Source organism: Cygnus olor, chromosome 1 (assembly GCF_009769625.2).
Source record: "Cygnus olor isolate bCygOlo1 chromosome 1, bCygOlo1.pri.v2, whole genome shotgun sequence".
In the NCBI taxonomy this organism is placed as follows: domain Eukaryota; kingdom Metazoa; phylum Chordata; class Aves; order Anseriformes; family Anatidae; genus Cygnus; species Cygnus olor.
Window position 1 is genome coordinate 98,225,458 of NC_049169.1, and position 252,085 is coordinate 98,477,542.

General features: G+C 43.7%; 4 protein-coding genes and 1 long non-coding RNA gene across 20 annotated transcripts; 1 reads left to right on the forward strand and 4 right to left on the reverse strand.

Annotated features, from left to right (window-relative positions):
- Positions 1-4,856: 4,856 nt before the first annotated feature.
- Positions 4,857-7,550, reverse strand: LOC121076994 (cytochrome c oxidase copper chaperone). The gene is made up of 4 exons (XM_040571715.1): positions 7,404-7,550; positions 7,162-7,297; positions 5,564-5,674; positions 4,857-5,070 (listed from the first exon to the last, which is right to left on the reverse strand). Exons 1-3 carry the CDS (start codon positions 7,513-7,515, stop codon positions 5,590-5,592), a joined length of 333 nt encoding a protein of 110 aa, XP_040427649.1. The 5' UTR covers positions 7,516-7,550; the 3' UTR covers positions 4,857-5,070; positions 5,564-5,589.
- An 11,299-nt stretch (positions 7,551-18,849) lies between these two features.
- On the forward strand, positions 18,850-55,689 carry CFAP91 (cilia and flagella associated protein 91). Of its 6 annotated transcripts, none has more exons than XM_040571768.1 (18): positions 18,855-20,362; positions 20,925-20,995; positions 23,009-23,166; positions 25,878-25,961; positions 27,471-27,527; positions 28,415-28,596; positions 29,270-29,447; positions 29,769-29,926; positions 30,188-30,370; positions 30,483-30,625; positions 36,661-36,777; positions 40,443-40,514; positions 42,288-42,434; positions 45,363-45,584; positions 46,691-46,839; positions 48,072-48,163; positions 51,283-51,480; positions 53,871-55,689. In XM_040571768.1, exons 1-17 carry the CDS (start codon positions 20,248-20,250, stop codon positions 51,465-51,467), a joined length of 2,313 nt encoding a protein of 770 aa, XP_040427702.1. In that variant the 5' UTR covers positions 18,855-20,247; the 3' UTR covers positions 51,468-51,480; positions 53,871-55,689. The 6 variants fall into 6 exon arrangements, with proteins under 6 accessions (XP_040427664.1, XP_040427702.1, XP_040427692.1 ...); XM_040571758.1 differs by lacking the exon at positions 53,871-55,689 and adding an exon at positions 52,339-52,666; XM_040571749.1 differs by lacking the exon at positions 53,871-55,689 and adding an exon at positions 51,562-52,666 and having other exon boundaries at positions 18,858-20,362.
- Positions 23,025-36,645, reverse strand: LOC121077053. 2 transcript variants are annotated; one of them, XR_005823876.1, is made up of 4 exons: positions 35,582-36,645; positions 29,747-29,881; positions 24,659-24,830; positions 23,025-23,162 (listed from the first exon to the last, which is right to left on the reverse strand). It is a non-coding gene; the product is annotated as an uncharacterized LOC121077053 (long non-coding RNA). The 2 variants fall into 2 exon arrangements; XR_005823875.1 differs by lacking the exon at positions 35,582-36,645 and adding an exon at positions 33,664-35,211.
- A 7,148-nt stretch (positions 55,690-62,837) lies between the features above and the next one.
- GSK3B (glycogen synthase kinase 3 beta) lies at positions 62,838-207,848 on the reverse strand. 5 transcript variants are annotated; one of them, XM_040571781.1, is made up of 13 exons: positions 183,396-183,500; positions 172,999-173,080; positions 153,239-153,432; positions 126,556-126,639; positions 114,451-114,561; positions 111,536-111,666; positions 109,570-109,676; positions 100,069-100,166; positions 88,830-88,925; positions 78,634-78,672; positions 76,073-76,259; positions 69,922-70,020; positions 62,838-62,979 (listed from the first exon to the last, which is right to left on the reverse strand). In XM_040571781.1, exons 1-13 carry the CDS (start codon positions 183,483-183,485, stop codon positions 62,912-62,914), a joined length of 1,386 nt encoding a protein of 461 aa, XP_040427715.1. In that variant the 5' UTR covers positions 183,486-183,500; the 3' UTR covers positions 62,838-62,911. The 5 variants fall into 5 exon arrangements, with proteins under 5 accessions (XP_040427715.1, XP_040427723.1, XP_040427716.1 ...); XM_040571789.1 differs by lacking the exons at positions 172,999-173,080; positions 183,396-183,500 and adding an exon at positions 207,307-207,691; XM_040571782.1 differs by lacking the exon at positions 78,634-78,672.
- Positions 207,849-228,451: 20,603 nt separating this feature from the next.
- Positions 228,452-245,682, reverse strand: GPR156 (G protein-coupled receptor 156). Of its 6 annotated transcripts, XM_040571873.1 has the most exons (11): positions 244,958-245,094; positions 239,782-240,044; positions 238,097-238,233; positions 237,118-237,253; positions 236,878-236,988; positions 235,919-236,044; positions 235,275-235,370; positions 232,432-232,668; positions 230,757-230,915; positions 230,041-230,173; positions 228,452-228,581 (listed from the first exon to the last, which is right to left on the reverse strand). In XM_040571873.1, the coding sequence occupies exons 2-11, from the start codon at positions 239,896-239,898 to the stop codon at positions 228,541-228,543; spliced, it is 1,293 nt and encodes a 430-aa protein (XP_040427807.1). In that variant the 5' UTR covers positions 239,899-240,044; positions 244,958-245,094; the 3' UTR covers positions 228,452-228,540. The 6 variants fall into 6 exon arrangements, with proteins under 6 accessions (XP_040427807.1, XP_040427785.1, XP_040427801.1 ...); XM_040571851.1 differs by lacking the exons at positions 228,452-228,581; positions 244,958-245,094 and adding an exon at positions 245,120-245,682 and having other exon boundaries at positions 228,588-230,173; XM_040571867.1 differs by lacking the exon at positions 228,452-228,581 and having other exon boundaries at positions 228,588-230,173; positions 239,794-240,044.
- Between the last annotated feature and the right edge of the window lie 6,403 nt (positions 245,683-252,085).

Sequence of the window (252,085 nt, forward strand, 5' to 3'; positions counted from 1 at the left end):
TCATATATGGCAGAAAGGATGCTTTTGAGCAGGTCTCCTATTTTCATCCCCACTAAAACAAGTAGCACAGATGCTGGCAGAAGGTAAGCTCCTGGGGAAATATCTCCCATAGTAATTCTTTATAGTCATTCATAACTCCCCTGGGGCTTCATTCACCATGAGGAGGAAACACAAACCCTTTCAGCTCAGGTGGCCTAGGACACAGGTACAAGGGGGACCTGCTGAGTTCAGTTCTCCATGGTTAGCCATAGAAAAGATGTGTAAATGCAACTTTTCCCCTGCTTCGAGTACTGTGCTATCAGTCATACAGGCAGGGTCCCCCCACTGCTAGGAAGCAGTTACATTTCAGGCATTGACGCAACCGGCACAGTCAGTCAACAGTATGAAGTCAGCTTGCATGGGTCAGTGGAGTAGAGATTGGGTTTCAAGGGTGGTTGTGTTTCAGGACAAGCTCGCAGCTGCCCTGCCTAACATGCCACTCTCATTGGCACCATCCACTTAAAGACACACAATCAGTTCCTCCACTAATAGCGCTCTAGAATAACGTTATCGACTGGGTGAGGCTCAAGCAATGCTTTATGGCAGCCTTGAAGAATTCATCATGGTCTTGGATAGTACAATTTATCTCTACAATGCCTAGTCCACGTGCAACATGGAGCACTAAAGCTCCTAAGAGCAGCAAAGCTTAACCAGTTGCCATGTGGTAAGGAAATAGCACAAATTAAGCTTTGCACATGGTAAGTACGATCCACCCAGAAACATGCTTCTGTTAAGGGTGAAGTGAAACAGGAAAAATTGTCTCCAGTGGTCCCTTATTTAAGAGAAGGGATAAATCCTGCTGACTGAAGCAGAACGAGGCAAGAGGTATGGAGAAGTGAAAAACTACTTTCTCTTGGCCTTTCTGCAGAGAGGCAAGAACAATCTTACAGCCAAAGCACTACAACACAAGTATTGGGAGCCAAGTTCTGATTTTCCTACCATTGTCATGTACTTGCTAGGTGGTCCCAATAATAACTCGTCTATCTGTAGGTCTCCGTAAAATCAGTATTATACGGGGCCCTCTTTCCAAGACAGGCTGACATTTGATATAACAGAGAGTTGGGATATCAAGACTGGGAACATTTAAGAGAAAGATGCATAAGATATTTGAGACAAAAATGAACTGCTGTGAATAGCAATGCTGAACTACATTAGAAGAAGCATTCTGAGAAGCAAAGTTGCAGTAAGATTACCACCAGACCTGCCCCACCTGAATAAGGACTCAACTTCACAGCCCAGCCTCAGCACAGCTCAGCCTTAAACACCTTCCTGCTCTTCCTTTGCTTTCTGGTAGTTCCCATTCCTGCATGTAGCTCCAGGTCATAACTTTTGCCTTTTGGTACTACCAAAAAACTCCTGCAGCAACATCAAAGAAAGTGACAAAAAAAAGTTACTAGTTTCACTCCTCAGCTGGGTAAATTCTTGTGCTAGGAGACAGTCTGGAACACAAAATTAACAACTCCTCAGGACAAAGAAAGTGTTTCCCCTGCCATCTTCCAAAACATGTCTCACCTAGAAAAGAACAGAAATGTCAGTGCAGCCTTCAGCATCTCCCAGAGTGGGGCTTCCTTTACAGCATTGGCACTTTCAGTCAGGGTCAAGCATGTGCTTTCTGCCTCTTGATACTAGCACTGCAACTCTCACGATTTGAAGCCTGTACCAGTGAGGATGCAGAACGGAAAGCCCCAAACAGCAGCATGCAGGGGCGCCTAAGCTGCTGGAGTTGCTTCAAGCGTGTCTGTATGAGTGCTGCTGGAGGCGTCCAGTGAGAAGTGACTCCTCAGGGGTAGGAGCTGTCGCACTGCTGAAGAACTCCTGGAGCACCTTTGGGTGACCTTGGCAGCCACCCAGCCGCTGTGGCAGGATTAGAAAGATCAGCAAGTTGTTCATTAGCAAGTAGACCAAAGAAAGGATCTGCAGAAAGGTGGCACACGCCTGGCCAGGGAGGCACACCAGCCAGTTTACAGCATATAAAAAGACTCTGCATGATCTACTGACAACTTTTAGGTATGCTGAATACTTCCTTCACTGGGGAAGGCAGACAAAGCTTTAATCTCGCAGCAATAATAGCACAAAGCTCTCATTATAAACTATAAAACTTTCCTGCTGAGGCTGAACGCAGTGATGGAGTGAGAATAGTACAGCTTTTTTAAAAGGTAGATCTTTGAGCACCCTGTAGAGATTAGGTCTTTTCAGGCCCACTTTTTTGATAGAAAGGTTTGTAAAATGGTTAAACCACCAAGTCTGTAGTCTTACTTTCTCCCTTGAGAGCACAGTGGCCACACAGACCATCTTCGCAGCCTGTCCAGTTTTCCATCCAGCGATAGTTCAAAGAGCCGCCTTAGTTTTCTGAGGAGACATTTTGTTTTCATGACTTGCCTAGAATTAGAATACATGCCTTCCCATCTAGGGATGCTGGGGTTCATCTGAGTTGAGCGTACTTCAGTAGATATTGACTCCAGGAGAAAAGCTAAACAAAAAATAAAAGGGGGACACCAAGCCCAAAGCCATTTGGAATCAAGAGAGCAAAGACACATGAAATATTTGAGCAGCATTAAAACTCTTTGCTTGAAGAAGGCACGTAGGCATTATGACAAAATGAGTCTGTGAAGAAGACAAATAGACATCAACCTTTTCAGCTTTGAAATTGGCAGTGGGTAAACAGTTATTCTGCTGATGACCCGCATATAATGAATTCATCCAGTAGCACTTAACACTCAGTCACACGTGATGATACAACTCAGGTGCAGCCTGCACTATTTTTGGCAAGTAGAACTGCGTACTCAGCATTATCCTCTATCCTTGAGAGCAGCTCTTTATTGAGAGATTATCAGTACAGCAGCTATGTGACTGGTTATTTTCCTCAGGAAGTCTACAGGTTCACTGTTGATCCTATAAACCAAAAACAAGTTCAATCACCTGCATTGAGGACCTTGATGGCTTGAAGTCAGAGAGGGCATAACTAAACATGTCCTTTTTGATTTATTACATAATGCATTACTGACATTAGATTGCCAAACTTATCTACACAGTAATAAAACCTGTAGCTCCAGAATATCCACCTGGTGTTTCAAGTCACATTGGATTTACAACGCTGCTCCAGACAAGCTCATGGTAAATTGCAAGTGGAAAAAGATGCGTACTGTATTTAGTTGAACCAGTACTCTACAGTTTAGTCACATTTCCTGCTACTGCTGCATTTTGTGTCCTTGTAGTAACTGAACACCCTGTGCAGAACAGGGTCTGGCATCAGCCCCCCATTCAGGCCTTGAATCCACCCTGTAGGATTCCAGTATCTTTCCAGTACTGGTTACACACTGGTATTGCAGCATCCTACTCATCATCTTCCAAAAAAAATTCAAAAACATCTACCATGCATTTACCTTCATGCAGATATAGGTGTCCCTAGAATTTGTTTTTATGGAACCCCTTTTTTTTCCCCTTTTCTGAGTCATATTTAAATAGCACTCCATTCTCCCCTGCCTGGATCTTTACTCTGTGTCATCATTTCCAGACAAGACGTGCAACTACAAAACTGGTGCTGATCCACCTTGGAACAATGAACACCAAGAGGAGCACTAGGTCCTGCTCCCAAGGCAGCTACAGTGCCACAGGAGACTTTAACACTTCTTGCCAGAGCTACACCTGTGTCCCTTCTCTTAGGCTGAGAGCCAACACAGGCACAACTCGTATCTGAGGAAAGTAAGCAAGCAACGCAGAGCTAAGTTTAACAGTCCAGCTTATCCCTTGCAAGCATTTTCGGGTACATATCCTGACTTTAGGATGTTTGTGAAACATTCTAGAAAACAGTCTGAACTCCTTTCACGCAAATTTTAAGTGTCACATACTAACATTCACAGTCTCATCATTGCTAGCTCAGAATATGGGATCCCCAGCAGGCAGAGAAAAGATCACTACTGCACCCATACCTGCAAAAGAATCAAAGCACAGTGGACAAGCAAGACAAAACACGGATTTCATATCTTCAGTTTTTGAAAAGAAAGCTCTGCAGGAACAGGAGAAAAAAACAGTGATACTACCTTACAGCCAACAGCCCAAAGGAAGAACCCATTTAGGACTATACAGAGATATAATATGAAACAAAAAGGGTCCCACGTGTGACAAACTTCAACTATACTTTTTAACTCAGGATTGTAAGAAGGCATCAAGAGGCCACAATCACCTTCCCAGTGCTATGTCACCCAGGTGAGGAAAGAGCCAGAAAACAAAAACCCATACACACCCTAGCACAAGACCAACCTAACAAAAATTAGGCATAAACAGACCCTCTTATTTCAGGCAAGTGATCTGTATGTATATCTGCAGTCCTCTGCTTCCCTTCCCTCAGAGAACTACTAGCTCAAGAATTTGAGATGGATATAGGAAGTTCTTAATTCTTCATTATAAAGAATAACACTTGAGTCCTATGGTAAAACAATTCTAGTAACACAGCTTTAACTTCTGAGTACGGGAAAGCAAATTCAGTTTTGACTCTAAGGAAAGCTGCTTTCCTGAGACTGGTTGTCTTTGTACAAATATAGTTATAGCTAGTCACAAGCAGACTACAAGCAGCACTACAAGCTTCAGCACGACTTTGCTGAAAGCAGTAACATAACAGTGTTGTTAGCATGATTTCTCAATTTGCATCAGAGGAAAAACCCACTGAAGACCCATCTGTTCATCCATAAAACAGAAGAAATTCATGTTCTCATTTCAATTAAAGCTTTTCTCATTCTCCCCATTACAACAGCACACTGTTTTGAATGACCATTGTCACTTTTTATTCAAAAAGAAACAGAAGTCAGGAACACTGGTCATTTTAGACTTTTAATAAGAGGGGAAAAATATACTTTTTCTATAACAGCAATAAAGAGCTAACAGTGGAAAAGCTGCAGATGTATACACCATGACTAGTCTACTATTAAAGACTCTTATAAATAGATACTTTGTTCATATTTGTCCTTTGAAGTAACTTGCAGAAATAGTTTATTTTTCAGCCTTCCAGTCCATCAGTCACACAACGGGCATCATCTGGAAGAGAGAGGAAAGAAGGGTGTAAAACACAGATTTCCACTGGATATTAAGGGATAATTTAAGTCTCTAGTCACTAATGAGTGTTGTACACAAATAGCCACAGTCTGCTCTTAAACTGGTTTCCAGAACTTCTTTCTGAACTCCAGGAATATATCACGGTTAAGAATGTACCTTTCTAATGAGGATGAAACAAGAAAAGATTTTCCTCCCTCCTTTGTTTGACTTTTGTATTTGAGGGGACAAGGGGACAATATCCTACCATTAGAAATCTGAATTGAAGTTTAGATCTGTTGAAAGAGAACAGAGGCAGAGAGGCAGAACCACCAGCCTCACAAGAACAGCAGTAATCAACGAGGCTTACTTTGTCTTCCCTCTCTTAGGGAAGATTTGCCCTTTGTCATCTCAGACAGTACTCTGCACTTTCCAGTGGCACCAATGGAGATGCCAGAGCACTTAAGAGGTACAGAATGTTCCTGAAGGCTATACTTACCACACTCGCAGTCCTGCTCATCTCACTCATATCTTGAAGCCCAGAGCTCTCATACACTCTTTGTGGGCTTCAATTAGGTGCCCACAATTTTCTTCCCCCTTCTCAATGATGCTGCAAAACAAAAAGATTTCCAAGGTTCAACAAGAAAAAGTTATCTTACTATTAGTCAAATCCACAGAGCTGACGAGCTGTTGTAAACAATCAAGAAACCCTGTTAGGCTCCAGAGGTCTTTTTGACTATCCTGTCCAGGGTAGCACTCTTTTGGAAAATATAATGCTATTGCAAAAAGCTGCCCAAGCGTGGAGTGGTGTGCTTAAACTCTGATGAGCTGCATAACAATTTCCTAAACAGACCAATGCTATACTGGGCAAGTCTAGACTGGAATTTTGTTATATAACACAAGGCTGTCGCCTTACTTTGTCGAGTATGCTCATCGTGACAAGAAAGGAAGTTTCAAATTATTCAGTAGAGAAGAAATAAACTTTCTATAATACAAAACAGAGTGAGACTAGCTTGACCGGTAAATGACAATTTAAGCCAACTTTAGGTAGTACTTAGGGATTCTGACACACACGCACACACACACAGTCTAGTTACTCTTAAAAAAAAAAAAAAGGCATAACCACAAACAGTAACTTTCGGTATTACTCATCCATCCAAGTGTCTAACACATTATCAAATAGCGGTAAAAGCCTATCATTATTGGTGTATAGCATACACCACAAAAACAGTTCAGACTTGCTTTCTGGTGACTTGCAGAGCATTCCTGTCCTCAGGGCTGGGGGTTCCACCACCCCGCACAGTGCAGGTCACAGATCTGGTCAACCCCAATCTACCAGACACAGTATGCTATTTTTACTGACAAAGAGAGAAATTAGTCAGTTGTGAGTAACTAAAATGTCTAAATTACATTTTAGTTACTAAAATGTAACTAAAACTTCTTCTCCCAGTATTTAAGCTGTGTTACAGATTAAATAGCACCACAATTGCCCAGGGTAACTCCATTTGCTGCATGACTTATATCCTACCACCCTTTTCTCAGATGGCCACAGACACACCTTTAATTTATCACGTAATCAGACTCACATGCCTAACTTTGGCAAAAACACCCTGTTGGTATTATTCCATCTGCTGAAAGACACTTCTACAACCTTTTGGGTTAGGAAAAAAAAATAAAAGCAGTTTAGTCTCCAGACTAACTTACTGTCACAGACAAGGGACCAGCGTTTTGGGGTACATTTCATGGTACTACATTACTGATAGTGACTAAGCCTGTAGATACAAATGCAGTCAAACACGTCATTGTCAACGTTTGCACCTCTGTGAGGATCGCAAGCAAACAGAAAGCATTGCTTTATTAGAAAAACAGCGTTCAGAAGAAGGTAATAGAAGCATTACTAGGCTCTGGCACTCTTCTTCAGCCAACCAACAGCAGCGAAGGCTTATTAGGAGCTTTAAAGTCTCCTCTGGGAGCCTGCCTTTAGGTCGAGCCATTAAACGTGAACCTCCTTACTCCCAGCGATGCCATGAGGCACCCACCCCGCCTGCACACCCCGGGCTGCCCGAGGGGAAGCCCCACAGGCCGGGGGACACTCACCAGGCGTCCCTCGCCTTCTTGGTGTCGGGGCAGGCACAGCAGGGCTTCAGCGGCTGCTTCTGCCCCTTCGCCTCCCCGCCGCCCTTGGGCTCGCAGCTGGCGGCTGCAACCGACGACATGGCGGCACCCGCGCGGCCTGGGTGGGGAAGGAGGGGAAGAGGGAGAAGGGGGCGTCAGCAACCGAGCCGAGGCGAGCCCAACCGAGCCGGGACGAGCCTCCCGGTGCCGGTACCGGCCCTTGCCTGCCCGGGAAGCAAACGGAGAGGCCTGGAAGGCACCCCGGTTCCGGGTGAGGCTCCGCGGCTGGGCGGGCGGCCCGCGGCCCGCCGGGAGTTGTAGTGTGGCGGGCGCCATGGCGCCGCCCCGCCGCTGGGCAGAGCCGGCTCGCTGCGGCTGCCCTAAAGCACATAAAGTACTCTCTGCTCCAGCAAAACTCAGGAACGGAGAAATATATATGCTAGGGATTTAATCGGTCCCGTCAGATAAAAGGTGGAGAAGCAGCCTGCCCTGTAAGGGGCGTGAAATACCAAGCAACCCCTTTGTTTTCAGGATGCCTGGGCCAGGGAGAGCATGATTTTGTTATTTTCTCTATTCTCTTTTTCAGTAGGCCAGGCCAGTGAGACTAGTGTCTGCTGAGAAATTTTGCTCTTCTGTTTCTCTGGATCACCGAGGTGAATGCCAACACCACTGACTTGCTGCCTGAATGAGTTAATGACAGGAAAGGATTCTTCTTGGATCCCATCATTCGTACAAAGACAGAGATGAGGAGTACAATTCAGCTCTTTCCAAATGTCCAAAGCTCCCCATTTTCATCACATGGACAGCTGAGGCTTTCTATTTTCACCATCAAGACACCTCTGTGGCACCCTGTCAATGCATCTCCTTGAAATACAGGCTCCTAAGGGGGCTGACATCAGCAAGTCATTGCCATCCTACCTCTGAAATGGTGCCCTGTAACACTCTCACCTAATCAGCCACCTGTTTAATTACCCATCAATCTCAGCTCAGTGGCCTGTCCCCAACTATCTCTTTTGGCTAGTAAGGCTGCTCAGGCTGACCCATTCCCACCCAGCTTCTGGGTTCAGCACATGTGCACTGTGAGGCCATGCCCTTGGGCATGATGACCTGGAAGATGCACTATGGTGACTAAGATATGCTTTTCCCAAATATATGCAAACATGCTGCAAGGAGGAGCTAATAGCGAAACTCCTTTTGAAAGGTTGCATCCACTGTCTAAACCAGTGTCTTGCTATTGCTTTGTGTGTGTTCATTTAACATATGAAGCATGTTTTCCTTTCAAATTAACTAGTTTGGTCTTTTCTTTCTAGAGCTTTATCTACTGGCTGCTATCCAAAGGCCTGGAGTTGGTGGTAGCAACACAAACTCTGAAGGAAAGTGTGTGGTAAAAACCTCAAAGAGGTTTTTCGAAGTCTGCAAGTGAACAGTGTCTTTTATTCAACATCTTCCCCCAAAAAAACTCATTTCATACTCTAGCTGGAGGTACATAATACCAAGGGTAGTGGGGGTGAAAATGTAGTCATCTTCATGCTCTGCACTAAGGTACAGCCTGTGGGGACTAAACATCTCTGCGAGCAGCACTCCATTTCAACTTTAGCAGCTTTCCAAATAGATTAAGGAGTAGCACTGCTATTTTGGCCACACTGCCTGCGTGGTAATGGTTTGTAACAGACCACCCTGGAAGAAGGGACCACTTCTTGGTGGGATGAGGGGGTAGGAGCTGGGAGGGAGGAGAAGGAAGAGAATTACCATTCCACAACATGAAACACAGCCAACACATGTTCATACTGCTTGCACCAACTTGGAGTACAGTGCAGAGGGGAGATCACAGCCTTATCTCTTCTGACATTACATTGTATGTAAGCATGGATGGTTAACGGTGCTTTTTGTTATCCATTTGTCGTCTGCCTGCTGACAGTAGCAGGTAAATTGTACTAAGGAGTATGTGTCAGAATGAACAAATTCATCAGCAAGTCAAAAAGGAATGGTTGAGGGCAGTCTACGGAGCTGAGACTGCTGGAAAATTGTCAGATCCAGTACCCAGGAGGTAATTCCAAGGAGGTTCAGTGAAAATCTCTGAGGCTCTGAAAGAGGTAATTAAAAAAAGAGGTTCCTCAATCTACCATATCATTTGGCAGCCTGGTGCCACATGTGGGAGTAAAAGGAATGCAGATACCACTGAACATTTACAGCTCTGGGTTTAGAGGAGTAATTAGTGAATTGGGGGAGATTGCTCAGTTTCCATGGGAATACAAATTATTTTCCCTGTATGGACTTTTATCAGAATTAAAGAACATGTAGTCACAACACACAATGTGTGAGCCTCACAGTAGCACTGCAGTCTATGTATGTACAGCTTCTTTTAACTTCAACCTCAGACAACTGAAAAAATGGTTGTCTAAAAAAAGAAGTAGTTGTCTGTTAGAGAGACTCAAGTGGGCAGACTTTTCAAGGAACCTCAAAAATATATTTATGTTCATTGTTATGTAGGGTAAGCCCCTATTCAATATCAGTTGAAAGCAGCAGCCTGGGGTAGTCTGGGGTTTTCCAGATTTCTCACACTTCTGATATATGTGACATAAAGATGAATTTAGATGTGGAAAATCTGTGTGGTGAAACAGAGCTGAAGGTATTTTGATATCTTTCCCACAGTGTCTATTTTAGGAACCATTAACCCTTTACCACCTTGAAGAAAAAAAAAAAAAAAGATGCCTGTTTAACATTGATCTAGAGAAATATTTTTGTCTTTGACTTAGTGTAAACATAAGACAGCTACTGCCTCAGCAGCCCAGTCAGCCATACAGCGTGTTCGATTGTCAAATAAGTTGTCTATATTTTTGGTCAACACTTAAATACACATGCTATGAAAAAAGGACTTCAAATGTCTGAGCAAAATGACTTGTCAGGGCCCACCTGCTTATCATGTTAACTGCTTAGGTACAGGATAAAGCATCTCTTTTTGATCATAGTTGCAGATCTGCAACTGCCACATGCCATCTGCTCAGCAGTGTGACCTGAGTGAGAACAATGGACCTTTGAAGGTCCATTGAAAGGTCCTTAGAAGGACCTTTGCTCTGGTCTTGTACAATGGAAGAGGCTCTAAGGTGATTAATTACAGCCCCTCTAAGTTTCATACTCCATCTTTAGGTGAAGATAACTGATTCTCTAAACCTGGGATAAAATCACCTCAAAATGTGATGCACCAGCCCCTTCCCAGGCTGAAAGGCAAATCCCAGTGTTCCAGGACTACGGCATGAATTCTGTATGCAGGGATTATGTATGACAGCACTGCACTGTCCCCTCCTGGGAGATCACCACGGAAGGCTGTATGGAGAGAGTCTCCTTCCATACTGGAGAGCAAGTCCTTAAAGAAACTGGAGTAGAACCAAGATTGCTTTTAAGGCATTTCTCTCAGTGTGAATGCCTTATGAGTTTAGTACTGCAGCAGATCGTCTCTTGCCAGAAATTCAGCCAAATCTTCCAAGTGTCAAAGGCTGGATGTGGATGGCAGTTTGCAAGGTTACAGTCGCTTTCAATTTCAGAAGCAGAACTGAACTGCTGCCCTCCTACATCCCCGAGATTATGGGGTCTCATGAAGGGACCAGGGCTCTGAGGACCATCCCCCCACAGGGAAGAAAATGGTGACCCTCTTACAACAAAAGGCAGAGCAGAAACTTTTGTCCTGATCAAAACTGGCAGCAGAAATAACGTCAAGCATTGCCACCATTGCTTGTGCTAAGAAACCAACATTTTTATAGAACAGGTTAGACTTTGTTTCCAGCAGTGATTGACCTTCCCATCGAAATCTGGATGTTTGTATAGAAAAAAAAAAAAAAAAAAAGACATTAGTATTTTTTATAAAGAATTGTAATGTCTTTCTCACATTTTTTCTGTAAATCTCTTGCCATTTTGTGCTAAGGTTATCATCGCTTCGTGTTATGCCTCTTCTTTTCACTTCCCACTGGAAGAATATCCAGCCATATTAGTAAAGATTATGAACTTGCCTTACAACACTCTAAAAGCCAGATCAGCACATTCAGTATGCAATCACCGTAGCAACATCGCAAAAGAAGGAAGCTGGAATTTTGTGCTGTGACACAAAATAACTTCCGCATGCATTGGAGGCAAGGGCAACTGGGGCTGTGACAACATGGCAGCTTTTTCACAGTGCGCACGTGCTGCAGCTGATGCTGGATGCGCATTTCCAGGACAGCCAGCTTGCTTTGGTGCTTGCTGGGACGGCTGGTCAGCTGCCCCCCTTCCTGAAGGGAATACCAAAGAAAATCCAAGCGTTCTGGAATACACCCCACTGCACAGGCTGGTGAGAAGGAAGGGTCAGGCGCTTGCACACAGATGGCTGCATGTCCTACCAACACAACATGGGAGCAGGGCTGAAGAAGACAAGTGTATGTCACCTGACAGTTTGTATGCTTAGGCACGGAGAAAATCCTAAACTGTATTTGGAAAATAACATCACTAATATTCCATGAATCTGCAAAGGACTGTCTATCTGTGCTCACTAAATTCTCAATTTTCAGTTAAAAAAACAGAAAAAAATGTCCAAATTTAAAAACATTTAGGCATGAACAAGATATACACTAATCACCCAGCAGGAAGTCTTGCTATCCTCAGATATTTTCTCCACTACAGAGTTAACCAAAGCAGCTGCGTATATAGATATTCCCAAACAGGAAACCTCTTTAATTCTCACTTCTCATGACTTGAAAGAGTAAGACTTTAAACTTCTGCATCACCCCTGTAGAAATCACCAGAACTGATCTGAATGTGGCAGCTGAGCCACCATAAGTACAGCACTTCATGCATGCATGGATGATCTCCAATTCGTCACCCCACAGAAAGCAAATGCTCCCTAAGGTCTGTGCTTATGCACTACAGGAAATCTCGCTCAGAACCCAAGTCCACCGGCCTATGTATTGAAGAAAAATGACTCCTGTAAAATACTCCATAATACCGGCTTCTCTTTATCAGTTTGCTGCAAACCAGGCTGTGTTACTGAACAACTCCGATGAATGGTGTTCAGCTGTTGATCAACTGAGAAGCAGTGATACAGTAGGTTCACTTGTTATCTATTACACACATTACAGTCATCGCTTTTTCCCCTTAGCATTGCTGCTGTTAACAATTTTATTCTGCCTGGTGCAGTGCCATTTTGATGTCAGTGTCAGTAGCAAACCTTGCTTGTTTGAGTCTATTGAAGTCTCTCTTGATCGTGTTTTATGAAATGTGAGCTCCACTATATCAAATAATTTAACAATCACAACAACTCGTAGAAGCTAAATGGAAGCCTGGAAGGAATACTTAGTATTTCCAAATATATGAGTCTTTCCATTTTTGAGATGTCACTGACTGTGGCTGCAAGCTGCTTGTCAAGAGCAGGTAGCATTATATATCTTCTAAATCCATTTAGACTCCCCACAGCTCTTATTTGCTGGGCAAAGTTACAAAACAATGTAGAAAATGGAGTCTCTTAAGCCATTGCTTTCACATCACTGATCAAGCTAGATTTCAACTTCAAATACCTAATTCTCCCGCAGTTGATTTCTTCTGCTTTTCTTCTTGATGATCCAGGGGAACTTTTGAGTTTAATGACCATTATTGGTACTTTCTGGAGAACATCTTTAAAAACCTCATTCCCACCAAAAATCAATCGGACTTGACTACCAAGTGCTTAAGGTCAGATTTTAAGACCAGCATGCTACGCAGTATTTTCTCCAAGTACCAAGTGTCTACTGGGTTGGTACTTATTCTGTGTAACAAGTACTAAATCTTACTCCAGACTGGAGCATCATTAGCTTCAACTACTCCAGTCCCTTATTAAAAACCCAGAATGGGTTCTTCTGGGTCCTCCAAAGACTTACTTATGGTCAAAGAGGGGATGTTTTCAGATCAACACGCTAAAGGACGAGTTCCTATCATGCTGTCACCGTTGATGTATCAAGACAATGGCAATGTGCTCTAGATCCTGTACTGTGTTCTGTTTCATCTCCACCATTTGAGACTGGGAAGTGAAGTGGTAAGGACTATGTGGGTGCAGGCAGTGACAGGGGGTAAGATATGAGAACTTACAAGACTGGACAAAGCACAGGCGTTGCTTTCTTTCACAAAGGAAGTGATACTTATGCATCCATCCCCAACAGGGGGAAGGGCCCTTTAAAGGGCTCCCTTCAGCACCCCTTCCAATCCCAGCTTATTTCTTGCCATGACCTAGGTGTTCTGCAACTGCTGTCTTACCCATATTTCTGATAGGCTTTCCCTGGGCCCTTGGATGTGTGATGGCCCTCAGCTTAACTCAGCCCAGTGGGTTGCAACTAAAGGATAATAAGTAAATATTTTTGAAAGGTTTAACAGAGATGATTAAGATCATATTCCACTAATTGTTTGAGAAGAAATAAGAATGTGATGTATGGAATAATTATACTGTATTTATAATTACAAGCTGAAATGCAGATACATAACACATCTGGCCAGCAATGTAATTTCCATGAAGAGAGTGACTAAGACTCACAGAAAATCAAGAGTCCCTGGGGCTCCCTTCACATCAGGTCTTTATGCAAACACAAACACTCACTTCCTGGAAAAATTTTCCAATTATTAGAACCCAGACTTGACCAGGCACTTTGACAAACAATAGGAGGAAAAGCAAGGAAAGCTGGGTGAAATGCTGTGAATGTTAACAAGATACTCCATTGCATAGTTTTTGATGCATCAGATAAATATATACTGCCTGTCTCACCATCTGCTGAGTTGTTAAAACTACTCTAAACTATTGTTGGCTTTAGTACAAACCATCCTTCAAGCAGACAGTAAAGTCTAACTATTGAACTTGTGAACTTCTGGGTACGCAGATCTCCTTGGATCAGGGAGACAACTTTCTATCTACAGCCCTTGACATTCTTAGGAAGTCACCACCTCTTTTACTCATGCTGGCCATAGGGGGGAGAGCAGAGCCAGGTGGCACAATCGATTGGCATGGCCAGGATGGTGGCTACTGGTGAGAGCATTCTACCTGCACCCTTGCAGGCTGAACAGGAATCACCAGTCAAATATTATGGAGATGAGTACCTCGGCAGGACCTCTCTCCAGGCTGAGTTGAGTGATGATTTGCTACCAGCAAATGCAGTTGTTATTTAGTGGTTATTTATTTTTAGAAATTGACAAAAAAGTTTATAAGGCTAGAGCCAGACACTAATGAGAAGCAGATATGGAATTGGTACACCTGCAATCACAACCCAGCTATATGCACATCCAGGTCTTCTGAAGCAAGAACTAGTTGGATTGTTTTGAAGATACAAGCTCTTCCCAACTCCTACAAGCCAGAAATATGGGGTGATATGTTGTGCTGTTGTGCTCGGACTAGGACATAGCATCTCCTCTGGTGATTCAACCATTAATTGGGGAGACAAGTAAGAGAGCACATCCAATGTTTTATTTTGAAGTGAGATGTCTTAACGCTCTGTAACTTGAATGCTGCAAGCTAACATGTTGGCATTGCCATTTATTCCTCTGAGTATTTGCACGGGAAGCATGGGAATACTAGGAATTCCCTAGTTCCCTAAGGAGTTCAATCTAAGGTCCTTTTGCTACTCAGATTAGACAACAACATTCCTGACTTCCGCCCAGCAAATCAACCAAATGTCTGCTTCAGTCATTCCCTGATCACTGAGAATTTCCTCCAGGTTTCATCCAAGAAATATAGTTTATGAATATGCATATCTAACTGTACTGGTGAAGTGTTTTTTGTTTGTTTGTTTGTTGTTTGTTTGTTTGTTTTTTAATCAGAAAATTCACTTCCCTGCCCAGAATTGTCCTTAATTCCTCCTTTCCTCTCCTGCTTTTTTTTTTTTTTTTTTTTTTTGGTTAAGTGATAATCAAAACCATTATAGAAATCTTTCATCAGGCTTTGGAGTGAATCCTTTAACTGTGATCAGAAAGAACTGCTGCTTTGCTGCTTCATTTTCTTTGAGCTTTGACTTTTGAAGCTATCCTCATTTGTAGATTGCTTTTAGTGCAGGAAACATGCCAACAGTCATACTAAGAAAAGAAGAGAGAGAGCGAACAGAAGGTTTCCCATAGCTTCATCTTTGTTTTTTTTTCCATTTCAGTGGTTGTATCTCAAGATGTCTGTTTTAGCAGAGCTATTAGTAAAAACAGCATAAAGAAACCAAAGACTTCACCTCGACGAAGCTACATTTAGCTCAATCAATACTCTAAGGCCATTTTTACAAAAGATGTCACAAGTGAAATATTTGCTTCACTAATATATAGGTATATAATATAGGTATATAAGGTATATAATGCCTTACTACAGCCGAGAGCCAGCACAGAGACAAGGCCTAGACCCAGAAACCAACAGGTTTCACATCTGCCTAGTCACTGAGTGTTGTACGTACAGAGTTAGAGAACCACAGCGCAATCGGACCAGGAATGGATATTAGGGCCTCTCTGGGATGGGTCCAGAGGACAAATCCATCTTATAGCATCCCATGGTTAATAGGACCGCCGAGCTGGCACCACCCAGGCCAGGGCCTGTGATGGATGGCCCGTACGTGGAGAAACTGTGACATCCCGTGGCAAGCTGGGAAATAGCAGTCCCATCAACCAGTTACTAATTTTACACGGGTGGCTTTAATTTGGGCGTTTCAACAATGCTTTTTATGCTGTAATTTCGTTGATGGAACTTAGATTTTTTATTTATTTTTTAATTACAAGGAAAATGCCACCACGAAGCACCACGCACTCAGCACCACAACAGGGTGGTCACTCTGCTAACGAAGAGTTGAAGAGGAACATCTACATAACTGTGGGTAAAGCCAGACGGATGACATCTTGCCAGGGGTTTTACAGATGCTCGTGAATTGCAGAGGAACAGTCACACGCAAAAACCTAGTTCCCTCCCAAGCTTTACAGAGCAGAAGGAGGGCCAGGTAGAGATCCACCATCTTTTCAGGTCGATTACTTTTCCTTCACACCCCAGCCTTCTCCACTTTCTCAGCTCCTCACCTCAGTTTCCCATTTTCTTGTCCACACCACGCCATTCCCCACTACTGACTGCTCACCCTGTCTCTCCCTCCTCCCCTCTGGTTCCCCACCACCCCACTCCCCTGTGCATTTTTCTTTGCTCAGCCAGCCAAGGCTCTCCTCTAAAACCACACTTTCATGTCCAATCCATCTTATCTTCGTCCACCTACTTCTGCTTTCAACTGATGCCCAAGCCTACCCTCGTCTAAATTTTCCACCTCTGTCTGGTTTTACAATTCAAACACATCAGCAAGTTATCACAGCCTAACAAGTCCATCAACAGAGTAGCAGTAATTCCTCTTCACAGCAAATTAGATCGTCCTGCCTCAAGGTTAATGTGAGGTAAAATGCATTTAGCTCAGCCTCTTTCACGGCTGGCTAAACTAGTGCACTTTACCACAAATTTGTGACACGCTAAGCACTGGCGCAGAGTTAGTCCACTCCATCAGATCCTGCACAGTAACTCATGGAAGTGTGGACAGCTTACTCATATATCTGAGAGTATGGTGCCTCCTCACAGCCAAATGGATATAAGAAATCATCAGACAGACAGGACACCAGCTCAGCTACACTGTCTTCTTCTGGAAAAGCTATAGCTGAAAAAAAAATAAAACCAACCAAAAAAATAATCATGCTTCAACCAGCAGCCCTAAGGAGAAAGCCCAACAGTCAAGTTGTAAAAACAGTAGCTAAGAAACAGAGTATATATATATATAGAGAGAGAGAGAGAGAGAGACTGCTTACACCTTAGTTACCTTCAGCTCACTTTCACCAGAGCAACAGGATGTGTCCTCGACACAAAGACCTGCCAGAGAAGCTTTGAGGCCCTTTTCCAAAGTGTTGGTCAGAGATATGATTGCCACAGTGTACTGTCTGGGATCAAACATTTTTTTCAGAGCCTTTCATGTCTGGGGATCATTTTCTTTAAAAATGGCTGATCTGCATAAAGAGAGAGAGAGAAAGAGAGAGAAAGAGAGAGAAAGAAGGAAAGAAAGAAGGAAAGAAAGAAGGAAAGAAGGAAAGAAGGAAAGAAAGAAGGAAAGAAGGAAAGAAGGAAGGATGGAAGGAAGGAAGGAAGGAAAGAAAGAAAGAAAGAAAGAGAGAGAAAGAAAGAAAGACAGAAAGAAAGAAAGAAAGAAAAAGAAAGAAAAGACTGATTGAGAACAAACATCACCACATTGCCATTTCAGCATATTCCATAGCACACAGCCATATTCCAGGGACCCTAGCAGGTCCACAGCAGCTGAATTGAAACCACAACATGAAGCCTTCAGGCAAAGAACAATGAAGAAGACAGTAATAATTGATATATCCTTAAACACTGCCAGACTGTTCACTGTCTGCATCTGTAATTCACAGATTCCTCAGAAGTATCAGCTAAAAATAAACCAGTATTTCACCTGTATTTCAAGTTCCAGGAACCTGAACCTTGAGCTTTTTAGCTCAGCCACATGTACCAGTCACATCCTTTGAGCGGGAGCATGCAGGTTCCGCTCAAAGCTTCAGGTAGCTATGCAGCAAAGCTTCATAGCTTCAGGCAGCTATGCAGCAACCTGAAAAGTTGTGTTTTGTTTTCTGGCAGGTGAGTTTTCAGCCACATCAGTCTCCTGAGCTGGTTCACCACAGTCTTCCAGCTGCCAACAGCTACAGTCAGAGTCAGTGAGGCCAGGCAGCTCATGGAGAATGAAGAAGGTAGAAGCATCATACATTTAGATCACTGTAAAGCAGTTAAAATTAATAGTGGGGCTGCACATTTGTGATCTTCTACAGCTCCAAAGAGCACTCATCTGTTAGGCTACATCCTGAGATTTGTATGTCTGCATCGACTTATGCAATTTTTCCATTGCTCCTTCCCTACTACATTTCCATCCAGTCCTTCACTCACCAAAAAAAATGAAATCCAAGCCACCTGCATCTTGTCCTCCCTGAAAAACTTATAGGGGAAAAATGGGAGAGGGTGGAGCTGACAAAAACATTTTTTGGCCAAGGTACAGTTCACACACCTCATCACCTCAAGGCAGATGTCCAGCAAGGAAAATTTTACCATGGAAATTATGAAACTCTAATGCAATGAGATAGAAGAAAAAGGAAAACGGAACTTGGTCATGGGAAATGTTAGGCAAGCCTATTAACAAGTGATGTTTGCTGCCCTGTTAATAATTATAAAGCATCACTTTGTAAAATTTCTTATTAAAGAGGCCTATGAAGAAAGACTGAGAGAGCTGGGGATGTTTAGACTGAAGAAGAGAAGGCTCCAGGGAGACCTTGTTGCAGCCTTTCAATACTTAAAGGAGGCTTATAAAGAAGATAGAGAGCAGCTTTTTGCTCAGGCAGATAACGATAGGACAAGGGGGAAAGGTTTTAAACCAAAAGAGGGGAGATTTAGATTAGATGTTAGGAGGAAATTCTTAACTCAAAGGGTAATGAGGCACTGGCACAGGCTGCCCAGAGAAGCTGTGGGTGCCCCATCCCTGGAGGTGTTCAAGACCAGGTTGGACGGGGCTTTGGGCAACCTGGTCTGGTGGGAGGTGTCCCTGCCCACAGCAGGGGGGTTGGAACTAGATGATCTTTAAGGTCCCTTCCAACCCAAGCCATTCTATGATTATAGCCAGCTGGTTATCTTTACAACATGAATCAATCCATTATGTAAAGCTGTGACAGCATTTCTTATTTCAGTCTTCAACTGACCCAGTTTGATCTATTACCCTAAGAATTATGTTGCTGCTTCAAACAAGCATCAGGCCTTGAAGTAGAGTAAACCAGCATTGATAGAGTCATGAAATTTGGAACTGTAGTCCTCATGTCTCTCTCCTGTGATAAAGCAGTGAGGGACCAAAATTTTCCATCAGACATACCATGTTGCAAATAATTATTTGGTATACAAAATAATGAATTCAATGAATAATGAATGCTACTTTAAGATTATAGGCAAAGGAGATGGCCCATTTGCAATTCCACTGTTTTTTGTGTCCTGTTCTGCCTAAAAGAGTAGTCTCAGCAGCATTGCTTCCATATACCCTTAGACTGACAAAAGGAGAGCTCATCCCATTAACAACATGAGTGTTTCTAGATTTGCTCCTCTGAGAAGGTGACAGCCATCCTCATTGCAAAAACATCAATGCTTCTCAATAACAGAATAATGCTTATTTGTAATCCTTTGTGCATGTCTCTTCAGATGCTTTCAAATGCAAAAATACCTCCAGCTGCTCCACCTAGCCTATTTTCACCACTTTATAGTAAGGGATGTCCTATAGTCATGAGTAGTGTCAGGAATAAGAATATCCAGGCTTGAATCCAGTCCTCCAGCATAATTGCTAGATCAGTTTTTCTTAAGCACTAAGCAAGGATCCAGGGGAACTGGAGAGCATCATATAAAATAACTTGAGCAAGAGCTGTTGAAAAGCAAAACCACCCAGCCTCTCCCCTCTCCCTTTTCTCATCTGAGCACTCCCTGCCCTCCTCAAGCTACGTACAAACCACATCTATGCCTGTTTCACCATGCAGCCCTTTACAACCGTGTAATGGGCCCACTTTGAGTGAGCAGTCACTACCGGGAGAGGGAGTGAAGGCTACCCCTCACACATGGGGCCCTGAGGTGGTGGTGCTGGTGAAGGACTTGTTGAGGTGGTGGTGAAGGACTTGTGGTGGTGAGGGAGTTGTGGTGATGAAAGACTTGTGGTGGTGGTGAAGGAGTTGTGGTGGTGAAGGACTTATGGTGGTGAAAGAGTTGTGGCGGTGAATGAGTTGTGGTGGTAGTGAAGGACTTGTGATTAAAGGGTGGTGGTGAAGGAATTGTGGTGGTGAAGGGCTTGTGGTGGTAGTGAAGGAGTTGTGGTGGTGAAGGACTTGTAGTGGTGAAGGAGTTGTAGTGGCAGTGAAGGACTTGTGGTGATTAAAGACTTGTGGTGCTGAAGGAGTTGTGATGAAGGAGGTGTGGCGGAGAAGGGCTTGTGGTGGTAAAGGACTTGAGGTTGTAGTTGAAGACTTGTGGTGGCAGTGAAGGACTCAGGGCGGCGGTGCCGGCACTGAATGTCACCCAGCACTCTCCACCCCCCCGCGCCCACGTCACTCCGCCAGAGGCATGTCCCCGCCGCCAGGCCCGCCCCTGTCGCTGCCGGTCGCCACGGTAACCGCTCACGGCGCGGTGCGTTCCCAAATGGCTTCCGGCCGGCCCCTCGACTGCCTCTACGGTACCGGCCCCGCGGCGGGGTCGCGGAGCCCTTGAGCTGCGAGGCGGGGCTGGAGGGGCAGTGCGGGCCCGGGGCGGTGGGCTCCCGGCCCCGGGGGGAGCTGCGAAGCTGTTGGGGCTGGCTGCAGGTTGTGGGCGGGGAGGGATGGAGGGGAGCTGGGTCTTCCTCCCCATCCCGCCGCGCTTGGTGGCATGAGGACTTCCGAGGACTCACCGTTGTCCAGTCCTTTATTTCTGCTTCATCCTTTGTCTGTTTCACTGGCAGAGCTTGCAAAGAAAGTACTCTGCGCAGATTTGACTTCTTGCATGTGCATGTAGTTGTATGTCAGCGCTGAGGCTCCTTTGCGTGATAGCAGAGTTTAGTTACTATGGAGTCGTGTTTCAGTTTTTTCTTTCTTTCCTAGCTCGGTTTATAATCTCTTATGTGCAGACTTAAAGAGAGAACTAGAGCCTAAGCAACGCCTCATGCTGGTTCCTCCCATATGTGACTGGTTCCATTTGTTTACTTATCTTTCAGACCCTCTGTACACGCTGTCGAGTGAGAAGGACCATTCAAAGGCAAATATCCAACTTGTCAGTGATAAATTGGTAGGTGTCGGCCAAAGACAGCTCACACATACACCTTATTTTTCTGTGTGTATGCACGCACATGGATAGAAGCTTGCTTACTGTCTCAGTTCTAAGCTACTCCATTAAACAGCAAAATACAAAGCAAAGGAAGCAGTTTTTACTAATACAAGAAAACACAGGAAGCAACTGCAAGCACAGCTGTTAAAATGTGTTATTTCACAGTGCCCTCTCACTTACCTTGGGATATACTTACACTACAGCTCAAGGTAGCATACTTAAACAGCTTAAAAACACCTAGATGCCACCAGCTACACAGCCCGTAACAGGTTGCAAACCTATCCTCATTCTTCATACTAGATTAGAACAGTTTAACTTCCTAGCTAAGCTGTTGGCTAGTTAGCCCACGCTTAGCTCCCTGCTGGCTTTGCCCCCCTCCTACCAGTATTCAGTCTAGGTAGTTTAAAACCAGCTAGGGCATGTCCCTAGGGAGTTACAGTCACACCTTTAGACAGTGATTGATGTCTGGACAGGCTGCATATAGGTAGAATGCCAAAGAAAAACAGACTTGCTCCAACTGCACAATGAATTGGATTTTAAACAAAGAGTCTTGCTGAAACTACACACTTGACTGAGCCTGCAAGGCAGATATTCTGAAGTCTGAAATTCTGTTCCTGTACAGCAATGAGACATTCCCTAGAAAGCATTCCAACAACGGGATCAAAAAACTTTTTTTGGGAGAATGTTTCTGGATGTCTCTTACATAGTTATCTCCGGCTCTTTTATATGTAAATACATACCTACATGAAAGAAATGCCTGTTTGTCTGCAACTCTGTGCTGAGACACATGCAAGGAGCTGGAAATTGTCGTCATAAAGATGCCTGCAGCGGTATGGCTGTTCTAACAGTTCAGGACAGACATAAGCAGACATACTGTCACTAAGGTTGTGAATGTCACCGATGTAATGTTGCAGAGGGGCATGGTGATGTAGTCCAATTTGTATAGAACATGTTTTAAGCATATGAATCAACAACTGCGTAATCTGCAATACAAAACAATATGACTTTGAATTTGTGGTCTATAGCATCACAAAATGAGGCAGACAGAGGATGAAATAATACTAGTTTATAAGCTCTTCCAAAGTCTTAGAAATTTAATTCCCTTTCAAAAGAAGTAAAACGAAAGTGCAGTCTCATGCACAGCGAGCAGTTACTCATAGTAGTTTGCCTAGGACTTCATAATCTGACACTCTTACACTACAGTGAGTTTGGGTGCTTGAAATGTCACTATAATCCTGTATGCATTTGAGTTAGCACCCCCTGAAATGAAAAGAGTCAATGCACAATTCAAAACTGATTTCAGGCTTTACGGAAACTCAAGCCAGTATAGCTACATCACTTATAGTAGAGACACAATTCCAAAGATTTATTGGCAACCATAAATTTTGAGATTTAAGGCATGTCTATCCAGGGAAATCAGTGCTCCAGAAGGAAGGGTGTGGATTTTTAACATGATCGTTTTTGTGTGCTAACACCCATCGAGATATTTTTAGCACATGCTAAAATTGTTATAGTATAAAATAAAGTAACTTTACTCTGTAAGTGGAATATGTTACTTCATTTCTAGAGCACTTGAAATGGGAGGGAGTTACGTGGGATAATGTGTTAGAAGTTCACATTACTGCATACTCACTGTTAATGCACCCTAACTTCTTTATGTAATGAACTGTTAGACCCTTAGATATTAAGTATAAGTTTAGACACTGGAAAACAGCCACAAGACATATCTGTGCATCTGCTGCTAGTCTGGTATGCTCCACATCTTGAGAAGTACCATCTAACCAGCTGACATCATTAACATATGTATGCTGCCTTCTTTCCTCATCCCAAATGTCCTGCAAATAACACCAAGCTTTTCTACGGGCTGCTCATATACATATAGTTACCAGCATCAGCTGAAATTCTGATCTCTTTGATGCTATTTGAAATCACTAAATCACTGATTCTCCTTCTTTGTGTCCACACAAACACTAGGTAAAGGTACCAATTTTCACAAGTATGTTTAGTAGCTTGATCCATTTCCCGGGCTACAGTCTGTGCTTGGACGGCAAAGATCCAGTGCCTCCATTCATTGACCGAAGATGGAGAGGGAGGGCTCAGCAGCGCCTGGAGGCTCTTCAGCAGCTTGCTGTGTAAGTGTTCCATGGTTGGATAATTTAAAATAAAGATGCAAACAAAAACAACAAAAACCCTTACACACTGAAGTGGAGATGACTGCAATTTGCTCCTACTTATATTTCCCTTGAAATTAAGAGATTGCAGCTGTTGTGGAGTATGTTTGCCCATCTGTTTCTTATAGGGTGGATGTTACACATTCCTTCATCCTTGAGCTATCTGCTCTGCAACGGTTGCCGGCAAAGCGGAGAGAGTTATTTCAATCTCTTATAGACCAGACAAGTTACAAAGACTTCAGTGGCTCATGTGTGTTACTTCAGTGGTAGCTGTTTCCTTTTAGTCCCATGAAGTTGCAGCTGGCTGGATTGCTTTTGCTGCACATTCAAGCGAGTATGGGGCTTGAACTAGGGCACCACATTTTTAGTTCAGGGGTTTCTTATATGAACTTTCTCCTGGCATTGCAATTTGCGTTTCTGATTCAGCAAATATTTAAGCAATCATTTATGTGTTTCGCCACACCATGCATCTTTAGGAGTCCTGTTAGAGCTGTATTCAAGATTGCAGGCACCAGCCTAACTAGTTGTTTTCAGATTTTTTTTTTCTTCCCTAGCAAACTTTAGACCATGGACTTTTCATATGATGTGTTCTCTGATATTGTTGTGAACTGAGTTTTACCATTTGCCAGACAATAATCAAGGATGTTTGAGTGAAAACTAAGTATTTCACATGTGTTTCTGTTCAGTTTCAAAAGCATATGCTTTTTGTTTCTACAATAAATTAATAATTTTGGAAAGTTTTTTTTTTTCTTAATTTCAGCAGTTCAAACTGTCCCCAGCACATGCAAACCTCAGTGGCTTCTTCCATTTTGCCTGTTATTCTGTAACAGGAACTTAATTGACACCTTAGCTGCTTTAAAATTACATTTCAGCAACATGTATTTGCAAAGTATCTTGCAATTAACAAAAGATGAGAAATACATCCCCTCTTTTTCAACCTGCACTGATTGACAGTGTTGCTGATACAGAAGAGAGAATATTTTCCAGCTGCCATTGCAGTATTTGTATTGCTTCTGCAAGGTTATCATGAGTAAATGCTCATTTATTTCAGCAAAGTCAGCAAATACAAGTCAAGGACATGGAAGAGGCAGGATCTGAGGCAGGATCTGTGGAATAAAAGGGGCTGTTTCACTGGGTTCCCATTGTGCCTATAACTATATCATAATAGGATGAACAGCTTATGCTAATAAAGTTAGATCATAAAAATAAGTGCCCACCTGTGCTGAGTGAAACAAATCCATCTGGACGAAGCAACACTGATACATAGAGACCGCTACTGGAATGAGCCATCAGCTCAGTTAACTCATTTGAATTACAAACATGACTTTACAGTAATAGGTTAATTAGTGCTGAGCAAGTATCTCATGTTACTGCACCGCATCCCAAACCCTTCCCCTCTCTTTTGTTACATGTTATGACGGAAAGTGCTGGGAAGAGATGACTTTAAGCTTACCTTGGCAGTAAACTGTCTGTCACATGAGGTTAAGGCTTATCTCTCTTCAGGCTTTGCTGTAGTTGGTAACCATACAGTTGGCTCCCCAAGTTCCACATCACAGCTCACAGGGCTCACATGAGGTTGTTGAAGGCAGTTGATCTCAGTATGTGGTCCTCTGTTTTCATCCCAGCTGTTGAGCAACATTATGTATTATTAACTTTATCTCTGTAAATATGCCTCTGTGTTTAAAATCGGGCGACAGTAACAAACTCCAGTACACAGAATCCCATACGTTTAAAGTCAGGATTCTTACAAGTTGCCAAGAATGGTCTTAGGAAAACATGACCTTCAGCACTGGCCTTATATGCAACTTAAGGGAAGGATTTACCGTAATAGCATGGCATGGACTTTTCTTTAAATAACTTTCTTGGTTTTAACGAGCTTGCAGGTTGAGAAGAGTAAGATTGTAGTATGAAGTAGTTGTGAAATCAAATAGCAGTCCTGATGCATAGCTTTCAAAGGACTGAGTTCTACCCATTCTCTCACTGATTGCCTCTGTAGACCTCATGGTTATCCAAAAGTTTACAACGAAGAAATCCAAGATGTTATAGTGAAAAAATTAAACAGTCTACATGCTTTGTGGGGAAAGATGGGGAAAAAATGAAGACAGACTGTTCTTGGAAAAGATGCACTAGTCTCAGCATATTTTTTCCTCCTGTATTGGATAATTGAAATTGAAATTGCTGATTTTAAGTTTTTTCACAGTTGCTCAAAATCTTTTTAGCTACTTTTTGAAAGGTAGCAAATGGTGGTCTTCCACTTTGTTCACTATACTGCTTTCTGCATATTTTCTGTTATGGAAAGTTTTTCACTGTTATGGAAATGAGCTTGCCCCCCACAGTTCAAGTGGACAGTCCTTGTCATGCCAAGCACATAAGGAAGTTTTATTAAAGACAGACAATGACCATCTTTGCCCATGCACTGGAAGGAACATAAATAAAGAGTAAAACTGTCTTGCTATTTCTATAGCAAGTATGAAAAAAGCCAAATATAATTGCTTGCATAGGTATGGGGATTTTGTAGAATTTGTAATGTGTATGTTTTGATTGTGCAACCAGAGAAGTAGAGATAAAAAATAAGTAATGAAGCATAAGAAAAAAAAAAGAAAAAAGAAAAAAAAACTGATCTGAATGTACTTCTTAAGTGATAGTAAAGAATCCTGTATTCTGACTTTTAGAGGTCAACCTTCTCTTCAGATACCCCAAATCGTGTATGAAGATCCTGAAGTCAGTGGAAGGAATCGTTACAAATATTTTGCACGGTAAGGAATGACCTGATTTGAAACAGAGTTCAGAAGCTTGCTTTTTTTAAATTTAAAGTGCACCTAAATAAATGCTATAGCTTTAAAAAAAAAAAAAAAAAAAAAAGCAACCCTGAAAAGATCAAACCATAAATAAGTCAAATAATTAATAAAACATATACAAAATTTTGTGAGCACACTCAAAACTAACTTCTAATTACTGTCTTGTTTTGCAATTCCAATTGGAAGTGTAGCAAGACATAAGCAGCAGCCTCATGAGCATAAGGCTCTCAGGACATTTCTCTACAAGCAGCAAAGAATTCCAATCCCAAACACATTGAAATACCTATTTCTAAATGTAGACTTCTCAGAAGCATCAAAACTCAGGCTAATAAACTCATCAAGAGTAATTCTGGCACAGTGAATTAACAGTCTTAGAGAAGTTTTACATCTTTATCTTATGTGGCAACATACTGTGTCTTTAAAAAAGAGTTCACATGCAGAACTGAATGCTGCCAGGTACAATAGTAGGGTCTGATAGGTCAGCTCTAATAGGGTCCACTCCTGATGGGAGCTTGATGTTAGTTGACTTATCTATAACATAGACATTTACTCTTTGGAGGAGGACAGGTAAAAGACCTTGAGAAACTGGACTAGGTCACTTGCAAAAAGTCTCATGCACAGCTTTTGTTATTTCAAAGTTTTTAGTTCATCTGGTTACTTTAGAAAAGGAAAATAAAGAATTATATGTTAAGGGGGGAATCAGAAAGAAAGTATTCCTACTCAATTAGCTGTTCTTTATAAATTCCATTCAATCTTGACTGTAAATACAAAGCATATCTCTTTTCTGAAAACTGTATGTTTAAAAACATATTACAAAACATTGGTTTTCCACCTTTTCCAAATTGCAGACTTGTAAATTTTTCCACTCGTAATATCTTTTAAGTCTCTCAGAGACTAAGCAAAATTGATATGGAACAGCAATATACAAACCATAGAAATTCTTAAGGAGGAATTCTTAGTATGAATACTTTTCCTTTGTGTCCAGTCTCAGTGTAGATCATTGTACAACAAATACAATAGGCCTACTTCTTAATTTTTTTCTAGTGGACCATTTGCAAGTAGTCTACTGATGTCCAGGATCTCCATCCTGTTGAAAATCACTGAATTTAGTTTGCCTTATCTGTGACTCCCCACTTCTAGCACAGCACAGATTATTGTAATTGCTCTAGTACTATAAGTAGACCAATATCAAAAGCTGAAGGGAAAATCGAGTTTTTAGAATGAGAAAATACTTTTTTTTTCTCCTCCTTTGTCAAAAGAATAGTACTCCTGCTGTTGAAGTGTTACCTGTGGCTCGTTATCTGTGAAAGAATTCTTTAATATTCAGGCACAACATGCAGGTACAGAACTTGAGTTGTGGAAAATCAATCCACTAATTTCAGTGAAGTTACACTGCAGTTTTTCTAAATTGTAATGATCTTTTGTGCCTCATGGCTGTTGTCTTACCTCTGTGTTCCCTCTTTTCAGACCTCTCATCCCTTCTAATAAGTTGCTTCCACCAAACGTTTGTTTTGCAATGGAAATGTAAGTACTGACTTATGGAACAATACTGTTGTAATGTGTCACATCTCACCAGAAAATGATTCCTTAACTGTTTAGTTGGTGATCAACAGTTTTCATAACGAACAATGGGAAAAACTCATTAAGAGGTAGAGTTTGTTCAGTGTTGAGAATTCCTGGAGAAACAGGTGACTGCATGGTTCAAAATTGGCTTGCAGTGGGTAAGTAGTGCTTTCTGGGTAAAAGAGGTGTGTGTCACGTGTGTTATGATTATAAGGCCTGAAGTAGAAAGCCAAGAGAAGCTGATACAGATGATTTTCCAATACAGCAATATAGTTGCAAATTCTTCTGATATTTTATTGCAATGCCTGTGATAGTTGCAATACTGTTCAATAATATAGAGCATCCATGATATAGTCTAATGTGATAGCCTGATTCCCATTTTCAGTGGGAATCAAATTTTAAGGAAACATAAGCAGATTTGTAGTAGGATCTATAGTTGCATGTGCTTAAGTCGGAATTGAGTTGTGTTCTGGAATGTTGGAAAAGCAGACGTAAGTTAAATTGAAACAGTCCTCCTTCATTTTATACTCAAACATTAGATAGTTTTTGTGCCTGTTAAAAGCAATGCTTTACAATGGAGACATAGGGAAGATTTGCATGTGAAAATTCAGGAGAGCTGAAGTTGGAAGATTTCTGGATTGCTTTCCTAAGGAGAGAGCTTTCAAAGGACTCAGTGTTGTCTTGGTTTGCTTTTATTAAAGATGATGGAGTTAACATCAATGAGAGCAATGGTAAGATAAAATAGCACAACTGAATATCTTACCTTTAACTTAGTGTTGCATTTCTGATTTGTTTTCTTCTTTTAAATGAATGTGACAAATGTTATTCCATATTGCATTTCTTTTTAGGACAGAGCCCTTTATCCTTTCAGCTACAAGAGACAGCAAGATCTTTGGTCCCAAGTTACGAACTTTGGGCACACAGACAGATTACAGGGATGGTGAAGCCCAAACGGATCCCTATTCCCCTGAATATGTAGTTCCCAGTGGCTCAGTCCCTGAACTTCTGACACTTGCTACTCTCACTTGGGGTGAGTTGTGAAATCAAGATCAATTATAACAATTGCATGCCCCCTGTAGCAGGATGTTCTCTTTTATTCAATGTCAGGTTTCAAGTCTATTGCTGGCTTTGGTAGACCATTGCTGTCTTCCTTTAGGGCAGATTATTTGAGCTATTTTTAAAATATGTGTGATATTTACCTGCTTAATAGTGCTATTCTGAGGTATTTCATAAAGAGTTTTGAGATCACTCAAAATTAAAAGGTTGTATGTTTTACTAATAGCAGTTTTTCATTTGTCTGATGTTCCTCAGCTGTTTTGAGTTCGACATCAGAAAGAAAACAGTAAGAATGCTGCTGCCCCAGAACACAGCCTGTGATCCTCATGTCCCAGGGTTCCACCTGCAATAGTGATGGGTACTGGACATGCCAAAGGAAGTGTCCATTCTCAGAAAATGTCCTCCTTTCCAGCCTGCAGTAGAGGAATGAAGAGCTAGTGTTAATGTCAGTTAAGCTATAGTAACTGTAGATGCAACCTTCACTCATTTTGTAGAATTTCACCGGCCTTAGAAGTATTTACTTCTGATTATTGAGCGTTCTGCATTGGTATAACATATGAGCACGTGCCCATGAAGCCCTCTAAAAGCTTAGTGTACTGGTGGATTCACAATTCTTCTAAAGAGCTACTACTTCTTGTCTTTGTAAGGTCGGGGGCTACCAGCAGGACTAGCCGAGGTGGAGATGATTGAACGTGCCCGGGAAAAACGTGCGTGGGAAGCAACTCTTCCAGCCATGGACAATGCCTCACAAATTGCGAAGAGGAGGAAAATGATGGATGATATGGAGAGGAAGGAGTGGGCCTTTAGAGAACAGGAAATAGAAAAGTAGGAGTCCAGCTATACACTATTTATCTTCGTCATCACCCCAACAGAGAATAAACAAGAAGGCTTAGGGGATTGGTCGGAGGGTACACACCTTTGATTTCTGTGAAAATCCCCTGATTTTCCCAAGGAATACTTTTGTTAAATTCAATATTAGAGACTGCTACCACAACAGTTTTTCACTTTTCAAAATGAAAGATTAAATATGAAATATGCAGTATGAACTGTCTGTAAAGTAGTGGTATGTGGGATTTGATGATGACAGCATTGCACAGAACACTGCAAAATGCTTTAAATCATACCTGGCCTTTCTTTTCCTTGCAGGTTGCAGGAGATTCGACTGAGAGTCTTAAAGAAGCTGCTGCAGAGGCTACAGGAGAAACAGAATGAGCTAGATGCCAAGCGCTTGGATGACCACTGGCAAAATCATCAGAAGGCTAAAAAAGAGAAAATGAAAAAGATTCAGCATGACTTTGTACTGAGTAAGTTTGAAAACCAGGGAGAGAGCAATACAAGACAGTTTTCAAACAAGCCCTTTCTACCTGTAGAAGATAGAAAGTTGCAGTCTTTATTGAAGATGAAACAGTTCGCAGCCACAATATAGATATGCATGGCCAGCATTTGTTCTGTCAAACAGCTTATATTTTGTATTACCTAGCAAGAGCCTTTGTGAATTTCTGAAGATGAGGCTTTTAAGAATTATTTGTATAAAGAAACTTCTTAAATTTGTGTTTCCTTTGTAGTGCTCAGGAAACTGATAGCTAAGAGGAAGAATGTGATGGGGAAACTGGAGAGACGAGATATCATCAAAGAGTATACTGACTTTGCATCGCAAACATATGCTCCTTTATCTAGGATTGGTTATTTCCCAGACAACCATTCTGAACGCTTTGTTGTAAAAAACTTCTATCTTAACACCTTTGCAGGTAAGGCATTTCGGAAGATTTAGTTTTTATGACGTATTTATTAAAAATGTTAACAAAACTGAAATTTCTTTCTCCATCGCTTCATTAGTTAGTCATTCTTTGTGTCTCTTAGGACTGTGTGAACTGGAAGCAGCTCTCCCACATTCTGTCACCCAGGCTGAGATTAAAGCTCCAAAGCCTAAGTACACTACTACTAAGACTGGATTTATTAAAAGATCAGCAAGACTAGAGGTGGCGCTGGCACAGGTTCACCAGGTATGGAGCTGTATCCAGCAGCAGAATGTCAGTTCCTCTCAGATTTGAACTGTTCAGAAATGCTTTGGGGAAGATACACATGTAAGCTTTCTTCCAATTTGCTGTGCTAAATTCATATTTTCTATAAGACAACTTGAAGGACAACACATCAGACAGACTGTTGCAGGCATGAACAGCACTGCTCTGGAACACAGTCTGTCAGTACTCTGTCTCCCAAACATCTGTGCTTCTGTCCAGCCTTATAGAAAACAAGTATAGCTGTTTCTGTATCCCTACAGATCAAGTATTTGGACTGGAACATACTACGTCAGTTAGAAATTGTCTCCTGCCATTAGCTCATTCCCTTTTCTCCCATGCACGTGTGGTAGGCCTGTTTGTTGCACTGTCAAACTACTAATAAATAAGGAAATCAAATCTGGAGTCATATTCAAAAACTCTTTACATTTTTAAAACATACATTCTAAGTACCTGTTGTAAAAACACCTGCAGCAATGAATTATTAAAATGACCCCACTCATGAAATTGCATCAGAATAGCGGCTGCATATCACTGTTGTTTCCTAACAACAGTATCTGATTTGCAAACATGACCATAATATTTTGCATATCTTAATTTATCACAACTGTTCATGCAGATGAGGTGCCCATATATGCAATTAACCACTGAGGAAAGAAGTGCCTCATTTGCATTCACAATCACAATATTTGTAAATTGCATGTATTTTTAAGTGTGCTCTTTATGATCCTGTTGAGGGTTACCTTTCTTTAAAATCAAGCCTATTCTTGCTCGATGATGCATCTCTGAAAAATACTAATTTCATTTGTAAAGCTGGGCAACTTTCACTTACACTTTCTTTAGTAAAGAAGTATTTCATAATTGGAAATTATGTGTATAGCTTTCTTGTTTTAGTGTAATTTAATAATACTCAATACAGACAGTGACTTTCTGCTAATGAATTTTAGATTTAAATCTTTTTCTGAAAACACAATATTATTTCAAATTTAAATTCCACTGGGTCTTGTAAAAGATGAAGCATTGCATCTGATTATTTTTCAGAAGGGAACTTTTCAAGGAAAATATTGAGTGCTACAGGAAGTGTTCAAGAACTAAGGATGTTGGTTCACTAAAGATTTAGAGAAGATGACACAGCACTATTGAAGGGCTTTGAGTTTGGGTGCTTTTCATGTAAAATCAAAGTAGTGACTATATATAATCATGATCATGACACTTATGGCAGCTCTTATAGGCAGCAGAATGTTAGCCTGTGCTTTCAGGGCTGAAATCCAATTACAACAATTGTATTTTGTTTGTTCAAAATACTTTTCATGGTTTGAAAGACCACAGTGGAGTGTCTAAACTGTAGTTACTGATAAGAAGTATGCCCTAATGTTGGCTGTTTATGTAATAATGTCTCCTCAAAGAAAAATTGATAGCCAAAGAGAATGGAATGCTGAACAAAAGCAGACAATACTGGCTATCTTCTTCTGTAATCAATCATTTGGTTGGTATAAATCATACCTTGATTTATACCAGCTGAGGGGCTAGTATAACAAATACTCATTTCACCTCCACAAAAAGGCAAAATGTATGTTCTTTTAAAATTGCAAAACATTTCCTTTGCAGATAAAGATAATAAATCCACTGTGCAACATTTAACTACTAATTTTAGATATACAGAAGTAGTCACCAAACTGGTCAATTCAGAGATGCAGAAGGTACTAACACTGCTGAAGACCCAGACTGCCTCAGCCATTGTTGGATTTAAACAGATTTTCTGCTCAGAGCAGCAAGAAAAGGAACAGTTTTATCATAACGGTCAGTTTACAGGTCTGCAAGTATTACTGCCCTAGTTAGCTCTTAAGCTCTGTGGTTATGCTACTGATTGCTTCTCTGGGCAGAGTCTTTTTCTTCTCAAGTTTGGCAGCTGTAGCACGTTCTGGCTTAGCAGAGCCTCTCTGACAGGTCCACCTCGTAAGCTACTGGTGCTGTCAAGAAGCGGGCAGTAAAGGCTGCAGAGTACTTGACTTAACAGAATTTACCACTTGAGAGGACAGCTGCCTGACCACTTGGCATAAGCAGTCCCAATCCTGCCAACAGCCTCCTCTGGCACAAACAGCATGAAAAAGGTTTAAAGCAGGCAATTAGAGATCATCTGAGAAGGGCTGTGTTGCTTTGCATTATTTCTGTAGCTTAGCAGCTAGACCAGTTATCTCTTCAAAAGCCTCTTTTGAGTACTGTCCTAGCACTCAATCTAGACATTTTCTCCCATAATGCTGGAAATGAAGCAGAACTCTAGAAAATTCAGAGTGCACAGTCATCTGGCTTTGGAATGAGCTTCTTTTATTTTCCCTGGCTAATCTGTGGAATAAGATAGCAAACAGAGGAGGAATGCTAGACCTTAGCATCAGAAGAAATCATTTTAATACAGGAAATTTCCAAGGCTTGCTTCTCTGGCAAAACGAGTGGCAAGATGACCTAGTCCTCCTCATTGTTTAGCTCTTGGTTTACCATACTGAGAGTTTCCCTGAGGTTAGAGGCTGTAAAAAGGGACAAGAGATGATCCAGAGAACTACAAAAAGGATCTGTGTCCTCTTGAGAATAATAGCTTCTTCCAGACTTGAAACTAATCAAAAAAGAAGTGATTTTAGAGGAGTATCCTGAATCCTTCTGCAGGAGTATTATATATGCTCAGTATTCTTTGAATACTTCTCTAAAACAAGAGAACATGGCAGAAACAGGGGTGACTTATGATTTACAGTAAAAACAATGAGCTGTATCTTAAGCCAGATCTTTAAAAGGACAAGGAAAGCCAGTTCTTAGCCAGCACAGATTATAGTGATTAAAGCAGTATAAGTGAGCCATTATATAGACAGCCTTAAGTGAAAATCCAAGGCATTAATTTAGTTCAAGAAAGAGATAGCGTACTGATACAGCAAATTACTAGGAAAGAAAAGCAGCTAGGGAACTGAATACATCAAGGAACAGAGGAGCGACTAGAAGAAATCCCAGTGCAGAACAATACACGAGTTCAAGCCAACCCTGTGATGCTCTGGTGACTCAAGGTGGGGATGAAGTGTCAGGTGGTTTCAAAGTGCTGGATCCAGATGATGTCAGAACAAATAATCTCTCACCTCAGCATTAAGTGCAACTCTCATCATGTCTATGTTCTTCATCCTGTTGCTGGAATGAGGCAGAGAAATAGGAGGGCCAAGAATATCTCTGAAGAAAATCTGTGCCAGCTTCAAAGAGCAGGAAAACCTGTTCAAGCAGTTACTTCATCAAGAACAGATCTCCAGCACAGTGTTAGTTGGCTCATGCTCAGACAAGCTCTAGGAGCTATTATGTCAGTCTCGATCAGCCAAGATGCAGCAGCCATGCTGCATTGCAAAGTAGGTACTCACTCTTTCCTTGGTGATCTCACCTTCCTCATTCACGGGCAAAAAGGAAGGAAGAGACACGTGTCCATATACTGTGTGCTATACATGAAAATATACACACTGTCCTGTGAAAAAGAAGATTAAAGAGAAGATAATGAAGAAATCTAAGGAATTATTTCTTTGAACAGAGAGTTGTTTCTCAAGCCACTATCCTATTAAGAGTTCTGCTTCCATCAGAAGCCAGCAGAAAAGCTAAAATGTATGGCCAAAAGCAGGGGTGCCATTTCCTGTTCACTGCTTTCACCAGGAAAATGAAAATGAGTTGGAAGATTTAGTTGGTCCTTCACTGTCCAATCCTATCAGATTATACCATGACTCTGAACCTACTACCTGGAAAAAACCAACATAGTCTACCTCAGAAAAATCAACACATGGTATGTAGGCAGTGCCATTTGAAGTGTGTTGTTCAGAAATTTAGCATCTTTTTCTTTCTTCTTTTTTAAGTTTTAAGAAAGTATTGTACAGCAATTCTTCAGTTCTGGTCTCTGTTTGGAAAATGGTAATTTAAGTTACGTAGAAACAGTTACTGTAAAAAACATACTTTTGTTTTGTACGTTGAAGTTGTAAAATAACTTAAAACCTAAGACTGGTGAAAGCAAATGGTAACCAGTTTTTAATTTGTAAAGATAACAAAGCAGGCCCAAGCTTGTGCTGACACGAATACTTACAACCACTTTTGGGAACTACAGTACTTCTCAGATCTACTTTTATAAGAATTCCCTCTTGTCAGAAACGCTCATATATTTTTCTGCCTTTAAAAGTTGTAATTCTGGTTGCGTTTTGTTATTCTGGTTAACAAGAAGTATTTTTAGAGGATAAGGTATTAGAAAAATTCTTATGAATGCAACATTGTATTAATAGACATAGGAGCCACTGTTTTGAAAATAATCACAATTACAAGTGCTTTTTTCTCTTACTTTTCCCCCGTCATGCAAAACACCTTATAAATCATAGCAAGCAGTACTATAATCTTCATACCATAGAGCTGTAAGGTCGTTAAATACAAGAAACGGTTTAGAAAATCTCGTAACATTTTTCAGCTATAATCATTTCACGTGGCTTATAAGCAGTTTATAGGCTTTGATTCTTGCATTATTAACATGGTCCATTTCAGAAGTTTTCAGTAATAAAGCATTTTACACCCTCCACCTAGAAATCTCTGTCCTTTTCTGGAACCATTAATAATCCTAGCTGTAAAGTTCAGCTCCAATATACAAGAAGAGTTTTATACAATGACTACTGTAGTTCCAAAATTTCATTAATTTTGCAATTAAATTCAGTGCGAGTGCCATCAATTTTCTGTTACTGGAGAGAGAAATTCAGCATGAGATTTTTTTCCTTACATTTTTCTCCAGTTTTCCACCCCAATGAAATACTGTAGTTGAACATATATTTATAGCATGCCTTCTCTGTTAAAAATAAAGAAAAAAAAAGAGAAAATAAACTATTCCCTGCTGGAATACGTTTGTCCTTTCAGTAATGAGGACTACAGATCCAACCGATGCAGTAGTAAGATTACATTTTTGAAGGAAATTTAGATGCATGTACTCTCTTCCCTTTTTTCTTGCAAGCTGCAGCGAAATGTCCTACAGCAGCCAGGTGCTGCAATGCAGCTGGAAGAGATTATTTGATTATCTTGCTCTAAGCAGCTTGCAGCGGGCAGCTGGCAGGACTTTGGCTCTATAAGCACTTTGAAAATGTCTTAAAGTGGCCAAAGCCTAGGTGGCAATTTCAACTCCTTTGGCTGACAAGTTTTGTCATCTGACACCAAACAGCTGCAAGCAGGGTAAAATCTGCCTTTAATGGACTTGTGGATTTTCCCAGGAGAAGGAAGTTCTCAGGCCAGTTAGTCTCCCTTTCTCCCTCAGTCTACTTACGCAGTTGCTCTGGATGCCACGGGCCAGAGGAGAGTTTCAAAACATGTTCTGCAAGGAAGGGGTACTGGATCATTTAGTTCAACCCTGTGCGGTAACAGTATATCATACAAAAATACCTCACTGAGGAAGGACCACAGAACCTTGACTCCCTTCGTAAAATCTCCTGACCCCACAACACTTTCAACCCACAAAAAACAATCGTTACACCAACAGTTAAAGGCAAAAAGTTATAACCACTCTGTATTGATATGCAAACTGCAATTACACTGTGATATTTCTACCTATTTTTCACATTTTGAAAGAATCTTACCTCTATCATAGGAAAATGATTAATGTTTTTCTTGTTATATAAGGCAAGGACACCGCTAACTCTGCTTGCAGGTGGGTCAGTGTTTAAGTGGTTCAATGAGAGTCCCATTTTAAAATGAAAAAGAACAACAATCTGCTTTTAAAAATGTATTATTTTAGTTTGTACTAAATGAACAAGTAATGATCAAGTTTGTAGAACTTCTGGATTAATTTTAGGTGACTTGCCCTATGCAATTGTTCAATTTTTCAACTGATGTGCAAATGAGAAAATTGAAGGCATAAGCCTGCAAAATGCAGATTACTTTCAACCCTCTGGAGTCAGTGTGATCAGGAGCAGTCGGCATCTGCAAGAGTGGCCTTGATGTCTTGTTCTATCTGGCCCAGTTCTGATTAAATTGTATGACTCTTGCAGGCACTATTGGAGAAGAAGAATAAAGTCAGAGAGCCAAAGAAGCCCCCTCATTTCCTTCAAAAAATAGAAAAGCCTGTTCCTCGCCCCCCCACTCCAGTTCTGGAAAAACCATCAGTTGTAAGTGGAATGATTGTAAATGATTGTAGCACTTTTTTTTTTTTCTTCCTGTTGATCCTTGATTGTTCCTTACCGAGTTGTTAAAGGAATGTCCAGAAAAGGAAAAAAGTTAGTTTTATCTCTTTGTGTATCTGTATTTGTCGTAGAAATAGCCAGCCACCTTAAGACTCTCTTATTTGTGTATTCTTTAAGGATACTAATAACCAAAGAAATGAAAGTCTCTTTCATTATCTGTTGGCCAAATCCTTAAGTTAGCTTTATTTATAAAGAAATAAATTAGTAGACATGTTGTTCCCTTGTTCTTAGAGAACAAAAAGGCAGAATCATATACCTCTGCAAACATGGATTTATTCAGTGCCTTCCATCCTTCTGATCTGACAACACTATCATAATCCAGTGTGCAATTAAGTTTAGTCCCATTGAAGTCAGTGAGACTTCAGGTGCTTAGCACTGCACACGCACTTCATTAATTTGCTGGAGTGAAGCTCTAATCATTATGTAGGACTCAGTCTTTGATGAGCATGATCCATTTAATTGACAGTTCACAGAAAATGATTCTTTTGCAGAGATCAGAACAGCAGTAAATGGATGTTGTGATATGTTGTAGGAAAAAAACAATTTTTAGGGGAGCTGCAACTTTTCCTTTCTTGAAATAATGTGCTTAAGAGGTGTTTGCCCCAGTGGATTTGTTTGTCTGCTTATTAACACCATTTTCATGATGCAGTAAGAATCAGACACAATTACTATTTAAACTTGTGAATTTAACAGTCATACAACCATGAAAGCAAGAGAGAGAAAGTCTTATTAGACCATCCATGCCATCCTTGTGCAGTATGATTGTCTTACGTTTTATACACTCCATTTTAAGATGACTGAAACAACAACATCTCCTCAGGAAGAGCTTTTTACTAACACTAAAAAGCAGTTTTACTTACTCCTAAGTATTAGGTACTGTAATGCAGTGGCAGATTACACTATTTAGATAAAGCAGTTTGGCAGATTGCTACAAGGAAAAAAAAACAGAAGGATTTATCCCCCCACTTATAGTCATTCTTGAGGCTATTTACAGACCACAGTTTGTGTTTTTTTTTTTTTTTGAAAGAGTTCCAACACAACAGAATTCCACCTAAGTTAAATCTGTCAATGTTTGGTTTATTTTCAAATATTTTTGTAAGTGAATACATAAAAGAGTGTATCTCTGCAGTGAAGCTCCATCTGTAAAATCAGGGCAACTTCAGCCACTGAAGAGCATCTCTGTAACATCTCCCACCTTGCAGAATCCAAGTAAGGTTTCTCATACCAGCTGGCTGTGAGAAGCACTAATAGCAAGGCTTTTCTCTGTCATTAGTGCATCTCTTCCTGCCTTTTATGGGTACGAGTGCCAACTGCTAACTTCACCAGCTTCTTCCTGCTGGAGTTGAGGACCTCAAAAGGAAAGCGTGCCAGAGTGACAGGCTGGTGACATGGACCACAAGGAATATGAAGGAAAGTAAAGAGAACAGAGGCAGTACTGCAGGCCTCCTCAACACTTCTTCCCCAGTCATTTTTCATAGAATCATAGAATCATTCAGGTTGGAAAAGACCTCTAAGATCATCTAGTCCAACCTTTAACCTAGTACTGACAAATCCACCACTAAACCATGCTACTAAGTTCATTCTAGATCAACACATTTTTTGAAGACCTCCAGGGATGTTGACTCAACCACTTCCCTGGGCAGCCTATTCCAATGCCACACAACCCTTTAGGTAAAGAAATTTGTCCTGTCATCCTACCTAGACGTCCCCTGGTGCAACTTGAAGCCATTTCCCCTTGTCTTATCACTTGATACTTGGGAGAAGAGCCTGATCCCTACCTTGTTACAACTTCTTTTAAGGTAATTGTAAATTACAGTAAGGTCTCTCCTGAGCCTTCTTTTCTCCAAGCTAAACAAACAACCCCACCTCCCTTAGCTGCTCCTCATAAGACTTGTTCTCTAGACCCTTCACCAGCTTTGTTGCCCTTCTCCGGATACACTCCAGCACCTTGATGTCCTTCTTGTAATGAGGTGCCCAAAACTGAACACATTATTCAGGGCGTGTCCTCACCAAAGCCAAATACAGAGGGACAGTCACTGCCCTAGACCTGCTGGCCATGCTATTTTTGATACAAGCCAGGATGCTGTTGGTCTTCTTGACCACCTGAGCACACTGCTGGCTCATGTTCAGCTGGCTATCAACCAATACTCCCAGGTCCCTTTCTGCCGGGCACCTTTCCAGCCACTCTTCCCCTAGCCTGTAGTGCTGCTTGGGGTTGTTGTGCCTCAAGTGCAGGACCCGGCACTTGGCCTTTGTGATCCTCATACAGTTGGCCTCAGCCCATAGATCCAGCCTATGAATATCCCTCTGCAGAGCCCTCCTCCATCATTTACATCACTGTACAATACAATGTACAGAAGATTGCACCCCACAAAAATTTAGAATAAGTCTTGAAGTAGTTTGCCTTACCTGTCCAGTATATGTGCCAGTCTCCATGTCCAGAATTCTGTCCTGAAGGGGTTGTGGGCCTCACTTATCCCTGCTGCCAGGTGACATGGTATAGTTTAGCTTTCTAACTGGACTTCATCCCTTCTTTCCAGAGAAAAAGAACACACTATATCATAAGGCAGTCCTTTGGCTTGTTCTGCTTTGCTCCTCTTGGGTAGTGTTATGGAAAGGCAGGAATGCTTCCTTATGCTTTTGGAATACTTAATCTGCAACACCTAAGAAAAAACAGAAAAATTCAAGCCTACACCATTTCTCTCATCCCACACTCTTCCTGGCACTTCTAAAATAGCACATTTCAATTCAGACCTTACAGGCTTTTTATTAAAACAACAACAACAACAACCTCCTTTCATTTTTCAGATTTTTTTTTTTTATCTTTCCCAGGCAGCTGATGGACTTCCCTCTCCTGCTACTGTCAACTCAGCAAAACCCCCTCAGCAAGAAAAAATGCCAGTTGTTCCCCTGTTTAAAATAAGCCCTTTTTTGATTGTTTTTCTTCTCATGTGGTCATGTTCTCTTTCTCACTACACTAAATCATTCTTCCAAGTTGGTATCAGTCACACAGTGCTAGGCCAGTAAAATTCTCAAAGAGACAAATTGCAATATAATGTAATTTATTTTACTTCTAAACTATCACTTTCTGAGTCTTAAATTTACTGAGTTACTCTGATAAAGGTCACCACTGGCATAAATATCAGATGAAAAATTGTATATGTTGCCTTTTAATCCCTTTTTTTATGGTTAACAGCTCTCTTGCACCTCCTTAAATAATTCTTCTATCGTCTCAGTGTCTTGACCTGTAAATTCATGTAGCTGATGCTCATTTTGCCAACTCGGTCAAGCGACAAGTAGTACTTTTAATGCATACAGTCATTTTCTCCATCAATATCTCCTTACTGTTAGGTACTCCTCTAGTACCTTCTAAAATCTCGGATAGATTATATAGACTTACTCTCCCACCTTTTACAAAACATGGAAGTATGTATTATTCTGACTTATCTTCTTTTCCCTAGAAATTAGGAGGATAGCGTTCAGAAACAATTGAGAAATTGGATACAAATTTGACTTTTTGATATTTAGGTGGGAATCAATCTCCAAAAGAATAATTAATTATTGTGTGGTTATTTGTTTTGTTTTGACAGAAGGAAGAGGAAATAGAACTGGCAGTGATCTGTCTGCAGAAGTTGCTCCGAGGAAGGGCTATTCAGAACTTGGTATATTGTGTCTCTTTGTTGATGTCTGTCTTCAGAATGGTGGTGGGAATGATTGAAGGTGTGTTTGCAGTCTTTATTCCCCGGAACTAATCAAGGGTAATGAGGCTTATGCAGCATATCCTCCTGTATGTCCTCTGAAGTCCTTCAAGGCTGAAATCGTTGCTCTCTAGCCCAAATTTGTTACAGTTCCTACACATTTGTGAGCGTCTCCCTGTTCCTGCCATCCCCTACACTCAGATGTTTCATTAGATGCTTCATAGTAGAATTAATCAAATAGCAAATTCTAGACTAGATCTGGACTGTGAGTACATTTTGCCTTAATTATGCCTTATGCTTATTAATTAAGATCCCAGGCATATAAAACTTCTCACATGCCAGCAGGACAGCTTATATTTCACACCATCTTCACAGTTACCTGTGATGGTGAGCTGATCATTCTTGGGTGTGGAGCAGTTGACACATACCACCATGATTTCCAGCAAGTGCAGGACACATTGTTCTGCTTCCAGTGGAGTAGAATTGTGCCTAGGTAAAAATTAACTGAGTAGCCATGCCTCTTGGGTTTTCTTGGGGGGGGTTTACATTAAGCAAGCCTGTCACTTTTGATCAGACCAGTCCAGAGGGTTGGGTTTTCAAGCCTGCTGCTTCTTTCTGGCTCATTAGTATTCTCTCTTGCACTAATTGTTTAATGTCTGTGACGTGTTCCCATGTGGGACCTTGACCTGAGCTTTAGTAAACAATGCAATACCGTGAAAGTGGCTTGAGGTGGAGTTTAAGCTTCCCAAGTTCCTTCTCCAGTTCTGCAGTGATCTGTGAGAAGGATGCTCGAGTCCATTATGAGGCTGTTGACTTCCACAAGGTTTTTTAGAGCCATGAAATGTCCCATCATTTTCAGGAATCTCCTAAAAATAAACCTGACAACAGCAGTTTAAACAACCTCCCCATCAACTTACTGCTTTGAACTGTTGCTGGACTCCCTCAGAACAAAGGTCAGAGACCATTAGATGTTGAAACAGGGGATGTCTAACTTAAGTCTGAGGAAAAGGGGCGGTGCTCACACTGGGAAGGTTTGGCACTGAGGTTGGTATAACAGGATATCCAAAAGAATATTGCCCTGTTCTCTTGACATTGGTTTTGCTGTTCTGCATCCCAGCGGTCTGAGTTCTGGGTGAGTCCAAACAGAATAACAACAACAACAGCAACAACAATCTTTTGTGATAGTGTAGCATGGCATCATCTATACCCCACGGCAGAAAGTCACAACTTTCATCTTCCATGCAGCAAGGCTTAGGCAAGCTTTACCTCACAGCTGTAGTGTAGGTTTTGGGAACAGCTGGCCCTGCAGCCTGGAGGCTGAGAGGCCATCCCATGGCTCTCTGCAACTCCCTGAGGAGGGGAAGCACAGAGGAGGTGCCGGCCTCTGCTCCTGTCACCGATGATGGGATGCATGGGAAGGGCACAACGCTGTGCCAGGGAGGGTCAGACTGGACATTAGGGAAAATTTCCTTACCATGAGGGTGGTCAAACACTGGAGCAGGCTTCCGGGAGAGGTGGTTGATGCCCCATGGCTGTCAGTGTTCAAGAGGCATTTGGACAATGCCCTCAGCAATATGCTTTAACTTTTGGTTAGCCCTGAAGTGGACTTAACTTTGTAGGTCCCTCCCACTGAACTATTCTGTTGTATTCCTGGAGAAAAAGGGTGTGCTCTGCTGGCAAAACATGTTGAATATATTCTCCATTTAACATGCCCGGTTGCTTAACTTTATTTAAAAGATGTTTGAAGAGAAGGAGAAGCGGATGGAACTGATCCGAGAGCTGCGCACCACTCACGCACTCCAGGAAGATGGACAGCTGCTTCTGAAAGCAGAGGAGCAAATGACACGGGCCTTACAGCAACAGCGTGACTTGCAAATGCATGAGGTTGGCATATAAAATGGGGAGGCTGATTCCCCACACTCCTCTAACGGGGTGCTCTTTGCTTGCAGCAGCACCAGTGCTCTAACATTTAATTCCTTTATGTTTTCTGTTATCCACAGTACGGAAAGCACTCCAAGTAACTCAAATACTTTGCTTGCACAGACCAAACATTGAACACCCGAGGGGCTAAAAATGTTTCTAAGATTCCCCAGAGCCTGCAGAGCAGCTCTGATCAGATTGAGGCACCCTGACCACAGCTGCTGCCCAGGCTGTACTTGTTTATTTATATTTACAGGGCTCTGAACAAACTGCACTGTTAGATGAACCTCAGTTTACCCACATTTCAGTCTGTTTGTTGCTGTGACCTGGCATCACAGTACATGCTTGTCACTTGCACCTGTCAGATGTTTTACTGAATGTGTGTTTCTGCTGTGTCATTTCCCTGTTCTTTTTCTACCTTGGCACCCCTTCAGGCTCTTCCTCAGGCATAAAGCATCACAGAAGAAACCAATGTTGATTTAGTTTGTAAGTCTGGTAGGGACTGAGACTTCTAGGCCTTAGCAGTGGTGCTGTAATGGTGTACTTGCTACTATTCTGGAATGCAGGGAAATTCTGGGCCCCATCCTCTACCAAGAATCTTGTGAGAGTTGGCGACACAAATTCTTATCCTATTTCCTTGGAGGGCAACAGATTTCCAGAGCAAAATGAATCAAATGACAGGTGCTGGTCTGGAATGAATCATAAAGAAATTTTGTTAAGACTTGAATGCATCTCAGATATACAGTATCTCCCACATTTCTGCAGGTTTACGTATTTTTACCACACTTCTGGTGTTTCACTGACCACCTGTGAGGCAATTCTGCAGGTTGTATGTTATGATAACAGCACGTACTAGCCACTGGCCTGGCAGAGATGATGTCAAATTACTGCTTCCTGCTGGGTGGACAGCAACAAAATTTCTCCGTAGATCTCGGTAAAAATGGAGTGGGGTGACTGTGTTTTGCTGTTTATCATTTCTAGATGTTCCCTCATACATAGGGAGCCCAAGTGTAGAATGCAAGAATACAGCATTAATCTGCTGAGAATATAAGAAAAAAAAAATTAAATCCTTAGGCATTAGGAACAGGAAATTGCTCCCTCTCTTCTGGAAACACAGGTAAGAGTGAAGGAGAGAGCAGTTCAGACATCATAACACCATTCACAGAGAAGGGGAGAGAGCAAATGGTAAAGATGCTGACCTCTGATCGCAGAATTTCCTTCTGGGAGAGCCACTATCCCCCTCTGCTGGTATCTACCTCCTCTGCTCTCGCTTTTTTTTTTCTTTGTTTTTTTTTAAGAAAGAAAGAAACAAACAATAACAATAACAAAAACATCAAAAAACAGTCTGAAGGCACACAATCCAAGGCTCAAATCTAAATATTTTGAACTTTAAGACTCTGGAATGAATGTGCAGCAGTTTTCTATTTGTGTGCCTATTTTAGAGTCACTGATGTTTCACAATTCTTTAGTTCTTCTTGGTCACAGGTTTTTCATTTTTTTGACGTTTCTAATATAAAAAGGGGCATTTTTCAAGAAATATTTTCTGTATAAGGAAGACTAGAATTCTAGATAGAATAGGCAAAGATGAACGTTGCTAAGCTGAAGTATAGCAAAATCATAAGACAGGATTGTTCCTGGGTTGTTTTCCTCCATTTCACACAGGTTTTAGATACAGCACTTTAAGCAATAAAGAAGCAGGTTAGTTCCTTGGTATCTCTCCTTGTGAGGGGATGCAGCGACTGCATTGCTGTCCTCCATCATAAACACCCATGGGCTAAGCACTGTCACTTCTAGGTGCACGCAACACCGACGACCCCACTTCTTTTCGAAACATTGATTGAGCAAATGGCACAACAGTATAAGAAAGATGATTTATTTCTATTTGTCAGGGATATTTCACCTGTTTTTCACCTCTTGCTTTGAGTTCTATGCTCAAGTCTAGTCTCTTATTGCCCTTTTGTTCCAACAGAGGCACAGCATCCCAGCCAGCTGCAGAGATAATGAACGTACCATGGATCCTGTCATTTTCTGAATTGCAGTCACACATACCAAACCCATAAAACATGATGTGCTTGGAGTAAGGTGTGAATGGCACAGCAATGCCAAACTCTGGTCTCAGTTCTGTCACAGACATGATGATTTTCCATTACCTGGAGTTTTGAGTTCTTGTTTGCACATCTGCAAACTCAATATAATTACTGTTGCTTTCAATTTGATAGATGTGTCTATACTCAAAATTGTAGTTTCCTAAACCTTTACTCAAGCTTCCTAGCTTCCTAAAGCTTTTTCCTAGCTTTCCTCAAGCTTCCTAAACCTTTACTCAAGCTCCCTAGTCATAAGAATTGAGGCTTTACTTTCCAGATGTTAGAAACTGTATTTGCCACTTATGATCCTATTTTTCTATTCTGGTCTAGCTAAGCTTAGCACGGAAGAATGAAGGATATGCAGTTGAAATCATTTCATTGTCACTTTTGTACCTCCCCTTTCGTGGTCTGGGAAATGGAGCAGTTCCCCAGTAACAAAAAGATGGCCTCAGTGACTATTCTGATTATACTCACAGACAAAAAAAGCGGCTCATAATAGCAGGAATACAGTGCATCTAGTGTTTTATCTCCTCCCACTCAAGAGAGGCAGCTGCTTGTCCCAGTGCAACAGGATCAAGCCTATCCCCATACTGGCCAATTTTTGGCCCTTTTATGCTAGCAGAGCGTGTATGCAGGAACATTACATTATGCAGAATCCAAGCCTGTGCATGTAAAACAAGAACGCAAAACTCCCCACGGTTGGTGTGAGGGGATGTTGCAGAGCTGTTTCACAAGCCTGTGGCAGTCCTGGGACTCGGAGAAACATTCCTGAGGTTTGTAATGCAATTCTTTGCATTTTTTTTTAAAGCTGTCATCAATGGAAAGCCGCTTGGCCCAGGAAGAAGGAAGGGCACTGGCAAACATGTTTGATTTCCTGTCCAAGGAGCTGTTGAGGCTGCAGGAAGAGCGGAAGATCCACGCTTTTGTCATGCTGGCTGAGAGGCAGAGGCGGATGCGGGAGGCGGAAGAGAGCGGACGCCGTCAGGTGGAAGAGAGGCGTCAGCAGGAGGAAGATGAGATTTTCAGACAGGCAAGAGAAGGAGACTGGTGGGACAGCGGGCAGCCTGTGGGAACTGCCTGCTGCTTCTGGGAAGGTCTGGATGGAAGGGAAGTGCTTCAGTTGTCACTGATGTTCCTAACTCATCTTTAGGGTTAGTGTTTTGTCACAACTTGGTCCGTCCAGCAGAGCTGTTGGGTGCTCTCCCAGGAAGGGTGCCTTTAAACAAGATTTTGGAAGGATTTCACCCTGCAGAAGTGGCCTGCAATAACAATGGGTACCATAAGATGAATTGTTTTGAAGCAATGATAATAGATAACATAACTGTGAAGTCCAGAAATTAGTCCTGAGATTACCCTATTCCGTAACTGCTGAATAGTCCTGCTCCTATTCCCTAGCTCCTGGCTGCGTGAAGCCTGTTTCTCCCAGTTGAAAAGAATGAGTGGGAGCCTAATTGACTAAACCAATAATTTTCAAACTTTGTGGGAGGAGGTTAATACCAGGAGAGTCTGAAATCACATTTATTTTTCTTTTAATTTTATCTTTTCCTCTTTTCTGTTTCTCTGAGTGGCAAGCAAGGTGGGTCAAAATGCAGTAAGCTTAGGCCCTTAATACTAGCAGAAAGAAAATACCTATTTCTAGAATCTCTGCTCTACATCCAATGTAAGGAAACCAATAATTTTACCTTGGTTTTATTCTTGCTACTTTATCTGGCTTGATGAATGTTTTTTCCTCCAGCTTAAATGAAAGCTGATTAATTTACTGAAGCCAATAATGACAATTGTCATTTGGCAGCTGTTGTTCAGGAGGCCATGAGAAATGAAGAAGCAACTGCTATAGGATTCATAGAGTTAACCTGCTGCAGAAGAATTGTATCTGCAGATAAGTTTTGTATCTCACACTGATTCCTTCCTGAACTTGTTTCTATGAGTTTGTTCTCAGATAGAGTGATGAGAGAAGAGGCTTTTACACAGGTTATTCTTCACAGAAAGCACCTCTGAAACCAAACCTCAGGCTGGTCTGCCTGAAATTAAGAGTATCTGGTGAAAACCTGTTGTTCTTATTTCTCCGGAAATCTGGTTCCATCCTCTTAGCAAATCAGTAGGCAGTAAGAATAACACCTTGGTGTTTTGTTCCAGGTGGTGAAGGTGCAGCAGAGCACTATTGACTCCTACTTGGAAGACATTATCCTGAGTACCATGGAGAACACAGCTGAAGAACAAGCCAGGGAAGAGATTCAGAGAATGGCCGTAGAAATCAATGACATTGCTTATGAAATGGAAAGTTGGTATGTTCTTAAAAGGCACATTGGAGGCCAGTTGTAGCAGTGTAGAACCTGCCTAACTATCTGCATCTGTGGTTACATGTATAATTTAAGACATAGGAAGGGTAGAGCAATACTGTTCATGACCACCTCTTTAGTGTGACTGCTGTATGGGAACCACACCATTACTATCTGGTACACACATATAAATCCATCAGAGCTTTATTTCTATACAGCATGCGCCAGACTCCCTTTGCAAATCTCTTGTGGGATCTGTGAATCACCCTTTTTAGACTTCTCCATGCCAATGTGATGCTGTGACTGAGCTTTAAGTGAATCTGGGAACTGCCTAAAGCAATACCCCATTCATACTGGTCTTTTCATTTATTTACAGTACTACAGAAAATCAGTTTGAAAGAGATGCTAAAGATACAGCTGTACAGCAGTCTCATTCTGGGGTGGCTGTTCTTTAAGAAACTGCCAATTTCCATGGGGGTCAGTCATATTGATGGCTGCCTGACAAAGCGCTCTGGGTAGAGTAACTTGTTGAGAACACCACAGTCTTGTGTTTGGCTGGGGCATCAGCAGTGAATACTTTTTAGGACCTGCCAAACCTCCGATTCAGTTTCTGTGCTCTTTTTTTTGGAACTGAGCCATAAAAATCCCAATGACACAGTGACTCTCCTCTGGTACAGCAGCTGTGTATTTTGTAACTAGATGAATACAACCAGAATGTTGAAATCCTTAGGGAGAATGAAGCGTAGATAATGCATGCAGCCCTTGGGCCAATTGGGAACCCACCAAACACTGGCATGGAAAAGAACATGGGGACCAGCCAAATGCAAAGTCACAAAAGGGAAGAATTTAGCAAACTCAGCAAAGGGCCACAAACTAAATTGTGAAAGACCCAAATCCTTGGAGCTATGTGTGTGTCTAACTCAGTTTGTCATCTGTGAGAGCTGGGCTCCTAAATACCTTGGAGGATGAGGAGTCTAGGGTGATCTTATCCCCAGAAATACTGCTTTCCCATTGCAGTATTGAACACATTGGCAGTGCAGTGCAGAGGACAATAGTCACACTGTCATCGCAGTGCACCAGTTTATAGGATAAACAGAGACTCAGCTGACAATTACTGCCATGACAATGCACTCACTTGAAAATAGTGAGAATATTTACAAGGGAGTTGTGTGTTTGCAGAGGTAATCTGGAAAGAAAATTATAGAATACTAATATCACTCTATGCATCTGTTCTTTAGTCGAACTCACCTACAGTCAGAAGAGATTGTAGCAGAGCTGGTTTATGCTTTCCTGATCCCGGAGATTGAGAAAACCTCTATCAGAGAAAAAGGTAAGGAGTCCAGTTTTATGCTGTTCTCCAACTGCGTCAGCCTCCTCACTTTAGCTCACCGAAAGGAAAAATGCAGTGCCAAGGGTTATCTCAGTTCTCTGAGATACTTCTTTTGCACTCTGCAGTTAGAAAGTTAAGTCCTCTGATGCTTTTTCACCAATTTCTCATGGGCTTTAGTCTTTTAAAATGATGGCCTGAATTCATATCTGATGCAATTTGATGTAACTGCAACAATAAAAGTACATGTGTTGAAAAAAAATCCATTGTACCTCCAAAAAACAAACTGAAAAAAGTCTGGAAGTGTAGCATGGTTGCCAATTGTCTATAATATGGCAATTTGTAAAATCTGTAGAATTCTTTACCAAGCAGATTACTTAAATATATTCCATCTGTGAAAGGAAGATTACATGCTTTCCCATGCTTTTTCCCCCAGTTGGTTGAGAACTAGAATCAAAAATAAGGTTTTAGAGTTGGCTATAGTGTCAAGTTTTAAGGAGATAATTTTGCAATTTTAAAGGCTATTTCTGTTTAGTCAAAATGGAATAGTAGCTGCAAAATAGAGAGGGGAAGACACTGGAAATCCATGTATTATATAGAGGATCATGAATGGATGGCTGTTTTTAACTCAGAGGCTTCCACTAACCAGCATACTCAGAAGACTGTGACTAAACCAGTCAAAGTGGTTATAACTTATGAAAAGCAGTTGTATCACTGCAGAGTCTGAAGTGGTCCTTGCCTTATTATACTTCTCTGACTTGAGAACAAAGGCACTCACTTTATTGCTTTTTTTTTTTTAATGAAAATACAAATCATGCAAACACTTTTTGTCACCAATGAATTGTGCAAACCCCTTTCTTCCTGGTTTGTGTATTTATCAGAACAACAGTATCTATTCAGCAGCTGGCAATTCTGTGTAAGCTTAAATCAGCTCTTTTCTCTTCAGCCTTGCTTCTGCAAGCCTACCAAAGCAGGATGATGTCATTTTAGTCAATGAAGCCTGCAGCTCAGGTACTAACACACACAGGTTAGCCTGCCTCAGAAAGCAGAGCAGGCCACCCAGAGATGGCATGTGATTCTGGACATACAGAGCTACCATCAAGGAAGGGAATACATACTGTGCTTAAATACAACAGCAGCTGATGGACAAAGCACCCCATAAGTGCTCCCAAGCTGCAGAGGAAAAAAAATGTTCAAAATATGAGACAGCTAGAGTGGATCTGCCTGGAAAGGAGAGCTAGATACAGGCAAAATTAAAATGGAGTGTAAAAGAAGAGCAAGAACAATAGGTGATAAAGTACAAGAGCTCCTTCAAACGTGTTCAGGTGAAATTTGCCACAATATTCTTGTGACAGAAGCCATCACAAGAGCTAGCTGAATGATACCAAATGTATTCTCTGATGAACAGGCCCTGCCGTAAATCTCCTGCATAGTGAGACCTTCGGAGGAGCAGAATCAGTAACTATTCCGTACAAATCCAAAGGGAATATTATCAAAGAATGTCATTAGATCTCATGAGCCCATCAGTGTATTGCATTTCTGTGGCAGCTTTTAAAGCTTTCCCTGTAGTGAGCCAGATTATTCATTATGAAACTGTGTGTTTTATCAAGCTGGCACATTCTTGAGTGCACACCTTCCTTGGAACTAGCAGGGAGTGATCTGATCTGAGAGCACAGTTCTCTGGCCTGCCAGAGGAGCAAGTTTATTTGTGTAACAAAGATCTGAGGGCCTCCATGTTCAGTCTTTGCCTACACTTTAGCTTTCCCTTAAGAATCTCTGTTTTGCTGTTACCTAGACTCTTCTCTCTTTACCCCTTTCTTTCTCCTGTTCCTACGCATAAAAGCAGGAATTGCCCAATACTGGCTCATCCTGAGACACCTCTGCAGCTCACTTCTGAACCCTACCTCACTGGATGTCAAAGTGCTGATGTCAAAAAACTTGCTTTTAAAAGGACAAAACTCACCCGGCAGTTTGAGCCCTCTTTTTAGATGGAATTCACTGCGAATGGAGGAACAGACTGCAGCAATACCAGGAGAGTATTCCTGATATAGTTCATGCAGTACGCGCATACACAGCTGGAGCCAAAATGCCTTGGACAGAGGAAGCTCTCCTGGGAATTGAGAGCTGGCTGGTGACAGTCAGCTTATCGGATGCAAGTTAGATCCAGTTGTGTTCATTGTCAACAAAATGGACCTGGAAGATGGATAAATGTAAACAGGCTGGGTTAGAAACATTGAGCAACTGGATCAGCAAGTGTGGGCTCTCTGAACAGTCACAGTGAGAGCATGCAGGACACCAGAGGTTCAGTGTCACAGTTAAAGTACAGCTGAGCCTTACAATGCAAACAGACCAAAACAAGGAAGTCTTGGGCTTTTTCAGGGAAGTGGCATGATGACAACCACAGAGCTCATTCCTGCAACATTCCCCATGTCCTCCTACAAGTACGCTGTATTTCAATCCCCCTGATTATTTAGCAGCATCTCAAGTCTGGAGGGAGAAAGAGGGAACAAGAAGAGTAAAGAGAAATGAAGAGAATTGTGGGGTCAATGATTTAGCTTGGGTAATTGTTTCCCAAGAGGTGGGCTGGAAATATATACAAATTAGATTGGCTGAAAAACATAAAACACAGTAAAGAACAATCCTGCAGTAGCAAAAGGGAGATGATAAGGCAGGTGGCTTAATGAATCTGTGCTGTCTCCAGGTCTAACTTGAACTCTTTCTCAGTACAGGCAAAATCATAACACAGGAGAGAACAGATTTCAGCTGTAGTCTTCGAGAAACCTGCTACAATTAATAGACACTGAAAGAAGTTAATTTAAAGCCTGATAACCTGGGCAGTTATGCCCTAAGCTGGAAAGGGAAACACTTGCACAGTGCTTTACACTGGGGGAGGGGGGGGAGGGGGGGGCAGGGAGCTCATCTTCAAAGTGAAATGCAAAGTTGGTTGCTGCTATTAGGTGGCAGTAGAACGCTTTCAGCCAAAGTTAGCAGGGCGTTATTTTTTCCTGAAATAGGCTTTTCCGTAGCTGCAGAAAGGCTAAGAGCTACCCCTCCCATCTCCCCTACAGAGAACGCTTTGCAGTACGTTTCCCAGTAAAAGCCTTACCTCTTTTTATGCACAGTGAGGCAGTCCCAAAGAAAGCACATCTATGCTGCTCATCAGATAATCCACAGAAGCACAGAAGAGTTATTGGCTGATCCAGCACTACATCAGGAGACGTCTGCCAGCAGGATAGAGGGAGATCCTCCAGCTGGGACAGGTGGTGGTCTGAGCCCTTCTGATGGGCTGGATGGCACAGCCTCCTAGAGACACAAGCAAGGTGAGTTTCCCTTCCTTTCTGTGACCTGAGCTCAGAACATGGTGAAAGAGAGGGAAGCACATTATATTTGCTTTTTTACAGGGCATCCAGAATGCAAAAGCACCTCTCTCTTTGGTCTGTGCCTCCTGCTGCCCACCAGCAATATTGTCCTGGAACCACGCTCTGTACATTTCAGTGTGGCAGCCCCAGTCCAAGCCCAGCCCCCCAACTAGCTCTGGACCTCATAAGCTAATTCTCCTCTTCTAATTATTAAGAGAAGCTTGAGTGAGAGACCAGTGCTAGCACTCCTTGTTTGTCTTCCTGCCACAGGCCAACAGAGATCTGCACCCGAGCTTTTGATGGTATTTCCTTTTATCAATAACATTAAATGAAAAGATATTCCAGCAGTGGGAAATTTTGCGTTGAGACTGTACAGGGAGTCTTTTCTCAAGCACGTCCCACTGATTTCCTTAGTGGAGTAAAGCAAAGAGTGGATTGCTGTTTGAGCACCACTATTGATAAGCATTGTAGTTGAACGAAAACTGTCCTTGACGAGCTACCAATGGGGGTCAGGTCTTGCATCATCTTCTCACATAGCTCGGCCGTCACATAAAGAAAAGGTGCTCTTGCCATCAGTAGAGTGGTTCCTGCCAACCAGGCAGTGTCTGTCACTACTAACCAAAGCTAGGTGACAGCAGAGTGACACTGGGGCTGGTGTACCTTGGGTGAAGGACCCATTAACCAGTGCTTATGGCTTTTTCAAAGATTTTGCTCTTTGGGCTGACCTCTTTTTGCTTTTTCTTATCCCGAAGGAGAAGAATTCTGGAAAGAATCTTATTTCTTAGAACAGCATTAGTCACTCTGGCTTTCCGTCTCCAGGGGGCTATGCAGAGAGAGTTTGCTGGCTTTGCCTTGTTTGCAAGCATGGGGGTGCTCCAGCTCAGGATGTCAGAAACCAGCAGGCTGCAGACAAGCGCAGTGCATCTGATCAGAGAGCTGTCAGGGACTTGCTCAGCTCTCAAGCACTCACCTGTCAAAATTCCTCAGGTCTGCAGGTTTAGCATCTCAAAGGTACATTTACGCCAATACCAACATCAAATGCACCAGTTTTTGGAGGGGAAGGCATAGCCACAACTAAACACCCAAAATGCTTACTCACTGATGCTCTGGCTACAACTCATGCAATAAATAGCAGTGTTAGCTCTCAATGCTAATGTGATAATGGGCTGATATCTGTGTACTTCCATCATTTCTCTGAAACTGATAGCCCCTGCTTTATGTGGGGTCTGTAAAGCTTCGGGTGTAGTCCAGCTAGCTAATTCTGAACATAGCTCTGGTCCTTCAAAAAACAGAAACCAGCAGCAGCTCAAAAATTCAGGCTCACTAGGGCATTCCGGGGAAAAAATGTGCATCACATTTGTTTTGTGGACTAGGGGGGCAAGGGTCAGGTAGAAGAAAAAAAAAACACAGTCTGAATACCCCTGTATTCCCCTGAGCTGTAAATGAGAACTGTGGAGAGGAAACAGAACTGTGCCATGAAACCATTGCTGGGCTCTCGGTCACTGAACCAGAGGCACTGGATGACTGGTGGGGGCAGGCAGCCTCTCTAAATGTTGCAAAATCCAGCAGGAGTCAGAGATGGGAGGTGAGTTTTGGTTAGGATTCTGTGAGGATGAGCCTGGTAGGTCTGGGGGATTTGGGAAAATGCCTCCGGCATACCTAGCTAGTCGCTAGAAGTGAAGGTAGCAAATGCAGAAACATAAAAAGAAACTCTCCACAGCGTGGGAGGAAAAGCTGTGTAGGGTACTGGCTCTTTTGCCTCAGGCCACCTTGGACAAATTTAGCCTGGTTGAAAGAGAGGGGATAACATGAATCACAAGATCCAATGTAATAAGAGAGACATGGAAAACTTGATGCAGCAAAAGAGTAGAACAGGAAGACCAATCCAGTGAGGCATTTTCTGTATTTCTGAGGTTGCATGTAGAAATAAATATCCTCCTGGTGGCTTACTGCACAGTCTGACGTGGTTTTAAAAAGATAAGAAGTATTCTAACAGGTGTGGGAACGAACGTGGGTTGCAGCGTCCTGGTCTTCTCCAGGGAGACAGCCCTCTGCCCGACAGCGAGGGGGCAGGGGACTCTGGGTGTTATGCACAGGCTGAGCTATAAATGTCTTGGCTCCTGTTATGATTTAAGGGACACTGTCAGGGTAAAGCCATCTCTTCCACATGACATTGCGTTGCATATAGACTGAAGGCCATGGCAGGGTTCCTGCGGGAAACTGCTTTCAATTGTCATGTGCGGGCTTTTTCAGGCTTTGCAGAATGTGCTTTGAGGAAGAAAATGAGCACAGTGAGAGGGAATTGGGATCATAAATCAACAGCACAAGAATGCACTATTCCCTCCTAGCAGGAACCAGAACAACCCTGGGGAGGAGCCCAGATCCGAAACAAACACAGCAGATGCCTCCAGGGCTGCACCAATAAAGTGGAAACACTGGGGACATTCTGCTCGTCCTGCTTTTCTTTCAGCAGCTGCCCACCGGGAGCCTGCCTGCTTCTGCATCCTGACAGGTGTGGGAGCCCGGCTGAACCGAGGGGGAGCGGGCAAAACGCAGCCTCTGGGGTCAGCTCGCAGGGGGCTGAGAATGGCTAAAAATCGGTCTCTTTGGAGTAAAAGAATGAATGCAGGTTGGCTCAGGTCTTCCCTGCTGATACGGCTCTTGCCATGCGGAATGAGGAGATCCTTTTGCAGTAACTGCAGTTCTGACCAGCAAAAAGGACTATTCATAGGATAACGTGAAGCCAGCACACCTTTTTCCCCAGACACATACTATCTCTTCATTTTTGTCAGCGTAGAGACACAACAAACCCCTACTCCTCTCTCTCTCCTGCCTCCTTTAAAAGCAACACGACCATCACAAAGTTGCTGCTGTTAAAAGAGCGTGCTCCTGCCACTCTCTGAGCACTGCTGTTTTCTCGGCTCCTGGTCTCACAATCACTCAGGCTTTACATGCTGCATTATTGGGCTCAGTTCAGCCCTCTCACAACTGGGGGAAGCATAACCCTACGAGTGTGCTCCTCCCATGCCAAAGGGTTTTAGCAAGGTCCAAGTGTGCTGTTATCACTAACCCCTCCTCCCCGTCCTGTCTCCCTCCTTCAGCCCAAACCCTGCTCACGCAGCACTCCCTGCGCTGTCCTGAGCGGTGTCGGTATCTGCTCAGCATCCGCCAGCTTCCTCACGTTGGCGCCTCCAGAGCCGGCTCCGGGCTTGGAAGAAGAGCTGTGGGTTCATACCTGTGCACTCCACCCCACCAGGGATGCAGGAATTGTTTTGCCGTAAATGCTAGCTTCCTGGGACAAGGCGTACAGCCAGACTAGTAAAGTCAATCTGCCTGGGACCACTCTTCAGTGCTGAAACCAGTAGGCACACAGCAGCCTGAAGGGGCGCTTCTCCCCTGCCTTCTGAAACAGAGAGGCTGCACATGAAATGCCAACGGGCATTAAATAAAAAAAATAAATAATTAAATTTTATAAAAATAAAATCTCGAAATAAAATCTCAGGGGTCCGGTGGGAAGCGTTCATGCTGAAGCCTAGGGAGGAGAGGCCGCTGCATGGCCCAGCCCTCGTCCTGCCACCCGGGACTCAACACATCCAGTTCTGCTGACTTTCACAGTACGCTGCTCTCCTGGCCCGTCCTGGAGCTCCCTGGTCAGTGCTGGGTGCGGGGATGCTCGTCCTCGTCCTCGGGGTGGAGGCAGGAAGCGCGGGGAGCTCCCTGCACTGCCAATTGCACCGAGCTAACTGCAGCTGCGCAGCAAGGAGCCGGTGCTGTTGCTCCTGGTGACAACGTCAGCTCTGAGCGTGAACAACACCGGTGCTCTGAATACAGATGCAGTGAGAGGCTTGAAATATTTAATCAGTGCTTCTGCATTCCTAAATGGTGAGAGCACCCACCCTTCCTCTCTCCTAAATATCCCATTTGGCCAGCGTCTTCTCACTCACCACTTTACCTCTCTAGCATTTGGAAAGCAGCAGCTCTCACAGCATTGTGGAGCTGCATTCACTCCTCTCTCCTTAACTTGCTGCAGGACTGATCTAACAATGAATCTCTCTTTTTTTTTTTTTTCCCTCTATGAGTCAGTAATAGCCAGCACTTGTAATTAAAGCCTTTTGCAAAAACCATGCTGGTCCCTCACCTATCAAATCCACCAGCCCACGTAATTTTCCCACCTCTACCCAAACCTTTTGTCGTTGCTGTGCAGGCCCCAAATTTGTCATCTCCAGAAGAACCAGCTTCCATCGACCAACCTGTTCCCATGCATGAAAAAAAATCTTGAGAGGAAAGGAGTGCAACTTGGATGATCCAAAGTCTCCCCAGCTAGGGAGCCCCCTTTATGTCCCAAGACTGCAAGCAAACAGCAGCACCACAAATAACACCAATGATCCCCTTTGGGTCGCTAGCAAAAATACCCTCAAACAACCCAGGTTTTCCGATGTCCTGAGCACTGTCACCTGGCAAGGGATTTGGACACATGTAGAAGGCGCTGAAGGGAAAAGGAAGGCATAACAGGATTTGGACCCCACCTCCAGCAGCCTGAAAGCTGCCCCTTCCTGATATCAACCACTGCTGGTGGCCTTGGCTTGGACTTTTAATTTCACCCTCAATGGTTGGAAGTTTGGTTGATGCAGACGATGTCAATGGAGCAGACTGCTGTAATGCAAGCAGCTTGGTGCCACTTTGCGTATCAATTAGCTTCTAAAAGGATTTGAAGGTGTCATGGCCTACAAGGAAGTGGATTTGAACCTGTTTTATGGAGAGGTAAACCTGGAAAAGTATTTCCAGACAAGGAATGGTGAGAGAACGACTGTTCCCTGGAAGGCTGTGCAGGGCCTGGTCCTTGACACTAAGGTTTTCTATTACTTCTTTTTAAAGGGCGATTGGGAAGAAACTATAAAAGTCCCATCGATAATGTTTGCAGGGATTGCAGTGGGAGAGAGCGATGGACAACTGCAGCCTTCCACATGGAAGGGTGAATGCAGTCCTCAGATAAGGACACAGAGGTGCACTAGGTGAAACGTTTTCTAGTGCCTGCATTGGACACCGGGGAGACTCATAGGAAATCTCTGTCCAGTTTTGGCACCCACTGCTTAAGGAAAGTATTAAAAACAATTGTGGAGGTACAGAGGGAAAGATTGGAAAGAAGTAAAGGAGCTAAAGGTGCCCTTCCAGTCAGCAGGAAGTGACAAGGTGACTTGGTCCTCATCAAGGGGCATTTGTGGTGACAGGAATTCAGAAAAGACGCGATGCACCAGCTCATGCATCTACAAAGTGCTCAAGGACAACTATCCATGACCCCAAATGGCTGAAGATTGCAACAAATGACAAAATTCAAACCAACACGAACTCACCCAACAAGATGCTGCACGTCAAACAGCGATGTCCTGGAGATGCGATGGGCAGCCCTCGACGCCACCCTCGAACAGAGCAGCCCTCGTCCCAGCAGCTGATGTCCTGGCCTTGTCCCCTGCCACCTAGAAACCCTCCAGAGCACCAGAGACCACAGAACAGGACCACTGCCCCCGCTGGGGAGCTGGGGTGGCCCTCCACCGTGTCACCCCCTCAGCTGCCACCCTGGGGACCGGAGGCCACTGGGAGGCCGCGGCCAATGGGTGCAGGAGGCCGGTGGGCTCCGGTGGGCTCCGTCGGGCCCGGAGTGCACTCGCGTCCCAGGAACAAAGGAAGAGGAGCCTCTGTGCAATATAAATTTGTTTTTATTGAAGCAGCAGTCACATGACCTTGCATCTAGCCTTTAGGATAGCGACAGAATGGATTCGGCCAGGTCAGCCAGCCCAAAAAAGGATTTTTTTATTCTTTTTTTTTTAATTTTTTTTTTTTACTTTTGCGCTAATAGACATGTTATGTTTAATACATACATTATCCAGTACCGGAAACCCAACTCAGAGATAGCTACGTGCTGATTTGCTGGAGGAACGGTCCACTGGACGTGGTCTTGACAAACTTTACAGATCACCACCAAATAACATTACTAATGGGACCAAATTAAAAAAAAAATAATAATGAAACAAAATCAAAACAATGAGTGCAGTATTCAAAGCCAGCAGTTTACACAGGTTCTTAGGTTTGTATCTATAGGTGGACAGCAAAGGAAGATTGGTTGGTTTTAGTTTGAAATATGTCCCAGGGTTCCTCTCTCCATCAAATCAAACGGCATCAGAGACAACAAGCTGGCATCTCTTGGAAAAATATCATGGAATAACACAGCTCATTTAAGAAAACATGCTTATTTCTCGTGTTTTTTTTTTTTAATTTTTTATTTTTATCATTATTACAAAGATTCAATGTCCACCTATTCTTGCGGAGTGGAAAGAGGTGTGAGGGCAAGGAACAAGGGGCAGAGAAGGAAGAAAGGAGGAGGAAAGAAAGGGGCAAGATTTTGAAATAAAGACCACACACTTTGTAATTTTAAATTTCATTTCCAGGCTAACCTACTTTTTATTTAATGCAAATTACAGTACCAGTTAACTATTTCCGAACCGAGTCACACAGAACAAAACGTATTTACAAGGGGAATGGGGCGGGGGAAATAATAAAACATTAAGCATACTTTCCACAAAAAAAGTTTATATTTAAAATGAAAAAAAAATCAGTCACAGAGGCATTCAAGTAGTAATAATGTTATACAGGTTTTGCTTTTCCTTTAAATCAAGACAGATTTGCACAAGTGTATGCAATAGTTTGTATACAACCCACAGTCCTTAATATATATATATATATTTTAGATTTCTGTTTTTAAGATGGAAGTGGTCACGCTAATTGGTGTGTACAGGCCCAAGTGATCCATCAGCAACACATTAATGAACGCAAATTTTACAGGCAAGCAAATTATATATATATAAATATATTTTATATATATATATATTAAAAATAAATTGAGAAAGACCAACACAAGGAAGCTACTTTTCTCAAGCTAACCCCTTAGGTACTGTTTTCCTTTCTGGTCGTTTTGCTGTTATTGCAGTGTTGCAAAACGAAACGAACTATGGACAAAACTGGCTAAAAGCCCTGTGGAAATACACTGGGACCCCAGGGATACCTTCTCACAGTCTCCGAAAGGTAGACCCCAGACTGAATACTCTACTGTGCTTTTCGGTATTGGCTTTTTTCTTTTTTAATCTTCAGTGGCTGAGGCCCCTCGCGCAGGCGAGTCCATCAGACTGCTTTGCGTCTGCTTTTCGCAGGGAGCATTGAAAACCTGGGGGAAATTTTTTTACGCGCTCACCAGTTGCACGCCGCAGGCACCTGCCGCTATACTTTTTAGGCAAAGCTTTGCTTAAAAAATAACTGGAAAAAGTGATCAGGGATCTTCGATTAGCCAATTTCCTTTTGTAGTTCGGTTTTTGTCCTAGTAAGGTAGGCGAGTTCGGTATTAAGAACAGCAGTGTCTTGGTCAGGCGTCCAGTGGGGGACGCCGACCGCCATCAGTTCCGTCTCAGAGACCTATGCAGTTGCGGCGTTGCCAAAGGACAGACCAAGACCATACTTCATTAAAAACGAGCCCGAAACAGAAGAAAGTAAGAGTAACAGCTCTGAGCGGACTGTCCAAAACCAACCTGACGTCACTGACCTTCGTGTCACCAGAAAAAGTGCAGCCTCTGCTTCACCGGAATGAACACGAGATGCTTCAAAATAAAACAGCAACCTTTGGTTTGGTAAAAGAGTTAAGTGTTTTCCCATTCAAGACAATCTTATGTGGAATACTAACAAGGTAGTAAACACAAGCGGACTAGTTTCAGAAACAAGGCCTTCGTGCTGGGCACAAGAAATCAAAGAAGTAATGCTAAATTCATCATCTCACGAAGAAAAACGTGACCAGGGAGGGGGGCGGGTGGGCAAGGGGAGCTCCCATGGGACTGCCTCGGCCTCGGGAGCCCACGCGCGGCACCACCGCACCGGGGGGCCGAAGGACCGAACCTCGCGGAAGCTGCTGCTGTCCAGAAGACTTCTGGGCGCAGGACTGGGGACAGACGAGCAAAGCCGAACTCAGCCGCTAGCCACTGGGCTAACTCCGGGCTGCCGCCGGAGGGGCGAGTGCAGAACGAAACCGGTCGCTGCTAGCAGGGGCGGGGAGGACGGGGCAGGGTGGGCAACTTCGGAACATCCAGAGCAAAGCCACGGCTCGAATGAAATGGGAGGGCGACGATGGTTTCCTTTCGTTCCACTACGGATCATGGTATCACTGAAACCTTACAGCACTCAAAGAGTTAGAAAGCGGGGGGAGCAAAGATGCGGCTGTGTGTGGGAGACGTTGTTAATCGAGGAGGGAAAAAAAAGGGAAAAAAAATCCAAAAAATCATGGAAGCGAAGGCACTCCAAACTATATAGATACACTATACATCGCTAGAGTTATTGTTACAATAATACAGGCCGGTACCTACTGTACAGAGTTAAAACTATATGGCTTTAAAAAGCTCGTCTACATTTTGTCTGATTATTAAACAGAATCACTGCCCTGAACGGTAACTTTTTGCTCATTAATAACAGTTCCTGGGTCCACATATTTACATACAAAACAATAAAACTCAAAATTTAAAAACAACCAAAAATAATAATGTACAAGCTTGAATTTGGTGAGGAGCTTTGTGGTTTTTTGTTGTTGTTTTTTTTTCTTTTCTTCTTATTTACAAAAAAAGGTTATTCAAAGACCTGGATCTAACTTGTATAAAAGAGTTCGTGATCCTGCCATGATCCTTGAAAAAAATAAAACCACAGGGGCGCCCCGACCCTCCCCAGCTAACACCCACACAAGACACACAGACGCCTGCACAGTCACAAAATCAGAGAGAAAAGCTCTTCACTCTCCTCCGCTAGTCTTAACTGAAGATAAAATGACCAAAAATAAAATAAAAAAAGAAGAGAGAAGCCACAATTCCTGGAACAAGCAGCGATTTTTCTTCATTATTTTTGCTTTTTTAAAGACGTGGTAATCTACTGCCTCCAAATAACAGCGTCTATGGCCGATGCTTCAGCAGTCTCGTCTACACAGCAGATCCATACCCTGCCTCTGTCCTACTTCGCGGGTCTCCTGCGTCTATCTGGATCACTGGGTCAACCAAGCCCCTGAACTTACCTTTCGGGACACTCGCTAGCTGTGTTCTTTCATTAAGCTGCTTCTCAGCCCTTTTAATTACATCGCGCACGAGGGTTTTGAAAGCCTTCAGCTTTTTAAATGTCGGTGTGCTCTCTTTTTACAGTCAGCCAGAATTTAACGACAGCTGTTTTAAAGTATATATATATACATATGTGGTTTTTGTCCAACAGCAAACTGATGAGGAGCGTAACGTAAGGGCTTATCGGTTTCACGGTAGGCGTTCGCTCACCTCTTGAAACAGCTCCTCCCTCCCCAAAATCCACTGTTTATCAGGCAGGACAGGGAAGGCAGGGCTTGTTAACAGCTCCAGGGCTGCTAAGAGACAAGTTTCCAAAAAAATAAAAATAAAAATGAAATCCCACACAAACAGGGTAAAATGTACAAGAGGAAATGCACCCGGCCTGTGAGCAAAACCCCTGCTGCCCTGCAGTGGCCGAGTTTGCCGAAGCCGCTACTGCCGGCTACTACTCCTGGGCCACACAAAGGTTCGCCCGTTCCCAACAGCTAACCGACTGCCTCAGAGATCCACAGGTCACAGAACAGCTCGTGAGCACCAAGGCGGCTGAAGTTTCTCTGAAGGAGCGTTAAGGCCCGGGCGGACGCCAGCCGCGAGTGCACGGCGAGATTGGGTCTCCAAAGCCTCTTCCTACGCGGCGGCCGCGCCCTGCCCTTCCCGAGGAGTATTGCTTTGACTTCAGAAACAGAGACGTGGACTCATACAGCACTCACCCTCACAGGGAGGAAACCCGGACCCTGGACAGATGGACTAGAACAAGCATTCACCTCATGCTTCAGTCAGACTGATTCGAGATCGTAGACAAAACAAAAAAGAACAGTATTGTATCTATGTATACATGTATATATTTATATAATATATATACACACACACTCATATGTAGCCAGCTTTCCTACAAGTCAGCAGGTACAAATTACTGTTGATAGCACTCTGATGTGTATTTTATTAATACTCTACCAATGTAAAAACATAATGGCAATGTGGCAACGCGCATCAATAAATAGAGATCAAAAAAGCAAGAGGTTAAAAAGATGAAATTTAAATACAGATTCTAGCTGTGGATTTAAAATCAGAGCTACCATAGCATGTGGCATCCTGCAAGTTAAAGCTGCAGTTAAAAAATATTACAAAATAAACCAGTAGACTGTTACAGTTCACATTATAAACCCTGGTGTCCTTTTCCTGTACGTATCTCGGGAAAGGGAAGCCTGTCCAAATTGAGAGACTTGGAAAAAACGCTTTTCACAGTGGCCACTTTCCAAAGAGTCCCTTACCACCCCCGGCTGGGCGCCCTCGTCCCCTCGGAGGGCTTTGTTCGCCCGCTCCTCCCTGCCCAAACGGGAGCCGAGCCGCCACCTGCCCTCTTGCACCACGCCAGGGGCAGGAGCTCCGAGCTCCGTCTGGGCAGCCGAGCCGCTGCAGCAAAGCCAACCGCTTGTGTTCGCGCATGTGTGTGTATTATATTATATATAACCCGCCCGGCAGCCTCGTCCCGCAACGAAGCTGCGGGTGTCTTCGTTGCTAGCACTGATTTTTAAAAGGAAAGTCTGCCACTAGCAGTTCAAGCCGTAGACACACGGTAAACCCTCCCCCCCGACCCCTAGGCAATCTATTTCCTACCGCGCCGCCCGCGCCCCACGTCGAGCCAAGCCGGGGGCAGCTCTTCGGACAGCCCGGGATATGGATTCGCTGACACGAAACGCTGAGCTCTGTTGAATTACCCCTGCTAAGCTCCCGACCAAATTCAAGCTGTGCACTACATCAAAGTCCGAAACTTCACTTAAAAAGAAAATAAAAAAAGAGGTTAAAAAAAAAGAACTTCAGCAGAGAATGAGGTTTGGGGGTTCTTTTTTTTTGTTTTGTTTTGTTTTTCCTTCTTTCCGTTGTGGGAGAGGGCATGAGGCAAGAGTCCTGGTTCTGAAGTACACAACAGCAAACTTCCAACATGAAGAGATTGTCGAGGGGAGAGACATTGGTGTGTTGTATTGCTCCACTTTCCCTCCTCCCCCCACCTAGTCCCCTGCCCCGGACACCCTGCAGAGTGAGAATACAATGAAACTGGTTTGTATTTATAGATATTTTACAAGGTTAAATAAGAACAACAATAATAATAATAAAAAATTGAACACTAAAATGAACAGGTTGGTTGGTTGGTTGTTTTTTTTTTCCTCTTTTTAATTTTCTTTCCAAATGTGACCAGTGTTGCTGAGCAAGACTCAAATTACTGGTGATTTTTCCTGTGCAGCTGGCTGCTTGGTACCGGTTCAGGTGGAGTTGGAGGCTGATGCTGTAGCTACACTATTGGTCTGAACTCGTTCTCCTGCATTAACATCTGCAAATGACAGGCAAGAGGAAGGAAAGAAAGAACAACCAGGATTACCTCCAAAGCACAGACATTAGGAACAACAGCTATGACATTTTCCGCGCGGGGAAACCCCCAACGCCCACCAATGTGCTCTTTGGTTATAGTGCTCTCCCGACTTCACTGGGTGCCGACGGAGCGGTTTGCTCTGGGGACAGGGTGGGAAGGCGACCTTTCAGCAGGAGAAAGGTGATTTCAACAGCTGAGGGTTGCAAACACCATGTGAGATTTAGCAGGTCTGGAGGGATGTAACCTTGCCCAGGTAGAGGCAGGTCACCCATCTTGCATCCCGGTAACGCTGGCTGCCAGATGACGCTCACTAGCATCACCAAAGCTAACACACGAATATCCACGGCCACTACACGGTTGGTGCCGAAGTCTCATATCGTTAGGCCTTCTTGTAACAAAGCAATCTGTTAATTGTGTGAACAAGCGCAGACAATGAACGCAGCAAGCCCGCTTCCCTGGCAAAAACAGCTTGCGTGTTCGTGTGCAATTCACGCACGTGTTGCCTCAGAAAACGTCTTTCAAGTCTACTGCTTGGTTCTGTGTTGCTCAACCAAAGTTGGATCTGCCACCCTCTGAACTGCTGAAGCAGATTAACATCAAGGCCTGAAGCCAGGAATAAGGTTTACACAAGCAAAAGGCATTGTTACGGGATCAGGTCCCTGCAGTGAATAATCTCCAGCTCCTCTTCTCTGGGAGGGACAGAGCTCCACGCAGAGACAATTCGCAGGGCCACAGGCATGTGTCAAAGGGCATCCAAGAAAACACAGGGTTTGCAAAGAAACACCAAAAGGAAATTCACTGTGTTTTCAGGTGCCATTCAGGAGGGAAAAATGGAGTTGCTTCAGTCTGTAACAAAGGGTTAATTAATGCAGGAGAGTCTTCATCAATAACATGCAAAGGCCCTTCCAGAGCCCCTCAAGTGTTCTGTTACTGGGTATTTAAGAACAATCCAACTAACTGGGGCAGGCTTGTAGTAAGGCTGGAAATGGAGTAAAGTAAGAGCCATGCTGCTAATAAACGTACTAACATACTGAGAACAACAGAACAGTTGGATGGCCAATTAACCTCATACATTTTGTATTTTCTCTAAAAAAAAATAAAAGCTTTCTGAACATTAGAAGAATTTATAGGGGAAAAAAGTACCGACTTCATCTGGAGCCATCCTATATAGTATCCGATCAGCACAGTCACAAAAAGGAAACTGGATGAAATGTTAAACACACAAAATACTTGCCACAATAAATACAGGACTGGAAAAAGATATTAAGTGAGGTTTTCTAAGAGGCAGCATCATGCATTTCTCCCAGTTAATTTAAGAAACGTTAACTGCAAAGCTATCAATACTGCAACAAGAAAAAATGACTTATTATCTCAGTACAGAAGAGGGCAGACTGGGCAAACAGTGCATTTGAAAGACACGGAGAAAAGGGCTCATAAAAGGAGAGAACAGATTTACCAAGCTCAGACTCAAGGACAGTATGACTAGTATAAAAAATAGGTAAGATAAAATGAAACTGGGGGCAGTGGGGTGCATTAATACTCCTCCAGCAGAGAAGAGCTTGCAAGGCAACGTAGTTGGGCAATGCCCTACATTCACCTGTTAATGCGACCCATCTCTCCAGCCACGTTGACCTGACCATAGCTGAAGTGCAGCCATGAGCAAAATGCAATGAGGTGAATGAGAGTCCAAGAATGGGCAGCACCAGTTGAGCGACAAATCAAGAAACGTACACAGACTGAAACAAAAAAGGGCAATCAAACTAACAAGAGCATCCAGGAATAAAAGGGATAAGTGGAAAGAGGGGACGATGCCTCTTTGGAAAGGACAGGCTAGAAGGAGCGTGCGGGAAGAAAGGGAAATCCTTCTGTGGGCAGAGGATGACTGCTCTGGGAGTTTCCCATTCCCTTTCCCCTCACGTCAAAGTAACCTCCCAAAGGACTGACCAGAAAAATAAAAAACAAAGCTCATGCAGTTAAAACACCAGGGCAACACGGTGACAGTAGCAGTATTAGTTGGAAAACTAGCCTCAAATGGGAGAAATGTCCTCCTAGGAGGAGAAATTACTGTGGAGGAGCAGCTCCCAGACTACACATGCATGCAGACCGATGATGACCACAGAAATCAAAAGTGACCCAGCCAGACAGCTAATAGTTTCCACACTTTAAACTGTGCCTGTTGTAGATTAACTTTCAGGTACAGATAAACTCTAGCTAAGGCAACATCTGCTGTGCCTGATGCGAACAGTGCAGCTGGAGTCTTTACTGTTGGTGGAGGATTTCTCCGTGAAAAAGTGCATGTATTTCAATTGCTGAAACCAAACATACCTTTTGATCTCCTATTCCTGAAGACAGCAGAGGCTGAAATCATTACCATTACATTGCTACTAACCAGAGATAAAGAAGAAACAGGAGGGGATGGAACTACTTCATGTAACATATGTAACATATGCTCCTTTTCTATCACCACTCCAAGGGGGGAGTTCCTGAGATATATATACACCATATGGCAAGAGGAAATAAGGTGACGCAGCCCAAGCCCGTCTATGGAGGGCTTTTCACAACAGTAAGCAAGTCCTCAGCTGGGATGGAGCATGGGCTGCTCAAGGCTGTGCTGGCTCCAAACCTGCAGGAAAACGCAGCGTTTTGACATTCCCACTTGTTCTGTGACTCCGCATTGATGGGACATTTAGGGAACAGAGAGGGGATTGTTTCAGTGGCTCTTTGCTGGAGTGCTGGAAAAAGAGTGCAACTGGAGTACAAGGGTCTCTGGACATTCAGTTACTCCCTGTCACCCCGAGGAACTGGTACTCGGGCATAAGAGAAGAAAATCTAGGCCTTCAACAACACTGCTAAAATGTCTGCTTTGCTAAGCAGCTGCCTGTGCCACCAGTGAAGCTGTACTTGGGAGCGGAGCTACGAGCTCGCACTGAGCTTTCTGATACGGGGCAGATGCGTACAGCAGGAAATCACATTAGGGCTCAAGTATCATCCATTTCTAAAACTTCTTACAAACGAAGGGAAGAAGCTATCTCTCATCAGAGTATTCTCCTTCAATTCAGCTTCTCCCTTTGAGGAATATCTCTGCTTTCTCAGAGGGTACATGGTACTCCTTAGAAACTGCCCAGGAAGGAAATAAGGGGCTGTAGTTCAAAGACTGAGACACTAACTCAGTCACAGAAAGCCCATTAACACTAATGACAGCATTAGCTGATTGGATTTGTAGAGCTGACAGGCTGCGCAGCTCTCTGCAAAGACAGAGAAACGAAACTACAAGCAGTTCTGGAGTCCTCATAAGGCAATGGAGGAGACAAGTAGAAGTAGGAGAAAAGCCCACTTTTCCTATAGTGTCTATGGATGTAGAAATCCAGGGCTCAGCACAAAACCTGAAGCCTGGTAAGCCTGAAATGCACAAGTTGTACTCCTGTAACTGTCACGTTTGCATCTCTGTGCAGAGCCCTCTTCTCCTGCCAAAGGAATTAAATTTTTCCAAAATTCCTTCAATAGGAACACCATGTACTTCCTAAATCTTATTTTACCGGAGTGCTGTGGGCTTTTTCAACTGCCCCACACTGGCAGGTGACACCAGCTCTAATCTGTTTTGTATCTGGAAGTTCAGGCACACCATCTCGTTTGGGATTACACGGGATCATCACAGCAGGATGCCTAACACGACAACCCCAGCATCCCTGCTGGCACACCTCCCCTGCAGATGGCAATTACACCCTTCCCATCCTAGCACTGACTAACAGAGAGGTAACTACTGCTGCTGGCTGATCCAGGAAAAAAAACATGTAGTCACACAAGCAGATATCCATTCGTATTGGCACGCATGCTCCCCTCCGTGCATTCTGTGGGTGCACGGCTATGAAACAATACTTCTTCTCCAGCTAGATCAATTCAGCATCCACGTCAATAAAGCTGCACTGGCTTTTTTTTTTTTTTTAATAAATGACCAGTATAATTTGCAGAAAGCTAGCAAACCATTTCAAGCAGGGGACAATAACTTCAATCCTCCTTTTCCTGCACTTTGCTTTAGACATGTCTCTAAAGTCACAGATAATTTTCTGTAAATGTTTAAGTGAGTTAACTGATGCTGGAGCAGCAAGGCTTCACGTTCCCATTACAAAGCCAAGTTCCCTCAGTACAGGGAGTCCAGCTTTATGCCTCAAGAGAAGGGGAAACCTAAAACAAATACGTTTTTAACACTAAAAATTACCTACAATAATTCCCCTGCACTTAACACCAGGATTGCTGGGGCATTGGTCTACTGAAATCACTGTGCATCTATCAGTTAACAAATATTACCCATTTTGGGTAACTTTAAAAAATGCAGACCTGTGACATGTTAGTTAGCAAAAGGGCTTGCTTGTACTGCTTGGCTTGACGAAACCTGCACTGTAGAAGCAGTATGTGGAAAAGCTAATCTTTCCATCTCATAATACCACTGCTAAGTCTCCTGACAAATGTTACTTTGCTAGACTTGGAACAAACAGATCTCATTTCTCTACTGATGCTATAATTACGGCTCTGCCTTGTGTACAAAAAAGAGGGGCATGATAAAAAGCAGTGCTTTACACCTTAAGAAAAAGTTGAGATTCTGACACTGCTGCATAGCAACATGACAGCTCCAAAAATGGAGTAACTGACCGTGAGCTGGCAGCAGCAGCCTAGCTGGATTATCTACAGTGAGAGACTAGGCCACTCCGTTTCAATGTCTGTGCACCTGTGCCTCAAGCTCACGGAGTAGGCAACTATGCCTGGCACAGCACTGAACACTTCAGTATCAGTTCTGCTTGGTGGAGAGAAACAGAAGTTACACTATCAATGTGGATGACAGTTGTGTAGAGCTTGTTTTGCTCTTTTCCCCACTCAAAACATAGTTTCTGAATTTGTACTGCTCATTCAGAGGAGCAAACATTTTGCATAAAAAGCTTTCTGCTTATGAGGGTGCCCTGGAGTAGATGGGAGAGTTGCTCCCATGCTGCTTTAACAGTATTGAAGAACCATAAATTCGCTGCTCTGGGACGTGCAGGGGGTAGGGAAAGAAGGGACTCCTTCTATGAAAACATCTTGCTAAGTGTAGCATCAGCAAGCAAAACAAAACAGATTAATATAATCTCAGATAGGACTTAATCCTAAAATCATAACTCCGATGAAATTCCCACTGCCTGCTGTGACAACCCCATGTGAGTAAGAAACAACAAAACAGCTGTGCAGCAGAAGCACAAAGCTGCAAGTTGCCCAATACTTAATTTCATATTTTCTTTCCAAGATGTTTTTTGGTTTTGAACTACAAGTAAGATGCTCTATCCCAACTCAGCGCAGTGCTTGTGAACGGGGTGTGTGTGTGGGGGGTGGGGTTACAAATGTTGATGTCAATAAGGTGTTTTTTGTTGTTGTTTTTGTTCTCTTTTAGTATACTTCACATTTAGGACACTTCTAGGACTCAGCCTAATGCATTCTTCCCTACTGTGTACTTGGGGGAAGTAGTGGGTGAAAACAGACTTTTTCTTAACCCAATTCACTCCCTAAGACTGTTGCATCTTGGTAAAGAGAGCTCCTTAGCAAGGCATTCAAGTGACATTAAGTGAAAGTATTTTTCAGAAGGACTTAAAGTCATGTTCCATGTTTGCATTTCATAGTTCTTCAATCACTTTTACTACTTTATCTTTTTTTTCCCTCACTCGTTGAGCAACAGATGCACAAAAAAGGGAAACAGAGAACATGACTATTTGCAAAATACTGCCAAGCGTATGAAACAAACATACTAAATTTTAAAATAGCAAATTTGCTTCCTCCTAATTCAGAGCATATAAATTGTACGGGCTGTATCTTTTACCTACTGATATTACGTTTTCAGAGAGAAGCCTTATCTTTCAAGCCAGTTCCATCTGTCTATCCTGGACTATGAAAGTGCTTTCTGTACAGCAGCAGCTGGACAAAGCGCATCAGAATTAAAGTAACTGGCACATCAACCTGAAACCATTTTCCTGCACAACTAAGTGCCCTGCACCTCGAAAGGGGTCACAGTCCTTTTGAAATGGGACTGATGTGCTCGTGAGATACGTTTGCAAGCACACCCATTTTACAGTCTGCCTCTGGTTGCACAAGCCCTGCGAGATAGCCTGTTGGCAATGCTGACTCAGGGCTGACTCAGAGTGCCACGCATGAATCACGGCTGCCACATCCTGCAGCACCTGGGGTTTGCTTTGGGAGTCTCCCAACTGATATTACCCAGCTTTTAAGCTTTCACTGGGAACATAACACAATATGGAGTGGCTCAGGCCAACAGTGAGCTTTTAAAAGGCTTCTGACAGAAACATGAGAGTGAACAAGAGAGACAAAGAAGAAATTCACTCACTGCTGGCCAAAATCCAAAATGCCCAAAGATGACACAAGCAAACTCGCTAAGAAGCAACTGCAGCTACTTAGATGAGGCAGTGAACAAGCTGACCAAACTCCCTAATGTGGCTTTTCTAAATGTTAATGCCTTTCTCAGTGGGGAAAGAATCTCTTCATCCATGCTCCACAGAGGCTACGTGTACTAAGCTAGCCATTTGTTCCCTCCCTAGGCATCGCATGCTCAATGCTCAAATCAGTACTAACTTTGGACTGACTGAAAGCTCGGACGTTAGGTGCAAACCAATCCAAAAGGATTGCCAAAATAAAACAAAACACAAAACCAAACAAACAAACAAAAAAAAGAACAACGGGAGATAATTTAATAGAGGAAGTCTAGGTGGCCTGGGTTGGGATTTGGGTTAGTGGCCACAGCTGGCACCCAGGTGACCACCTACAGAGACCGAGCGGACGGTGAGGCTGGAAGGAGCCCTCACCTGAGGGCCTCAGCAGAGGAAGGTGCCTGGGGGGAGCGAGGGCAGGGAGGCGGGCGCACGTTCTCACCTGAGGCTGCTGTAGCGTTTGTAGGGGTTGAAGCTGCTGCTTGGTTCCGAGCATGAGCAGGGATGAGGATCGAAGCCAGAGATGGGTTACTTGACAGTTCTGGAGGGGAGGTGGAACAAACAGAGTTAGCTCATCCTACAGAAAGGGCCCCCCATGCAGGTGCAGCCCCTCAGGCTCCCCCCCCAACCAGTAACCTCGGGCAAAATGCATGCCCTTACAGCCAAAGGTCACGTCACGTTTTTCTTCTCTGCTGACCAGTGGGAGGAAACCACGGCAATATTCAGCAAGCAGTCTCCAGAGCAAGACTGACAGTACTGCAAGTAGTGATAAAAGGGAATGATTTCCTAGAGAAAGAACATGGCTTGGGAGTTAGCAAAGAACTGATCAAGCCTGTTGCATTTCAACAGCCTGATAATACATTTTCCTTCCCAGACCTGGAAGAATTCCCTTCACAAACCTACTTGCAATCAGTCTGAAGGAGAAGGCTGATAACAGTGGCACTGCTTTGGGCACTGGTTCAGCAAGCAAGCAGCTGTCACAGTTGCTCCAAGAGCTTCAGGGGTTCAGTTCTTTGGCTCACTCAAGCTTCACTTCTCAAGGACCTGGAAACCTAAGACCAATCTCACAGCAGTCTCCTTGAGTGAGGCCAAGGAGAGATGACATCTCCTTTAAAAGTACAGGAAAAGGCAACGGGAGCGGAGTTGCTGGGTAATTTAAATGGGCAACAACACGACACAACCCTTCTTTCTGAAGACGTTAACCAAGGTAAAAACAGTTTTAGGCTCCAAATCTAATACAGCTTCAGTGTGCATCAGGATGAGAAATAGGCATCTTAAAGCCACAACTGTGGGAGGATTAAGGGCAACGCATTGCCAACAACTGACAATCTGCTGGCGCCCTTTCAAGAGAATCCAGTGTCTCACAGAAGGTGGGACCGAGCCAAGACAAGACAGGTCCTGTTTGTTTCAGAAACAGGAGCGACTGTCTCTTGAGAAAGCAACATCCGGTGGAAAGGATGTGAACAGTCACCTCAAGGAAGGATGACTGATGATTTCTGAAGCTCCAAGAGGTCATCTGGAGGAGAAATGGGAATAGGCAGCTTTTAAATAACATCTCCAGATAGCAAGGGCTGTACAGAAACCAGTCCAAATCACTCTGTGGGTTCGGTAAGGTGGTTTTGTACACAGTCATAAATTACCTGAGTTCCTTTTTAAGAGCCTATTGCTTTTCCTTAACAAAAGCTTTAAATTTAGGGCCTAAAAGGACTGGTAGTCTATTTGATTTTTTTTTTTCTCCTTTATGTTAATTTACTGCTGCAAAGGCAAGATGCAGAAGACTCTCACCTGCTTACAAGCTTCTTATTAATACCTATTTTGAGACTGTATTTAAGCACTTATAAACACGAGTTGCCGTCCAGAACCCAACAGAAGCTGCTGCATTACCTGCAACCTGTTCAATCTATCCCCTGTAATGCTACATTCAAGTCTAAGCAGACCTAGTCTTTCTTGAAAGCTTCAATACTCAAAACCTTTGTACAAATACCAATCCTCAAATTCATATGAGAATAATTTGGAATGTATGCATTCATAATATAATTCAGAATTCAGAAGTCTCCATTTTATGGAAAAATAAACTGGCCAAACACGAAACCTTTGAATTAAAAGCTGAACACAAGTGATAAACCTATACTTTAACACTATCTTGGCTATTAGCTATTCTGTGTAAGAAAATATTGCTGCTTTAGTATTTTCTCCAAAGCTTTTTCTCAAATCTGTTGCTATAGGGAGTCTGCCATTCACCTCACTCTTTTTTAAGTTTCTGTTATCCACGCATTCTCTCCTGCCCATCACTGGCAGTAATATGGGACTAAGACCCAAACAAAAGCTGAGCTGAAACATCAAGGAAACCAAATGACATTTGCTACCTTTTGGTGCTAAGCAGCACTTCAAGGATGTGGCTACCCTCTGACAGCATCTCTGCAGCCAGATTGCCAGGGCCAAAAAGCCAGCTGATGTGACAGAAAAATACTGCTGCAATGGCACTTGGATCCCATTCTGACTGCTCCCATACTTTCACGTAATACTGTCAGAATACCTCCTTTCACAGCACCCGTTACGAAGAACATACTGTTTTTTTGTTGTTTTAAGGCAAGCACAAGTGTTTCTCTGAAGCTACCATGAAGAAGTTACATAGGGACTAAATGGCTGATATTGTTCCCTTCTTCAGAAACCTCACGTTATCTTAATTGGCATGAAGCTGCCTAAGCTCACCATGCTACAAACATCTTGGTACTCTGCTTAGAGCAGCAGGCCAATCCAGACAAGAACTAATCAGAGCAAACTGAACTCTCTTGGCTGAAGTTTAATAATAACTTTGCTTCAAAGCTTGTTTGAACTTTTGTTCTGCCGTATCTTTGCGGCTATCACATCTGTGAGACTGAGATGTCAACACTGAGCAAAAGGCTTGGCCCGTGGTACCAGCAGTCTATGAAGGACTGAGACCCTCTGTTCTCAGTGACTCCACCACAGTATTTGGACAAGCTCTGGAACTATAACCTGCTTATCTAAATCAAATTTGTGTTAATCACAGCCAATACTGCTGCAAGAAGGTATTGCAATCAAGGCAATCCAGATAGAGCTTTTGATATTATCATGTGAACAGAGTAGTGATCCCAAGTCATTTAAGAGTCAACTCTGGTTCACATCAGCTGGGGGAACACCTCTGGCTTTCTCCTGATCAAATTGTGCCACTTGCATCCAGTGCACATCTCCAATAAGGAGCTCCAATGAAAATGTCCAGTTTTACCAGAACACCAGGTTATCTTCATTTCCCAAACACAATCAAATGCTTTGTGTTGGGAAATAACAATGCTGAAAAAGAGCACTGAACTAAGTTTGGTATGTCAGTGCTCCCAGAATGCCTTGGAAAAATTAGTCTTACTTCATTTACTTTGTCAGAATAACAAACTTTCCATGTTACTCAAGTTATTCCAGTAGTTTCTCTTCAAATCAGAAGAGTGCTGGAATCAGCACAGGCTTCATATTCTTTTCTTCACTGCTCCCTGAGCATGCCCTGAGAAGAAATACTGTCTAAAAAAAAAAAATCAAACAAAAAAAAACCCTAGATGACACTCAAATAGTCACACTAAGGATTTTTGGTCACATTGAAGCAGTTTGGATAGAAATGAAGTTTGTTTTGTTTTGTTTTGTTTTTTAAACTTCTGAAGAAAGGTCACAAGCCAGCCCCATTTTTTCTGATTAAAAATGCACTCTAGCACCAAGCATTTGTCATCAAGAAGCAATTATAGCCATTCCTAAGTGCTGAATCACAGGAGAATTTTACAATTTTCAATGGCTAACACGGAGCAACGGTAACATTTGTGATCCAGCACAATCACTGACATGTTATAAGAAGTTTATTAAAATGTAGTAATTTTACAGATTGTTTGAAAATTCAGCTTCTAAGAGAAAAAAAAAAGTTTCCTGTGCTTCAGGTCTAACAGTCACTGAACTGCAGCACTGTGGCTACTACAGATACTTCCTTGGACAAAAATAATTTTTGCAAACTCCAATTAGCACATAGCATTTGTTTAAATACTAAGAAAAACTTCCAGCCAAGACAGTAAGAATGATCAGATAAAGTTCTCTTCAGCAGCTCTCATGTATAAAGTAAGCATCTATGTGCCCCAGAACTACTGCTGGCAGCCGAAGACCATGATCTCTATCTTCCATATACTCTCAAAGTTTTTTTTTTCTAGACCAGCGCCTAGATCAGCAGATTTTGTATGACGCCTGGGTTCTTTCTGAAAATCAATTCATGACAGTAATGATCAGATATATGTTATTTCGAACAGTTTTGCCTTCGAGCAGCTACCTCCTACTCCATGGGTTGCAGTCAACTGGCTATAGCCAAATGAAACACTTCTTTTAAAATTTAATATTGTCTGTTGAAAACAAACGCTATTCAAAACAAAAGGATGTCTTTCATTACTTTCTCAGTAACCACAGATGACTTAACATGCATTATCATCACATCCGATTTCCAACGACCTGATCTGTTTCCCAGATGTGATTTCTGCTCTGCATTAGCCACTTTGATGGGGTCTTTGTGCAGTCTGGCTGAGGACTTCACAGTGGTCACAGGAGGAGCAGAAGCCCCTCGAATATCTTGAGGTCATAGTCAGGACTGCTGCTACATGAGACTTATTACTGCACATTTATTACTTACAAAGGTCTGAAAATCACTGAGCTAAGCTATTTATTTATACTTAAAATTCTGGTTAGCTTTTTTTGGCTGGTGACCTGCAACACAGCTCATGTGGAAGTGCATTAATGACCACCTCTGTCCTGTATTCTCTTTCTAGATGCTAAAACTGGCACCTGCCAATGACATAAACCTGCTTTTTTGAATCTTAAGGACCTCACTCCGTTGGAAGCAATTTCTCTTGCCATTCCCATGAGTCATTGTGCAAAGGGAGAACACATCAGCTCTCTACGATGGCAAATAAGGAGCTATAAATTTGCTTGAGGATTAGCTTACCCAGCAGTTCCCACTTTGCCTGGGGGAAACCAGGGACAAATTCCCAATATATACATTTATTTTTTCCCTAAGGATTTTTGAAGGACTTGCTACGGAGCTTTCCAAGCCTTTTTAAAATTCTTGTTTTAATTATGTTAAAATTGGGCCTATCTACTACATGAAGATACAATTAATAATGAATACTTTTAGAAAGAACAAAGGCAAAGCTGTATTAAGACACTAGGATCAAAACTATCTTAGTGACTGAATATGGCCTTGCAGTGGAAAGAAAACACAGTTCATGAATACTTTAATATGGAAGTATCTGTAACAACTCCCAGATTCTCAGCAACAGCTGCAGTAGTCAGCATGGAGGCCAGAGACAGAAGCACAAGCTATTTTCACAATACTAGCAACACCTGGGCAATGCTGTGAGACTGCTGATGCTGTGGTGGCAGTCTGTTGAAAACACTGACTGCTCCAATGCTTTCTCCCCTCAAGTGGTAGTAAGGCCCTGTGCGTGCATTTATGAAAACTACTGTCAAAATACTTTAAAGTTTTCAGGCTCTGGAAATGCCTTAGTATATATTCAACAGATTTACCTTCTGCAAGGAAGCCATTCAAAACTAGTTAGAAGTTCATGTTTGGGCAGGTTTTCGTTTGTTGGTTTGTTATTGTTTTAGATTAAAGGGCTCCAAAAGTTCAAGCAAAGGACTCTGTTCCACATTTTGACAGATGGACATCACATGCACTGAAGAGTTTGAAAAACTACATTGATGCTAACTGAGCCAAAAGGTGTTTTAGACTTCCAGCAGAAAATGCACACAGATCTATTCTTGCTCAAAGGGTGAGAACTTGCAACTAATCACTTAACATTCAAAAAAATGCTGCAAAATTAATTACTAGTGTATTTGTATGCCATACTTCTCACATTCTCGCCATACTTCTCACATTCTCTGTCTTGGCAGGCAAAACTGTACTATAGGGATATCAGTTTTGTATTTCCAATTTCCATGGAAAAAATACATGAATGGTTTCAAAATTTTATAGTGGTCTGGGTTAAAAAAAGTTGTCTGTCATTTCTATAGTTACTAATTTACTGAGTCAATGTGATGCCAGATAAACTGTAGAGTACATAAAATCTCTATGGTAAGATCTCTGTATTTATCTCACATCCAGAACTAAAATGGGCTGCAACACTACGAACTTCCCTGCCAAACCTAATATCCATTACTCCTCGGCATAGCGAGGAGTAGCATTTCAGGTACAAAGGAGCAGGAACATCTCCAAAATGATAAATTAATCTCCACAGTCCACTGACTGTGGTATTTCACGCAAATACATCAGACACTAAACTGCAAACGTAAACCTTCCTGATGTAATCAGAGAATAATAGCCTTTGGTCACCCAGACTAAATGTGAATCAGAATCTGAAAATCCCTTAACCCATTTCTACAAGTCCCTGTTCTCTCTTTTCTGAAATGGATGGCTGGCCACACAATCAATTAATATCTCTAGTCCTACTTGGGGACTTTTTTTTTTTTTAAAAAACTTTTGAAGGAGCAATGTCTGCATGACAAATATTTATCAGTGCTTCTTCCTAAAGCAGCGATCTTCAATGCTCACAGGCTACCTTGAGTGGTGAAATTGAAGAGTGCAGGTTTATCTCGCCCATTTGGTAACTTGACATTTGGGTCCCGTAGTTCATCAAAGAAAGAGTGTGCACAGGCCTCCAGGGGAGTCAGGCGGGCAGTGGGGGTGTACTCCAACAGGCGGCTACATAGCGCAATCGCTTCTGGTGGAGTGCGGGGCCGGAAGACCTGAAAGAAAGAAGCAAGGAAAAACAGGTTGTCTGGGTACGTTTCTTTTTCTTTGCTGACCAGCAACAAGCCAGAGCAATTAAACCTCTCATTGCCCAATGCGTTGGAACAAACTTGTGTTTGTACTAATCAATGTCCTCCAGCGAGGATGGGAAAATCCAGTTCCTGGGGTTGAGAAAGGGTTAATTGCAAAGTCTTGCACTTGAGTGAAGGTGCAATGCCAGCAAGAGACTTCATGAGAGCGCACTCAGAAAAACAACTGGAAGAATGAAGGGGAAACTCATTCAAAAATCATGACAAACACACACAGGTGCTATCAGCCATGCACATGGGGTGGAGTGAAGGTGGGGAGAAGGGTTTAAATGAGCAGGAGTCACTGAATGTAAAAATTGAATGGGGTCCCACTACATTTATTTTATTTTATTTTTTGCTAGTGAATGAAGTCTTACTAACATGGACTTTTGCAGGCAGCAGGTCAGATTGTTGCTATGGAGGCTGCTGTTCAACTTTGGAGAACAAGGAAAGCATGGGTGGGGTGCAGGAAATGTCTAGCTCTAATTTGCAAGTTACTCCTTCCTTGACCTTATTCTGGCAAGTCATTCCCACAGATTTATTGGGATAATTCTTGCGTATTTGGTACATGTAAGGACAGCTGAAAGCTGTGTCAAGAGAACCAACTGTTACTCTACCAGATTTTTACCTTAAGTGACTACAAAACAGAGCTCACAGCAGTTATTCACTGCAGCTTTTTTTTAAAAACCTTTCAAGAACAGTTCTACACAACCCTAATCACATCCCCATCTTCCTTTCCCCTTACGTCAAAAGCAAAATAGAAGTTAATTATGTACTTGACCTGGATGGCCTCCTCAAGCACTTCTCTCTCGCTATGTTACAGGTGATGCACAGGCTGGGGAAAAGGCAGCGGGGTGGGTGCAAGCATTAAGTTTGGGTGCCAGCATTTTCTGATAAAAATTGAGCTAATCCAAAATGCTTTTGCACCAGGGCAGGCAGACCCAATCCACACAGCACTAAGGAGAAATAAATCAGTGTGTGACTAACTAACTGCAGACTAGGAACTTGCACAGGCACTCCTTAGGTAGCTGTAAACCAAAGCCACCTGTGCTCTTGTGAATGGGAATCAGACACAAGCCAAGTTCTCCAGGGACCAGAGCTGCGTCCCCTGGGTGCTCAGGGGCACCTGTGTGATTTCCAGTGCATGCTGTGCTAGCTCCTGTGGCTGGGAATCCCAGCTCATGAGGTCAACGGGTGAAGGACTGGAGGAGCAGAATTTATTTCTACTACCAGGTAGTGGCATAGTAAACCAAAAACGCTTAGTGTGAGACCTAGAGGGACAAAAAGAAGGACTTCAGCTTAATGCTGACAAACTGCCAGCAGCAAACTCGTGCTGCCTGCTGTGTGTGAACATGCTTGTACATGGAGGGGCAGCAAAGGCTGCTCTGCTGCTTGGTGTCAAGGCCTGCTGCCTCCACAGCTGGGATTACTGCCCACAGTGCACAGTGGAGGCAAGCACCACTCCCAAGTCACCACTGACCAGAATAAAACGTAAGACTGTCTCCAATTAAAAAACCAAAAAGGTCTTTTTTTTTTTTTTAAACCTTGTGGTGAGTAGAGTAAATGAGCGTGTCTTGAGGTAAAACCACAGAATTGAAGTGTTCTGATATTTACCAGGAGGTAAAACTACTGAGGTCTCCCTCTTGTACCTTCTTGATGGTGTTTTATCAGGCTTGATTTACCACAGCTTGAAACTACAGCACTTCACTCTTAGCTGTGTTTTACCCTCAGGACAGTTCACTTACCAGCCACTACACAGATTTAAAACAAAACAAAAAAAATCCCCTACATAAGTTTTTTTTCTTCTTCTTCCTTAAGGCAAAGACGACAAGCCCCTATCTTGAGCAAATTAGTGGGCAGGCAGAGCAACAAATCTGCCATCTATAAAAGGAGTAGACTCATTTGTCCACTCTTAAGCTCTTCATGTTAGAGTCGGTGAAACCCTGACAGCCGCTTCCTAAATTCTGCTGAGAACTGCTTCGCCTGCCTTTGGATCAGGAACCAGTCACTCGGGGCAGGCAGTTTCTGAGGGTGACCCTCACTGTTTCAGAATGAGGGAGGGGAAAAAATCCAACTATTACAAGTCCTCACACAGCTTCCTTTCCCCTGCAAAAAGTCGCGTTTAACACATGACATGAGTTAAAGGTCTAAGTCTATCTCCTCTATATCACCTTGTGTTAAAACAGTCACCTAGCTGCTGCCTCAAGGACGCTCTCTCAACTCAAATATTCCAGTTCTAGCATTTTTTCTCCTTTTTTCAAGACTAGGCCTAGTAATTTGAAAAAACGTTTTAAGTACATACCCGTACTCCTGAGGTGAAATGTCCTGTTCCTGACGAGTCCTAAAGATGATAATGCAGTGAAATAATCCAAACAGGGGGAGTCAATCCAAAAGAGAATAGTCCAGCAAGGAAAAATATATCCAATATTATAAGAAATCCACGGTGTGGGGGACATAGAAAATGTTTATACAATTAGAAACTTTAAACATCAGTCTCCATAGCAGCAAGTCCAACTTCACCACAGTGTATGCCAAAAAATTGATTGTGCAATGGTGAGGCATAGTATAGAAACATTTCTCTATTAAATTTATGTTCCAATGCCAGTGCATTTACTAAAAAAATAAAATAAAAAATTGAAATCAAAACTCTTAACTTGAACTAAAAGGGTAATTGAAATTCCCATCATAAAGAATTTTCAGTCCTGGGTCCTGGATATAATGTCAGAATATGGGGCCAAATTAGTTTGTCTCCAAAGGTGCATCCCACTTGTAAATCTGTCCCAGAGACACAATGCAAACTTTTTTTTTTCAAAAAAAAAAAGCAAACCAAAAACCGAAAAACCAACCCCCCTAGCAATTTATAATTGGTGCTGAAGAGAAAATAAAAAATCTGGGCTCTGTACTTTGAATTTGGATGCTTTAAATTTGCGTGAGCTACGAGTGCCTCAGGCCGCCGCGGATTATTCTCATTTTTGGATTGACTTCCCCCACCACTGGATTTTGTTTGCTGACGTGATCTCTTTAGGATTCTTCAAGAACTGGACAAACCACCTCAGGAGTGCGGGTATGGACTGAATTTCATTCTATGGCGGGTTTTTTCCCCCTCATACCGTCGCACCCCTTGCTTAAGAAATTTTCCCTCAATTTGTCTCCCTCCCCCCCACCCCCCGCTTTGAATAACGCCCTAAAAATAAAAGCAACCCCCCTGCTTCTTTTAGCTCTTCTGATCCGACACAGTTCCAACCGGGAAGGCTGCCGAATTCACCCACCGAGAACTACACCAGAGGCTGCCACCCTCCAGCAGGACACGAGCAGGGGACGGTCACAGGCCCATCACGCCGGCGCTCCGCCGTACGCATTGCAGTGGGAGGACGGACGGCAGGACTCCCCAGGAGCTGTGAAGCCTCCCCCCGGGCTCGGGCTGTGGTGAGAGCTTAAGGTCTAGGTAGTTCTCAGTGAGGGAATTGAGTTAGCAAATAATCCGCGGATTATTTTTTTAGTCTGCGGACTAAAATTTAGTGCACGGACTAAAATCCGGCCCGTCAGAGCAAGGTCTGTCTCAGTCTAAGATACATCTGGGTGAAAGCAAAAGGAAAAAAAAAAAAAAAAGGAAAGAAAAAAGGAGAAAGGAAATAAAAGGAAAAAAAAAAAAGCTAAGTGCACAAAGTAAAGTGTTTGGGCAGACTAACATTTAGTATGCAGACTAAATATGGCCGGGCAAAATGCACAGCAAGTCCACAAACAAAAACAAAAATAAAACACTGACAGGAACTTTTAAAGCAATCAAATACTACCCCACCGGCGCAGCAATTCATTTTTCTAAAATGAAACAAGACCTTTTGTAAGGCTATTTGTCCACAGGAGGGACCGAAGGCTCAAGTTTTCATTTTAAAAAATGAACCTGTTTTGGAGATAAACAAATGCAAAAGAAAGGCTTTACATACAGTATTACTCAAGGAAAATTTGCACTTGCATAACTCAAAACCTCTTGTTTCTGCAAAGCAAATGAATTTCAGGCTGAGACCCAGGTCGCTGTTTTTCTTTTATGTTTTTGGATGAGTTACAAAAATCTCTGAATGATCATGTAAAATGGAAATGCTGACTCATCCAAAACCGCAGCTTTTGGTGCTTTTGTTTTTCTTTCCTTCAGGTTCCAATAAATCCATACCTCACCAAAAAGCTGGGGGACCAGTGCAAGTTCCTTCTTTGTTCAGGCATGCTGGTGATGCTCAAAGGCCAACAGCCCGTAACAGGCAGGCAGCGAGGCCAGACACATTGCCTGCCCTCTCTACGTTACACCACCATCAGCGTGGATTTTTTTATGCAACTCCCTCTTCATTTTTTCAGGAACTACCACCATCTTCGACATTTCAAAAATGATTGCCAAGCCCCTGGTGCACTACTCGGCTCTCATCCCCAGATGACTTCAACTTAGACGAAGCCTTTTGTGTGCTAGCAGAGCAAGCCACATTTTTTCTTTCTGATTTGAAACGGTTCCTACCAGTGTAGTAGAGTTCACACCCTTTCTGAATTTCAATTCTTCCCCCCCACACAAGCACACACACATCGTAAGACGAAAGAAAAAGGATGGAAAGCATGGGGTGCTCCCACTGCACTTCACTGGCATCAGCATTCAGTCCTCAGAGAAAACCACATGGGGCAAGAGCTAAGCATTGTTTTAGCAGAATGCCTGGTCTGACTTTCAGTTCATTGACTTTCCATGCACAACACGGAGCTCCGTCTTCTTGCTCTAATTAAGCGCCAAAGCCAAAGCTCCCCAATGTTACACCAAGGTGCTCCTCCAGCCAACGTGTGCGGAAAGGCATCGCTTCGTGCCATCAACCACGGCGTTTTGCATGCAGACTGCAAGCCCTGTTAGCACGCTGCGCTCCCTAAGAGAGCAGAGGCTTATTAAAATGACATCTGTTGCTAACGCATCAAGTTTGTGACACCACAGTTAAAAATTTCCTCACCAGCCTCGGAGCCGCGTAGGCTGTGCCAAGAACCACCCACACCCCCGATTGAGGCTGACAGTCTGCGCACATCTCCTTGCAGTTTGTAAGCACATTTTGACGGCACATGCCCCAGACTGGGAAGGAGGGCGACCAAGCCTCTTTGGAAACACTTCAAGATTAGGTAACGGGGAAAGCTCCTCCCTTCAACAGAAAGCTCGCGCTGTTTGCGAGCCATCAAAGTTGTCAGATGTAGGACACGACCATCAAGTCAACTCTTTAAATGCAGTTGCGCAATGCAATTACCACAACTTGACGACACGAAGCAGTGTTTCAGTCGTGCAAGTTAAATGCGGCGTGTCCCTAAACAGAAGGAAAGGGAAGAAACACATCCAAGAGTGTCTGTACTGAGCTTCACCTGACAAGGAAACCCAAAGCTAGTGCTCAAGTCCTGCTCTGGGGATCAGCCTCAGCCCAAGACCCCGAGAATTTCCAAATGGCATTTCTGAAATATGCCGTTTTGCTATTTTTGAAGCACATAAAACTACATGATACAAATGAAGACTAAACAAGTCCACCAAAGAGGCACTGGTTTGGGGATTTACCTTAAAATATATATAACCTCCCTGACTTTCTTCTCTGATAGAATCCCTACATTTTTTCCTTAAAAGCATCTCAAAAATAGCAAATGCCTTAGTAGTCATAAAACCCTGTCAGATGGCACTTCCGCAGGCAGGGAAATAAAGACAGAAGGGTTAAGTGGCTTACAAATGAGCCAACTCAGAACTGGGAACAGAACCAAAAACCTGTCTCCAAAGCTCCTTCGCGTTGAGACCACACACTTCTTACTGGGCTACTTCCACTGAGGGCCTGGCAAAACCAGAACCAACCAGCATTTATCACCCAGGGCATGCTCTGCTTCTACCAGGCTCTATGGGAGGGCAACACAAAGCAAAGTGGAACAAGACAGCTCCCCTTCCCAGAGAGAACCCAAAAAATCCCCTTCTGGAAAGGATCCCAGCCTCAGCAGGGTAGACACTATGAGCAGCTTAGACAGACACGCTGCAACGGGAAAGCAGGACAGCCGGCACATTACAGAAGCCTTGTTAAACTTAGCTTTTGATTTCTGTATTTGCACTGATGCAAAACATGTCTTAGTGTTACAGACGTGCTCACTTATTTATTATTATATAGTACTTCTTTACTGCATACTAAATTGGGCAGAGGCATGGTAATGTATCACCTGACAAACCTGGCTTCTGTTCTCATGCATTAGATGGAGATAAGGGATTTACACTGTCAGAAATCATTGCTCCTACAAAAGGAGAGGGGAAACATGAACTTGCCAGGAAAAGCTTGTTTTATTTCTTTAAGTTAGTCTCCAGCAGAATTGTTTTTACTCTTTGCCTAAAAAGTCATCACCCACCAAGTGAAAAACAGAACTAGACTCTTCAGAAAGAAACAAGGGTATGGTTTCACACCAGGCAGTCACCTCCAGTTCGCATGGAAAAGACAGTTCTGCCCTTTCCTGGCCATGCATGCCTGCCCTGTTCTCTTGTCCCAGCACGTGTAGCTGGGTCTGAATGATCAGTCAGGTAAGAAAGATGGCCTAGATCCCGAATACTTTTTATTTTTTCCCCCTCAAGAGGTTTTTGGTACTGTATAAACAAGAATGCAGAAGGGAGGCGTCAAGAATATGCAGGTGGGAACTAGAAAGCAGACCCCACTTACGATGAACTTAAGCTAATTATGAAATTGCACCCAAAGAAACATCTAGTCTCCATTGTACCTTCATGTCATTACAAAAGATGAGACCCCAGTCTCAGAAGAGTTTGCAACTTCAATCGAAATGCAAGTCCACTAACAAGATTTCTCACTGGAGACTTTTCAGTTTTCATTTTCTTTTGTCATCAGTTATAATTAGGAGTGACAAAACAAGCTATTTATCCATCTCACTGTTTTGCATTCTTCCTTGAATCTACAGCATGAGCAGTCACTTGGAAGCATTACAAGCAAAACAATCTGCTTAAAACCAGACAAGAACCAGGAGAGCAGGAGTAGGACAGGATGAGGACATGAGGCTGATTCTGGAGAGTGGAAAAAAACTGTCATGAGAGAGAGCAGACTCTTTATGTCCCAGTCCCACAGTGAGGACTGCCTGCTCCAAGTCCAGAAAAACTCAACACTCAAGGAGCAGTGAGTAGTATGGTAAAATGTATACAAAGAGTACACAAACAGACACACACACACAAAATATTTGGTCTGAAATATTTACCCAATATTTTATAATATTAGCAATTTATAATGTAGGCAGAAAAATGGATTATAAACTCAACATCCAAAGCTACTCTACAATACAACACAACCATGTTTCTGTACAACTTCAAACTGTAACCAAGAGTGGCTGGTTGCTTCAGAAAAGGGTCAGAAGGAATATGAACCAGATCCTAAAATTTCATCTTAGACGCTGTTTTCTTCTGCAACAATATTTTGGCTTGAAGACATGGACAGAAGAGCATGCTTAATGGTGTAAATCACAAAAATGTAAGCGCTTATGAAGTTGGAAGGGACCCTGCCTTAATCTGCTGCAACTTTATTGTGATGTGAAGGTCTGTGGTGGCAGGAAGTTCTCCTATATTCATCCAGAAGAATACATTGCAGAAGGGGTGAGATGCACAAAACCCAGACATGACAATTTTTTCCTCCCTCTCTCTTCCACTGTTAGAGAAATGACTCCTGTCTTTTTCTGTTGCCATACTGTCTTGGAAATTACGATGCAGACACCTGCTACCTATAGATTTGGGGGTGGTGAATGAAGCCATTCTTTGTAGCACACTGAAGACTTACCTAACCAACTGTACATTGAAAAAGCACTTACATGTGTGAACAGTCTTGTATGTATCTTTAGATCAGGAGAAAAACAAGGGCCACTGAACTACAACACACTAAAGAGCTGCACTGCCCATTTTAAAGAGTTCTGCAGTTGGCTCTGCTTCCATGTATATCCAATGGAGACAAGGCTGAGAGGTTAAAGATTTGACTAAAGGAAACAACCTTTGCTGATATAACCTGCTGAGTTGAGTTGCTCGCCATCATGAACCACGTGCATGCTTCTAGCTCAGGAGATAAGTCACTTCACCATACTGCCCATTACAGGCAGACAGGTGGAAGTATCCTTGGAAGGAAAAAAAAAAATCCAAACATGTCATCTCTTCCATGTAGAAGTGGCCTCAAGTACATAATTCTATTATGTACTACAGTGCTACCCAAATAAGATCCTTTACCAGCTGGAGGTGGGAATGTGGTAGGACAGCCATCACAGACAGGCATTTTTCATATTTTTGGAAATAATCACAGAACAGTCTTTGTTTTTCATAACACAAAGGGCTTGAGATATGAAGGTAGCATCTGATTCATGCCAGGATAAAGGCCAGCTGTAACAGGGCCATGGCAAGCAATGCCAAGCTAACACAAGCTTATGAAGCACGCATTTATACCTTTCTTCAGCCATGCCACTGCCCCTGGCCTCCTTCAAAAAGGCCAAAAGATTGAGAGAAAACTAACAAAAGCTGAACTTCAACAATCCTATGACATACAATCTTGCATTTGATCTCAGATTTTCTTTTGGGCTTTCCGGTCACACAATTATGAAGTGTAGACGAAGCTTAGACAGAAGAAGGTAAATGAGGATAAAGATCAGTAGCAGAGATCAGACTGTGCACTTTCAACAACAAGGCTCACAGAGCCAAGGTAGATGAAATACACAGAAGGGAAGTTCTGATCTTGTAAAAACAGCAGCAGCAAAGTCTCCAGAAAGGGAAAGAAACTTCTATTTGATGAGCTGATATATCTGAAAAAAATGGACAAGTTTTCTGACCCGTGACACACCTGAAGAGATGGTGTAGCCTGGCCATTTTCTCCCCAATTATATCATTTTGTCAAGTAAAAGAAATTACCACTCCTGTAAAGCCTTGCTTCACTTATAACTTAATGCCCCTTACTCTTGGAAAAAGGCAGACAAGCAGTAGGACGCATCTCCATGAATACAAACTGTCCTACATTAAGAAAAAACAAAGGGAGGTCTGGACAAAAAGAACAGCTACATTACTAAATTAAATACTCCTGTATTCAGAAGAGGAACCCCCTACACCCTCACCCCCACCCCAAAAGAACTAAAATGCCCCACTTTGGATAGGGGGAGCAGTGGAAAGAAAGAGACAAGTCCTGTGTTAGAAGAAAGATTTGATAGCTTGCTGGAAAGTTCAGATTCTTTTTTCTTTTGCTGGCTAGGGACACAGTAAACTCCAATCATCTTCCGCACCATACACACAACTGGTAGAAAAACATGCATGCACTTGGATAACATAGGACTATGTTGGAGAGAGGGGCTTTACATATTTTATACTCAGAGATTAAGGCTCTCAAGTTACAAAAGCATTTGAATCTCAAATTGTAAGACTGAAAAACCAGTCAGAACAGTCTGCTCTGTAATCTCATGTTACTGATGCAGCACAGAAAAATATTTTTAGTGTTAGCTTGAATTCTCTCCTAAATTAAGACGACAGCCCCTTGTTAATGAGATGTCTGTCTTTATACTACTACATCATAGCAGTATGTATATGGATGATAGCAGTATGTATATGGATGATACCAATCCATTTCCACTGAAAACTCTAAGCTACGTCTATGAAGGTAGACTTCAAATTTTCATAAAAGTTGTGCTCAAAATCCAGTTTAAGCCTGAAACTAGATGAATCTGAGAAATAGCATCACTTCATGGACTCATCCTTATTCAGTCTCAAACAATTTACCCAGTCCTTTAAAAAAAACTTGAAAGCTATTTCAATTTACTACAACACTAGCCACCACTCTTCCCCATCTAGTAGATAACAGCAAATTTAGCAGATCCCAACTCTACAATGATCCTCAGAAGGAAAACATGTCTAAGCCTGTCAGAAATATGCAGAGAGCAGACCATCAACAGGTACATCCAACAGAAGCCCTCATCAGAGAATTTCAATTGCAACTTATACATACTACAGCATCCAAAGGAAATTCTTAATTGCAACCTACACATACTTTTGCAGACCAAAGAAAGCTCCCTGAACCATAACGAAACAACAAGGGGAATGCCCTTGTCTCAAAGAACTTATACCAGGCAGTGATTACATTTTCACTCAAGCATGCTGAAAACCAGCTGCCTGGAAGCTTTTCCACACAGAAACTAACTGCTGAGTCCTCTGGTGCTAACTAGTCCACAAAAATAACAGCCTTATCACTCCTGCAGTCTTCAGCAGCTCTTTAGCTTAGATGACAAAGGTTTGTGGTTTTGAGGCTGAAACTGTCAAAGTCCTGCCTGCAACTAGCTGTGGCACTCTAGTTACACACAGTTTTAACAAAAGCCTTTTGCACTTTCCCCTTTTCTGTGTCATTCCTCTTCTGCTCATTAGACTGCATCTCTACAATCATAGTTCAGAAGTACTTCTACTCTTCTAGTCACTGTTCACAATTCTAACATCGAGAAACTCAAAGGATGTACACTTCCACTTCTGCGCCATCAGATGTTATACCGATACAACTGGGTAAGGAGGAACAAGCCAAAGTATTGTTGCCACTTACTGAAATCTTTCATGGCTCAACACCAAAATGGTGAGAGGAAAGGATCTTTAGAAGTAAGGGAGGATGAGCATCATTGACAACACTATGCTGGATAATCCATTTTAGTAATCTAGCATATGGACAATAAGAAAAGTACAGATCTCATAAATGAAGCATCATGCCATCCAATTGTAGTAGACTGCTTTAAATGCTGTTGTACACCCAGGTGATGTCAGGAAGAAGGTGTAGAATGAATTAAGAATGAGAAGCTATGTTGCAAGTCCAGCTCTCCAGAAGTAATTGTGCCCTAATGTGGAACACAGATTTCATCTCCTGACAAGCTCCTCTCAATTCTTTCTAATTGGCTTAGTTTCACCTGCGATCCTTTAGGAGGTCCAAACAACCATTCATTTATAACATATATAAATAGAAAGAACTCTCAGTTTTTTCTTGAAGCTTACATTTGCTGGAAGATCTCTGTTGTGACCATCAAGTGCAGATAGATAATTCTTAAGACTATTCAGGCAGAAGATGAGTTGCATAGCTAGATTAAATGCTCAACTCTATAAATACTACAGTAAATCTCAGCACCCATGTTCCATTGCATATTGGTTTAACCCCTCAAATAGAGAACACCTTCACTGCAGAAGTTCAGAAGCAACCCTAGAATTCCTTGCTATAAGGCTTTGGGGCTTATTCTTGTGACTTTTACCATGGTGCAATTTGAAGCAGAAGAGACCAACTCCCAGGGATTTCATTTTCCCTATTTTTTTCCTGTTAATGTAAGATATTAAAAAGCATTGATGGATTTACTGGCCTCTCATTCTATTATAAATCACTTAATCAACCCACAGAAACTAGGTTACAGAAATACAAAACAGGCATTACTGGGGAGAACTATAGTGGTGCATAACACACTAGAGAATCTATCACAAAAATAGTGACTTAAGAGTACCTGGCTTGGTACGTACCTACCAGGTACATGGCCAGCTGTCACTAAGACCCACATTGAGCTCTAGCTAGTTTATCCAGAGTTTACACCACCACAGAGCATTAGGTCCTATAGAGTCTGACCTGGACATGTGCTGAGCTAGGAACAAGACCCTTTAATGCATAAAACACTATACTCTTAGCAGAAGAAAATGTGAGCCATTAAGATATGATGAGAATATACTGCGATATCAGCCATTTCTCAGTCAGCAAAAAGAAAATCTTAACAACCAGGCTTCAGTTGCTTAAGACTTGACTTCTAACTTATACTACAACCTAGAGGCTAATTAAACTATCAGTTTTTACCCTTTCCCAAACCAAACATCCATCATTTGTCCATGTGGAAGATAGCTTAACTATGTGGACATGTATTTACTGTAATGCTAGCGGTTTCTACTTTGATCATGGAGATTATAATATTGTCAGTATTACTGCAATAGCCCTTCCTTTTGAAGGCTAGATAGCAAAAACAGTCATAAGTAACTCCATGAAAAAGCACCGCTCTCAAGAGCACACCTATAGGAGCACAAATATATTATTTTTGAGAGAACCAGTTAAGAAACTGACTGTCAACCTTCACTGTCAGATTACATAGCAGCATTACAGAAGTGTCACACGTCAACGGAACGCTTTCTCATTTCTAAGTGACTTTTGTGCACATCAGGAGTTATAGCATGACAGGATTTAGATATATTGCAATCCACTACTAACACACGCACCACTGTTTAAAAAAATGCCTGTAGGCAACCTCAAAAAAACCCCACAACCAATATATATTACAATATACTGCTTCAATACCTTCTTTATCCTTACCTAAATCAGGAGTTATTGGGTCCCCAGAATAGTTAAAGGCACCTAGTTTAGACTGAAAGCCACAGACACTGAACAATCAAACTTAATTTCTTGAATTTTTAGTTTCAGCCCACATCTTGTTATTATCCAATTTGTATAGACTCACCTTAGTCCATGGATGTGCCTTAATCTGAGGGAATTTGAATTCAGTATAGTTTGGATTCATTTCTCTAATTTGCTCCCTTGTAGGCGTTCCCAGAACCTAGGAAGGAAAGAAGAAAGGATAAGTTGTTTACGTATGCTTGAGATTCACGTGGATCTGGAAGAGTCCAGTATAACCTCTTACACAGTGAGAAAACTTAACTGAAGTCAGTCTGTACAACTAGTAAATTAATACAGCATTGAGAACAGAATAACAAAAATTTCAGTTGGAAGGGACCTCCTCTCCTGATTCCACCAGGTCCAAGCCTCCTACTCAAGCAGAGTCAGATACAGCAGGCTGCCCAGGACCATGTCCTGTTGGGTTTTGAGTGAGATTGATGTGATCCTCCCTGAGCCTTCTCTGCGCCAGGCTGAACAGCCCCTTCCCTCACAACTTCTTATCATACGACACAAGATCTAGTCTAATTGTCTGCGACACTTGCTCCAATATAAGTCTCTTGGTGCATTTCATTCGTGACCCAAAGCCCAGTGTCAAAAATTTTATTCTCTTGTAGAATTTTTCACAAAATTCAACATTTTTTTCTGAAACTCAGTGATATTTCAGTGGGGAATAGAGTTTACTATAATTTTAATGTTATAAAACAGTACTGCTGAACTTATTCAGAGATTGCAGCTCACCGCATGTGGCTGATTAAGGATCAGACCAGTAAAACAAAATGCATTTTAAGTCAGGAACAACAGCCCTCTGACAAGCTTAAAAGACAAGCCAATTACTGCTTAGAGGAGCTGAAGTTTCCTTCTTTCCTCATTAGAAATGTTTTTTTCCATAGTCCAATGCAAAAGATGAACCTAGTTTAAACCTAGCCTGGAAACAGCCACAACGCGTACTTCCTGTTTACTTTCACAGATTTATACTTCTCATTCCCAGAATGTGCACAACTGTTATTTGTGCATGCAAATTGGTAGCTGTGTAAGGAAAAATACACAATCACACACCTCTTTCTGGGGCTGGACAGATTTTGAAGGGATCCATTTTGAAGGGATCCTGGAAATCCCCTCAAGGACTAAGCAGGACAATGCAGTGTTAGTGCGTTACCATTACTAATCCTAAGAGTACATTCAATTCTACCTATATAAAAGAGCTGCAAAGCAAGTGCAAGGAGTCCCATTGTTTTCTGTTCTGCGCTGGTGCTCTGCAGGGGAAGCGAGGAGGGCAGAAGGCAGAATTGGTCCTTTATGCTGAGCTCAAGTTTACCTTCCTGCAGGAGCCCTGTAGCCACACTGCTCCAGCCCTGCAGCAAATCTCTTGCCATACATCTCTGAGGACATCTCTGATGTCCTCACCTCGTTGTGAGACTGTCAACATCAGGAAACAGCCTAAAACCTGATGTTAGCACTCTACCTTGCTGCTCGATAAAGAAGTGGTTTGTCATATATTCTGGTACCTGTGAATACTTTCCTTCTGCTACAGGAGCGGAAATGGCACAAGCACGCTCAAGTGCAGGCAAAGGGGACAAGGACAAGTGTCGCCATTCAGCTAATCTATACAACAGAAAAACTAGCAGGTACTGTGAAAGGAGCCTGGTTTCTCTTTATGATTTAAAATACATCTGTGCAAAACAAGTTAAAATATCTACCCAACAAAGCAATCTTTCAAATAAACAGCAGGCTAAAGAAGAAATAACCCCCCACGACTTGTTCAGGCAATTAATTGCTTCTTGGACAATAGATGTATCTGACAAGTCACATGAAAGAAGGATCACAGAACACCTACCTCCCGAGCCTAACCAGGACTTAAATCCCACCATCTCTACAAGCCAAGCATTACACTCAAAACTGACAAGAGGATTTTTCTGTGTGCATCTGAAAACGCTTCTTTTGCTCAGTGGGTAGCAAAGAGGCTGTTTACGGGATCCCATACATTTTACTAAACTTTGGAAGGAAAAAAAGGGCTGCCAGAAAACATGCCCTTTCCCCACTGGCCTGCTCCCCCAGCTACCAGCCAGCAAGGTCCCCCCGAGGCTGTTCTCCAGGCTTTGATGACGTTGCTGGTTCTAAAAAGATGATGGAATTTCACATCTGCAAATAGCATTTTCATTCCAATTCAGGGTAAAAACCATTTTCAAAACCCTGGAAGTTTCTCGGATCAGTTAACTTCCTGAAAAATTATAGATAATTCTTATTGCTTTCCCATCATTTCTAGAGGCTCACTGTGTTTTAAGGCCTTCCTTGCATAAGGGGAACTTGTTTAAAAGCTTACCTTCTTTCACCTCCCCACCCCCTCAAAAACAAAACTTTAATAGCATTCCTAAGAGAAGGCAAGAATTACTTTTTTATATAGCCAAAATTCAGGAATCTGGCTCAGTTCCCATGGCTGCTCAGAACGAGAGCCTACACAGTGCCAGTATCTTCAAGTAAAGACTGTTTATAGTATGGGAGAGATTTCGGATTAGATAGGCAAGGACAGCTTCATGGGAGGACCCAAGGACAACGCCCAGCCACACGTTTCACAAAAAGCCACATCTGTAACTGCAAATAGTGGGAGGGAGCAACTCCCTAAGCTCAAGCCCTGGTGACAAAGATAGTGAAGCATTTAATCCACAGTGCTTAAGGTCTCATGAAAGATTAGAAAAGGTATTGAAGAGGGATAATGCCATATGAAAGAAGGGAAAGCCTGACGTTTTGATTATATAGCCTCTGACACATAAAATAACTGTACAAAAGGAAAAGTGACTTACATTAACTACCCCGTGTATTTACTTTGTTCTCTCTAGATTGCAGAGCCACGCCACTGGTGTCTAGGTGCTTTCGATTTGTACTGCGCATAGGCAGATTAAGGCAGAAAACGAAGAGGAAAGTACACAGGAAGAAAAATGGCAGCTTCTAAGACTGTCAAATTCAAGTCACAATCCAGAAAAAAAAAAAAAAAAGGAAGTGGGATGAATGAAGTGATAACCTACAAAATTGTACGGGTAACTTGACATGTCTGGAAGAGGCCCTGTAGCAAAGGAAGGAAACACCCCAACCCCTGCAGCCTAGAAGATGGTTTGCTGCACAATTTTTAAATCATGCCTTATTGATTTACACTGTGTTTTAGGTACATCAGGAATACAATTGAGTAATCTTGATGAGTAGTAGCAATCATTTATGTTATCACGAAAACTGGATAACTTTTTTTTTTTTTTTTTAAAGTCATCCATATGACTTATTTCTGTTTGAAATGCGAAGGAGAAGCATAAATTACTTGGTACTTTTTTGGCAGAATTACTCTGTGAAACAACTGCTCTTGCTATATCAGCTCTGCAAATACTGTGGAGCGGATGTTTCTTGCAGAGAGGTTTCACAGAACACGGAGGTTGGAAGGGACCTCTAGAAGTCATCTGGTCCAACCCCCTGCTCGGGCAGTGACCGTCAGCAAGAGCCAGTTGCTCAGGGCTGTGTCCAGGCAGATTTTGAAGATCTCCAAGGATGCAGACACCACAGCCTCTCTGATTGCTCCAGTATTTGACACTCCCACATGATAAAAAACTGTTTTCTTGTGTTCAGACTGAATTCCATGTGTCCAGTTTGTGCCCACTGCCTCTCGTCCTGGCACTGGGCACCAGTGAAAAGAGCCTGGCTCCAGCTTCTTTGCACCCTCCCTTCAGGTATTTTTATACATGGATAAGATCCCTCCCTAACCTTGCCTACATCAGAAAGCTTTTAAGAAATATTGAGACCAATACTTAATTATTCAGGTCTATGCAGATTAGTACATGCTATTCTACTTCTGTTTCTTGGGGACAGTCTTGTGAAAGGTGGTATCTTCAAAGAAAAGGATGGGTTTTTTCGACTGTACCTAGAATGCAGACTTAACATTTGAATGAATGAACGGGGACTATGCAAGACTTGTAAGAAGAGATCTTTCAAGTGAAGGCAACAGGCTAGCAGCCAAATGCTGTTACTCTTCATCCCCAATAGTCACCATCATCTCAAATAAAAATACATGGAAAAAGAAACTATCCAATAAGAGTAACCAAGGAATACACTTGTTGACAAGACACATGCTGGTTTAATTCTCTCAGGACAAAAATTCAACACTGGAGCTTTTACAAGTATTTTCTGGAAAGTTATTCCTTAACATTCACATGTAATAGATGAAGAACCCTAAATACTTTTTCTTCCAGGAACAGGGTTCATGAAGATAGCATAATGGTATATATCTTAAGAAATTAAAGAAAATCTATAACCACATCTCTAACAAACAACATCAAGAAAATTCTGTATCTGAATTAAGTCCTGAATTTGATTACAAATAGCATAATGATCTTCATTTTATGCACTTGCAACTGAATGTGCACATAAGGATGTATAATATTCAGCTCCAAGGGATGCCTTAGTTACACCCCAGTACTGAAGACAGAGGCTGTCCACACCTAGCTTCACTGCACAAAAACGTGCAGGGTTATTTAAGACCAAAACCACACTGCTGCAACATATGAAAAAGAGGAAACTGTAAGTTTTGCACAAACCCCAGTGAAATAAAGACCTTTTCTGACAGTCATTGTTACTGCTAAATGTTTGCCAAAATATCAAAATCAATTAAATGCATAGGTAGATGGAAAGTTTAGAGACTCTGGCTGGTGAGGACTGAAGTGAACTCGACAGGGAAGAAGATGGTTATTTAATTCAGTCCTCCAGAAAGCCACAGTTACAGTGGTACACTGCCCTCCCTGTGTAAACTGTGCAATCTTACAAGGAAATGTCCTCCAGAAAATCTGGTGTGTGTGGTTTACCAGATGGCATAATTAATACTTCTGTGAACATGTCTGCACCTCTTCAGAAAGTCGTTAGAGGTATGCCAAATTGTTACTTAAATTCAGTGCTAGAATCTCAAGCAGTAAACACAGGTCGGAGAAATAATGCTTCAAGAGGTCTATGGTAAAAAATAAACTTGTACATTTTATATACACAGTCTTTCAAAAGCATGCTCTTGTCAAAGAAAAAGGAAAGCCAACTAAATATAGAGATTTCTTCTATTCACAAACTCAAGAACAGCCACACAACAGGAATAGGAAGAAACCCATTGTCACTGCTGACATGAGTATAATTGTTCATCAACTTTTCATACCGCCTGCCAGCAAGCACTGCAAGTGTGGAATAGCACTAGGCACAGGAACAGCCAAGTTGTGATGTGGTGCAGGGTGGAAAATGCCAGAAGACTGCCTTTATGGGAGAGGACTCAGACAAAAGCCCGCAGCAGAGACGAGCGGGTGTTGCGTAGCGCTGACAGACGGTCCCAGTGCCACACATTCGCTCAGTGCAGGACCACATTTGATAACAAGAAGCCTCCTCTCCAACTGCTTATTCTCCTGGAAGAGACAGCTCCACTCTCCCCATTAACTACTGTGAGTTAATTTATTTTATTTCAAAAACTGAGCCCAAAATAGTACCCTGACATTTGAGTGTGAGCCATATATTATAATTGCAGTCTATACTTAGTGTTCAGCTCAGTAAAACTGTCAGAGACCAAAAAGTTACACATGGTTAGGATTCCTGATACTATTGAGCTTGTCTTTTAATAAATTTTTTCCCCTTGCCCTCCTCCTAACTATGGGAAGATGATTTTATTATTCTTCGGTGCAAGGAATAATCATGTAAGTCCAGAGGAACCAAAAAACCAAACCCAAACCAAAAAACCTGCAACCCTTTCCTACAATCACAAGTTAGTCGATGCATCTCACCCTCAAGATTGCAGCACAGACAGGGGAAAAAGTATTTCTGGGAAAGACAACGAAAAGCAGATTAGCAGATGTGGTCCTCCCAGTGTGCCAGGGCTGCTCAGATGAGTATTGCCGTTTCATTCTTCTGACAAAGATTTTTCTCCCCCATTTTTTGAGGGGAGTAGGGAGGGTAAACTAAACAGACCCTTCCAGAATGTAAATATGCATATAAGTATTTATCTTAGAAAGAAAACCATGATGTTTCAGAAATTCCCTTTTTGCAAGGGGAACACAGAATAACCCTGTTCTGCGGGAGCTGTGGTTGAAGATGGGTCAGTCGTGGGGATATCCCAGCCAGTTTTCCTTTGATGATTTCAACGCTCTGCAGCACCACGAGAGAGTGTGGGGGAGGACCAGGAATTCCCCCATCCAAGCTTGTATGGCAGGCATGGCCGTCCTGCAGGCACCACGGCTGCATTCCTTGCTGTGTGCACAACGAAGGGGAATTAGGTAGCAGCCCACACCGACAGCATCTCCAAAAATCCCCTCTTGCAGGCTGAGAGCAATTCTTTTGAGCTGTATTCAGCAATATCCCTCTTGTGCTGCAGATTCTAGCTAGGCAGCAACTGCAACCATCCTGGGCTGCTGCAAGGAGCAGTTTCACCTTTCCAGCAGTGAAGGGACCGCTGCTCTCTCAGGTGTGGCATTTGCTCTGATGTAATTTCTTTACCTGACCACTGATGCAGCCCGAAGTGCTGCTGTGCCTGCTTCAGGAACTAGCACATTTCTGAAGGAGATGTAACTCGAAAGCCAGCAGGGGCGTGAATTACAACAGATGTATCGGGTTACCCACTTGAGATATTCCTAGCGATGGGATAACCTAACATTTAGAGTAGCCAGCAAGAGCTAAAAATAATAAGGAAGAGTCACCATCCAAGATAAAACCTTGGAAAAAGCACACCATGTAATTTCTCTCCTGTAATGGTGAAAGTACTCAAGAAGAATGTGCTGAGATTAATTATTTCTTCAGACGGAGCTCCGAGACAGTACTTCCCCATATCAAATATCCTTTTGTCAGGGGTAAGTGGTCAAATATCTCTTTCTCCCAGCCAGACTTAGAACATCTGGAAAGACTGAAGAACTATTAAAGAAACAAGGAAGGAAAGAAAGAAGTATTACTATGGAAAGACTGAAGACTAAAGAAATACGAACGACAGAGAAAGAAGCTAAAAATAAGGACACTGTCTTTTGATTCATATGAACGTGATGCTGTGGTTCTAGAGGGGCACAGGTTTTTGGAACAGTTGGCGAACAGGCCTTGAGAAATTCCAAGCACAATTGGCTGGAGAAGACCTCAAAAACTGCACGAAATGGAAGTAAGGCTGCTGAAAGTGAATCAAAGTCTGACAAAAGCCAAAAATGTTTCTGACAAAGCAAGGGACCGAGAATGTTGAGCACGCAGCCTGTGGGAAGGACAAGCCATGCTGGATGGACACATCTCAGAAATACTGCCTTCATGATCACCACTACCGAGGGGACGTCATTGGTGCTGCGTGAGACAGGAGGACTTGTTTAACGTGGTGGCATTTCAAAGTCATTCTCCAGTCTAATGCAGAAACTTCATAACCAGATGTAGCATCCAATTGCTGTATTGTGAAACAAACTCTGAATAATCACAGTTGAGTAAGCAAGTGAAAAATTCTTCTTGGCCTGAAGCATGCTACAAGACTGATTGTTGCTCTTAGTCATTCTGAACTGATAGGAACCCGCAGAAAAGTTTCTAAGCTGACCTCTTGCAGGGGATTCAAGTAAATTTAATGGATCAAAGTCAGATGCATTTCCAGATGTGTGGATAAATATGTTTTACTCTAGTCCTTTTGGGGAACTGAAAATACTATATTTTCTCTGTCCCTCAATTTCAGACATGCATTCCAAGGAAGCCATCTGAAATGTGAGGTTCCAAGATGGTCACAGTGCAACAAGAAGCACTGCTCCCAAGCTGCAACTTTGTAGAAAGTTCATGGCTGTTCTAGAATCACAGAATGGTTTGGGTTGGAAGGGACCTTAAAGCCCATCCAGTTCCAACCCCCTGCCATGGGCAGGGACACCTCCCACCAGACCAGGTTGCCCAAAGCCCCATCCAACCTGGCCTTGAACAACTCCAGGGATGGGGCATCCACAGCTTCTCTGGGCAGCCTGTGCCAGTGCCTCACTACCCTCAGAATAAAGAATTTTTCCCAAATATCCTCCATTTCAAGCCATTACTGCTTGTCCTATCACTACACTTGCTCATAAAGAATCCCTCCCCAGCTTTCCTGTAGGTCCTGTTAAGGTACTGGCCTCCCTGGAGCCTCCTCTTCTCCAGGCTAAACAACCCTGCCTGTTTTCGTAGGAGAGGTGCTCCAGCCCTCTGATCACCCTGATGGCCCTCCTCCGGACCTGCTCCAACCGCTCCATGTCCTTTGTGTACTGGGGGGCCCCAAACCTGAGCACAGGGCTCCAGGTGGGGTCTCATGAGAGATACCCTACAACTGGTGGATCCCATAGCTCTGCTTTTCCTACAGCCAGCCAGCATTAAAATAAGTCTGTGTTACAACGTAAGTTTTAGATAAACATTCTATGGCATCAAATGGAAGTGGTGGATGCCATATGTAAAAAAAAAATAATTAAATGAACCCTATTCTAAATGAAATCTTAAATAACCTCATGCTTCACATTTTTGTTGCGCTATCCTCAAGTACAATTCTTTTTGTATTCTCACCTCAGCCTTTTGCCAGTGCTTTTATGAATAGTTGATACAAAAATTCACAACATGAGATGTGGTACAGGGGCATTGAAAAACAGTTCCCTTAGGCAGTTTACATTCATTTTCCCTTCTATTGTTGCCTTGAGAATCTGTGTTTTCTCTGTAACAAATATATGGGCAGAAAATTATTCATGGCATCCACCCATTCTAATTTACATTTTCCATTGTATTTTATTTAAGGAACCAGTGAACACCCTTTTTCATAACTTCTACTTAAAGATTTACAGCATTTGTTCTCTCGACTTTCCTAAAACATTCTCTGAACAGTAACCTTTTAATTGAAGAGACTAGGCTTCCTATAAAATGGAGTTATTCCTACATTAAAGCTGTTTCACTTAATTTCTGTGTGCAGAGGGGTATGTATCTAAAAGGAGATGAGACATCCCCCCAAAAAACCCATAGGTCTGGATGATCACTCAGAATCAACCTTTCTAGTTTAAAGAAATTCAGTAATCTGTTTCTTCTGAGGTGAAAATCATCATGTCAAGCTATTATTTACCGAAGATCAAGCCTTTACACCAGATACTCCTCTGGCATCATGCAACATGACATTAGTTTGCCAGTACTATATATTCAGCTATGAATTGGACTCAGTCTTTGCGGGTCCCTTCCAACTCGGGATATTCTACGAATTGGTCAATAAAAATTACTACAATTTATGGTAGCAGTGTTTAAAGAAACTGTAGACTGTACACAGACCAACAGCAATTTTATTAAAGTATTCCTTTGCTTCAATATAACTTCACACAAGTGTACAAGAAGCAGAATCATCACCATCAGAGCACATATATGCTATAAAATTACTAGTTTACAGATGTTTTCTTCCAATATTGCAGAACCAAAAACGTCCAGCTAATGAAAGCTGCTTCTAGTAAACTTCAAACAAAACCACAATCTCTGCTTGGCAAACATCCTCAATAATGAGAGGACATCTATTTCCTAATTATTGTACTTGGATATTGTTTAAGTCAGAGCAATGCCAGAACACTACGGTTTTGCTGATAAGGCCTCTCTACTCTCAGATCTCTAACTGAGCCATGAAGGACTTACAGGACTTTCACAGTGATATAAACAGTAGTTTTCACAAAAACTCATTAGATATAGTTTCTTGGGAATGCCGACATTAATTAAACCAAACAGAACTTTTTGCAAACTTCTGATGGCAAGCAGCACAGTTTATCGTATGAATTCCTCAGGAACTCTAGCACTCTGAAGTGTTTAGAGGGACCGATTTACTTCTCAGAAAAGCTGTGCAATGGAAGGCACTGCACTGCTCCAAGTTGCTTCTCAAGAAGAGAAAATTATCATTTGTGTCATCATCAGCACTGCTTGTGACAGCAACTTCATTTTTCCACGGATGTTTCCCATGTAAACTGACCCAACATGATCTTACTGAGTTTGAGATACACTAGGCAGAAAGACAATAATAAGAAACCAAGGAAGTCTTAGGAGAAGGAGGTGCGGGAAGCCTCTGGAGGAAAGGAATCAACTGGATGACTTCCAGCAGTACAGACATAAAACCACTGCAGCAGTAGCTAGGTTTACGTAGTCAAACACTGGAGGAGACGTGACAAGAGCCTAGAAAGGTCAGGACACATCTGACTGAGACCAGAGAGCAGGCCACAGAAACACTGAGCCTCACATTCTCCATGCAGCAGGATGACAACTTGGAGCTGGCTGGCATCAGATGTGTTAAGACAGGGACAAAGACACCAGCAACACACAGATTTTTACAGTTCTTCTAGTGAATAATCGATACAAGGAGGAAGTTGACACAAACATGTATGTATCAAGGTAGCTGTTAAGCGGCAAAACCAAGAAGGAAGTTCTCTTAGTACAGTCCCCTTGTGGTGATGAAATACAGCCAAAAAGCACACGCATACATCTTATCCTTTGTAATGCTCCCATTTTACTACGTGCATAGTACAGATGCACTGCAGGCGTTAAATGAGGATGGTTATACTAGGGAAAAAAACATTTCAAAGGTACCAAAGCTGAACTGGATAGATGCTGGGAAGTCAGGCACCAATCTTTTAAGCTATGAATTATTTTTTCCATGCCTCTAATTTGAGAATCACAGAATATTCACAGCTTACCAAATTAAATCAATCAAGATGTGTTTGAACTTAAGTGATATATAAATGTTACGTATTTTGAAATATTAGGTCTTTTTCACTTCAAAAATAAGACTTTTCAGATGGAAGGTATTCTCCCCTACGTTTAATTAGGTCCCAATTCTCCAGCTGCAAAAAGGAGTGCACGTTTTCACCCCTTACCTCAAAGAACTGTTAGGAAGGAGGAAGAGAAGATGGCTACATATGTGAAGAATCTGGCACAAAGAAATTTAATAACACTGTTTTCCAAGCCAAGTACTAACTGCGTGCAACAAAGAAAAAAGAGCCAGATTCTTAAAGAACGAGAATCACACATGCATAAATATTGGCTCAGTATGGAAGCACCATTTCCAAGCACACTGAAAGTGCAATCCTTTAATGGGACAAACCCCTATGTAATTAAAAGATAATGTATCGTTACACGTGATTACAAGAGGGACAAATAAAGATCATCAAGTTCTCAAAAACACGAGAAGTGCTTTCAGTCATGGTTTACACACAACTCATTGTACAATGGTGACTGAAAATATATGTTGCCAAGCTCATAACAATGAACATTTTCATTCTGATTCCAAAGGAGTTGGGGAAAAAAAAAAGCACACTTTAAATTCCATTCCATACCTTGATTATTTCCACCAACTGATCCACACCACTGTCACCTGGAAAGATTGGTTGTCCTAGTAACAGTTCAGCCAATACACAGCCTGCTGACCACACATCTGAAAAGGGGGAAAAAAGCAGAGGACAAGAGAAGGTATCAGTAAAAGGTATGTATTGAGCCATTTATAGATGTATATATATATATATAAAACCACAGAAATTTTAAGCTACTAACTTTATCACTTGCCAGGTTTCATACTGCATATAACACAGCTAAAAACCAAAAACATTCCTCTCCTAAATGTACATCTAGGAAACAAAGATATGTGGCATAAAGCAGTAGGGGGGCAGGTATTCTAGGGTCAAACAACGAGACAATGTGAACTGGAAAATAATGTCGAACACCGCATATCTTGACATTAAAACTTATGCACATAGGGAAAAGAACAGTATATTTGCCACAGGAAAATTAGGAATTTCCCCAAGTCCTGTGTGGTTCTTAAATCACAATGATCATGAACTACCCATAGTTATCATCTACCACAACAGCTGATGTTTTTGCTGTTTCTGAATGTTGAATGGATTAATTTTTCATCTATGTACTGGAAGCATATATACATTAGCAGACAAGCCAGTACTGCAAATATTACTAGTAATATGTAGTATGTAATAATTTAGACAGCCTCAGAGTCACATCAAGACCTAATCTTTATCCCAGTTCCATTTGCAAACTTGGCTGAACACTGGTGCTGCAAGACATAGGTCAACAGCATCTGTAAAAGATGCCATAAATTCATTTTCATTCATATACCATAAACCAAATCTAGCCACTAGAAGCTGCTCCTCAATGTAAGACAATCTTCATCATCTATTACAGGTGTATCTTTTTATATAGAAATAAGACAACTCAATACTACAACAGTAACTTAAGAACGCATCTACATGTACTACAGGATTTAGCTTTTTTCCTCCAAAACAATCATTCTGAACAAAAACTTAACTAAGCAGTTTCAGTGAACACTTGACAGAAGATACTTATGAGAATTTGCTCCAACTGCACAACAAATACTGAAGTTTGAACTACTCAACAGACTACAAGTATGACAGAGATGCAACAAACTTTCTCCAAAAAATAGGTTGTCTATAAGGTTTTCTAGAAAAGTCATAATTTATTCAACATACATCTGAAACCTCACACAAAACTCTTAAAAAAGCAATCAATACCAAAAGATTTATAAAGCCTACAAGACTGTAATGCCCCAAAAGAGAAAAGAACAGAACCAGTCACTTTCCTCCCATGCTTGTTTGAGCTCTTGCATACTCTTATAATATTCCTCCAGCAAACAACAGTAGCACCACCACAACTCAAAACCCAGATAATAAAAACCCCATCCCTGGAAGTGTTCAAGGCCAGGCTGGGTGGGGCTTTGGGCAACCTGGTCTGGTGGGAGGTGTCCCTGCCCATAGCAGGGGGTTGGAACTGGATGGGCTTTAAGGTCCCTTCCAACCCAAAGCAGTCTGTGATTCTATGAACTTACCTCCTGAGACGTTTTCCAGCTGGAGATATTCCATGCTGAAGATCCTTACTCCCTATGTGTATTCGAATAACACCACTGGGAAGCAGGATACGTGCAGCACACAAATATTTAGCTATAACTGACACATGATAGTCCTCTAACAGTTGACTATTATTTGTCATAACCACTAGAGACTGATACAAAAATAAAAACACCAGGAATTCAAGATTCATAACAATAACTGGGAAGCGAGAACAGACTTTTCCTTCCCGTGTCCATATTAAAAAGACAGAGTGGGATAATGTAGAAATATTTTCCCCTCTTCTCAAGAAAGATACAGTTCAATCATAACACACGGCAGACAAAAAATTACTGCAGCTTTCAACATAATGCCTCTCCAAGTCAAATTGATGGACTGTCACATAATGCCTTAGGACAAAATTTGCATCAGTGCTTACCCTAAAAAGTAATGACTTGCAATGCAAACGGCAATCAGAACTAATCACAAGTTTAAGTCAAATTTCAACAAGCAAACAAACCACACTCTTTGTGAACTTTTAGCAATATTTAGTAGAAGCTGATAAAGACACCAAGGTGCCAAGATCTCTTTTGGGCAAAGGCATCAAATAAAGAATAATTAATTGCATCTGACTGCTCAGCAGCTGCTAACTGATAACTACAGCCATCAGACCAATATATACAACAAAAGGATGATGCAAAGTATTACTTTTGTCACATACCAAGAGCCTGTCAAATATGTGGTTGGGTTTCTAGGAATTTACACAACATTTCAATAGATAACAGATTTCTTCAGAAGCAGTGAAGAAACAGATTAAAAGTATTAAGCTGAGCACTGTAACTTAACAGTCCATGTAAAGGCATCTTAAGGGGTTTTGAGAAAGTAGAGTCCTTTCTGTGTGAATACACAAAGCAAGTAGTACCCCAAAGCTGTAATCATTACCAACAATTCCAACACTTATTTTGGACTGAAAAAGAAACAATATATGGGAAGGAAAAGACAGAACATGCACAAAACCAAAGCTGTTATTTGAGTAAGTCAGCACTCAGAACTCAGTTCCTTTTAAAATCTGGAAACTAAGTTAGCATTTTTTTTTTTTGAATTGGGCTGTGGTTTTGTAAAACTGTTCTTAAATAACCTGGCTGGATTCTCTGTGAAATTGGCTTCGTGCTGTTTTATCCCTTCCCGGGCTCCCTTCTCCCTCCCCCAGCCAATTTCAGACCAGTCTGAAAGGCAAAGGTCTTGAATCCATTTCAGAAGTTTTGTAAAAACCTGAGGGAGAGAATGCACCAGCGCCACCACTACGAAAGGAGAGCTCAGTCCCTGCGGGACCTGCCTGGCTTGCCCAGAACATAAACTGCAGCAGCACACAAGCCAAAGGAGGTGCAAACAGAAAAAGGCTGGATGCAGAAGAAAGCTGAGGGCACTGCAGTGGGAAAGAGAATAAAAAGGATGTAGGTCATGAGGGAACAGCTGGGGAAGTCTAAGGAATGCTTGTGGCATTTGTGCCATGGGAATCCATCAAACACAGCAAATCCACTGGAAACCTACGCAGTTGTTCCTTGTGCAGTGAAGTTCATCAAATCAGGTGATTTAATGCCTCGTTAAAAGTTGGTTTAATTTTCCTTGATTTATTTGCTTTAATACTTTAAATTAATCAACACACACCACAGATGCTCTGAAATCCACAACTTTTTCCAGGTGTGTTGTTTCACACTCTTCCAAATTCGGACTTGGGCGACATCCCCTCTTCAAGGAAATGAGCAAATCTTCAAAGTATTCTCAATTAAAGCCAGAGATCTGAAACCAACTTCAGCAGCTTGAAAGCAGGGATGGTAACAAATACAATTTACATAGGTGTTTATACAACTCTGCTGAATAATATACAACAAGGAAGAAAATGGTGAATTTTGACTCTGCTGAAATTTAATGAAATTTTTGCCACTGACTTTAAGAGGACTGAAATTTCATTTCAAAATGATTTACTATTTTTTTTTTATTACTATTCTTTTGAATCTGTCCTTTTGGAATTTATCTTCCAAATTTGAATGGTAACATTTTCTGCAATCCTGAAGTAGAAAATGTACTAAAACCGCACTAAATCCTGTTAAGAGATGTGCTAAAAAGCAAGTAAAATGTACTAAATGCTGTATTTTAAAATGTACTAAGTTCTATATTTAGAAAAATAAAACTGTACTGAATTCTGTACTTAAAGATATATAACTTAAGAGAAGTGATAAGGCAGGTCATATTAGTTTTTGATAGCTTCTTAACAGACCGTGTTCTGCCGTGTTCTACAGTCAAAGCTAACTGTTAGAGTTTAATCTTTCACAGTACAGTGAAAGTAGTGTAAGTACTTGCAGTGTAAGTACTGGCTCCCATGGGAAGAGATGTATACTTTTTTTAATATATGCAATCTAATTAAGGCAAAACATGACTATTATTCTAATGCTTTAAATTGGTTAATAAATAAGAGAGGATGTTAAGAGAAAAATGAGAATGAAATTTAACAAATTATCCTTATGCCAAACTAGTTGGGATGATGTGAAATTTTAAGAAAAAATACTGAAATCTATTGATTTTATGTAGAAGAAAGTGAGCAAAGCTACTTTCTTGATACCTTTAGTAGAATGCAGTCTAAACAATACAGGCGGTAAACGCAGCTAGTTTTCACAAGTAACAAAAGCAGCTTATGTCGTATCTTCTATAGACTGAAAACACTGTCCTGGTTTTAGCTGGGATAGAGTTAATTTTCTTCCTACTAGTTGGTATGGTGCTGTGTTTAGGATTTAGGATGAGAATAAAGCTGATAACACACCAATGTTCTAGTTGTTGCACAGCAGTGCTTGCACTGAGTCGAGGACTTTTTAGCTCCTCGTGCTGCCCTGCCAGCGAGGGACTTGGGGTGCACAAGGAGCTGGGAGAGGACAGAACCAGGACAGCTGACCCCAAACGGCCAAAGGAATATTCCATGCCATATGGCGTCATGCTCCTCAGTAAAATGAGGAGTAGGCTGCTGCTCGGGGTCTGTCAGGACATCGGTCAGCTGGTGGTAAGCAACTGCATTGTGCATCACTTGCTTTATGTATTCTTTATATTAATAAGACAGAAAAGGAAGGAAAAATAATAAACTGTCTTTACCTCAACCCACAAGTTTTACCTTTCTCTCCCCCATTCCAAAGAGGTGGGGGAGTGAGTGAATGGCTGTGTACTCTCAGGTTAATCCAAAAGAAACAGACAAATACCATTATCTGAATGACCTGTAGTAAGTTAAGCACTCAAAAACTCACATAGCCTCTTATACTACAAAGCTTTTATTAAATTAATATACATTTCTATTACTTTATTGATCTTCACAGTTATGAGGTGATCATAAACTTGTCTAATAATATGATCTGGGTACTACTTGCCTTGCTTTTTATGCCATTCCAGCACTAGAGAAGGTAAAAGAACCTACGTTTCTCTTTAATTCAAGACAAAGCATCCAGCATGACAACCTGCAAAATACTAGCTTGAATTCTGCAAGTGGACAATGACCATTTCTAACCAAGGCTGGCTGCGACAGCATACTTTGTGCACAAATTTCAATGTTGTGATCTCAAACTCTGACTTCCTGAGCTGAAAAGTTAGTTCCCATCTTCACTGCATGAGCAGCATTCGTTGCATCATGCCCTAGCTCCCCAAACTTATTTTTTTCAAGAAGAAAAAGTTCATACTGAATGGATGAGAAAAGGCTCAAACTAAGAACTTTCTTCCATCTGAACTTCTGTGGGGCACATTTGCCTTCCTACATTTTTTTCCTCATCCAGTCATCTCTGCCCCACTATCCCTTAATCCGTCTTGATGGATTTCCTCCATCTCAGAGGTGACTCAAGGTTGTTTCTCTGGAAACCAACCATCTGTAGAAACTAACAGGGAAGAAAGTCAGAAAAGTAGCCCTAGGAGGCTGTAAAATCAGCAGCTTCTAGTAGACAAATGCCAAAGCACAAAGTACTTTTCATCGCTACTTAATTGGAACACTTTTTGGAACGTCAGAACGAGAGCAAAATTGAGGATTACGGGCATGCGTGCCATGTCAGTGCAAGTTTTGGACACTGAGCCAGCACACATCATCAGACTCGATGATGCAGAGTACGGCTGAAACATGAAATGCTTAGAAAGTCATCAGGAACAAATTCAACACCGGTATCTCTCTTTTTCTGCACCGAAGAGATGAAACTGAATCAGAGATGAAAGAGTAGTTCAGTAAATTAACACCCATGCTTATTTTCAGCGCTGGGAGTCACCACCTGAGATAGAAAGGCAAATCCCTTTCACTGCTGGAAACAGGTTTGGGACACACCTCACGATGGTTCTTCCCAAGGAATTATGAGACAGCCCCGCTGCACGTGCCTCCAGAGGGAATTCTGCTCTGATGAACTACTCTCTTCCTCGGTCCTAGTGCTTGCTAGGAAAGTGAATGAATAACTTCATGGCGCTTATTTTTGGACAGCCCAACAGCAGCCAGCGATACAGCCATACAGATCAATCTTTCCCTGCCAGGGGCTATAAATGTTGCCTCTGGAATGCTCTCGATTCCTGCCAGCACCGTGTCGGAGAAAACACGCTGGAGACCAGCAGACCCTCGCTATCCAGAAGCACCACCAGGACCTGATGAGCACTCCTTTGTCCCATCACCTCACCTAGCAAAAATGCATGTTCCGCGGGTAAAAGCAGCAGTGCTTCTTTTCATAAAACCAGAATCATGTAGTAACAAGTATCTACGTCTATCCCTGCTCCAGTGCCAGTCTATGTTTGTCCCAGGACATTCGAGGGGAATGTGGGCAGCAATCCCACGGTTTTTCAGCCGGCAGCAGCACCCAGGCGACAAGTGCTCGAGTGCAGCCAGCAGCATGTGGGAAATGTACTCTGGGATGGCATCACACACAGACCTGCAAGGAAGCCAAAACTGTCAAGGGACAGCTGAAGGGCTTGGTTTGCAAAAAAGGGAAACTCCTACAAAATAGCTGCGCAAACAAAACTAGGAACACATTCATACAAAGGTGAAAACACTACCTTTGATTTACGTTATTTTTAAATTATAATTCAGAAGGCCCCTTTAAATCATGAGCTTTCATAAAATAATTACAGTCTCAGAAATCAGAGCCGGTTTACAGCTCTGTTGCAACTTCTAGGATTAAAAGACACGATCCTAGAGCCATATTCAGTTTCTGCTACATCTAAGATCTAGCTATGTCACAATGACAAATTCATGTGTTAACGTACAACCTAGATAAACCAGGCAGGATAATGCAACTCCTGGTCACACTTCTGAACAGCACGACTGACTATGGACATGATCACGATGCATTCTGGCTCTGCTGCCAGTCTTGGGCCACCAGTGTCACTGCTTGTTTGTGTAGTTTGACATGTGAAACAACATAAGTTTAAAAAGTACTTCTTGCTCAGAAAGACTGCTAGTGATCCCTGTATTGCAGAATGTTACAATCACAAGCCCTGCAGTAAGGTTATCAAGTAACAAAAAGCTCATAAAAACAGCCAGATGCCTTGTGGACAACCTAAAAGAAAGTTCTACTTGGAGCACTTTTTGGCTTCATATTCTTCACCTATTTTATTTCCATGTAGTTTTAAGACAGCATGTTTAAACAGAAGAGTACAGATCCCTACATCACATTTAAGTTCAGTTTTTGTTACCACACACACACTGGAACTTCCAGCAGGAAGACTGTTGAGCTAACAATTCAGAAGAATACAGGAATTAGAAAACACATGTCCACCTTTAAAAAAAAAATGGTTAAAAATCCAGTATTACAATAATGAAGCATTTCAGGGTTTCCTATACTTTGAATTATGGATGAATTACTGATAATTAAATGTTCTTTCCTTTCTCTCAAAAAGAAACCTATCTGTGCTTGTCGCGTGTTGCACAAAGAATGTCGGTTCCGCTTGGATGACTAATCCTACATCGGCGAAGTAAGGAAGAGTGCTCACTAAGCACTGCTGCTGCCTATCTAGCAAGAGCTAAGGATGAACGTGGCATTTATTACCACTGGAAAAAGCTGAATAACATACCTAAAACCACAGAATTCCCAGCACATTGCAGAGTGCTGGGAAACTGCAAAATAAGTTTGTAAAAGCATCTTTTTACTTCTCAGCTCCCAGATGCAAAGATTCTGCTGAAAAGGAAGCTGAAGGAGGAAAGGGAAGGAAGGAGAAGTATTTGCTGAGCTTCATTTTCAACCTATTCTGTGCAAATCTCATCTCAATTCATTTTTTAGAAGAGGCTTGGGTGACAGTTTTCTGGAGGCATGAGAGAAGTCTGAACCACAACGGTTTAAAATCATGATGCTTTTGGCATGTGGGAAATGGACTCCTCACTTTATCATGATATTTTTATTAGAATTATTGTAGAGACTGGCAGGTAAGAAAACAAAAATTGAAACAACAACTTTTAAAGTTTCTGCAAAACATTGCAAGATTAAAGTCACTATACAGTTGGAGCAGGAGACATTTCACAGACATCTACAAAGCAGTCTCTTCTGGTGACACCTAAAATATTTGTTTTATGCAGTTATCCTCTGAAACAAGTTGTCTCCGTGCATTCTGATAACACAGCTGAGTCAATCTATTAGCTCTCAGCTGGCTAACAGATGTCAGCTGGGATCAGCTGCCTTCCTTTCCCTCGTGAGCTCCTGCCACGTCGCTTTTACCTGGGCTCTGGTGCTTATTGGGCTACACAGTGATGTTGATTCAACTCCCTAACCCAGCAGAAAGTTAACCTAGCCAAAATGAAGCCTCCTGCCAATTGAAGCCGAGTCAGCATATTGAAGAGCAAACTGCGGGAGCTAGCTGTGTCCAAGGGCAGGAAGGGCAGGGCTAGGGCTGACATTTTTGGCTTGCCCAACCATTAGAGAAGTTCTGCCGCTTTATCTTTACTGTGCCATTATTTTCCCCAGACTGCTACTTTTCTATACCAAGAGAGGTGAGTGAGTGTTGCTATAATACAATACACGAGAATAACTAATGGGAAAAAATAATAATGAAAGCAAGTAAGTCTTTGGGAATACTTCTGTTTTCAAAGAAGTGAAGATGTGAAATGAGCTAGCCAGCCAATGAGTTTAACCAGTTAGAACTTACAATGGGGAACTTGAGAGCCAAATCCCTGTCTTTTCAGCACAGCCTTCAAAAAGACCCCAGGGAGCACCTTGACTAAAGAACTGAAGGTATTACCCACAATGAGCCAACCCACTGCTGTTCACTTCGAGAAACCTTCTATGACTGCTGTATGAAAACCTGGCTAATCCCTGCCCTTTGCCAAAACCTCTGGTTTCCCCAATATTGCCATGATGCAGCTATGTGCCAGGTATTAAAAAGAAGTTGTCTTTATGTTCAAAATTAATGACTAAGGGGAAGAAAAAGCTAACAGAATAAGCAGAATCAGAAATGCTGCTGTACACATTACGTTAAACCTTTCAAGAGAGTTTAAAGCTAAACATCACACCACATTTTCTCTGCCATTAAAAACACTTCACTAAAAGCCAAGCAAACAAGCAACAGAATTATTCAGGTCTAACACACAGCATACCAGAAGCAGTGTTATAATTGATATTTCTACAGTCTTTCTTTATAGTTATTTTAACTCATCAAAATGAGGTTTCTGTTTGAGGTTTCATACCTACTTTAATACTAAATAGAAAAATTACCTGGAGAACTGGGAAATGCTTTATTTGAACCAGATTATTCAATCAGATTACATCCCATATACTAAAAAACCAAGCAGAACCACCACCCTTTTCTAATGTAACTGACACTGAAACCTCAAAAGGTATAGAAATCACAGCAGCCACCTATGAAATGTGCGTCCTTTGTAAACAACTGGTATCTGACCACTTACAACAAAATTCTGCCTTTTGCAAGCCTTTACACTTACCTACAGAATAAAAACACATGCAGCTGGTATATATTTCAACAAATACACATACATACCTATACTGGAGGTATAATCGGTGGCTCCAAAGATCAACTCTGGTGCCCTGTAGTACCGAGAGCAGATGTATGAGACATTAGGTTCTCCACGAACCAGCTGTTTTGCACTGAAGAGGAAACAAAACAATAATCTTTTAGTAATGAGAAGTTTTACAATATTTCAACACAGACCAGTGTTAAGCTTCGGCACTCTTCACCACCCCCAATTTCTAAATGCTAAAATACTGCATTCTTCTAAGCTGACACAAGCCACAGACTCAATTTACTGTGAAATCAGTTCAATCCATCAAGCAGCTACCCTATAGTGTACAAAGCAAAGGAAATTCTGACTGCAATCTGGAGGATAAATAGTGTCAGATTTTTGGCTGGCAGTTGTCAGTATGTTTTGCAGGGTACAGAGTTTTGTTTACAAAGTAAAAGACGACAGAATACAGCTCAGTGAAATGTAGTTACCTTTTAAGGTTCAAAAGGCCTGGGTGCTCACCAGAACTGAGTACTTGACTTTTTTTTTTTCCTTTTTTTTTTTTTTTAAACTTGATCAGAATATTCTCTCTCTTTGCTGTTTAAGGGAGTATGGCATGAGGCTAAAGGAATCTGAGAAGGGTAAAAAAAACAACCACAAAACTTTGCCAGTGTAGGCACATGTTAATAGTCCGAGATTAACATGTAAAGTCTTCATTTACACTGCCACAAAGGATCTAGCCTACAGTATTGCCCCAACCACAAGTGCATGTACCTTTGGAAACATCTAAGAAAATAAAGCGACACAAGAGCATGTTACTTTTTTGTTCATGAGTCTATGAACATGTTATACTTCTTAATTAGTACGACGTTAGATGGAAAGGATCTGGAAGATTAAACAGCCCTTTCAGACACATGATATATTCAATTAAGTATCAACAAACCCAGCTGAGTGGCAAGCCAGCTAAATCCAACATCCAGCTTTTGAGATGCACCACTCAGCCTTCAGGGAAGGAGTGTTCCCACCACTCATTTAGCCTGTTTTAAAAAGCCTCAGTTTTCCCTACAGCTTTTCTGCACAGAAACTATAATTGCCAATTCCACATTTTTAACAAAGTGAAGTACCAACTTTTTATGCATTGTTACTTCAAGTTTCAGCATGATTCCTATTTTGCTGCTATGCTTGTGAGGTAGAGCTGAGAAGGAGATTCCCAAGCCACCAGGCGTGATGATGCACTGCTTGGGTAATCACCATCTGACATTCCCACTCACTACGGGCAAGCAAATTTAGCAACAGCAGCTTCAGTGACCTCTCACACACATGACCTACCTATTTTAGTCTGCAAAGCTACAGCACAATCTAAAGACTAAACTTTACCAGGAAGAAATCAATCTCCTGTCTCAGTGTGGATTTCCACAACTTCTGTATCAGTTTTACTTTGTAGATGAGGGCTGGACTGTAAAGGTGATTCACTTGAACAGATATTAGAAAAAAAATGTGTCATGGAAAACTAGAATACAAATGTATACTAAGAGCTACAGTCTGAAGCGTTACTGCGGATCCTGACCCTCTACAGTATTTGAAATACTAAATGAATTGGTAGACTAATACACATAGGCTCATACAGCGTAGCATTAGCCTTTCATGTTACCATGCTGTTCTGCCTGTTTTTTCTTCCACAAACACATTTCACCCTATTATTTGGTGTTATTTTTCCATGGCACAATATTTTGCCTATGCAATGGCATCTTTACTTTAATTTTTTGAATACCTGCACAAACAACAGGCTTTAATTTTAGTTCCCTCCCATGATACTATTTTCCAGCTCCATTTTTTTTAAATATGAAATCATTTTAAATATAAAACAAAGTATTAGTAATTTCCCTTCCAAAGCTACAAACAAACTTCTGAGGAACACTGAGAGCTTCTTTGCAAAATTTCACTAGTTTCTCTTTGAAAGAAATTGGTTTTACCATCCAGGCTTCAGGCCATAGACAAACTTACCTTCCGAAGTCGCAGAGTTTTAGGACAGCTGTATCAGGGTCCAGCAAGAGGTTCTGTGGTTTTATATCCCGGTGGCAGATCCCAAAGGAATGGATATAGGCTAAACTCCGGAACAGCTGATACATGTACAACTGGAACAGAGAAATACTGCATAAGGCATAGTTTCCCAGCCAAAACATGCTAAACAATTCACCTAGCACAAACTCTTATTAGAATAAAAAACAATCACTCAAAAAACAACCCTACTGAATTTATGTTAGTGCTGTGAAGATGTCCAGAAACTGGCATATCTTTTCACCTCCTGCCACATACCAACACAGGAGGTTCAAATTCATTCATTTGTTCTTTTGAAAATGAGCATACTTCCAAAGAAGTAATTATACCAGCTTTCCAACATTTAAAATATAACTGCAGAGCAAACAATGATGGTAGTCACAGAAAACATACACAAAATAAAGTCTCAGTTTGCTTTGCAATCTTTTCAGTCTCTTCATAAAAATGAAGTACGTGTATGATAGTGTCTCAACTTGTCACCAGAACGAATCTCTCAGTTTCTCTTGGTGAAGGGACAGACTCATTTTAATTTCAAACATTTGGGCAAAAAGAGAGGGCCTATGAAGACAACTGTTCTGAAAAAAAATTACAGAAGGCACAAAATAGTATGCTAAGAGAGGGTTTGCTCTTGTCCCCCTTTCAAAGCTGACCATCTCCTTAGCAATGAGGAATATAGCAAGGGGAGATGTTACAAAGTCAAGAGCATCACATAGGAAAAATACAGGACAACACAGGAATGTCCAGCTGCTGCAGCTACACACATTGGGCTACAAAGAATAAGAAGCTGCTGGACATACTTAGGGCTGTGTAGCATATAGAATCATAAAGGCATGGGAAAACCCAGGATCAGGTCTTGACAACAGGCAGCCAACGATTTGAAATTAGGCTTAAGGCTGGACACGACTGGAGTTGCACCTTCACATTTTCCTTTTCTAAAAGCACATTCTCCACACATCAGCTTTAAGAGTCTGTAAAACCAGGTGCAACTACTCGATATTGGTATCAAGCCATGTGTGCCTCACTCCCACCATTATCTTTGTCTTACACTCCCTCTCTCTCATTTTTGCTTGGTGGGAAGATACAAGCAAAAGAAGAATAGCCTGACTTCTGGCTCTGTTTTCAGTTTTTGTATTTGTTTGTCAAAACCACAACTCTGCACAAAGAAAAGCAAACAAACGCTTTCTGAATTGACTGTTCTAGACACGTTAAGTTTTTATTGTGCAAGTGTATTGCAAAATAATCCAGCAGATTGCTCTAAGTTGAGGAGTCAAGTCAACGCATGTGGAATTCATAAAGCATGCCTTCCATCTCAACATGGCAAACCCAAAATTTCCATGAATTTCCTACAGACTGTTAGAGGTTACAAATAAAATTTAATAAAAAGATTACTAGAAAAAATTCCCTGCAGTTCCTTAGCAGCTTCTTTGTTACCCAGGAAAGAGAAGCTCATCAAATAGGCATGGCCTGACCTTTGTTCTGTCAATGTATCTTCCAATTGCAAAAGCTTTAATGGCATCAAAGTCATGTGATCTCTTTTAAAACATAAGATTATGACAAAGGCTTGCTTTGTCAGAAAAACAAGGTAAGAACAGTCTTGCTGACTGTTCTACCTGGAATGGGAAGTCCCAAATATCCAGCAAGATGAAACAGCTGAAGCAGAGTTTTCTCTCAAAAGATAAGACTTTTTTTCCCCCAAAGTCCTCATAATGAACTGCAATTAGCACAAAAATATATAAATAAATTACTAAAACCTAAGCTAACAAGCTTTGGGAAGCATAAAACCTGAGGGCATGTTCCACCAACAGGCCAAACACAGGAGTGACCTCGCAGCAGAAATTCTTGTTGCTGAATGATAAGATTCTGTGCTTTCTTAAAAACAGGCAACAATGCAGGCTATTGCCAAAGCATGCAATTTACAATTTCTTCACATATAGTTATGGCACAACACTTTGTTATCAGAATAATTACTTTTTGCAACTTTCATCTTCTTTCAATCAAATTAAAGCTTATTATTCTGCCCACCTTAATGTTAAATGTTACATATTTAAAGACGAGCCTGGAGAAATCAATGCAAGTCAGAAACATTTGTTGCTAACTTCCATTTAGTGTTATCTGGATGCCATGTTAACAAGCTGATACAAAGTTAGCAACATGATCATTCACCAGCATGTGGACTGTGGTCACCACAATATATGAAATAGAATTATGAGACGCAGATGTGCCCCATGCTTGACAAAAAAATTAGATTTTATTCATTGCAAACCACTTTGTAAAAGACAATGAAAGATGCAGACAGCTCGAGTGCAGTTTTGAGGCTACAATTTGCATACAAACATCTTGCCCCCAAGTACCTCTTCAAGCTGAGTTGTGAAGCCAATGAGCTCCAAGTGCAGGGTAAGAGAAAAATGCACCTTTCATTCCCTCAGAAGCACGTGTAATCTTACTCATATGCCAGGAAAAGGGGAAGGTAACAGTTAAGAGAACACTATTCTTCCTGATATCCTCTTTGAATTCTTGACCTTTGTACTAGTTTGTCTTCATCTTCTCAGGATGCTGAAGCTGGTAACCTGGCTGGTGTCAGTCTCTAAACTGCTTGAAAACAAAACACCCCTCACTCCCCGGCCTCCCCCCAGCCCTTTCTGAGATGTCTGTAAAGTGAGAAATCAACTGCTGAAACTTAAGCCTTTTGTTCCTATTCTTCCTTCTCCATAGCATGAATTATCCTCATCTTTTTTTTCCTTGCCTCAAGATGTACGTGCTTCTAAAAATTTCGGAAAACTAATTATGTGAGAAGAGAGGTATCCAGAAAGTCTGTTCCTGTAATATACTTCTTCATCTAACCACAGCTATTAGTTACCTACCTTGACATAAATCATAGGGAGTGTCTGTTTGGCCCGACTATAATGTCTGGCAACTCTGTATACTGTTTCAGGAACATAGTCCAGCACCAAGTTGAGGTACACCTCATCTTTCTGAAAAAGAATAGAAGAGAAAAAGAAAATCAATAACAGTTTTGAAGCATGAAGTACAATAAAAGCATTCAGAAAAACTGACAGGTTGAGAAATCTGTGGACCTTCTAAGTACATCTTCAGTGGGCGTGTGAGCTGCCACCAAACTGTTTTTCCTCTAGGCTTAGGACCGGACCTGCGCTCTAATACCGAAGTCAAATTTATGTTTAAGGTCACATGAATCAATATGGTCTCTACCATAAGGCATTTTCTGATTATAAATGAGGACAAAGATTTAAATGTTCTGCCTACTCAATATTTTCATTAGGAGATATCACCTTGAAATATTTTCCTCATTATAAAAAGCAGGCTAACCAGCCCATTAGTCCCTACCCTGTCAAAACCCAAGAAGTGCAAACTTGGAATTATCCAACTCACACCCCACAACTACACATAAAAAGAAAAAGTTTAAAAACCCTCTTTTAGAAATGTTACTTTACTTTTACTGAACTGTTAAGAGGTTAATTACTAGCCATTAATATTACCTATTCACAGACAGCAACCCAATGTTAATATTCATAACCATTCTGTTTACAAGTATTTTGAAGTCCCAGTTTTGTCCAACTTAAGCTTACAAACTCATTCTGGGTAAAAGAGAACAAGATAAAAAAAATTCAAGAATCATTTTTATTATCTGGAATCAGGTTAGAGGTCTGTGTGAATGTAATACAAAGAAACAACAGAAGTAGCTTTATAATAAAGTACTTTGTTACAGAATATATTAGCAAAGGAAAGCAGGAACAAAGAGGAATTAAATGACACAGTGCTATAATCACATAGTGCCTAATTGTGGAAGAGATCATTTCAGTGGTAAAACAGGTCTTAAAAAGACTTCTGATATTTTAATGCAGTCTTCTGTGCAAATTATCAGGACTGCAAATAGATTTAATTATACCCTCCTCCCCCCAACATTAATTATATCAACCTGAAAATTTATTTTTGAAAGCTAGGTGAATTGAGCAGAAGTAACCTCTTCTGCACTTGCTGCATTAAGAACTGGGTCTTTCTACAGGAAAGGTGATACGGAGTGATACGCCATGGATGGGAGCTCCCAGGTCTTCAGCTGGAGCCCCCTTGTCAGCAGGTCCACTGCCTATGTGTTGTAATGCTTCTCAACTTGAAAACAAACCTCATTTAGCTGCAATTTAATAATATTACTGTGACTTAATTAGTCACTTAGAGCACAGTGTGGTGTTACTCTCACAGCTTTCCGTGTGCCTTAGCTGTCCCGATCCTGCCTGGGCAAGTAGCAGCAATCTCCGCTGGGTACATAAATGGCATGTAGTAACACACACACAAACACCTCGAATGCGTGATGTGTGAACAGCTGCTGGCTTTTGCATCATTTTCAAGATCTCTGTTCATTGTTATTTGACAACACATGCTTGTACTTTCAGGACATCTCAGCAGCTCTTGCCAGTACCTCTTAACAGGCCAAGTCACCTTGCAAGGACCTGCCTGCATCACTCTTCCCTACAAAAAGATGCTCTTCTTTAAACACCGCTGCTTAAATAACAGTGGTAACAGCATTGGGGCACTATGTGAATGCCAAAGGCCTGCTAGCTTGTGACTGCTCTTACTGAAATTTTCGCACTTTCTCTTCTGCAGAAACAATACTTCTTTCACCTTTCCCTTCAAGCCAACAAAAATCCACCACCACCCCCTACACTTAGGTCAGAATTTTCAAGGAATTAGTTATAATAAAATATACACCCTGAAAAATCAAGTTAACTTATGCCTGGTAAGACAGCCTGTATACCAAGAGAGCAAACAGTCTCATGAAAATGAGAATGTTTGATTCAGTGTAGATAAAACGTGATGAATGATTGCCTCTCAGAGAGCAGTGCAGTCATACTGGTAACAAGTCAATGTGCAAAGCACTCTGTTGCTAAGGTTGATTAATTTCTTTCAAAGAATTCATGTTCCATGTATCAAAAAAGATTTACGAGACATTAGACAAAAAAACGAGTAAAAATGGAATTATAGTGATTTCATTATCCTCTCACAATACAAGGAAAAGGAGACATAAAACTAATACATACGATTATTAAACTCTTTCTACACTACTTCACAGCAGTGAGTTTCAAGAAATAAAGAACTCTGCTTAGTTTGTACCATCTTTTTCACTTCTCTCCTCCATTTTGATTTTCATTTTTGCATTCTTTTGGAAATAAGACTAATTCAATGGTGTAACATGACAAGCACAAAGAGATGAGGACACCTCAGTTGCAGAGGTGGAGATCTTGCACCCCCCAGTCCCTGAGAGTTTTGATGCCAGCCACAGCACTTGAACAAACTACATGGGCTTTGCATGGTGTTCCTGTGTAAATGTCTATCACGTTATCACCTACAACATGTGATGGCACATTAACACCTTTTCCCCCAGCCAATGAACAAATTGTCTAGATCTATATATCTGATGGACCCAGAACTTTAATACAAAACTATAAAGGCCAGCCTTCTGCTGTTGGCTATGTAAGAAGCAACATACTCCACTCCTACCACAAGCAACTGACACTTCATAAGTGCCCTAAATAGCTACTTTCATGAATTAAAGATGATTCAAGTGTTCTGACCTACCTCCTCCTGATGTCACCTGGTACAACTCTGATAAACACTTAGAGTACAGTTTTCAAGAACTATCACCCTTCTCTGTGAGCATGATCTGGATGAAAATAACATCCAAATTACCAGGATTCCCCCAAACAAGGTTCAGTATGAGCCAGAAAGCAGTCATGGCCTGACAAGCTCTGAGGATGATGTAACCTGGTGTGCCTACCTCATGCATTCCTCCTCAACACATATTTTTCCAGTGACCCAGATGTATTACAACAGGAAACAGGGTGAGCTCAAAGAGCTTGCCAAATGAGGGCAATTGCTTCAGGATCAGGAGAAAGGATCGGGGCTTATCTTTCCGTTACAGGTAGCCTTCTTCAGACCTCACCAAGTATTCCACATCTGACTTGTTCCCACGCTAATGTTTTGAAATTGCTGGGCTGGGAACCAGCCAAGGTAACCTAACCATCAGGAGCACATCTGAAACACCTCTACAGAGCCCAGAAGGATCAGGAGTAGACTGCATCATGTAAGTGGCAGAAATCTAGTATAAAACATCATTAAATAACACATTCTTCCTTACAGACGTTGGGATTGAATAGATTATTAGCCTTCTTCCACAGCTCAAATGTTTAAGTGCATCCATGTTTTCCTGTGCTTGCTGCTCAGGTGATTACCATGTACGCTTTAAAAAGAAAAAGGGGGTGGGCAGGGAGCCAGATCCTGAAATACAGGATCAATGCATTTCATTAGGATTTTGACTTTAGCCCTGCAACTCATTTCTGGTCAATTGCCTCAAATGTTAGAAGCTGCTTTTTGTCACTTGGCAGACAAACTCTCAGCTGACACACGCTGCGCTTCTAAACACCTAAAGGCGCCAGAGCAAAATAACCATGGCCTTGTCATTGAACCAGCATGCATCTCTCAAGAACCAATAATTCAAGCACTATTTCACTTTGGAAACACTTCACAGAAATAAATACCATTACAGACTGTGCCACAGTGAGAGGCACGAGTAGGGCACAGGAGCCAAAGCATTCTTGCAGCTTATTTTTTGTTGTGTCAGAAATCAGAGATTAAACAGGCTGCAAGTACAGGCTCCAGCACATGAACATTAAACACTGCAAGGCTGAAGACCCAGTGAAAGTAAAAACATTACTGACATAGAAAAGGCTGCACGGAGGTCACAAACCCCAGTTTTAGAACTCTCCTCGCCTTCAGTCCACACAAGCAAACATGTTCTAAGCACCATCCAGTTGAGGCTCAGTATGGCAAATATAAACCATTAGCTGGTGAATTAAAGGATTCGCTCTTATGGATTGTCCCTTGCAGGAAAAGGACAAATATCCCTTCTCAACAAACCTCAGATTAATCCTGAGTGGTTTCTATCAGCTTTTGATTATTTTTTCCACAAATCACGCACTGTATTTACAACGTACAAAACTGCAATCAACATCAGTCAGTCACAGGACAACTACCTCCCCTACTCACCACTGACACAATGATAGAAGCCAGTCAGTTCATAAATGCCAAAGGACAGGCCGAAGGCAAAAGGAGAGAGGATCACAGGGCATGCTCTGAAGAATACATCAGCATCTAGGATGATGTCAAAACTTCTTGTCAACTGTCACTCCTACTCTGAGGAGAATTTCTCTAAGCACCAAGTAATACGATAAAAAGGCTATGAAACTGTTCTGGGTGTTCTTCTACGGTGACCAAACTTACTGGTCAGCATCTGGAAAGAGTGGTGAATATTTTCATTTCAGTTTTCATCTGTCATGTCAGTAACAGCGTGGAGGCAACTGTAAGGTTTGCAAGTGGTGTTTTTTTAATTTGTTTGTTTTTTAAATCCCAGCCCATTTCCCTGAGTTAGTTGGACTCCATATGATCAATTAAAGATAAGGAATATGCCTCAAGAATGCACTTCTTATTGAAATTATCCCAAGGCATCACTATTGGGACTATATGAGGTTAGTAAGCCTTCATTTTACTCAAATGGATCCCGTTTTCTTTACGGTATGAAAGAACTCCACCAATGTTGGGAAGATATGTGCTACGCATGTGGACTGTTAGTGTCAGGATGGCAGCTACACCAAGGGTTCTGTCAGAAAGTGCTGAAGGATTTAACTCGGATTTTGGAAGCCAGAAAACTGATTTTAGCATCTCATGTGGATTAAGCCTTCTTTCAGAGCGCATTACTTAAACACCAGAGTGTCAGCGTTAGGTAAGATACGCCCTTCACCCTGGTTACATTTAGACAATGTAAAAGGTACAAAGTCATGCTGGTTTTGCCCTCAATATAAAAAAAGAAAAAAGCTTTTACTTCTTAAAGCTACAACCAACACATAATCCAAACTCTTATCAGACACAGTAAGATGTACCTTCCTTCTCTTATCTTGAAGGCTGACGTGGTACTTTAAAGATACAACGCCTTTGGTGCTGCTTTTGAAGACAAAGCAAGAATTTGCAGCCTTCCATCTCTAACTACTTAGTAGCCGTGACAAATGGAAAAATTTAAAAATGCAAAAAATGCTGGAACTGACCTTATTTGTATGAAGGAATGGTGACATCCAGTGGCCACATGTGCGTGTTTATACTTACAGTTTACAACCACATCTATTTCCAAACAGAACCGTGGCTGCCATCAAAGTAAAGGAGTCCTAAGACTACATCTGCAGCTGCAGCTTTACCCAGGTAACTCCAGAGGAGTAAGAGAAGTTGAAGAATCAACTTAATACATCACTTAACACAATTGTTAAGTGTTCAGAAAGATACTATTTTCTACCGATACCACAAACATTGGGTAAAATATTTCCTTCTCTGTTCCCTCAGTGCCTATGACAGAGTTTGAGGAAATTACATGCGTCTCAAGCTTACTGCTCCTATATCTACCCATCAAAAGATTCCCAAACTGGCCCAAAATTCTCATTACTGTTCAGCATGATATAGTCTGAGGTAGGAACTGCCTATCCGAGCAGCTGTGATGGCAGCTTAAGGACAAAAGTAAAGCCAACCAATGTAATTTTATATATCAGATCTTTCCTGTGTCTGGCTCTAAAATAGTTATTTGCATCTCGTATCTTCGGTCACTGAAAAAGGCTACAGTACTAGGTGATGCACTAAGCCTTGTGTTCTAATGCAATACTTTTTCCCTTCATTAAAAAAATTGTTTTTCCCTCCAAACAAGACTGCAGTAAGGAAAAAGGTCCTTCCTCAAGACAATTTAGGAATGCCTGCCTATCTCATTTATTCTATGCCCTGTCAAGTCCTCATGCTTTTAGCTGTATTTCCAAGGAGAACTATTTCTGTGAAGTTGGAAGCAGCCTCCCAACATCTGAAAGCTGGAATCGATCTGTGATCTTTGACACAGGTGATCTATGGATATTTGAACATCTTTCAAGCAGAGACTATGCCATCAGCTGGCAACAAATCTGTGGGAAGGTGAAAATCAGCAGAGAAAGCTGGGATGTTGGGGCTGTCCTGCATACCTTGCCATGAAGGCAATAAGCAGAGCTGTTGCACACACATGATCTTCTTGCCTGCGTGCTACTTCCAGGCTGAGTGGAAATGTCTGAATCAGGATATACCCATGAAAGCAACCTAGGCAAGACAGCATACACTGTGTCTCCAAATTGCACCTGCCTCAGCACAAAAAATACTAGCTGCTCTCCTAACAGCCATCCAAGAAGATCGTAGAAGTGGCTAGAACTGGTAGAGTACTGGTTTGAGAAGACAAAAGTGACTCACCAGACATATGGGACAGGTCAGGGACCTAGAGAAATCACGGAGCCTTCCACTTCCACAGCGTGCATCGACCACAGAGGACCCACTGCTGCCTACTCCAAAGCCCTGCTGCAGGCAGGCATAACTGCTATTTCTGCTAACAAAACCTACTCAAAATCAGAGAGAGACCGCTCATAGCTGCAGCTGAGGAAGTTCCCAGCATGTTGCTAGCACTAGCAGCAGTAACTGATAATCATTATCTGATGACTGGTGCCTTTTTTGAAATGAGCTTGGCAGACCTCAGGCAAGGACTACAGAGCTACCAACATCACAAACTCACCGTAATTGGCATTAATTGCTCCTTTGTTGACAGCACAGCAGATCTGCCAAGGATTAAATGGATCGTAGTGACTAAATTCATCTGTAGTGATGGCCGTTCAGCACTTTACTAGGCCGATGCAAAACATTCGCATAGGCTGTGTCAATTTGGAATTGGGATCAAGGCTCTGTCATCAGTGGAGTATTTTGTGCAAAAACTGTCTTTTTGGGTGTGTGGGGTGGGTGTCACTCCTGCAAGAGAGAATGGCGATGCTCATGCCTCTGAAGGTGGAGGATGTACCTCTTCCTAACAGGGATATGATCCTGGAGAAACGCTAGCTGTTCAGCAAAGCCTGAATTTCCAACTGGCCAGTCGCTCCCTTCTTCCAAAGTTCTTCATTGCAGCTTAGTACATTGCTGCCAAAGCGCCTCTGAGCTGCATCTATAAACTGCTGTGCACTCTCTCCTGCGCATTTATTTTAAACCTCAGTCTAAGTCTATGGGAGTAAATTTCTACCCTGAGTCTGCATGGACTTTTGGCTGCACGCCTTCACAGCTGAGGCTAAATAAAACTAAAAATCAATTAAAGCATGCAGAAAGGCCAGCTCAGCCTCCACAAAAGAGTCAGCGTATTGCCTATTTGTGAGCTTTCATATGTTTTCTTCGACTACTCTGAATACCAAGCCACCTTAAAGAGAAAAAAACGTTACATAACCAGAGTCATGATTACTCAACTAAAACAGTATTTACTTCACTTTTATACAGTTTGATGCAGGAACAAATCTTTCCAGTGACCTCTCTTCCTCTTTTGGGCACGGATCAGGATCAGATCAATCAGACTATTAAACAATCAAAAACATCCACACAAGAAAACCTGACGGTTATGAAATACCACAAAGATGTATCCAAACCAGAAACGCAGAGAAATAAAATGGGGATTAGGAAACCTTATTTCAGGTTTTACATAGCTGAATAATTTCATTCAGCAGCCACTGATTTAAGATGATAGCTCGGGCTGCAAAACATTGGGGATTACTCTCAGCACAGGAGCCAAAGAGAGTGCTATTCAGTCTGTCCACATCCAGCCTCCCTTGGAGCATGGTTCAAAAGGTCCTCGGCAGAACTGAGCTAAAAATGACAGGCAGCAAGACTATCCCCTGCCCCTACATGCTTCACTACATCAACATCTACATTTTTGTATCATGTTGCAGTCCCTGAAATTAAGGAAAAGTAGCAATATCAAACCAGAAGAGTATGACTTCCTAATACAGTCTGACCTCCTAGAGGTAAGCTGACCAGCCAAGTGGGCAACTTGCTCAAGACCCTACCATGAGGCAGAATACCAAAAAAATACCACTACACACAGCAGAGTTGTCTAGCCCTACAATCCTGCCCATTTTTGCCATGGATTACCTGGTAAACCACTAATCAGAGAACTACGCGTGGAAAAGACTTGCAACTACTTCCATCAAGAGATTATTCCACACACAAATCAACCTACTAGTTGGTTCTTCTTTCTTCCCCTCTGTTTCTTTCCACTAGTCATAATTACAGGTTTTGGACTACTGAAAAGCACATTAGAACTACAAAAGTCAGTGTCCTGCTATCAGTCATCTCATAAAGCCTCGGAAAAAAAAGAAATCGGAATCTACTCTGGCAAACTCATTAAGGAAATCCTTTGGAAGAACCGAGTTACTCAGCAGGTCTGACAAACGTCTGTAAATTTAGAGAAAGACAGAACTGAGGAGGATATAGTTTATAGAAGCAAGCTGAATGCCAAGCCCGTCAACTGTCTTATTAACATATATTACATGCTCTCTGTGAGCTCTCTTAAACTGAAACTTATTAGTCAAACATGATTAATACATAGTCAGTATGTAAAACAATATATGTAATATATAGAAAGGTATAAATGTGTGCATATAAATGCATGTATTTATACACAAATATATACATGCATATATCTATTTAAGATATACCTATATAAAGGTAATATAAATTCAAAGATGCTCAGAAATGGGGGATTCACACAGTCACAGAAAACAAAGGAGAAGGAATCGGTCAAAGCCATGTTTGATATAGGAATTCCCTGCTGCTAATGCTGGATTGCTTTTGGTGAAGGCAGAAAAGAAGCTTAAATAAATGGAAGAAATAAAAATGAGAAGTTTATCTCAAGAAAAGAATATAGGGCATTCAAACACTTTAACCAATCCTATGGATAGCCCCTGAAAGGGTGAACAGAGCACTTCAAATCTCTACAAACTAACTATAACTTTAATGCAGCTAAAGAAGAGTTTCACTATCAAGTGTTATTTAGAACTGATTTTTGCTGTTGTTTCCAGATTTCTATCACAGAATTGAACTCTGTCTTGCTAGAATAAAACCAGTTTTAAGGTTGCTCAATGCCTAAAAATGCCTAACGCTTAAAATGAACTAACATGACTATTAGGCACACAGCTTTCAAAGAACACCCATCTAAATTACTGGATTTGGAGAAACCCTTTGAGGCACCTAGAAATCAAGACAAATTTAAGCTTCTCAGATATTAACAGAAAAAAATATATATACATATACATATATATATATATGGGCTTAGAGACACTGGTATCAAGCACCAGATAAAAGGAGAGAAGTCCAAGGAACGCTTCAGCTGGGACCAACACGTGGAGTGAACATGGCAGCATGAAAACGTTTATGCAAGAGAATCTTTGATATGTAGGGAACAAAATTAAGTTCAGTTTGAAACCATTTTATTAAAGGGATCAGCAGCATAATAGTTACTTCTGAAGCGTTCCCATCATTGCTTGACTTTAGTTAATTAACAATCCACTGCTATTAGTCTGTGTTTACTTTATGCTGAATTCTACATGAAGACAGTAAACTATTGAAGTTCCACTTATGCTGCTAGGATTTTCTGCTATACTTTCCTTGGATTTTCACACTACTCTTCCCACTGGACTCGGCTTCAAGAATTACTTTACAAAAAGCCCTGTGTATCTAGCATCGAAATCTGCAACTGCTTCCTATGTGCCCTTCCTGGTTACCCGATGGGACTCCAATGAGACCATCTTACACTTTTCTCCTTTTCTTCCACTCTCCAAAGAGCCAGCTGGATCATGACGGTAACATGAAGGAAAAGATGCTATTCCTTCCCAAGCTGACAGAAACATGAGAAAAGAGGCTATTTTTCCTCCCCAGCAGATGAGCTTCAGAACCCCAACTTGCTACTACGTAGAGCTTTTCCCAAACAGCAGCTGACAAACTAATTCGCAGTTAGCTGCACATGCTGCTGCCAAAGTGGAAATACAAGCCAATTATGCATCGTTCTGTGCAGAACTGCAGAGAGACCTTGCAACCTGAATAGGAACATTATCGCTGCTGACGCTGGGCTGAGTGCACCTTTGCCCTAGGGACTGGTTCACATTTGTCCCATTTTGCAACAAGGTGGTAGTGGAAGTCTCAAAGGCGCAAAGCAGAGGCACGAACAGAGAGGAGCAAAAGGAACTTGAAAGAAAACTTCTCCCTGAAGCATTAAGATTCACTTGTTGTGGGACAGAGGCTGCATTTTTAAAAACAAACCCAGCTCTGCCAAGAATTAGCCATGTGGAGTTGAAGCAGCTAAGTGGAAAATCTAGTCAACAAGCTCAACATCAAGTTAAAGATTTCCAAAAGAGTTTTACTTAAATTATTGTTAGAGAAGAACTCCTGGAACACTGTTCTCAAGTTTTAACACTTCCACTGTTTGAAAATTTCTGAAAGCTGTTAGATAAGGCAGTTGCCTTCTGCTTGTTCCCTGAAGTTCTACTTCCCACTGGCCAAGTTACAAACTGCTTTAAAAAATAAATATATAAAGAATCCATAAACAAGCCCTCCTTCTCAGTATTTCTATTCTTATAATTTCTGGTTACATGCTAAATGATCACAATATAACAACAATAAAACATTTCTACTGCACTACCACCAAAAGAACAGACATATCAAACTGTAAGTGCTCGCCAAAGAATTATAGGGGAGAGAAAGATGAAGGCATGATTTCCTCCACCCAAAAAAAAGGTTGAAAAAAGACATATATTTCTCCTCGATTCCTGCAAGCCGGTTCTGCAAGCTTTCTATGGACACAGGCAAGGCATAGGGCCAGGCATCCTCCAGGCATTCTCAGAGAGGTAACAACAGGGCTCCTCCAATTCTCCCTCTGTGCGCTGCACAGGGCTGCAGCGACCTGCCGCCGCCGACTCATCTTGGAGGCATCAGCTCCTTCCCTAGCTCCTGGAGACAAGGGGCAATGGCCATGAAGTGGTTTGCCTCTCCCATTCTGTCAACCCACAACACTGTGGCAGCCGCAGTTAATGGCCTTCCTACTGCTATCAGCTCAGGTACACAGTCCTTTTTAGCACTGCAAGGTGTACTGGCATCCGAAGGCAACTAAGGATATGATCTGCTTATAAAATGGTAAATTACAACATTCATACAAATTATTTTAATAATTTATATAAATATTTATAGCTATATACATATACAAAAGAGACCAGAGGTATTTCAGAAGGTCATCTAGCCTCACTCCCTACCTCCCAGTATTAATAACCTAACTCCCACATAAGCCAGACAGACTTTTTTTTTGTGGGGGGAGGGAGGGAGAGGAAAGGGGGATGACCTTAAGGGTAACCCTGCTTTATGAATGAGGTTGGACCAGATGTCAGCTTGATGCCCACTCCATCCTGAACTCTCCTGTAACTTCACATTAAAACAAAATCTTGTACTCCCTTTCAAAGAAAAAAAAAAAAAGGAACATTTTGAAAGAAAACACATGGCAACACCCACTTCTTGAGATTTATTAAATCCTGCTATCTGCTCCTTCCCGTGGTGTATAAACATTCTGATAAATGCTGCAATCACGTGATTACATTTTCTTTCCCCCTCTGATTTTGAAGCTTAGTTTCTATATGGTAGAGACACAAGGAAGGGGGACAGAGATATACAGAGACTGGGTTTGGGAAACATCACATTGGTGGTATAAATCTAGAGAGCTTAACGCTAAATCCTAGAAAACTATCTGTTCTTACAGAAAGGTAGTGCTAGAATGTGCGGATGAAGCCCTGCTGTGTTTAACTGAATTCAAGAAGAGGGAGAGTGTATCCAAATCTGTTTTGTTCTGCTACAATAATAACACTACTCCTCACGGACCACCACACTTCTACAAAGAAAGAGATCTGCTCCAAAACAACCTGTTTAGTACCACTACAGTGTTTTCTCAGCGTTAGCACATCTACTATCTTCACACTCTTTTTTGTCTCTATAAATTGAAACAGCTCAGTTTGGCCCAGATTGTTACTAGGAGGCATTTTCCAGTTTTTTGTTCTTACCTTCTCACCACTGGAGTAGAAGAAATAACGCAATCGGACAATGTTACAATGATCCAGCTTTCTCATAATCTGGAGCTCTCGGTTCTGAAAAATAAAAAAGAGAAAACCAAACAATTAGGAAAACTCTTGTACTGGTTTTGGCTAGCTGGTATTGTGCTGTGCTTTGGATTGAGGATGAGAATAAAGCTGATAACACACCCATATTTTACTCATTGCAGAGCAGTGCTTGCACTGAGTCGAGGACTTTTCAACTCCTCGTGCTGCCCTGCCAGTGAGGGGCTGGGGGTGCACAAGGAGCTGGGATGGCACAGAACCAGGACAGCTGACCCCAAGTGGCAAAAGGGACATCCCATACCAGGTGGCATCGTGCTCCTCAATAAACCCACGGGAGCTGGTCAGAGGGAGCTGCTGCATTGTGGGGTCCGTCCGGGCATCAGTCAGTTGGTGGTGAGAAACTGCATCATGCATCACTTGCTTTGTGATTCTTTATTATTTTTCCTTCCTTTTCTGTCCCATTAAACTGTCTTTATATCAGCCCACGAGTTTTACCTTTCTCCGGTGCTCTCCCCCATCCCAAATTGGGGGAGTGAGTGAATGGCTGTGTTGTGCTTAGCTGCCTGCCTGGTTAAACCACAACTCTTCTCTCAAGAAGCTAGAGTACTGCAATTAATACCTTAAAATTCAGATGTAGAAGCTGACAAACTAAGGATCCAAAGAACAACAGGAAGGTGGAAAGATGCAACAGCTTTCTTGTTGTAAGAATCACAGTTGATTAGTCTTCCAATTACTTTACCACTGAGAGTATCAACATCTTTGAGTCCATTTTCTCTCTAAAATACAGGCCCACAAATCCACTGCAAAACCCAGTAGTTACCTACTCACATTATCAAAGCTTCAGTGGTAAAAGCCAAGAAAACATTAACTTTGCATTTCTGTTTTCTGATCTTACAGTAATACAGGATATCAGCTAGAATAGTTAGAAGCCTTTCTCCTTGAACACTGTAAAAATAATGTAAAAGCAAACATAACGTTTCCACCTACACACCTCTCCTCCACCCTGAAAAACAGGTTTGTGATGGAAGAGCACTTCCCTTACCATATTCTTTGCAGTATCAACAAAAAGACATGTAATTGAGAAGGGAACTCCATTCTCATTTTTGTTCAACCAAGGTTTAACTAGATGTGGGCAGAGAAAATAACACTATTTTCCCATTTTATATCAATCTGAAAAAAAAGGTTAAAATAAAATCAGTTCATTACATACATAATCAACCGGCAACTTTACTGCAATACCCACTGCAACTGAGCCCTAAACAAATTAGGGAGCCTCTAGCCTAACCGATAAAAATGAATGAAACTTTGGACTGCAGGTATGCGTAAAAACAAGTAAAATCAGCCCAGTTATGTCTGCTACACTTTATTCCACAGCTGTTGCTGCTCCTTTCTCCTATTGCTACACCTGCACATCACTTCCTCAATGCCTATATAATCTACAGTTTCAAAACCAGAAGGTATTCTGAATTTAATTTGGATCACAGGGTTGCTAATCGTGCATCCTAACTAGCTGGGATCAGTAATACACAGGTCTTAATAGCTTCATTAACGCTGACAACTTCAGGAATATTTGGGAAGAAAACTGTTTAGCCATGACACATTCGCATACTTTGATGCGCAAAAGTAACACCTACTTTGTGAGGTGCTGCTGTCGGAATACTGATGTCATGCTCTTTGTATCCGAGGGTCACATATAGTGCCTATCACTACTAGCGAAGCTTAAGGAGCTCTGCAAGAACCACACAGAGCTTCTCCTGCGAACAAAGTCTGCTTTTAATTCCTCTAAGCCACGTCGCCTTAAAAAAGAGGTGTTAGATAGGCTGGAATATCATTAATCCTTTCATCCTGCCACCAGCTTACTGAAAAAAAATACTTCAGTATTATCCAGCTCTTTACAAACACGAGTGACATCTCACACAGCTCCCAGTTGGCAATTACCCAGCCAGTCGTTAAGGGTAGAGCAAGGCTCCAAGCTTGTCTGGCTTGTGAACTAAAGCCCAGGTCCGTTAGGTGTGCACCAAGACAGACCTGTTCTGACCTGAAGGATGGAAAGAGAAAATAAGAAGAAATCAGGCAGAGATCTCGGAGGCTTTCACGTGTCTCCTGAAGTCCCATGGGGTGGATTTGCAAAAGAGGAATACAGGCTTCATCATGTAACCTCACCAACATACCTTACATCTATAATAGAGTTCTTCTGGTAGGAACAGGAGCTCAAAACTTCTCCGATTACTCATTCTTTATTAGATATTACCAAGAAGAAATCAACTTGGAGAGTCGTGGTTGGTGTTCCTGTGGCGCATGGTATCACTCACACTTCTGAGACAAAGACCTTAGCTTCGCTTCCCATCCGAACCGCACACCACCGCTCAGGCAGTGGTATCACCCTGGAACGTTAAAACCTAGGGCAGATTTTAGCTAGTGAGATGAAGCAGGGGTGGATCTAGGTCCTATCAGTCATGGAAACACCTCTTGTGACAAGAGACTAATTTCTCCAATTGGATTTTACAGTGCTTAACTGTTCCTGCAGGACTGAGCCTAACCCTGGGAGTTCCCACACCTCCACTCAATTCCACCAGCAACTCATGGCATGACATAAGACAAATGATTTATTTCTCCCTACCTCACAGTGAGGTGGTAATAATACCTTTTATCTCAGGGAATTACTGGAGGAAACATGAATGTACTAAGCACGTAGGTGTAAATAATATTTTAGCAATCCCTCTACTAGCTTCTTAAAATACACGTATACACTCGAAGTCAAGTTATGGCTTCATGTTCTTAAGATAGAACGTATATGCTGATTGGATCTGCTGGAAAAAATCATGAGGAGTTATTTTAACGAGAGGCTGAAGTTATATTTATGCTCTGGTATCTCATCCTAGCAGAAGTACAATCTGTGCCCACTTTGATGCCTTCCACTCGGATCCATCTCCTTGGGCTCCTACCCAGTCCATCTGCGGCAGACTGACGAGCAGTGCTTCAACCGGTGCTAATATCAGGGATAGCTCATAAACCAGTTACACAGTGACCTAGATCTTACGTCCCAGAACTAGACAGAATGAAACAACTGTCATCTTAGCCAAACAGTCACCTCAGCCATGTCAAAACCAAGCTGACTTTTTATCATCACTCATGATGAAGTTACAACTGGAAGTAACGTCAGTGGTCACAAAAGCTCGATTGGATGTGGCAGGGAGAAGAGACACTGATGTTTGTGTCAGACTGATGCTTTTAAGAATTATTTTTCTCCAATTAACGCTTCAAGAACTCTCACATTACTACACATTACTTCACTGTGTACCTCTTAAATAAGTACTAGCGATTTCACATCATAAAGCATGCCATTAATTACCAGTGCACAAATACACCGAGGAAAAAATCAGATTATAAGCAGGGAACCCTCAGCGAAGAGAACAATGACAGATGTCCTACACTGAGCACAAGAGAGAAATGGCACATCTAAATATAATGCAGACTAAAACCATTTCAAAACACACTGAAGAGAAAGGCTGACAGTGCACGATCAAAATGCAGGGTGGATGAAAACATCAAGCTCATGCTTGTCCTTAACTCCTCATCTTTGTCTTCCCAAGAGCGACATAGGTGAAAAGTCAGGCTCAAAGAGGAAGTCATTCTTCCTCCCCCTTCTCCCAATATTACTCACACAGAAAGAAAGGTTTCGTTTTCATACCAATTGTGAATTTCAGGCTGGGAGGCACTGAAAGCAACATCACCCTTCAGCACCAGCCTTGCCACAAGAGAGGATCCAGCAGACTCCCGCTTATCCGAAACACGGCTCCTGCAGCGTGCCTTCCTTTGAGGAGAAGCAACAGTAACAGCACCGCCAACAGATCACTCAGCAGGTTTCTGCTGGGGTTGGATTTCTTTATCTAAAATACATGGCTTTATTCAGAATGCACGGGGCTGCTGATGTGCAGATCCAGAAGACTACTTTACAACCTGTGCATTTCAGCCTTTCAATAGCTACTGAAGCAAACCTAATGTGACAAAAAACTGTTCATCTCTTCTGTAGACTTACCTAGCCCTTACTGTGTGTTATATTCATTATATCAAATTATATATTCATTAAATTGAATTATATATTCATTATATTAGATACTCGTTATATTGAATAAATCTGGTTGCTCAAAGTTAAAGATTTGGTTAAAGATTGCCAAAATATCATCACATTTATAACTTCAAACAATAGCCAATAAAGCTGATGCATGAAGACTCATGCCTCCTCTCCAAGGTTACACCCCAGTTCCTCATAATTTGCTAATGCTGCAGTTGATATAAAACCGCCAAATTGAGATTATTTCTGCCTCACTACCTTAATCTGCTATAATGGACTAGGATAACCATCTCCCCCACACGCACTCGATTCTGTCCCCATACAGAGATTTCTAGGGCTATGTCAGTTTGTATTTATCACCCCTAATCTGGATTTGTTTTTTAAAATAATGCCACAAAATGACTGAATCTTCAGAGGTGACTTGATGTGTTATGGATTTGCAGCTTCTTGAACTGGACCACAGCAAACGAAGGTGAAAAGTTTTGTAGTGCCTCTGTCAACATGACACGATCAATATATACCCAACGACATGTAGAAATATCATCTGGACCCAGTTCAGAGAAGAATTCCTCAGAGCTTCCTTAGCTAAAGGGCACGCTGTATTTTGCTCTTTTTTTTTTTTTTTTCCTTTTCAAAGTAACTGTTTGAAGTCTCAAAGTTCTTTGAGGAAGATGCTCAAAGCAGATGAAATGGGAAAAACTATAAACTTGAATTTCTGCCTTGTGTCACACCAAGGATATGACCTGGTTCTTGTGACCACTTAAGACTGCATACCTCTCGTCCTCTTGAGAGAAGACGGAAAGGCTTTCATTTTTCAGGTATAAAATACTAACCTATTTCAACTAACAACTTCAACAACATCTTTCTTGCTTAAAATAAGACCAGCAACTAAAACTAATTCTCATTTTTGCACTTTTTGAACTAGTTTTTGTTCTTTTGGGGGCAATACCTTTGACTATTCAAGCTCAATATGCCTCATCTTTCTCTTAGGTTGGAAACATAAAATGGAGGGCAACTGTCCCATGAAGTCTGACATTACACACAGAGAGAAGCAGCACAGGTAGATCCAGATTTCTCAGCATACATAACCTTCCTCTTATGTCTTTCACATTAGCAGCTTTGTCATTTCTTCTGCTTCCTCCATGATTTTCTCCATTCTCCCATGCTTCTTGTTCTTCTGTAAAGGTTTTTGAAGTGATGCGCTGGAGCAGGGGGGGTCATGAGCAAAGCGGAGGAAGGAACTAGTTTCCAGCAGGAGGCATGAAGGCAATGATGAAGCCTCGAGGCTTTTCTTCTTCTTTTTCCCCTGCCTTTTTTCCTGTTCCACTTGAACAGCCTGAATGGCTAGTCACCTCCACTCATGTTCACCTGCTGCACTGCTGAATCTGCCTAGAGAACAGGATCAGGCTGAGACCCTGAGAGATGTAAAGCATTTTCACAGAGCTGAAAGAAGCCCCACTACCCTCTCCATCTCCCCCAAAAGGGAAAAGGCTGGACTCCAAGCACAGAGGCCTCCCAGCGTGATCCTAGTCAGCCACGCTCAATGCCTGGCAGACACAACTGCACAACGTTTAAGCCATACCTCCTAGGCTCAACTTCCTAAGACATCCCAAGACAAAACACCACAGGGGAAGCTGTCGTGCTTCACATAAGCCTCCTGTGGTACAGAGGTAGTACCACAGAGGTTACCAAGAGGTAGTGGGATCATCAAGATCAGCATGTTTTCACTAATATCATTAGTAAATCTCCAATCATACTACGCCTGGTGCACCATAAGCTTGGCTGGACTGACTGCAAATTAAAAGGTGCACCTCTTCTTCTCTAAAAATTCCTGAAGCTGCCTGGGCCATTCCTCAAACATGCATTTCAAACACTGCCAGTCACAAGGCTCCTTTTAACACTGTCTTTCTGTTACCAAAATAGTGACAGAAATTATTCTGGGGCTCACAAAATTATCTTCCTTCTACAGACAAATGATGGAATCTGCCCATGCCAGCCATCAGTAGCTAGACACCCACAAAAAGTCCATTTTGTGGTCAAGCAATTTCAAGCAGTGAGAAACGCCAGCAGGGATCACAGTTTTCCTCCCTTACATTTGAATCATGGATTAAGACAATTCCCCAGCCTTCCTCTTCCTGCTGGTCACAGCATATTTCCAACGTGGGCAGACCTATGTTCAAAAGAAACCCTTTTGCCACAACCACCATCCCCCGTTAGTGCTGGTCCACTGGTGATTGTGAAAGGCTTGCAGCCCAGCAGCCCTAACGCATGGGCTGTAAAGTCCAGGTGCCACGTCCTGCTCCAACCTCTACCAATGAATAACACAAGCAACATGCAGTTAGAGAATTAGTGTTTGTTAAAACACTGTGAATTTTATCATCCAGAAAGGCCTAGAGACAAAGATATCACACTCATTAGTATACTGTTAGTGTTCAAGGCCTCCCTAAGGAAAAAAATAGAAATCAGTGATAGCAACCAGCAATTTATAGCATAAATATAAACTTGCTGCTTTAAACACCACCACCACCCCATGCAGACACACTCCTTCCTTGTATCTCTTCCTGCCTCCGTTCACAGGAATCCCAACCCTTCCCACAAGGGAAAACCCAAACACTAAGCACCTGTGCAACGTGAGAATAATGAATTCAATTCATCTGCAAGCGTGATGAACGAATGAACGAGGGGGTCCAAGACAGAGAGTGCTCGTGCACGTCCTTCTGTGTTACTACCCAACTGCAAGCAACGCAAGCTTCCTTTCCCTACCGAATTCCACAACGCTGCCAAACTTTCCACTGTTTGTCCTCATGTAAAAATCTAGTAATTAAGATCCCAAAGCAACAAAAGACGGAGAGACACGGCGGGGCTGTGGAGCAAAAGGTTTCTGAAATGCTGGCCTGAGAGCTGTTAGTGCAGAACACCCAGGAAGAGTCAGAGGCACAAAACGCGCGTGTCAGCTCTATTCTAGTCAAAAATTACTACCGAGCGCAGCGACCTTCAGCCCTGGCATGGGCATAGAGCAGGGCAAAAAGCGGCAGCTGGAAGCGAGGCGAGAGGCGTGCTTTGCCGCGGGAGGTCGGTGTGCACAGCGCGGCCGGGGCTCCGCATGTGGACGCGGGGCAGGCAGCGAGCTGCTGACATGCACGCCCAGGATTTACTGCAGCCTGACAGAAACTGAAGAAGCAAAAAGCAGCACGGGTACCTTAAATACAGGCTAGATTTCATCGACCTGCCAAAAGCGAGGCGGATTACGCCTCCACCACGTGGTAATGAGGGAGCTGCCAGAAAGCATACTGGATGAAAAGCTGAGACACTAACACGCACCTCGCTTCCACCCTGCCTGATATTTTCACTGCATTACTGCCCCTCGAAAAACTCAGGCATTGCATCCCTTCTTGCAAAGGGTCAGCCTGCCTATTGCCCGTCTTCTGTATCTAGTCGGAAGTGGAAAGTGCCATTTCATGTCATCTCCAGCCTGCTCTTGCCAGCACAAGACAGTCCCTAGATGGAGAGCTTGGCTATTGCACTTTTTCCTGCAACTGGAAACAGAAAAGGCTTATTTTTGTTCTTCAGAGAGCACACAACAGGCCTCAGTCCCTTGGGAGAACAGAAGAAAAATTCTGACTCTTCCTTCATTTCCTGCCCGCATCTCAGTGGTTAATTGAAGGGCAGAAGCCAAATTCTTCGTTAGCTCATTGCGGCCCCCTCTGAATGGAAGCGGAGTTTGAGAGCCTCTCAGAGGCTTAATACCATTTCTAAATTCCTGCCAGCTCAGGAAGCTTGAGACCAAACTTGGAACAGAAACTGATTTACAGCCCCACGTCCCTTTTAGACCACAACCTGAAATTCAATTAATCATTTTCAAGTGGTTGTTTCAAATTCTGTGACCTGATGAACGGCTTAGTTCTAAATTTCAATCCTACAGCATCTATTGTGCCCTGCCAGGGGTGATGCAGCAGGAATTACAGTGTACCCCCGATAAAAGTTGGGAAAATAGAACTAGCTCTGAAATTCAGAGAGCTGGTTCAAGCCCATTATAACACTGAAATAAGAAAGTGCAGGAAGGAGAATAATTGAAAGAGAACGTACTTTCTAAAAGGCAGCCCTATGCTTTCAGAGATAATAGCCATTCTTTTTCAGAGATAGCACAGAGCATCTCTTGTTGAAAAACTGACAGTAAAAATCATCTTCCTTTCACAGAAACAGTACATGGATTTTTCTCATATTTTGATTTTTAACTCTTCAACTAGTAGAAGAAACAAAACTTAAGTATGCCTATAACATCAGTCCTCAGGGAGTCTGCAACATCCATGGCAAGTTACACCTGCAATCAGAACCGGAACAGGTTGCAATTAATCTATTAATCAAATAAGTTTCAATCTCCCACGGGCATAAGACATTTGCTGAGTTGCTAATCACTATGCTATTAAACTTTAATGAAACGTTTTATTACTCTTGGCCTTCTCTTACATACGATGCAGCAGATGTTTCATGCAAACAGATTTCAAAGGACTTGCAAAACAAAAAAATTCTCATGGTCGTTATTTTTGTTTTTTTTTTTTTTAGGGAACAGGTAAGTGCTGCCTCCAATGTTTACTTGTCCTTTGTCTCAGACTATTTCTACATGGCAGAAGATGTCTGACATTAGAAGTGATTAGGGGTTTTAAACTTCAACCCACATGAAAATTTCTGACTCCCTAAGAACTTGGAGGAAACATCCAAATATAAGAAGAAAGGGAAGCAAGGGGTGAAGACCGAGCTGAGAGCAAAGAGGGAGTTTAACTGGTGAGTGGAATTAGCTGCCTTCAGATGATTATTTGCCAAGCAGAATTAAATCTTTCAGAAGTGCGAGTCTTAATAATGAGCTCCCAGATGACCGAGCTTTGGAAAGGTTAACCATTCGCCGCTAAACTCAAAGGGAGACTGGGCAGCTCCTCCTCTGGGGGGAAACCAGGTCACTGCTCCAGCACTGAAGCTAAAACAGGGACTTACAGCCCATGCCTCACACGCATATACAAAACAACTCTTCTCCCAAACTCCTGGAGGGCTCCCCAGCCCCTTGTTTGGTAAATTTGTCATCAGCAAATATCGGCACTTGTTAGTTACTGCTATATTTTAAACCTCCAACCGTGAGTATCAGGTCTGAGATAAGCGTGCCTAAGATAATACATACCCTACCAAATTTTAGATGGTAGCAACTGTGTATAAGAATGTTTCAAAACCAGTTCTTCATAGTTTTATATACAAAAGCAGTTCAAGCTTCCTCAAATATGTATTTTTCATCCTAAACGGCAGCAGTACATTCCTCCTGTAGCTGTGAAACAATTTCATGGGTTGACCTTTTGCTAGATGCAAGAAATCTATCACATAAAAGAGAAAGCCAACTATGTCAAAGTACAAATCCACTACAAGCTCCTAGACAAGTTAGTGTTCACGTTTGGTAAAAATGGGTTATCAGATTTCTGGCTTTGGAATTTCTTCCTCAGTCAGCACTAGCGCCCTTCCAGCTGTTGCGTTTTTCAAGAAATCATTTCCTTAGGTGAAAGGGCATCGCAGCACCAAAATACAAATATTAGGAAATCTTTGCATTTGCTTCTAGTCTAAATTCCCCCCAAAAGAAGCAGTATAGAGAAGAGGAATAACTTTCGGTAACTACTTGTACAGCAAAGCATGCTTTTTATAAGAAGCACAAAGCTGCAGCGCCACAGTTAGATTCACCACTCAGCACATTAGAAAATAGTAAGAACCCCCAACAGAAAGAAAGGAGCAGGTAGAAATGGTTTGACCCATCGCTCTGAATGTGGAGCAGCACACTTTCTACACCATCACCTTATGGGAACCCAAATTAAAAATTCCCCAAGGGCCAGGTCCACAGAGCTGGAGCAACAAACGCAGGAACTCTATCGGCTCGGTTGCTCCCTTTCCTCCTGTGCGTGAGGAGGCAACTCTGAATTTAAGCCTGCCCCGGGGCGAGTGTCACAAGCCATGTCTGAGCAGCATGTTGCAACGGCCGGGCAGCCTACAGGCCCTGATTCACGGCCGGCAGCCGCTCAGGCTCCCCACGCCAGCCGCCCACCTCGCCCAGGTCCCTGCCCTGCGGCCAGGCTGGGGAGCGCGCGGCGCGTCAGACGCCGCCTGACTCACCAGCTCCAAGCTTCCTGCCTGGCGAGCTGAGCTCGGCGCACACACATCGGGCTGCAAGCTGTGGCAGGGCAGGAGACGGGCCCCAGGCCGCAGGGCCGGCAGTGCCACAGCCATCCCACCTGCTGGGCCTCCCTCTCCAGCTCTTTCAGGCCTCCGCTGGCTGGCATCGCAGTTAAGGTGCCTGGGCACGACCACAGAGTTGGTATCAGAGCAGCAAGTTTTCAAGAAAGGAAAAGCAAAAAGCTTAAGTCACAGCTGGGAATTAGGCAGTAGTGATGCTACCACTGTAGGAGAGAGGAGCAGCATCAGCAGCGTCCTGGCCCCCCATCTTGCTTCTAAAATGAACAGAGAATTTGCACGAAACCCTGTAGCAAATACAGGTGAACTGGTGAATCCAAGGGACTAAGGAAACAAAGACAACATGGGCACCACATCACACCATCTCAACAGCAGCTATCATCAGATGCTTCTGAAGAAGACTCAGAGAAGTAGTTCCCAGTCACCTGGGACCCGAAAACCTGAAGATACACAAGTTTAACTTCCCGTACTAAGCCCGTTAGCCATTTTCAAAAATGTATTTGTGAAACACGGAGCCTCAATAGCATTGTGACATTGTGTAATGGTCAGTCACATCAATCATGTAGGGAAGTGTTTCCTAAACCACCTGCCACCTTTTCAATGGACAATGCATCCTCTTGTGTTTATCCTACAACATAAGAGGAGATTCTCATGAGGTAACTTCACTAAAAAATCCACTGTTATCAGTAGTGCAAGTTGCAAAACCCTACAGTGACCTTGCCGTACACTTCCCACTGTAAGATCTCATTTTCCATTGTTCAGGAGACAATCATTCATGTTTTCTGTTTCTCATGTCAACCTTCTTCTCAGGCAAATTAGAAGCATGTTCTACCTTTACAGTCCCTATTAGTAACAGTTCTTTCAAAGACTTAAGAGACGGCTTTCTCCTTCGAAATTTGTGTCATGGAAATGCCTCTTCCCACTTCTGTGAATGTTACTTTTAACCAAATTATTAGAAGGCTACAAAATACTGCTAAGAGAGAGTCTAGTAGTTCCTACTTTGCCAAATGCTGATGGCCAAAGCCATGTTACGCTCCCGATAACCCAAAAACTACACAGGCAAGACAGAAGTTGTTAACACTGCTCCCAGCTTTTGATATTGTATTGTACAACCTCATACCAACCCTTACACATACACATGATCTAGCCTCCGCTAGATGACTACCTGCAGGTCTCCCACGTAGAAATGACATGCTGCGGGGATGAACTAGTGCTGGGTAATGAGAGGAGGCTCATCTTTCAGACCCTTGCCTCACTAGTTACAAAAGGGAAAAGCTCTGCAATGAGTAAGTCAGTGAACTGCAGAAACAGCAAGAATGGTCTTTTCTCAGTCTCGGCACTTCATAATGCTGCATTGTGAAAAATGCACTTGAATCTACCTGTAGCATACAGAACAATCCACACAAATGTGTTTTTCCAGGAAGCCACAGCATGTGTTTAACTCTGCCCAGCTCCATATTCTGAAGCACTGAACGATCAAATACGCGTGAGAGATCGATAGGAGCACAGATGTTTACACCTACCCCAAAAGCCAAAACTGTCCTGCATCCATTACACAAACAGACAAAAAGACTTCCACTGTCTGCATTTTAGATATCGCATCAGGAAACTGAACATGCGACAACCAAGACAGACAGGGCACCTGTCCTGGCCCAAGATATCTTGCAAACACCATGGATAACCATATTAGATTGGCTTGTCTAGGCAAGGCAAATGTCCCCACCACCCTACAAATTTCTCACCAGTTGCCCTGCTCGTTTTCCTTAACCATGAACTTTTTATTTGCTCAAAGTTCACAGTATGCACAAGTCAGGTAGAAAACACGCAGTTTTGAGTAAGTGGAAAAACCCATTAAGTATTTCTGCTCTGTATTCAAAAAGCTAGATATACTCAGAGGTACGAAGAGCATGGAGCTTGGTGACATCCAGCTGCAAAACAAGATATACCCATTGCTTCTCTCAGACTAAGTTTCGGAAGCAGAACCCTGAAAAAACTACCAAGCATCTCCTGAACACTTGATAGCTTCCAATGAAACCAAAAGTCTTTTAAGGACTGTTATATACCAGCTGCAAGATCACAACGCTCCAACACGGGAGGGAATCCAACAGTGATTCACTCTACAGGGAAGTCCTTCCTGTCTTAGCAATGCTATGGTATACCTAAGCATGACAAAACTCATTCAAAAAGAGGATGACTGGAAAGGGTAAACACAAAATTCTTAAGCTACCAGCTACTGCTACGAGAAGCACTCAAGATAATCAAAAAATAGAGATGTTTAGTTCCAAATACAATAGTGCATCTTCATGCTAAAGCTTTATTCTTCAAGACAAACTCTCTGCTTGACATGTTACCCTTCAGTACCAGGGCAGTAAAGAGATGAAGAGCAGCATCTCTATTTATCTCCTTGCATCATCTTTTTTCTGAGAAACAGTACATTAGAACAACCACAGCATTAACATCTAGATTAGTAACAGCAAAATTCACTCTGGACCTGTTGAAGCGGGTCCAGAGGAGGGCCACGAGGATGATCAGAGGGCTGGAGCACCTTTCTTATGAAGACAGGATAAGAGAGAGCTGAGGATGTTCAGCCTGAAGAGGAGAAGTGTCCGAGAAGACCTCATTGCAGCCTTTCAATACGTAAAGGGGGCTTATAAAAAAGATGGGGACCAACTTTTTACTTGGGCAGGTAATGATAGATAAGGGGGAATAGTTTTAAACTAAAAAAGGGGAGATTTAGATTGGATGTTAGGAAGAATTCTTTACTGTGAGGGTAGTGAGGCACTGGAAGAGGATGCCCAGAGAAGCTGTGGCTGCCCCATCCCTGGAGGTGTTCAAGGCCAGGCTAGACAAGGCCCTGGGCAACCCGATCCAGTGGGAATTGTCCTTCCCCATGGCAAGGGAAGTGAACTAGATGATCTTTAAGGTCCCTTCCAACCCAAACCATTCTATGATTCTACAAAAATTCAGTTTATGTAACCCCCTTTACTGGACTAGAAGTTAAGGCCTACCTTGTTCTGCAGCACCCCTTAAAACTAGAGTGTGGGTGTTATTCAATAATTGTATGAGAAATCACAAAAAAGGCATTGAATTCAATCTGCAACAGCACCTCCCACAAGTTACCTGGCTAGGGCAAGTCTTCACTTGATATAGAAAGCACTGTGCAGGTTTCCAAGGTAGTACAGACCAATGAGGATGCACACAAGTTACGACATTTTCCTGAAAACCATCTGTCTTCAAAGCCAGCCTGAAACACCTACCTAGGTAAAGCAATGGGACCTGCATGAGCCCATCTCTTATATTATCCTCCTCTTCCTAGGCTCAGGAGGATGACAACTTTATCCAGTGATAATCAGCCAGTGATAATGAAGCAGGGCTGCCACACAGAAAGGTGAACCTAGTGTGTATCAAGATGGGCCCTATGCTGTTCCTGAGAAGCCAAAATTTCTCCTGAATTGCTTCCACTGTGCAAGAGAAAAGCTTATACAAGTTGATACAAGTGCTCTACTACCCACCTTCTGTACCAAATGCTTTCTGTTGACAGTTTTATGAGCTAGAAAAATTAAACTTGCTCCATAATGTTTTATGTGTATTCTTCTGGAACATTTTAACATACAGTTCTGAAGGTTTTGAAAAATTACAGAATTGGCCTCCGAAAAATAACTACAATCCAATGTAAACATAACTTGTCTCAAAGTCTCTGTAAGATTTTGTTTTATTTTATTTCATGGACTATTTATAATTGTGCGTTAGAAGTGAGGAAGTAAGATATGAAACCTCTTTGCCCTGTAAGCAGTAATTTAATCCATTTTTAAGAAATTGAAGATATCTTCTACTTTACAATGCCTTATGGCATAGGAGCTGCAGGTGCTAAAAGTTGGTGCTCAAGCATGAGCATGCTATAGAAGAGCCTCTTGGTTATCAGAAGCGAAGAGACCAAATATCAAATGCCAGCAACTTCAACTGCCTAGAGGTTGCCTCTAGATCGACAGTCATGGGAACAGGGTTTGCAATATTGTTCTTCATAGCCAGAGCAGAGACAGCCTTTAGCAGCAGCTCTCAGGATAGCCCCTTCTGATAGTAGCATTAAGCAGCAACACGTTCACTGCAGATGCAAAGAAATACCATCAGCTGCCTCACTGAAGCAGGATTGTGCCTAAAGTTCATTTCCTCACCCCATCCCTGCACACTGAACTTTTCCACTTTTTTTTTTTTAAACCAAGCTTCAGGCAAAATAGGGCCCTGAGACTCTTCTGCATTCAAAACCCCTTCAGCACAAAAGATTGAAGAGGTGCTTCGCTCTGAAGACGTGGCACTACCTGCTTATGTAGGCAAGACAGCGTTGCTCCCAACACACTAGTGTTTACAGTGCACAAGGTCTGATAAGGGCATAGCCACCATATTGTGCGTTATGATTGTTTGGGACAATCTAATTCAAATAAACCTTAAAGGTAAGTTAAGCTTCCAACGGTTTAGGTGGACAACTGAATTCAGAGAGGTCTCACTTGAACTTAATTCCCCGTGAAAGCACATAATCTACTCACAAAGTCACCTACGGATTCATTACCTATACAAAGATCCATGTAGACGAGCCAGTAGGACAGGATGCCACAGCTCAGTGCTCCACCAGGAAGGGACTTTCTACACTGCCTGCACACAGCACAGTGCATGTGTGCTGGGTACGGGATGTTCTCACCAGCAAGGCGGACCCTTTCCCAGAGATACTCATCAGGTGAACCCAAAACAAGAGTCCTTGCACTGCTTATCCTTCCTGTTAATTGATGGCCTTCATGCTGCCACAAAAATTGCTCAATGAGTACACAGAGCCTGCTATGCCTCCAACCCTCCAGGCAACCCTCAGCTTGCCCTAGTTTTCCTGCATTTCATACTACTTTCTTGTCCTACTAGAGCTGTTAGCCCTACGTGAAAGCAGATAACCTTTATGCCTGTTATGCACTGTTACAGATGCAGAGTCATTGCCTATGAGGAAATCAATCATATTATCTGCAAACCACGTCCTTTTCTGCCCTTTCCCAAGTTATGTTGACTTTTCAGAAAAAAAGAAAAAAGCATGCATTGTACCAAGTCCTTGACTATTTGCTCAGGCTCTTCAAACGCTCGCTCCAATCACCTACTGTGGTTTCTAGCACTCTGGGGAAAGAGCATTTTTATTTCCTATGCTCTCATCCTGTTGCTTTTTGCAGGTACCTAAATGACAAGTGAGGAGTGTTAATAACCCTAGTGTAATCAAGGAAGCCCCAGGTCTCACAGAAATGTAATTCTAGTACAGTTTACTGTGATGTTGCACTAACAGAAGAATCTAACCTAAAAATAATAAAGCACACACACACACACACACATATATATATAAAGTTTGTAGGTTAAAAATATATAATGTCATTGCCTTAACTACAAATTATCAGCTCTTACCACCTTATAATTTTATAACTCAGAATTGCTCACTATTTAAAAAGTATGTCCAACAGAGCACCGCAAAGGAAAACAGTAAGTATTTGTCCTTAGGAATTCTTCAGAAATTGGTGCTCACCCCAGATTCCCTGCTCTACATCCTGTTGCTCCCAGTCAGACTCGATCTGAAATATGCTCACACAGTTGCTCAAGGTCAGAAAGGAAAAACAAGTACATCTATGTACAACATTGAACTCAATCTTCCTACCATTACCTAGCCCATGCACTAGGTTTTGGAGCAGCAAACTTTACTGTGCCAGTTTCCACATTTGCACGCTTGGTTCTTACTAACTGCCCTTCTAAAAGAAGTCAGCAACACATCTTTTTAAAGCTTCCTCTATTACTCACCAGAAACACCAAACTTCCCCACTAAGGTGCCTTACTGGGTTCACACAAGCAACATGAATGTCCACTATGAATTTCTACTTTAAAAAAAAATACGGTTGGGATAGGAGGAGAGGGAAGAAAAAAATTCCTCTGTACACTTGCAATGGGAGCAACACGACTGGCAAACAGCGTGGCTTGGGGCTCAGGAAGCAGCCTGCCCCACCAAAGCCTCCAGATACATAGCTAAGTTGCACTGTCCCATTTCAGGGACTAAGTAGCCTGCAACAAATGATTTCATTTACAATCAATCAACATGCTTGCACTGCTACAGCCATCTAGTATAAATGAGATGCCTGTTTTCAAGTCCAAAAAACTTGGTACAACCTTTATGACTCATTTTTCTGGTGACATTACACTCAAATGAATGCACAAGGGCCAGCGAGCTCAGTCTGATAAACAGATCCTCAGACGTATCTTCAAATGAGTAACACAGAAGCAGATGGATCCTAAAAAGACATTAAGTCAGATATTCTGTCCTCCTTCTCATTTGGCAAAATTTAGAGGGGAAAAAAAAGGGAAGGGAAGTACAATCTAGCTCTCTGACATCAGAGTGCCTCTCGAATTAAAAAAATCAAAATTAGATCCAGCTGTTCTTTTACATATGCATTGTTATGCTTCAATGACTCAGACAGGCTGTTTGTATTTTGACTGTTTAGCTGAGTACTCAGCACTCTAATCACCAGGCCTGGGCTTTCAAAGGAACATCACAAACCAAGAGGTGGAATGAACACCTTTGTTGGGTCTATAACAATTAGGTTGGGCTTCAAATTTTAGAAGAACTATGGAATATAGATGTATATAGTCCAGGTATTTGCATCATGACACATGTAGGAGCCTTGATTACTCACCCCAGTTCACTCTTCCAGGCACCACAAACAAAAACCCACCCTGAAGAAAGGAGACTGCATTCTACTTAGTTAAGAGTTTGTAACATGTATTTAAAAATATGATACACCACAGCTTGAATCTCACTCAAAAGAAGCAGAACTGGATTTTGAGTGGGTATCTTCCTTTCACCTGCCCAAAAAACAGTAGAATTCATGATGAGCTCTTTACTGGCATCGCTCCTTATATTTTAAAACAAGTATCAATGCAACACAAAAGCATCAATAAATAGGATTTTCCTTAGTGGAGTAAGTTTCTCATTATCTTTCCATGAGTACTTCTTATTTTGGGTTATTACATGACCCTATCTTACAAAGTCCTTCAAATAAAATTCAGATCCAGCTTAACCTGCTGCAGTAGATCACACAGAAGTCAAGGCCGTCCAACAAAACCTCATTGTCTTCACCATCCTTAAATTTAGCCTTGGACTTGCCAAACTTCACTGCATAATGCAGACAGAAAACATGCGGGAATGACCTCAGGAGGACACAAAACCAAGACGAGGTTTTCTCAAAAAAGCGCTACGCAAAATAGCAGAAAAGTGATTCCTTGTATCACGCAGCCTAAAAATAAGTCTATTTGTCACTCACATCTCATCTTCTCAGTTGTACCCAGGAACAGGAAGCATCCAAGTCACAGGAAAAACTGGCAGTGTTTCTAATTCCAGAATATGCCCTACAGAGTCTGAAGCGCCTCTGTCTCCGCGTTACAGAGGCCTGACAAAACATTTTAAATAGCTTCCTTTCATTATTTTCTCATGTCTTGGTGCTAACTTTTCAGAGCAGCAGTGGGCACTGCCTATTGCCTTTAGTAGCAAAGGAAACGCTCACCAGTTAGTTACATGGCTCCTAAAGCTTTGAAAGCTTCCTAGGAGGAGCACATCGGTTTGCTCTAAAATGTCAGATCTATGCAAGAAAACAAAGTGGCAATCAAAAATTATTCTGATTTCCATGTTTCCTGAAACCCTCCTCATTTTGTTTGCTTTATTTGAGTTATCCCTCTTCGAGGAGGGACCTAGGGATAAAAGGCAGCTCATTTACAAGGTTTTAAATAAAGCTGAATGGACTGAGCTAGCAGACAGTGCTGGGCGGTGCAGCGCAGTGGCCTGGGAGCTCCATGCACAGAAGACCTGTCTCATCTCCTTACTTTAGGAAACCTCCACTGAGCAGCCCATGGGTCTCTTATGTCCTTCCTGTCTCTCACACTTCATCAGTTATCCCTTCTCCCCCATAAAGTGTACAGTTACCACAGTAGAATACTGGAAAAAATAGAAGTACTGAGTTCTAGTAGCCTAGTATTTTAAAGGTAAAAATCTGTGTTCACTAGCAAAAAAAGGGAGACAAATCATTTGACAACATACTCCAAATACACCTTAAGAAGGGCATATTGCACCAAATATAATTTAACCAAATAAGAATGAAAGTCAGCAAGTGAGAGCCACAGGTACGTAACACAGTTGGACGTGAAAAGCATTTAAGCTAAATCTTCTGCGACCAGGCAATCTCACGCTGTGTGACTTCTAAAAGAGAATACACAATGGTACAATACAAAGCCTTGAAGTAACTGCATGCACCGAACATCTAAGAGGTCTCAAAAGCACCATTTCGATCTCAACAAGGATCAGCTAATCCTCTATTTATATCCTACAAAATACTTTTCTTCTCAACTGGGAGACAGGTGTAGAAGGTTCCCACTGGGACACCATTTCCACCCCACGCCCGTTTCAATACCCGAGCTCTGCACAACAGCAGCGTTATCCAGCTCTCAGGAGCATTACGCATCCTACACTCCGCCTTGTTGTCTTAGCTAGAACGGCAAGATGGAAAAAAATTGCTTAGAATTTAGATGAAACCACAAGCAGCAGTGAATCACTGAACTTCAAAAGGAGAGATGCATAGTATTCATGGTGGTAGTCCTGAAAGGCTATCACAGATCTTTTCCATAAATACACAGAAGAGACATACGTATTTTACAACTGCTTTTGAACACCATTCCGGCACCCAAAAACCAGGGAATTTTAAAGTTCCCTTTCACCTTGGCTACCTATGAACACGTGCCCTGAACAAAGCTCCCTGCTGGCAGAAGGTGTGACTCAGAAGAACACACCTTCAGGAGTTACAAATAAGAATGAAAAACAGCTTATCCCTACTGCGTGCGGGGCTTTCTTTTTTCCATACCATTCCTTCTCAAGCACTTAAGCAGCATGGTTGGAAAGGACAAAAAAAAAAAAAAGTGTCTTGCAGAATGGAATTTAAAGTGACCAAGATCAGGCATTATGAAGCATCTTTAACTGCAGTCACATAGCTACGGTATGCTGTCAGTACGTGGCAGAGTTACAGCTATTTCTGAGCTTGAAACTACACGTTTCCATACCTTAATACGTTTGGAATTCTTTTAAACTTTAATCTCCGCTCTCGGTCTCATGATTTCAGTATAGCATCCTGACCATGGTATTTTTCGTCTTTTTTTAACCTCTCTGTCTCAAGGCAGTCTCCAGCTTAATTTAAGAATATATATATATATATACACGTGTGTGTGTATAATATATAATGTATTTTATATATATAGAATACACACACATATATATGTATACATGCATATATACACATACATATCATATTATACATACATTTAGAATATAATTTTATGGAATATATATTTCATTGAATATAAACACACACACATATTTCATGAACAACAGACGTATAAACCCACTTTGTTAGACATGAGAGACAATAAAAAAACCCACAATCATAACTACAGCAGCTACATAAAGTATCTGGACCATGAGGTAAAAGACTTTATAAAAAGCTAATATATCTTAATGACCTTTTTTCAGTCAGCATATACACAAAGGACAGATAGGTTTACATTTGATCTCAAGATACAGATTAGGTGTGGAAGAGAGGGTAGAAAGTTGACCTCAAATGGCTATCTTGTTTTAAATCATGTCTTTGGCCCCCGTCTAGGGTGCGACACGGGAAAAATTGTGGAAATAGAAAAGCTCAAAATCCAAAATAAATGCAGCATATGAACTGCAGAGTGTATCTACAGAGATGCTTCATGCTAACATCCAGAAAGTGGGGGGAAGAAAACAACCACCATCTAACCTTTGAGGATTGACTCCTCCCCTGTCAAAGAACACATTCTTATGGCGCGTATTTCTCTCCTTGTATGGGTTTCCACCTGAATACGCATTTCTACATGCACACACAACCACGTCTACAGATGAAGAACACTTCCCCCTCTTCCGCCAGGGAAACTGCAGCTGGCTGACGCTGCATTCCCAGAGCAGCAATTTTCAGTCCAACAGACCGGCCACAAAAGAAAACTGAAATCAGTGCCCTTCATACAAACTCCAGTTCATCTCCATGTGCCAAACTCAACACCTATCTTGCCTTAACACCTACTATGCATCCAATTCGTCAGGTTAGAAAACATCTGTAGAAACAGTCCTAACACAACTACAAATAATTTTATGATACAGACTTAAATACAACACCTACTGAAGGAGATGTTTCTGAGGCCTCTTAGGGCCACACGAATATCAGCTGGAACATCCCTGGCCGTACAAGGAGCAGTACACTGCTCACTTCAAAACTTGCCAAAGGCAGGGTACAAACTGATTTTTGCTTTTGCTAGCAACACTCGATGTTCGTGAAAATTGGAAAATGGAATGAAATACAAAGTCGTGAGCGAGAGTTTAGGTACCTATCCAGCCTCTTCAGTGCACTGTGAACAAGAAAGCAATGCAACCGCAATTACAGCCAAATAACAGAATCGGCTCAGATAAGCTAGCTTTCAAGAGACAGATCCAGCGCTGCTGTAAGAAATGCTATTATCTTTGTAAACATCTCTGCTAATCTGGCTAAAGTAAGCTGGACTACGGCTACAAATTTGGCCTCCATACAAGAGTTAAAGTACAGACTTGAAGAAACCCTCTGGAACTGAACACAGCCCTCCAGCTCTTCAGAACATGGAAAAATATCCTGAACACATGCCCAGGCATCTCTGATTCTGCAAATCATATCTGATGGCCCCAGTCTTTAAAAGGGACGGCAACCCTTCAGATGGAGATAGGAAGGGCTTGAGGGATAGTTTTGAAAAGGCTTCCAGTCAAGCTCAATTATCTTCCTTCTGCCAGTTTTACAGACGTTTGTAATATTAGTTAATGTCACAGGAAAATATTTTCAGCCTTCCTTCCCCCTTTGTGATATAAACAGAAGACATCACATTAAAGTAGTCAGAAGAGTGAACTGTTGTTCACAGTGCTCTTTCTAGCTACTTAACGAAATTAAGGCATCCATTTAAAAGTGCCACCTCCATAATGGTCTTATGAACAGTGATTCATTATCCCTCAGATCTTCAAAGTAGCTGAGATGTGCAAGTCCTCAAAGACTTAGAAGAAAGGCGTTTAAATGTTATTATTTTTCATCACCATGTCTTGCCTTGGTGACTTTTCATCACATGGATGCTTCCAACTTCAACTAGGAAGTCTTTGGAAATGAGATAGCGTAAATTAAAAATATATATTCTGTTGAGAGAAGGCCTTCATATTAATGTTTAAATATTCAGCAGTCTTTAGACGGAGATATGAGAGTGCTAGACTGGCTCACACACAAATTAACATAAAAAAAGTACCACCTTTAATTCTGTGGAAACCTAGGCACATGACAAGAGGTCACCGAGAAACATGATCACGAGGACACCAGAGCAGGTCTAAACACTATATTGTGTTTTACCCTAATTTGAGAGTTAAAGAACTGACTGAAGATGAAGACAGTGTCCATTCTACAACTTCTGTGATCACATCCCAGTTCCTAGAAAGGCATGAAGTACTTCACCCAAACGCCGTGTGCTTGAAAGGGTCGACAGCTCTGGCACATACAGACGAAGCAAGACAGAGTCCTACATGGTATCTCAAGTTTCAGCAGCAGAGATGGTTTCTCTTCAGCTATACATTCCATATTCTCATGGCAGAGCTACAGTACATAGGAGTAGGACTTGCTAAAGAAGATGGACTTGCTAAAATATTAAAAAGGGAAGATGATTCGTGCATCCTGTCTGAACCTGGCAAAGGGTGACCAAACCTGCACTGAAGAAAAAATGCTCTCTCCTCCTTTAAAACTTTCCAACTGGGTTTCCCAACAAGTATCAGGCAGCTGGCTGTCAAGCCCTTGTTCATCAGTCTGTGGACAGGACTGTCTGCAGCCCAGGCTTACAGACCATAGAAAAGACTTGTTTTAACTCGATCAGATCACTGTGCACAACCCTTGTCAAGAGAAATCAACTACATTAACAGTGACCTCAGTAGACTGAAGCCCTCAGAAAATGCAGCATATTTTCCAACATAATGCTGCTATCTGCTGTATATTAAACAGCCAAGGATAAGGGAGAGCCAAGAATGAGCCAGGGAGGGTAGCCAGGAGTGGAACCAATTAAACTTGATTTGAAGCTGGACTCACAGTGGTCTGTTAACCACTGGGATTCTGAGAGCAAAAGATACAAATCTCATTAGTCAACAGGTCCACATTTTTGTACATGCATGTCTACAGAATGACATCCTCAACCACAAGCAGAAACACAAAACCTATTAAAAACTGGATCAATGTTAGATTTTTTTAATGTTTTAAACAGAAAAGTCTCCTCAGAAGTTAACACAACTTAAGAACCTAAACTCTTAGTCATTTTTAAATGAGAATTCTTCCTCGTGGTTTTACATTTTTCATGTGAGATGCTACGATCAAAGTTGCTGTAATTAAGTTAACACAAACATTGGATACAGAGTACTTTGAAAAATGATCTTTTTATACTTAGCAGCTTGATAGATTTGAGGCCAGAACTGAAATAAAACTGTTTTTCTTTCAGAAGCATTTCAAACAGCTCACAGAAGTACACACACCCAGCAGAGAAAGAGAGAAACCAGAACCTCAACATATACTTATTTTTCCATCCTGCTGCTTTAGTGGGCTGCGAGACTCAGGTTAACATTGAAATTTTACATAATTAACAAAAAAAACAACGTGTAAATGGTCACAACATATATTATTCCCAAAGATAAACAGAAGAAAGAGCGCTGACCACTATTCAGTGGCTTTATCAACACAGGCCTTCATGTTTCAGGACTGACAGGGACCTAGTTTGATGTTCTCTCAAATAGCCAGGTCTTCCAGAGGTTGAGAAATTCAGTCAACTAAGCCAAAGGCAGATGCAGGTTGAGTGCTAGACCTAAGTAGTGACTTGAAAGGCTGCACTGCATGAGTGGTTCTTGTACTGAATGCGGCTTTCTCTTACTGCAGACTTGAGGTCCATGTCCATGAAATGTGAAGCCCAATCTAGATTGTCTGAAAAGGTGAAGAGAGTTCTTAATAATCCTGCATCATGTTGAGGGTGACAGCCTAGTACTAAAGCAGAAGCCTTAAACACTGGAATCCAGATATGCAGAGTTTAGGTACTTTTTCTCCATCAACAGGCAGACATTTCTAGCAGTTCATGCATCTATTCACAGAAATAACAAAAATCAGACTAAGAATTTCCTATCTGTGCTAACACCTGCTGCTTTATTATTGACTTTTGTAGAAGTAAGAGTCAGTCGTTGCTCTCTCATCTGAAGAATATTCCAAAGAATATACCAACAAAAGCAGTGTAAGAAAATTTATGCTACCAGCTTTTTTCTCCCGAGCATCACAATTAGACTATGTCAGTTAAGGGCCTGCAGAGAGGTGTGGATGAAAGCACTTGAAAAGATTACAAATAATTTAACTGCACCTATCTTTACCAATGTTTTGTATGAAGACCTATTCTTACATATCTACAGGACAGAGGCAGAAACACAGCACTCAGTCTATGAAAGAGAGGACACAGCCCTTCAGAAATTCGGCCATTTGAGACCATTTAGACCCAAAAGCTTGTTAACAACAACTGTCTCATGCCGTTCTTCAAGCAGAAATGTCCATTGCTTAGCCCTGTCAAACTGTTAACTTAAAATTAAATAAATAGATCTGATTTTCCATACTGACTACAGATAACCTCAACGGCCTTGCAAATGAGCGGCAGTCAGCATTTAGTCTTGTGAGCCACTCACTAAGTATGATGTAGTTGTCCAAAACGACTAAGTTTTCATGCTTAAGTAGACACCAGCTGAAGCACAAGCATACAGCTGAAAACCTCACTGATGATCTAAACTTCAGAAATTAATTTCTATACATTACTCTTTTCCTGATGCATCTCCAACACTGCGACTAGTGCAGAAGCGTCTCTAAAGCAGTTCCTTTCTTCCCTTTGAAGCTGAGGAAGTTGATTTAAAACTGGCAAACAAACAACTACGAACCCTTCCACTGCCTACAATAGGGTTTTCCTCATGGCTATCGAAGCAGCGGTGTCCATCAATGACAGTGAAGTAGATGCTTTCTTAAGGAACTCCAGTCACCAGAGCTGAGATCACAATGCAGGCTGCCATGCTGAGGCGGCAACATCCCAGCTGAGGTGCACACCACAACTGAGCTCTCTGACTGAAAGCAATGGTCTACTTCTAAGATGTGATCAAACCGTATGGGCACCAGGCATTCGCAGTTCCCTGGCAAAATATTTAGTCCAGCATTCACAACCTAGATCAGATGTTCCCAAAGAGTAGCATACTCTGAAGTAATTGTACGCTATTCTTGATATAAGATACATGTCTCCAGCTTCCAAATCCGTCCAGACAGAGGCTTTCATCCAACCTGCAGGAATGCACACCTTCAGCCAACAGAACATGCACTTCCAGATCAGAATGTAAAAAGAAAAGGGAGGACTACACTGATGAATGATGGGGAAAAACTAGGCAGCTGAAAGCAAAGGTACATGATGATGTACGGTTGGGCTAATATTCAAGACACGCCTTTTTTTCTTCCTAATCAATTCAAGAAACATTACACAATAGTAAGATAGCAAAATGCCACTGAATCAACTACTAAAAGAAAACCAAAGACATTTGTTTATAAATCTGTATTAGGCATTAAAAAAAAAGATATCACAAGTTATTGATAACTAGTGGGCAGAAACTAAAATGCTTGGCCAAATTATCTTTTTGATACTCTACCCAACCTCAAAGTCCAGAGATTAAAAAAGCTATAAAATCAAAGACTGTGGTCCAAAGCACTAGTTGACATCCACCAAGCATGACAGGGCAAGGGAAATGTTACTGGCCTTCTGTCTAAAACTATACAATGGGAGGAGATGAAATAACTTCTTATAGCATGACTAGGTTTAGAGCTTCTGTTATTCTTCTACCTCTTCCATTCTTATAAAATAATCTGCTCTTACACCATACTGCACGCTTCCCCAGTACTAATTGCCTCTAACATATAATACAAGCCGGAAATAAATCTGACAGATGTAAGAACAATGCAAGAACTTTACACACCTCTCTCAATTAGAAGTTAAACAATGCCACATGATTAGGTTAATTTAAAAATAGTTTTCCTCTTCCACACTTTAGCTGATGTATCTGTGATATGCTGATGCCTGTGGTGGTGACAGCATCAATTTCAAGACTCAAGGAAGAGGCATACACTAGTTAATTCAAAACACATCAAAAGAATGATTCTGCTACCCAAACAGGATACAAACTACAAACACAACCAGCAAAGCTAGCTGGGCATTAAATGTTACTGAAAAAAATGAGACAACTGTGAAGGAGACGGTAAAAATGTCATCCACTAGCCTTCAGAAGTATTTATAAAATTTTTGCTGCCGTATGCTTCTGTAGTCATGAAAGCTGTGTCCTCCAGACGCTAAAACCTGTGCCTTTGATTTCAGATAGTAAAACCAGTTACCTTTGCTATCATTCACTCTTGCACAAGTTTATCTGCTGGCTACTTAGATATAAGGGAAAGCAGTCAAGCACACCAAGCATCTAGCAGGGGAGGTAACAGTAGCAATGAGGCTGCTAATGGTCCTTAACTTTTATTTGGTTTAAGTATCACCCAGAGATGGACTTTTTGGAAAACTACTTATTGTTTAGAACAAAGATTCACTAGTCTGGAAACCTTCACAACAGATCACATTTATCAATCAGATAAAGGGAAGTAACTTTCCTTGAGTCCAAACTGCCCTCAGCTCGGTATTTGTTACCTTCTTGCTTGGTCTGCGGACTTCTTGGTTTACTCAAATACAGCCTTCTATTTTAGAGATGCAACAACCAAGAACAAAGCCCAAAGGCTTCCATTCCTTCCAGCAGCTTAATTACTAATGACTGGAGGAGAGTCTAAGCTAGAAAAAAGTAAGTATAAGACAAGCTTTTCCCTTGTTTCCCCAGTTCATTGTCTACAGAACATAGTCTGCAACCAGGGAACAACACCACAACATCAAATCAAGATTTTTAGCTTCCTGTTTTGCACTAATGCAAATAATAACAGCAATGACTCACTGAATTTCAAGTTAAACTATATTCCTTTATCATAAATCATCTGTTTAATCTTTAGTCTTGGAAATTTTTTTGTGTGTTTATGTGCTCCAATGAAAACAAATTAAAAAAAATCAAAAAGATTGTCATCAAAGAAATGGAAAACAAGATAAGATTCATGAAAAATATTCTGAAGTTATGCATATTCTTACCTTAAATCTTTTATCCTGCAGGACTTTCTTAATGGCCACAAGCTCTCCCGAATCACAAAGTTTGGCTTGATACACAACACCAAAAGATCCATTTCCAATCACCTTGGTGTCTGTGTAGCTAACTTCTTGTGGTCGGTCTGGACCTTGTCCAGGAGTTGCCACTACTGTAGTCACTTTGCTGCCATCTTTGTCTCCTGGGAAGCAAGAGATATGAAAATAATTAAAATACATTCATAAGAAAGGTCACCAATAAGAATGATACAGAAAAGGGTAAAGACTTAAATCAGCATGTATATTTCAATATCACAGAGGAAGAAAAAACTATGAAAATACATAGAAAACACTGAGCATGTTTGGGGCTTTTTGACACACAACTGCCAACAATTTCTCATTTAGATCATTGTTAACAGAAATACTCCCTTCCTGATGCAAACAGCTCAGCAATAAAATGTGCTGCATGACCAGAACAAGTACTTATTCCTACATCTGATTAACTTAAGTGGCATTACACGCAGCGTTCTTCGTATTACCAGAATCAAGCATTCCCCCGTATTTTCCCGTAACTGAAGAAACAAAACTGCCTGCACAGCCTGCAGAGCAGCAAACGGATATTTAGGCGCACACCCGGCAAGAAAAAAAAGTCAGCAGCACTGACAAAGTGTGCTACAAACCAACCCACGCGGAATGTTTCTGCTCGCATGAATGCAGAAGCAAAGGCTTTGCCGGGGCTGGGACAACCGAGGTAGAACATGGGCTGGCCTCATGTGGCAGGGTCCTGCTGCCAGGAGGCTCAGCGGCAGAGCCTCCTGCAGCCCCGCGCACAGAAAAGAAGCCCTCTTGTTCAAAGTCTGGTTTTGTTTGCCATAGGACCAAAGTTTTAGCCATTTTGCAAGCGCATGCTGGTATTTATTGTCCTTTGGCTCCGATAGCTCGGGTTGCAGCTCAAATAGGGCTGCAGAGAAAAGCCAGAAGGAACCTGCTGATCCACAGCAATCATTCACCAACTCCGCATAAACTGCGCTTGAGGTGCCCATCACATCTGCTTATCAAGAAAGCTTCCTTCCACGACTTCCTCAGGGACTGTCTTCCAGTCCTTCACTGCTCATGCCTCGAGAAAGAATTTTCTAATAGGTAACCTGGATCACCTTTACTGCAGTTTAAGCCATACCTCCCCTCCTGCCCTCTCTCACCCCACTCCACCCTCAAATACAGGAAGGGCTTTTGCAAAGCCAGTTACCCCCACGGAGATGCTATTTCTCTTTGGGGACCTGTCTTACCACCGTGGGCAGCCAAAAGTAGACACTCCAGGGGGAGCTTACCTGAGCTCTGCCCAGCAAGCTCGTACCTCCTTGTGTCCGACTTGCAACACACTTGTTTGTACACCCCGGCACAATGTTTGCAGCTTTTGCAACGCAAGAACCTGGCTGACTCATTGACCCGTTTGTGTGCTCAACTCCTCTCTGCGGAGCTGCCGCCTGCCCAATCCCCGTCCACTTTCCACTTACACACCTGGTTGCTCTTATCGACAACGAATACTCTGCACTTGCCCCAGCTGAACTGCAGCCAAGGTTTCCTAACAGTATTCTGCCAGCTTGTCACATCCTTCAAACACGGAGTGACCACCATGAGGAGATCCATTTCACGTTGCTACACGGAGCTTATCTAACAAACTGGGAAACCTGCAAGCCTGCTGAAAGACTTCATAGAAACCTGTTAAATATATCAGTCTGATTTTATCTTAAACCTCCAGTTAAGCTCTAATAACTGAACAACCGTGTTCGCCTTTCAGGAGATTGATTCCTAGCAGTCCATCATTTTCCAAGGCTGCCCATGAGAAAATCAGTTTGAAAATTTCCAAGTCAAGATGCACACATCTGCTGCTATGCCATCCCTGCAAGATGCAGAAAACTAAGTTGGGTTGACGTGATTTGCTCCTGAAAAATCCACATTAACTGTTACTCATCTCTTATGTTATCTTTCAGAGCCTTACAAACTGTTTGCTTTTATGCATTTAACCGCTCCATGAAACAAGTATACAAATTTAAAAATAAGTAAAGCACATTACTGCAAAGGGTGACAATTATGTGCCAAGCAATGCACAGCAGGTATATCTCTTCCCCCAGAAACATTCACAAGAAGGTGAGATGCAGATTTACACATCTGAAGAGAAAACAGAGAAACGACAAAAAAGCAAAAAAAAAAAAAAAAAAAAAAAAGGTGGGGAGGGGAGGAAGAGATGAACATCTGCTTAGAGAGGCGAATAAAGAGAACCAGAATAAAGCTGCATGGAAAATTCACCCTCCTCTCTGATATCTGTAAGAAATACATGGAATGAAGCCAGCAAGAGAAAGAACATTAAAATTCTTTTTTTTGGTAAACAAGTTGAAAGTGCAATTCTGATAGCAGCCCTGCATTTTATTTGCCTGACTTTCTATCATTAGCATTCTAACTCAGCACATATAAATAGGTGACATCTGCTTTCCTGCAGCAATCCTCGTCATCTAAAAGGTAACCTCCCTGCTTCCTCACCTATTTTTTCCAGCCTTGCTCGCAAGGCCAGAGTCTTGAGATTCCAGGTAATGAGGCTCATCCCCCACCCTCCCAAAAATCAGACTCCTGGAGTCTTAGAGGTAAAACCAAACTTGTCTCTGGCCAAGACCTGAAGTGCTCCGTCTCAGATCTGCTCGAAGGGCACTCTTCAGAGCTGGAAGCCACTTCAGGATCTCCTCAACCACAAGGGCAAGCCCTGCATCTGAGGCAATGCTGGGTGATTCTTTCCCACCTGGCACTGCTGCCGCCAGGCCAACATCTCCAGAGCTCTGGTGAGAAGTCAGTCAGCTTTACTACATTTCCTTTGAACACAAGGGAAAACAGCTCCTAACAAAACTTGTTGAAGACATTAATTGGCTAAACCAAGAACCACTTGGTTTCTTTACCAGCACATCACAGAGCATTAAGCCTCCCAGATGTTTCTCTCCATTTCCCACTTCCAACCAACATTTCTTGTCACCCCTTCCACCAAGAAACACCCTAAGGACTCCCAACAGAATAAACCCCCTGGAGTTTCAGTTGTATTCCATTAGAGAACGGTTGAAACTGAGCGGCCGTAGAGGGAAAATTCACCTTGCACTTTTGAGAGCTTTGATCTCGACCAGTGAACACCCAACTGGGTACTTTACAAAGCGTGCAAACAACATGTATTATTAGTATTAGTATCACAGCAGCATCCAGGGGCCCCAAGCTGGTTTTGCTGCTCGCTGGGCTACATACATGCCCACGCTGTTCAGAAGACCGTACCCGGTTCAGCACGGTTATCCCAGTTTTTAGTGTCTGGACAGCAAGAATTGACTTGCCAGCCAAACAGCATACAAATGTGTTCACTCGAACAGCTCTGGGAAATACGGTTTTAGCCCTAGCATGCCAAAAGCTACTGGAAGCATCCTCTTCCAGCAGTCTTTGCTAGCTGCAAACTGGGAATCCCAACAGCAAACACCAGGAGTCATTATACCACAGCAAGTCTTAATGAGAAGCTGAGAGTTTTCATCTCATCTGTTTTTACCTTCACCTGGCTTCAGACTGTCAGACCTGGTGGCCCCAGCAGATAGGTGGGCACCGTCCAACACACAACCCTCTCACCGCCTTTGCTTGCAGAAGGTCTACAGTAGAACTGCAACACAAACTTGAAAAACTAAGGAAGGAAGGAAGGACCAAACACCAAAATACTAAACAGCTCTTCAAGCTCACATGAGAACAGTCACTACTGTTTGTCCAAAAGAAGCTGACTTCTGGTGCTGATGGCACTAACAGAAGAGCAGATTCATGTGACCGTCCAACCACCATCTAAGAAAAGCACCTTTTTAACACCCAGGATGGAAGCACAAGTAAGAACAAACAGCTATCGCTAACACACTGGTATCTGCTCTTGATACATCCAAACCCTTAAACCACTTCCCCGTGCTGTTCTCATGCTTAACATGCGAACATCAGTATTCAGGGACGTTCTTGACAAAGAAGATAATCCAGAGGGCTGATGTGCAACTGAAAACAAAACCCAGACATTTTAATTCCCAAATGCTCTGATCTTTCCAGCTCACTTTCCATCTTCCAGCACATGATTTCTAAACAGGACAAACCACAAGAATTAGGTAAAGTTAGTGGTTTGAGAGCAGAGAATACTAATCAGTTTCTGGGAAGAAAAGAACATATTCCACTCACAAGACTACATTTTATTAAAGCACCAGAGCAAGCTCCGTTTTCCACTATCTTGGTAAAACTTTAGCATGGCTCAAGTCATCATTGTACCTAATGCCAATGCCACTTAACCTTTCAAGATGAGTATTAATTACATTTTGTGCACTCAAAAAAAGCTGAACATAGTTCCATGCTCTATTCACACAATTCACCAATTAAACCAAAATGAATTTGGATCAGTGTTGTTTTAATGAAACATTCATATTGTTTTGGAACAAGAGGCATGTTCTCAAAAAAAACAACAGGTCAGCAAATGTTTACCCAGGTGAGACAATGGATCCTACTCCTGGACAAGCGTTTCCTCGCATAAATATCCCACCAGCTGCAGATTCCTATCGCAAGCTCTAAGCTGACCCTTCTGCAAGCACACCGCACGTATACTTTTCGCTAGTGCCTAAATGTAGCTGTCAGTCAATAAAATTCACTCCAACCCGTAGAGACCATGAAAGACTTCCTTTGCTATTGATCACAACTCCCACCATACGTTCTAATGAATGGGCCTGGAGAACGTCCAAAATTACGTCTGCCCTACATCCCTTCAGCTGTTTAGCTTCTGACTGAGCAGTACAAATGCACATTAACTCACATATAGTCAGAGATCTAAGATTCTTTACTTCTTTCAACTACATATAAACCCCGTTCCTCCTCTTTCATACGTTTGGAAGGGCAGAAACAAAGAATAGGATGTTTACTTCTGCTTTCTTTGTATTTCGAATGCAACCTCAACCCTTTGTGCTGTCTACGAACTCCTCCATTTGTTCTTCCTTTTGACTTCACCTACCTCCTCTTCCTTCCCACCTCCAATTAATACACTGCTCCTTGCTAGCATGCACACAGGTCATCCCACTAGATGTTAACTAGGTTTTAGGCCTTACGTCCTAAAAGAAAGGCCTACAACAAGTTCTCTAGAGCATCTGAGGTCATGTAGCTCTGTCTCCACTTCGTTCAAATATCTTCATTGATCTGTTTTAATTCTCATTGCCACCTCCTATGAAGATATTGCTCAATATTAAGTCAATATTGATTACTTCTCCCTGAGTCTGAGGCTTCTCTGCGCTCTTCCACCTTTATTTGCTGAATGTTCAATACAGTCAACAAGTTACTTCCATGGAAACCCTACACGGCAGGATGTAGCTCCTGCCAAGTGAAACAGGTAACAACCAGCTACTGTCACAGCTACCTATGGAGAAATGAGTGACCAGAAGGTGATGGAAGTCTATCAGAACTGCACTGGTGTTTTTCACTCATCTATAACTGAGGTCACAGGATCTGAATAATCTATTAAATAAATGCCTTAACAGAAAGCACAGGAGAAGTTATCTGCCAGGATGTGATGCAGCCCATCAGATTAAACTACAGAACAAAACACCTGGCTTCCAAAATACCTGTTAATGACATCTAAAAGAAGAAAGAGGTCTGGAAGTCCTCAGCTGCTTCATGTGTAAGCAACACATGCTTGAGGTAACATGCTGTCAGCAGCAGAAAGCACAGCTCTAGATGACAGTTTTCTAATTATTCCCCTGCACACAGTAAGGGAAATTTTGGGGAACTTCATTAACAAAGAGCAGCTGATCAAGTTGGCAGTTGTGTGTCATGATTACACTGTTCGTACATAAATAGGTAAATTTGAATGAGTAACATGGATTCCTCATGTAATTTTCTGAAAGATTAATTTCACTAAAAGTTAATCATTAAGAGCCAGGGGGAACAAGGGACAAAATCCAAAAATTTATGAACTGGTTTACTAGGCAGTTTCCCTTTTTCACCAGTGAACTGAACGAACATTACCTACTGGGAGATAACAGAAGACAAATAAAATTACAAGGACAGAATTAGAAAGACTCAGGGAATCAAAGCAAGGAACCTAAAATACATTTAAAAAAAAAAATTACCCCAAACAAAAGGAAACCTTTGCATTTCAAAAATAGCTCAGGCCAAACCCTGAACAAAAACCCACGTGTCAATCACCACCCAGAGAAGGCAGAAGCATTCAGTAAATGCGCATACTGGTTTTGGCACAGGAAATGTCATCTGACTTCTTGACTGAAACTGAATACCGTCATAAAAGAGCCATCATCAGACGTTACTTAAGATCAGAAGAATCTCACGATTTGTATCCAAGGATTTTAGAAGAGCTAGCTCAGAAGCGGTGTTGATTTTTGAAAGCGATCAGAACACCGGGATGATTTCAAAGGCAAATATAAAAAAAATACCCAGGTAATTATGATCCTATAAATTTGATGACAATTCCAAAGTACCACATTAGCTCATTTGATAATTAACACAGAAGCGGTAACATGGTTTATGGAGATTAGATTGTTGGGTTCCGTATTTTCAAAGAGATTACAGGCTCATTTGGAAGAGAGCAAAAAGAGCACTGATGAAAAAGCACTTCTGTAGGGTTTCTGACTTACCACCTCCTACATGAACAAAGAAACGAGTATAAGCAAAGAAGCACAATTATTAATCAAGTTACAATAAACTAGGCCATAAGTTTCAACATAACTATGATCTAAGAAGAGCAAGTCGGAGGCCCCACGGGCGCTAATTTTTGGCCTTCTACTTGCTACTCCTATCAACAGCCTGAAAGAGCAGCAACAAAGTTCTCAGACAGAAGCCTTAGATCTGTGCACAGAGGAAATCAATGAAAAAAGCAGCTGCCCTCCCTCCGTCAGCAGGCACAGAAGGGATCTAGGAACCGAGGCGATAGGCCATGTAGCCAAACCCAAGGAGTGCAGTCATCTGTGCTGGCTTGAAAGGCACCCTGGCAAGAAGCGCGAGGAACAAACAATTGCCTAAGTGCAGCGTTGCTACTGAGAACTGAAGCAATCCTTAAGATGTCCAAGCAGGGGAATATCAGCCAGGAAAAAAACAAACAAAAAGTTCTCTCCCCTATTTGGCATCAATGCAGCAGTCAGTGTGCTCTCTTCTGGTATCTAAAATTCAGAAGTGATCACTCAAAACACTAGAGGTTCAGAAAGAAGCTGCAAACATTTTCAGAAGAGGTCAGAAAGATGCATTACTTGGAGCGAGACTTTAAGAGCTCAGTCAATTTAAGTCTAAGAGAGAAAGATGAATGAAGGTTTATCCCTAAAAGCTACCCACTTCAGGAACAGAAATTTCAGCGAGGGCTCTGGTCTGTAGGTGGGGAAGATATCACACATAATGACTAGAAATAGAAATTACAAGAATTTGGGACAGAACTGGGAAGGGAAGAAAGAAGTCAAGTAATAAGGAAATCACTTGTTCTAAAAATTCTGAAAGTTATGGTGATTTTTGTGATTTTGGTGTTTTATTTTAGATTGGAATCTTTTCTAAAGCTTACCAGATAGCTGAGCCACAACTAGTTGGCTTGAAGTAGGAGAGGCTGCAGAGGATGAACATGATGATCTCTCTAGGTCTGAAAAATGTCAGAAAGGTTCAACACTTACATAAACCAGATTTTCCTACATTGCCCAAAGGCAACAGTGGCATCACTCGATACTGAATATGCTGCTTTCCACAACAGGCAAAATCTGCTTTCAGTTTAAAGAAAAACATAGTTAAGTGACAAGTGACGAAAGGTGAAACAAGTCGTTCTTTTACTTTATTGTCATTGGCCAAATGACAGCTACGATTAATTATGTGTCATTTCACTTCTGTTCAATACAGAGACAAATAATCAGGATCAATTTCAGCATCAACTGACAAGATACTCAAAGGTCACTAAGGTTTTTAAAACACTCCATCCTGAATTCAAAGTCGCCTTTGCTTTTATCAGGAGACACAGGAGTGAAGGAAAAAAAAAATCAGTCCACTTGCACCTAATGTTAAGTAAAGCCTTTTAGATGTCAATTAATCTCAAAACCTTCCAGGAGGCAAAAGCTGTAATGCAGTGCAAAAGAACTGTTGGTCCATCTGTATTTTGCTCAACAGCTTCTAGAATGACCTTGCAAATTCAAAATACCAAGTGCTAAATTTCTGCAGGAAACAGCTAGAAAACGGAGGAAAAAGTGGATACTCAGTAGAAGTCACTGCCTCTGTAAAACAAACTATGCCATTGCTAAAAGGTAAGTGGTTACGGCTCAGAAAGGCAAAGTGACTTTATTATAAAAAAATGAACAAGTGTATAACAACTGATCTTTGTGTTTCGTGCCTTTTTGAGGTCAGTAGGTCACAATGAACGGAAAGAAATTGAATATACTTCCAGGAAATGGGGATAGATAATGATGTGCCTGATATATCTGCATTTGGTGTAATAAACATATATAAAGCTCCATTGAGATGCAGGGACAGTTTTTCTGCTATTATTTACCCGTTGATAAAACCCTAAAATTTAACTAAGGGAACAGCATCCAGATTTACTGCATCTCAGTTCAATCATTCCAAATGCCACAGGACTTTTAAGTCTCCCTTTAGAGGGAGTCGCATAGTGTTATAGAGGGGCCATTCAATTTACTGTCTTTGAAAGCTTAATGCTGAAGATGGTAAACAAGCCTTTAAAAAATAACATGATACTCAGCAGCTCCAGGAACATTCACATGATAGACTTGTTAAACATCTACAACAAGGTCATGTCAAGCTCTAAAGGCATTTACTTTCTACCATCTTTTAGGTCTTATCCAAGGCCAACAGAGCACAACGCTCGCCGTGCAGATGTACTAGTCATCCCCAGCATAAACTTGATCCAGAACAATGTCTGAGAAAATAAAAATCACAAGAGAAAAAGGATGGGAAGAGCCCTGTTTGCGCTAGCTCAGACGCTTATCACTTTGGCCATTGGACAACATCTGGATCCAACCGTGGTAGGTGGGCTTACAGCAGCCAGCTGCTCAAGTCGGCCACCACCAAGTCCCAGCAGGTTGCCGTCCCACGTCTTGTAAACCAAGTAGTCGAACTCAAAAGGGATGTTTGCTTGCAGCGCTGAAGAGATAAAACATCGTACTAAACCCTTCCTTCCTACCACTGTGTGAGCTGGTGCCCACACCTCTCCGAGGCACACTGAGATGTGCCTGTGCCAACCATCTCTGAGCACTCCTCCTGCCATGGGAAACGCGCCGCCACCTACATGTCTAAGCAAAAGAGCTTTGTCGAGGTACAATTAACACCGAGGTGGTGGTGGTGGGGGGAACCAAACCCAGTATCTCAGGGAGCAGCACTAAGAGAAAAATTTTGTTCCATGACTAAACAAAACATTCACCTGAATGCTCGTACTTAAATTTCTGCTTTGGAAAAAATATAGAAAACATACAATTAAGGTAATCCAAACACTGGCTGCTGGTGGCGTTTCATAAGCAGTCTCGTAGTCGTTAAGAGCTATTTTTAGGAGGCACTCTCTCCGCTCTCTTCTCTCCCCACCCAGCTCACACACGCACACACAGACAAGCCCACTCCACAGAAGTTACTTAGCTCCATAAATCAACTTGAGACGTAGATAAGGTGATTCCACCGATTACGCAGTGAGTGCTGAAGAGATCATAGCAGCATTTGTTTTAATAATCTCGGGGCAGGTCATTCCTTCCCCAAAGAGCTTAGAGATTACACACACAACTGGAGACATGAGGACAGAGACGGGGAGTATGTGGAAAGAGCACGACGGCACTGTTACCAGGAGATCATGGCCTCACTCTACCCTGTTGCTGCATAGCTAGCTGAGAAATTCAGACTAAGCTCAAGAAGCACACAGGACTAGGATTTCTTATCTGACGTTTCCTTTAGTTGTTCTTCCCTCTTACATCATCAGGGAACATGATTTAGCAAACACTACTAGCCGAAGACGACTAGAGCAGTTCAGCTGACACGTAATAACTTATAACACCCCTGTAACCGAGCCCTGACAGGGCACCGGAGAACCCCAAGTTACAAACGGATCGTATTTACCCACTTGCTCGTGCCATTCAACTGTTGACCCTCAACAAGTCTATTAGCAGCGTCCAGCGTGGCTGACACGGTAAATCCGTCACGGGGCGCCCACTCACGCTCACTTTCAGAGCATTGGCAGAGGCTCTGAACCTCCCCACTCTTCCCTGAAAGACTTAGCAAATGATAAATAACACACATCTTCTGGGAATTCCTGAAAGACCTACCACCTTCCCCTCTACATACCTGGTATGAACTATGAACCTTTGGCAAAAATAGCTCCCTGTAAGCTGCTTAAGTAGGAGGCTCGCTTCTTGCCGCAGGCTCTTCTAGATATATTTTAACTGCATTTGTTGTAAGCATTTGATTCTGATTAAATGCAGGTATGTCACCTAGCCAAATACATCTGTGATCCCTGAGAACAGGCATCATCATCATTTGTTTGTTTTCCCCTTTTCATTACCCCTCAGCATCCATTAAAAGGTTTCTAATGCACAAGACTGTGCCGCTAAGCAAAAAACCCAGCAGAGCTGTCTGCAGTAGCTGCGAGTTACCAGGACCCTCTCTACTACACACTTACATGAATTAAAAACATCTTAACATGTCTTAGAGGCAGTCCCCGTTCCTCTGCTGGGGGTTTACATAAGAAATCTTTCAATTATGTTTGTTACAGCAGTGCTTACGTACCAGCCGTGAATCGGACCCCACCGTGCTGGGCACAGCAGCGGCAATAAGACAGCTCCTGCCCCAGCGTGCCTGCAGCCTGGCCGACAGAGCAGACAGACAGACGGACGGACCTAGGCTGAGATGGTAGATGTCACAGAGGAAATGATATAATGGCCAATTGTCACAGGCCACAGTTATTTGAGAAGGAAGGAAGGAAGAAAAGACCTAAAATGAGATAGGCTAAAAAAGGAAGAAAAAAAGTGAAGGTAAAGAGCAGCCAAAAAAAAAAAACAAAAACAAAAGAAAAACCCAAAAGCCAAGAACATTAGAACCGCATTAACAAGAGACAAGTGGAAGGAAGCAGAAGCAGGAACAGAGACCCAAGGAGAGAAAAGAAATGGGAGCAGGAGTGCCGTAAGGACACCAGGCAGAGCCCCCGGAGCAAGGGAGCTCCCCATAGCGCTGGCTGCTGCTGCTGCCACAGGCAGCCTGGGCACCAGGGCCCTCAGGTGCTCCCTGCAGCCCTGCCAGGCCAGGGGCTGTGGAGGAAGGAGCGGGGCAGGCAGAGGAGGGAGCCCGGGCAGGTGGAAGAAGGAGCAGGGCAGAACGCAGGCAGTTCTGCTGCTGCTCGAGTCTCCGCAGCAGCGTCCCTTTTATTGCGCAGCTGCGGTTGTCTGCCACAGCATCCGATCCTCGTCACAAGCCTGCACCAACAAACCTCAATTTATTTTTTTTTACATCTTTAAGACAGCTATTTCTTTCTTTATCAAAGAACATCGGCAGCCTTGAAAACCCAGGTGCAATGAAAAGCAGTATCAGCTTGAGCCTGCAGACCCTTCGCAGGAAGGCGAAGCACCGAGCTCTTCCCCCAGCCAGCCCCAGCTTTTTCATTTTGCAAAACCTTTCTTTTTCCAAGTACCCCACAATTTGGTTTCTGCCCAGCTAGGACTTGGGATGTTTTCTTTCTCTCCAACGTTACCCAAACCAGGAGGGCAATACAGTCCTGTAAAGCCAGGAAACAGTACCGCAGAAGCAGAGAGACCAACCTATAGAGTGAATCAGACTCGGGGTGAAATCACAGTGAGAAACAGATTGTCTGGAAAACGATACAGCAGCCAAAATCCAAACAGAAAGACAGATGAAGCCAGTTATGAAAGGCATTCATTTGATACCTTTTAACTCTGGAGGAGGAGTAAGAAAACGGCCAGCTGTTCGGAACTGACATCCATCGTGGGTGGCAAGTGCAGTGGAAAAAGAGTGAAAAAGCGAAGCGAACAAGGAGCTAATCTGAATTCCCCGTGCCGAACTGTGACCCGCAGCTGAACGCCACCCCAAGAGTTAAAGGGACGCTGACATTACAGTCATTTCTGCAGGGAGCGACATCAAGCCACGCAGCGCTGCACGGCTCCTGCTGCACGACGCAGACCAGCCCCAAGAGACCGCCCAGCCTCGGTCACCAGTACACCACAGAAATGAAACAAGTCAGTTTAGGTTAAAGAAGGCTTTGAATTCAAGGAGGACACGATCTCAATTAACATTAAGAAAGTGCAGGCATGCCGTCGGTGTAACGATAGCAGATATTCTCCGGGCAGGAATAGCTAGCTGGGGGAAGGAGCTCCTATTACAGATGAGGCAGCACTTTAGCAGCTAGATGCAAAAGCTCTCCGTCATTGGCAATCCTGCTTTTTTTTTTTTTAATTAAGTAATAAAAATAGTAGGGCAAGACGAGCAAGCAAACTCAACATCAGATGTTTCTAAAACAATTTAAGTAGATAAATTACAGTCCATTTTTCGTTATACATAATCTAACCAAAGTGGGGGCTACTGTCAAAAGTGTGGTCGCAACTCACCCTCCTGCCATAGCAAGCGTGGCCATCTCGTAGCCTCAGGATGAGTCAGGTTAGCATACTCATTTTCAACTGAAACAAGCCTCAAGTCAGCAAGCTGAACCACCTCTCACGCTGAGGACAGGTGACTATCAGATCTGGCAGGGGGGAGAAGGGCGAGCAGGACTATTCCCTACCGCCTGCACCACAAAATCCTATACAAGGAGAATCCCTTTTCTCCACAAAGAAAAGTCACGAACAAAAGGAGTATTTCTCCCCATAAGAATGACTCCAGACATCTGGAGATTCAATTCCCTTCTGCCGGCACGTGAGCATATGGAGGTTTTTGGGGACAAGCTCTACACGTACAGCTAAAGTTCTCAGAACTGTTCCTGTAATTGTTTGTTAAGGAAGACTGCTGGAGCTTGAAATCCTAAAATAGAGGCAGGTTTCTGGAAACAGGGAGAGGAGAGCAGCGCTGTTTTAGCAAAACTTCCTCTCAATTATGAAAGCAAGAAGAAAAATGAGCAAGAACACATTTTTCCTCAGTTCTATTTTCCACATCAGACAAAAAGAAATATCACTTTTCAATATAAGGTGAAGCCGAAAAGAAGTGATACTTAGTAGAAAATTAACCTAAAAACTCAGGAGAGCATATGTTGAGAAATTATAGGTAGGCCTGTGCAAGAGTTGCACACTTATCCAGAAGTGAAGGTTTTTGAAGTTTTTTTTTTGAAGTGTTGCTATTCCAAATCTACACAGGATCGAAAGATCCTAAAGGTTTTCCTGCCAACAATGCAAGTTTTCTTAAGAAGTTTGATCATCTCTGAGGAAAGAAAAAATGCATTTTGAGGTCTTGACACTGCTTGCTCTTCCTTTTCTTCTTACATTCCTCTTCCTAGGAATCCCAAGCAAGACAAGACAGGCATTATGAGGCACAGATTCTGGGTACATGCAAAAGACTCCCATTTCTAGAAGGAGATAACAGAGCCTATTATTTCTTTAGTGCTGCTAAGACTGGCGATTAATGACAATGCTTTATCTTGGTCCAAGAAAGAAGGTTACTTTCAGTACAACAGTAGACACCCATGTGATAGTAAAGATAAGAAGAACAGTCTGATGTTCTTCAGCAGACAAGGGTTCATTTACCTACCTCAGAAGACAGTAAGTAGCAAACAAATAAAGCACATTAAGGAATACAATTCCTTTATTAGGAAGGTTCATTAGATATGTTGTTTGAGTATCTGTCATCTATCAAGATACAGGACGCACATAACAAAGCACCCATCTCTTATGGCAGCAAACAGTAAGTGTTTTAAGGAAGAGTATAAAACAGGACAAGCTTGTAGGGACAGCATACTCTCCCAGACCCCAGATACGTGTGGCTTGGGAACTCCCCAAGCCAGAGGCAGTATCTCGATTTTCTTTTCCTGCTTTGCATACTCATCCCTAGGCCTGAAGATACAGTAAGGGAACCAACCATTTGTGAACAGGCACAAGTGACAACTCTAAAGCACATTAATGTCAACAAAATTTCAGGTTTCTACCAGATAATATCTAAACATCTACAATTTTGTCGTAGTGACAATTTTGTTCCAGGAGTTCATGGCGGTTAAAGCATGAGCATGCTAGGAGGCATCCAGACACCCTTCACTACACAGGATTAGTCTTCACTGTGTTCAGAAAGGCATCTCTCATCTTGGGGTTAGACAGGACCAGTATCATATAAAACTGACTGAGGTCTTCAAACAGACTAAGTGAAATAAGACCAGAAACACTTAGCACGAGTTTGGGAACAGGAGAAGAACCCCATGACATAAGATAACGTAGAGTTTGATTTCAAAGAGTTGAGAAGAAAGCAATTCTCACTAAAAGAAGATTGAAAAGGAGTATATAGAATATGCTTGGATGCTTGCATTTTGGCTGAGACAGGAAGTAAAGAAGACTTCAGTAGAGGTTTTTTGCTACAGTAGCAGCTACTCATCTACAAACCCACAAGGAAATTGCACTGCGACATCACAGCCTGGCACTACAGCTAAGAGAATGACTGCAAAATCAAACTTTTCACAAAAAGATTTTGGCAAAGACAAGGTGAAACTTGTCATGTTAAATAGCTATGGCAAAAAAAGAAGGCAGAAATTTTTTCTCGTGTCTCACCTTAGATATAAAGTTATTTACAAACTATACTCTTCCTTTAGAAAGAGCATTCTTCTGAATAAAGATTTTTTCTTTTTCTTCCACCCCCCCTTTTTTTTTTTTTTTTTTAAATCAAATGACCAATTGTCTTTATCTGCTAATAGCTGAACCTGGGATTTGGTTTCCCTTTATGTTCACATGTAAGGAAACTTCTAATATTTCACTTTAGATCCTTGATAAGTCAAACAGCACTGCAATTCAGAATGCGATTAAGGAGAAACAGTAAGTACTCTTTTACAAGTATTTTCTTTGAAACTGTGAAATGCAATTGAGTTGGTACACAATTTCAGATTTGGTAATAATTTTTCAAAGGACTCATTTCTTCTGGAAGATGACCTGAAAATGATATACTTTTTAATCTAATTATTGTCCTTCTCATTTTGTCATATCCAAAGTCTGACAGTGATACAGAAGATACGAACTACTGAAAAGTAACACATGCTGCCTGAAGATGCTGCCCGCATCCCAAATGAAGTAACAAAAAAAAAATCCTTAGACTTTTATTTTTAAACATATTGCTCATCAAAGCAGGGGGAGGGGTAGTGTGTGGGTTCATCAAAATTAGATGGTTGGGGAATATTCAAACTCAAACGCATCGCTTTTCCAACTCCAAAGATTATGGCAATACTGAAATTACTCAAAGACAAGGCTTTAATGATTGATCATCATCTATCCCAATGATGGAGCTTCATCTATTTTTACCCTTAGTTCATTTGCCCAGGCAGCAGAATTACTCCCCAGAAAGTGAGAATTAGACGAAGGAATGAACAGTCATCATACTTGCATAATATGAATATAGATTGGTTTATTCCATAATTCCAAATAATTTGTAATGCCTCTTCATCACTAAAGAATCTAAACGTGAAATTATGCCAGAAGAGTAGAAAGACAGGGTATTTTATTACAACATTAGAATTATTATCCTGAGGAAAAAAATGCTTTTGGTCATTGCAGTGGCCTAGGGCCTTCAAGACTCAGAAGCAGGAAGTTGCTTATGCAAAAGCCAAAAGAACACTGCCAAATCAACTGACTTTTCTGCAAACCAAGAAGTGAATTATTTTCTTAAGATATTAAAACAAAGACCTACGGCCAAGATAAGAATACATTCCTTGAACGTAGGCTTTGCAAACTGACAGTAAACAAGAAAAGTGAAGTGTCTAGCTCTCTACACTAATGTGAGAAACATCGCTAGATAAAACATCTGTTACCAGGATTATTTCAACATTAACAGATTTTCACACAATTAAGAAAATGTATCCTGGGAATACCACTTTGGTGGTTTTAAACATAAGAAATAAATTATGCATATGTAGTGTTTTTTAATAGTTTTAAATTACTCCTTTCAATTTTGCAATTCATGCCCCTACTATTTGCCCCACAGAAGTCCCCACAGAAGCCACAGTCAGGACAGATCAACACAACATTGTCTGCAAAATACATTCAGATTGAGAGAAATATCTGTATCCATGTTCAATAACAAAATATTAACCCAGACAATCCATCTTTCAAAAAAGCCACCATGCAGTATTTTATCACACCCTAAGCCAGTCTGATTATGAGAAATAAAACATTTAATAGGATTTTTGTTGTTACAGCAAGAATTCTTTAACATACAGGTTCTTTAATATACAGGTGCCAAGATTACTTGCAAGCTTCCTACAGCCATGCTGGGCTCCAGGGTTTTATGGCCGTCAACCCCACCTCCAACACGAAGGCTCTGCTTCGGTACTGCAACATCCCTGCAGGTACAGGGTTGCAAGCTGGCTCAATGTATTTCAGGTTTACAAGCACATATTCTTTTACTGTCCATTCTTTCACCTTTAGCATCAATGGGGACAGACCTGAATGTAACAAAGGTCAGTTCAAGCAGATAAGCAATTTGCTATCTTCTAAACTTCCTACCAGAATACAAAGATGACTTAGTGTCATCAATACAAGTCTTTCTAAAGCAAAACAATGCTACAGGAGTGCAATACTCTAAAACCCTATGACAACAAGTTAACATTTACTACATATTATATATTCACACTTAATGAAACTGTACCAAAAAAGCTAGCACTGTGCTTCACAAAAGTAATGCAACAACCTGCTGCTGTCACTGTAGCCACAGTTGCAATGTATTTTTGACAGAAAACCCAAGGCCAGGGCTCCCAACTTATTGGTTTTACGCACAGTTGACTGCGTAGTTGCATGTTGCTTTTCTCTGGTAGCAAAGTCAGATTACAAAGTCTCCCACACACCGCAGCAGCTTATTCCTGTTCTTACTACTGTAATTCATCGCTCACTAAATCATGCTGCTGAAACTGTTTGTGTGGCTATGCTATAAACATCAATGAAGTAATCTGGGAAGGAAACCAAGCTATGTTTTTTATTAAAAAGCGTACACTTTCAAGTCTGGATCATCTCACTGCTGGGTTCACAGCACAGCTGAGGAAGAAACTAGCATGGGGGACCGACAAGATCAGGGTCAGGCAGGAAAATGAAACCAGCTTTGCCACTAAAACGTCACTCAAAACCAAAAAGCGGAAAGGGGTGAGAGGTTCGTCAGCCATAACGCAGGGAACTCCCACTGTTCAGAACAGAGTTACCTTTAAGCCAAGTGCTGGGAACAGATCAGGGTTTGCTTCGTGTGTTTTCTTCTTCAAAGAAAACATGCAGTATTAGTTTAATAGAACTGTAAATCACACAGATTTACACGAAGCCACGTGCCTTACTGGGGTCACATATGCTATATAACACAATAGAGTAATGCCTGCAGAACTACTCTGGATATAACCAGCGTTTTCACTTCCCACTACCCAAACCCGTGCTCTTTGGCATACCAACTCAGGAGGGGAAACTTGACTGGTTTCTTTCAAGTTCTTTGAAAATTAGCCTGGTGGGCTCCCAATGGAATATTAAAAGCTACAGACTGGTAAAATGTGACCTTTGTCCATGGCAAGACTGCAGAGAGAAGGGCACAGCAAACAATCTGCTGGAGGAAGGTGAATATGGTCTTGGCAAACGCAAACCCTGCCCTACTAGACTGCTGGCACTCCAAGCAGACAGATATGAGTGATCCAATGAAAACATATTTGGACTTTCAAAAAACCCAGACTGCTTCTTTAATAGCGTATGGCAAGAAATGAGGCAAGGAAAGGTCCATCTATGGGCAGATGTGTGAAACAATACATACCAGGAAAAATAAATTGTGCTTCCATATTGAATTTATGGATGGAATTTACAATTCAAGAAGTGATGTTAGAGTCACTGCTGACAGTTCTCTGAAATTACTGGCTCAATGTGCAACATTTTCAGCAAATGTCATCTAGATAGAGGCCACAGAGAACAAGGCAGAAATTTATTTTGCTGCCATGTAAAGACTTAGTGGACTGAGATCTTAAGTAGCAAGATGGAGACAAAAAGAGCAAACAGGACACAAAAGAATTCAAAAAGATAAAGATTGAAGGATTCAAGACAGGGCAGTTAACTTGCAAGAAGATTGAAGAGGCTCAGGCTCTTCAATTCAGATGCATGATGGGGGGTGGAAGTCATTCAAAGCTCACAAAAACCTGATGGCAGTAGATGATATCAACATAGCTAGCAAGAAACTTCTACAGTCTGTTACCTCAGGGTCATGAGCAGATACTGAAGGAACAGAGAAGGACACAGCCCCTAGCACTGCCAATCTAATGTCTGGATGCTAGAAAAGTAGGAGGACAGTGAGCCAGAAAATGGCCACACTCACATGTTCTCCCTATGTAGTCATGTCACTGCTGCTGCTGAAGACCAAATATTTGGTGATACGAACTACTGATATGACCCAGTATGGTATCTTTTAACTTCTAATTCAAAACAGAGAAGGGGGATTGTTAATTGTGAAAAGTTTCCTGACTTAATACCAGGAAAACTTCAGAAAATACAATTTAAGGATCTAATTTAAATTATAATCTTGCAAGGAGACCCATTTCAGAGAAGAAAAGGACAGATACTAAGCCAGATGTGGTGAGGAGTTTGGCTGTTGGACTGGGGGAGAGAAAACAGGAAGAAAAAGCTTAGCTGCCTCAATTATACCTTACTCCAGGCACTTACAGTTAGGAAAAACTTACTTCCAAGACAGCTACCCACACCTCTGTTCCACAGGTTCCGTCTCGAAATGCTTCCATGTCAGCAGAGGCAGCCCAGGTTAGAAGTGGGCTGCCTCCCCCCAGCTGTGTGACCAGCCATAGTTATGACTCCTTGATGTCATCTCAAGGGAATTCCACCCCAAGTAAAACACACCTTTAAAAGGCAACATCTTTTTCTCCATGAAGGCCCATCCCCTCCAGGCAAGTGTCTTAAAGGAGGAGGGACAGAAAAACAGGCATAAAAACTGAGTCACTGCCCAGTATTTCAGACGCAGAAGTTTCTTCCAAAGAGATAAGGCCACATTAAGCAACCACATACACAGCTAGTTCCAAACACCAGTAGGTACAGCAGTCCCACAGGTATTCTTCTCTACCTTGCAAAGCCCATGAAAGCAGGGAGGTAGTGAGGCTCTCACTGTAACTTCTGATGCTGAATGGCTCTACTGCCTGCTCCTCTGACCTGCACCTAAAACACAGGTAGCTTTCTTCCTTCACGCGTCTTCCTGAAAGCAGTCACGTACACTGCTTCAATGCTTTCTGCTCCCACCATGGGGGATGGCAGAAGAGAAGCAGGCAGACAGACTGGCTCTGAAAGCACTGAGACCGACACAATCCCTGGAGAAATATCTTGAGGTGATGAGAGACATCCTCTAGGATCTGGTCCTCCACAGCCAGGCAGAGCTGTCTCCACCTGGGCTAAGCCTGGGGACAGCAGGGGCTGTGTGTACAGAGCCAGTACTCCTGGAGAATACACCTTAATACCGCTTTGTTCGCTTATTCCTTACAGATGTTCTGGAAACGGCCTTCAGAGCTACGTGAGATTATGATGGACGACTTCTAAGACAGGCCCAGAGCACACCACCTCTTCTTACCTTACCTTGAGAGGGGGCTAGATACTCTGAATCACAGTCGTAGCATACGAGGCAAAACGGTTCCGAAGCACTGCACCAAGCTGAGACCTGGCAACACAAACAGACCCTGAACTGGTATCTGACATGCCTGCTCTGGTTAGCCACGCTGGCCACGAAAGCAGCGGCGCATGCTGGCCCCACGGGATTCAATGCAAGCCTTGCCTTGGGTTGGCACCCCAAGCCCCACTGCACCTGGGGCTCAGCGTCACGTCCCGAGGCCCTGGGAGACTGCAGGGAGAGGAAAGCAGGCAGAAAAACCATGCCCCTCTCCCTCCACTTGAATGCCATGAGGAACCAGCATCCGTGAACACAATACAGAGGAACACCAAGAAAAATTATTTGGGGCTTTTCCATGTCTTCAGGTCCTGATGAAAGAAAATTACCCGTTTAAACGGTAACAAAGACAAGAACCCAGCCTGAAGCACTGCAATCACAAAGAACAGGTAAAGGTGCTTAGTAACAACAGCACTTGATCAATCCTGTGTACAGGAGCCTCCTAAACACTACAAGAGCACTACAAAGACACCAACAGTTTTATCCCCACTTAAACATCTCAAATGTCATTTTAAATAGCTTAGAACACATCCCCACAGCTTACAAGTAAAAGTAACAAGTTTTGTTTTATTAATGAATTAGAAGTGAATTTGAGAGTATTTTTTTTTAAAAAAAGATTAGTTTCTGCTCTTGTAGTTAAAGTATCTGAAAAGCCAACACTTCTCAAATATTTCACTTACTATAAATAAGACAAACATACTTTTAAATGTCTCTGCTCAGCTTCTGCTTTAGTTGTAAAAATAAAAGTAAGGAAAAGTTAAGCTGACTCTAGAGTTTAAAAATCCTAAATGACACATGAAGATACACTAAGTGGTATCACTTTCATTCGTTACATCCCAACACTCCACAGCAGAACACAGATTGAAAATTTTTGAAGACTATTTCAAACCCCAACAAAAAAAATTAGCAGTACTAAGGTTTGGCAGAACAGGACATAGCATTCCCAACTCTTTAACAAGGATGCTGATGAGACTACCATGTTGTAGTAGACAAAAAACAAAAGTGATACACTGTTCATCAGTCAGATTTGTAGCCATTAAATGCACCATGAAAAGATTTGCCATTTTTTATTTGCTCTACAGGTAATGTAGTTCTTCAGATTCACAGGCTGTTAAAACCTCAGTGTGCTGGTGGACAAGCATTAAGGGCACATTAAAACCAAGGCTTTTGCAGCATACCCCAATCGATTTCAACTACGTAATTCAACATTATATTAGCAAAGGGTTTTTCATACACTAACACTAAATGCTGACACGTTAACGCATTACTACACCTCATGCAAATTTTTGTTCTTTAAACGTAGTTTGCTGAAAATAGCATTTACAATATCACAATACTGAAAAGGCACTGGATGCTCTCCTAGAAGGACACTTGCGTGTTACGCTTGCTTGGCTTACACTGATTTTTTGTCTTGCTTTACTTACGTCTGACCACATATGCTTTAACATTTTAGTATTTTTTTTTATTAATCCACAACACTTAAAAGCAAGTACTTTCTAATAAATTCAGATGAAGTATGAACAATATTACAAGTCCGAATGACATAGTAATTTGTTCTATTTCATGAAACACCAACTGTGTTTGTCCAGTCACTTGACAGCAAACACAAAGCAGTAAGAATCTATTTCTGCAGTATTTTCATCTTCAACTATTCAGCTTGAGGAAGTGGGGAGGAAAGGTTTCTGTGCTTGTTTTAGTTGTGTGGCAGTCTATCTATAGACCCCTTATTTTAGTAAAGTTTACCATATTTTGGGGGAACTTTGGGGACTGGAAATTTGCTGACCTTTCCAAAGAGAAATCAAAGTAACAAAAATAAATAACTTTTAATGTTTTCCTTTCTATCTTTGTATTGGGCAGACACAACAGAACAGTAGTGAAGTCCAGGAAGTAACATGAACACTGGGCTTTGGTCAGTTAACTAACACAGCTAAGGGAAGGGAAAAATAGTGATAACATCTCTCAAGTATAGTAAGTACTGAGTCTACAAGCCATAAATTTATTAGTGCCACCTTAAATAGCTAGTATTCTTTTTATGGATTTGCTTCTGGTGTCACTTGACCCCTTAAAAGCAACCCACATCTCTCATGTTATGGTTATATCCAAACCCTGAGGAATATGAAGAGGCATAACCCTAAAGACAAAAACTTCTTTCTCCCATCTCAAGCTAGGAGCGTGCTGTAACTCTGAACAGCACTGTTTGTGAACAGTTGACAATTACAAAATTAGGTACAACAGGCAGTTTTTATTTGCTTTAATGCAAAACACAGCAAATCAGAGCTCAGCACATTTGGTTTACTCAGAGGGCAAGAACAAGTTCAAATACCTATAAAACTGCATCACACTTGCTTCACAATGTGGTGGAATTACTAAAATTCTTTTTTTTTTTTCAAGCACACTTGCACAGCATTCCAGACCAGTTACTTCCAACTGCAAGAATCTTACTTTGACTAGTTTCACTCCATCTCTTCCCTAAGTAGTATTTCCATATCCTGGTTACTCTCATTTCCCCTTCAGATCTATTTTGCTTCTTCCAGCTCCTCTCCTGCCCTGCTTCTTCCTCATCCATGACTCAAAATTAGAGCAGGAACCTCCAGTTTGCCCCCTTCAATTCCCTCAAATTTGGAGGGGTATCTTTCATCGCATCCTACCATCATCCTGACCTGTATCGAGGTCAATGACAAAGCCCCTGGCATTACCTCAGCCTTCCTTGCAGCCATACAGCCTCCCTGCGATTAGAAGCAAAGCTGAATTTGTGTACACATCATCACCATCCAAGTACACGCACAACAAAACGCTGGTCTACGTGGTGTTTATTCAGCTGGGAAGGAACCGATCACAACTCACACTCCCATACTTCGGCACACAGGTGCGTGTGCAAACAGCTGAATCCTTTCCTAGAAAAGTTATTTAATACCTGCCCTGCTTTACTGAAAATGAATCAAGCTATCACAGGTAAAACATTTTCCTGGATGTCAAGGTGTGGGGACACTAATTACTCCGTCTAGGCTTTAAATTCTCCTCGAACCACTTAAGAGAGCTGGACTCAATTTTAGCCTCTGGCTACCTCTGAGAAGGTGCTTCCAGCCCTTGAAGGCAAGCAGCTAGGGCCTGACAGCTGACAACCCATTCGTACAGGTGAGACTGGTGCCCTCTCAAAATGGTGGTTATCTCCAGGTACATCATCACTGGGTGACTTTGCTATTTGAATGTGTTTACTGCTCTAGAGAACGCATTTTGCAATGTATTCTTCCTCCAGAGGTTGAGCAAGGGCTTGTAAAGTTCCCAGAACCCATAGGATACTTAAAAAGTCCTAATCCAAGTTTATGGAAGCAATTATAGCAGCTTTCAAATACTGCTTTCATTGCCTTCAGCATGTATGCTTTTTGAGAGGACAGAGACTAGAAAGCATTGAGTAAACTATTTCTTTACATAAGATGTAGACTGAAAGCAACTCAAAATATTTCTTATTCTTGCGTAGTAAAACTATTATCTTCTCCCAAAAGAAATACTGAGCTCTACAAGTATTTACCCAAAGTACTGCTATAATTGTATATACTTTTCACTTGGTCCTGTAATTTATATGACCGTTTGAGATGTCTTTATAATACAGATCAGTTTTTAGAAAGATACAGCCTCCAACACCAGACTTTTTGTCGTTTCACAGCAGCAGATCTCCTTCCCATTCAACATTATGTAAAGTGTATACGAACATACATTTTATAGATTTAAGAATATCCGGAAAACGCATTTTAATGGATTTTTAAAATGACTGGGGAGAAAGTAGAAACTAGGACTGTGTAAGGCCATAGCCCTGAGCAGCACCCAAGCTGTGCAGAGAGCTCAGTCAAATCAACTGACTTCATGCCGCAAATTTTATGTAGGTAGAGTCAAGAAGTTGCTGTGATACTACCACCGTTATATGCTACGTACAATAAATATGCTCTGTATTACCCCCCCATTGATAAGTTCTCCACTTCCTAGCCACTCTTGTGGAACAAATGCTACTACTTACAGAGAAACGCTTAACTTTCATGTTTGCCTCAAAACTATGACAGCTTTGCACTTTTAATTGGATTCCCACATCTCCAAATGCCAATTTGGAACGGATAAGTTGTTTACTTTGATGATGGCAAACAGCAGAACTGATTGTGCATAATTTTTGGAACTGCTTGCTTAATTTCTGAAATCAGTTGCTTTCGACCAATTTTTCCAAAAGCTGAGTATATTGACAGGAAATACTAGAATACCACTTTCACAGGCTTAGAAGCAAAAAAAAGCTTCCAGAAAGGTAAGCTTCCAAATTCCTCCCTTAAAGTGTAAGTTTCAGCTGATGAGGCAAACCCCTCATGTGAATACAACTGCTCTAAATGCTAACTCAGTACCCATCTCTACTAGGCTAGGCACCCATCTCACAACTCAAAAGCTAAAAAATCCGAAACGCTCATAAACACCAAAAACACTTCTTCCACAAAAACCAACCACAAGAATTATTTGCACTGTTATAAAAAAAAAATACTGCCATGCCAAATGTCTATTAAACTTCAAAAACACTTAACCTCACCTTTAAAGTAGTCAGAAGTATACATAAGATTAATATCAGCCATGTATTTTTCTCATGTCGTATATACAGACAGCAGTATCTTACTAGACATCATGTCTGCATTTGAGAATCCCTAAATACAAGAACTGAGCAGATGTTTCTACACTCAACAAGTGAATTTGTATATCAGAATAACTCTTCTTTCAAGTAAACTCCAAGTGTAAGTAATGCAACTTCCAAGAACAGCTCCCCACATACCAGGACTTGTCTGAAGCTTGTTTACCTATTCCATTATCTGAAAATGCTATGGTAGGGCCAACAGCAAATACATTTTGGCGTAACAACTGCCAGTATCTCCTTAGCAAGTCCACCAATCTCCCATCCTCCCTTTTCCTTATATTTGACACTATCTACAGTGCAAGTGAAGGCTTTGTGGGTACCCAAGACAAGCACCTCATCCTTCACAGCTTCCTGTCTGTCTGTGGAGGAGAGAGGGAAGGTAAAGGCACACCAAAAAAAGAAGTGTTAATGGGATGAAACCAAAGCCTTGCTGTTTTTGAGTCAGAATTATACAATTTTAATTAATAAAAGAAAAAAACTTTTGCTTCTCCCCCCTCCCCTCCAATTAACTACCAGTGGGAATGCAACAGTGAATGAAGTGTTTCAGCAGTGTTTCCAGCCCCTGCCAAGGTAAACTTTAATCCTAAGCAAAGAGAACTTCCACCAGCTCTGTCCGCATCCTAAGGCTCATCATCTGTACGCAGACCTGCAACTGAGAACTGCGACAGCAGGTTTCCATCTAAGGAAGGAAACTGCTACTCAGGGAAGGATGTCTGCCAGCCACGGGACAAACATGAGAGAGCCTTCAGCCTTTATCAGACAAGTGACCTCATACTCCGCTGTCATCAGGAGGGGCACTCCTTTTTGCTCCCTCCTCTCCCCCAGCCATACAGTCCATCCCATCCCATCCCTTGTCATCATAGCTACAAAATAAGCCAATTCCAGTCGCTAAGCTGGTGGAAAACTGTTTGCTTGCTCGTTGAGTTCGCTTTCTGATGAATAAGCAAGATCAGCTGGCTCGGCGTGTGGTCATGCAAGCTCCAGTGAGACCACATGTAGAACAGGAAGACGGTGGGTGAATGGTTGAACCCCATTTTGATACCAGCAAGACAACTCTGCTGAAACTGATGCTGAACTAAATGCTACTTGCACTCCAAAGTTGTATTAAAATGATATTCAAGAGGAACATCAAATGTGAGTAGAACCCAGGGCTTCCATGCAAAAATCAAGGCCTTGCCAAACCTACACATGTACGTACACACATTACTCAAGGGTGCAGATAAAACCAAAATATACATATACAGATACAGATTTTACTTCAAAGGGTTTAGAAGACATGTAAGGTCAATTCATGGCCTCTTGGCAACTTACTGCTACCATTATTTGTTGTTCAGAAAAACAATCACTCAAAAAGATGATTTAATACCTGTTGCAGAATGTCATTAATTTAGAAGAGTTACTTTAAAGGGCAAACTCAAACAACCTCTGATCTGGGTGCTTCTGTTAGAGAAGTAATTTCTAGGCCCCAAATCCACTGGAGGTTTGAAATCTTGAGTAGAAACGCATTAAGGAAACGTTGACTTCTAACTCCAATGCTTTCTTGAAGGCATTCACTTACTCAATCAACACTCTTCAAAAAAAAAAAAAAAGCAGGCTAAGCAGAACAACCTGCTGGCTCTCCCCTGCCTTGTGAGCAAGGTGCTGACAGAGAGAAGTAACTAATTATTTCATTATAATTCACTGATTTCCTGTGGGATCTGGTTCACCAAAACTGACTTCTTCAGAAGTTTCACATCAGGTGTTTTGTTACAGATATTACGACCAAAATTCATTAGTTCTAATCACACAAAAACTGCCTGTATGTTAGGTGTGAGAATGACTCATCCTTCAAGTCAGTCAGGCTAGACACCATTTCTCATAATCTTTACTTGCAGGGGTAAACAGGCAGCAACAAAAATAGAAATTGCAGCCAATGCATCAAAACAGGCTGCCCTGAAAGAATGGCATCCTACGCACCTTACGAATGGAAGGGAGGAAGGAAGAAAGCTGCATTAGCTGCATCAACATAACCTGATGTGCAAGATGACAGGTCAAGGAGGGAAAGCAAAGTAGCAACAGAAGACAACAACACCTGAAGAAAGATACTGAAAATGAAAAAAGTGTGATCCATCCTGAAAGGGAAAAAGGAGCTTTTTTGTTAAAATCAGGCAGAGAACAGTAAAGAAAAAATAGAGAGTAAATGCGCCAAAAAGGAAAATGAAAGTATGCTTGCAAAAGGAAATGGAGAAAAATAAAATGCCACATCCTTTACTATGAAAGTAAATACTTAAGTACATAAATGAAATTACTTCCAATCAACCAGTGAGAGAGTCATCTATACAAAGTGGATCTTGGAAAAAAAAAAAAAAAAGAAATAAAGTTCTATAATCTCGTCTCTTGGAGAGATTTATCCTGCCTCAAACAAATGTCTGAAACCAAGGAGCAGGTGAGAGACCAAGCAGAGTATGAGTTAGCTGCTTCCTCTTTGACAATCTGAGCAGGCAGCTCCTTTGGCTTTAAAGCAAGTCACCCAAACTTCTCAGAAGCGCATTCAAAAGACTTCTCCTCTTCCATAAACAGACTTCAACTAACAACTGTGAGGGAGAGGAGGGGAGGAGACCAGAGACATGGAATATGAATTGTGCTCAGCAGGGATGAGGCAGGAGGAAGAGGATGTTTAGTCAGCACCTCCCAGAGCTACTGACATGGAACTGCCCTACCTCTTCCTAACTACATTATTTCAATCTCATGTAGAACAATGCGGACTGCGGTACAGATTCGCAGTACTTGGTTAAAAAGGCCCAAACTAAAAATTTAGTTACCAGGTTCACAGTATTTATAAGCAATTTGCCAGCTATGTCATAACCATTAGCAAAAGGCAGATGCGTGCACATGTTAAGCCAGCAGGGGTGGCATCCCCCCTGGCTGCACAGTGAGGTCCTGAGCAGCAAAGCGCGTTGCAGCCAACATCTCTGCTCACAGGGAGGAACGGGGGCTCTGTGCCGAAAGGGGTAGGGCCTGGGAGGTACCAGCGGTGCTTTGGTGCCCCAGGTCTGGCTAGGTACAAAGGAGACCCTCATGGGTAAAGCGCTTGCAATCTGTGCGATGACAAAGGAATAATCGCAGGCAGATCAACTCCATCCCTCTGAACACGTATACATAAACTGCACGGAAAACATGAGTGAACTCACTACAGAATTAATTACTACACTGCAGCTTTCCACCTGAGGTTATTTCGCTGCAGCTTCTTTTCCTTGTATAGGCTCACAACGAACACACAGGTGGCTATCAAAACCAGAGTTTCACTCAGTTATCCTGCGATGACTGGTTGTGCCCATACCTATGGGTCCCTCGCCCCACTGTACACAAAGCCTTCATATTCTGTAATTGCCCTCAAAATATCTGATTATTAATCACATTTTTTTGAGCTGGGACACTGCACAAAGCCATATTTGCCTACATCAGAGACCAACATCGACTGAACAGTAAGAACCCTACCGTGGACACAATTGTGAGGTTATGAAGGCATCTTATTTTGGTCAAGCCATTTCCACATGGAATAAGAATTGCATGGAACGATATGAAGTTCCCCTCTGCTGGCGTGCTCCCACCACACCACACCAAAGCTTTCAACTGAGGCAGCACAGCTAGCAGGCTGGAAGCCAGGCATGCTCAGCTCACACACGTTCTCACAACGTCAGCAACAAGAGAAGGCAACTCAGTCCCAACCTGCCAGCTTTTGCATCCTCTTCATCTGTAAGATATTGCTGGTACTCCTCACCCCGTTTTCTTTATTCTGTACCCTTCCAGCAGGGACAGAAGTGAAGCCTGCAGGAGCTCCACAACCAGGTGCTTGTTTAACAATTCAATAAATACGAGACATCGTAATACAGTACTATGACAAGGTAAGTGTTGCTGCCACCAACGAAAAACCACCGTAAAACTAAAAACTGCAACAGAGCTGGGGACTGAACTGAAAGCCTCACGTAGTGGACAAGTCCTTCTGGCTGACTGTGTCTTTAGAAGTCGACGCTCCATGATAGCTTCATTAGGCAATGCCTGCAAAGCACTCAGTGTAATGACAGGGATTAAAACATGACTTGCAAATTGATATGCTGGGGAAAAATGAAACTTTTGCCTGAAGGGACAAATTATCAGCAAAAATCATCTCTGTGTCTGATTTGTACTGTTTCCACTGTACATTCTCTGTCTTGGCTACCACTGTTTTTCAAACAGTGCCCTGAGTTTATTAGGCTTATGTGGTCACTATTTTGCCCATTTGTTTTTCCTCACCATCACCAAAAGACCTGGAACTCACCGGCCATTATCAACGTGGTGTTGAAGAGCAGAAATCTCAGAGACATTTTGGAGCCCCTGTCAAATCAGCAACCAGGGTAACACTTCCACAAAGCAAGGCAGCCAGGACCAGCTCCTGCACACCGGCTGGTAGCTGGAAGCCAACTGATCAGCATACACATACCAGGCACCAGCAAAAACATGCTGTGCTCCTGATGAGCCAAAACAAATGCCTTCTCTGCCTGCAAGGAGGAAACTAAGGTCACTGAGTTACAGCACATATATAAATAAATGGACAAATCCATAAGAAAGCAGGCATCATTAGCTGCACAGCTCAGAAGTCTACGCCATGTGTGTCCACAAACTCCTCAACCTCTGCTTTAAAGCATTCCAGAGCTCTGCTTCCACCTACATTTGACCTCATTTCTTTACCCACCCTGTCTCACCCAACTTGCTTTAAAATCTTGACAACACACCCTTAGGAAACTTGTAATAGCGAGAGCTACATCTTGTGGAGTAAGGTCATTCTGTGTTTACACCTATGTACTTGTGTATCAAGTAGATACTTTATTTGTACTATGGATATTCAGACTGCAAACTGAATTATAACCACAACCCATGTGTGCTTTTATTGTATCAGTGGGCGTCTCTGCCACCAACCATTACCTACACAGAATCTAGGCATGACAGGCCATAACACAAGTGGTGATAGATAAAATACGCCAAAACCCTCTAAAGGTGCGAGGCCTGAAAGTCTTAGTAACGGGCAGGTGCACAGTAAATGTAACTCTAACATGAGAATTTCTTTCCAAACCATAGCCTGTAATGTGGTCTAGTAACCTTGGCTTTCTTTTTAAATTTTTGGCAACAAGCTGGTAACAGCTCAAAACAGACCCCATCTACATTAACCAGATTCATGACAAAACTACCACAATTCTACATCCTACAGAGAATTCAAAAAATATCCTCAGTTGCTGAGGGCTGACTACTTCCATTTTCTTAATTCTACTGCCATCTAACAGGCTTCAACACGGAAGCCACTAACCCACCAATGCTTATGCTTTTCTGGGAGACAGGCAGGGACCAACCCACACACAGCATGGGACATCAGTATTCAGACACAATCTGGCTCAACACCGCTAGGCAGGAAGTAGCTTTAGATGAAAGAAGGAAATCTTTAGCAACAAATCTCTAAAAACATCATTCAATTGCTCTTAATCAAGAAGACAGTAAGCAGAATGAGTAATTTTCTAACCTTTACATTCAGTTCAGAACAGACTGCTGCTTTAAGCAAGCAAAATTTAAGCCAACACGTTTAAAAGTGCTCAAGATCTACAGAACTGACAATTTGGTTTTCTATTTCTGGCTGCTTACCCTGCTGCTCCTGTCTGTAAACATTTTGTAGGAGGATGTGAAATTCAACAGAGAGGACTCTGAACTATGAATGACTCCACAGTGGCACATTCTTAGAAGTGCGTGGTGCCTATGAGCTCACGCATGCTAACGTCACTGCTCAGGGTCAGTTCCAGGCAGCTCCGGCACTACGTGGCTGCAGCTGAATGCCAGCTCGCTAATGAGAAAGTGCCCTTTCCCCAGCTCCCGTGGTAATTTGAAGACAGAACGGGGGAGGGAAAGGAAAAAAATGTAAATGTTTTAGGGAAACTGGGTTATTAGGACACCTGGTAATACCTTCAATTCTTTGCCAGTCTTCAACTTCTAGTGAAACACCCACTGAACCTCTTATCTCATCAGTCCTAATCATCGCATTTACCATACTCATTTTGTCCAACTCGATGACTTGGAAACTTCTGTATGCATTGCGTAATTTACTCCAAACGCTTTTATTCTCGATTCCTCACTTGTGATGCAGGTATGCAAGAGGTATGACAACCTCTTCCATTTACTCCCTGGCCTGCATTAAGACCATAAGCAGCTGCCCGAGGTAGTAAAATATAATATAGAAACCATCCTAAGGGCTTATCTACACAAGGCTGAGAAATGAGGAAATTAGATAAGATTAAATTGAGGCACGTTACGCACAGGTATTCTTACATCAAATTAGATATGCACAACTCGCCTTTAATATACCTTGACCTGATCAACCAAGGTCAATCAATGCACCTGCTTTACCTCCTCAGCAACGAAAAGGTTGAGTTTATAATTACACTTAAAGAACAGAACTTGATTTACTTCTCCAAAGCAGAAGACAAAAGTCTTAATAGTTGAGTAGACCATTGTCTAATAAAAATATCAGAACTACTTATTTCATAAACATGCCGTTCAAGAGTTTCTCCCTACTTCAAGTCAAAAATATATATATATTTAGTTGATTCAACCATTTAGCTGTATAATATTTAAAACTACCAGAAGAACCTACTATGTCACATTATTAAGTGTCTGAGGAAAAAGGACGGATGTAGATTTCTCCACAAGCACATTTTTTCCATCAGCTAAAGTACACATACAGGCCTGCCCTTCCCAGAACAAACTAACAAGGGGATCAAAACTTCACCATCCCAAAGATGGTAAAATTGCATCTTCCGTCTTATAGTAGCGTACCTGAACAGATGGAGGAAAAAAAAAGCCATAAAGGGAACCAACATCTGTTTTTAAATAAAGATGCAATTTTACCCAACGTGCTAGTTTTAAGTCAAATAAGCTTTGTTTAATTAAAGGAGGAAGAAAAAAAATAATTACTTAATCTCTGAATTCCAAGTATAACCATCGTACCAATTTCAGTATGCCTTCTGGTTGGGATAAGATGTGTATCTGCCACATCTGTATTACACCATGTATATAAAAGCAATATAAAAACGTACACTGTGTGGCATGAAAAGCCAAAACAGTACAAAGCACAGCATCTCAGAAAACCTCGCAGTCTTTAGCCAACCAGAAGCATGCGTGCACAGGCAGGGAGGCTGAAAACTCCCGTGTTCCTATCTGTGAAATGAAACCAAGATAGAAAATGTGAGAAGCTACTCAAGCAACACAAGGTGATTTTACCACAAACTCAAGCAAAGCACTGGGTTGTGGTTCCTCCCTCCACCACCACCACCAAAACGCAAAAAATGACTAGGCACACAGAGGCTTACAGAAGCTGGAACCTCCCCAGCATGAGTGCTCTGCCAACCACACACCCATCAAGAGAGCACGATTTGGGAATAACTAGCATAGACTCAGCATCTCCAAGTTCTCCTGCTGTAGCAAGGCTTGACCAAGATGAAATAACACCGGTGCTGCTGAAGTACAGAACGTTTATACGAAAAATTTACAGACTGGACCCTCTTCAAAAAGGGAATACTTTCCACTACTTATGAATAAGGTGTTTGCTCTCTACACAGCCTCCAACTTATATAAACTCTATTTTCAGCCTCCAAATGTGTACTACCACAGGGAAGCAACATAACTTCTGCCAAAGAGAGCCCATTCCTGCTGGCTCCATGGAAGCAAGCAACACATTTGGCTCTCCAGTGCCATCCGAAGGCTTGCAGCTACTGTACAGCAACCCTATAGACAAAGACTAAGGAGTCATCAGGCTATAGGGCTGCTCTCTGAAGAAAAAAGTTCCACATTTGACTTTTGATCTTAGTCTTCCACATATAGAGAACTAAATCAAGAGACAGCTAGCTAACAGGGCAAACACGAGAATGGAAGTCAAGCTTTTAATCAACCATTCAATGCTGTACATAGGTTGCTATAGAGAGGCTCAAAGAAAATTGTGCAACCCTCTGACAACTCCAAAGACAATGTCTTTAGAGCCGCCACTGCAATGCAAGAAACAAGTCTTAAATAGCAGCAAGGAGAAAATTCATGTGAATTCATGGGAAGAATGAAGTGCCTCATTATTTCAATATTCCAAACATAACAGGAAGCTCTACTCCAGCAGTAAACATGGTGAGTTTCTAAGGACAAGCTAAATATACAGAAGATATTTTTAAAATTTAGAGAAGCAACATTTGTTAATCCACACATTTTAGCTAAGTATATAGCCAATTTTTTACTGCTAAAGCAAGGTTTCAACCACTTTGCTGTGTAAATAAACTAGTGTTTCCTCAACAAATAACAGTGGCTTTCCCTAAGCACACTGTGTCTTCTGAGTTGTAAGTGGATCTATTATACACACAAAAGCAAAGGAGCCCTCTGACAGCCCTCTAAAAAGCCTAATATCCCATGTCAGCCAAAAATCCCAACCATCTCAACTGTTTAAGACAGTTTATGAAGTTCAAATGCACTCAAGTACTTTGCTAGATGCACTGAAAGACCTGATAGCCTTCACGCAGTAATTATGTCCGTTATTTTAAACATCAACATTTCAGACAAAAGAATTTCTTCGCAGAGAATTCTGCAGGTAATTATTCACTTTCAAAATGGCTATTTTTGCCGGAAAATTAAAAGTTTACCATGTCAGGGACCAATGAGGATTGTACAAGGGCAACCTAACTGTACTTCATTTGGGAAAGAAGAAAATGGGACATCTTGAAAGCGGGCATTTTTATTTAAGCATCAGCCTCACGTTCAGAACAATTGATGGCAGTCACGTTTTATTTTAGGGAATTGTGTAGAAAAAAAAAGTTTTTTCTGCTAAACAAATTCGGAGCTCTGGATCACAGCCAAAAATAACAACTGTAACTAGGGTGCTTACTAGAGGAAGTATGGAGGCAAAACAGAGGAGTTTGAGCACACACGGAGAAACATGAAAGCCAAGACCTGGAGGTAGAGGGACATAAGCTCCATGTCCTTTGTGCTGTTTCCAACTGAGAAAGCAGCTAGCTCATATTGCAGAGCTTTAAAAAAATATAAGCTGTTTATTTTATATTTTAAAATACTAGCTAATAAAACTAGAACTCATATTTAATTATGATTTTTACATAAAAATCAGATTGAGTCCAATTTGTCAGCAAAGAAAGGGTAAAGCAAATCTACAAAAATTAGGCCAAAATAAATATTTCAGTTCCTAGAGTGCAGATGAGTATTTAATTTGAATCCACATGTTCACGAGACACAGATAAAACAACCAGAAATCCATTTTTTTTAGACAACACCAGTGGGATATGTGCTAGTAATTAGAGGAAACTAAGGAGATCCTTGGTGGGCCACATGCAAAATTCACACGCAGTGTTTTACACCTTGGCCATAACTGTGGTTATTTTATGGCCTCCCTACAAGGTGGAACATCACCCCCAAACCTATCCAGCAGCTTACGTGCCTCAGCACCTCAGATTCCACTCGCAGGCCTGGTGAGCTAGCTCGGCCCAAAGCTCAAACCAGACGGTTCTGCATCAAAAAGGCCGAGTACTTTGGTATTTTGGTTCCACAGAAAATAAAAAAAAATACAAAACCATAACAAACAAAGAAGCATTTAAGCCATAGTTTAGAAGTTCAAGCCTGTTTACATCCGGTTATAAACTGTATGTATGTGACAACACAGGAAGAGACTGACAGACACCTCATAGCCAGAAGACATGAGTTGCCGGGCTTTCAAGAAGTTGTTGCAGGGCTGTGCCAAGGCTTGAGTGTGCTTCTTATAAACCCTGAAGTGATCGAGCTACCGAATACAGAGGAAGCTACTCCAAATGACCAAGTGCTTACTTTGTAAATATAATTAATTTCACTGCTGGCTGCAAAAAGGCTTCAAAATAACAAAGAACAGCAGAAACACCCTCAAACAGCACATGAAACTGTTACTTCATTTTTAAGTATCATAGTATCTTTTTATCTGCTATATACAAAGTGCAGACAAATGCTGGACTTCTGAATACGAAGAAGAAAGTGTTATTTTCACAGAATGGCCACACATGGTCAGCTGGAGCTCAATGTGCTTCTGGAGATCCTTGTGACATTGATGTCCTGGTAGTACCACATAGGATCAGAGAGAATCGCGCAGGCCTCCCTTTTGGCAATGGGCACCATGGTCCTCAGACCAGATAAAGCATAAAGCTCAACTGACCAGGGACAATATAATCCACAGCAGTAATTAAAAAGAAAGAAAAAAAAAAAGTAAAGATTCCTTTAAAGCTGTGATTGTCCAGGCAAGAAACGTCAGCCTTTAGCAAAAATGGCCGCTGTATAAGAACCACGGTAGGAGAGTCAACAAGGGAGGAAAAAAAAAAAGAAGAGAAACAAGTGGCACACCTCAACAGCACATTAAAAATAAGTTATGATACACAGACACTTGTGCACGCTTTTATCAAAGTCAAACACGACCTCAAATACAGAAAAGGCTACAGAGGATAGAAAGTCACCATCCAAATAAAAGCTGATCAGAGCCACCTGTGCTTGGAAACATAGCAAAAACTGTAGCGACCATGTGTTACTACCTGATTAGATGCAACTCCTTGGCTAAATGGAGTGCTTGTTCTAGTGTGGTCATACATGATGGTGAACCCTCTCACTTGCAGAAGGCCTTAGAAAACAAATTTTGACAGTCAAATCTTGTTCGGCACTAGCAGCCTTAACTTGTCTAAAATTCTTCCCTAACACTGAAACAAAAAGCTGTGAAGAAAAGGTTTTCCTGTTAGTAGGTCAGGGACTTGAACAGTAATTCAAAACACTTGTGGCATTCTGACCAAAAATGTTTTTTTTCTTTTGAATTTTCTACATAAAAACCTCAGAGAAGTGATTGAGATGAGCAGAGAAATAATTTTTCTATCCACACCTAAAATACAATGGTTTTGCTAAATGTCAAAAAAAAAAAAGAAGCACTTAGAAGACTGATTTAGGGAAAAAAAAAAAAAAAAAAAAGAAAAAACTGCATGGAGGGGTAAAAAGGCACTTCAAATAAAACTTGAGAAAGTTTATCTATCTACCTTCATTATAAGGTTGATGTTTAAAGGATCTTCTGCACAAAACTTGACATAGGCACCTTCTCCCCATTAAAAAAAAAATCCATGACTTTACTAGTACTCCCACTTTTTCCAATGCATTGACTTTGTACATAAATACTGTAAAACACTGAATTTAAGTCTCTATGCTGTCACAAGACTGTTACATCAGCGTAACCCTGTTCATCTCAAACTCCAAAGAAATTTAACTGTACCTTAAGTTACAGAAGTGAATATTTTAACCTCCAATATCTTCCTATCAACTTGGTTTCCACTACATCTCATGATGTAGGACCAGCTACTACTCTCCCTCATGTCCGACACTACATCCAACTCCAAGCCAGGCTGTGACAGTTAAGAGCAATCTGAAACCTAATTGAGACGTAATGCATTGTGCAGTACTCTGTCAGTCCCTGAACTTGGATTACAACCAGACCATAGGTAGTTACGGACTTTAAAATGAGAAGGGAAATCCCCTAAATAGTCTGTGAGCATGCCCAACATGCTAGAGGCAGCCAAAAATTACTAATGCCTCTTAAATAAGTCAAAGAATTGCTCAAGTGTACCAAGTGGGATGGTAAAAAACTTCAACAAATTGCAAAGTGGAACTCAATATGGGATGAGTCTCTTATTATTTTTCCTCACAGAAAACGTTGTGGGGAGGCAGAGGGGGGAGTCATCATTATCATATGGACAAAATGTTTTTCTGAAACCAGCCTCAAGTCTTAGAGAGAGCCTGGAAAACAAGTCTGCTGGTGTAGAAAGCTCCTACACTCAATGCAAGTCGAGACAACTCCACATCTGATAAAGTTATATGGCTGCCCTAGTTACTACTAACCACAGGAACGTCCCCTGCATGTCTATGAACAACTAAATTAGTATGTTTCTATTTATTCGTTTTAGCTTTATTCCAGCCATTTTAGTGATCTGGGCAAGGGCACACGACTGTTCATTAATAAAAGCAAGCAAGGCTTTCTCTTCAAGCCACAACAAAAAAAGTCTCCAGCTCCATATATGCCAGAACATCCCCCTTCAGCATGGCTTTTTTTTTTTTTTTTTTTGAGAGAGAGAGAGGGAGAGAGAGAGGTTTGTTGGTGGCATTTTAAAATCACGAAAGACTCTCAGCTTTACCTTCTCTTGCACAGGAACTGGAGATTTAAGATTTAAAAAATTGTATTTTTTTTAACAGTGTTCTTGCTTTTTGCACAAGCACTGTACTCGAGGGAAATAAACATAAATTAATGCTTGCTCACTCCACCCTTCAAGTACTTACATAGACAAAAACAATGCAAGCATCCTCTCCGATCATTTCCCTACAGCGAAGACAAACACCATCAGTTTCACTTCCACGTTTGCCTTTCCCCTGATAATCCCTGCTTGTGCTTCCCACTTGTGGAGCCCAAGTAACCAGACTGTTGTGTGGTATTCCATGTGCGGCCCCAGCATCAGCAGCAACTCCATTGGATTTTCCTGTTTCCGCTAGAACGCGCTACCCACAAGCACTTACCACACCTCCAGCTATGCTGTTCAGATGTCCCAGTCATACCAACACCCTTGTGCAAGACCTTGTCCATGCATGTTTCCAATTGACAGGCTTTCAGCAGAAGAGTTTTCCACATTACATTCAATTTCCACAGCATTCGTGCTCATGGCCACCAAAGTATTTCTGTTTGTTATTCTACTCTCATATTAGTGAAAGTAAGAATAAAATGTGATAGGGAAGTGTTTAAGAACAAAAAAAGGCAAGATGCACTGAAATAAGAATATAAATTTCACTGCTGTTCCTGAGGTTTTCTTGAATGACTTGAGACTTCGCGTTCTCTTCCCACTGGCAGGAATTTGAAAGGTGAACACTGAAGAATTTCACTTTCACATATAGGCGAAGGAATTGTTCTTTTCCACTAAAAATCAAGCAGTGCTTTTGGGTACACTGCATGCATTAATTACCACTTGCTGACAATACTGAACTGGGAGGTGCTGTTGACCCTCTGGATGGATGAGAATCTTTGCAAAAGGATCTAAACACACTGGAGCATTGGACAGCCATCAACAGCATGAAATTCAACATGGGTAAGTATCAGGTTTTGCAGCGGGAATGGAGTAAAGCTGGTAGAAGGGCTGGACGCATGTCCTGTGAGGAGAGGCTGAGGACACCTGGGTTGCCCAGTCTGGAGAAAAGGAGACTGAGAGGCAACCCCACAACTTTCTACAGCTCCCCCGAGGAGGGGAAACGCAGAGGAGGTGCAGCCGCTGCTCCTGTCACCGATGATGGGATGCATGGGAAGGGCACAACACTGCGCCAGGGGAGGGTCAGACTGGACGTCAGGAAAATTTCTTTCCCATGAGGGTGGTCAAACCCTGGAGCAGGCTTCCGGGAGAGGTGGTTGATGCCCCATAGCTGCCAGTGTTCAAGAGGCATTTGGACAACACCCTGTGTAATATGCTTTAACTTCTGGTTAGCCCTGAAGTGGTCAGGCAGTTGGACTCGAAGATATTGGTAGGTCCAACTGAGCTATTCTATTCAAAAACTTCCCGGCTGGATGAGCTCACCTGCACATCAATTTTAGTCCAAACCTGGAAACTTAGTCGATTTGCATATGTGTCTACTGCCACCTCTAAAGAGCTTTGAAAGCCAATTATCCCAAAAAAGTTCTGAAGCATTTAAAAAACATCTAAGACGTCAGTAAAATCTGAAACTTTAAATTACCACTGCTTTTTTTTTAATCCAAAGGTACGTTGCTGTGTTCTTTAAACCAGACCCATTTTCAAGCTTGCCCTTCCACTTACCCTTTACCTTCAAAAATCATGTATTTTTTTTTGTACTTGAAAAGCATACTTGCATAAAACTAAAACCCATAAAAATGTTAAGAGTAACATCAACTAAACTAAACTCTGGCATTACAAACAATAAATACAATATTTTCCAAAGAAATTCCACTTCAAGAGCTGTGGTTCCATATGACTCCAAGCAAAAATACAAACTGTAACAAAGGTAAAGGAACAAGAAAGTGATACATGACCATTTAAACCAAAAGAGTCTTTATACATGAAAAGAAGTTCCTAGTATTTTGACAAATACAGAAGATGAGGTATGAGTGCTTCTCTCTGATTTCTATTCTCCAAGAGGAGGTTATTTCAGTAATACAAGTGCATTAACTTACAATTTCAGTTAGGTACCAACTATCTCATACTCACCTACTGCACTCTTGAACTCAACAACAAGCTCAGGGAAGGGAGTGGGTTTTGGTGTTTTTTTTTAGTTTTTTAGTTAGTTTTTTTAGTTTTATTTCCTCGTGTTTTAAACCTTGTCAGTTTTCAGAAAACTCAATTAATCTGAATGACTCCAATAAGGAAAAAAGACCGCTTGGCTAGGCTCTCCAATACTTCTTCCCTAGTGGCTATGCCTGACGCCAGGTTCCTCTGCCTTCTTGTCACCATCACAGCACCGAAGCTGAAGAATGTCAACAGAAGCGCCCCAGTCTCTCACAGCTATCAGCAGGGAAGAGGAACAAATTTTCCACAATACCGAAGTTGTAAACTATTCCATCATTCAGATGATGACAGCTGCAGACAAAAAAAGATCTGTACGCCCCTGAAAGTCTAAGCCATCTAAGAGACGAACAATTTTGTGCATGTCAGAGTCAGAGCAAACGCTCTGCACAGCCTTAAGCAAAGTGCTGCATAGAAATGGAGAACAGCAAGTCTCCAGCAAGCCCCTCTTACAGCTAAAGGTCTAATGCTTTCATCAGCCAAAGATTTAAAAGGTGAAAAAAATAAAAGGCATTCTGGACTATTATTGTACCTTAGGAGGAGTCCGGCATAAGGCTTCAGGGTTATCACTTCTTCTCTCCCATTTGAGCAGATAAGAAAAAGAGTTGAGTTTGACATCCGCCTGCTTTTGAATACTCAAAATCACTTGAAATAAGGAAGCAAGGCTTCAAAACAATTAAAAAAATAAGTAGTTGTAGAAGTTATATTAGCAGTAATTCAGGATTTCAGCCTTGTAGTAGCCTCATACGTACACCGAATGACTGAAGCTTTGTGAGGTACAGAAAAGGAAGTATTGCTTAGTACTACTCCTCAGAGTTTCAGCACCAAATTGGAAACCACTTATCAGTGAAGATGATCATTTTTGCTCTGAAGCATCTTTAGTTCTCATGCGAGAACTCCAGTTTCACAAATTCCTCTTATTTCCATATCAAGAAGTTAGGTAAGTCAATTAAAACCCCTAAAAATTTCAGGATTAACATGACAACGCTTTGATTTTCAAGGTCCACGTAGAATCCTCCAGCTCTGAACAAGAGCACTAATAAAATTAGAAGAAGGTATCTATCTACACTCCACATACGCAGCAGACCAACAAATTCTTTTCTTCCTTGGCTCATATTCCATGCAACATCTGGTTTCTACACACGTTCTTCAGACACTTGCCCATTTATTAAACAGAAGCTCACGTGACTACTGTGATTAGAAAGTTATATATTAAGGGACAAATATTCTTCAGAAACTGGCATTATACACCAAGAACATCTACTTGAAGCTCTTTTGGGCAGACACCCCGTCATAAGGTTGGACCTTACACTGCTACTCCAACATGGTCCTGGGTCTACACTTGAAGCTCTGAGCAGTTCTTCACTTGCGCTAAATTCTTTTGTGTTGAAGTAAAAACCACAGGATCAAAAATTGAAGGAAAGAATTGTTTTTCTTAGGACCCATACAAAGAAAGCCGTGGAGATCCCCCACAGAAATTGTGTGATTCTCAACTGCAGAACAGGACTCACAAATTACAGCAAGCTTTTATTTGAACAGCACTTACGTCAAAAACAAAATTCAGAGCTGATTTAAACCTCTAACTAAAATAAAAACCTCCCCAGCCAGACTAAGCCCTTCTAAATACAGTACATTTACCTAAACGTCAAGGCTAAGGAGGTTCTTTCAGAAATCAGAGCTACGTGCCAAGAGTAGGACAAACCACTGCATCCAGTAAATTCCCAAACTGAAGCGAGCTCTCTGGGATGACCTAGCCTGTAAGTCTGAAAGCTGTGGCAGGTTTCACATACCCTCATCTTCACGCCCACCAACTTCCAGCAAGCTGCCAACAGCACTGGGCTATTCCATTCCAGGGGGGAAAAGAAACAAGAGCAGGATCAGTGTGCTACTACTGAAATTCATCCCAAGACCATGTAGAACTAACCAGAACAACAGAAAATAAAGGTGGAAGGGGCCACAGACTGTCTTAATTTAAACTTCTACAAACTTCTAGATCTAAACTACCTGGCAAATTTCTAAAACAGCCACTGCTGGGAAACCGACAGCCTTCCTAATCTATTCCACTGCTCCTGTTTTTCTTAGAAGCTGAATCAACTAACTGAAAGCATGTTTGCTGCTTAAGTTTAAGCCCACAACTTGTTTCAGCTCCAGCAGAAAAGAGAACAGCTTAGTCTTTTCTTTCCAGCTAACGTATTTAGAGAATGTTATCAAAAGAAAACTCCCTGCAATCTCTTGTAAAAGAAATCATACTAAATGCTTTCAGCTTCCCCTGAGAGCACGTGTTCTAGATCCCTGATGATTCCCCTTCGCCCACAGACTGTTCCTCTCCCAGAACAATACCAAAGCTAGGTGCTGCGCTTCAACGCAGGCTTATTAGCATGCTATGAAGTAAGAAGGCTAACTTCACGTATTTCACGTGACATTTCTGTCAATATACCCAGTAAAACATTTGCTGTTTTTGCAACACTAACCAATGCATGGCTACTGTGCAAACATCTACCTGCAGGTTCTTCACAGATCTCCCTGCCTTCCCAGTCGCCCCCCACCCTGTTATCTGCACAGCTGAGCCTTACCAAAACCTAATAGGCCACGTCTGCCCCTGCTGAACTGCATCTTATTCATGTACCACTGCTTTGTCCATTTCTCAAGAACATTTTGAACATATTCTCTGATGTCCTTGGAGCTCCTCTGAATGCAGTCTGCAAATCTAGAAAGTCTACGAAGATCAGCTGCAAAAAAAATAGTACTACAGAAAACTCTGCAGAACCCCCTTGACTCACCCTCCTGGTTTGACCATGAGTCTGGTCTAACTTCAAAGGAATGTTTATTTTATAATTTTTACAGACCCCTGTTATACAACAAAGGCCTAAATCTCTGCCAGGATATATAAAATAGTTAACACCATGGCAGTGAGCACAGCCAACAGAAAGCCTACGTTTCATGTACAGGAATAGACATACTGAGTCAGATCAAGGCCACGTCTGGTCTCCTTTCCTACCTTCAAGTGCAGCCATAAGCAAACACCTAGGAAGGAGTAACAACCAATAGTTTATATGATGCATACACACAAAAATATATATATGTATTACTGTATTATTATATTATATATTATGTTTAAAGCGCATCAGTAACTTTATCTAGAAAAAAATTGTTTTCCAGCAGTGCACCTTGTTGCCCATGCCCAACATCAGTTTATGGGAAAACAGAGCTCTCAGCTGCATAAAACTGAAAAAATGAAAATGATGCTGTGACTGCATTACTGGAGGAAAAATTAACAGTCTTCCATAAAAGTACACATTTGAAGTTTTTAACAGATGGTGCATTTTTAAACAAACACTTTCGTGCTACGCAGTTGACTCCATTTACCAGCACGTTCCATGGCTGATCCCCTTTTAAGAGGTTTTAGTTATGTGGTCTGCATATCCTCTTCTTCAAAGAACAGCCGCGGGGTGGGTCACTCTGTAAGAATCTGAACGGTACCGTATTTTTTAAAAGAGCAGTTCTGAACAACTTCTAAAGGATTTCAGCTATTTCTCTTTTAGTAGCACAAAAGGATATTTTCCTAAATACTACGCCAAGATGAAGCAGAAGTGATTCATAACTGCACCAGCCTTACTGCGTTCTACAGAAGAAAATATACTCTTGAACTTTCAGGAGCAGCTTCTAATACGTCACCATCGCTCAGCTCCATTTTTCACACCACTTGAGGAGTTACGTATTACATACTCTACTGCACGACAGCCAAGGAGGTACAGTTTACACAGGAGGCCATTTCATGTGTAATTTGGAAATTTGGTGGAATGATGGTTATTATTGCACTAGCTCTTTGAATTTTTAGTTAAAAACAGAGGGAAAGGTACTATGTGGTAGTTGCATACTTAACATTTAATGACTTATTTTCCACTAAAGCACAAAAACTAGCAATTAATGGCAGAGCTACTTCCATACATGGAGTAATTCCATACAGCAGGCTTTAAGCAAGCGTTAAAAAACAGCAGCCAAATTATCATTACCTAACTCACTGCATATTTCATATACTGATAGAACTAGGATTCAAAGCAAATCAGCATAATAGATGCCCAGAGCACTTACTAGAATTCAAGGGATTTAAACCAACAAGTGTCCAGGAGTTTCGTTGCATCTGCTCTCTTAAGGGTCAGACGAAAACTAATTTTTCTTCTTCTTGAGTAGACAAATTCCAAGCCCCTTTATTAACTAATTTTCCTGACAAAATCCAGGACATTACCTGAATTTTTAGAAATGTTTGCCTTTGTTCTACTATACTCAGAAATAAAAGGTCTTTCAAACATACTACATCCAGTCACAATGCAAAACTGTAATATGTTATGCACAGCACAAAACCAACCTACCCAAAATTTAGAACAAGAGCCCACAGCATTGGAGCATTTCTGTGACAGTGTACGTTACATGAGCAGAAACCTAACTTAAAATATTAACAGCACTGTCAAATCCTCATACTTTTTCCACATCAGTGAAGCATTCTTACCGTGGTGTTACCATCAATGTAATGGTTGAAGCGTCTAGTGAAAGCAGTGACATGAACTATCATTTCCTAAAAGACAACTATACCTACTACAGGTTTAAGTTTATAATTGGTTTGGCATTTTTGCTTCCCTCCCTACACCCCCCCCAAATATATCCTGAAAAACCCATAGGTGTTGAATCCCAGCCCTCAGTACATATTGTTATAGGATCAATAAATAGCGCTGCAAATACTTGCAAAATTGTTTTTCCAGCCTCTCCCTATACCAAAAATCTTTTAAACTTGCCAAATGAAAATAAAATTCAATTTTAAAGTCACATAGTGACTATGTCCTTGAAAACTAATTTCTTATGAGTTTTAAAAAGACTCAATTTTATAGCCATACACATACAGAAGAAACTTGACAACTTCTCAAAGTGAGGAATCCAATTTCCTATCTTATCAGTATGTTCTTTAAAAAATGGCTTGCTGACAACCTGAAAGCAAAATTTGCAAACAGGTGAAAAGCCTCTCATAGTCATAACACTCAAAGGGAAAAAAAGACATTTGGAGTCATAGAAGACAGTGCATTAAGTTGCAATGCAGTTTCTTCCAGAGCTCCCTTAGCAGCATCAAAATTAAATGTTAATGCCAGTGGAATAGGACATTACGAAGTCTCAAAACATATCATGCGAAGTGAAATGAGAAACCAGTTCACTATTTCTGACAAAACAATTATTGTTCAAATATTAAAACATTGCTCCCAAGTTTGGTCTAAAGAAATGTACTTAGTCAACCCAGATTTGGCAGGATGTTTTAAAGCAGTCTTTAAAGGCTTAAAGCTGAAGCTCTAAAGCAAAACCTTCACACAGTCTAGGTTTAAATTCCAGATCCCAGAAGCCTAAATCATCATCTCCCCTTCATATAACTTTTCTGACAATGCAAACATGTCCCTCTTCTCTCACCCTCTCTTTACTCTCAGAAAGACATGTAAACATGAATAAAGTAAAAGGGGCTGTTAAAGAATATTTCATGATTTGTTCTTATCTAGAAGCGGCTGACTTTGACCCGGTCTGCCAGGAACCTCTTCCTGATTCCAGCTGCTTTTCAAAACAAAAAAGCAAAAAACAAAAAGCCGTAACACAAGGCCAAAGAAACAATGCCTCCACAATGTCTGAATAAACTAAAAGGCGTATGTTGCTACTACATGTTCTAAAGTAACTCTAAAAGAAGCTCATACTCACTAATTATACCACCATGTAGGAATGAAAATTGAGCTTTCACCATACATTTTGAAATGCAGTGGGCATCATTGTCTTGATATGAGAATCTCTGAAGTATCCTAATTATGAAAAGTTCTGGACATGGCATAAACATACCTGCAGTATTCCCTTTTAGAGTTGTTGGCCCACTACAACCAACATTTACAGTTGACAACCAACTGCTCAGACATTACCAGGGCAGAAAGAATCCAGCGGATTGTAAAAAATCCACAGGCTACTGCATAAAGCCAAAGCACTGTCACCACACAAAAGGTGTTGTTTCTTGCCTCATGAATATCTGGCTTCTGTAAATATGAGGGCTACTTCATGCATATGGACTTGAGGTTTCTATACCCGTCTCCAAAATCTCTGAAGCATTTCACGTGTGCTACAGGGAAAAAAGCCACAATTCTTCAGCTGTCACAGATCCCAGCAACACCCTTTACCACATCCAGACAAAGACAGTAACTCCAGAAGAAGAGAACTTTTGGTCCACTGAAGTGAAGCCTATCCGGAAAAACAAAGAGACTTGCAAACTTGGTGGTATTCATTACCCAAAGACAACCTTCTATCAAGCCGATTGCGTTTCTAAACCACTCCGATCGGATGACATTCAGAGAATTTGCTGGAGAACACGACTGTTCAGACACGTCGGGAATCCAACAAACCCGCACGACCGCCACCCCCACGCCACTTGCGTAACAGCATCCACACGTCTCCAACCTCGCTCACGCCGACCGCAGCAGGCAAGGAACAGCAATCTCCAAGATGATTGAACTCAACTGAGAACAACTCCAGCTCCTTCACTTCTGGGAGCCACGGCCAAAGTGCTCCCCCGCCTCCCACCACAAATACAGTCTGCTGTCCTGAAGCTCAGACCCCCAATTTCTGGAATAGTAAAGCTCAAACTTCATGTTTTTGGCTCAGGTACGTTCACCAGCTCATTCACCAAAACCAAACAAAAGACAGAGAAAAAAAAAAAAAAAAAAAACAACACCTAGCCTTTAAAGAATTTCCCCAAGACTCAAATCAACTCTGTAGTCCGTTGTGGTTACTAATATATGTACTCCAAAAATCAACAGTTTGGGGAAACCTATTCCAAAGTCACTAAAGCAGAAATTTGATTACTAAGATTTCTCTGTTTTTCAAGAGAAACACAGAAAAACTGTCAACTTGCAACTACTACACGGCGTTACGCTACCTATAGTGGCAGATCCCAGACCCGCACACACAGTTGTGAGCAAGGTTGCGAGACTGGAAGTGAAACGGCCAACAGATACGATCTTCTCACGGACAACATTATTTTCCGCTTCTGCAAGTTTCAATTGAGCAATTGTACGGGTAAAGAAAAACCATTCCAGAAGCCTTACATCTACTCACCTGCCAGAAAGTTTTCGTTCTCCCAGCAAAGCACAAAACATTCTTTCTGATGCTGATACTCAACCTCCCACAAACGTGTGGAAATTCATTTATGGCCATAGACTTCATTCACGGGGATACAGATCTGTGCCAAATGATTCATGTTTATTTGGCCAACAATCAAATATTCTGTTTATTTAGGCTGATGAATTTGTGTCCCCTTCCTCCCTCAGGGAAACCCACTCATACAGGTCAATTCATGGTGTTACCATTTTTTTTTAAATACTTAAACTACCTTAATCATGTGAGAGACAGGATACCAATAATAATATAGGTTCTGTGCAACCGTTTGCAGCAGGGTGCGAATCAAGAAAACCAAACAGATTGGCCCTATCAACCACAACTACGTAGTTTTTCTCTTTCTGCACTGCACAGAAAATCCAGGTTTGCTCTGAAGCAGTCAAATTTTAGTTTATCTTTCCACAAAACATATTCTTGGCCTGCCTGAAAATTAAACAATTGCCTGAATTCCTGGCAAAAGATACTTCTTTGAACTACAGGGCTTGTAGCCGACAAGAATTATATTCCTACTAAAAAAGTCAAAACAGACGATGTTCTATAGTTGTGGCTGTAAGAAGACTGTCTTGGTTGGAAAAATTCAGCTGCTGCTTCCCTTCTGGTTATAACTTCGGAGCCAACACCCAACTTCTCTCCGTCTGAGCGCTCTGATCCAAAAGCCTGTGGCGACTTTTGGAGCTACGCTCAGACACTCATCTTCACACAGGCAGAACTGTAGGGTATCCTGAAGTCCCATACACCCTCCTGGGCATTTCTTATCCAGTGGCATCAGTCTGGAGTATCTTTCTGTCCTCTTCTGATCAGGACTCCTTCAACAAGATGCAGACTTTCTCCTGTCAGGCACTGGACCACTAACAGGTTCCTTCCAACCTGCCCAACTGCCTGAAGAGACATGTCGAGCAGTGTAACTGTACCAATTCACATTCCTGCCATACATTACCTCCAAGAGTCGCTTTCCAGGCTCAAACGCAATCAACAAAAGCTACCTAAACCAAAAAAAACATTAGCACCTCTCCAAGTAAGGCAGCTCAACCTTACCGTAACACCAGCGTAACATAATAGCAGCCCACTACTTTCAGTGCTACTTCCACATCGGTCATTATAACCCACGAAGCAGAAGACACTCGGCCCTCTTCACGCCAATTACAAAGTTACGAAACTCTTTTTCTTAGCCTCAAGTTCTTGCTTACAAGCAAGAGTGATTTTCTATTACAGACACCAAAGCGCTCTGCAGCCCCACAGTGCCACTCCTCCGGCTAAGTTAATTCCACATTACTGATGTGCAAACCCAGCAAAATATCAAGAGCTCAATCAAGTGGAAGACACCTGGCAATGGACTTTGCTTCGGTTAATGGCTACTCACTCGCCAAGTGCAGGTGCCCAATGCACGCTTAAATGGGGAAAGCACCAATGCTGGTGCACAGCCCCTAAGCTGATGGGGGAGAATCAGGAAATATGGGATCTGCTGCTTCGGAGAAGTGGCGATGCTTTTAAGGAGGGCAGGTGCCATCCCTTCAGCTGGTGGTGCTTGACTTTGAAAAGCTGTCATACGACTGTCCTTTCTCCAATTATAAGAAAGGCGAGGGTGAGAATCTAAATTGCCTTAAATGCTTAGATCTGCTTCCTGTCTGCAAGAGATGAAAGTACAGAATGAACTGCTTTATTTCCTTCTCAGAGCAACAGGCAACTCATCTGTGGCAAGAGCACCCAAAGAAGAGATTCTTTGACAGCACTCATCATACAAAGCCACTGTCTACTTCTTTTAGAGGCATATCAGAGTGACTTCAAGGTATCCACACTTTCGCTAACTCTGAGGGCAATACAAAAATGCTGTCAGTATGATCTCCAACATAGGGATTTCCACTGAGATTCTCCTACTGCATGGCCACAGCATTACAGAGTACCACCGCTGGATCAAGATGAATGCGTGCCGTCTCACGGACTAGACCTAGACGTCTCACCCTCCTTCTCCATAGCACAGCAAGCCAAAACCAATGCGAGCAGGAGGGATTCTGAAGATTTGGTGAAAATAGTTCTTCTACCTATAGGTGTTATCCAAATCTCGTCTGCAAAAGGGTTTGAGTAGAGCTTCTCTTGAATGAGCTAGAGCAACTGGGGACACTTCGTCTGCAGAAGACTGATGCTGCAGCTGCTTCTCGCAGCGGCTACAAATAGGAAATGGGAATGGGTTTTGACCTGTACAGTACCAAATGGGGTAGAGCCTTCTTCATGTTTGAGGGAGTACCTCTTCTCGCCACCTCGTAAAAGCTGCAATTAGCATTTATTTTCAACATGCATAACGGGAAACTGTATGTGCAGCTTACTGAAGGAAGTGCTGACAACATTAATTCTGGATTTTATATGGACTTGGGTGAAAGAAAATTGGAGAGAGCTGTTTGCGAGGCTTTTAAGCTTTCAGTAAGCTCCTTTTCATTGCTGCTTCGCTTCAAAAGTTTGTCTGTCTCTCGAAGCTGCGCTGGGCTGGTGCTGGCTGAATCCAGGAAGCAGACAAGTGCCTATACCAGCCACGAGAAGTTCTGCAGGAGATGGCCACCTTGGCACTTCCCACACTAGCTACAGCCAACTAAAAGTCCTCAGAGAAAAGACTTTATCAAAAACGGAGGAAAGAAGTCCAGAAAAACATACAGTGAGCAAGTCCACAGAAATTTCTGGAAACCTCAAGATAGCAGACCTTCCAATTTAAAATGGGACTCGAGAAAACATTGAAAACAAAGACTCCAGCAGCTCCAACAACGAGGCTGCAAGCGTTCTCCAACCACCTTGCGTATTATCGGCTCACGAGTTCAAATAACCAAGGGATTTGGCATCGAGTCAATTCAGAAAACGCTAGAGCCGTGCGCAGCTCCGAGCTTTAACTGGGGCCAAAAAGCCCCCAGACAAAGCAGACACGGGCACCCCGCAGGCCTTCCGGGCCTGTATCGTTCATCCCTTTGGACCAGGAAGAGTACAGCGCTGCGTTGTTATGACACTGGGCATCAATACTGGAAACCCATTTATGTTCTCTCTAAAATAGCACTTCCAGATATAGTACATCAAAATTAGAGAACTCTTGGGGCAGTAGAGGAAAACCCTTCGGCCTGAGGAGGTATTTAGTGATATATGTCAAGGAACTACTTTTCTTATCCGTCACAGAAAAGGTTGAAGTACATAAACCTTTACTGCGTGATACCTACAAGACCCTACCAAGTTAAGGGATGAAGGGACCTAACTTCCAGAACCAGGGCAGGTAGGGAACATATTTCTTAAGTGGTATGGGCTTCTACATCTGCATAAGTAGGCGAACAAGATGGTTAAAGTATTGCTAAAAAACAGAACGGGCTAATCAAATGATAATACAAGAGAGGATCACCTCCAGGAAACAGAATAACGAAGAAGAAACGTGCAGATCGGTGACAGAACAATAAAAGGTTCAGGATAGCTCCCACTATGTTTAAGAGGAAAAAATAAAATCAACCCTTGAAGTAAGACATGGGTGACACAGAAGAAGAATTAGTGAAATTATCATTTGACAGGTTCCAATGGCAGACCTCATCTTCTCATTAGATATTTCTCTGCTCAACTACCACTAATGACAGGAATAAAGAGAAAACAGTTTGCCAGCGTTAGAAATAAGTACGGCAGAGAGCTGTTTTGCTCCTTTTCAGACTGCGAGGCCTGACTTTGGGTCACTGCAGTGCGAGACACTTTCCTGCAGCACACATGGCCATTAACTGATCCCAGTTAGTCCATTCTTTCATTATCATTATTATTATTTATTTCAGGCACAAGGAAAGCTGTTCACCCAGCAGCAGCCAGAAAGCTGGACAGGGCTAGGCTCAGCAAAGGGCAGACAACAGCTCTCAGCAGGCTCCTGGAAGGGAGTGATCTTCCTCTCTCCAGCAAGGAGAGCAGGATGGGCGGCTTCCAGTTTCAGAAACCAATTAGGCAGAAACTGCTATCAAAGCAACAGAGAGGGCCCTACCCTAACGGAGTTGGGAAACAGAAGGTAGCACCGGCCCAGTCACTACGCCAGGTCCGTCAGCCCCGCTCCTTCCCTCTTGCTGAGGTTGCCTGGGGTGCTCTTTTCCAGCCTGCCGGAGGCTCTTCCTACAGATCAACCTGGACATCACGCAGCGTTATTAAGTGCTGCATTCCACCTGAAAAGCAGTCAAGTCTTTATGCTGTGGCTTACGAGCGGAGCAACCAACTCCCAGACTTTACCCCTTCAAGAACCACTTTTTAAAGAGCCCTTATACTAACGAGGGATGCATCAAGTTCATGTGCCAGCAGATGTACCGCGTGCGAACACAGCAACGGAGGGCCACCTACCACCCTACTGGGCTTCTGGAGGATAACACAGTGCAAAAACAGCGGATCTAAAAAGAAAAAGAAAAATTTCAACAAAAGGCAAGTTTGGCACCAGCGTAACATTCTTCCAAAGAGTCCAAAATGAGTTATTACAAGACTGGCCTTTAGATTTTGCAACCAAGATTGTGTACAACACGAGAACTAGCTAAAGCAAATAAAAGTGCCTTCCTCACCCTCTACGTTAACAAATTCTGCACAACCTATTACAAAGCCGTGACACACACAGAGCAAAAAGCTCTTCGCAGCAAGCATTAGCCATGACATTGTTTACGGCAGACCAACAACATAATTCGCTACAGTTACAAGTACTGTTGTCTTCGAGGGCTTGGTGTTACTTAAAACACTTTCCAGAGGAGGAAAAAAAAATAAATCAATTCCACAGTCATTAGACGAAAATTCTCAAACTGCAAACTTTGGGCTTCTATTTTTATAGAGATATTTTTGGTCATGTGTTGCATGACTACCCTTTATTTCTCAGGATTATTTTTGTCCCATTCGGGAAACAACGCGCATCTGGAAGCAACGCGGGAACAACTAGGTGAAGAACAAAAACCCTTAAGCCCATGCCTCTTCTCTCATGCCATGAGCAGGCAGATGGTATCAGCATGTGGAAAACTGGAAGTCCTTGACTTGGACATTCATCACCTGATTTTGAAGTTCAAGAATTCAGGTGGAATTGTAACCATCAGACGTTGAGATTACAGCTCAAATCTCACAACCGTGATCTTTGTTACACCGTGCGCTTCCCACAGGCACAACATAAGGAGCACACACGTGGGTTTTGTGCATGGAAAACCTACAAACTCAGCAACAAAGACCAGCTACTTGGGTAGTACTTCATCCCTATGACGGGGTGGAAAGAATAGTAGAATGATTTCAAAACCACCAAAATAGAAATACAGACAAATAAACTCAGATCTCAAAGTGACTCTCAATGGCGGTGTGGCTTGAGAGAGATAAAGAAAGGCCACGGTGTTCCCCCTCTTAGAGGGATGTTAAAATCCTTGTAACCAGCACCTATTGCAGAGCAATGAGAGCACCGTGCATGAGAAGTCATCTTTTCCCAACAGCCAGAGGAGAAGCAGCTGTTGAGAATCTCCTTTCATTCAAGGCTCGGGCTTTCTTATCAACTTGTGAGAACAAAGTCTAATAAGTTACGCAGGGAGCGAGATGAAAAGCCCGCTCATTCTTTCTCCCCTGCGCACCCTGCACAGAAGAGCAATCACCCTACCATTGTACTCCTCCTCGGCAACACAAGATCCAGAAAAAACAAGATCCAGAAAGCCACGACTTTTATCAACCCTTTCACCCCATCATTCGAGTCCCTCCTTCCTTCCTAGATAACTGTTGCTGGGCCCAGCCAGCAGCAGCAATAGCTGGAGAGACACCAGAGCAAGAGTGACTTCATCGTTTAATTTCACCACTACTCCAGGCTTCCAAATTAAAACAACAAGGCTGACACCAAGCAGGTCAGGTTTGGCTTCCTGGTGACTTGGAGAAGGCCTGCACCAAGACAGGGGTACTAAAGTTGTCTGCAAGGCTCGGAAAACAAAGCTCCGTCAATTTTCACCTGCTTTACAAGGAATCTTTTGTCCTGGCCTTCAGTCAAAAGGGCTCAAAATGTCATTAAGTATCAGTCTGCAAATACACAGCAAAACGAAGGAGCCCAGCAAACTCCCTGTTCACCACAATTGATTTTTTTTTTTCCTCTCTCCAAGCACTCAACAGTGGTAATAGATGGCTTGCTACATCATGCCATAAGGTGATGCTAAAACTCATGGGAACCAGAAAAATATTACCCTTTCTGGCAACCTGCTGCTGTCCTCTCACAAAGAGAGGAGGAGAAAAAAAAAAAAAGTTTTAACTTCCTGGACCGTCTTCCACGGGTGGATTAATTGAAAATATGAACTGCATTTCCCACAGAGCCCTCGTATGTGGTTCTCCTGCTTTGTTCTGACATTTTTTTCCAGACAGCAGAAGGACCAGGAGCACATGACTAGAGCGACTGGGGGGGTTATCACAAGTGCGTGTGCTTTATGCTACGGCCTTTGTTTCTCCCTCCGTGTTATACACTTGGGATTGAATCATATTTGCAAACTTGTTAGTCTGCATCAGTTAGCACTCTCTTCACAGGCAAGCATCTGTCTAGTCTCTGACCTCGAATAAACGGGAAAGGAGCATCAATGACCTTTCAAGAATCAAGCTGTAGAGCTTGAATAAGACAAATTTAGTTTCCGAGCATGACAGGGCTAGGTCTTGCTTGAATTAGATGGCCACCTACAGAAATCCTGGCCAACAAAACCTGCTCCTTATTCCGCACGCACATAAAGTAAATCAATAAATTAAAATGGAGTCAACCACGGCTTTTCCCCACGTAAATTAAGATCCTAAATACGCGTTAATGTTGAATCTGATCGAACATATACCCTTACGCTGCTAATGCGGGTTAACTGCACTCATGTTTTTTGAAGTGCTGCAGGCACTCTGATCATGCAGATACAAGGTAGGCTACAGACCCCAAGCCCGACGCTCTCTTCAAGGCTTCAACCGCAGTGGAAGACATTTCAGTGCAGAGAAACCCATCAGAAATCCCGATCTGTCAGAAAGCCCACGATCACGCAGAGCTTTGGCACGAAACGCGTTGAACAATATGAAACACACATGCACACACAGAGCGGTGTCAGGTGTGGCTACACGCAAGTATTGAATGGATCAATCAAACGGCAACGCACGGCAAGCCTTCCAGGTCCCATAAAGACCCTACCCTCCATTTCCATCAGAAAACGGAAAATATTCTTTGAGAACCAGGCTGGCAGCACAAATTGGCAACAATTTAGTCGTTCATACGCACGTATTCAAATGAGGAGTCAAGAAATTGCCTATTATAACCATAGTGCTCATCTTTGGCGACTCAGAGCAGGGCCTTTTTCCATTCACACCGTGGATTTGCTGAGACGTAATTAATTCGCATAAAACAGCCGATCCCCCAGGCTGGGGGGATAGGAAGGATGGGCACACATCCGACACTTTGCCAATTCCCAACGTGCCCGTGCAGCATAAAGCCTAGGCCTCGTTCCGAACAATATTCCCCCGATCAGCAAGCTGGGAAAGGCGTACCGAGCTGGAAATAACCCCTCGGTATACTCACATGCGGCGGTAAGGATGTTCTTATTCCCTGTATCGAGCGTTTTTACCGCTGCCTGAATCGCGAAAGAGGCACCTTTTGTAACCCCCCTTCCCCCCCCCCCCTTTTTTTTTTTTCTTTTAAATGGGCTGGACTAGGAGGTGCTCACACCCGATCTCCGGGCTTTGGGAGAGGGGAAAAAAAAAAAAAAAAAAAAGGAAAAAGAGACCCACATCGGGAGATCGGAAGCAGGGGGGTACCTGCGTGCCCGTCATTCATTTCGGGGGCCGGTGGGGAAGGAGAAAGGGGAGGGGGGGATACACACACACACACACAAAACCCCGGCCCTGGGAGCCCGCTTCACAAAGGGAAGGGCTGCCAGCGGGCAGAGGGGCCGAGCCCAGGGGCAGGGCGGCTTTTTTGGGAGCCGGGCGCCCACCCCCAGGGCAACCTGAGGGGCTTCAGGGGAGGGCCGGGGGGTGCCGGAGCCTTCCTCCCTCCCCCCCTCCCCGATACTCACGGCTGACTTTCATGCTGCCGAAGGCCGAGGGCTGCTGCACCGGCTTGCAGCTCTCCGCGAAGGACGTGGTCCTGGGCCGCCCGGACATGGTCTCCCGCTGCGGCTGCGCCCCGCCGCCCTCTAACCGGCTGCTGCTGCTGCTGCTGCTGCTCCTCTTCCTCCTCCTCCTCCTCCTCGGCCTCTCCCGGCGCTCAGGCGGCTCGGGGCGAGCCCTGCCTCATCAACCGCGGCCCCTCGCCGGAGGGGGGGGGGGGGGGGGGGGGAGGGGAGGGGAGGGGGGGGCCTTCCCCTGTCGGTGCTGCCGGCCTCGCGGCCCCGCTGTCGGTCGGTCGGTCTGTCCGTCCGTCGGTCTGTCTGTCCGTCTGTCTGTCGGTCGGTCCGCCCGCCGGCCCCTCTCACAGCGCCATCCCCTCCCCGCAGCGCCCTGGCTGCCGGAGCCGCCCCCGCCCGCCGCGGGGCTGCGCTAGGCCTCGCTGCCCCCACCCTCAGCGCCAGTCACATGGGGCGGAGGCTCGGGACGGCCTCCTCCGACGGCCTCGTCTCCTCTTCCCCCTTCCCTTTTTTTTTTTTTCCCTCTTTTCTTATTATTTTTTTTTTCCTCCTCTTCCTTCCCCCTCTCCTCGCCTTCTCCCCTGCCCTCTGCGGGAGGCGGCGCGGGCAGCGGGACTATTTCTCCCTCCTCCCCCCCCTCCCCCTTCTGCGGAGGGATCCTCCGGCGGGAGGTGAGGCGGCCGCTCGCGAAGGGAATCCGGCGAAGGCGGCGGAGGGATCCGCGGCGGGCGGAGCGGTGATGCGGCCGGCGGCGGGGCCTCTCCCTCGCTGCGCTCCCCTCCCTCACAGCGGCGCTGAGGCGGCGGCGGCGGCCGGGCGGCTCCTCATTGCCCCCGCACGGGCGCCTGGCGGCGGCTCAGCCTGCGCAGGCTGCAGCGCGGGCGCCGGCCGGCGGCGGCGGGGCAGGCCATGGCGGCGGCTCCTTCCTCAGAGCGCTGGTGCTCGCTGCTGCTGCTTCTCCGAGTCCCCCCCCCGGTCCCCGCTGCTAAAGCCGCGCAGCCGCCTATGCCCGTCGCCGCCCTACGCTGCGCAACGGCCGTAGGCGCCGTCTGTGAATAGCCAGCCGAAGGGCCCGACGCGCTCGCTGCCCCCCCCCCCCCCTCACGGAAACAGCCGAGCCTCCTCGGGGCCAATCCCCAGGCCGCTACAGGGATGGCTGTGGCGGCTCGTAGCCAATCGCGGGGCCGCGACGGGCGCGGCCGAGTCCCCCCGAAGCGAGGCGGGGGCCCAATGGCAAAGCGCCGCCGCCGCCCTAGCAGCGCGGTCGGGCAGCCAATGGGAAGCGGCCGCCTCTTCCGGGAGGAGCCGAAGGGAGCCGAAGCGGCGCAGCCAATCAGAGGGCGCGCTGCCTCGGTTACACGGCCCTGGGACGGCTTCGAGCCGCAGCCCGAGGCGGTGAGCGGGCGCGGGCTGCGATTGGCTACCGCGGCGGCGCGCTGCGATTGGCTCAGGGGGATGAGGCGGCCCGAAGACGCCAGCCAGCTGTCGGCCTCCGACCAATCCCCTGGCCGCACCGGCGGGCAGCGCCCGCTCCCATTGGGCGGTGGGGGACGGAGGGCGGGGCCTGTGGGCCACGCTTCGCCGCGGTGGGGCCCCGCGCGCCGCCTCGCTCACCTTTATGACCTCACCGGCTGCGCAGGGCGGGGCCGGCGGGGAGCGCGCATGCGCAGCGCGGCGCGGCGGGGCGGGCCCGGCGCCGCCCTGAGGCCGGGGCCGTGGCCCTGGGGTGGGGGGGTTAGCCGGGGCCGGGACCACCCGGGAGCCGGCATGGGCACCCCGGCTTCCCCGGAGCGGTCCCCAAACGGCCGCGGGGCCGTTAAGGCCCGTTTGAAGCAACCCCCCCCGGCCTGTCGCCTCAGGGCGGGGCAGCACCCGGTGCAGCCGTTACAACTGTTAAAACCGTTACCTGGCCCGTTACAGCCGTTACAACCGTTACCTGGCCCATTACAACCGTTACAACCGTTAAAACCGTTACCTGGCCTGTTACAGCCATTACAGCCGTTACAACCGTTACCTTGCCCATTACAACCGTTAAAACTGTTACTCGGCCAGTTACAGCTGTTACAACCGTTAAAACTGTTACCCGGCTGGTTACAGCCATTGCAACCGTTAAAACCGTTACCTGGCCCGTTACAACCGTTAAAACCGTTACCCGGCCTGTTACAGCTGTTACAGCTGTTAAAACTGTTACCCGGCCGGTTACAGCCGTTAGAACTGTTAAAACCGTTGCAACCATTAGGGCCCGGTACCCCTCTTTGCCCCTGGCCTGTTCCGTGGGGTCCCCCCCTCAGTGACCGTGTGGCCGTCAGGGCCGCTTCCCTGGGGGTGTGCAGGCCTGCACCCCGTGGAAGCACAAAGGTTTAATAATTCCAGTTAAAAATGCAAGGTTCCGTTCTTGTTAATGTAAAATAAAAGGGTTTAAATGGATCGCTGCTGTTGCACAAAGTGGTGTGGCTGTGGAAATGAAATAGCGATGTGGCGAGGTGGCTTTTTAAAAAGCACGGCTGTGTAGTGCCGGCTATCACCTTGTGAGGAGCAGAGGGGACAGGGCTAGGGTGATAAACCTACTGCAGAAACTAGCCTGAGTGAAGGGGGAACAGACAAAGGCTCACAAAGTTCTCTCAGTTCAGCTCTCGCTAGCAAACTATAGGAAACACAGCTTATATTAGAGCCACTAAAACGGCCTTCATATCCAGGTCTTGGTGCCACCACGAGTGGATTTTGCTTGGCCCTGGCCAGCGTCCAGACCGTTCTTGTGACTTCTGGAAGAGCCTGTACTTCTCCAGGGTTCTTAAATATCTGTGGGGACAACTCATCTGGCAGAGCAGGAGCTGGAGAACTGCTCCCTGCCGTGACCTCGGTAACATTACTCAGCAGCCCTCTGCAAAAGTTGAGTACTGCTTGCTTATACCATTTAAAGAAAAAAAATATGTTCTCACCAGAGTAGTTTATATCACAAACAAAGTAACTTGGACTAGCAGCAGCGCTTTTTGCCGGTGCTAGAGTCTAAGAGCTGCTGCTTTCTATTCAAGGCATCAAAATATTGCCTGTTTATCCTTTTTTTTCTTCTTGTGTCCCATTCCAAGCAACACTGCTATGTGAGCAATGAAAGATCTGGCCAAAGGCAGCTAAGATTTACCCTGTACAACAGCTTTGTTCCAAAGCAGAAAACCAACTCAGTCTCTCAAAACGGTCCTGTTCAGCACTGCACTCGCCCCGGGGCGCTTGATCTTCTGGAAACCTTTTCCCTGCCTGATAAATGATGAATGATTTTACCTACTACAAAGGATTTTGCATTGTTTAAGGTCTGACTCATTGTGCAGCCTGTGCAGCTGGGAAACTGGAAGCTGAGTGCTGCACCCTAGCAGGGGCTGAACAGCCTGAAGTGACAGTAACCACGCTGCACTCGTCATGTTGGATTTGCTCTGATTCACCGCTTTATCAAACGTCCCTGAGATACAATCTCAATAAACTGCCAACCACCAGAAGGACATTTTTGGCTCTTTTGGTAAAACAACTTTCCTCTACCTGAAATGCATCACCAGACATTCCAGTCGTCTTGTAGAGTTGCACTTGAAATTGGATTCATTTTTTTTTGGCCTTGAGCACTTGATGCCAACACAAATCAAATTTTCTTATTTTCTGATGAAGTTTTTTTCTAAAAGCTGCATAAACGGTGGCACCAACTTAAGAGAGATGGTTGAGCGTTGTGACTTCACAAAGTGGATGGCCTGGCATGGGTAGGGGGAACTCTTTGTGATAGCAGTGAATACAAATCACACCAATGCGTAATTTATCCTGATGGTATCCATTTGAAAAATGTCCTTTATGATGAGTCTGCAAGTTGATAATACCAATGGAGAACCAACTTCATTTGTATACAGAGAACAAGGCTAATTCAGGAGAACAGCCTCACGCTTATGCTCCTGTGTGAGGCTTAGCCTTTTGCTGTTGTCCCCCAGTTCCCTCGCCAGTACCCAAACAATCCGTATCAACCTCAAAACTACCAGATACTGGCACTCCTGCTTTTCTAAATGCCAGTCCTCTCCATCCTCTTGGGGAACGAACGCTACAGATCTCCCAGCTGCTCTGTTTCCCATCAGGCAATCCTGCCTGTATTTCCAAGTAATAATTAACCAATGAACTCTCCAAAACCTGTCCATTTCAATCACAGTGTCTTCTCCGCTACTAGAAAACCACACAAGTATACTTAAAGGAGGGCTGTTATTCGTTTGAAGGGACAGAAAGCTATTAACCACCTCCAATTCCTGTTAGTCTTTTCATAGATTATTTCCCTAGCTAGGGCCACTGTCAGAAAATCCATTAGCATATAAGAAGGGCATCTGTTAAGCTTTCATCCTCAGTGTCAAAAATGCACCAAATTAAACTCATTTGAGGAAATCATGAGTGAGCTAGTTGCTTTTTTAGACTGAAAAATTCTCTTTTAACAACATTGCAAAGTTAGTATTTATTTTTGGCCTCTTGGCTGAAGAAATGACCTCCCTTTAGACTCCACAAATATAAATAGAATTGACACTTTAATGATCAGTTTTCACAGGCAAGAATAATCCAGTATCTCAGGCATTAATATTGTTCCAAATCTGGATGCAAAGGACGGTTTTACATCTTCTGTGATTCAAAATTAAAGCGTCCCTGTCACATCTAAGATCTTAGGGAGGGTGCCTGAAAATAAGAAGCATCTGATGGGAATTACTGAAGTGTTATCTCTCTGAAATGCCATAAGGTGGCAGTGAATTAGAAAATTGGTGCTATTTCTGGGTAGAACAAAGCTTTTAAAAGCTCAGTAGCGGTGGTGAGGAGGCTTTATTTTTTTGTTTGTTTGTCTGGGGGCTCGCATTTGTCTGCTTACATTTCAGGTATCACCCTGAACGTCAAATCCAATCGTCTTAATACGCTGAATAGGTCTGCTCCAATGTGCACGAGCAGTAAGTAGACATGCTCCTGCACAGGGAACTCCTGGTTTTCTTTCTCCTTTGCTTCCTCTCTGGGTAATCAACAGGAAGATTTTCTGTTGCCTTTTTGTTTGCTTACCTTGCAGCTATTACTGGGTCATTCCAACATAAGCCATGGTAAAGGGGGCAGGAGGGTAGTGTATTATGCCTCAGTTAGGCTGATAAGGATGATCGTGCAAGGCTGCTGTGAACTTTGATACACTAGTGCATCAAACTAAGATTAATGGATCTACCAGTTTTGCATCTAATTCCTTAATATTGCCAAGGGAATTATCCAAGAAACAACACAGCGAGGTACTGTAATGGCTTGTCTCGTGGATAATTGGCATGGGCAGACTCAATGGCTGTGGTTGAACTTTAACTTTTCCTTTTTTTTTTTCCAGTGGAAAATCAGAGATTGTAACAGTAACAAATTTACTGACTGCTCAGGCGTTAATGATTAGACAATAAATCCTGAAAAGTGGTTTTGATTTTTGTCCCAGAACAAAATCCACACAAATCTTTGTTTAGAATGCACCAATTGCGTTTATTTTTCTGAGCAGGACAGAAGTTTTTAATCCTGAGAACCCAGGCATTTTGCAACGATTTCCTGTCACAAAACATGTCATCACCGACAATTGCTTCAGAGAACAGCTGATGTTTTGCTGATCTGGATGTGCGTGGGCGCACCTAGGCCTTGCAGGACGCCGGGTAGGTTCGCCAGAACCGTCAGAGCCAGGTGGTCTGAGCAGTTTAATGTAAAGGGAGCTACGAACGACTTCCGCTTCCCAATTTTGCAGTGCATCAGAAGAAGCCAAGACACCCGGTGCAGGTTCATGGGGACATTGCGACACACAGAAAACATCAGTGACACACTCAGCAGGCAATGCACCCTTCTATGGAAGTCCTCCCCAATGACGGTCTGGAGAGGTTTATGGTGGCTCCTGCCCACTGGCTCTTGAGAGAAACATCGTGTTTCACACCGCGCCGGGAGAACATGTTACTAAGTTTGACAGCTTCCCTTGCTCCAGCATTTGTCGGACCACACCTCATTCATAAATAACCCTGGAAAAACAGCGCCCAGAGCCAGAGAAGCTGTGTCAGTCTAGTGGTCCTTTGACAAGCCTTCCAGATATTTGTGCTCCCGATAGCAAAAACGATGCCCGTTTCTGCAGGAGTTTGAAAAGGTTTAAATCTATAAAATTCTTGGGCTCTTCTGTGTGTATCATCTATCTCCCTCACATCAGATTCACTCGAGCAGACCAAGACAGACATCTATCTGCTTTCTATTGTACTTCCCAGTGCTCCCAGAAGGCCTGTCTGTTTCTGCAAAGGGGATACCAAGGAGCAGACGGGTCACTCTCTCAGCAAGAAATTAAAACAATCCCAATGGGGTTGTGTTAACAATGGTCCCCAGAGCTTACTGGGGCTCTCTATACTACAATATTAGAGGAAGGGCCCAAGTGTCTCCCATGCTCACTATTTTCACACCTCCCCAGTTGACTTCCAACCTGTCTGTCCAAATAAAAAGAGTTAAAGCCAGCCTGATCCCAGAGGCCATCAGTTCCTTCAAGAAAATCTTGCAGGTCTAGAAAGCCTTGGCTTGAGACACGGGGAGCCAGGCCCAACAGCCAACAAAGGAGATTTTTCTCCACTTCCCCCTTCAAACAGCGGGGGGATGTTGCACCAATGTAATGAGACTTGCTGTGCCTTCTCACAAACACAGGAAGGGGATTCACTCATCCCTGCTGAAAGAGTTTTCAGAAATTAAGCACTGCTTACAGTGCAAGGTGCCAACAGAAGGAGAAAGGGCCTTCGGGAATAGATGTCTGCATCGTGAAAGAAGCAAAGAAAGTCATCCTGCGCTTGGCACAGCCTGCCTGGGATGCTGGACTCGCTGCAAGGACTCCCTGCAGGCTGAGATTACCATCCATGGCTGCAATGAAATGCTCATCCAGCCCTTGCTGTAGCATCTGCTCTTACTCTAGCTGAAAATAACTGCATGGGCATGGGTCTCCCTGGGGGAGAAAGGAGAAGATAGCTCTTGGTGGGTTACAGCCACACTTGATATCCACGAGGCAGACTGTGGGAAGCGTGATGCACTCGTGTCTGCAGAGGGACGATTGCTTTGCAGTATGCTTTGAGCATAGCAATATTCAACATCTAGCAAAATGTGTGAGTAGGGCTATGAGAACTTGGTCATACATCAGCCACAGCAGTGAACCTGCAGTGTTCTTACCTGGGGTCTGGGGTCTTTAGTTCGCAGCCCGGAATTAACGGTGGTGATTCTCCTCAATTTTGTCCTATTTTAAGAGGTGACGGAATGGAAAGTAAGCGGAACCCGTGAGACAACGCGTAGATAATTACGAAGTGGCCAGAAGTGTAACAGTATTTTCATTTTGCTCATTGAGTTTTTGCCAAGCAATCTAATTAATTTAATGATCCCTGTCCCTGGCTGCTCGCTAATCACCATCACACACTATTTCCTTCATATTTGGCTTGCGAACGGTTACTAATTGTTGCTGCATCTTGCGTTGTACATCTGGTGATGACAGCTGCCATGGCCCTGAGATGGAGAGACAGCTGTTTTTAAAAGACTTCCCTCACAGATCTCTAAAACATCTGGAAAAGTGTGGCATTGAAACTGAGTTACTGAATATGAAGACTTACCAGATATGTGCACAGGCTAAAGGGAAGGGGTCTGCAAACACAAAGCTTAAAAGTAGGCCCTGCAATCGGGATGGAAGAGACTCACTACTGGGTCTTTAAAACTTGAGTCCTGGATGTTTGCCATAAAAAATGCCTATTTCCCCTAATTCCCTGTTGACCGCTTGGCATGGCAAAATCTTTTACACTCTGCACAGCAGAGCACACCTCCTAATTTGATCAAACTAACAACTCATATTACTTTTGCTTCAGCGTGTTAGACGTAATTAAAAAACCTTTCTACGAGAAAGGGTTCAGGATCAGCCAGCAAGATCTAGCTGGCTGCAGACAAGAAACCAGTAGCACAAAAGCACCAAAAAGCCTTAGAAATCCATGGAAACAATTGCAATACTTAAAAAAAAATATAATAATAATAAAAAAAAAAAATCAGAATCTCATTTCCTCCTGAACATTTTGTGACTGTGATTGTTACAAGCAACCTATTTTTTTTCCCCCCCGTGTTTGTTTAGTGTATTTAACAGCACTGAGCGTACAGGCCATTGTTTTGCTAGTGGTCAGCAATGCTTATCTCCTGATCTCGCCCAACGCTATCGCTGGCAGGCTGCTCTGCAGTCCTTGGATTAGCACTCATCTTGGACTCTGTGAGAGGCTGCAAACCAGCAGCAGCAGCAGCAAAGCTGGACTCAACAGGCAGCACTGAGCAGGCATGTAAGGACACAGAAAGGAAATGGCTGAGCTCAAACAAGGTTAGCGCAATTGGAGCAGCAGTCACTCCAAATGTGCCCTGAGAAAGGAGCCTACGAGCAGAAAAAAAAAGCTGGTAAGATTAACAATGCCTTCTTATAAAGGAGTCATTTCAGGACAACTGACATAAGGGAAGTGCTACATTTATTTATTTTTAATTGGACTGGATTCAAGCCATATCAAGCTGATGATACCATGCCGAGTTCACAGGGATTTTCTCATTGCTTCATAGTACAGGTGCAAGGGGACAATGCAATTAACAGGAGATATGGCACTTTTAAAAGCAGGAGAAGGAAATCTTTTTAAATTAAGAGGTTGTTGTGCATGCTGGGAGTTTTTTTTCTAGTCATTGGAAGGTGAGAGACGCCTCCAGGAGATGATTCGAGTTCTCAAGTGGGGTTGCCCTGGAACTTCACCTGGAGGATCTTCTCTTTTCTCCACATGTATGGAAGGACCCTAAAAACACCTGTCTTGTAAGGGGGCTCTGGGGTAAGAAGCCTCCTGTGAGATGACAGGAAGATAGGTATTTTTCTAACAAGGCTTTGAAATCACTGGTGCAAGATACCACTGACGCAGAAAAGCTGGTAGAATCTGGGCAACTGCCTGAATAATACTGACCTCTGAAGGAGGTAATGCTAAAACCTTTTTGTTGCTGTTGTTGTTGTTGTTGTTGTTGTTGTTTTGATAGGTGATGTGAAATCTGCTGTTTGAACGCAACTTTCTAACTCTACAGAGATGGATAAATACCCACCTTCCAGTATGGAAAGGTTTGCAAAAGACCCTGAAACACCGTGCCCTGACCATGATCAGGAACAAGATATTGGACTACAAACCATGGCCTGAGCTATTTAATGTTCGAGGATTCCCTTCTCCAAGCTCATGACTGATTCATGTTGACAAGAAGGAAATACAGCAAGTGTGGCAGGAGGCCTATGTGGACAAACAAGGAGCCCCTGACTAAATTCTGACATAAAAAGGAGGTGTCCAAAAGGTGGAAGCAGGGGAATGTGACTCAGGAAAAAGTTTACTGGTAACACTGTTCTTTAGTAATCCCAGGCCTCTGAGATCGGGCCCCACAAGTGCAGAGTTAGCTGGCTAATGTAATTGCAAGGCCACTCTTTGAACGATCATGGTGACCAGGAGAAGTTCCTGAGGCCTGGAGGCAAGCAAATATCACTCCTGTCTTCAGGAAGGGTGAGAAGGAGGATCTGGGGAACTGCAGGCCGGCCTGCCTCATCTCCGTTCATGAAAAGGTGATGGAGCACCAAATCATGGAAGCCTTTTCCAATCACATGAAGAGCAGAAGGTGATTGGAAGTAGTCAGCATGGAGCTACTGCCGTTAAAGATAACAAAAAGAGTTCTAACAAATACATCAACACAAAAAGGAGGACTAAGGAGAATCTCCATCCTTTACTGGATGCGGGGGGAAACAGTTACAAAAGATGAGGAAAAGGCTGAGGTACTCAATGCCTTCTTTGCCTCAGTCTTTAGCGGCAAGACCAGTTGTTCTCTGGATACCTGGTACCCTGAGCTGGTGGAAGGGGATGGGGAGCAGGATGTGGCCCTCACTATCCACGAGGAAATGGTTGGCGACCTGTTACAGCACTTGGATGTACGCAAGTCGATGGGGCCGGATGGGATCCACCCGAGGGTACTGAGCGAACTGGCGGAGGAGCTGGCCAAGCCGCTTTCCATCATTTATTGGCAGTCCTGACTATCAGGGGAGGTCCCAGTCGACTGGCGGCTAGCAAATGTGACGCCCATCTACAAGAAGGGCCGGAGGGTAGACCCGGGGAACTATAGGCCTGTTAGTTTGACCTCAGTGCCAGGGAAGCTCATGGAGCAGATTATCTTGAGTGTCATCACGCGGCACTTGAAGGGCAACCAGGCGATCAGGCCCAGTCAGCATGGGTTTATGAAAGGCAGGTCCTGCTTGACGAACCTGATCTCCTTCTATGACCAAGTGACGCATCTGGTGGATGAGGGGAAGGCTGTGGATGTGGTCTACCTTGACTTCAGTAAGGCTTTTGACACCGTTTCCCACAACATTCTCCTCAAGAAACTGGCTGCTCGTGGCTTGGACTGGCGTACGCTTCGTTGGGTGAAAAACTGGCTGGATGGCCGGGCCCAAAGAGTTGTGGTGAATAGAGTCAAATCCAGTTGGAGGCCGGTTACTAGTGGAGTCCCCCAGGGCTCAGTGCTGGGGCCGGTCCTCTTTAATATCTTTATCGATGACCTGGACGAGGGGATCGAGTGCACCCTCAGTAAGTTTGCAGATGACACCAAGTTAGGTGCGTGTGTCGATCTGCCCGAGGGAAGGAAGGCTCTGCAGGAGGATCTGGATAGGCTGGACCGATGGGCTGAGGTCAACTGTATGAAGTTCAACAAGGCCAAGTGCCGGGTCCTGCACCTGGGGCGCAACAACCCCAAGCAGCGCTACAGGCTGGGAGATGAGTGGTTGGAAAGCTGCCTGGCCGAGAAGGACCTGGGAATACTGGTTGATAGTCGGCTGAATATGAGCCAGCAGTGTGCTCAGGTGGCCAAGAAGGCCAACAGAATCCTGGCTTGTATAAGAAGCAGTGTGGCCAGCAGGTCTAGGGAGGTGATTGTCCCCCTGTACTCGGCTCTGGTGAGGCCGCACCTCGAGTACTGTGTTCAGTTTTGGGCCCCTCGCTACAAGAAGGACATCGAGGTGCTCGAGAGAGTCCAGAGAAGGGCAACGAAGCTGGTGTGGGGTCTGGAGAACAAGTCTTACGAGGAGCGGCTGAGGGAACTGGGGTTGTTTAGCCTGGAGAAGAGGAGGCTCAGGGGAGACCTCATCGCTCTCTATAGGTACCTTAAAGGAGGCTGTAGAGAGGTGGGGGTTGGCCTATTCTCCCACGTGCCTGGTGGCAGGACGAGGGGGAATGGGCTAAAGTTGCGCCAGGGGAGGTTTAGGTTGGATGTTAGGAAGAACTTCTTTACTGAAAGGGTTGTTAGGCATTGGAATGGGCTGCCCAGGGAAGTGGTTGAGTCGCCATCCCTGGAGGTCTTTAAAAGACGTTTAGATGTAGTCCTTAGTGATATGGTTTAGTGGAGGTCTTGTTAGTGTTAGGACAGAGGTTGGACTAGATGATCTTGGAGGTCTCTTCCAACCTAGACGATTCTGTGATTCTGAGTTACAAAGGTGAAATCAGGCTTAATCCACCTGAGAGCCTTCTACAAGGAGATGACTGGCTTGGTGGACTGTTGGAGAACAGTGCGTGTCATCAACCTCAGGTTTAATAAGCCTTTTTACGCTGTCTCCTGTAACACCTCCATAGACAAGCCGACGAAGTATGGGCTAGATTAGTGGACAGTGAGGTAGATCAAAAACTGGCTGAATGTCCAGACCCAGAGCATCGTGATAAGTGGCACAAAGTCCAGCTGGAGGCCAGTCGTTAGTGGCATATCATAGGGGTCAGTATTAGTTCTTTTACTGTTTAACATCTTCAGTAATGATCTGAATGATGGGGCAGAGTACACCTTTGGCAAGTTTGTACATTATACAAAGCTGTGAGGAGTGGTGAATACACCAGAGGTATGTGTTGCTATTCAGAGGGAACTCAATAGGCTGGCGAACTGGGCAGAGGGGAATCTCGTGAAGTTCAACAAAAGGAAGTGCACAGTCCTGCACCTGAATAGGAGCAATCCCATGCACCAGTACTTGCTGGGTACCGACAGTCTGGAAGAAAGCTCTGCAGGGAAGGACCTGGAGGTTCTCATGGACACCAAACAGGTCATGAGCTAGTAGTGTTCCCTCGTGGCAAAGAAGGCCAGCAACATCCTGGGCTGCGTTAAGCAAAGCGTTGCCAGCAGGTTGAGAGAGATGATCCTTCCCCTCTACTCAGCTCTGGGGAGGCCACAGCTGGAGCACCATGTCCCCCCAGTGGAAGACATGGACTTACTGGGGCAAGGCCAATGAACGGCCAAAAAGATCATGAAGGGAGTGGAGCACCTCTCTAGTGAGGAAAGACCGAGAGAGCTGGGACTGCTCAGCCTGGAGAAGAGAAGGCTCAGGAAGGATCTTATCTACGTGTATAAGTATCTGGTGGGAGGGAATGAAGAAGAGGAAGCGAAGCCAGGCTCTTCTTAATGGTGCCCACTGACAGGACAAGAAGCAGTGGGTACAAATTAAAACACATGAAACTCCACCTGAACACAAGAAAATGCTCTTTTTTACTGTGAGGGTGGTCAAAGACAGGAACAAGCTGGCCAGAGAGGTTGTGGGGTCTCCACCCCGGAAATATTCAAAACCCAACTAGTCATGGTCCAGGGCACCCTGCTGTAGCTGACACTGCTTGAGCAAGGGGATGTGTGCCAGGTGATCTTTGGAGAACCCTTCCAGCCTCAATCATCCTGTGATCCACTACAGCAATTCTTGGAGCACTACATGCTGTCAGCTCTTACAAGTTTTGTTAAACCTGATTTTTCCTCGAGGTAATTCCAGGCATTACTAATATAATTAATTGTACAGGGTGCATGTGCCTCTGAGGACGAGGTGGCTATGGAGAAATGTAAACTCAATGAAATAGTCAGAGGAACCGTACTTAAACAAAACACAAGAATTGGGGATCATCGCTCATGACTGAGACTTGGTACATGTGCTTTCAGCAGAATAAGCAAAGTATGGGCAGACGGAGGCTGACAGAGCACACAGGGCAAGGTCAGACGAGAAGTGGGAGATGAGTGACTTATGACAGCCAGTGCTGAACACCACACGTAAGAATTTCAGTTGGATTTCCCAGTCTATGGCAACCGATGCAATGTGGGCTGGGCTGTTTGTATGATGGAGGTGGTAAAATTAAAGCACTAGCACTGAACCGAGACAGGGCGCCAAGCAGCAGCAATTAAATTGGAGGCAATATTTTCAAGCCAAGCACCCAGAAAACAGAGAAAACACAATTAATGACCGCCTGGGAGAAGTCTGACTTAAATGACCACCCAGGAACTCTGAAGCAGAGGTAGTTCTCCAGGGCAGCAGTCAGCAAGCTGAGCCACAAGCCTGTCCTTTCTCCAGCTGTGTTCCCAGTCTCCTCCGCAGCACAGTCCTGGCTCATTTTATGCACTGAGCTGGGATCCCATTAAGAAAACGTATGTGGTCATTCCATTAACATCTGTCTCGCAAGAGAAGATTAGAAAAACATTTGTCAAAAATGGTCTAGGGATAATTGGTCCTGCCTTGGGGCAAAGAGATGGGCTGGAATACCCAGATGGCTCCTTAAGGTCCCTTCTAGGCCTGTTTTCCACAAAATCATACATGCCATGGAAAACCAAATTAAGTTTTCATAAATTGTTTTAATTCTAGCCTTCCCTAAGTCCTGAATTTTTGATTTTAGAGACTTTTTGGCACAGATTACAGCATGCTCTTTTTCAGGATCATGGTTGATTGGTTTGAAAACAAATTCAACCTAGCAAGGATGCCATAATACGGACATCCACAGGCTCAAAAGCTTGTAAGTTAGATCCACCACTGGGACCTCTTGCAGGGACTGGCAGAGGCAGCCTTGGTCACTGTGCCCTCTCCAGCTGATCAGGGTAAGGGTGGCTGTAGGAAGAGGTCACTGTGCTGATGGCCAGTCTTGGGGGCTCACTTGTCAAACCCACATGCTGGCAGCTGATGAGATGAGAGACTCAAGATGACTGAGTTTCCTACCAAACTCTGCTGAGCAACGTATGTCAGCAGGAGCTTTTTATCTTTTTCTGTCCATGTTATCTCCTATCCTATTTTTCCCAGACAGTACTCCCTACCTTATTTTTTTGCCCAACAGCTGCTCCTAGCCCCTGAAACTTTGGTGGTTTAATCCCACGCTCCATTCTCACTCAGAAAATGAAGCTCCCCATCCTCCCTCCTCCACCCCAGTCACACCATCTCTCCCTCCTCCCCCAGATATTCCAGCTCCAGTCACAACAAGTTCTTCAAATGGATTTACCCTTTTCCTGCCATGACTGGCTTTCACATCCACTTCTTCTGCCTTGTTGCTTCAGCACCAGCATGGTGATCACCACACAGCTGAGAGAAACACGGCTTTGCTCCCAGCTCAGTGCCCCATCCCAATGTGGGAACTGCAACAACTTGGAGGTGGAGCGTGCTTGGCTACCACCTGGAGAAAGCCCAGCAGCTGCACAGAGATGGAGCACATCTGGTCAGAGTGGACTTTCAAGGGATGATTTGGAGATGGCTTTTTGCCTGGTAAACACTAAGACTCATAAAAATGTCAAGAGACATAAAAGCTAGATTTCCAGTTTTTGTGGCGTGAGGCAGGTGAAGTGTCTCAGACATCAAAAAAAAAAAAAAAAAAAAAAAAGTAGAGGTGCTCAAAATGAAGAAAAATGCATCTTTGTTAGACTTGGTCTTGGGAATGTCCTGAATCACATTCACTTTAGGTCTTCCAGAACATTCTGCGTGAAAAATTTTGGTGTAATATTCAGATTTTAAGAAAATGATAAGCAAGTGAATCCAAGATATTTTTACAGGAAATGCAGCCTTAGTATTCATAGGGATGTTAGCTCTTAGATGATGCAATAATACAGTATTTCACCTCCTTTCACTTTTGTTTTTCTCCTTTCCCTTCTCACCAATTATCAAAAATCTGCTAATTGCTTCATACTCCGAGCCTCTAACATTTCACTCTTCATTGGAGACCTTTTTGCTGCAGGACAAAGTCCTCATTATCTGGAACATTTCCTAAATTAATTGATTCCACTGGTTACTGCAGTCATAAAAACAGTGGTATTAAACTGGGGACAAAAGTCACAGGCAGAGGTAAAATAGCAATACGCTTGAGCAGCTAAAGTGGTCTGAGCACTGTCCTTCCCAGCACAGTGTCATGGACTTCTATTAAACAGATCGCTTTGTTTTGCAGAGATGATATTCAGGCTTATTAAATTAATTGATGTTATCTTGGGCTTGGGCACGCTTGCCAAATTGCTGAGAAATGCCACCAGATTTATCTTACAGGTGGAAGTTCCTGTGCTCTATCCAACAGAAATGGCCTTCAGGAAGACAGCTATTGCTGCCTAAATGACATGAGCAAATCCATGTCTTATATCTGTTTTGGTCAGCCTGGCATTTCCTTTAAACTCTACAGGTAGATTGCAAACTTGCAAAAAAACAATGAGACAGTGGAAATTTTGCTGTAATGAAAGCGTGTCTCTCAATACTTCCAGACACGTTGCAGCAGAACAAAGCTGTGACCTGTTCTTTCATCTGCCACCCTAAGGGCAGGAAGATCTTTAAAAGTCAATGCCTCATTTCTGACTGTGCATTAGAGCAGCCTAGACTGGTCACAGAGGGAAATTATTTTCTAACATCCTGTTAAGAGACAAAAACTCAGTTGCTCAGCTTTCAGCCACACGGAGCTTGGCACCAATCTCGAAACCCAATGAACAATTTTTGAAACAATATTGTTCCTAGAATTCCAGCTGCACCGGAAGGTAGGTGGTCAGTGCAAAACCTATCTTATCTCCTGCTGCTTCTTCAAGGTTGATGGCTGTCTGGAACAGGAGGAGGAGCCCAATTCTGCTAAGTAAGTAGGCCCCTGCTGTGTCCAGCATAGAGGCATCGTCCCTCCTTGTAGGACAGTGCCCCTGAGCAGCCCAGGTTCTGATTACATAGCACTCATTTTTCCCAGGGGAAAGCTGCAAAAAGATTTTTTATTTTTTTAAGCACTTTAGCAGATTTATCTCACTTGCTTTTGGTGTTGCTTCTAATGTTGTCATTATCTAGAATTTCCACTTAGTGGTAGAAATCTTAGCCTTGTTTCAGCAGATGCTTGAATTTCTGATGGGGAGATGAATTCTTGGCTCTTCCTAATCTGTGATTGTCAAATTCCAATTAATTCCTGGTGTTGGGGGTGATTCCGAGAAATTGGTATGTTTCCTCTTTGTGTAAGGACACAAATATATGCAAGAGCAGGCACAGAAACATGACTTGACTCACTAAAACCAGCTGTTTGAACAAATCGTCCAAATACAGCAAATACTGGTTACTCAACTGCGACATCAGTCTCCACTGCGAATATGCTGGTCTGCTGCTTGAACTGCTTCCCCACGGTCCCTGGCCTCTTACTCATGTTTTCCAGAGGATGTCTGGGATTTGCACTGAGGTCCAAGCCTTGCTGGCTAAGAAAGGCACCAGGGCTGGGAGCATCAGCTCTCATTTTCCTGTTCCTTGATTGATTTACCCATCTCTCAGGCCCTCCTTGTGAAGCACTCAAAGACTTCTTTTTTGCAAATATGTATTAAGAAAGCCTGAATATATCTCAGGGAGGTGGCCTTGCATTCACTTGAATGACAGGTGAGTGAGACAGTGGGAGAGAAGAGAGGCTGGGATTTTTCTCTCTGAGGTTAACGCAGCAGCCAGTTGAACAGGTGAGGCTCTTGACTCCCAAGCCTTCCCCAAGGGAAATTAGACTCCACGTCATCCTCAGGTACTCCTTGTCGTTGCCGGGTTTGTCTGCTTTACAGGCTAAATTCGGATGCTCTCAAGCAGCTGTTCCTGGAGGCAGCGGGGGCTGAGAGGTTCTGCATCACAGGGTGGATTTCAGCCCAAAGGTTTCACATGGGCGTTAGGAGACATTAGGAGAACTAGGGAAAAGACCACTCCATCAGGGAGTTGCAAAAAATGGGTTACAGGAGCATGAGAGCACAACATATGTTTTTCTTACTGGTATGAAAAATGCTGTAATAGCGAGAAAATGAGCTGATACCCACAAAAGAATAACCCACCATCAAATGAAAGATTCACCTGTCAGAGGAAAAGTCTTTATCCAGCACCTGTATTTGGGAACTGTTTGTAGAAACACAGCTGCTTTCAAACAAGGACTTGAATTCGCTGTAACTGTGTACAGTGTATCCCACTGCTCACGGATCTGCCTAGCAGCGCTGTAAATTCAAGGTGCGATTGCATCAGCTAATGCTATTCCTGCCGTTCTCTTTGGTTTGAAATACCGCCCTGCTCATGTGGGTTAGATATGAGATGTAATTGCCTGGAAACCAGCACACACCTCCAGGAGGGTGCCCTGCTGGTTGTATTCACCTCGTTCAATAAAATGTGTGTGACATTCCTGCATTGAATCACGTCATCGGGACACTCTGCGTAGTGTGCCTTCATTTTCACCTCCTGTGGGCACCTTGGTGGATACCGAGGGCTTTCTGAGGAACTGGGCTTCCTATGGATGTCCTAAGTGATGGGAAGCTCTGACAAGGAAAGGCTCATCAGGGTTTCTGCACTGGCCAGGCACAGGTGCACCTCTCATCCTGCAGGAGATGTGCTGGAAGGAAACATCAGAACATGAGGGATGAACAGGCCTTGCCCTGTGAGCATACTGAAGTACGGCTGGTAAACCCAGCACCCGATGAGTACTGGGAACCCCTGGCCTGTTGCAGGCTTTCAGAGAAAACATTCAGTTCCCTCTGACTCCCAGGATAGTTGCCTTTCCGATGTCCTAACTACTGATGAATATTTCTACTCGTCTGCTTTTTGAGACTGTGGTCCGAATCTAGCACTTCACAAACTCTTTCAAGTAGGCCTTGGAGATCTTTTGTCCGAGTAGGCCAGCGATCCTGGGAAGAAAGGGCCACACTCTTCACCAGCACAAAAGGAGAGTAGGTTAAAGAAGGAAGAACAGCTCTTGACAAGAAGACAGCACTGGCATGAGAACAAGTAGATAAAAATAGGCTATGAAAAGACGTGGGCTGGAAATCACAAATAAGTTTCCTTCCCGTCAGAATGAGGTTCTGGAATAACCTGCCAAGAAAACTCCTAGTGACTCCCAGGATGGACTGTGATAAATTAACAAGGGGAACTTCATGACTCACTGCCTGTCATAGACAGGGAATACGACGATGACTAGGAGATCCCTCCTAGCCCCGCATTCCTGCTGATATGATAACAGGAGTCTGTGTACAGTGCAGTAAATGCTGAATCACCGGGCACTTTTTATAGCTGGGTGCAAACCAAATCTTGCAACCGTTCTGTCTGCAAGAACCTCCAGGAAAAAAAAAATGAAATGAAATGAAATGAAATGAAATGAAATGAAATAAATAAAATAAAATAAAATAAAATAAAATAAAATAAAATAAAATAAAATAAATCCTTATGTAAAGGATAGCACCCTGGCAGCAAAAAACATAAAGCTGCAAATGCCTGAGACAGAAGAAGACCAGCTCAGCTAGAGGCTCCTCCACACAGGGGAGAGGTGGCAGTGTGGGCATGAAAGCAGAAGCCCTCACTGTGAGCACTGAGAGGTGCGTGCTTGGAGGTGAGCGTGCTCCAGAGGCTTTTATCCACAACTTTAATGCAGGAAAGACACTTAACTTAGAGCCATGTTTGCATGCCCCATGCACTCACTCTGCCATGTGTGTGGGGAGATTGTTTCCACAGTGCACGGTCATAAAATATAGCAGGAAGTTATTTCACATCTACTGCTAAAACAGCCACATTTCTCTTACCTTCTCAGGACCCATAGGGTTTTTTTATTTATTTATTTTTAATTATTTTTTTTTCTGTCCCCCAAGGACGAGACCACTTTCTGCAGCACAAGGCTGTGACCAGGGTGCAGCTTGCACTGATGAGTTTGGTGCTTCACAACTGGACACCTAGAGCTTTGCAGTCCCAGCTTTAAGTGCAGACTTTGGGGTAACAGCAGCAGCTGGAGGAGTACCTAGAGGTAGAGGCCAAGGAGGAGGCACACGTGAAGAACTGGATAAGGTAAGAAAGAGACTGGCCAGGTGTCTGGGCTCAGGAGAACAACGTTGCTCAGGAGGAGAGCAGTTCACTGCAGCCCTCATGGCTGTTGGGCTTTAGGACAACTCTTACAAAGCTTCTTCCAGACCTGTAAAGGTCTCATATTGATGTGGGCACTCCCTCACCTCCCCAAAACCCGCAACCCACAACATCTAGAGACCCAGAGCCACCAACTGCTGCTCCCCACATTGCCACATCCCACAGCTAGCAATGCTCTTTCTTATCTCTGTGAACTGGGGAGAGGCCCTTCACAGGCCATCTGGGGAGCATCTCCTGTCACACCGTACGTGGCAGGGCTCTAGTACACTGTCTGAGGTGGCTTTGTCATCTCCTCCTATGAGTCTGTTTGCAGACAGTAGCTGGAATTCGGAGAGGTGCAGGGCCAGAAGGGAAAGAATGAGTTGGAGATGCAGCTCACGAAGCTGGAAACGTTCAGAGGACCTCATTGCTTGTATGGGATGTTGATACTACAGGACCCTCAGGTGAGAGACAGCTCTCTTTGAGCTATCTCTGTAGCCAACAGCAAGAAAATACAGATTGGGGCACTCATGGTCCTGCTGCCACAGCTCTCACGGTCTGCCTTTCTGACGTGGCAGAATGTGCACCCCTGTCCCTACAGCTGTTCACAAACCTTGGGTTCTGGGCAAAGCCCAAATTAAAACGCATTGAATCGCGTGGTGGGGAGAGAAGGACTCCTCCAAAGGATGTACAAGGAGCTGTTGGGGAACCAAACATGTAATTTAGTGCCTGATGGCTAAAGATAAGGTGCAGGAATGCTCCTGTGTATGTCCAATGACAGATGCAAAGTTCCCATAATGCTAATGGCAATAAAAGGCAGCCCACCATCTTGCTGTTCTCTCCCCTCACGTGCAAGCAGCCTGGTCCACTACGTGGTGCTCTGGCTCTTCCCACCTGGATCCAATGCGTGCTCCTTGCTAGGCACAGGACAAGGCTGGAGCTGGGAGCTGCCTAAAGCACCAGTGAGCGCTCATGCGTGCACACGTGTGCATGTATGCACGGTGTCAGCCCTCTGTGTGTACATGGAAAGTATGTGTGTCCCCCTGGCATGTGGCTTTCCTTTGTGGCTGCTCGTGACCAGACAGAGCAAAGAAATTGCCCCAAATTCCAATGAAGAGTTTCCAAACAAACCATCGGTTCAAAGTCCTCCAGAGAATTTTTCTGCCTTCACTAGTAGATTTTAAGTTAATTTTTATATCAGTTGCTTCCAGATGGCTTAGCGTTTGATCGTTCCCCATGACCACCCTGCCATCTCTCGTAGCCCCAGAGCAAACTCTAACCATGCTTAAGGAGGACAGAAGACCCCCTCACATCCCACTCTCAGGGGGACCCGCAGCAGGCAGGGCCCCCTTCTTGCCATATCCCACCTGGTAGGCTCCAAACCCCAGGACACCAAACCCCACTGCTTTGCCCACCTCCTCTGCAGGGGAGGCAGCGGTGGTCAGGAACGGGTGGCAACCCCAGCCCTTTGCCCACCACCTGCCCGCTGTGGTCAGCATCCATCCGGCCCCGCAGCTGGGGAAGGGGACACCTGTGCCCCACCCAGGACATGGGATTTGGGAATTGGGATCACCCTTTGGAGAGTTTCCGTATTGGGAACAATGAGGGGCTGTGGGGATATTGTTCTCCTTAAGGTGATTGGGTTTGGCGATTTGCCCTAGGAATGCAGGATTCAGCAAATCCGGAGAAGAAGTGCTGGGGAAGAAAAGGCGGTGCTGGTGAGGGGATACAACAGTGAGATATTTGACCTTCATAAAGGATAATGAGAGGGATGTGCATCGTTCAAAGCTGGGTTGGGGGTGCCTCCGTTACCATCCCTTTCAGCACAGGCATCCTGCCTCCAAAGGGGTCTCTGTGGGCTGGGCTTCAGGTTTCAGAGCCCCTCGCTTTTCCTGTGAAGGCAGCTACACGCTTGAAATGCCTCCACAAACATCCCAACAATAGCGGGCACACCGCTTTTACTGCTTTGATATTTCTCAGACAAAAAAATTAAACAGACCGTATTAATTTAAACAAACCTAAAACATTCCAGGCTACTTCATCCACCACAAAGGCATACGGAAGGGCACACAAGCTGCAGGAAAAAAAAAAAGAGAGAGAGAGAGAGAGAAACCTTTTCAGATCCTCTTTAAGATTGCTTGCTTGTCCTTTCCTTCAGCGCCAACCTGAGTCTAACCTACAACTGTGCAACTGGGCTGCACAAAACGCAAGGCCACCTCCAAAGATGTCACCTTTGGACTCCACGCTCATGCTCAGACACTACCAAGCCTCACCAGAGTCTCCATCGTGCCCTCAGCTGTGAGGCCGTGACTTTGCCACAGCTGCAAGTGCTCCTGCTGTCTCCACCCCAGAGGGATGCATTTATTTTGCATCACTGTGTTTTCTTTCACAGAGCGTGCTTTGGGAGGAAGGGGGCACTCGCCTTTGGGACGGGGGTGCTCGCGGTCACACAAACGTGGGTTTCAGATCTTCTTTGAAGTTCACAACAGGCTGAGCCCTGCCCTGGGGCTCCAGCCAGCATCCTGCAGCCCCACCGGGCCCTGTGTCCGTGTCCGTGTCCGTGCTGCTGCTGCTGCTGCCGCCCAGGGAGCCGCGGGGGCTGTGCAGGCAGGCCTGGCAGCAGGGCCGGTGGCAGCAGGGAAACATCTCCTCGGAGCTGCTGCTGTAGTCCGAGTCCGGGTAATGGTACAGCGAGTGCAGGGCGGGACGAGCTGGCATCCCCGGGGCACCCCGCTGCCGCCAGTCCCACGGGGAAGCATCGTGGTGAATTTCTGGGCCCGTGCCACTCGCCTCCCAGCCCTGGGGCTCCGGCCATCCCTCGGTGGGGATGGATAGAGAGGATGGTGCTGGGTAATGGAGCCCTCTGTCAGCTCCCTCGCCTTCCCTCCCCATGGCGAGGCGTGCTGGCTCCCCACGGCCCCGTGTGCCCAGCCTGCTGACCACTGAGCTGGCTGCACACCGGGGGCGAGGGGACGGGGATGTGGGGAAGCCGGCAGAGGCAGGGGGCAGCGGGACATGCCGCCGCCGCCTCGTCAGGTAGGGGCTGAGGGGATTGCGGGTGGCTGGGTACCCCTCCTGCACCCCCCACATCCCCGCCCCACGTGCGGGGAAGGCCGGGCTGCAGGTCCTGCCGTCCAGGCTCAGATCTTGCAAGATTTCCTGCAGCTTCTCGCTGCTTACGTAGCTGACCTTGGGGGGATGCTCTCTGGATGCAGTAGCTGAGACGTCCTGGCCAGGTTCCAGAGGATGCCCCTTCCCTGCAAGCATCCCATGTTCCTGGGCATCTTTTGGGCTGCATTCAGGGCTGTCCCCCACATCAAAAAGCAGCACCGGAGAGCAATCAGGCTCCTCTGGCAGCACGTGCTCATGGCTCACACATCTCCAGAGATCCTGAGCATCACCACTAAAAGGCACCAGACTGTGTGGTGATGCATGCAGCAACTGAGGAGGCTGCTGCCCGTCCTGCTCTGGATCCAGGGGGCAGCAGTCCCCAGGCACATCCCCACCGGCCGCAGCGCAGCCACGCCGCTCACCGTGCCACCCTGTGCTCCGGGTGCAGGGAGCCAGCACCGCGGGGTCGCAGCCGCCCTCCACAGACATCAGCCTCATCAGCTTCTCCTTGGCATTGTTCACTTGCTCCTGCAGGCTCTCGATCACGGCGTTTTTCTGCATCGAACACACAAACGTGTCAAGCACGGGTAGGTAAACGTTGAGGATTCAAAAGTGGACAGGGCAAAAAATGAGTCGCACTTCTCCGTGCAGAGAGGAGCTCTGAGACAGCCTGCAAAAGCCAGCTGGGACCTCCTCCTCCCCAGTGCACCCTAAAACCCTCAGGCGTGGGGGACAGTGGCTCCCCGAGTGCAGGTGAGGGAGCAGGGGCTGGGGGCTTTCCTGAGAGGGTGCAGCTCCCCTCTAAATTCACCTTATATTTGACCACGCTGTAGAAACCAGGCTTTTCTGCTCTCTTCCTTCCACTTATATATATATATATATTTATATATATTTATATATATTTTTATATATTTATATATTTTAAATCAGGCCGTCTGTTTTATGCCCAAATTTTGGCACTTCAGGATGAGGATGCAGAATGACAGGACAAAACCAATCAGCTCCTCCCCTCCAGATGGGGGACAGGGGTGTAGCAAAGGGCTGCCCACCCCACCAAGCCTTGGCACTCAAAGGGCAGGGCGTGAAGAGGCCACTGAGACCCAATGGCCACGGTATCAGGGCCGGCAGAGCCCCCTACCTCTGTCAGCAGCCGCTTCATGGAGTTTTTCTCCCCTATCAGCTGGTAGAGCTGCTCCTCGCTGTACACCGAGTGGCAGCTCCTGCTCGGGCTGGTGAAATATTTTGCCATGTGGCTCAGGGTTTGGCTTTCTTCTTCAAAGGCCTTCCACTGCCTGAGCTGCGGGGCACAAGGAGCTGTTACCGGCACGGTGCGTGCGGAGGGAGGCAGCTGCCACTCGGGGAGAAGGAGACAAAGGGACAGAGTGAGGGAGACAAAGGCGGGGTGTGACGGATGAGCGCAGGGACAGGCAGCCAGGGAGGTGGCGAAGCAGGGCTCTGAGCATCCCACATGTCTGAACCCTGCCTGGTCCCTGGCTTGGCTTTTAACATGGAGAGAGCTGTGCTGCAACCTTCAAGCGTGCTGTACAAGCCCCCTCCCCTTCCCCTGACTCTGTAACAAAGAGAGCATCACACATGCTGCCTAGTCCCCGAATCATTGGTGACAAGGCGTAAACCAGCAGCACTTAATATCTGTTTTCTTGTCTCTCGTCTTGCACAGCCCAGCTCCCGCTGCTCATCGATCTCAGAAGAGCAATAGAAGAGCAAGCCCATTAGGAAAAACAAGCCGATGAATTAAAAGATTCGAGTTAAGTAAAATGCTCAAAGCCCCCAGGCTACACGGAGGAAGAGCAGAGGCAGAAGGCAGGATGGACTGGTGCAGCGCAGCTTGGCTGCTTCTCCGTCCCCGCTCAGGGATCACCAGCGGGCTTGGTGCTCGCCCCAGGAGGGCTCCCAAGAGCTGGTAGTCCACTGGGTTGTGACCGTGTGGTTACACCAACCAACCCCAGAAGGATTGCCAAGGTGGGCAGGGACCTCTGGAGATCATCTTGTCCCCCCCAGTCAGACAGGAGCGGGCTGCCCATGGATGCATACAGCTGGGTTGTGAGCATCTCTCCACATGGAGACACCATAGCCTCTCTGGGAAATCTGTGCCATTGTCTGACCACCTTCACAGCAAGAAAAAAAATAAATAAATAAAAAAACACCACCCTTTTTCTGATGTTTAAACAAAATTTCCTGTGTTTCAGACTGTGTCCATTGTCTCCTGTCCCATCACTGGACACCGCTGAGAAGAGCCTGGCTCCCCCTTCCCTCCTCCTCCCCATCAGGTATTTATGCATGTGGGTGAGATCCCCCGAGCCCTCTCTTGCACAGATCTGCTCTTTCCTCTGTTTCACCTCTTCCTCCTTTCCTCACCTCATTTCCTTGAGCCCTAACATTCCTCCAAACATAAATCTGAGTAAACAACTGCTTCCTCTCGCTGTGACAATGGGAGCATTTTTCTCACTAACGTCACGGTCAGATGCACCGGGCTCCTCCTGGAGGACGTGGGAAGCAGAAGAGCCGAGCTGGGTCACAAAAGGCTTCTTTAAAGCACCGCTGAGTTTCCTCCTTTGAGAGTGCATGTGGGGTATGAGGTGAGGACACGGGGGACCTGCCGAGGGCTGTGGGCAGAGAAACTCAGCCCTCGGAGATTCAAGGGACTTGCTTGGGGAAGCAGAGCCACCGGGTTTTGGAGGATGAGCTGTGCAGGTGAGCCCGCACATTTGGGGAAAGCAGCAGGAAATACAAGTGTTAAACCCCAGAATCGTGCCCGTTTCCAGGCTGGTCTCTGTACAGTGCTGGCAGCGTACCTGCGGGACGAAGATGAAGCAGTTGATTGTAGTCGTACACACAAAGATGCCCCCGGAGGTGAAACCAAACAGCAAGTTGTGCCAAGTGCGGAAGAAACGGTGAACTAAGAAGACGGCACCAGCCACCAGGAAAATGAGGTTGACCCCCACGACGAGCGTCAGGGACTGGTTGACCGGCGGGGAGCTGACGTTGTCGGTCAGGCCGGCCAGGTACGTCCCGTAGAGCAGCAGGACGCTCTGCAAGCAGAAGACAAGGCCTGCCTTCAGAAGGGAGATTGGCAGAGCGGGGATAATTACAGCCTGACACTCAGTGCCATCCTAATTAATGCCCTTTGATCTCTCATGTGGCGGGCGCTGTGCAGCGTGGTGAGAGCCCAGCAGGGCGCTGCAGGCCGGGGGATGCTTCGTCAGCAGCGGCGGGGTGGGAGGGCAGGGCTGGTGGCACTGGCAGGACCTGCGGGGCGCCAGGCCATGCCACAGGGCAGGGCATGGCCAGGAGAGGCAGGGAGAGGAGGGAAAGCTTCCTCTGTGATGGAGCAGGAACGGCAAAGATGGAGGGGAGAGGAAAATCCCTGCGGGGACACGGTGGTGGTGGGACATACTGCAGCAACACACCTCTGACGGGGCAGAAAGGAGGCTCAGAAGGAAAAAGCAAGACAGAAAAAGCAGGGGGTTAGGCTGGAGGGAAGAGGATGTCCTTGCTGCCTCTTCAAATAGAAATCCAGGAAACTCCCCAGTTCAATTCTTTCCCCTTCCCCGTTTCCTGCCTGACGCCAGCGGCGGTGGAAGGGGCTGAAGGAGGGCTCTGCACACAGCTATCCTCTCCCCAGGTCTCACTCCCAGGCAACACCGAGTATTTTTTGCCCTCCTCTGTTAGCACAGGTTGTGGTCTGCTTTCAGGGTCCTTTGGAAATGCCATCTAACAAATTCCCTATTCATGCAAGGACCCAAATACTGGGCACATGACTCCTACATAATCCCTGCACTACCTAGCAAGTGCAGCTGTCGGCCTTTTACTACTAATAAATATAAAATTGTTATTTGGGCATCAGGCAGTCCTTTTTTATGACCAGTGGCACATATTTTGTAGACCCTTCTGGACCCCTCTGTGCAGTGGTTGCTTGCTGACCACTGTGGGGGTTATGGGCTGAGGGTTATGGGCTGGAGGGACTCTCTGACAGGGAGGGGAGGTTCACATCCTTGGACACTGCCAAGACTCCCGACTTAAGAGCACCGTGAGTTCTCATGGGAGAATCGCAATAGTGAGACCTAGGAACTAAGCTGACACCCAAATCTGCTCTATAGGATCTGCGCTGGATAACCACATTCACCTACAAACACAGGGCCCAAAGGCAAGCCAAGTCCTAAGCGAGAAAATAACAGCACCAAAGTCCCATTTAATATTCATGTAGTCTACCGGGGACACAGACAAAAACACTGCCAGCTGGTAAATTAGGACTTTAAATAAGCACAGGACTTAGTTTTGTTGTTGTTTTGAATCTTGAGCAGAGGCCTGTACTCCTAATTCAATGGATGACCTTGGCAAGCCATTTCTGTCTGTTGCTCCGTGCCAGTAAAACCAGGATAATGCACTGAGTGGCTTCACAAAGAGCTGAGCACAGTAATGCTTTGGAAAATAAGAAGTGCGATGTACACGCAGAGACAGAGCCTACTCTCACATTAGTGTAAATCCAGATTAACTCCAGAGAAACCACTAAAGCAATACCTCTGTGACACCCAGTAGATAGGATCAGGGTCAGGTTCAAGGCAATGCTAATGAGGAGTACCTGTGACTGGGAATGTTTTGTTGTGAATGAGAGGAACAAAAAGAGTTTGGAGGAGCTGCAGGCAAAAGCATTACTCATCTAAGCCCTGAAGAAACCTAACACAAACTGTGGACAAAGTCAGGGATGGAGATGTAGCACCAAAAGTGGCTGCCCAGGGAAGGTCTGAAATCCCCAGCACCAAAGGTCTTTTGAGGACAGACTAGGCTAATGCCTTTAAAATGAAGTGGAGGGGGGAGAAGGACTTGGCAGTGTCCTGAGGTCTCTTTCTGCTCTTATTCCTATGGTTCTTGGTAGATGGTCAATGACTATTACATTATGGTGAGTCAGAAAGGAACTGCTTGTGTTGCATGCGGGGACAGAGCCATTTGCAAAGGAAGGCTGTGATCTCACAAGGTTCATCAAAATCAGCTTGCTGAAATGCTTCCAACCTCTGCCAACCCAGAGACACATGAGACCACGGATAATTACAGCTATAATTATACCTATATAGTTACATCAGTATAACTAACTCTTCTGGAATATGAATGGCCACATACAACGTTACGCCAGTGAAAGTGTATTTCAGTGGTATAATTAAGCTGATAAACATCCTGTGAAGGTAGACACCACGCACTTGTCGTCAGCACCTCCTTGATTTGGAGTCAGACGACTCAGGGTCTGAGCTGCACAGTGCATCACTGGGGCAGACGCTGAACCGAAGCTTCATGGAAAAAGTGAGCTTTGGAAAACATTAAGACACAAGTTTTAAGGAGGGAGATAGATGAGGCACGGGTGGTTACAGGCCAAGAACTGGAGAGAGAGCACGTGCATAGTGTGTGCAGAAGAGACAGTGAGGGAGAAACTGGCTGACAGGGCTTTTACAAGGGAATGCAAGAAAACATCAAGATGAGAAGAAATAGAGTTGGGAGGCTTTCAAGATGAACAGGAGCAGTTGGGACCTGCAATGCACATGTAGCTCAGGAGAGCAGAGAAACTACAAATGCTGCTAAACAGTTATGGCTGTGAGACTGGGAGGAGGTGAGATACAACACAAGAATCAATAGAGAGGTTACGTACCTTAAACCCTAAAATGAGAACGAGCCAAAGATCGGAATAAAGAGATGCACAGGACTGCATCCGGCTCACTGAACAGGTCATGCCTTTCTCTGTCGCCTAGGAGGCAATGGGAAGGCAGAAGTGAAGGCTGCTGCCCCTGTCTGGGAGCAGGGACAGACCGATGGGCGACAGGTCTACAAATCCAAGCAGGTCTCTGTAAACTCCTAAAGGGAAATGCCAAATCTGGTGCTGCTGGGGCAGGCAGTTAAATCAGGAATATTTTGGTATTCTGCTTGCAATGGGGCTGGTTAAGCCTTTTTCTAAAGCATCTGTGGATGCCGTGGTCCTCTTCTGTGCCACCCAGGTGACCTGCACACACTGGTCAAGACCATTCACTAGATCCCACTGCTTGGCCAGCCAAAGCTCTGCAAGCAGATATCCCCTTCCTGGTTTGGGTGCATGGACCTGGAAATCTTGCAGCTGACCCCCATCTCTGAAGTAGGCCACAGGCAAAGCCAATCTGGAGAACCCCAAAGGCTTTTTGGCTTTTCTGTCTGTCTTGTTTTTAAACAGCACCTCCAAAAGCCTGACCATCCACCAGCATTGCCCCCAGAGATCAGACAGGACACAGCGTAGTGCTGCACCACCTCTCCTCATCCCTTTACCCGCACTGAGACGCTGAGGCTTCGGAAACACTGGACCGGATCAGAGAAGACCCACGTCAAGAGCAATACAGCGTCTGCCAACACCAACACTGCCACCATCACCAGCAACTGGAGGTCTTTGATAATCTGCAAACACGCAGGAAGTGTTACAGTCAGTGGTAAATGGGCACCAGCAACCTCCATTCCCCTGGGTCTCCTTCTAGTTGTCTCTTCCAAGGGATGTGTTCAACCTAATACTTCCCCCTGGAGTGGAGTCCAACAGCTTACCTACAGCCCATCACCTACATCTCTGCCTCCAGCTCCCAGACTCTTGGAGACCCAACCAGGCTTGGGACCAGGTATGAGCCCTCCCTGACTGCATGGCTAGCTGGTAAATGCCATGGCAGGAAATGGCACTTCCAGAAAAAGAGTATCATCCATTACATCTGTATCACAAACAGAGAGAAAAAAGGTGGAGGTGGGAAAAAAAAAAAAAAAAAGCTGATAGGATTATCATTTCATGAGTTTAACGCAGGGTTTGGTGCCTGAGGAATGGGAGTCCTCGCTGCAAAACCTCACATCTCACCTCCCTTTTTTTCACTGTTGGAAAGTGGCCCCATAAAGCTGTAAGCACACTTTTGTATGCACAAATATATACAGTGGCTCGCATTTCCCTCCCAGCTGCCCTATCCCCTTCCTCTGGCACTGTTGGGGAGCACCCAGTGCTCCCACCACACAGAAGATCCGATGCACCTGGGCTGGCCCTCTTCCAGACACCCTTGAGGACACCTGGTTTTGCTCATCCCACACCAACCGCACATAAACGAGGAGCCCCAACCCAGCTAGGTGTGCAGCCAGACCTCTGCCTGAGGTACCCAGTTGCATGTGCACCATCCCAGTTACTCGTTGGGCTTATCAGCCATTCCAGACTGGTTTGGGACTGTCTGGTGTCTGTCCTGCTCTGGGGGCTGGCTACTCACCACCCGCTTGTCCGGCACCCGCTGGGTGAACACCTTGTAGAGCCTCCAGCTCTTCCCCAGGACAGGGCCCAGCACCAGGGAGGTCCCCACACACAGCAGGCAGAGCCGCACCTGCAGGACGAGGTGGAAATGGGGGCACTGGGGGTAAGGAGGCCAGGAGGTGATGCACCCATTGCTCCCACCCGTGTCCACACACATACATGTGTGTTAAGACACCCGTCCCAGCCGTGCCCTGCTCACCTGGATAAGCGTTTCCACTGAGTGTCTGGACGGCAGGCTCTGCTCCTGAATCCCAAAGAGGTAAGCACTAGTGTAAGTCAAGCCACTGCCCAGCAGGGTCACAACGTTCAGATTGGGGCTGGACATCTTCACGATCCTCCGGGAGACAAAGCAGGGAAGGCAGTGATGGTTACTGAGCGCGGTGGCCTGGCAGCACCGGGGTAAGGCCCTGTTGCAGGGATGGAGGTGGCCACAGGGGATGGTCCCTGGCCCCATACTTTAAATAGTAGTCCTTTTGCCATACCCTGACACTCCTGGCAGGCAGCAGGACCTCCACCCCGAGCGCAGGCTCAAACACAGGAAGCTACCATTAACATTCAGGTTACAGCTTCCCCCCCCCATAACTTTACCCATAACAACTGTGTTCAGGAAGGGGGGGAATCATTTCCTTTCAGGGCCCTTGAGCTCCTCCCTGGCTCTTGCTACTTCCAAAGCCACACAGAGCCTGGAGACCAACCTGTCTCTCCTCCTCCCTGCCTTCCTCCCCGTGCCCCAGCCCCGGTGGACATCATCCACCAGCTCGCCCTCTGTGCTGCTCGCACAAACAGGCCTCCTCTGTGCCTCCAGGTTCAGTAGGCAGCCCAGCTGCAGTGCAAGTAAATAACGCATGTTCCTTACAGTTTCTCTCTGAGGATGTCCTTGGGGACCTAAATAACTTAGTGACCAATTAAGACAGCCACCAAACTCAACACTGCTCTGATGAAACCAGGAGTGGCCCCATAGCAGCAGGGAAACAGGCATGCTGTTGAGAGCACGATGACTTTGCTCCTGGAGCTGTGCTCCTCAAATGATGCTCTCAAGACCATGGGGCAGAGGAGAAACCAGCTCTTTTTCTCCTCACCCCTGCTGATGATTTGTTAAGTAGCACCTTTGAGATGACACCATGCGCTGCTTCTCCAGCCATGAGAAGCCACAGCAGCCCCTTCACACACATCCTTACCTGTTTTTCCTGAAGCGAATCGTGAAGACCAGAAAGAAGAGGGCTAGCAGGACTCCTCCGGTCAGGAACGTCCACACGACGCCCAGGAGAGCAGCAGAGAAAGATGGGGAGCTCTTCCCGCTGCGGTCAGAAGACGTCTGAGGAAGGCAAAAGGGGTGAGGAGGAAGAGGACACTTCTGGGGCTCCCAGCGAAGGAGGTCTCTACACTGCCATGATTGTTCAACCAGAAAGGACATGAAACAGCATCTCTCAAACCTCTCTCCCTGAGCAGACACCCCTGCCTCAGACCAAGACCTGCCAGCAGGGCTAATGAGAGGTGTGTAGACAGGACACACTCTGCCACACTTCTTTGGGAAGAAGGGTAGGGCACCCTTTGATAGCCATCCCCACCTTTATCCCCATCTTGCAGCAACACACCCAGCTGGGCTCCGCCTGTCTCCCAGCTCTAACTAAAACTAACTTGATCCTAGGTAGACATCAGCTGAAGAGGGTTCAGGTCACCACCACGCAGCCAGGGACAGTCTGTGGGACCCCAGCTCTAGGCAGCTCAAGAGCTTTTGGGGTGCAGCATGAGATGGCACCATGCTGGGCCCAGGGCTGCTTGGTAATGAAAAATCTCGGCCAGGAAAGAAAGACAGGCAAGAGCAGAGCATGGAATCCCTGGGGAGATGTTCTCCTGCCACCTGCCACCTGCTGCCCACCTCATCTTCCCCCTCCCTATCTCCCAGGTGGGGTGGCACCGGTCTTTTGGCTCTCCAACAAAGGAAGACCACACCGGATGGTGCAGGTGGTCAAGCAGGTTGCTCATCCTCACCTCGCACCAGGATTTGCTGCACAAAAAACCCCATCGTGCTGCACAAATGAGGGCCACCTCACACCACGCTTGAAAAATCCCACTTCACTCCCAGCTGCATCCACCAGCAGCGTCTTTCCACCTCTGGCTGCTGCTGAAAGCATTGCTGCAACTTCTTCTCGGGAACTTCCCAGGGAAGAGAAGCACACCGTGGTTTCCACTTTCCCTTTGCAAACACGCACACACCACACACCGACCGCTGTTTTTCCCCAGCCGTCAGTGGTCTGCAACTACGTGAAGTTGATGGAGCACTTCATCCGCCGCTGAGCAGAGTAAATCCCGGCCCTAGCAGGTGGAATATTAATTGTAGCAAAGCTGCCAGGGCCCGGGGAGCCAAGCAGCTTATGGTCTTCTAATTAAACGCCCGCGTTCGTGCAGAGCCCGGCAGAGACCGAGGCGGCTGAGCCCCGCTGCTCCCTCCAGCAGCCTCACGTGGAGCCAAGCACAAGCATGCGCATCCATCCCTGTGTCGCTTCTGCTGGCCTGGTGCTGGGGGCAGGTGCCATTTATTACAGATGATGGCTTTTAATTAAATGCTGCTCTGTTAATATTTGAAAAGCCCTTTGAAGTGCCAGGGGTTGGGAAAGGCCAGGGGCAGAGAAGGGCATCCCAGGCCCGCTCCTAAGCAGCTCTGAGGCCGGGAGCACTGTCATGGTTGCATCCTCGCCTTCTGGCCACCCACTGAGTGCCAGGCTCTTTTTGGAGGCCATCCCAGGAGAGGACAGCATGTGGCCTCTGGCTGGGGGGCACCGCTTCGCTGCCATGCCCCTGTGCCCCTCTCCATCCATTCGCCCAAATCCCCTTCCATGGAGGAACCCTCATGCTCCCCCACCTCCGTACGTACGACTGTGATGGTGCAGAGCTCCCGCAGCGTCCTCTGCTGCTGCTCCTGGCTGCCGAAACCGGGGTTGCCATCGCAGAGGTCGGAGCAGTTGAATCCCGGCTCCATAGCACATCCTCAGCCTTCATCCAGAGCCGGGCCGGGGAGCGGTCACCTCCCCGCGTCCCTCGGGGCGTCGTCCGCCACGTGGCGACTCAGCACGGGGCACGGGTCCCCACGCAGCACGGTGGCATCCCGTCACCCTTCAGGGCACCCTGCAGACCAACACACGGTGGGGTCACGGCAGCCACCGGCCCCCCGCCGCAGAGACAAAGCTGGGCACGTGCCCGTCCTGGCACCCCGGCACCCGTGCGCTCCCACCGCGTGCCACCGTTGCCTCTGCTCCCCTTGTTGTACCTCTTTTTGGTGAGGTTTTTAGTCGGCTTCATTACCATTTTAGACATGAGGTCATACTTATCCTCAAGCATCCCAACCCAATTACCATTGTCACCAGTTTTAATTAGCTTCCAATACACGGCCATAAGCAAGGCTCCTGCTGCTAGGAGCTGGAGAGGACGCGCGAAAGCTCCCTCCGTGACTGCTGGTAATGACAGGTGGGGGCAAAATATTTATCCGAGCATCCCCCTGGGGCTGACCCCAGCAGATGAAGCCCTGTGCACCCCCAAAACACCACCCCACTGATGCTGGGCTTCGTGCCTCCTCAGAAGCATTACACAGACCAGAAGCCCCTTCTTAGGAAAAGCTGCCATCATTACATGCGCAAAGAAAGGCTAAATTAAGAGGAAGTGTGGTCCTCAGGACCTGCTCTGTAACTTGCTCTGCTTCACCTGGGTTAATCAAGACCCAAGTGCCAGAGATGCTGCAGGCATCCTTCTTGGCTCCTGTGAGCTGATGTCCAGCTCTAGAGAAGCTGCTTACAAGTCCCAGCCCCAGCACATCGGGGTCAGCACTCATCTGAAATCAGAAGTCTCCCCGGGAAGCTGCCCCCTGGGAACGCTGGCACGCGATTACGCAAACGGCTCCCGCGCAATTTTGATAAAAAAAAGCTGGCCGCCGAGGACAATTAGCACTCATTAGCATGCGATAAAGCAAGCCGTAGCACGGATATTGCCAAAACGCAACAGGCGCTTCCCCTCCAGCTCCTGCCTCTAATTAGGGCCGGCTGAAAGGTCCCGCTGCAGGATGCCTTGGTGACCCCAAGCACGACCCGGTGGCCACCTCTCCTCACGGCCAGGAGCAGAAGGAACCACAGGGCACCACGGGACCGCAGTTTCTGACACGTGCTCTGCTCACCCTGCTCCTCCTGCCCCTCGCTCCCCACAGCTCCATATCCACCAGGCTGATAGATCACAGTGACCAACTTTTGGCCACGGCCAAGCATCAGCATGCAGGTGGACGTGACCCGACAAGCCTGAAGTTGGTAGGAAACAAGCGGCTGGACGGCACGCAAAAAAATTAGCGCCACCGCCTTCTAGCATAGAAAGGAAGCAGTGGTTGTTAAAAACATTTGGATGCGGGCAATTTGCATTCGCCTCAGTGTCTTCAGGTCTGGAAGTCTGTTTCTTCAGATCCTCCAAGACCTGAGATTATTTGTCTGCCAATGCTGAGCAACTGTATACTACAGCATAAACGTCCTGCAAAAAACACAGTGATGTCTAAATGCAAATCTTGACTCTCTCAAAGTTTCTTCTTGCCTTCATATCCTTTCTGAAAAAGCAGAGGAAAAAAAGAAAACTTGAAGAAGCTGAAAAACTGATGCAAAACGCATGAGCCCAAAACAGGCAGAATGAACGTTTCACCCCGACAAATTCTTTTTGATCTAGCTTTGAAGGAGAGACTTCTTCCCCCCAAAAATGAGGCGATGTCACAGCTCAGGGAATCAAAAGGTGGAAAACTGAAGAAGTCAATTTGCAGACAAAAGCACAATTACATTCAGAAGCGTGCTGTTTTTCAGAAGCCCTGCAATCCTGTTTGGCCATATCAGCCTTGACAGAAACGGCACAGGCACCGCTCTGCAGCGGGAGGGATGCTGGAAAAGGACATCCATGGGGAAGAGCTGCGTGGGGAGATGTCTGTGTGATCAGCCACCTCCTGAGCATCTGCTGTGTGCCAGAGGAGATAACGGGGCAGAACGGCATGTGGAGCTGAGCCCCTCTGTGGCTGCCACCACCGATGGGAGATGGGGTTCTGCCGGTGGGGACAGTCCCATCTAGACGTGATGCCAACCCCACACTTAAACCATCGAGTTGTCCAAGAACTATTCCAGCAGGATGAACACACAAGATGGGGTTTTGCAATTCAGAAAACACTGGCTCTTCCGAGAAGGTTTGCGCTGTTCCCTTCTGCTGTTCTTGCCCAACAAGATCCCTTCTTGTTTGACCTGAGAAACCTGCAGCATTGCCAACCCCAAGGCGATCAAAAAAAAAAATCACAAACTAGGCTTACTGCAACGCCCCCCCCAACACAGCTATGTAAAAATCTCCAGTTAAAACACACAGGGTATCTGAAGCTTATTTTTAATTTATATTTAAAACCTCAGCATCTAAGTTTTCACGCTTTCCCCTGCAAACACTTACAAAGAAAGGAAAGCCAAGAAGCTCGGGCCATCATGCAGCCCTAAAACGTGGGTTACAAACCCTCAGTCCCTGGTAGCTCCTACATCATGTCTTCCCACCCAGACAGAGCACTGCAGTGGGCAGTGTCCCCAGCCATGTCCCCTCTGTGGTCACCTCCAGGCTACGCTGATAAGCATTGGCACTTCGCACACAGAGGTGGGAGATGCTGGACAAGCTGCTCCCTTCTGCCAGCACACAGGGAGCTGGCTGGGTGGCTCTGAAACCTCAAATTTAGTCTTTACTGAAGCCAGTTGCAATTTTGAGGCATCCTTCCCCTTTCTGATAGCATCTCCCAAGCTGACAGAGGCAATTGTTTCTGAATGCTGATCTTGCTGATCACCCCAGGGCTGTGTGTCTGCCGGACACGTAGCTCTGCCACCGGTCTTTCTCTCTCCCCCTGGCTTTCCCATGCACCCATTATCCACCCACGACTGTAAAACAGTCCTGCGTGCATTCAAATCCACCTTCCAGATATGGAAGCACCGCTTCCAGTTGTTGAGGCATAAAGTTTTTTCAACGGAGGTTAAATACCTGCCCCGCTCTTTCAGGTTCTGTGGTATCCATCCCGAATTTAAAGGAACCTCTATGCAAAATAAATAAATACATGAAATTAAATTTAAATTAATTTTTTTTGAAACTCCACATGGTCCTGCGAGGAGCTGACTCATCAGTCTCCCACTTGGGAGCTGATAAGTCTTTTATCGCTCTCACCTTAATTGCTGTACAACGATGGGCACGTGAGAGGCAGAGGCGGACGGACGGACTTTCAGACTGGAGATGCTCAGAGGAAGGAGAACCGCCTTTTCCCAGGCCGTTTCCACCATTTCAACGCCGCTGCTTCCCTCTCTGCCCCCAGCACAGTGCTCTGAGGCATGGCCCAGCCCCGAGCAGCTCCTCAGGTGGCTGTGGCCACCGGCTCCATCAGCTCCCTGCCTCCGAGGTGCTCGCACCGGCCCGGCTGCAACGTGCTCAGCAGCCTGGCGGGGAGGCGCAGCCTGCAATTTTCCCCCTCGTAACTGTACCGGGTAACAAAGGCCGACCATTTAGGGTGCTGATTTACAAGACCGATCTAGGCTGTGGTTGAGATGTGTATGGCTTAATTAAAATAGAGGTTCGCTCCTCGCTGAAGCTGTTCGCAGCTGAGCTGTCGAGCGCAGGGGACGAAGAGGCCGCGGAGGGGATATGTTCATAAAGTTACATTTCAGGTGGAGGCCGTGCCCTCGAGAGCTCTCCATTTCAGGAGCTGGCAAAGTGGCACGGCTGCTCTCTCGTGCAACCAGACACCGGCCCCTCGCAGCCTCCTGAGCCCTGACACACCTCTGCCTTTGCAGGCTGGGCTGGGACGGCAGCGCTGCAAAGGCAGACCACCACAAACCCAGGGACAGCTGCGAACCCTAAAAAGCCCAACATCACTTATATTTGTATTTTTTTCCCCCTTTCAAATCTTTGGAAACCAGCTGACAGGCCGTGTCCCTGAAAGAGGAGGCAGAACGCTCTACGGTGACCTGGTTCTGGATATTTCCCCCCTTGGGAGCGAGGCCGGAGCCAAGGCTGTGGGAGCTGGAGGAGCTGCCCCCGGCTCGCCCCGCTGAAGGAGATGAACGCCCTGGTGCCTCGCTCTGCTGGGCGAAGCAGCCGCCCCACGCAGGTCCAGGGCCACGCGGGTTGCCACGAGGCTCGCCTCGTCCGCAGCGCCCTGGCACCGAGCGTGTGAGGCGATGCCGTGAGGCCGGCACACGAAGGACACGTAAAAGAGATGCCGGCTGCAACTCAACGCTGGCTGCGTCTGGGCGACCGCTGCTGGTTACCAGGGATCCAGTTTCCCAGGTCTCCTCCGAGCAGCTGTGGGGCAGTGGAAAACCCAGGTCTTGGCTCCAGCAACCCCCAGAAGAGCCCAGACGGGGCGAAACGCGCTGGCCCTGGTGGGCATCCCACCCTGAGCAAACGGTGCGGGAGCGTGGCATCCCCACAGCCCCTCTGTGTTTGCAACCTTTCCTCCCCCTGCTCCTTCCAGCCAACCTGAAGCACCGCAGCTTGCTCGGGGACCCGCAGTTCCCCGGCTGCGGGCTGACCGGCCCCGCATCCCGCAAGCACGCAAGGCGTCCCCGCAGCCCCCCGGGGGCCGGCAGCACCGGGGCAGGGGCAGGGTAGCGGGGGCTCGGCCTCTCCCCCCCGACCACCCCGAGGAAAGCCCCCGGACCCACCTGAAAGCCCCCGACCCGCTCTCCCGGCACGGCTGGGCACGGCTGGGCACGGTTCAACACGGCTCGGCACGGCTCAAGCACGGCTCGGCACGGCTCGGAGGCGGGCTGCGGGGAGGGGCCGGGGCTGCCGCGCTCCTCCCGCCCGGCTCGGCTGGGCTCGGCTCCTCCAAGCCCAAAAACCAGCCGGGGATGGCGAGCGAGGCCCCGTGGCCAGCAGTAGCCGGGGAATCTCCCTGCGTGCCCCCCGACGGCCCCGCTGCCCGCTCTCAGCATCCCCCCGCCGCCCCTTGCCCTCCTCCGTGTCCCCCAGCCTCATTAACTTCTCGGCCCCTGCCCGCCCCGTTTTACCACTTTTCTTCCCCGGCTTCTTTCGCCAAAATCTCGGCTCCCCTGCCAGCACCAAAGCTTCCGTCCCAGCCCGGAGCACGGTGCCAGGCGCCGCTGGAAAGCGCTGCTTGCGGACAGGCGCTGGGCCACGCAGGTTTTCTCTCCCTGTGCGCTTCTGTTTACCTCATTAGCTGCCTCCGCCAGGCCTTGGCATGAACCGTGCTAATTTTTTCACTCCTGCTGCTTCCCAAACCCGCAGAGCTGTGGACTGGGCACGGCCTCGGTCTGCACAGGAGCGGGGAGGTTTGCAGGGCCCCGCTGTGCCGCTCAGTGCTATCCTAAGTGCAGGGACCCCTCAGTTCCCCAGCCTGCAAGGAGCTCTGTCAGATCCCCAGCACCCAAATCGTGGCCACCAGCCCCAGCAGCACCGCCCACCCCCCCAAGAAAAGCCCCTTGGAAATCTTTGGTAGACCCAGGCGCTCTGCTTAGACCCTGCCCAGACCCAGCGGTCTGAAAGCCGGGGACCCCAACGTTGGTTAATGCTGTGTTATGGCCCCAAAAGTGGCACCCTGATTTGCAGAGCACTCCCAGCATCCCCACCTCAGTGACTAAAATAAGAGCCCGCAGTCTCCCTGTGCCTCTGGAAATCCGGTCACTTCTCAGGCATGCAGACTGGATTTACCAATCCGGTCTCCGCCTCCGTAAAACCGGGATGATGAACTGAAACGTCTCACGGAGGGAGGAGAGCACGAACCTGACTGTTCGCACAGGAGGTCAGTGCGTTATTTCTGGTTCCTCTCCTTCCTAACAGAAAGCGCTCAGCCTGTCGCAGTGACTCATACTTAATAATAACGAAGCTCCTCGTAAGCGGTGATAATAGGAAATCTGCGCTTTGTGCACGTTTCGGCTTCACTCCTCGGTTTAGCTCTCAAAATCAAAGCTCTGGAGCAGGGACGTTTCTGCTGCCACTCACCTCGTCTCTCACTTCTTGCCCAACAGAAGCAGGACCTCGCCTCCTCCAGCTCTGCAGCCACCCACGGTCTGGGTGCTGTCACAGAGGCCACTTCTGTCACTTGGGTGGCACCCAAGGTCACCCATTTTTCTTGTGTTTTTCTCCAGCTGTTTTCCACACCTCGGCCTGGCTCATTCTCCATCCTCTTAAATATCTCATGGAAAAGTGAGACTGTGGAGCTTCCCAGGGGTGTTTCAGTGCCTGATACAAAAGATAAGTCACCCCTTCATGTCTCCCCTGGTTCTTCACCCCCAGCACCTCACCCACTCTTCTTCCCTGTGCGCACCTTTTTACCTACCATGCTCCCTGGAGCCTTCCTGAGTGTCACCAAGGCACAGCACCTCCTTCTGGTGATGTGACCCATCCTGTTTGCTCCAAGGTGTGCCCAACAATGATTTCATATTTACTTTAAGATGACAGTTTTAAAAAGTTGGCCTTGAGCAGTTTTTTGTGCAATGAGACCCACTACTTACCAGCCACCATCCAGCAGCACCTCTCAGGCAAGTCGCAGAGTTTCAGCCCATTTATCCCACATGGGATTTCCATCCCCAAGAGCTCACACTCAGAGTGCTGCACAGGACAGAATTAAAATCAGCCTCTGTTTTAACTATGGCTTTTGGTCATGTGCTGAACTCTTCATAAGCTACTCAATTTTCAGTCAAATTTCACCAAGTTTCCTACAGGATGAACCGCACTTTTTATTTTCTTCAGTTTTGGGAAAGTTATTCTCTTTGAAAAGCCGAATTCCTATCCGACTACCTATGATTGTCCTGACTTTGCTGATGTTGATTGCAATCAGGCAACTAACTGCTTCTGGGGCCGTGACGAACTCTTTATCCATCACGATGAAATGTGAAAGGTGTGTGCCGGATGGATACCTCCTCCATAGGGAAATTATAATCCGGCACCCTTAGAAACTCTCAAGAGGCTTCGCTGTGGCCTGCAGGCAGTCTCTACAGATGTGTCCCAGAATTAAATTCTCTATGCAAATACCGTTTTCTTTTACACATGGCAAATAAGCCTGTAGAGAGACATCCATCCTGGGCCTCGTTTGACGAGGCAGTCAGTTGTCCTCGCAGGCATGCATGGAGTACTCCCTCTTGGGCTTTACTAATTAGCACGCTGATCTACATACAGTCTGCTCTGAATTTCCCGTAGCTCTAAAACAGGTAACATTGCCATTAACATAAAACACCACCTTTATCTCTTTCACTTGCTATCTCCTTTCTCAGCATGCGGCAGCCAGCGATTGTAACGTCTCAGCTGAAGAAAGCATTTGGCCACGCTTAGGCAACACCAGTTTTGTGCTGTTTATTCTCATAAGTGAGATTTTTTTTTCCCCCACTTTTTCCTCTTACTGCCTAAGTTTCTTATTCTGGAATTTAAATGATTAGTTTCTTCTTTTCACATACTCATCCCACTTAGTCCATGGCCCCCCAAGTTTAAATTGTTGAGGTTTTTGCCCATTAGAAGACCCTCTTGGTGGGGTTAGTTGAAAATTTCCTTCTGTTTCCAGTCAGTCTCCAGTCCAAGGGCCTCGGTGCTGGACCTTGGGCAGCTCCATCCCCATGGACCAGGGCTGAGTGAACCACAGAGCGCAGCCTCTCAGCAAACACCAGCCAAGGGTTTCACCTCCAGGAGCTCCTGTCTTCTCCTTCCAGCTCACAGGAATAGGACCTTGGAGGTGGTCGCTTGGACGTTCTCCTTCTCCGAGGTTCCTGAAACCTCGAACACTCCCTTGTTATTGCCACACCATCCTGTTGGGTGTGTGACCTTTCAGAAATTGTCTCATAACAGAAGCTGCCCACTATAATTGCATGCCTCGTTAGGGCACCTGGGGACATGTGGACCACTCTTGCAAACTGAGCCCAAGAGTTGCACTCGGAGCAGTTCTCTGCTGCTTGCTCCATTCCTCCCAGCACATTCTGGAAGACTGTCCGTTCAGCTGGTCAGTCTCTGCCAAGAAAGGTTAGCTGAGGCTGAGGACAGCAGCATGGACTAGGTCACCTCTTGACATGCCCATTCATACCTGTCTTCTATGTTGCTGTGAATTGCTTTAGGATGACCTTTTAACTCACTCCTGCCATAGCAAAACATTAGGCCAGTTTGTGCTGCCCCATCCAGGGCAAGGCAAGGACACAGCACTGCATCTTCTGAGACTGGAAATAATCTCTCAGAAAGATGATCCCACAGCCCGCATTTGGTTGACGTGGACCCCACCATTGCTAGGCGAACATGCCACGACCTTAGGAGTGCTCCAGGTGAGGAAAGGACTAAGCAAAAGTGGTGAGAAACAGAGGAATCCAGGGGAAAACTTTTAAGGACAGGGTAGAAGAAAAGTGCCTACTAGTGACACAAGACCTACATCCTCTTGTAAGCAGAAGCCATGGCACTTAAAGAAGCCCAAGGCAGGAATATCAGCTGCAGCATGGTTTCCACCATGCCCAGAACTCAAGCTCACTCCCACCAGTGGAAACTGGTTTGCTAGCAACACCCTGCTCACCCTGCCTGTTTCCTATGCAAAGTAATCCAAGATTCACCCGACGGGAGGTCAGAAAGTTACAGGAGGCTTGGGCCCGAGACGTCACCACCTTGCAGCCACGGTTTGGCAATTTCCCCACAAGAAATGAGCTGGTGCTTGCAGTGGAACAGCCGGTGTGCTTTAGATGCCCCCGTCCCTTCTGCTCCTCCTGTTAAAAGCAGGACGATGAGAGTGTTAAAAACTCTCTGAAGACTTTCTGCATATTGCTAGTGGTAGGGGATCAGCCTGTCTGCAGATGGGGCAGAGGGGCTGGGTCTGCTGCAAATGTAGGGCAGCTGGCTGGAGCTCTATCGGATGTGGGACGGAGGCCTGTTGGTTTCCCACACCCTTTCCTAATTATTATTTTTTGGGGAAGGCACCACGAGGAACACAGGAGATTAAGAATTAGGTACCATGTCAGGTGAAAGAGAGGCAGGGCAGGGTTTCTAAGAAAACAGCAGGTCAACGCCACGCAGCTGCGTAGTGGTGTGGTGGAGGAGGCACCAAACGCTTATCTGGCTGTGGCAAATGAGGATCTCCACATGGACACGGTCCCAGGAACGTGAGGCAAACAATTGCCTCATCTTTGACAAGATCCTCTCCAATCAGTTGGGATCATTCCCATTTTTGAGAGCGATATCCTGAGGGAACGAGGCTTAGTCAGCGTGTGTGTTCATCTGTCCACTGTCTCCACTTTGTCAATTTTTAGGCCTACTGGCAAATTGCAATGAATTTATCAGTGGGTCGGGACTCTTCAAGCTATTAAGTTTTGACAAGTTTCAGTAGCTGGACAGAGAGAGAAACCTGGTGAATCATCCCCTGTCCCTCTCCAGCAAGGGACAGGAGCAGGTACACAGCTCCTGTGGGACACTGGCAAATTCCAGGCAGAATCACTCCTTATGGCAAGCCAGAGGGCCTGCTGGTAGGAAGACTGGTGGATGTCCTTGATAGAGTTGCCCACAGACTGAAATCCTTCCTTTACCATCATGTGCAAAATGGGAAAAAAGCAAACAAGCCCATAGTTTACTGCTTATTGTTTTTTCTACTTGTATTTTCCATTGGAAACTATTTTTTTTTATCAGTCCTCACTTTTGATGAACGTCAATTTTTTGAATGTCGATTTTTTGACTAATGTCCTCCAAAGTTTGGTGGTGCTTCAGCAAAAGACCACGAGGGACCTGTGTCCCACACCAACACTTCGGAGGACAGAGCTCCTGAGGAATCCAGCTGGGGTTTGCACAAGCCCAGTGCATGCTGACACAGGATACCGGGAATTTTGCTAATTTTAGGTAGGCGACTGGTCATGCCAGATGTATCCAATAAACCTGCCTGCTCTTTCCTTTAATACAGTCTCGCTGTATTATTTTTATTAAAGGTTTAGCACGGCCTGGAACCCAGGGGAGGCGTTCAGCTTCTTTGATGCTAATCTGAACCACCAAAGCTTTCAAGGTTCGCTCCGTGCTGCCAGCAACACCCAACCCCAGCGGCGATTAGTGGTCTCCTGGGAGGTATCTCAGCCTCCTAGGATGTGACAGGGAAACAATAAAGTCTCCAGTGGCGCTGCGTTTCAGCTGTGCCTGTCTGCTAAATAACAGGTGGTAAATGATAGTTTCCTTCAATTGTAGCAGCTCATGACTGCTTGTGGAGTCACACAATGATCTCACCTCGGTTATTCACCGTGTTCTTTCTTCTACCTGGCACTGTGAAGATGTTTTTCTTTCTAACAATAGAGAATAAAAACAAAAACAAAAACAAAACCCTTTCTATTAACACAGATCTAACACACAGCCAGTGCACAACAGAAGCATCTCGTGTTTCTGGCTCTGGCTGCCACATCTGAAGCACTTTGCTTATTACGTTTTGCTTATTACAGGCCTTTTCAGGTGGTCCTTTGCCACAGCAGGGGGCCTGGTCCTCGCCCTGGCTGCTAAAAAGGGATGACAACATGAGGACTGAATGGGAAAAGGAGCACAATGGGGTCACAGAAATTATCCCTTCTGTGTAAGGGAGAACAATGAGAGAAGAAAGGGAGTACTGCGTGCAGGCAGGTGGGAGCAATGGTAGGCTACTAGGGCTGAATCAGTCTGCTGAATCCATGAGAAGCCTCATCTTTCACAAGGACACTGCTGTTAGCTTCAGGGACAAAGGCAGAATGGGTATGAGAAAGAGGGCCAGGAAGTTACCGCTGCCCACATTTTGAGTGGATACGAATGCCAAAATTTAATAAACTTGACTTCAGGGAAGGAACCGGCACAGGTGGGAAGGTGAAAAAAGTGGCCTGGTATCTCTGAAGGGACTGACACCTGGAGCCATGCGTCTGGCAGCCAGTGTTTTTAAGAAATCTGTCAAGTCAGGAGCAGATCAGTATGTCTGAAGAGCAGCAAACACAGAGAGGGTGAGCAGCACGGAGAGGGAAAGGCAGCTGAAGGGAGGGTTGCGGTGCAGTTCCTCCACGCCCAGCCTCAGGCCCACGCTTTGCAGTTTATTCCTTTATGGCATCAACACAAGATCTTGGGTGATGACATTATCTGGGGGGGGTGGGGTGGGGAAGACAAACATATCCCCGAGGAAGAAGAGGTTGAACTTCTGGACCTGAGCACCAGCTACTGAACGACGTTAAAGGCTGCGGGTTGTATGTAGCGTGCTTTAAGCCAGGCCACAGCTCTGCTGCAGGCCAGGAGTGTGTAGCTGAAGGTAGAAGAGAAAGTGGAGCAGGAACTGGAGAAGGAGAGATGACCGTGACACAAAAAGGCAAATGCAACCCTGGCACACAAGTTGCCAATTATCTCTTGCTCTTTGCAAGAGCCAGCACACACGCAAAAAATACATGAAGTAAAACTATTGTTTAAAATGTGGCTTTGCTGCAGCTTTCTGTGGGTGCACAACACCCAATTTAACAACTGCTTCAGTACACCTTGACAGCGATGGGCATCGATCTAAATACATCCGCATTTTACACCTAAAATATAAGTCACATGGCAGATTTTCCACGTCCTTTAAAGTTATTTTGAGTCAGGGCTGCGTGCCTCAAAATCAAGGATCGCCAGTGCAGGCTTCATATGAGATAAATACACTGGCCACTTTGTTGCTACTAAGAAACTTGAAGCAGCTAGAGCAGATTGCTTTACGAAACTTTAGAAACCGAGATGGGAAAATGTTTTACAACCCACAGCAGCTTTGGCTGCGAGAGGTTGCTGTTATTTAAGAGCATTATAATCACTGACTTCATAGAGCTGCACGCACCAGCCCTGATGTTGTAAACTCCTCAGTCTCTCTGAAGCTTTTGAAAGCCATTCATCGTGGCTTTAAAACTAAAAGAAACACACCCTTTTTTTTTTTTTCTTCCTTAAGAAAAGGAGCCTTTGAAAAAGTTCATGAATAGATGTTTACCAATGAAATTTGCATAGAGAAGAAAATTATGACTGGATAAAAGATCACGAAGACATTTGTCAGCTTTTTTCACCCTGGAGAATTAAAAAAAAAAAGTTAATGGCAAAAGCAACGTGACTTTCAGGCTTGAAAATGCTGTTGCTGTAAAAGGAGAGAAGAGAAAGTTCTTGCTGACATGGTTGGGCTGCCGTGTAAAATGCAAGTCAGGTGGAAACCTCTGTCATCT

Bases quoted from the DNA above. Each gene is read 5' to 3' on its own strand.
- LOC121076994 (XM_040571715.1), bottom strand. From the start codon at position 7,515: ATGGCGCCCGCCACACTACAACTCCCGGCGGGCCGCGGGCCGCCCGCC. The intron at 7,298-7,403 runs GCAAGGGCCGGT...TTCCCCACCCAG, and splicing joins TCCGTTTGCTTCCCGGGCAG to GCCGCGCGGGTGCCGCCATG. The intron at 5,675-7,161 runs GTGAGTGTCCCC...TTTGTTTTGCAG, and splicing joins AAGAAGGCGAGGGACGCCTG to CATCATTGAGAAGGGGGAAG.
- CFAP91 (XM_040571730.1), top strand. From the start codon at position 20,248: ATGTCACCCAGCACTCTCCACCCCCCCGCGCCCACGTCACTCCGCCAG. The intron at 29,448-29,768 runs GTAGGAGTCCAG...TTTTCCTTGCAG, and splicing joins AGAGAACAGGAAATAGAAAA to GTTGCAGGAGATTCGACTGA. The intron at 46,840-48,071 runs GTATGTTCTTAA...TCTGTTCTTTAG, and splicing joins GCTTATGAAATGGAAAGTTG to TCGAACTCACCTACAGTCAG.
- GSK3B (XM_040571781.1), bottom strand. From the start codon at position 183,485: ATGTGCCACTGTGGAGTCATTCATAGTTCAGAGTCCTCTCTGTTGAAT. The intron at 173,081-183,395 runs GTAAGCAGCCAG...TTGTGTTGCCAG, and splicing joins TTACAGACAGGAGCAGCAGG to GTCTCAGCTTGGTGCAGTGC. The intron at 114,562-126,555 runs GTAAGAACAAAA...ATTCTTTTTCAG, and splicing joins TCTACTCCAGTGGTGAGAAG to AAAGATGAGGTGTACCTCAA.
- GPR156 (XM_040571851.1), bottom strand. From the start codon at position 239,898: ATGGAGCCGGGATTCAACTGCTCCGACCTCTGCGATGGCAACCCCGGT. The intron at 237,254-238,096 runs GTAAGGATGTGT...TGTCTCCCGGAG, and splicing joins ATTCGCTTCAGGAAAAACAG to GATCGTGAAGATGTCCAGCC. The intron at 232,669-235,274 runs GTACGTAACCTC...TTCTGCTTGCAG, and splicing joins TTCTCATTTTAGGGTTTAAG to AGCGTCCTGCTGCTCTACGG.